Source organism: Carcharhinus amblyrhynchos, chromosome 11 (genome assembly GCF_965287045.1).
Source record: "Carcharhinus amblyrhynchos chromosome 11, sCarAmb.v2.hapA, whole genome shotgun sequence".
Classification (NCBI taxonomy): domain Eukaryota; kingdom Metazoa; phylum Chordata; class Chondrichthyes; order Carcharhiniformes; family Carcharhinidae; genus Carcharhinus; species Carcharhinus amblyrhynchos.
In genome coordinates, this window is record NC_137334.1 from 22,293,495 (window position 1) to 22,507,642 (window position 214,148).

At 48.4% G+C, this 214,148-nt stretch overlaps 1 protein-coding gene across 1 annotated transcript; it reads left to right on the forward strand.

The window, feature by feature from the left end:
- The first annotated feature begins 28,328 nt into the window (after positions 1–28,328).
- On the forward strand, positions 28,329–196,917 carry LOC145349977 (uncharacterized). The gene is made up of 11 exons (XM_080198757.1): positions 28,329–28,738; positions 28,861–29,048; positions 148,213–148,313; positions 169,361–169,450; positions 173,367–173,490; positions 174,325–174,464; positions 179,670–179,872; positions 181,857–181,966; positions 182,324–182,465; positions 183,802–186,280; positions 195,961–196,917. The coding sequence occupies exons 1-10, from the start codon at positions 28,680–28,682 to the stop codon at positions 186,263–186,265; spliced, it is 3,621 nt and encodes a 1,206-aa protein (XP_080054883.1). The 5' UTR covers positions 28,329–28,679; the 3' UTR covers positions 186,266–186,280; positions 195,961–196,917.
- Positions 196,918–214,148: the final 17,231 nt, after the last annotated feature.

Here is a 214,148-nt window from a genome sequence, read left to right on the forward strand (position 1 = left end):
CCAAGATTGGTGACATAGTGGACAGTGAAGAAGGTAATCTCGGATTGCAACAGGATCTCGGTCAGTTTTTCCACTTCTCCATTCCAGCTGTCCTTGCCCCCTCCTCCTCCCGTCAGGGGGATTGCCACATTCCTCAGGCAGCCGCTTAGCAATCTGTTCCGCCATTTTCACATTCTGATCACTTAATGGGCACTCTTTTAACGCCTTCTCAGCCTTCTGTATCCTCATATATATTCCCTTTGTCCCATTCCACACCACCTCTATCCCCCGACCCCAATAGTGTAAATCTCTGCTGATTCTCTTTGCTCTCAGCTCTGACGAAGGGTCATGTACATTCAAAATGTTGGTTCTATTCTCTCTTCACAGATGCTGTCACACCTACTGAGATTTTCCAGCATTTTCCATTTTTGTTGCAAATGCCAGCATTCCCAGTATTTGGCTTTTAACTCACCAGTGACTGTCACTCTCAGAACTCTCAAACTCACTGACAAACACTTAGTGGGAGTGACAGCTTGTTGCCTGAACTTCAGACTAATCTATTCCAGTTTGACCCATTTGGCTGGGTGACACAGTCGCAGGTTGAACTGATGTCAGATCCCAGATTCCGGCTGGATTGATCATAACCTTTACTTTTTGTTCCAAAACTTGGATGAACAGTTACAGGATTCTGCCAATTAACAGAAGAACAAAACATTTCTTAATCATGAAAACATTAACTATAATGCAATCCTCCTTCATTCCAGCCATATCTTCACAGATATAGAACTATAGTTAAGCCACATTCGAAATATTGGAAACTCTTGTGTGAAAGCCAGAGTTCCAGTGAAGCCAGTTGGCTCACTGCATGACAAACATCTGGAAGGATGGAATTATTAATCCACAGAAGTTGAATTGGGTGCCAGCTGTTGCTTGCTTTCAGAGTGCGGTGTGTCTGACCACATTTCACCTATTGAGTTATATGGACTGTGTACTTAGAACATTAAAGTATAAGTTTGGCCCATATCCCTCCATACCCATCTTACCCATGTAACTGTCTAAATACTTTTTAAAAGATAAAACTTAGCCTCTACTTCTGCCTTTGGCAGCCTGTTCCAGACATTCACCCCCTCATGTTAAAAAATTGCCCCTCTGCACCCTTTTGCATTTTTCCCCTCTCACCTTAAATCTATGCCCTCTAGTTTTAGATTCTGTAAATAGGGCCAACGTTTCATAGAAGGATAGAATCTCTACAACACAGAAGGAGGCCACTCGGTCCATCGAGTCTGCACTGGCCACAATCCCACCCAGGCCCTATCTCCATAACCCCTTGCATTTACCCTAGCTAGTTCCCCTGGCACTAAGGGACGATTCAGCATGGACAGTCCACCTAACCAGCACATCTTTGGACTGTGGGAGGAAACCGGAGCACCCGGAGGAAACCTACGCAGACACGTGGAGAATGGGCAAACTCCACACAGACAGTGACCCAAGCAGGGAATTGAACCTGGGTCCCTGGCGCTGTGAGGCAGCTGTGCAGCTGTTCTGGGTGTACGCTTCAAAGTTATTCTCTGTCCCAATGAAGAAACACCAGCTCTTTTCTCTCCTTACAGTTTTTATAAGAACCCCCTCTCATTCTTCTAAATTCCAGTGAGTACAAACCCAGCCAATCCAGTCTCTCTTTATATGTGGTAGTGACACATCCTCATTTCAGTCAGCACAAAAATAAAATTAAAAAGTGATTAGTTTAAAAAGAAATTGGAACATTCCCATGATTGGACTGGGTGTTGGGAAGATCTGCTTAATAATTGTAACTCTAGTTATTGCTCCACATCGTCATCTTCAAGAACAGGTTATCGTCCATCCAAACCTCCCTCGCTGTTCCTGGCAGCAAGCCACTGTCACTGACAGTAATTCACTTGTTATCACTAGTAACCTGCCTGACATCCAATCACCATTGCTGCGGTAACCTGACACTCGTGCACTTGTAAAAATAGTCTTCAGAGTTACAAGGAAGTAAACCAAAGGAATAAACGTCAAGCAAGTTGTGTTCTGTTTAGTCTGTGACTAGCGGTGTGCATTTTACAACTTTTACAGATGCACCATAGAAAGCTTTCTTTCTGGTTGTATCACAGCTTGGTATGGGCTCCTGCTCTGCCCAAGACTGTAAGGAACCACAAAGGGGTTGTGAATGTAGCCCAATCCATCACACAAACCAGCCTCCTATCCATTGACTCTGTTTACACTTCCCGCTGCCTCGGCAAAACAGCCAGCATAATCAAGGACCCCACGCACCCCGGACATTCTCTCTTCCACGTTCTTCTGTCGGGAAAAAGATACAAAAGCCTGGGGTCACGTATGAACTGACTGTAAATGTCAATGTTTTCAGCTGTGTAATGTCAGTCTCTGTGCATTCCCCATTTCCATTGCTCTCCTGTTCACAGCTCTGCTAACACCCAGGCACTGGATACGCCCCCACAAACCCACCCAATGTCCCAGGATACAGCGCACCTCTCCTCCCCAGGCCTCCTTCACCAAGGCCTCCAGTCCAATTGTCTCAAGGCCTCCCATTCATTCGCTCTGTCTACACTTCCCGCTGCCTCGGAAAAGCAGCCAGCATAATTATGGACCCCACGGACCCCGACATTCTCTCTTCCACCTTCTCCCCTTGGGAAGAAGTTACAAAAGCCTGAGGTCACATACCAACCGACTCAAGAACAGCTTCTTCCCTGCTGCCGTCAGACTTTGAATGGACCTACCTAACAAAGAACAAAGAAAAACACAGCACAGGAAACAGGCCCTTTGGCCCTACAAGACCGCGCTGCCCATTTTAACACTCAGTGAGTGCCTCATTCCAATCCTTCTTCTACCTAAGACTTTTGTCTACTTATCTCGTGGACTCCACAATAAAGGGGTGCAAATTTAGAGAATTATATGTGCCCCAGATTAAGTTGATCTTTCTCAACACTCTAGCTATGACTGTAACACTACACTCTGCACTCTCTCGTTTCCTTTTCTATGAACGGTATGCTTCATCTGTATAGTGTGCGAGAAAGAATACTTTTCACTTTTCACTAATACACGTGACAATAATAAATTAAATCAAAAGTAGAGGTAAATGACAAAGGTAAGGAACTCCAAGCTTCCAGAGACTGGGAGAGAGAAGATAAATTAATATAAAAATTATTTGGCACCCAGGTCTGGAATTCAAGAAGTATAATGGTGTCAGACAGGAAAATCTCTTTAAAATTAATTAATGGGAAGTGAGCATTGCTGGCGAGGCTGGCATTTATTACCCATCCCTAATTGCCCCTTGAGGATGGAATGAGCTGTCTTCTTGAACTGCTGCGGTCCATTAAATGAAGGAATTTTATGCTTTACAGATTGTAGGAAGTAATGAATTGGGAGAGGAGAACTTCATAGAATTATACCACTGACAGTGACCCAAGCCGAGAATCGAACCCAGGTCCCAGTAGCAGTGAGTTCAAGGGCAACTAGGGATGGACAATAAATGGGCAATGACACAGTCTTAAAAGAAAGCGTCATCTTGATGGTGAAGATAGGAAAGAAGATGGAAGATTCTGGAAGATAAAACCTGGTTGTATTTTGAGAGTGACTAAAAAAAATGTATAATTTTGTTAATAAGTGGGAATTGCATTTATCTAAACAGCATTCCATTAGAATAGTGTTTTATTCAGGTTGTTAATAGTTTAGTTAACCTGTTCACTGTTAGTTAGATAAATAATGTGTTACTTGTTGCTTTTACACTGAGTGTCTCAGGGAGTTATTTTGATTGAACCACAAAATGTTGCTGAAGAGCCGATCCTCTCACTTTACACTCACTTTAGCAGACTACATAAGAGCGTAAGAGCTAGGAGCAGGAGTAGGCTATTCAGCCCCTCGAGCCTGCCCCGCCATTCAATAAGATCATGGCTGATCTTTTCATGGACTCAGCTCCACTTACCCGCCCGCTCACCATTACCCTTAATTCCTTTACTGTTCAAAAATCTATCTTTGCCTTAAAAACGTTCAATGAGGTAGCCTCACCTGCTTCACCGGGCAGGGAATTCCACTGATTCACAACCTTTTGGGTGAAGAAGTTCCTCCTCAACTCAGTCCTAAATCTGCTCCCCCTTATTTTGAGGCCATGCCCCCTAGTTCTAGTTTCACCCACCAGAGGAAACAAATATAAAGCAAGGGACTCCTCTTTGAGTGGTTGAGTGTTAGCTCTCGGAGAGGGGATAAACCTCCCCTTCACAACACAAGGTTGAATGGTTCTCACCGTTAGGCTGGACTTTAGGCTGTAAATTTGATCTACAAAACATGATATCAAGGAGTCCAAACGCAAACTCTAATCTCAGTGGTTGCTGTTGAACTGCAAGAGGCTGAGACAAGGTGGGAAGACAGCAGGAAACCTCTGTTAATCCCGTGAAGCATTGCTCTGATCAGCCAATATTGAATTTTAGTCTTGCCGTTGTCTCAAATTCGGACCACATTGTGAAAATCGGGACACAGACATAGCAACAAAAAGAAAATGGATAATGGGACAAAATGCTGGAAAATCGCAGCAGGTCTGTCAGCATCTGTGTTGAGAGAGAATAGAGCCAAGTCTGATGAACCTTCATCAGGATGTGGGTGTGAAGAGTCAAGGTAGTTGTGGGAGTGAGTGGCTTTGTAATGGATACTAATGGACAGCGTATCACCAGAATTGGAGACAGAGAGGTCAAGGAAGGGAGAGAAGTGTCAGAGATGGGCCACGTGAAGGAGATAGAGGGGTGGAAATTGGAAGCAAAATTGATAAATTTTTCCAGGTCCAGACGAGAGCACAAAGAGCCACGGAAAGTTTACGATGTACTGACGGAAGAGTCGTAGGAGGGGACCGGAATAGAACTGGAACAGGGAATGCTCCACATCATCCATAAAGAGACAGGCATAACTGGGACCCATGCGGGCATTACCCATAGCCACATCTCTTATTTGGAGGAAGTGAGATGGGTTAAAGGAGAAATGGTTGAGTGGGAGAACCAGTCCAGCCAGATGGAGGGGAGTGGTGGTGGATGGGGAATGTTCAGGCCTCTGTTTGAGGAAGAAGTAAAGAGTTCTCAGGCCATCCTGGTGGGGAAAGGAGGTGTAGAGGGATTGACAGATAATGGGAGCTCAATTGCGTTCATCTTTCTGGCTATTGTTGCAAAGTTGATTCTTGTAAAATTGGCTGTTAAAAGGTGTTTTTTTTTAGTGCTTAGAAACTAAAAATTGCAAGCACATGGAGTGCCCGGAAAGAAATATTTTATCTAAAGGCCAAATAGCAGAGTTGCCAAGGCAACAAACAGGCTTTTGAATTTTTAAAAAATTTGGCCGATCAGTATAAATCAGCTACCAGCAACCTATAGGATTTAGCTTATATGGTTTTGGCAACCAGGGTCTAATCCTATTGTGGAGATATTGATATGTCATCACAGGTATAAAAAAAAGAGGGCAGTGGGATAATAAGCAGAGGCAGCAACTGCCCCCTGCCAGAGTAACAGCCTTATTCATGAATTAGAGAAAACTCCATCTTGATAGCAAAGGTACCAAAGATGTTCCAGACAGAAGAAGCAACAGAGAAAGCCCAAAATATACCAGAAGACACCAAACCTGGTTGTAATTTAGAGACTGACTAAAATTGTATTCTTTTGTTAATGAGTGGAAATTGTATTTATCGGAATTCCATTAGAATCATGCTTTATTCAGTTTGTTAATAGTTTAGTTAATCTGTTCACTATTAGTTAGATAAATGAAGTGTTACTTGATTTTACAGAGAGAGTTGGGTAGTTATTTTGATTTAACCACTGAAAGTTGCTGAAGAGCGGATAGTGCTATTTCTCACACTCACTTTAACAGGTTGTAAAGCAAGGGACTCCACTTTGAGCAATTAGGTGTTAGATCTCGGAGGGGGAGGGGCAGAATCCACCTCCACTTCATTAAAACGATGCACCACTTTCTGAAACACGAGCATGGGACAATTTCCACCCAACGGTTATTGGTTAAAGAGCCAGCATCACAGCTGGAGGAAGAGAGCAGAGGAGCAAGCAGTCTACAATGGAAAGCGAAACAGGATGCAGAACCATGAAGCTGTATTGGCACGATGCCAACTGTACTGGTGCAGTGAGGTTTAAATGCAGCAAAGCACGTAGCCCATTTGCCCTTCGGGTGAGGAATTGATTGAATGGTGAAGAAGCTGAAATGTGACCCTTTGCTGGAAGGAACTAAGGCTGGACAAGTGAGATAAGTGAGGTCATGATCACCTGATGGCCAGTTGAGTGTGCATCATGTGATGTCCTGTTTGACCACACACAGAACACACTTAGCGACATTATACCAGGGGCAGTCCATTCAGCAGCACCTCTGACTATTGACGAGATCATGTCTCATGACTCAGCCATCCCACAGTGGGGACCAATCAGCCTTGTGACAACTCCTAGGCATCAAATCCAGGGCAATGAATTTGCCCCCTGGTGGCCCAGTCAGCTGAGCCACATTCAAGGCGCTACCTAATAAACAGCTTCAGCGCAACATGCTTAGACCCAGACACAGATCTGTCTGGCAAATCACAGTGGGGTTCGCTCTGCTAAGTGTGACTTTTCAGTCACCAGACAAGGCATCAATTCTAAATCTCTTTCAATTTCGCCGTTGACACAATGGTTAACACTGCTGCCCCACAGCGCCAGGGACCCGGGTTTGATTCCCAGCTTGGGTCTCCCCATGTCTGTATGGATTTCCTCCAGGTGCTCCGGTTTCCTCCCACAGTCCGAAAGACATGCTGGTTAGGGTGCATTGGCCGTGCTAAATTCTCCCTCAGTGTACCCGAACAGGCGCCCAGAGTGTGGTGACTAGGGGATTTTCACAGTAACTTCACTGCAGTGTTAACGTAAGCTTACTTGTGACACTAATAAATAAACAAGCTTGAGGCAAATCGTTGAGCATATATACTCCCATTTCCATAGAGAGAATGAATGGGAACCTGAGGAGCAACTTTTTTATACAGAGGGTGGGACGTGTGTGGAGTGAGCTGCTGGAGGAAGTGGGTGAGGCAGGGACATTGACAACATTTAAGAACATAAGAAATAGGAGCAGGAGTAGGCCATCTAGCCCCTCGAGCCTGCCCTGCCATTCAATAAGATCATGGCTGATCATTTGGACAGATACATGGATAGGAAAGGTTTAGAGGGATGTGGGCCAAATGCAAGCAAATGGGGTCAGCTTAGATGGTCAGCATGGGCCAGTTTGGGCCGAGGGGCATGTCTCCGTGCCATCGATTCTCTGATTCTAAGATTTGCGTTGCCTATCTCTCATTTGGCCATTTCATTCTGCCTCCTTCTGTCATTCCCCAGCTCTTTTATCAAAGTTACTCTTTCAGATCGGGCCCTTTATCACAGTCCAGCAGCGTGGCCTGCTGTGAACCCAGACTGCTTATGTTGATTTGAAACTGTACCAATCCCTGGGTTGCGCCACTCAGAATACAAACGCAGCCTTCCACACAGCTATCGACTTATTTAGCTTCCAATCAATCCCTGATCTGTCTCCAAGTTTTAACGTCAGGTTTGGGTTAGTCTTACACGGAGCACGTTAGCAGAGACATTCTTGAAGTCTCAGTGAGCTATGTTGTGCATTAGTGGTTGATGACTGATGACAGTACATGAAGGATTTTTCCACTCTCCCGTCCACATTAACCTTTCCAATTTACAAAAGTGAATCACTTTCACATGACTGTTTAAAACCACTGCTAAGTAACTCAGCCGCTTGCCACTGACCACCTATGTACGCACAATAAGTAACAATGCTTTGTAGCTAGAACACTGAGACTAAGTTAGAATCACAGAACTGCACAGTGCAGAAGGAGGCCATTCAGCCCATCGAGTCTGCACAATCCCACCCGGACCCTATCCCCATAACTCCATGTATTTACCTTAGCTAGTCTTGCAGATACTAAGGAGCAATTTTAACATGGCCAATTCACCTAACCCCTACATCTTTGGACTGTGGGAGGAAGCTGGAGCACCCGGAGGAAACCCACGCAGACACGGGGAGAATGTGCAGACTCCACACAGACAGTGACCCAATCCGGGATTTGAACCAGATCCCTGGTGCTGCGAGGCAGCAGTACTGTGCCACCTGCCACCCGTACAGAGAATGGAGACAGTGGCATAGGTATATTGTCACTGGACTAGTAATCCAGAGACCCAGGGTAAAGCGCTGGGGACCCAACTTCGAATCCCACCTCAGCAGATGGTGAAATTTAAATTCAAACAAAACCTGGAATTAAAAGTGCAAGGGTGTCCATGAAACCATTGTCAATTGTCAGAAAAACCCATCAGGTTCACTATTATCCTTTAGGGAAGAAAATCCGTTGTTCTTAGCAGATCTGGCCTACATGTGACTCCAGAGCCACAGCAATGTGGTTGACTCTTGACTGCTCTCTGAAATGGTCGAGTGAGGCACTCAGTTAGAATTCCTACAGTGCAGAAGGAGGTCATTTGGCCCATTGTCCTGCACCGATTCTCTGACAGCGCATCTTACCCAGTCCCTATACCCCAACATAATTACCCTGCTAATCTGCCAAATCTCATGGGACGCAGAGGGGCAATCCACCTAACCTGCACATCTTTGGACACTAAGGGACAATTTAGCATGACCAATCCACCTAACCAGCACATCTTTGGACACTAAGGGACAATTTAGCATGGCCAATCCACCTAACCTACACATCTTTGGACACTAAGGGACAATTTAGCATGGCCAATCCACCTAACCTACACATCTTTGGACACTAAGGGACAATTTAGCATGGCCAATCCACCTAACCTGCACATCATTGGACACTAAGGGGCAATTCAGCATGGCCAATTCACCATATGTATAGATCCCATGAATGAATTAAAAATAGCAGGGAAACAGGAACGAGTTGGAGGAATAGCAGAGTTTTTGGAATGTTCCAGGTCTCAAAGAGGAGGAAGGAGAAAGAGTATTTTGAAAACTGCAGTGAAATCTCCAAATGAGACATTTGGAACCTTCATCTCTCTCCCTCGCTGTGAGGGAAGGACAAGGAAAGGTTCAGATTGGATACAAGGTTATTGGAAATTTGCCTTCTTGATGGACACGGTCTCAAACTGATCATTGTTCTGTGTCAGGTCTGTGGCTCCGAGGTGGAGAGAATTACAGACCGCACTGGAGTCGGGGATAAAAAGGCATTTTGTTTGTGAATTTCAAATGGAATGAGACTGGGTAGCCTCTTCCATCGGCGCCCTGTCCCTGGGGCTGAGTGCTTTTCCAGACAGAATTTGAATCCTGATGCTGGCTGTCAAACGTTCAGTCTATCCGGCTTCCAGTGGACACAGGTTCAGAGCACAGAGCACTCCCTGTTCATTCCACTGTTGGGGAATTTATAAGGGTGTGTCATACGGGTAAAGGACAATGCTGTTCTGCTGGAGGCAATGCTTTGGGAATACAGCACTGTAGGGGGAGCTTTCCTCTATTATATTAAATTGAATTCCATTGTATTTACAGCAGAATAGCAGGCCATTCAACCCATCCAACTTGTGCCAGCGTTTTTGCTCCACACGAGTCTCTGCAAACCTGGTTTCCCCTGAAATATACCAATGCTATTCACCTATACCTGTCGAGGAGTGCTTGCTAAAGACACTGAACTCCATTATCAAAGACTCACTCATGTAGCCTTTACTTCTTCTGCAACTCATGTGTCCAGTTGAGAAAATAGGTCCACTTGGACTGCAAGGTTTCTGTCACCCTTCATGTGGGAAGAACCTGTCACGTGATACTTCTAGGAACATAGGAACAGGAAGAAGCTATTCAGCCCCTCAAATCTGGTCTGCCATCCAATAAGGTCATGGCTGATGTGTGGCCTAACTCCATGTAGCTGCCCTAGCCCCATATCCCACAATGCCCCCGCTTCTTAGGATCTTGGGTTTTATAAATCATTGATGTAATCACAGGGAATGGTTCAATTTATGTCTATCCACATTAGCCCTTGAGAAACTAGTGGTGGACTTCCTTCTTGAGTAGACCTGCGCGTCTCCCTCAGCCACCTCAGAGAGGCAGTTGAGAATCAACCACATTGCTCTGGAGTCACATGTAGGCCAGACTGGGTAAGGACGTCAGATTTCCTTCCCTAAAGGACATCAGTGAACCAGATGGGTTTTTCCAACAATCGATGATCACTGTCACCATCAAACAATGGACCTCAAACAATGATGAGACAAAGTACAGGAATGAGATAGAGGGTCTTTGATTTGATTTGATTTGATGTATTATTGTGACATGTATTAGTAGACAGTGAAAAGTATTGTTTCTTGCCCGCTATAAAAAGCATATCGTTCATAGAGAAGGAAACAAGAGAGTGCAGAATGCAGTGTTACAGAGTCTAAAAGAGAATGAAGTTTCAGAAGAATAGAACAAGAGTAAAAGATGGAATTAGAAGGTGAACTGGTGCAACAACAGTAATCTCTCCCTCAGTGTCAACAAAATGAAAGAGATAGTCACCGACTTCAGGAAGCATAGTGGACATGCCTCTGTCTACATCAATGGGGACAAAGTAGAAATGGTCGAAAGCTTCACGTCTTTAGGTGTCCAGATCACCAACAACCTGTCCTGGTCCCCCCCAGACTGACATATAGTTAAGAAAATCCTCCAACACCTGTACTTTCTCAGAAGACTAAGGAAATTTGGCATGTCCGCTATGTCTTTCACCAACTTTTACAGATGCACCATAGAAAGCATTCTTTCTGGTTGTATCACAGCTTCGTATGGGCTCCTGCTCTGCCCAAGGCTGCAGGAAACTACAAAGGGTCATGAAAGTAGCCCAGTCCACCACGCAAACCAACCTCCCATCCACTGACACTGTCTACACTTCCCGCTGCCTCGGAAAAGCAGCCAGCGTAATTAAGGACTCCACGCTCCCCAGACATTCTCTCTTCCGGTTCTTCCATCGGGAAAAAGATACAAAAGTCTGAGGTCACGTACCAACTGACACAAGAACAGCTTCTTTCTTGCTGCCAGCAGACTTTTGAATAGACCTATTTCGCATTACGTTGATCTTTCTCTACCCCCTAGCTATGACTGTAACACTACATTCTGCACTCTCCCCTTTCCTCCTCTATACTTTGTCTGTATTGCATGAGAGAAACACCACTTTTCACTGTTTACATCTGTTAATAATAAATCAAATCAAAATCAAATCATCACTGACAGCTGCCTTTCATTTAATTAATTGAATTTAGATTCTGCGGCCACCAGAGTGGGATTTGGATACTTGGTCTGAGTTCATTGTCCAGTAACATCACCACTATAATACCATACTACACAGGCCCATCAAAAGATACAGGAGGGCAACAAAGTGATGGAGCGAGTGGAGTGCAGTGGATTATGGGAAATAATTGCCAACTGGCGCCTGACTCCCTACCTCTGTACTGCCATTAAACATTCACTTAGGCATTGATTGGCAGTGGACGGGACTTCCGTCTACCATCGGAAGGAAGTCCCACTCACGAGAGCTGTCAACCAGGCAGATTGGCTGGCAGTGCCTCAATCCACCCAGGCACGGCGCTGCAGTGGCCAGATGTGGTACTGCAATGCTCTACCTAGTGCTAAGGCCCTGGACCCTTGAACAGGAAGAACATGCAGACTCTGCACAGACTGTCACCCAAGAATTGAACCTGGGTCCCTGGCACAGTGCTGACGACTGTGCCGCCCTTATGTTATGCTGCAACCCCTTCAGTGCCCAGTTGCCACCTCAGTGTGTGAAGTGTCTTATCGATAGTCACAATGGTAACGTTCATAGTAATCCGCTGCTGATGAACTAACCCTGCAGTGCATGCAAGGTAGTCCCTTTCCAGTTGATTCAGGGAAGTCCTCTCTGCTGCTGCTGGGACTTTATTGCATAGGAAGATTTCAGATTGATTGGACTGCAAGCTTCTTGTTTAGGGGTTGACCCTTGTCTGGCAGCTAACAACTCCACCAAGCTATGCCCACAGAAACTCGAAATACAGTGGGAGGGGACCATGCAAAGTGAATTGATTACGTGATACAAACATTCCTCCCAAAGTGACAGTTACCAATTTGCAACACAAAATAAATCCTTTGGTAAAAAAGCCATCAACTGACTGGAATATCTGTGTCTAGTAACCCAGCCCCGAGGAGAATCAAAAATTACATTAAACATAAACATAAGAACATAAACATAAGAAATAGGAGCAGGAGTAGGCCATCTAGCCCTTCGAGCCTGCCCCGCCATTCAATAAGATCATGGCTGATCTGTCGTGGCTCAGTTCCACATTCCCGCCCTCTCCCCATAACCTTTAATCCCCTCTCTTATCAAAAACCCATCAACCCGCGTCTTAAAAATATTTAGCGAGGTAGCCTCTACCACTTCAACGGGCAGAGAATTCCAGAGATTCACCACCCTTTGAGTGAAGGAGTTCCTCCTCAACTCTGTTCTAAACTGCCCCCCCTTTATCTTGAGGCTGTGCCCCCTAGTCCTACTGTCCTTTCTGAGCGGGAAGAGTCTCTCCACCTCTATCCTATCCATCCTGTTCATCATCTTATATGTCTCAATGAGATCTCCCCTCATTCTTCTAAACTCTAACGAGTACAAGCCTAGTTTATTCAGCCTCTCCTCATAGCTCAACCCCCTCAACTCCAGCATCAGCCTAGTAAACCTCCTCTGCACTCCCTCCAAGGCCAAAATATCCTTGCGTAAGTACGGCGCCCAAAACTGCACAGTACTCCAGCTGCGGCCTCACCAATGCCCTATACAGCCGCAGCAAGACCTCCCTACTTTTATATTCAATCCCCCTCGCTATGAAGGCCAGCATCCCATTCGCCTTCCTGACCACCTGCTGCACCTGCAAGCTGGGTTTTTGCGACTCATGCACAAGGACCCTGAGGTCCCTCTGCACCGTCGCCTGCTGCAGTTTGTCACCACGTAAGTAATAATCCTTCCTACCATTCTTCCTACCAAAGTGGACCACCTCGCACTTGCCAACATTAAATTCCATTTGCCAGTTCCTGGCCCATTCGCCCAGCCTATCTAGATCCTTCTGCAGACTCTCCACACCCTCCGCACGATTTGCTGTTCCACCAATCTTGGTGTCATCAGCAAATTTCGACACCATACACTTGGTTCCCTCCTCCAGATCATCTATATAAATGGTAAATAGCTGAGGCCCCAGCACCGACCCCTGGGGCACTCCACTAGTCACCATCCGCCAATCCGAATAGCACCCATTGACCCCCACTCTCTGCCTCCTATTTGACAACCAATCCTCTATCCACGCTAACACCCTACCCCCAACTCCATGTCTCCTGACCTTCTGCAATAACAATTAAATAATAATCGAATAATAATTAAAGCTTCCCTGAAAGCCCTACGTGACAAGCACACACATTACACATTAAAAATAACCGGTTCGAAACAGAAAATGCTGTGAGTATCCAGCTGGTAAGGCAGAATCTGTGGAGATAGGGCAGTAATGTTTCAGATCAAAAACCGTTCTTTGGAATTGGATGTTTTTATAATGGTTCGTTTCCAGAGGAACACAGAACACAAGAGGAGGCTATTCAGCCCTTCATGGCTGCTCCACCATTCAATAAGATCATGGCTAATCTGATTGCGGTCTCTGCTCTCAATAAAGTCTGAGGTCACGTGCCAACCAGCTCAAGAACAGCTTCTTCCCTGCTGCTGTCAGACTTTTGAATGGGCCTACCTTGCATTAAGTTGATTTTTCTCTACACCCTAGATATGACTGTAACACTATATTCAACAACCTCTCCTTTCCTTCTTTATGAATGGTATGCTTTGTTTATGCAAGGAATAATACTTTTCACAGTATGTTCACACATGTGACAGTAATAAATCAAATCATATATGGTGGTGCAGCCATTGGCGCTGCTGTCTCACAGCGCCAGAGACCCAGGTTCAATTCCCAGCTTGGGTAGATGTCTGCGTGGAGTTTGCACATTCTCCCCATGTCTGCATGGGTTTCCTGCAGACGCCCCGGTTTCCTCCCACAGCACGTTAGGTGGATGGGCCATGCTAAGGTTGCTCCTTAGTGTCGGGGTGGGGGGCTAGCTATGGTAAATGTGAGTTTACGGAGATAGGGCCTGGGTGGGTCAGTGCAAACTCGATGGGCCGAATTGCCTCCTTCTGCACTGCAGGGATTCTGATTCCAAACAGAGGGAGTGACAATACCTCTCGGTGGCTTTAGGCGGCAAGCAACAGTCACTATCCCGTGCCCCGCACGTGAGGGAACAGGTTCACGCAGGATAAACAATCCCCATCAGCCTCCCAGCAGGGAATTAGTAACAGTGTGGGTGGGGACTCAGGAAAATGACCTCCCACATTGTTCCTGGAGGTGCTGGTTAGATGAATGAGGGCAGGTTTCACTTCCTGACTCATTACCGGAATTGAGATTAGATATCTGGCTGGAATTCAAATGACTCATCTATCCTCAGCGCAGAAATTCAAGCTGATAAGTTGGAAAGTTTTTAATTGAGAGAGGCTTGCTCTGGGCCCAGTGTCTGTGATTAGTAAGAGCAGACCAGCTCTCTGATCCAACCCTTAATCAAGAAGGAAATGTTGTGCATTTACGAGTCGATGCTTTTTGAGGCTGGGAATAACGTCGCTAATCGCGATTGTGGAACCTACTCGCTGCGGAGTGTGTGAATCTTTTGCCACCTGGAAACCAGACAAACAGGCTTGTAACATCACACCACTCGTCACCTGACTGTCGTCCGTCAGCCCCGACGTTGGAGCTGTGCGACGTTCGAGCCCACGCAATCTCACAGCCCTGCTTTCTGGGTACCATGGGAAGGACGCGGGTCCACTCTGGGACAATACATTCACAGAATTACGCCAGAAACCGTAGCTGTAATTCTCCAGCTGTTCGTGCTGGTGGGATTTTCCAGTCCTGCTGATAGCACACTCCCGCCCGTTGGTTTCCTGCCGGCCTAGGGTGATATCAATGGGAATTCCCATTGACAGCAGCGGGACTGGAGAATCCCACTGCGTAGAAAGAGCCCCCTCCCGCAGGCTGGAAACACGCAATGGGAAGGCTGGAGAATCTCACCCCAGCTTCTGATCTCTTCACAAGAGCTTGTAGTCTTCCCAGTGGCAATGGAGGCGATGGCGGAGAGGGGGCACTTTCACATCTCTAATTGCCCCCAGCCTAACTCCACTGCCCCCCCACCATCATTGTATGCAGGGTGCACTAGGACCCAACAGATTCCACTCAACCAATGCTCTTATCAGTAAGTTTTACCCAGGTGCTGCAGCTAGTTACTGGCAAATAATTACAAACACCAGTCCGTTCAACCAACCCGACTTTATCTCAGGCAATTTTCAGATAGGATAGCGCACTTTCATCCCGAGAGTTCTTACTCTAACAATCCACCTTAACTGGCCGTTCCACTCGAATACAAATACTTCCCAGATCCTGCTTCCTTGTTGACTTGCTGGTTCCAGTTGTCTGATTCCTGCAGCCTGTTACTGTTGATCTCGCTCTCTGTCTCTGCTCTTTGATTTGAGTCTCTGTCAGTAGAGAAGGCTAGCTATTGTGTCCAGCCACGCCTCAGGATGAGTGGACAGGGCGGGGGGGGTGGTCTACCCTTACCCTGCTCGAACTAGGGATCTTATACCTTTCTGGTTACCTTCCAAAACTTTCCGGTGGTTTGGCCAATCGAGGCGCCTTGACTTGATAAGTTTTGCCACTCTGTTTAGGGGTTATGATAGCCATTCCTGATTTGCTCAGTCCTGGTGTGTATGTGTCTCCTTCTCTGGGTCAGATGTCTATGTTCTTATTAATTTTGTCCAATGCAGTATCTAAAGAAACTTACTTCAACTATGAGGGTCTGATTATTCCCTAAATATACTGGGGCGAGTTCCTGTCTTGTATCAAGTCGCTACAGGGGCAGGACTGATTCTGTGTCATATGTCTCCAGTATTAGAGAGTTCCCAGCATGCTGTGATGTATTGGCCAACTTTCTACTGGTCAGTTTTCATATAATTATTCCAGGGCCGCTATGCCCACCTTCATCCACCTTTCCTCCTTCCTCCCCTTCACTCATCAGCTGATGAATCTTTAAGTTCTCTGGGTGTTCAATCACCAGCAGCCTTCTTCCACTCCCAAAACCGCCCCACCGCCCCCCCCACCACCAACCCCCACCTCACCATCCTCTCACCTACCACATCCCTCAATCTGGCCCCCTTACCCAACCTCCCGCCCCATCGCAACATAAGGAATCTGAGCAGGAGTAGGCCACATTCAATCCATCTCCATCATTCAATCAAATTTGGACTGGTCTTGGTAGAGGTTTACAGCATGGAAACAAGCCCTTTGGCCCAACTTGTCCACTCTTTTTTTAAAAAACCATCAATTTCACCTTTCCGCTCAACACCCATGTCCCGTAATTCCCTTTTTGCCCAAACCCCTCACCAGAGAAAGCATTCTTTCTGGTTGTATCACAGCTCGGTATGGGATCCTGCTCTGCCCAAGGCTGCAAGGAACTAGAAAAGGTCATTAATGTAGCCCAGTCTATCACGCAAACCAGCCTCCCATCCATTGACTCTGTCTACACTTCCCACTGCCTCGGCAAAGCAGCCAGCATAATCAAGGATCCCTCACACCCCGGACATTCTCTCTTCCACCTTCTTCCGTCGGGAAAAAGATGCATAAGTCTGAGGTCACGTACCAACCGACTCAAGAACAGCTTTTTCCCTGCTGCTGTCAGACTTTTGAATGGACTTACCTCGCATTAAGTTTCTCTACGCCCTAGCTATCACTGTAACACTACATTTTGCACTCTTTCCTTCTCCATGAATAGTATGCTTTGTCTGTATAACACGCAAGAAACAACACTTTTCATTGTATGTTAATACTTGTGACAATAATAAATCAAATCAAATCAAAAATTCATTGATCTCATTCTTCGATGTACTCAGTGACTGACTATCCAGGGTAGAGAATTTAAAGATTCATTAGTTGGTGAATGAAGACATTTCTTGGATATTAGTGAAAATAGTGATGTGTTGTTGAAGTTTTTCTTCTGGCAAACATCAGAACAAACACAAGAATACCAAATTTCCAACAATCACAATTTATTCTACAGGAGAAAAGGGTGCTGATTGGTTGGCAAGTCTATTCTAATTGATGTTGCCATGGAGAGAATTATAGGGAACTACAGGCACCCCAAGCTCCGGGTAACTCAAAACAGGGCAATGCTTGTATATTTTGTTACATATTTTGTTCAAGAAATTTCCTTTCATCTCAATCCTAAGTGGCCAATCTAGTTCTTCTGTGACTGTAACTCTCCCTCAGCCCAATCCCGACACCCCCACCCCCCCACCCTCCTCCCCCCAAACTCCATTTTGGAAACACTTGACTGCACCCAAGAAGAGTCCCAAAATTATCGACTGAGCATCACATTGTAGATTCAGAAAGAATGTTTTTGTTGGGGGGTGGAATCCAGAACTAGGGGTTATAGTTTGAGGATAAGGGGTTAACCTTTCAGAACTGAGGTGAGGAGAAATTTGCTCACCCAGAAGATGGCGTATGTGTGAAATTCACTATCACAGAAAGTAATTAAGACCAAAACGTTGTCTGATTTCAAGATGAAATTAGATATAGCTCTTGGGGCTAAAGGGGCCAAGGGTTATGGGGGGAAAGGGGGATCAGGATATTGAATTTGATGCAGGAATTATCCAAACTTCCACCAACACCGGTAAGAAATTGCATTTATATAGCTTGTGTAACTCAGAGAAACGTCCCGTGTATGATTGGATAACAACTGACACCCAGATGAGGAAGGAGACATTAGGGAGGGTTACCAAATCTTTTAAGCGTGGGCTCAAAAGCAGAGGGAGAGGGAGGGAAGTTTCGGGAGGGATCTCCAAGCCATTGTCAGTTGGTGACGCACCAGTCTTTGGATCATAAAGGTTCAAGCCCTTAGGTGGCAAACTCCACACTGACAGTTCCACTGCAGGAGTGCCACACTGCCAGAGTTGCTGTCTTTCAGATGATATGTCAGACTGGAGTTGTATTGGTCTACTTGGCTGGAGTAAAAGATTCCTTGGCACTGTTTAAGGAGCAATTATTCTTGATGTCCTTGCCCATATTTATCTCTCAATCAACATCATCTTGAAGCCATGTAGCTATGGAGGTCGTCATGATGTTATGGTTCAGTCAGAAACCCCAAAGTGTGTTACGGATCTGGACCGTAAGTTTTGCCTCTTGAATTTGGCTAGGATAAATATGATTGGTTTCATTTCAGGCATGATTCAAGTGACCCACTAGGGAGCTTTTCCCAAACAATGCTTATTTAAGAATATAGTTAACATGTATAGTAAGAAAATTAGCAAGAACTCTTATCAATTACAAACAAGAAACAAAACAACCACTATAATGTATAAACCTTAACAAATATTTCTAATGTGTTCCAATTAAACCAATCGCATAGACAAAAGACCCTTTTCACAGGTTTAACACAGCAAAGACCAATGCTCACGTGATATGGACTTGAGTCCTTTAGATGAAGTCTGCAGTTCTCTGGAGAGACTCAGAACAGTTTGAAGTCAGAATAGCTTCCGAAAATACCAGGGAGCCTAGGCAAGCCACCAACAGCTGATTCCCCCCCTTCAGAAAGGCGAGACCTTGCTTTCACATGACCAGTTCAATTTCTAAAATCAGGGAGAGAAAGAGAGAGAGAGAGAGACTTCTCTTCAGCTTGCTGCCCCTTCTAAAACTCAAACTAAGCAACAGCTTAAACTGAAAATGAAAGAACTGCTGTGACCTGAACTGCCAACCAGTTTTTCTCCTAATAACGCAGAGTTATAAACATCCCAGTAAAAATTTAAGCAGCGCCCCCACCACCTCTCACCACCACCCTCCCTCCCGCACCTGCCCCCTGCCACATCCCCTCTTAAAGATACATCTGGGTAAATGTGAGGCGAGGAGAGTCTTAGGCTGAAATCCTGACACCATGCTGCACTGTCTGAGTGTGTGGTGAAGGTAGGTTCAATCGAGGGACTGTCTGCGTGCGTGGTGGAGGTAGGTTCAATGGAGGAACTGTCTGAGTGAGTGGTGGAGGTAGATTCAGTCGAGGGACTGTCTGAGTGAGTAGTGGAGATAGATTCAGTCAAGGGACTTTCTGAGTGTGTGGTGAAGGTAGGTTCAATCGAGGGACTGTCTGAGTGAGTGGCGCAGGTAGATTCAGTCGAGGGACTGTCTGAGTGAGTGGCGCAGGTAGATTCAGTCGAGGGACTGTCTGAGTGAGTAGTGGAGATAGATTCAGTCGAGGGACTGTCTGAGTGAGTAGTGGAGATAGATTCAGTCGAGGGACTTTCTGAGTGTGTGGTGAAGGTAGGTTCAATCGAGGGACTGTCTGCATGCGTGGTGGAGGTAGGTTCAATCAAGGGACTGTCTGAGTGAGTGGTGGAGGTAGATTCAGTCGGAGGACTGTCTGAGTGAGTGGTGGAGGTAGATTCAGTCGTAACTTTCACTGAGAATTGGATCTGCATCTCACGGGTGACAACTTGCACGGCCACAGGGAAAGTGGGGGGGTAGGGGGACAACTAAGCTGCTCTTCCTGGGAGCAGGCCTGAATTCAGTGGGCTGAATGGTCTTCTTGTGTGCTGTGAAGCCTGACCCCCGAAGCCCTAATGAACTTGGAGGCTTTGGGGTTGAAGGCTGGAAGCCTATTTCTTAGCTGAGCGGAGTCAGAAGGCAAGGCGAAGCAGGGTTTGGTTGTACGGTTCAGAGCCCACACTAGATGGTGCTATTACCTGACGGAGAGACTGAGGGAGAGCCTGAGTTTCGCACTGCATCCTGAGTCAGCTAGCTTTAGACGCAGCTCTCACTGCCGGCGTGCTGATGGTTTACCCACTGTGTTCAGTGGTCAGTGAAAACTGAAAAAGACAAGTATCCAGTGCATTGCTGAAATAACCGGGTGATCTCCACCTAGCCACCAAGATCCCCTTTGATATCAAACCCACACCCAGAATCTCACAAGAAAATCGCACTTTAACAGGTTACAGACAACTGATTGAAAACCTGACATCAGCAGCTCATTCTAAATTGCTAAATGTGAAACACAGAAACCCCACAGTGCCAAAGGAGGCCATTCAGCTCCTTGAGTCTGCAACGACCACAATCCCATCCCGACTTTATCCCCATAACCCCTCATATTTACCCTGCTAATCACCCTGACACTAGGGGCAATTTAGCATGGCCAATCCACCTAATCTACACATCTTTGAGCTGTGGGAGGAAACTGGAGCACCCAGAGGAAAAAACGTAATGCTTATTTATTTGCGTCACAAGTTGGCTTACATTAACACTGCAATGAAGTTACTGTGAGAATCCCCTAGTAGCCGCACTCTGGCGCCTGTTTCGGGTACACTGAGGGAGAATTTAGCACGGCCAATGCACCCTAACCAGTAGGTCTTTCGGTTTATGGGAGGAAACCAGAACACCCGGAGGAAACCCACGCAGACACAGGGAGAATGTGCAGACTCCACATAGATAGTGACCCAAGCCAGGAATTGAACCTGGGTCTCTGGTGCTGTGAGACAGCAGTGTTAACCACTGTGGCACCCCTATACTGCCCAAAACAGGTAGCATTCTGAATAATCTCACCTTTGTAATGGGAATATGGTGAGATAAATTTTCTTATCCCTTGGGTGGGATATAGGTGTCACTACCATTTGTAACCCATCTCTAACTGCCCTGGAACTAGGGCCAATTTAGCATGGCCAATCCACCTAATCTACACATCTTTGAACTGTGGGAGGAAACTGAAGCAACCTGAGGAAACAAAGTCATGTTTACTTATTGGTGTCACAAGTTGGTTGCTGCGGGGGTAAGTTGAGAGTCAACCACAGTGGATGTGGCTCTGGAGTCCCATGTAGCCAGACCAGGTGAGGGTGGCAGATTTCCTTCCCTAAAGGACGTTAGTGAACCAGATTGGTTTTTACAACAATCAATGAAAGTTTCATGGTGACTATTACCGAGACAAGCTTTCAATCCCAGTTTTTTATTAACTGAATTTAAATTCCACCAGCTGCCGTGGTGGGATTCGAACCCAGGTCTCCAGAGTATTACCCTGGGCTCAGGATTACTCGTGCAGTGACATGAGGGTTACACTATCTTGTCCCCCTATGTAGGAGCATAAACAGGGTGTGTGTAAGTGGTGGGGACTTGAAATAACTCCTCAGAGGCCGGTGTCCCTCACCATATTCCCTTTATTTATAAACTCAGTTCCACTCCCAGATTGCTTCAGGTACAGAGTCAGAATCCGGAGTGCCAGCGGACCTGATAGTTCTCATTACATACACACAGATGAGACTTCCTGAGGCATTGTTTCAATCAGGGATCTCATACTCCAATAGGCCAACTCCATGGGCCTCGCTGAGATCATTACAGGACTGTTACAACTTTCTTGAAACAATTATTCTGGACAAGTACGGGACAGCAGACCAGAAAAGTAGATCAGAACTTCAGACCAGTTTAGTAGATTAGGGACCCCAGTCTCTACTGAGTTGACTGATTTCAGCTTGGGTGCTGACTGGGTCCCCATTCTTGTCCCTGGCTTACGGGCTGGAAAACCAGTCAGTGTTTCTCTTCACTGCTGCTCACTATGCAGCGCCTCCTTCTGGGAATCAGTGCGCTGCCTCTGGTCGGGTGAGGCGCTTGGTGCACTCTGCCCAGTGTCCTCTTGGGAGAGTGGCCACTCGATTCAGCCAATGGAAGGCTTGAGGGGTGTGGAAGTGGACCTCACCCAGATGCCAACTGCTTCAGAACTGGAGGGAGAAGGGGGTTGGGAGAAACTCCAACGGAAAAGAAAACAAGATGCCACATCAATTTCAGTGATTCCACTGGAAGGAAATGTGGCAACTCAGAAAGCAATGGGAAAGAAAACAATTGGGTTAGAAATGGGTGAGCGAGGGGCTCCGATTCTGTAGGAAATTTCAGCTAAAGGGTCCACTCAAACCAACCAACTCCAATATCACCTGTTTGTGGATTTCAGTAAATAGCTTGGTGCCGAGATCCCTGTTACCCTCAGAGGGGTAAAATAACATTGTGGGAAGCTGGCCTGATAGTAATTCTGTGCCCATTACCCCCCTCCCCACCACTTTATACATCATATACACAAATACATACACAGGTTAACAAAGCTTCTTGATATCATCCATCAAATTAAGACTACATTGCCATAGGAATTTGGATGACCTCAAGGTTACGGGGGGGCATAATGCTTTAGGTGGACTGGCCATGGTAAATTACCCCTTACTGTCCCAAGATGGGGGATTAGCATGGTAAATATTTGATTAGAATCATAGACTCCTACAGTACAGAAGGAGGCCATTCAGCCCATTGGCCCACCAACCCCAATTCCACCCAAGTCCTATTCCCGTAACTCCTCATATTTATCCTGCTAATCCCCTGGGGGGTAATTTACCTTGGCCAATCAACCTAATCCACAGCTTTTTAGAGTATGGGAGGAAACTGGAGCATCCGGAAGAAATCTATGCAGATCCGAGGAGAACGTGAAAACTCTGCACAGTCAGTGACCCAAGCCGGGAATCGAATCCAGGTCCCTGGCGCTATGAGGCAGCAGTGCCAACCGCTGTGCCACCGTGCCACCCTAATATCATAGAATCATACAGTGCATAAAGAAGCCATTCAGCCCATCGAGTCTGTATTGACCACAATCCCACCCAGGCCCTATCTCTGCAGCCCCACACACTTACCCTAGCTAGCCCCCCTGAAACTAAGGGGCAATTTAGCATGGCCAACGCACCTAACTCGCACGTGGGAGCAAACCAGAACACCCGGAGGAAATACATGCGGACAGGAGAAGAATGTCCAAATCCCATTCAGACAGTGACTGGAAGAACATGGAGACCCTGGAGAGGGCGCAGAGGAGGTTTACCAGGATGTTGCCTGGCATGGAAGGACTGAGTTACGAGGAAAGGTTGGAGAAACTGGGGCTCTTCTCCTTAGAAAGACGGAGATTAAGGGGGTGATATGATAGAGGTATATAAAATACTGAAGGGAATAGAGAGAGTAAACAGTGGTAGGCTTTTCCCTAGATTGGGGACAATTACGAGAGGTCACGATCTAAGGGTGAAGGGGGAGAAGTATAATTTGGATATGAGAGGGAGGTTTTTCACGCAGAGGGTCGTGGGGGTATGGAACGCGCTACCGAGTAGCGTGGTGGAGGCAGGCACGTTGGACTTGTTTAAGGTTTACTTAGACACATAAGCAAAGCAAGGATGGAGGGTTATAGTAGAGGGTATTAAATAGGGTCAGAGCCTTGGGACGACACCGGAAATGTAGTATTATATGTTAACGTATTGTCTTTTTATTCCACAGGGTCGGTCCACCTTGTTGTCAAACGAGGGGCATGCACACGGTGGGTCGTGCGTGGGCTGCTCTTGGAGGTTCCGGGAGTGGCCTAGTACTTAATGTCGTTGTGTGTGCTTAAACTGGACCAGCTGATGGGCACCGCAACAGCTCAGTGACTATCACTGCTAGCTGTGCAGATACATGGATTTGGGCCAGTGTCTGTGGGAGTTTGCGCATTCTCCCTGTGGTTGCGTGGGTTTCCTCCGGGTGCTCCGGTTTCCTCCCACACCCCAAAGCTGTGCTCTTTGGCTGATTGGTGTACCAAATTGACACTATTCTCCCCTGAATCTGGCTACATTAGGGGTTCCACTCACATATACACAGGGCGGGGTAGGTGTGGGAAGATGCAGCGGCGCGGGCTCGTTGGGCCGAAGGGTCTGTTTCCCGTGCTGGGATGTTCTTTGTTCTTTGTCTTTGTTAGTGACTCAAGCTGGGAATTGAACCCGGGACCCTGTGGGACAGCAGTGCTAACCACTGTGCTGCCACATCTACCATAATCCCACCCAAGACCTATCCTGTAACCCCCACATATTTATCCTGCTGTGGTCGATGCAGGCTCAATGGGCCAAATGGCCTCATTCTGCACTGTAGGGATTCTATGAATTAGATGAGGAGGAATTTCTTCACTCAGAGGGGGGTGAATCTTTGGAATTTTCTGCCCCAGAGGGGCTGTGGAGGCTCAGTCATTGAGTATGCCCAAGAAAGAAATTGATAGATTTCCAGATGTTAAAAACTGTGTCTGTGTGGAGTTTGCACATTCTCCTCGTGTCTGCGTGGGTTTCCTCCGGGTACTCCGGTTTCCTCCCACAGTCCAAAGATGCGCGGGTTAGGTTGATTGGCCGCGCTAGGAAATTGCCCCTTAGTGTCCAGGGATGTGTAGGTTAGAGGGATTAGTGGGTGTAATAGGTAGGGATATGGGGGTAGGGCCTGGGTGGGATTGTGTTTGGTGCAGACTCGATGGGCCGAAGGGCCTCTTTCTGCATTGTAGGGTTGTATGGTTTCTATTGGGGGTATGGGGTGGGGATGGGGTTGTGCAGGGAAATGGTTTTGAAATGGATAATCAGCCATGATCTCATTGAATGGTAGAACAGACTTGGAGGGCTGAATGGCCTACACCTACTCCTGTTCCCTATGTTCTAAAGATATTGTCACCATGTGCCTAACCTTTCCTTGTAAGATAATCTCTTGCAGGTTCTTCCCCTGAACCCTTACACGTGGGCTGATTGCAAGCATTGCGTTTGATCTCGGTTAGAGAGAGGAAGGATTGGTTTGGGTTCCTGCCTGCGATAGTTTCCTTGGGTGACTGTGTGTTGAGGGAGGGCAGAAGTAGTCAGAAGAGGCTGTTGGGAACTCACCTGCTGCATTGACTCCCCTGGGCAGGGTCCCTGCTGGTCGAGTGACCAGAGAAGAGTGGGAATATTGAGTGGGAGTGGGGCAAGGATTGGAGATAGACATTTCCCAGCACAGGCTGAGAGCAGAGCAGGAAGGATTTTGCTTTTAAGTTTAATGTTTATTTTTTAGTGTCACAAGGTGGTTTTCATTCACACTGCAATGAACTTACTGTGAAAATCCCCTAGTCGCCACACTCTGACTCCTGTTCGGCTACACTGAGGGAGAATTAAGCATGGTCAATGCACCCTAACCAGTGCGTCTTTCAGACTGTGGGAGGAAACCTACGCAGACACGGGGAGAATGTGCAGACTCCACACAGACAGTGACCCAAGCCGGGAATCGAACCCGGATCCCTGTCACTGTGAAGCAACAGCGCTAACCACTGTGCCACCCTGAGGTTTTACTTCACCTAGTGAAATCTGCTCTCAGTCTGAATTCATTTCATGGTTAACACATTATTCACAGTGGGCGATGAGACTGTGAAATGGGGTGTTGGGGGGAGGATGACTGGTCCTTGCCACACTCTTCTGAGTTGGTTTTCTGGTACACAGCTCTAACCTTCGGTTCTCAGGTGTTGTTTACATGTGATGGTGACCACACTCCGCAAACTGTCTCGACAGGTGTCTAAACCAGGTGAGGGTAGCTAATGTGCCTCTCCATTGGTAAGACTGCATTTGTCTATCCTAGCATTTTCCACAGTCCAAAGATGTACAGGTTAGGTGGATTGGCCATGCTAAATTGTCCCTTAGGGTCCAAAGATGTGTACTTCGGGGGATTAACCATAGCAAACATAGGACAGTACAGGCCCTTCGGCCCTCAATGTTGTGCCAAGCTACGTCCGAACCCAAGATCAAGCTATCCCACTCCCTATCATTCTGGAGTGCTCCACGTGCCTATCCAATAACTGCTTGAAAGTTCCCAAAGTGTCCGACTCCACTATCACAGCAGGCAGTGCATTCCACACCCCAACCACTCTCTGAGTAAAGAATCTACCTCGGACATCCCACCTATATCTCCCACCATGAACCTTATAGTTATGCCCCCTAGTAACAGCTATATCCTCCCGAGGAAATAGTCTCTGAACATCCACTCCATCTATCCCCCTCATCATCTCATAAACCTCTATTAAGTTGCCACTCATCCTCCTCCGCTCTAAAGAGAAAAGTCCCAGCTCCCGCAACCTTTCCTCATGAGACCTATGGGGATGGGTGTGTCTGGGTAAGATACTCTGTCAATAGAGTTGGTGCAGAGTTGATGGGCTGAATGGCCACTTCTGCACTCTGGGGATTCTACAATTGGAGTTTGTGGGAGCTTGCTGTGCTTCCAATTAACTGCCTTGTCCGTGATGGCACACCAGAGGCACGTAACTGATCGACTGCAAAAAGGGAGCTGTGGGGGAGTTGACAGGTGCTATAGCAATGCAATTGAATTCTTGTTGGGATGTTGTGAAAGTGATGCAAGAGCTTCAGTTGGACTGACAGCGAGATGGCAGGAGGAGGTGTCCAGTCCCCGTCTGAAATAAAACAGCACGTTACAAACATGTGAACCCCCCCCCCCCCAAAAAACACACACACAACCCAACTCCTAATCAGAGTCCCAATCCTTTGCATTATTGGGAGAGGGTGGAGGGGGAAAAAGTGGGTGGAGGGGGGAAAAAGTGGGTGGAGGGGGGGAAAAAGTGGGTGGAGGGGGGGGAAAAAGTGGGTGGAGGGGGGGAAAAAGTGGGTGGAGGGGGGGGAAAAAGTGGGTGGAGGGGGGGGAAAAAGTGGGTGGAGGGGGGGGAAAAGTGGGTGGAGGGGGGGGAAAAGTGGGTGGAGGGGGGAATGGGGGGAAATTGGGGGAAAGTGGGTGGTTAGGGGGAAAGTGGGTGGTGGGGGGGAAAGTGGGTGGCGGGGGGGAAAAGTGGGTGGAGGGGGAAAAAGTGGGTGGAGGGGGGAAATGGGGGGAAATTGGGGGAAAATAGGGGGAAAGTGGGTGGTTAGGGGGAAAGTGGGTGGTGGGGGGGAAATAGGGGGAAAGTGGGTGGTGGGGGGGAAATAGGGGGAAAGTGGGTGGTGGGGGGGAAAATAGGGGGAAAGTGGGTGGTGGGGGGGGAATAGGGGGAAAGTGGGTGGTTGGGGGGAAAGTGGGTGGTGGGGGGGAATAGGGGGAAAGTGGGTGGTGGGGGGGAAATGGGGGGAAAGTGGGTGGTGGGGGGGAAAGTGGGTGGTGGGGGGGAAAATAGGGGGAAAGTGGGTGGTGGGGGGGAAATAGGGGGAAAGTGGGTGGTGGGGGGAAAAATGGGGGGAAAGTGGGTGGTGGGGGGTAAAATAGGGGGGAAAATAGGGGGAAAGTGGGTGGTGGGGGGCAAAATAGGGGGCAAGTGCGTGGTGGGGGGGAAATGGGGGGAAAGTGGGTGGTGGGGGGGAAATAGGGGGAAAGTGGGTGGTGGGGGGGAAAATGGGGGAAAGTGGGTGGTGGGGGGGAAATAGGGGGAAAGTGGGTGGTGGGGGGGGAATAGGGGGAAAGTGGGTGGTTGGGGGGAAAGTGGGTGGTGGGGGGGAATAGGGGGAAAGTGGGTGGTGGGGGGGAAAGTGGGGGGAAAGTGCGTGGTGGGGGGGAAATGGGGGGAAAGTGGGTGGTGGGGGGAAAAATGGGGGGAAGTGCGTGGTGGGGGGGAAATGGGGGGAAAGTGGGTGGTGGGGGGGAAATAGGGGGAAAGTGGGTGGTGGGGGGAAAAATGGGGGGAAAGTGGGTGGTGGGGGGGAAATAGGGGGAAAGTGGGTGGTGGGGGGGAAAATAGGGGGAAAGTGGGTGGTGGGGGGTAAAATAGGGGGGAAAATAGGGGGAAAGTGGGTGGTGGGGGGAAAATGGGGGAAAGTGGGTGGTGGGGGGGAAAAATGGGGGGAAAGTGGGTGGTGGGGGGGAAAATAGAGGGAAAGTGGGTGGTGGGGGGGAAAATAGGGGGAAAGTGGGTGGTTGGGGGGGAAACGGGGGAAAGTGGGTGGTGGGTGAAAATAGGGGGAAAGTGGGGGGAGGGAGAAAGTGGGGGGAGGGAGAAAGTGGGGGGAGGGAGAAAGTGGGGGGAGGGAGAAAGTGGGGGGAGGGGGAAAGGGTAAATGGGGTGGGTGGGGATAGAAATGTGGAAATAGAAATGTGGGGTGGGGTGGTGGGGGAAGTTGGGGGGGGGGAGCAGTGTCAGGCATTTTTCTGATCTTTCTTGCATGAAATTGATCTTTCTCTACACCCTAGCTGTGACTGTAACACTACATTCTGCACTCTCTCCCTTCCTTCTCAATGAATGGTATGCTTTGTCTGTATAGTGCACAGGAAACAATACTTTTCACTGTATACTAATTCATAGGACAATAATAAATCAAATCAACTCAAAATCTATCCTGGGACCTATGGGTGCCGGGGGAGGGGACAGACAGGCAGACTCCCCCAGTATCAAAAAAAAACCACCTTAAAATAGTCTCCTCCTTCTGCCCAACTCCCTTTCCGGGAGTCGGAGCCAATGATGAGAAGCCAGTTTTGAGAGTCAGCCCTGCCCCAGGGTGAGGGAGAGAGAGAGAGGAAAGTTGTCGGGAGCAGGGGGACAGAAGTGGTGTTGTTGGGGTGAGGGTACTGACCGGGACTGTCTGCTGGCGAGAGACTATCTGTGTGTACAGGAGCAGTTTCTGGGATCTCGCCGTTGCTGTGTCAGTTGGAGCACTGGGAATCTCTGAGTCTGTTTCAGTGGCTAATCTGCTGCTGATCCCAGTGAGAGAGTGTGGGGAGAAACTGCAAGCTGGCAGAGTGGGCTCTGTAAGGGGCTGATAGCCCACTCTGAGTGCTGGATTAACCGGTTACCCTGTGGATTATCTCTTTGCCGACAACATGCTGAGCGCTGGAGGGATTTACGCTGTTAAAAAGAGGAAGAAGCCAGTGCAGAAAAGGTGAGCATTTCATTAACTCACTCTCTCTGCAGCCTCTCCCTGTTTGCCAGCAGTTGTTTGTCTGCCTCTCACCCAGTCTCATTCCTCTTCCCTGCTCACTCTTCTCTAAATGTCTCCCTCAGCCCCAAAGCACCTCCCGCCGATGGAGTCAAGTCCAATCCGTCCAAAAGGCACCGGGACCGGCTGAACTGTGAACTGGACAAACTGACCAGCCTGCTGCCCTTCAGCGAGGATGTCCGCGCTCGCTTGGACAAACTCTCCGTGCTCAGGCTCAGTGTGGGTTACCTGAAAGCAAAAAGCTACTTCAATGGTAGGACATACTTTAATCTCACTCACTCTCAGAGAGAAACAGAGACAGAGGCACACACACACACACGCATACAGAGAGAGAGAGAGACACACACACGCATACAGAGACACAGAGAGAGAGACACACACACAGAGACAAGACACACACAGCGACACACGCACAGACAGAGAGAGAGAGAGACACGCACAGAGAGAGAGACACACAGAGACAGAGAGAGAGAGACACACACACACACATAGAGAGAGAGAGACACACGCACACAAACAGAGAGAGAGGCACACAGAGAGAGAGACACACAGGCACACACACAGATACACAGAGAGACACAGAGCGGCACAGGCACACACAGATACACAGAGAGAAGGACACAGACACAGGCACACGCAGATACAGAGAGAGAGAGACACACACAGGCACACAGACACACACAGGCACACACACACATACACAGAGAGAGGCACACAGATACACACAGGCACACACAGATACACAGAGACACAGAGCGATACAGGCACACACACAGATACACAGAGACACAGAGCGACACAGGCACACACACAGATACACGGAGAGACACAGAGCGACACAGGCACACACACAGATACACGGAGAGACACAGAGCGACACAGGCACACACACAGATACACAGAGCGACACAGGCACACATACACAGAGCGACGCAGACAGAGAGAAACAGACACAGAGAACGACACGGACACGCATAGAGAGAGAGACACACACAATCATGCACACAGACACACAGAGAGAGAGAGAGAGACACACACACAGTGAGACACTGACAGACATAGAGAGACACACAGAGAGAAACATAGAGAGAGACACACACACTCTCAAAAATCAACCCCCCCCCCCCAACCAACCACAGATCCCTGTGCTCTCGTAGCACGATTTCCGGTATTGGAGGCAGCTCACCATTGGCTGCTGGTGGAACTTAACAGCGTTTACTTGGTAAACCTGTCATGGTGTTGGGGGTGTCGCTTTCGACTGGACTGGAAGACCCTACCAGTGGGGAGGCTCAGGAAAACCCACCCACAGGCATAGTCCAATCCCTCCCCAATGCAGAGCAATACACACTCAGGAACACACACACACACACACACACACACACATTCACAGTAACACTCTCAGATACAGACACTCACAGGAACACACACACACACACTCACAGATGCCTAGCCACACACATAGACACTCTCAAAAACTCCCCCACACACTAACACACACTCATAGACACACAGTGACACACACACACTCACAGACACACGCAGCCACGCTCAAATCCCTCTCCAACACACACAGACATATGTACACAGATACTCGCATTCACAGAAAAACAGATCCACAAATACTGTAATAGAAAGTAGGATTGGAGAATGAGTCAACATACACCCATACCCGCTCTCAGACACGCCTGAGATAGATACTCACAGATAAACACAGGCACTGATACATAACACGCACGCATAGTCTGTAAGTCAGCACATACAGTAGTCCTGACACTGTAAATATGTATGTGTTTCATGCCGATTTGATGCATTGTGTTTGGGTGTCTTTCACAGACTCGAGAGTGGGTGCCTATGTTTGCCCTCAGTTGCACTTTACAGGGCAGAGGCTGAATGTAATTTCATTTTCAGCAGTTTCAGGATGTACAGTGTTTCAGGATTACAGAGCCTATGTTTCAGTGTGTGTATCTCACAGACGGGGTGGGGTGGGAGGGGTATCAAGCGATGAATATCATTGATTGGGTATCTCTGCAGGTTTACGTGTACTATGAACATGTGTATTTATTGTGTGTGTGTGTGCGCACTGTACATACCAGAATGGGGGAGCTTGGGTTATGTCTTTGAGCAGAGGGTGCAGCCTATTCAGGATCGCATAGCATAGATAGCAGAGATTAATGTGATGTTGCTTTAACCCCTTGAAGCTTTAGACTGTCTCCACCACCCCGCCAACCCCCTCACTTTATGCTACGTCTTGGTCTGTGTGTCATGTGGGTGTTCTGGTCGAACAGTTTGGTTAAACAAGTGTGTGTCCCTGGGGTCAGGAACTGCTTGGATTTATCATCTGGATTTGTTTTTGGATATTAACGTGCTGGTTAGGAATCAGAAGCAGGAGAAGGCCATTTGGCCCTTCGAGCCTGCTCCATCATTCATTTTGATAATGGCTGATCATTGAATTTAACATCCTGATCCACCTCCTCTCCCCCCCCCCCCCCCCACAATATCCCTTGATCTCTTTAGCCCCAACAGCTATATCTATTCTTGAAATCAGACAATGTTTTGGCCTCAACTACTTTCCATGATAGTGAATTTCCCACTCTCTCTGGGTGAAGAAATTTCTCCTCTCCTCAGTTCTAAAAGGTTTACATCTTATCCTCAACTATGACGCCTATTTCTGGACTCCCCCACTGTCAGGAGCATTCTTTCTGGATCTACCCTGATGGAATTTGGTAAGTTTCGATGAGACCCCCTCTCACTTTTCTAAACTCCAGGGAATACTTACCTCCTAACTCTCCTGATGTGACAGACCTGCCATCCCAGGAATCAGCCTGGTAAACCTTTGCTGTGCTCCCTCTATAGCAGGGATGTCCTTACTCAGATAAGGGCACCAAAACTGCACACACTACTCTGGTTGTGGCCTTACCAACACCCTATACGACCGGTTGAGGTACCTCGTGTTGCTTCACAAGTGTGGGGGGTTATATCCCATTGCCTTCCCACCCTACCTGTAGCAATGAGGGAGCACCGAGCTTAGTTATTTCTGATGACTCCATCCTGTCGGGATGGGGCTTGCGCTCATGATCTTTCCTGTTCTCGTTCTTTCATTCAGACTTGTAGCATACCCTGGACCCCCCAGTCTGTAACTTCCTGCTTCTATTATCCCTCGCCACTGCCACACACACAATAAAAACAAGTTTCTCTGTGTGTCATACACAGTTAATTCTAAGACAGTCACGTGCCCAGTAAGGAAATGTATGTGTTTTGAATTGTGTGCGTGTGTGTGGAGATCCTCGGTGCAATCTTAGTCCCTATTGTAAGCTCGCAAGGCAGAGGAGGATATTACTGATTGATGTTAAGGAGATGTGATTGGTATTAACTGCGATTTGGGTGCACGCGGTAACAGAGTGGAATTAGCTACTGGATTAGTAATCCTGAGGGTCACTCGTTAACCGTCTATTGATGTGGGAGAAATTAGTTCAAATCTCACCCAAGCCAACTGGGGAATTCAAATCCAGTTTGTTAAATTAGTTGCAGTGACCGTATCGATAAAGCGATCAGATTGGCGTTTTAGTGAAGCAGATTCCCTTATTCGGGAAGGAAATCTGCCATGCTTACCTGGTGTGGCCTACTTGTGACTCCAGACACACAGCAGTGTGGTTGACTCTCAACTGCCCTGTTTGAGTTGGGCAAGCGAGATGTTTCAGATTTTGAATGAAGCGAGGTCCCCACCTATGTCTGAAATCAATGCACATAGAACATTACAGCGCAGTACAGGCCCTTCGGCCCTCGATGTTGCGCCGACCAGTGGAACCAATCTAATGACTAAACTATTCCAGTGTTATCCATATGCCTATCCCCTGAACATTTGAACGCCCTTAAAGTTGGCAAGTCCACAACTGCTGCGGACAGGGTATTCCACGCTCTTACTACCCTCTGAGTAAAGAACTCACGCATTTACCCTGCTAAAGCGCCTGACACTAAGGGCCAATTTATCATGGCCAATCCACCTAACCCACGCATCGTTGGACTCTGAATCTCCAACAAACTTTAACTCTTTATCTGCTGGCTCAGATCTGAGTTCCACCAACTCCGCTGTTTATATTTCCACAGCCTGAAAGCGGTTCTAATCTGTTGTACTTCCTGGGACTGTGGAGAACTGTAAAACCGTTCAATTGCTGCAAATCATATCATTAGAATCCAGACAGTGCAGAAGGAGGCCATTTGGCCCACTGGGTCTGCACCAACAAAAATCCCACCCAGGCCCTATCCCCGTAACGCCACAGATTTACAGTCCTAATCCCCTGACGCCAAGGGTCAATTTAGCACGGCCAATCCACCTAACCTGCACGTCTTTGGCGTATGGGAGGAAACCGGAGCACCCAGAGGAAACCCACACAGACACAAGGAGAATGTGCTGACTCCACACAGACAGTGACTCCAGCTGGGATTTGAACCTCTGGGTCCCTGGCACTGTGAGGCAGCAGTGCTAACCACTGTGCCACTCCATATGTTTGTACAACATTTTTAAAGTTCTTTTAAAGTTTATTTATTGTCATAAGTAGGCTTACATTTACACCACAATGAAGTTATTGTGAAATTCCCCTAGTTGCCAGTTTGGGGAAAATTTAGCATGGCCAATTCACCTAATTTGAACTGTGGGAGGGAACTGGAGGAAACCCACGCAGACACAGGGAGAATGTGCAGACTCCACACTGACAGTGACCCAAGCCGGGAATCGAACCCATGTCCCTGGCGCTGAGAGGCAGCGGCGCTAATCACTACGCCACCCCGTGTGTCTGTTTAATGAGTGTGTTTGTTTTGGTGGTGGGGTGGGGGTCCAGACCCCTGATTTTTCTTTCCATGTGGACCCCACCAGTAAGGGTCAAGCAGGTTGAGAGATCCGAGTCGTCATCGCACTTGGACAGCGGGAGTGATGGGCAGATTCTGCTCCAACGGACAGGGTGGGTTTCATCTGCATCGCCCTCCCTTACAACCATCTCCTTTTCAAACAATGAACCACTAATTAGAGAGTTACGCCCTGTTTCCTTGCCCCTTCTAACTAATCCGTCTGGATGGAGTGTGTGATTTGAGATCATTTTGGAGTTCAGGAAATCATGTGACGAAGGAGATGTCCTTTCGCTGAATATTGCAGAGACTTGAGCTCCCAGCCTCAATGCCAGCGTGATTGATGTTGGTGTCTGTCGGTTGTGAGGCTGGGTGATAACTCCGTGCAGAGGCTGAGAAAACCTTCCACCTTGTTTGAACGTAACAGTTCCCGAGGTTTGAAACATGCCTTTGCCGTGAGAAGGAAGTGTCAGGACGTTTTTCTCTGCCGAGACTGGAAACTCCTCCAAGACGGTCACCCCTCTGGAAAACAAAAGTTCAGTCCGAGCAGCCTTGCTCAGCCTTCACCTGTGATCCCCTACGCTGCTGTGTGACCCAGGTATGATGTAGAGATGCCAGCGTTGGACTGGGGTAAAACACAAAGAAATCCTGCAACACCAGTTTAAAGTCCAAACAGGTTTATTTGTAGCAAAAGCCACAAGCCTGCCCCTTCGTCAGGTGGCTGGGAGTTCTGATCGTAAAAACGCCCAGCATATCGTGGAGGCCACCCTGACTGTACTGTGTGTGTGTGTGTGTGTGTGTCTCTCTCTCTCTCTCTCTCTCTCTCTCACCGTTTGTGATGGTGATTAGGGGAGACCGGGCAAGAGAGTGAATGTGAGAGGCATCCCGTGCGCAGAACAGACTGGAAAATTACACGCAAGTCCAACAGGAAAAGCAGAAATCGGTCACTCAGACACACGGGGAACCCTGTTGCTTTTGCCATGACAACAGCGTGGCCAATCAGCAACCTTCTTCGCATGTATCATTAATTGTGACTGTTTGAAATTTGGTATTCTGGTATTTTTGTCCTGATGAGTGTGAGCTGAAAAACTTTGACAGCATGCCTTGAGTACCAATCAAGGAAACTGCTTAAGACATTCTGCAATGGTCCTATTTACATAGAAACATAGAAAATAGGAGCAGGCAGAGGCCATTTGGCCCTTCAAGCCTACTCCTGCGATCATCACCATCATGGTTTATTGTCCAACTCAATAGCCTAATCCTGCCTTCTCCCCATAACCTTTGATCCCATTCACCCCAAGTGCTATATCCAGCTGCCTCTTGAATACATTCAATGTTTTGGCATCAACTACTTCCTGTGGCAATGAATTCCACAGGCTCACCACTCTTTGTCTCCTCATCTCCATCCAAAATGGTCTACCCTGAATCCCCTGACTGTGATCCCTGGTTCTGGACTCCCCCACCATCAGGAACATCCTTTCTACGTCTACCCTGTCTAGTCCTGTTAGGATTTTGGCATGCCTTATGAGGATAGGTTGAGGGAGCTCGGTCTTTTCTCCCTGGAGAGACAAAGGATGAGAGGGGACCTGATAGAGGTTTATAAGATGTTGAGGGGTATAGATAGGGTGGATTCTCAGAGGCTATTTCCCAGGGCTGAAATGGTCGCTACGAGAGGACACAGGTTTAAGGTGCTGGGGAGCAGGTACAGAGGAGATGTCAGGGTAAGTTTTTCACTCAGAGGGTGGTGAGTGAGTGGAATCGGCTGCCGTCGGTGGTGATGGAGGCGAACTCGCTGGGGTCTTTTAAGAGACCTCTGGATGAGTACATGGGATTTAATGGGATTGAGGGTTATAGATAGGCCTGGTAGGTAGGGATATGATCGGTGCAACTTGTGGGCTGAAGGGCCTGTTTGTGCTGTTATGTTCTAATTTTATAAGCCTCTATGAGATCCCCCCCTTCATTTGTCTGAACTCCAGTGAAAACAATCCTAACCTAGTCAATCTCTCCTCGTAGATCAGTCCCACCATCCCCGGAATCAGTCTGGTTAATGCAGTAGCGTCCGGTTCAAGTTTGTTTATTGTGTCACAAGTCGGCTCGCATTGACACTGCAATGAAGTTACTGTGAAAATCCCCTAGTGGCCACACTCCGGCGGCTGTTCAGGCACACTGAGGAAGAATTTAGCCTGGCCAATGCATCTAAAACATCTAAAATTTGTAGTGCGGGAGGAAACCGTAGCGCTCGGAGGAAACTCACGCAGACATGGGGAGAATGTGCAGACTCCACACAGACGGTGACCCAAGGCATGGTGTCATCATCGAACCCAGGTTTTTGGTGCTGTGAGGCAGCAGTGCTGTGTGGTCGTAGCAGTTGTTTGAAAAGTTTGTTTTATTAGCGTTGCCAGTAGGCTGACAACACCGCAGTGGAGTTAGTGTGAAAATCCCCGCGATGAGTTGGAGAGATCGAACGCGTTTCCCTGGTTGAAAACAGTACTGGGCTCGACTGTGGTGTCGCCCATTCTAGAACATTCTCCCGTTGCTCGCTGTAAAGGTGTGTATGAGAGATTTGCCACGAGTGAGGGAACAAAGGACTGCTTTGTGTTGTGTTACTGTACTCCAAGATGAATCAGCAACACAGGAGGAGAGGGAGAATGACGGGAATGATATAGACAATTAAGTAGGCCATTGCTTTCCCATGAATGTCTGAAGCAGCTTTCTTGAATGCTGCTGAAGGCATGTTGTCGGAAGTTTTTCATCCTGCACTCATCAGCACAAAATACCAGAATACAAATTTCAAACAGCCACAGTTTATACTACATAAGAAAAGGGTTGCTGATTGGCCGTGGTGTTGTCATGGCAGTTTTTAGGTGGTTAGAAGTGTGACAACACCTGGTTTAAGTCCAACTGATTTATTTGATAGTAAGCTCGCAAGCTTTCGGGGTTTGTCCCTTCGTCAGGTGAATGGAGAGTTCTGGCCTCGGACAGAACATATAACAGCTCGACGAAGGGACACACCCTGAAAGTTTGTGCGTTTACTATCAAATAAATCGGTTGGATAAACCTGGTGTTGTCAGACTTCTTACTGTGTTTATCCCAGTCCAACGGTGGCATCTCCACATCAGTTTTTGGTGTCCATATCACCGGCAACCTGTCCTGGCCCCCCCCATGCCGACACCATAGTCAAGAAAGCCCACCAACACCTCTACTTTCTCAGTAGACGAAGGAAATTTGGCATGTCAGCTACGACTCTCACCAACTTTTACAGATGCACCATAGAAAGCATTCTTTCTGGTTGTATCACAGTTTGGTATGGCTCCTGCTGTTCCCAAGACCACAAGGAACTATAAAAGGTCATGAATGTAGCCCAATCCATCATGCAAACCAGCCTCCCATCCATTGACTGTGTCTACACTTCCCGTTGCCTCGGCAAAGCAGCCAGCATAATTATGGACCCCATGCACTCTGGACATTCTCTCTTCCACCAGGAAAAAGGTACAAAAGTCTGAGGTCATGTACCAACCGACTCAAGAACAGCTTTTTCCCTGCTGCTGTCAGACTTTTGAATGGACCTACCTTGTATTAAGTTGATCTTTCTTTACACCTTAGCGACGACTGTAACACTACATTCCTCTTGTTTCCTTCTCTATGAATGGTATGCTTTGTCCGTATAGTGCGCAAGAAACAATACTTTGCACTGCATGCTGATTACATGTGGCAATAATAAATCAAATCTAAAAAACAACAGGTTTCCCACACTTCTGGGTGATCAGTTTCTGCTTTTCCTGTTGGATCTTTGACACTTGAACATTTTATTTTCGTCCACTTCTGCTTTGGGTGGGGGACGACGGCCCCCAAAAAGTTAAAAAAACCTCAGTTCTTCTCACCTCGGAAGCCTGCGGTTATTCACGCTAAGCCTGCTTGAAGGACCTTGACAGTAACCTGATACCTGGGGGGGGGCGGGGGGTGTGTGTGTGTGGGTGTGTGTGTGGCCTCTCACTGGTGGTGCCAGCACTAGCAGAAACTGGATGGTTTTGAGTGGTCGTGTGGCCAAGACTGCATCTCCATCTTGTTCGCCCATGCACTGAGCAGTCACCAGCATGGGGATGTAGGTCAGAGGCTGGATTCTGCAGGGGAACAGGAGTGAGGCAGCCTCAATTTCAGTAGGCGATCTCTGCAAGCTAGTTGGTGTTTACGATAACTGTGGGTTTAAATTCCTGTTTCCCCTCACCTTTGCTGGATGCAGTCTTGCTGCTGTCTGGCATGCAAGGTGTGTCATCTCAAGGATGTGTAGGGTTCGTGGTGTCATTGTCAAGCACTGGGAAGGACTTCCTTCCACAATGGAAAAGGGGGAATGTGACACATTGAGAGCTTGTTTATTGCACCAACCTGCTACAGATTCGGAAATGGTTCACGTTCATCTAGTACTTTGACCAGAGAGTCTGAGACAGGGCCAGTCCCAGTTTGGTGAAATCAATTGCAAGTTCTCATAGAAACCCTACAGTGCAGAAGGAGGCCATTTGGCCCATCAAGTCTGCACCGACTACAATCCCACCCAGGCCTTACCCTCACATCCACCTGCTAATCCCTCTAACCTACGCATCTCAGGACACTAAAGGGCAATTTTAGCATAGCCAATCAACCTAACCTACACATCTTTGGAATGCGGGAAGAAATCGCAGCACCCGGAGGAAACCCACGCAGACACGAGGAGGATGTGCAAACTCCACACAGACAGTGACCCAAGCCGGGAATCGAACCCGGGACCCTGGAGCTGTGAAGCAGCAGTGCTAACCACTGTGCTACCATGCCGCCCACGTTCTCTGAGGGATCCTGTGTAGCCCTGTTTGCTTCAGTCTACACAAAGACTGAATTTTAAGATATTTCTGTCGATGTACCGTTGCATTTAGATGCTAAGCTGTAAGGATTAACTAACTCTGTTAAGCTGGACAATTATTAGCTAGCTTGACTATATGTAGAAACAGAAGGCATGATGGGTTAGCTAAAAATTGACTGCATTCCTAAAGGGTACACAATGCAGACAAACAACAGTTTTCCCATAACAGCAGCTACAAGGGGTGGTTTTCTAGATGGAGGGAGCCTGGGGAAAACGTTTCCAATAAGGATTGAGATATAGTTTGGATTTTAGAGAGGTTCAGTACAGTTTAAGGCCCTGGCTGTGAAGCCAGTCTCCAAGTTTGCTATTATTTGGTTTTGTCATTTTTTTAAATGTTTGTTTCAGTAAAAAGAAACCCATTTTAAACCTCGTACCAGTGCTGTTCCCTCGGTCTCTTCAAATGAATGGATAGACCCAACACTCTGTTTGCAAGGGCGCAGGGTACTGCGAGAGATGTGCTTTATTGATAGGGTTGACATTCATTGGATTAAGGGTGCCTAGAGGCTTGGGAGTCCATTCAGGCCTTTATAAGCCCGTTGTCAGACCCCACTTGGAATACTGTGCGCAGTTCTGGTCGCCTCACTACAGGAAGGATGTGGAAGCTACTGAGAGGGTGCAGAGGAGATTTACCAGGATGTTGCCTGGATTGGGTGGCATGCCTTATGAGGATAGGTTGAGGGAGCTAGGTCTCTTCTCCTTGGAGAGACGAAGGTTGAGAGATGTCTGTGTTTCCTCCGGCTGCTCTGCTTTCCTTCCACAGTCCAAAGATGTGCGGGTTAGGTACATTGGCTATGCTAAATTGCCCCTTGGTGTCAGGAGGACTAGCTAGGGTAAATGCATGGGGATATGGGGATAGGGCCTGGGTGGGATTGTGGACTCAGTGGGCTGAATGGCCTCCTTCTGCACTGTAGGATTCTAGGGATCCGATAATTCCATAAGCACAGCTGATAACTTTCTCAACTCCATTCTCCTGCCTTTTTCCCATAACCTTTCCTGTTCCTAAGTTCCATTTTGTGCGGCTTTCTCCCAGCACCCATTCCAGAGACTTGAAACGGTGACTCTGGGCTGAGGATTCAGTCCAGCCCTACGGGAGTGCTACACTGTCAGAGGTGCTATTTTGCAGGTGAGGATCTGTCCACCCTCCAGCAGAAACACAATCTCACAGCTACTACTTGGACAAGAGCAGAGGTGAAAGTTCTCCCTGGTCCTTTGGGTCAATGCTTATTCCTTGTCCACCATCACCAAAGCAGATGATCTGGTCCTTGTCATGTGTATGTGTGGGTGGGATCTTGCTGTGTGCAAAATGGCTGCCACATTTCCTCAGTTACAGCAGCAACTACGCTTTGGAAAAGTACTTTGAGAAGTCCCCGAGGTTGTGAAAAGATGCTATAGAAATGCAAATGTACTTACGTGCAGCAACGATGTAAGGTAGAAAATGCCAAGGCCATGGTATGGGCGCAAGTGTGCCCAAGCCAGGACTACTTTAGCATAAAATGAGTGTTTCACATCACTACGTCAGTCGCTGGGACTAACTTTCCAAACTGATTCCTGCAATTTGCCCTCTGTAACTAAATTCAATATTTTTAATTTTGTGTTTTGAAATCTTTGCTATATATTTAAAAGGATTGCAGGTTGCTTTAATGTCATAATTTGATGGTGATGTCTTTAGGATGTTGCCGCAGGCTGCTGTTTTGCTTTCAGTCTGTACTCTGTGCAGTGTAGAGAAAAGTAAAGTTTATTTATTAGTCACAAGTGAGGCTTACGTTAACACTGCAATGAAGTTAGTGAAATTCCTTTAATCGCCACAGTCCGACACCTGTTTGGGTCACTGCACCTAACCAGCATGTCTTTCAGAATGTGGGAGGAAATTGGAGCACCCGGAGGGAACCCATACAGACATGGGGAGAATGTGCAGAGTCCACACAGTAACTCAAGCTGGGAATTGAACCCGGGTCCCTGACACTGTGAAGCAGCAATGCTAACCACTCTGCTACTGTGCCGCCCAAAAAAACCTCTTTAATAAAATCTGTTGCGTGAATCTATGCGTGCAAACCACATTTTTGTTCAAAACTCACAAGCCCTAACATAGTTTGGATGTTATAGAAAAGAGTGGATGTTAGATTTGATTTTAGATTGCCGTAAGCTCTATTTGAAGGTGGGTTAGTGACAGCAAAGTTTCCCCTTTGAGGAACTCCACAGGGTCATTGAGCAGAGTACAATGTAAGGGTACGCCATGTCCATGTTTCGAAGCAGTGTTGATACTCGGGTGGTTCTGAGCTAATTAGTTATGGGTAGTGTTAACTGAACCTGCTGTCAGCTATGACGGCAAGGAGTTGGCCACATGAGATAGACTATCCTACCTCTCAATGTTCCCGAGACCAGCATCAGAAAGGGGGCGAGAGATGGAGTCAGATCTCAAAAGCCTAGAGATAAAGTTCAAAGGTTATCACTATAGTTGCCAGTTCTCCTTGGGCACCACTAGTGACCCATCCAGCATTGGAGAGGCATCACGTTCAAAGAGATGTCGTCACAGTGGTGTTTCCAGCAGGGACACTGCCTAAGATCTGCCTACACATTATACCCACTAATCCATATGCCTACACATTATACCCACTAATCCCTCTAACCTCTGCTACTCTGGACACTAAGGGGCAATTTCTTAGCATGACCAGTCAACCTAACCCGCACATCTTTGAAGTGTGGGAGGAAACCGGAGTACCCAGGGGAAACCCACGCAGACACGAGGAGAATGTGCAAACTTCACACAGACAGTGACCCCGAGCCGGGAATCGAACCCGGGACCCTGGAGCTGTGAAGCAGCAGTGCTAACCACTGTGCTACCGTGCCGCCCTATCAGCCGTGTTCTTGCTGAACTGAGTTGGTGCCTGGTCCAGATTTTAAAAGTCTCGTCCTTGTCTGCAAATTCCGCCTCTGGCCTTTCCACTCCCTGTCTCCATGACTGCTCCCGGACCCACAGCCCTTGGTGGGTATCCGGGCTCCTCTCGTTCTGGCCTCTTGTGCACTCTCAATTAGCAGCGTTTGTTACGTTAATAACAATTCTTGCAACGGACAGGATTACCCAGTGGGGAGGACTGTCAGAGGATACAGCAGGATGTAAACGGGCTGGAGACCTGGGCCGAAAGATGGAATTTAACCTGGACAAATGTGAGGAGATGTGATTTGGAAGGCCGACTGCAGAAGGAAATCACAGAATCCTACACTGCAGAAGAGGGCCTTCGGCCCATCGAGTCTGCACTGACACGTGAATCTGATCTGTCCACCTAATTCCACTTGCCAGCACTTGGCCTATAGCCCTGAATGTTATGATGTGCCAAGTACTCATTTAGGTACTTTTTAAAGGATGTGAGGCATCCACCCTCCCAGGCAGCACATTCCAGATCCTCGCCACCCTCTGGGGAAAAGCGTTTTTCCTCAAATCCTCCCCTAAACCTCCCACCCCTTTTTAACTTGAGTCCCCCTCGTAACTGACCCTTCAACTTATCCACTCAGTCCACGCCCCTCATAATCTTGTCCACCTCGATCAGGTCACTGCTCGCCCCTGGTAGAGCCAAATTTTCCAAACGTTGCCTTGCAGAAAGCAATGGTACTTTTCTGCCTTTAGATGAAGGCTAGCAAACGATTGTCTCACTGATTGCTTTTGTTAGAGAGGTTACAATTGAGACTCGCATTGACTGTTTTTAACTAGCATTCACAAGCAACACACAACCATTTTCGTGTTCAATATGATAAAAGGTTAAAGTCTCAACCTTTTTTCTGGTATTCTAAATGAGAAAAACAACTACTGATCCCATGAGCAAAGAGTTCCAGTAATGCAGATGGAAGAACAAAAACAGTTAAAACACTCTTGCAGCATGCCCCTCCCCTCCCCGGGCTGGTGCTGGAGAGGAGGGGGGTCCCCGGGCTGATGCCGGAGAGGAGGGGGTTGGCTTATGCGGAGAGATTTAATAGATTGGGTCTGTACTCATTGGAGTTTAGAAGGCTGAGGGGGGATCTTATGGAGACGTATAAGATAATGAAAGGGATGGATAGGGTAGAAGTAGAGAGATTCTTCCCGCTTAGAAAGGAAACCAGAACTAGAGGGCACAGCCTCAAGATAAGGAGGGGGCAGTTTAGATCGGAGTTGAGGACGAACTTCTTCACTCAAAGGGTGGTGAATCTCTGGAATTCTCTGCCCATTGAAGTGGTGGAGGCTACCTCGCTAAATATATTTAAGTCACGGGTAGATGGGTTTTTGATAGACAAGGGAATTAAGGGTTTTGGGGAGAAAGCGGGAAAGTGGAACTGATCCATTTCAGATCAGCCATGATCTTATTGAATGGCTCGACGGGCTAGATTGCCTACTCCTGCTCCTATTTCTTATGTTCTTATGAGCCCTTAGAAATATGAGCATACAGAGGGATCTAGGCATACAGATCCACAGTTCCCTGAAGGTGGCAACTCTGGTGGACAAGAAGGTGTATGACATGCTGGCCTTCATCAGTTGGGGCATTGAGTATTGGAATTGGAAAATCACATTGCAGCTGTATAAGACTTTGGTTAGGCTGCATTTGGAGTATTGTGTACATTTCTGGTCATCACACTACCAGAAGGATGTTGATGCATTGGAAAGGGTGCAGGAGAGATTTACCAGGATGTTGCCTGGTTTGGAGGATATGGACTATGAGGAAAGGTTTGACAAACTTGGATTGTTTTCTCTGGGGCGTCAGAGGATGAGGGGGATCCTGATAGAGGGTTTACAAGATTATGACAGGCTTGGATAGAGTGGATAGTCAGAGTCTTTTTCCCAGGGTTGAAGGGTCAGTTACTCGGGGGCACAGATTGAGAGGGGGAGAGTTTGAAAGAGAGGGCAAGTTTCTCACACAGAGGGTGGTGAATGCCTGGAACGGGCTGCCGGATGAGGTGGTGGAAGCAGATTCTATAGCAACGTTCCAGAGGTATCTGGATAGATACATGAATAGAATCATAGAAATCATAGAACCCTACAGTGCAGAAGGAGGCCCTTCGGCCCATCGAGTCTGCACCGAACACAAAACCACCCAGGCCCTACCCCCATATCTCTACACATTATACCCACTAATCCCTCTAACCTACACATCCCTGGACACTAAGGGGCAATTTCTTAGCATGGCCAATCAACCTAACCCGCACATCTTTGGACTGTGGGAGGAAACCGGAGCACCCGGAGGAAACCCACGCAGACACGAGGAGAATGTGCAAACTCCACACAGACAGTGACCTGAGCCGGGAATTGAACCCAGGACCCTGGTGCTGTGAAGCAGCAGTGCTAACCACTGTGCTACTGGGCAGGGAATAGAGGGATATGGATCACATAGAGGCAAGAAAATATTAGATGAGAGAGACTCCTGTGTCAGCACAGACTTGGTGGGCTGAAGGGCCTGTTCCTGTTCTTTGCCCTTTGTACGAATGCCCTGCTCCCTCCCATTGCTCAGACATCACGATAATTCTAAGCAGCTCTTTTGATGATCGCAGACAACTAGTGTGGACAGGGAATTACCAAATCATTACAGTGCCATTCGGCCCATTGAGTCTGCTTCAGCTCTCCAGCGGAGCATCCCACTCGGACCCCATCCCCATGATCTCACGTATTCACCCCATGGATCCCACCCCCCAGCGCACACAGACCACCCCCCCCCACCCCCCCGACACCCACCCACCCCGCGAACCTGCACATATTTGGATACTAAGGGGCAATTTAGCATAGCCAATCCACCTAACCTGCACATCTTTGGCCACTAAGGGGCAATTTAGTATGGCCAATTCACCCTACTGCACATCTTTGGACACTAAGGGGCAATTTACCATGGCCAATCCACCTAACCTGCACACCTTTGGATACTAAGGGGCAATTTAGCATGGCCAATCCACCTAACCTGCACACCTTTGGATACCAAGGGGCAATTTAGCACTGCCAATTCCCCTAACCTGCACATCTTTGGAGTGTGGGAGGAAATCGGAGCACCTGAAGGAAACGCACGCAGACATGGGGAGAACATGCAGACTCCACACAGGCAGTGACCCAAGGCTGGAAGCGAATGTAAATGGTGATAAAGGCTGAGAATGGTGCCGTAGCGTCCATTAAGAGATTGGAATGTGCAAGTGGCAGAGAAGAGGTGCAGAGTGTAGGAATGTGGCAGATGCCCCTAGTAGGGTGGGAGAACGGGGGATGTGTGAAACGAGACAGAAGGATCTGAGCTGGGCTGAGCCTGGTGTGGACGTTTTGTGATTGCAGAGAGTTTTTTTTGAAAGGGTTGTAAATAAAACCTGTTGCGTGCTTAGGAGCCGGTGTCATTTCTGTGTTAGCCTGCCAGTCGGTCAATCAAACCTTACAAACCAAACAACAAGCTGGCAAACACACAACCCTGGGACTTGCCTTGAGACATCTTGTGATCTAAAGACGCAGTGCTGGAACAAAGATCCTATCCTGGGATCCAGGCCCAATACGTGCTTCGGAGCTGATGATACTAATCACATCGGGGAAAATTAGTACTTTTCGAATCTTTCGGGTTGTGGTTGGCTCTGTTGGAATGTTAACAGTTAATTACACGCATTTCTAATGCATACCTTGTTGCTAAATAAAAGCTGCTGATTTATCCTCTGACTCATAACTAAGGAACTCGGAAGCCTGTTGGATGCGCTTTTTGTTGCTGTTTTTTCTAGCCCCCCCCATGTCTATCTCTGTTTTTGATTTCAATTCCTTGCCTGCGTCCAATTGGAATGGCGAGACTGGAATGGGGTGTTGGCCGAGCTCTTCAGGCTCTTGAGGGTGGCCATTTTTGCCCTAGGCCGCACGTGCCTCTGACCCTCCCCAGCCCATTATTGCAGCTTGCTGGGTTCCTGCCTATCGCTGTGAGGTTTGCCCTTTCACGATACACTTGGATCTCGCCTGTCCCAATATTCTGGCTTAATGACTCAGCGGCGCTGCCTAATCCAGGTTTAAACAAACAACCAGCTTGTCATTTACAGCCACGAGTGGCGTACAGGACTGACTTGTCAAACTTTTTACCCTCACTTCCAAGCACACAGCGAGCCGGCAGGGGGGGAAACTGGCCAATGAGATTAGTGTTGCCACCCGGTTTTTTTTTTGCAGTCACTCTCTCAGCCGAGGGAATTCCGACTGCTTATTCCCTCTCCAGGGAACGTTGATGTTGTTCGGGAAAGTCCTCTGGTTCCAGCGGCGAGCTTCTGTACAAATATTGCTGGGGATATCAGCGCCCTGGCGAGCAAGTCTTTCCCTTCAGAGGCCTTCTGGCAGTAATCCTGGTGCTGGATCCCAGGGTGGATTGGCGGAGCGACGGTGCGTCTCTGCTCTGTGAATCTTGTGCCCAGTGTGGGAGGGAAGTTATCTTGGTTCCCTCTCAGATGAGACATTTTATTTTTCATTGGCTTTATTCAGTTGTTTATGATGTCTCTGTCTCTCTATCTGGTAGTCCCCCATCTCCCCGGTAGACAGCATTCCCAGGGCGAACAGATTCCACCCCCCCCACCACCTCACCATCCAGACATCTTGCACCCAGTGGCAAATGCATGGATAGACTTTCCCATTCCTCTCTCTTAATGGGACGTTAGGAATGAGAGGAGGCCGTTCAGCCCCTCAAGCCTGCGCCATCAATCAATTGGGTCTCCGGTTCCATAGCATTGGGCGGCATGGTAGCACAGTGGTTAGCACTGCTGCTTCACAGCTCCAGGGTCCTGGGTTCGATTCCCGGCTCGGGTCACCGTCTGTGTGGAGTTTGCACATTCTCCTCGTGTCTGCGTGGGTTTCCTCCCACAGTCCAAAGATGTGCGGGTTAGGTTGATTGGCCATGCTAAGAAATTGCCCCTTAGTGTCGGGGGATGTGTAGGTTAGAGGGATTAGTGGGTGTAATATGTAGGGATATGGGGGTAGGGCCTGGGTGGGATTGTGTTCGGTGCAGACTCGATGGGCCGAAGGGCCTCTTTCTACACCGTAGGGTTCTAATCTATGAAAGCCTGGCCAAACAAAAATCTCTCGATTTGTTGGGGGAGAGAGGGGGGGATCTTCGCCGCTAGCACACCCCCTCCCTCCTTCCTTCCCCCACGGTGGGTTTCCCAAGGGTGGAGTCGGTGAGAAATCCCACTGATGGTGTCAGGACTAGAAGTTCCCGCCGCTGGCCGATGGCATGCCACCCCCTGCTACCCAGGAAGAACATAGCCCAATCCATCGCGCAAACCAGCCTTCCATCCATTGACTCTGTCTACACTTCCCACTGCCTCGGAAAAGCAGCCAGCATAATTAAGGACCCTACGCACCCCGGACATTCTCCCTTCCACTTTCTTCCGTTGGGAAAAAGATACAAAAGTCTGAGTCACGTACCGACCGACTCAAGAACAGCTTCTTCCCTGCTGCTGTCAGACTTTTGAATGGACCTACCTCGCATTGAGTTGATCTTTCCCTGCACCCTCGCTATGACTGTAACACTACATTCCGCACTCTTTCCTTTCCTTCTCTATGAATGGTACGCTTTGTATAGCGTGCCAGAAACAATACTTTCCACTGTATATTAATACACGTGATAATAATAAATCAAATCAGTGCGTTTCATTGACAGAGGCGTCCTGGGTATGAGATCGAAGGGAGTGTTAAGGGGACATTAAAAGATCACAGTTTCCAAGTTGAGTGGCCAATGTCTGGGAGAGGTTTGTGTGCTTTGTGCGCTCAGCGATATTCCGACATGGAGAGAGAGAGCACTCCAGGAGCAGAGGTTGTTTTTCTTGCTTTGCCGTTCCCCGCCCCATTCTGAGTGATGGTGTGAGGTAGAGCCCATTCAGGTTGTTCCGTTTTGACTTTGTGTCAGCGAGTTTCGCTCCACCTCCAGCTATGCTGCAACTTGCCAGCTGCACGTTATCAATGGGGACGTCTACAATTTATTCTGTATGAAAATGACACAGAGGCATTAAATTTTAAATAACTGTCGTAGCACCAGTGTTACTGACTCAGAAATAGAGAGGGGTGTGTGTGTGTGTGTGTGTGTCCCTCTATGTGTCTCCCTCTCTGTGTCTGTGTCTGTGTCTGTGTGTGTGTGTGTGTGTGTGTGTGTGTGTGTGTGTGTGTGTGCGCGCCCACCCTCTCGCTCGCTCCGTGTGCCCCCGTCGCCCTCGCCCTCTCTGTGTGTGTGTGTGTGTGTGTGTGTGGTGCTGAATTATATAAATGATGTGGGCTACCTCGTTACTAGCATGTCTTTAAATCTTTCACAAAACCAGAATTCCTGTTTGTGTGAAATTCCAACAAGAACAAGGCTCTTCCAATCAGTCGGAGGAACTTGTCTAGGATTTCTGCTTCATTCTTTGTCTCGTAGTCAGAAGTTCAAAAGTTTAATTTATGTTGAGGGAGTGCCGCACTGTCGGAGGCTCGGCGCCGAGGGAGTGCCGCACTCTTTAGGTTGAATTGCAGTTTAGTTGGTGAATAAACATGGCCCTTATAGCTAAGCACAGATCGGAACTGAGGCCAACAACCTTTGACCCTGATTATTCTGTGACGTCGTGTAGGTAGTTCATTGCTTTGGAACCATTTATAAGGTTGCTAGCCCAGCCTCATGTACAAGTCTCTCCATCTGTGTTGGGTTTGCTGAGTCTGTACGATATATGAATTGGAAACCTGTGCTGGTGAGTGAGCAGTGAGTATCATTGATTAACTAATCAAACTTTAGAGATATCCCTCCCAGCGACAGGGCCCCATTATTGTTGTTATACGTGTAATTTTCTTTATTTTGTTTATTAGTCACAAGTAGGCTTACATTAACACTACAACAAAATTACTGTGAAAGTCCCCTAGTCTCCACACTCCGGCGCCTGTTCAGGTACACTGAGGGAGAATTTAGCATGGCCAATCCACCTAACCAGCATGGCTTTCAGACTGTGGAAGGAAACCCATGCAGACACGGGGAGAATGTGCAGACTCCACACAGACAGTGACCCAAGGCTGGAATCGAACCTTGGAGTTGTGAGCTGGCAGTACTAACCATTATGTCATCATGCCATGGGAGGGGAGGTTTCGGGTAGGGGGTGGCATTTAGAAATAATATCGAGTCTTTTTGGGAGCGGGGGTGTGGTGCGGGTTGGCACAAGGGGGTTGTGGAGCACAATGGGGAACCTATTGACGCAGCTGGGGTACTGTGTGCAGTTTTGGTCGCCGCACTTGCGCAAGGATACTTTGGCCTTGGAGGAAGTGCAGAGGAGGTTCACTAGGCTGATACCGGAGATGAGGAGGTTCACTAGGCTGATACCGGAGATGAGGGGGTTAGCCTATGAGGAGAGATTGAATTGACTGGGTCTGTACTCGTTGGAGTTTAGAAGGATGAGGGGGGATCTTACAGAGACGTATAAGATAATGAAGGGGATGGATAGGGTGGAGGTAGAGAGAATCTTCCCGCTTAGAAAGGATAGCAGAACTAGAGGGCACAGCCTCAAGATAATGGGGGGGCAGTTTAGATCAGAGTTGAGGAGGAACTTCTTCACTCAAAGGGTGGTGAATCTCTGGAATTCTCTGCCCGTTGAAGTGGTGGAGGCTGCCTCGCTCAATATTTTTAAGACGCGGGTTGATGGGTTTTTGATAAGAGAGGGGATTAAGGGTTATGGGGAGAGGGCGGGAAAGTGGAACTGAGCCACGACAGATCAGCCATGATCTTATTGAATGGCGGGGCAGGCTCGAAGGGCTAGATGGCCTACTCCTGCTCCTATTTCTTACTAGCACCAACAACACTCAAAAAGCTCGACACTATCAAGGACCGAACAGCCCTGCCAGATTCGCACCCCATCCATCACCAGATACATCCACTCCCTCCACCACCGACACACAGTGACAGCCGTGTGTACCATCTACAAGATGCACTGCAGCATCTCGTCGTGGCTCCGTAGGCAGCACCTTCCAAACCCTCGATCCCCACCACCTCAAAGGACACGGGGCAGCAGATAATTATTGGGAACGGGATTGCTGTTTTTCTTCTTTTTGGAGTCACCCCCTCCCTCTGCCACTACGCCCAAAAGCGGGTGTGATGTCCCAGGGAAGGCGGGATGAGCAGGATTCCCTCTGGAGCAAGACTGAATAGACGGGTCTTCATTCTCCAGTGTTCAGACTATTGAGAGGCAGTCTGATTGAAGATTCTGAGAGGAGTTGACAGGGTAAATGCTGGGAGATGGATTACCTTTAGTGTCCCAAGATGTGTAGGTTAGGTGGATTGGCCATGCTAAATTACCCCTTGGTGCCCAAAGATGTGTAGGTTAGGTGGATTGGCCATGCTAAATTGCCCCTTAGTGTCCAAAGATGTGTAGGTTAGGTGGCTTGGCCATGCTAAATTGCCCCTTAGTGTATAAAGATGTGTAGCTTAGGTGGATTGGCCATGCTACATTGTTCCTTAGTGTTCCAAGATGTGTAGGTTACGTGGATTGGCCATGCTAAATTGCCCCTTAGTGTTCCAAGATGTGTAGGTTAGGGGGATTAGATGTGTCAGGTTACGGGGATAGGGTGGAGGGGTCTTTCAAAGAGTTGGTGCGGACTTGCTGGTCCGAATGGTGTCCTTCCGCACTGTAGGGGATGCTATGCTTGTGGGATCTTGCTGGGTACTAAAATAGGTACTGAAAGATGTTCCTGTTGGGCGCTGGGCTGTCTCAGTTTGTGGCGGCGTTACTGAGGCACAGCAGTTAACCAGAGCTGCTGTGTTATATATTTGACACACTGAGCTGGAGAGAGACAGAAAGCTCGGCGAGTCTAACAGCGCCAGCCGAGCGAGAGGCAGAGGATTTGTATCAAGCTGCTGTCTTTCAGACGTGCCGGCACAAGCTTGGAGTGCGGTGGTGTGCTTTTGCTGGAAGCAGGTTAATGAGTTGCTGACTGTGTTTAAATACCCACGTTAACGTGGGAGCCGAGCCCACTCCGCGCTGCCCTCCCCGAGCTCTCTGTACCCCCGTGTGGGTGGATCACCATGAACTCGCACTCGGTGAGAGTTATTAAAGTGAGTCTGTTGACATGAATAAAACATTGATGGGATGGCAATGAATCATTTATGCAGAATATCTTACAAAAGCAGCCGTCAGACCACAGATTTCTCCTGGGCTTTGACACAAACTGGGCTGTGTTACAGGTGAGAGCATCAAACTGTCAGTTAACATTATCCAGCCCCTTAGCTGCTGTTGGGAGTCAGTCTTCTGGGTACTTTTCACCCAGCTTCCTCCTCTTGCCCACTCCCGGCGTCTCTGTAATGGGGTGGACACAGAACTAGACGCTGTAGTTGGAGTCAACATTATTTCCAATTCCGATGGATACAGAGAACAGGACAGCAAAGGAACAGGCCCTTCGGCCCTCCAAACCTGTTCCGATCCTGATGCTTGCCTAAACTAAAACAGTACACACCCACAGAGTCTATACCCTTCCATTCCCGTCCTAGTCATGCATTCATCTCATCGCCCCTTAAATGTCGCGATCCTACCTGCTCCCACTACCTACCTGGGCAGCGTGTTCCAGACATTCACAATCCCCTCTGCGTAAAAACAAAACTTGCTCCGCACATCTCTAAACTTTTCCCCACGCACCTGAAACCTAGGTCCCCTAGTACTTGACTTTTCTACCCAAGGAAAGAGCATCTTGACTATCCACTGTGTCCATGTTACTCACAGTCTTGTCCTTTGCCGGTGTACCTTTCCATTCTGCAGGAGGGTGAAAGCAGGCACAGTAACACTGGGACTGGAGTGCGTCACTGAGGGCACAGATTGTCCATTGCCCCAGTCCCGGAAGATCCCTCGCTCAGCCCCCAGTGAGCAAGAAGGGTGATAACCAAGCCGTTCTGTTCTGGTGAGGATTTTTATCTCCCCTTTTCTCGGTTTGGTGGGGTGAGGGTGTGAGTGATTGGTCATCTGCAATGCCATTGTGCCTTCATGTTGTATCATTGAATTGGACAGTGCAGGAGAGGGCCATTCGGCCCATTGAATCTGCGCCAACTCTCCAGCAGCGATCTTACCTAGGCCCTATAGCTGTAACCCCATGTAATTACCACGCCAATCCCCCTAACCTGCAATATTGGGACACTAAGGGGCAATTTAACATGGCCCATCGCCCTAACCTGCACATTTTTGGACACTAAGGGGCAATTTAGTATGGTCAATTCACCTAACCTGCACATCTTTGGGCACTAAGGGGCAATTTAACATGGTCAATCCACCTAACCTGCACATCTTTGGGCACTAAGGGGCAATTTAGTGTGGTCAATCCACCTAACCTGCACATCTTTGGGCACTAAGGGGCAATTTAATATGGCCAATCCACCTAACCTGCACATCTTTGGACCCTAAGGGGCAATTTAACATGGCCAATCCACCTAACCTACACATCTTTGGACCCTAAGGGGCAATTTAATATGGCCAATCCACCTAACCTGCACATCTTTGGACCCTAAGGGGCAATTTAACATGGCCAATCCACCTAACCTACACATCTTTGGACCCTAAGGGGCAATTTAGCATGGCTAATCCACCTAACCTGCACATCTTTGGACCCTAAGGGGCAATTTAACATGGCCAATCCACCTAACCTACACATCTTTGGACCCTAAGCGGCAATTTAACATGGCCAATCTACCTAACCCACACATCTTGGGACAGTAAGGAGTAATTTAGCATGGCCGGTCCACCTAACCCACACACCTTTGGACACTAAGGGGCAATTTAGCATGGCCAATCCACCTAAACTGCACGTCTTTGAAGTGTGGGAGGAAACCCACGCAGACACGGGGAGAATGTGCAAACTCCACACAGACAGTGACTTGAGGCCAAAATCGAATCTGGGTCCCTGGCGCTGTGAGGCTGCAGTGCTAAGCACCGTGCCTCCTGGCAACTCCGAAGAGGCAGATGCAGAAGGAGGCGTTTTGCAGGAGGGGTAGAATCCACCCTGCAGGACGGGTTGGTGACCATGAAGGCGATCAGTTGGGCTTGTAAAGCAGCCGGTATTCGTTGCAGCTCTGGGTGCTGGTGAAGGGACCAGGGCTGTGCTGGTGGGTTTAAATATCTGACATTCCTCTCCCAGCCTGTATAAAAGGATTGGGACACTATCGACCTCATTATCCTTTTACCTGACGCCTGTCTGTCCCTGCCCGACACCTTGAGCACCTTCAAACAGGAGGTGTGACTGATTCTGACTTGACAAGGCCTCTCGCTCTCTCTTGAGTGTTTTCTGGGTGGATCTTTTAAAGCCCTTTGACATCCACGCTTTACTGCCATTCTGTAAACTGCTGCCAGCAATGGGATGTGTCGATAGCTGCAAACCTCATCGACCTGGAACACTGGCAAGAGTTTTAATTAACTTTGTTGCTGGCTAACCCGTGGGATTGGATTAGACTTTCGGCTGCGATCTCTGTCGGTTCTGCTTCCCTCCCCCGGGACATGCGACCTGACCCGCTGAAATAGTCTCTCTTTGACGTTTGAGTGATTTATCGTGTTCTAGCCCAAGCTTCAGGTGTTGCTGGGGCGGCTGAGACGCCCACTGCCGCTGTGTGCAGATGTTGATCCTGCTGGCTGCGAGCCTGGGCTTGTTTCCACCCGGCTTGCAGGCGGAGGGACGTTCCGGTGGGAAAGGAAAACAGCAACACGTGTGCAAATTCATCCCAGGATGAACCGGATCGTTCCGAGATCAGTTTTGTGCTGAATCCAGACTTCAGGAAGAGTAGAGGAGAACATGCCCCCTGTCTACATCAATGGGGATGAAGTAGAAAGGGTTGAGAGCTTCAAGTTTTTGGGTGTCCGGATCACCAACAACCTGTCCTGGTCTCCCCACATGCTGACACTATAGTTAAGAAAGCCTCTACTTTCTCAGAAGACTAAGGAAATTTGGCATGCCCGCTATAACTCTCACCAACTTACGCCCCATAGAAAGCATTCTTCCTGGTTGTATCACAGCTTGTTATGGGCTCCTGCCCTGCCCAAGACCACAAGAAACTACAAAAGGTTGTAGTTTCATCCAGGAAGGATGTGGAAGCTATTGAGAGGGTGCAGAGGAGATTTACAAGGGGATTGGGAGGCATGCCTTATGAGGATAGGTTGAGGGAGCTAGGTCTCTTCTCCCTGGAGAGACGAAGATTGAGAGGCTTATAAGATTGATAGAGGTTTATAAAATGTTGAGAGGTATAGATCGGGTGGATTTTCAGAGGCTATTTCCCAGGGCTGAAATGGTTGCTACGAGAGGACACTGGTTTAAGGTGCAGGGGAGCAGGTACAGAGGAGATATTAGGGGTAAGTTTTTCACTCAGAGGGTGGTGAGTGAGTGGAATCGGCTGCCGTTGGTGGTGGTAGAGGCGAACTTGCTGGGGTCTTTTAAAAGACTTCTGGATGAGTACATGAGATTTAATGGGATTGAGGGTTATAGATAGGCCTGGTAGGTAGAGATATGATCGGTGCAACTTGTGGGCCGAAGGGCCTGTTTGTGCTGTAGTGTTCTATGTTCTATGATCCCCCCCCCCCCACTCCCAGGCCAGCACATCCTTCCTCTGGGACGGGCCCCACCCTGCCAGCTAGGTCCCTGGGTTTGGTGCAGAGTGGCTGCAACTCACTTCAAAAGAATGGCTTAAGACGGGCGAGGAATGGGCTCCATGTCAAAAGGAACCAGCCTGAAATCAGTTGCTGTCCAGCTGAGCTACGGAGATAACCGCCTACCATAGTGGGGGCCAAAGCAAATAGTTTCCACTTGACTCACCATCTGTGTTGTGATCCCTGTAGATCTTGTGTGTGCGAACTATGTTACTCTGATAGTAATTATTTATATCATGTTTTGAGCTGTCTCTGTGTATATATATATGTGTGTGTGTGTGTGTGTGTGCGCGCGCGCGTTTGTGTACGCACCACTTCCTGTCTAGGAATGCCAGACTCTGTTTTGGGGAAAGGAAGCTGTTTATTTTGCAATTGCGAGGAAAGAAACATTGCTTTGAAGTCCTGGCAACCAGCTCTTGAATCTGTTGCTAATTTTCTTCCTTTGGCCACTACCTAGTGTGTGATTTATTCAGCAAATGCAAGCCCAGTGATGGCCTCATTTGTTCAGTTTAAGGTGATTTGTCTGCCATTTGAGGAGGTTGGGAGGGGGTGGTGGTGGCGGAGATGGGGTACCGTCAGTGGTATTGCCACTGGACTACTAACCCAGAGACCCAGGGTAAAGCTCTGGGGACCCGGGTTCGAATCCCACCACGGCAGATGGTGAAATTTGAATTCAATAACAAATATCTGGAATTAAGAATCTACTGATGACCATGAAACCATTGTCGGAAAAACCCATCTGGTTCACCAATGCCCTTCTCGGGAAGGAAATCTGTCATCCTTACCTGGTCTGGCCTACGTGTGACTTTGATTTGATTTATTATTGTCACGTGTTAGTATACATCGAAAAGTATTGTTTCTTGTGCGCTATACACACAAAGCATACTGTTCATAGAGAAGAAAAGGAGAGGGTGTAGAATGTAGTGTTACAGTCATAGTTAGGGTATAGAGAAAGGTCAACTTAATACGAGGTAGGTCCATTCAAAAGTCTGATGGCAGCAGGGAAGAAGCTATTCTTGAGTCGGTTGGTATGTGACCTCAGACTTTTGTATCTTTTCCCTGACGGGAGAAGGTGGAAAAGAGAATGTCCGGGGTGCGTGGGGTCCTTAAATATGCTGGTTGCTTTTCTCAGGCAGTGGGAAGTGTAGACAGAGTCAATGGATGGGAGGCTGGTTTGTGTGATGGATTGGGCTACATTCACGACCTTTTGTAGTTCCTTGCGGTCTTGGGCAGAGCAGGAGCCCATACCAAGCTGTGATACAACCAGAAAGAATGCTTTCTATAGTGTACCTGTAAAAGTTGGTGAGAGCTGTAGCAGACATGCCAAATTTCCTCATCAAATTAGAAGGAAAGGAGAGAGTGCAGAATGTAGTGTTACAGTCATAGCTAGGGTGTGGAAAAAGATCAACTTAATATGAAGTAGATCCATTCAAAAGCCTGATGGCAGCAGCAGGGAAGACCGCAGACTCCAGGGCAACAGCAATGTGGTTGACTCTCGAATGCCCTCCAAAATAGGAGGGCAGTTAAAACTCTTGAGTGAAGACATTTTTTCTTCTCAGTCCAACTGGTTGATCCACTCAAAGGGTGGTGAATCTCTGGAACTCTCTGCCCGTTGAAGTGGTGGAGGCTGCCTCGCTAAATATTTTTAAGACGCGGGTTGATGGGTTTTTGATAAGCGAGGGGATTAAGGGTTATGGGGAGAGGGCGGGAAAGTGGAACTGAGCCACGACAGATCAGCCATGATCTTATTGAATGGCGGGGCAGGCTCGAAGGGCTAGATGGCCTACTCCTGCTCCTATTTCTTATGTTCTTATGTATCCCTTATCATGAGACTGGAACCCTGTGTTCTTGATTCCTCAACTGGGGAGTCAGGGGAGAAAAACAGCTCTTCGCCTCTGTGAAGCCTTCTCTCAAATTTCCACGTTACAGTGAACTCTCTCGTTGCTTAAAAAAATTAACATGGAACCAAAGATAGTGACATTGACCAAGCCACAAGTCGCCTGAGCTGATGGCGGCGTACAGAGAGTCTTAAACCTCTCACTGCCTCTTTTTCCCCACTTTAGAAAGGAGATTCCACAGCTTGAGGCCTCGAGGCCTGGCAACCTCCAAGTGCAGGTTGACGGGGCGATACAGCAAGGCTGAACTGTGGCTGGGGCTGTAGGACTGGAGGGATGAGGCTGTGGCAGGGTCCTGAACACGAGGGAGGGAATTTTTAACTGATGATAACTGTGTGATTGGAGGTTGAGGGGGAGTAGATTCATGCTCAGGTGGTCTCTAACACTCGCAGCCTCAGTACAGGGGCAATCATCACCATTCAGATCAGAAAATTGTGTGTTTTATTAAAAGAGCACAGACGTTACTCCCAGGACGGACAAGTAAATCCCAGACGGATGCGATGCACCCAGTTTTATACTTTGGCAGGTAACCTGGTGTTGTGAGACTTCTTACGGTATCTGGTGGCCAGGATCAACCCCCTCCCCGCCCTTCCATTTGGTGGGACATGATCTGTCCTTCTGCAAGAAATTTCTTCACTCCACAGAAGGAGACCAGGTCATTGAGTGTCTTTAAGACGGAGATAGGTTCCTGATTAATAAGGGGATTCGGGGTTATGAGGAAAAGGCAGGAGAATGGGGATGAGAAACATATCAGCCGTGATTGAATGGCAGAGCAGACTCGATGGGCCGAGTGGCCTAATTCTGCTTCTATGTCTCATGGTCTCGATTTCCTTTTGGCGGCAGTGAGAAACGGGGCTGGCTTTTCATTACAGACGGGTTATGCAGCCGGTAGGATTAAAATGCTCAAAAAGAGTGGCCTTCCCAGAGAGGGAAATGAACAATCACCGCATACAGTTAAGGAAAACAAACAGCATTTTGACCTGGGGTTCCAGTGGATGAGCCTCAGCTTGTTTGGTCTTGGCCCCTTCCGTAACTCACTGATGCCTCGCGAGGACAGTTAACAACCTATAGCACCTGCACAGGAAGCATTCAAACAAAAAAGCCAGGATACTGGGGGAAAATCATAGCCCGCTTCACTCATCCTTGATAAATGACATTCCACAACTGAGAACTTGCTGGCTGCAGTCAAACTGGAACTCCGAGTTGGGAGTTACTTGGCGTCAGAGATTCGGATTATTTAGGAGATTACGCTTTCCTGCAATAGAGACCAGGAGCTGGTTAAGTTTTTTTTTTAAATCCACCTTTAGACTCTGGCCTAGGGATACCTCGTTCTACCAGCCCCAATGCTGCCCCAGTACCAATCATCTATCCCTGCACAAACTGTGAATCGAGGTTGGAAATTCCCTGTCTTGCCTGCTGCGGGAATCGTACGGGCAAGGCGGGGATTTTTGGTGGACTATTTAAATGTCCGTTGAGCTGGGGTGGGAGTTTACAGCCTGGGGCGTGTGCAGCTGGAAAATTGTACCCCAAGCCTCTGATCTTGTGAATTGGTAACATATATTCTCATTACTGAACTGTGCAAAGAGAATATTGGATGGTACAGCAGGGTGGCAAGTGGTTAGCATCGCTGCCTCACAGTGCCAGGGAGCCGGGTTCGAATCCCGGCTTGGGTCACTATCTCTACGGAGTCTGCACTTTCTCCCCATGTCTGCATGGGTTTCCTCTGGTTTCTTCTCACAGTCTGAAAGGGGTGCTGGTTAGGTGCGTTGGCCTTGCTAAATTCTCCTTCAGTGTACCCGAACAGTGTGGCGACCAGAACTGGACGCAGTATTCCAAATGTGCCCTAACCAATGTTCTATATAGCTGCAATATCATAAGCCACCTTTTATACTCTATGCCCCATCCAATAAAGGCAAGCATGCATATACCTTCTTCACCACCCCCTCCACCTGTGCTGCCACCTTTAAGGATCTGTGGACTTGCACCCCCAGGTCCCTCTGTGTGTCTATACTCCTGATGGTTCTGCCGTTTATTGTATAGCTCCCCCCTGCATTAGATCTACCAAAATGCATCAATTTGCATTTATCTGGATTAAATTCCATCTGCCATTTCTCCGCCCAATTTTCCAGCCTATCTATATCCTGCTGTATTCTCTGACAATGCTCATTACTATCCGCAACTCCAGCAATCTTTGTGTCGTCTGCAAACTTACTATTCAGACCAGCTACATCTTCTTCCAAATCATTTATATATATCACAAACAGCAGAGGTCCCAGTACAGAACCCTGTGGAACACCACTAGTCACAGACCTCCAACTGGAAAAAGACCCCTCCACTGCTACCCTCTACGGCCAAGCCAGTTCTCCACCCATCTAGCTAGTTCACCTTTTATCCTGTGAGATTTAACCTTTTACACCAGCCTGCCATGAGGGACCTTGTCAAATGCTTTACTAAAATCCATACAGACGACATCCACGGCCTTTCCCTCGTCAATCATTTTTGTCACCCTCTCAAAAAACTCCACCAAATTTGTGAGGCATGAACTCCCTCGTACAAAACCATGTTGTCTATTGCTAATGAGATTATTCCGTTCTAAATGTGCATACATCCTATGTCTAAGAATCTTCTCCAACAATTTCCCTACCATGGACGTCAAGCTCACCAGCCTATAATTACCCGAGATATCCTTGCTACCCTTCTTATATAATGGGACCACATTCGCTATCCTCTGGGACCTCACCTGTGTCCAGCGAAGGGACAAAGATTTTGGCGCAACTTGTGGGCTGGAGGGCCTGTTTGTGCTGTAGTTTTTCTATGTTTCTATCATGTGGGTGGGGAGGGGGGGTATTTGCTGTTTCGGATCATGGACATCCCTTGGGGCTGTGGTGGTCTCTATATCTGAGCATTTGATGTTTGCGCTCAGCATGTTTTGGGTGGGATGTTTGAAAACTGGATACAGCGGCTTGAGAAAGCGGAGACCATTATCCGACTCCTGCCGGGGAATTGAAATTTGACAATTGTCTTAATGGCATCCAAGATGCCTTTGTGTCTGAGCATTGGGTCTGAAAGAGAGTGCAGTGCTCCAGGCAGTCGTCAGATCTTGCACGGTTCAAATCTATCGTGTTCTCCATGACTCCTGCTAATCCTAGCTGAAGGCTAGCGAGGTGGATTTAATTTTGTTCAGAGTCCCAGCTCCTCTGAAGGGAATTTAATACTCTGGGCAAAAGTATGAAAGGAGAAGCGTACTGCCAGTTAGGAGCAGAAAAGGAACTCTGCCTCCTAGTAGATTTAGCCATCAAATTAACTCCTGGGGGGCAATTACTGGTCAAAAGGAATGTACAATATATTTTACTGAGATTCCGTTCCTCTGGCTTTCCGAGGTACAATGTTCAAAAGGAAGATAATTCGTACTGTTCAGTTAAAAAGAGGCGAGTTTGATGTTCTATCCCTGTGACGCTGTGCATGAGGAGTATTGCCTGCTCCAGTTCAGCGCGCAAAGAAGAGGTGTGTTCCTTGAGGAGCTTCCACCTTGAAATAGTCACCCTTTCTTTTTTTCACCACTAAGCTAGTTCCAGTCGAACCCTTCGGCAACCACTATTCCCTCTCTGTGCTGGCCTTGGAAAGGGTCCAGAGGGGGTTCACAAGAATGTTCCCCGGAATGAAGAGCTTGTCATATGAGGAGCGGTTGAGGACTCTGGGTCTGTACTTGTTGGAGTTTAGAAGGATGAGGAGGGATCTTATTGAAACTTACAGGATGCTGCGAGGCCTGGATAGAGTGGACGTGGAGAGGATGTTTCCGCTAGTAGGAAAAACTAGAACCAGGGGGCACAATCTCAGGCTAAAGGGACGATCCTTTAAAACAGAGATGAGGAGGAATTTCTTCAGCCAGAGAGTGGAGAATCTTTATCATAGAAACTGTACAGTACAGACAGAGGCCATTTGGCCCATCGAGTCCACACTGACCACAATCCCTCACATTCATAGAACATAGAACATAGAACATTACAGCGCAGAACAGGCCCTTCGGCCCACGATGTTGCGCCGACCAGTTACAAAAACAATGACCCACTAGCCTATACCAATCCCTTTTCGTCCATAAACCTATCCAGAGATCTCTTAAACGCCCCCAAACTAGACGCATTTACAACTGCAGCAGGCAGGGCATTCCAATCCCTCACCACCCGCTGGGTAAAGAACCTACCCCTGACATCCGTCCTGTAGCTACCCCCCCTTAATTTAAAGCCATGCCCCCTCGTGCTAGCTTTCTCCATCCGAGGAAAAAGGCTATCACTATCCACCCTATCTAAACCTCTAATCATCTTATATGTTTCAATAAGATCCCCTCTTAGCCGCCTTCTTTCCAACGAAAACAACCCTAAATCCCTCAGTCTCTCCTCATAGGACCTCCCCACCATACCAGGCAACATCCTAGTAAACCTCCTCTGCACCCTCTCCAACGCCTCCACATCCTTCTTGTAATGCGGGGACCAGAACTGCACACAGTACTCCAAGTGCGGCCATATTTATCCCCCCATATTTACCTACTAATCCCTCTAACCTACACATCTCAGGACACTAAGGGGCAATTTTAGCATGGACAATTAAGCTAACCCACACATCTTTGGACAGAGGGAGGAAACTGGAGCACCTGGAAGAAACCCACATAGACATGAGGAGAATGTGCAAACTCCACACAGACAGTGAGCCAAGCCGGGAATCGAACCCAGATCCCTGGAGCTGTGAAGCAGCAGTGCTAACCACTGTGCTACTGTGTCACCCATCCGTGGAACTCTTTTGCCGCAGAAGGTTGTGGCGGCCAGGTTATTGAGTGTCTTTAAGACAGAGATAGATAGGTTCTTGATTAATAAGGGGATCAGGGATTATGGGGAAAAGGCAGGAGAATGGGGACGAGAAAAATATCAGCCATGACTGAATGGTGGAGCGGACTCGATGGGCCAAGTGGCCTAATTCTGCTCCTATGTCTTACGGGTCCATGCATTTGTTTGAAGAGGTGAGAGGACAGCACAGCTATGAGTTTTCACATGTTTTTCTTTTATGGAAATAATCTTAGAGAATTTAACATGGCAGAAGCAGAAAGCAAAGTTGGAGACTGGCTTGTCAGCCAGGAACTGATCTGAACTGAATTGAACTCTCTAAAACCAAAGTGTATTTCAATCCTTATCTCATTATTGGACGTGTTTTTCACAGGCTGTCTCCGCCTAGAAAAATAATCCTCGCAGCTGCAGCTATGGGAAACAGGTGTTTGCTTGCATTGTGTACCAGTTAGGAATGCAGTCCATTTTTAGCTAACCCATCATGTCTTCTGGTGTCTCCATTAGTGGGAGAAACTAGGATCTGAGGGCACAGCCTCAGAGTAAAGGGACAATCCTTTAGAACTAAGATGAGGAGGAATTTCTTTAGCCAGAGTGTGGTGAATCTGTGGAATTCATTGTAACAGAGGAGGCTGGGTCATTGCGTATATTTAAGACAGCAATAGATAGGTTCTTGATTGGTAAGGAGATCAAAGATTATGGGGATAAGGTTGGAGACTGGGGCTGAGAAACTTATCAGCCATGATTGAATGGTGGAACAGACTCAATGGGCTGAATGGCCTAATTCTGCCCCAGTTCGATTCCCAGCTTGGGTCACTGTCTGTGTGGAGTTTGCAAATTCTCCTCGTGTCTGTGTGGGTTTCCTCTGGGTACTCCGGTTTCCTCCCGCAGTCCAAAGATGTGTGGGTTAGGTTGATTGGCCATGCTAAAAATGCCTCTTAGTGTCCAGGGATTTGTAGGTTAGAGGGATCAGTGGGTAAATGTGTAGGGATATGGGAGTAGGACATGGGTGGGTTTGTGGTCGGCGCAGACCTGATGGGCAGAATGGCCTCTTTGTGTACTGTAGGATTTCAATGATTTCTATGATATCTTATGGTCATCTGGTAATATAGGAAACACTATAGCCCATTCCAAAGATGTGTAGGTTTGGTGGATTGACCATGCTAAATTGCCCCTTAGTGTCAGTGGAACTAATAGGATAAATATGTAGGGGATAGTGTCTGGGTGGGATTGTTGTTAATGTAGCCTCGATGGGCCGAAAGGCCTCTTTCTGCACTGTAGGGAATCTATGATGCTGTTTGGCACAGCAGATTGGCACAGAGTTCCAAAGCCCAACTATCTGGTTTTAATGATTTTTGAATGAGGGGTAAATTATTGGCCAGGACACTGGGGGTAGCTCCCCACCTCTGTTTCGAAAAGTGCCGTGGGGTCGATTCCACTCATCTGAGAAGGCTGCGGGGGGGACGGGACGGGTAATGGTGGGGTAAGAATGGGGGAGTAATGGTGTATCTAAGTGCCTTCAGCAGGGCAGCACACTCTTGTACACTCATGACTGATGGTGACTGCCCAGGGTTGTGTGAAGAGTGGTGGGTTTGCATGAGTCACCAGTTTCAGTCGCTGTTACCGGACAGCTTAGATGGATTGGGGAGGGTGCTGCTGAGACTGAGATGTGGGAGAGTTGGCGTCTGTGTGCCTCTGGTGAGCTGCAAGTGGACTGCGAGGGGCAGACAAGTTGGGTCCAGATCGGAAGGTGTTTTGTTTTCTCTCCCTCGTGCTTTGCCAGTTGAGTCTGGCTGACTCATCCTGTGAAATCCGCTTACCATCTGCACAATCCCCTTTCGCAAAGATGTTTACTTGCGGTTTAAACTGGTTATCCCACGTCGCTGCCTTAAGGGGAAATCCTTCAGTTATTCAGTGATACAAACATCGCCAGTTCGTTCAGCTCTTCCATTTTCTAATAGCTGCTTTTGTTAAGTTTTTTTAATTTAGTTTCAAGTTTATTTATTGGCTTACATTCCTGCAATGAAGTCACTACGAAAATCCCCTAGACGCCACACTCTGGCACCCGTTCGGTTACACTGAGGGGCAATTTAGCACGGCCAATACATCTAACCAGCACGTTTTTCAGACCGTAGGAGGAAACCAGAACTCCCGGAGGAAACCCATGCAGACACGGGGAGAATGTGCAAACTCTGCACAGGCAGTGACCCAAGCCGGGAATCGAACCCAGATCCCTGGTGGTGTGAGGCACTGTGTTACCGAAGTTAATGACCTGTTCAGACTACTGTCAAATCTACGCTGGCCCCCCCCACCTCGGAGGACAGTGCTCACAGATATGTAGTCTACATGGGTTGTATCAATCTTCTTATAGTTTGCCACTGTTGCCATATCCAGCATGGTTTGGTTAACAGGGTTCAGGCTGCACTGAAATGTGCCAAGCTTTGACCAAGGCGAACCCTTTATCATTTGGAAAACCTGGATTGCTACCGTCCCCAGCCTGATTTGAGGTGGACAATCTCCACAGTGTAACAAGCTGTTCCCCTTAATTGAAGGGTCCGTCACGAGAGGATGTATGCTCAAGGTGAGGGACAGGAGGTTTAAGGGGGGAATTGAGGAAAAACTCTTTTCCCCGGAGGGTGGTGAGGGGCTGGAATGCACTGCCTGGGAGGGTGGTGGAAGGGAGATGCCTCGCATCCTTTAAGAAGTACCTGGATGAGCACTTAATGCGCAATATTTGGGACTATGAGTCAAGTGCTGGCAAATGGGATTGGGTGGGAATTTAAGTGTTTCTTGGGTGTAGGGGCAGACCCGATGGGCTGAAAGGCCTCTTTTTCACTGTGTGTTCTAAGGGGTTCCCTCTCGTAGGAGCTGGACGGAGATGGGCGCAAGCTCATGATGTTCTTCTACAATGTAGTTCCGATATTGAGGCCACAGCTGTCTTCAAGTGTTTATCCAGCTCTCTCCTCAAGGCTACTTAATATAGAATTGTACGACAGTTCAATCTGTCTCTGCATCTCTCTTCCTTTTGGACCCAGTCAGGTACTGCATTCCAGATCCTAACCACTCATTATCATTTCCCTCGTGTCACCTCTAACTCTCTTGTTAATCACTGAAATCTGTGCCCGTGGGTTACTGGTACTCCAGTCACGAGCGACACTTCCTCTTTGAGTACAGATTCAGAGAGTTGAACCCTCTTGTCCCACTCCTGAGTTGCTTAGAACAGAATTTGAGTTTAAAGTGGAGGTCATTTTTGCCAATTTAATATATGTCTAACCGGGTATCGCTTGGTACAAGAAATAAGCCAGGTTAACAAGTCAAAGAGGGAGTTTTATTGATAAAAGTCACACTGTCCAAGATGCTGAAATTATGAACAAGAGGTTTTTAAGATGTACAGATAAGTGCAGCTACTATTAAAAAGTTGGCCAAGTAACTAGTCCCGTCAGAGCAAAGAGATTGCCAAGCGTACAGATGTTTGTTTACAGCTGGAGGTCTACTGTTGCTGCTGGTTCTTAAGGTTTCTCGCTGGAGATGGAGGGGTTCATTCTGAATTCTCCTTGAAGCACTCGTGGTTTGCAGCAATGAGATCTTCCAATGGGTTTTTCATAAATAGGAGCAGGAACAGGCCATTCAGCCCATTTAGTGGCTGATCTTTCACTTCCAACACTACTATCCCCATATCACTTGGTATTCTCAATATGTAGAAGTCTGCCACACCCCTTCTTGAATGTGCTTAATGACCGACCCTCCACAGCCCTCTGGGGTACAGAGTTCCAAAGATTCATCACCCTCTGAGTGAAGAAATTCCTCACCTCATTCTTAAAAGGTGGCACAGTGGTTAATACTGCTGCCTCACACCGCCAGGGATCTGGGTTCAATTCTGGCCTTGGGTCACTGTGTGGAGTCTGCACATTCTCCCCATGTCTGGTTTCCTCAGGTGCTTCAGTTTCCTCCCACACTCCAATGAATGTGTAGGTTGGGTAGATTAGCTGTGGTAATCCATCATTACCTCAGTGGCTACTGTCCAGTGGCTCTGACATCCATCATTATGAAGTGCTTCGAAAGGTTAGTCACGGCACGAATCAGTTCCAGCTTCCCAGACTATCTGGGTCCACTACAGTTCACCCACCGCGGCAACAGGTCCACAGCAGACGCCATTTCCCTGGCCCTGCACTCAACCCTGGAACACCTAGATAACAAGGACACCTATGTCAGACTCCTATTTACTGACTACAGCTCAGCCTTTAACACTATTATTCCTATGAACTGGCACCTCCCTCTGTGACTGGATCCTGAACTTCCTAACCCACAGACCACAATCAGTAAGGATAGGCAACAACACCTCCTCCACGATCATCCTCAACACCGGTGTCCCACAAGGCTGTGTTCTCAGCCCCCTACTATACTCCTTATACACCTATGACTGTGTGGCCAAATTCCCCTCCAATTCGATTTTCAAGTTTGCTGACGACACCACCGTAGTGGGTCGGATCTCAAACAATGTCCAGACAGAGTACAGGAATGAGATAGATTAAACTGGTGAACTGGTGCGGCAACAATAATCTCTCCCTCAATGTCAACAAAACGAAGGGGATAGTCATTGTCTTCAGGAAGCGTAAAGGAGAACATGCCCCTGTCTACATCAATGGGGATGAAGCAGAAAGGGTCGAGAGCTTCAAGTTTTTAGGTGTCCAGATCACCAATAACCTGTCCTGCTCCCTCCATGCTGACACTATAGTTAAGAAAGCCCACCAACGCCTCTACTTTCTCAGAAGACTAAGGAAATTTGGCATGTCAGCTACAACTCTCACCAACTTTACAGATGCACCATAAAAAGCATTCTTTCTGGTTGTATCACAGCTTGGTATGGCTCCTGCTCTGCCCAAGGCCACAAGGAACTGCAAAAGGTTGTTAACGTAGTCCAATCCATCACCCAAACCAGTCTCCTATCCATTGACTCTGTCTACACTTCCCATTGTCTCGGCAAAGTGGCTGGTATAATTGAGTACCCCACGCACCCCGAACATTCTCTCTTCCACCTTCTGTCGGGGAAAAAGATACGAAAGTCTGGGATCACGTGCCAACCGATTCGAGAACAGCTTCTTCCCTGCTGCTGTCAGACTTTTGAATGGACTTACCTGGATTAAGTTGATCTTTCTCTACGCTCTAACTATAACTGCAACATTACATTCTGCACTCTCTCGTTTCTTTCTCTACGAATGGTATGCTTTGTATAGCGCGCAAGAAACAATGCTTTTCACTGTATGTTAATACATGTGACAATAATAAATCAATGAAAAATATTGTTTCTTGCGCGCTATACAGGGAAGAAGCTATTCTTGAGTTGGTGACCTCAGACTTTTGTATCTTTTTCCCGATGGATGAAGGTGGAAGAGAGAATGTCCGGGGTGTGTGGGGTCCTTAATAATGCTGGCTGCTTTGCCGAGGCAGCAGAAAGTGTGGACAGAGTCAATGGATGGGAGCATGGTTTGAGTGATGTACTGGGCTACTTTCATGACCTTTTGTATTTTCTTGCAGTCCTGGACTTGCTTGTTGTACCTGCATATTAGCTTTCAGAGACTTTTGAACAAGGGCCCTCAGATCTGTTTGAATTTCATCGCTTTCCAGCACCTCACCATTTAAGGGATACACTGGGCAGGATTTTCCATGCCTCTTGCCAGGATCTTGTCCTGCTGCTGTCAATGGGGTTTCCCGAAGTGGGTGTTCACCGTTGGAAGACCTGGAATCTTTCATGAATGACCAGAAAACTCCTGTTTTTATGTTACCCTCTCACTGAGTCTTTCCAAATCCCCTTGAAGCATCGTCGCATTCTCCTCGCGACTAACTCCCACTTCCACCAAGCTTTGTGTCATCCACAGTCCTGGAAAATTGCATTTAATCCCCAAATCAGTGAGATGGATTATACAGCACAGAAACAGACCCTTCAGCCCACCATGTCTATGCCGACCACCAATTTATATTAATCCCATTTACCACCACTTGGTCCATTCCCTACCATGCCTTGGCCATTGAAGTACATCAACCCTTTTGCATTTCTAAGTCAGGATTCTTCCCTCCCGCCCACCACGGAATCGGAGCGGGCGAGGGGGCGGACAACAGGAAGGCTGGTTGACGCCAAGTGGCAATTTCCATTCCCGGGCCCAGCGAGCCTGTAAAACCCCACCTGCTGTATCTGTCCCAGCCAGCTAGGGTCAAAGGTAACTAAATTTCCTAATGTCCTCCCCTAAAATGGTGTCAATGGCCCGACCTTTACCTGCTCCAAAACTCAACGGGTTTCAACTAGGGTGCCTCACTGGTTAACCCTGAACCACGCTACCATGTGACCCAAGACTTGAGGGATTAATTAAGTGTGAATAGCTGGGGCCCAAACATTGATCCTTGTGGTGTGCCATCAGTCACAGCCTGTCAACCTGAAGATAAATAATTTATAGTTAGAGAGAAGAAGGTGACCTAATTGAGGCATACAAGATGATCAGAGGATTAGGTAGGGTGGACAGTGAGAGCCTTTTTCGTCAGATGGTGACGGCTAACACGAGGGGACGTAGCTTTAAATTGAGGGGTGGTAATTATAGGACGGATGTCAGAGGTAGGTTCTTTACTTGGAGGGTAGTAAGGGCGTGCTGCCTGTAGCAGTTGTGGACTTGCCAACTTTAAGGGCGTTCAAATGGTCAGTGGACAGGCACATGGATAACATTGGAATAGTTTAGGTTAGAGGGTCATTAGATTGGTTCCACTGGTCGGCACAACATCGAGGGCTGAAGGGCCTGTACTGCGCTGTAATGTTCTATTCCTACTCTGTTTTCTGTCCATTAACCAGTTTTAAATCCGTGCCAATATATTTCCTCCCATCCCATGCGCTCTGGGACCTATTCAAATCACCAGTAGCTTGCCTTTGAGAGTGGTTTTGGTACAAAGATGCGGTCAGGCTGCTGTCCCTGTGGCTGTCTCTCTCTCTCCCTCTCCCTCGTTCTGTCTCTTGCTGTCTATTTCCAGAATATTCTTCATGTGCAACCCGTCCCTCGGAGCAGCATAGACTTCCTGTCTCCGTTAAAAATGTTCTCTGCGAGGACATCATTGCAGCTGTTGTTCCCTCGCTTAAGAAGTTCCTTTGAAGAAAGTTCAATGTGCGTGTTGTATTATAGCTAATGCCATTATCGATTAATAACTTATACCGCATGTTTTCAGAACAATGCTCGGGAAGGGGGTGGTGGAGCGGGGAGACTTTCCCATCCCGCCCGCTACAGGACTCGTAGCGGGCGGAAGGCAGACCGTGCAAAGATCCGTTAACCTCCCGTGGGATTTTCCGGTTTTGTGGTGGGTGGAAAATCCCGCCCATTATCTAAACCCTTCGTGACTTTGAAACAAAATTAGAATGGGACGGAGCTCTGATCGTGAGATGTGACTGGCGTCCCACAAGAATTTGTGTTGGGGGCCTCCAATATTCACCACAGAATCATAGGGTGCAGAAGAGGCCTTTCGGCCCATTGAGTCTGCACCGAGCACAATCCCACTCAGGCCCTACCCCCATATCGTATCCACTAATCCCTCTAACCTCCGCTACCATGGACACTAAGGGGCAATTTCTTAGGATGGCCAATCAACCTAACCCGCGCAGCTTTGGACTGTGGGAGGAAACCGGAGCACCCAGAGGAAACCCACGCAGACACGAGGAGAATGTGCAAACTCCACACAGACAGTGACCCGAGCCGAGAATCGAACCCAAGACCCGTGAAGCAGCAGTGCTAACCACCGTGTTACCGATGTTGTGGGGGCGGGGAAGGGATGGGACAGAGGGAGAATGTAGAAAAGGTGAAGCGGGGTTGGGGGGGAGAAAAGGTAAGGGAAAGGGGGGTGAAGTAGAGGGAGGGAAGAAAAATGATGAAAGACAATAAAAGGTAGTAAAAAATTAAACAAAATAGAATGAGAACAAAGGGGTGGAGGTGGGGTACAGCAATTCATCTGAAGTTGTTGATTTGAGAGTGGAAGGTTGTAAAATGCCAAGCTGGAAGATGAGATGCTATTCCTCCAGTTTGTGTTGAGCTTCACTGGAACATTGCAGCAGGACAAGGACAGACATGTGGCTACGGGAGCAGGACCGTGTGTTAAAATGGCAAGCAACCAGAAGGTCAGGGCACACGTGAGAAACACCTGACCTCCCACCTAATCCCATTTACCAAATTATCAACAATTTAGATAATGCAATAGAAAGCCACATCTGCACGGCCATTGTAAGCAGTGTGGGTGGATGCGACAACGGGATATTGAGCGATTAAGTCAGTGGGCAAAAGTGCGGCAAGTGGATTTCAATATAGGCAAATTGTTACAACGCAGAAGTTAATTCCCTTTCCCTTGCTTCGTAATCTGGTGTTTGGGAAGGTGTGAACTGCTCCACATTAACATTTAGAGGCTCGTTAATATAAAGCCCTGACACTCACTTTGAGTGAATAATTAACAAGTTATTTATTTAGCCAACCAGTTAGTTTAAACAAGGAATATCTCAATTAAAGTAAGGCTTGACTGGGACGCTGTTCAAATAAAGACAAGGTCTATTCATTACCAAGATATAATAGTATTAACTTAGTCACTCTTACAAAACAAATAAACAGGTTTTGTGGCTTTGGAAAAAAATCTTTTGGAATTGTTTCGTCAATGTCACTGTCTGTAAGCTCTTGTTGATTTTGGTACCCCTCTGATAGATAGGTGGGGAGTTCTTAAGAGATATTTTAAGCTGGCGGGGTGCTGCTCTTGTTCAAAGCAAATTAAAGCGGATGCTGGATCTGAAACCAAAAGAGAAAATGTAGGAAAATCTCAGCAGGCCTGGCAGCATCTGTAAGGAGAGAAATGAGCTGATGTTTTGAGCCCAGATGACCATTTGTCAAGCCTACTCTTACGGCTTTGCGGGAGCTGTTCTTGTCCTTTCTACGTGTTGCATTGAGAGATGGCAGCTTTTCAGTTCCACTCCACTGAACTGAAGGCAGGCAGTTGAGTTCCTATTTTTGTATCTCTGACCAGTTGATTTTCCTCCACCAGGGTTGGTCTGATGGTGTCACCAACGACAAGTTCAAATTTGATAGGTTCCTGATAGCAGAGTGTCTTCTTTAAACGGATAGGCTATCAAAATGCAAAAGTTTGCAAAGTCTGTTACCAAGGCAATCCTGATGCTTGGGTCTCATTACAAATGTTGCAGTTTGTGTATCCTGTGTACATGCGTCTTAAACTTCCAACCACTGATGCAAAACCAAGGGCCCACACTTCACAAACTCAACTTCACAACGATCCGCTGAAAATGATAGATTTGGAGGTCCCAGAGGAACTTGGAGGACCCAGAAGCTTTAAGTTGACAATGTGAAGTATTAGGCCTCACCCCACCCCCCTGCCCCAAAAGAGGGTGAGCAAATTGGAGAGAGTTTTGATAGCTGCGTTAATAAAACAAGTTATTACTTTATAGTTTCTTTTACCTGCCATTTGTCTCCTTACAAAGGAAACCTTGCTTTTCTATCACTCTGTTCGCAAGCTCGGTGTTCAGAGGGCTTTGCAGCCAAGTATGTGCAAAGTGTTCCTGTTGCAATATGGACAGTGAATCTGTGTCTAGCGAGCTCCCACAGTGTGGCCAATTATCAGACAGCATGTTTCTCAGTGCTGCTGAGACTGGGTGAATATCGGCCAGAATATTGGGGGTTGAACACCTCCGCTATTCAAATCATGCCAGGTGATTCTCTCTGCCCATTCAAGCACTGGGGGGGTGGGGGGGGCGCACCCAAATGAACAGCACCCTCCACAGTGCAGCCCCCATCATTCATTCACACATACACGCATTGCAGTGCTTGGGTCTCTGGAGTGGAACTGAACCCACAATCTTGTGACTCAGAGCTTCCCAATGACTGACTGACGGGGTCCCTACAATGCAGAAAGAGGCCATTTGGCTCATTGCACCAAAAGAGCATTTCAGCCAGGTCCTCCCGTCTGCCTTATCCCCCTAACCCTGTGCATTTGCCATGGCCAATCGACCACAGCCTTGGACTATGGCAGTGGTGTGTGTGTGTGTGGGTATGGGGATGGGTGTGTGTGTGTGTGGGTATGGGGATGGGTGTGTGTGTGTGTGTGTGTGGGTATGGGGATGGGTGTGTGTGTGTGTGTGTGTGTGGGTATGGGGATGGGTGTGTGTGTGTGTGTGTGGGTATGGGGATGGGTGTGTGTGTGTGTGTGTGGGTATGGGGATGGGTGTGTGTGTGTGTGTGTGTGTGGGTATGGGGATGGGTGTGTGTGTGTGTGGGTATGGGGATGGGTGTGTGTGTGTGTGGGTATGGGGATGGGTGTGTGTGTGTGTGGGTATGGGGATGGGTGTGTGTGTGTGCGGGGATGGGGATGGGTGTGTGTGTGTGCGGGGATGGGGATGGGTGTGTGTGTGTGCGGGGATGGGGATGGGTGTGTGTGTGTGCGGGGATGGGGATGGGTGTGTGTGTGTGCGGGGATGGGGATGGGTGTGTGTGTGTGCGGGGATGGGGATGGGTGTGTGTGTGTGCGGGGATGGGGATGGGTGTGTGTGTGTGCGGGGATGGGGATGGGTGTGTGTGTGTGCGGGGATGGGGATGGGTGTGTGTGTGTGCGGGGATGGGGATGGGTGTGTGTGTGTGCGGGGATGGGGATGGGTGTGTGTGTGTGCGGGGATGGGGATGGGTGTGTGTGTGTGCGGGGATGGGGATGGGTGTGTGTGTGTGCGGGGATGGGGATGGGTGTGTGTGTGTGCGGGGATGGGGATGGGTGTGTGTGTGTGCGGGGATGGGGATGGGTGTGTGTGTGTGCGGGGATGGGGATGGGTGTGTGTGTGTGCGGGGATGGGGATGGGTGTGTGTGTGTGCGGGGATGGGGATGGGTGTGTGTGTGTGCGGGGATGGGGATGGGTGTGTGTGTGTGCGGGGATGGGGATGGGTGTGTGTGTGTGCGGGGATGGGGATGGGTGTGTGTGTGTGCGGGGATGGGGATGGGTGTGTGTGTGTGCGGGGATGGGGATGGGTGTGTGTGTGTGCGGGGATGGGGATGGGTGTGTGTGTGTGCGGGGATGGGGATGGGTGTGTGTGTGTGCGGGGATGGGGATGGGTGTGTGTGTGTGCGGGGATGGGGATGGGTGTGTGTGTGTGCGGGGATGGGGATGGGTGTGTGTGTGTGCGGGGATGGGGATGGGTGTGTGTGTGTGCGGGGATGGGGATGGGTGTGTGTGTGTGCGGGGATGGGGATGGGTGTGTGTGTGTGCGGGGATGGGGATGGGTGTGTGTGTGTGCGGGGATGGGGATGGGTGTGTGTGTGTGCGGGGATGGGGATGGGTGTGTGTGTGTGCGGGGATGGGGATGGGTGTGTGTGTGTGCGGGGATGGGGATGGGTGTGTGTGTGTGCGGGGATGGGGATGGGTGTGTGTGTGTGCGGGGATGGGGATGGGTGTGTGTGTGTGCGGGGATGGGGATGGGTGTGTGTGTGTGCGGGGATGGGGATGGGTGTGTGTGTGTGCGGGGATGGGGATGGGTGTGTGTGTGTGCGGGGATGGGGATGGGTGTGTGTGTGTGCGGGGATGGGGATGGGTGTGTGTGTGTGCGGGGATGGGGATGGGTGTGTGTGTGTGCGGGGATGGGGATGGGTGTGTGTGTGTGCGGGGATGGGGATGGGTGTGTGTGTGTGCGGGGATGGGGATGGGTGTGTGTGTGTGCGGGGATGGGGATGGGTGTGTGTGTGTGCGGGGATGGGGATGGGTGTGTGTGTGTGCGGGGATGGGGATGGGTGTGTGTGTGTGCGGGGATGGGGATGGGTGTGTGTGTGTGCGGGGATGGGGATGGGTGTGTGTGTGTGCGGGGATGGGGATGGGTGTGTGTGTGTGCGGGGATGGGGATGGGTGTGTGTGTGTGCGGGGATGGGGATGGGTGTGTGTGTGTGCGGGGATGGGGATGGGTGTGTGTGTGTGCGGGGATGGGGATGGGTGTGTGTGTGTGCGGGGATGGGGATGGGTGTGTGTGTGTGCGGGGATGGGGATGGGTGTGTGTGTGTGCGGGGATGGGGATGGGTGTGTGTGTGTGCGGGGATGGGGATGGGTGTGTGTGTGTGCGGGGATGGGGATGGGTGTGTGTGTGTGCCTGTGGGTGGGTATGGGTGTGTGTGTGTGCGGGGATGGGGATGGGTGTGTGTGTGTGCCTGTGGGTGGGTATGGGTGTGTGTGTGTGCCTGTGGGTGGGTATGGGTATGGGGATGGATGTGTGTGTGTCTGTGCGCGTGGGTATGGGGATGGGTGGGTCGGTGGGTGTTTGGTGGGGGATGTGTGGATCTCTGGTGAGGATTGGATCATCAGTGGAGGCCTCTGTACAACAGCTTGGTGGTCTTGCTGACGTGCACAGGTTAGTTCAGCGTTACCGCGGATCATTCAAGAAAGCCTTTGGATCAGACGACAGAAAGCTCACTGTTAAAGCAGCGGAGAGAAGTACTGTTGTGTTGCGCTGGTGAACTCTGACTGTGTACAGGAACGAGGAACAAAGGGCTGGATGCTCAGCATGTGCTGACTAACACTCCTTCAGTGCAATCACACATTCCACAACAGAGCCTATTCTTCCCCAGCCTGTCGGTCACTGGCAACTCCCCGGGAGGTGCTGTCTTCCCCAGCAGAGCGATATAGCACTGGGGAGGAAGCCTCAGCGATCCTGCACAATAGCTGCTTTCTCAGCCAATTTACACTGACTGCTGTCAAGCCGGAGAGCCCTGCTAATTATTTTGTTTGATCCCATTCTTGGCACAGAAGCGGTCTCTGCTTTGGTAATCCTGCTGCCCCAATTAAAACGTTCACTGCTGGCCTCAGGAATTGACACATTGCTGGATTCAGTCCCTTAGTAAGAAATCTGACAACACCAGGTTTAAGTCCAACGAATTTATTTGATAATCACGCATTCCACATTTGCCCTTCGTCAGGGCAAACCCCAAAAGCTTGCGAGTTTACTATCAAATAAATTGGTTGGACTTAAACCTGGTGTTGTCAGACTTCTTATGTGTTTACCCCAGTCCAACGCCGGCATCTCCACATTCAGTCCATTATTCCGTGCTTTTACAAAACACTGCAATTCATCGCCATTCCTCACCAGAGATTTTAACAATACGGTTTAACAATAACAAATGAATTAGCTTAACTTGTTACAAATCTCTCAATTCTCTTCAAATGATGCCTCTGCATTGGAAGGAGAGAGTGCAGAATGTAGCGTTACAGTCATAGCTAGCGCGTAGAGAAAGATCGACTTAATGCGAGGTAGGTCCATTCAAAAGTTTGATGGCAACAGGGAACAAGCTGTTCTTGAGTCGGTTGATACATCCCCTCAGATTTTTGTATCTTTTTCCCAACGGAAGAAGGTGGAGGAGAGAATGCGTGGGGTCCTTAATTATGCTGGCTGCTTTTCCCGAGACAGCGGGAAGTGTAGACAGAGTGGGATGGATTCGGAGCAGGGACCAGTGGATTCAGTCTTTCCGATGGAGGAAATTCTTACTCCACTAGTGCTGGATGTCAGGATAAGTGGATAAGTACATTTTGCGATGGTGAATAAAAGTGGTGGATAGGATGGAGCTGGAGTGCGTGTGAAAATTAGCCCCGAGTACACTGGGAGCAGTGACAATGGTCCCTGGGAGGAGGAAAAGGCAGGAGAATGGGGATGAGAAAAAAAAATCAGCCGTGATTGAATGGCGGAGCAGACGCGATGGGCCGAGTGGTCTAATTCTGCTTCTATGTCTTATGGAAGGTCTTGCCTAAGGAATAAGGTGGAGATCCTGGACTGGAGTGGGCACAGTTAAAAGTCTCACATCACCAAGTTAAATTCCAACAGGTTTATTTGGAATCACCAGCTTTCGGAGCACTGCTCCTTCAGACTTACCTGGTCAAGGAGCAGCACTCCAAAAGCTCATGATTCCACATAAACCTGTTGGACTTTAACCTGGTGTTGTGAAACTTTTTACTTGTCTGTGAAAAATGTTGTGTTTCCTTCAGAGAACCCATCCCATGTATTTTTATCTTCTCACTAGTGCAGTGGCTGTGTGGAGCATGGGAATTAAAGGTATAATTGCAGCCTTTGCGTAAGGACAGTACAGATCCCATAAATCATCAGCTCTCTATTCTGCAGACAATATGCAGGCTGTTTCCTTCTCTTCATTAGTTTCACTGCAGTTTCCCCAACCCTGCCCTCTTTTGGCACAGGAATAGTAGGAATTGGATTTAGATTTTGGCAGCTTTCGCGTGCTTCCTCTTTACAGAGGAGAATTTGTCTATTTTGTTGCAAAGCTGGGTTTAATTCTCTGCAGTTTCATTCTATCGAGCCCCATTCACCTGTTGCCCCTTGTAAGGTCCCAGAGCAGAAACCCCAAACCCCAACTCGACTCCCACAGATTTTCTATTTTGGCATTTGTGTGAGGATAAGGTGTTTCACTCTAGCTGTGACTCTATTAACCCACTAGGAAGCTTTTATCAAACCAAACTTTATTTTAACAATATGGTTTAACAATAACAAATGAATTAGCTTAACGTTTACCAATTGAAATATTAAACATGAGAAGATACAATTCTTAACCGTAATCTATCTCCACTAGTTCCAATTTAAGCAATATTCCTCATAGACTTAAACTCCTTGTCAAAATTAGTTAGCAGCACGTAGGTTTATGTGATTGTTAACAGTCCTAGATCCTTTTGAATACCTCTGGAGAGAGAGCTACAAAACGACACCTGTCTTCTGACAGCCTAAAACCTCCAGAGAGCGAGAGAAAGATTCCTCTTGCTGTTTTCAGGGCCGGACAGAAGCTGTCTGTTTTTTTCTTGTAAGCTTAGCTCCACCCATTCATATGACTCTGCCTCTGTCAATCAACCTCATCAAAACCCAGGGGGAAAACCAAAACAAATAAAAAAAATGCACAAACTAAGATTAAAACAAACATATTTCCAGCTAAAATCAGTCATTAGTCTGTATTCTCAGCCTATGAGCTGCCTGGTGCGGACAAATTGGCACCGTGTAAAACAGAGTTGAATTTTATACATACCCCTTGCAATACACATGATGAAAAATCCTGTTCTTAAAAGCACAGAATTATCACACCCCACTCACCCCCACTTTGTTTGCTGTCCTCTGTTGACTCCTCATGAAATTCTCATCCTGTTTCAACCTTCCGGGGTCTTTCCCTCGCTATTTCTGCAATCTCTTCCACCCCCATGGGATCCCCACACTCCTCCAATTACCACCTCTTAAACACCCCTGATATTAACTGCTGCACCATCAGTGGCTTTGTCTCCAGTTGCCTGCCCCTGAAGGTCTGGAACTCTGTCCACAGGGGTGTCAACTGACCCAGACAGAGGCTGAAGAAGTTCGCTCAGCTTAACCTGCTCAGAAACAGGAGCTGCAGGAACTTGAGGGGGAAAGGTTGAAGAGAAATATCCTTAAAGCTAGCTTGTTGCACATTGACTGACTGAGCAGCTTGGATGTACGTATCATCTAGAACTACACGGGAGACACGGTAGCACAGTGGTTAGCACTGCTGCCTCTCAGTGCCAAGAACCCGGGTTCAATTCCTAGCTCGGATCACTCTGTGTGGAGGCTGCACATTCTCCCCGTGTCTGCGTGGGTTTCCTCCCACGGTCTGAAAGATGCGCTGGTTAGGTTGATTGGCCATGATAAATTCTCCCGAGTTTCAGGGGGATTAGCAGGGCAAATGTGTGGGGTTATGGGGATAGGTCTTGGCTGGGATTGCGGTCAGTACAGACTGAATGGGCCGAATCTCCTGCTTCCATACTGAAGGGGTTCTATGAAGTGGAATAATGCCCCAAGGCACTCCTGATATTGAACTGAGCTTTGGTACTAAACCACACGTTGGGTCAGGATTCCAATCCGAGAGGTAGGTTTTTACGGAGTGTCTGAGTGGAGGAGATGGAAGCGGAGAGGTTCAGGGAGGAAATTCTGGAGTCTGTGGGGGCCCTGCCGGCAACTGAAGACATGGCCACTGACGGTGGAGTGATTCAAATTCAGGATGTTTGCAAGGCTGGGATCAGAGGAGTGGGGGATATCTCGGCGGGTTGCGGAGGCTGGAGGAGATTGTAAGAAGGTAGAGATAACGGAGGGATTTGAAAGCAAGGAGGAACATTTTAAGTTTAAAAAGTTGTATTTATTCGAGTCACAAGTAGGCTTACATTAACACTGCAATGAAGTCACTGTGGAAATCTCCTAGTCGCCACACTCCGGGATCTGTTCGGATACACTGAGGGAGAATTTAGCATATCTTTTGGACTGTGGGAGGAAACTGGAGCATCCGGAGGAAACCCATGCAGACATGGGGAGAATGTGCAAATTCCGCACAGGCGGTGACCCAAGCCGAGAATCGAACCTGGGTCTCTGGCGCTGCGAGGCAGCAGCGCTAACCATTGTGCCCTGTGTTGCCTTAATGTAAACTAGAGCAAATTCTTAACAAAAAAGTATTGCGGCAATGAAATGCTGCCCTTTTCCTCTCTGGGGAGGGGCCAGGGATTTGGGTTCAGGCCCACTTGTGCACAAGTGCACCCCACTTGCCCCAGTCACCCGCTGGTGCGATGATTGTATTTGAACATCTTTCCCACTCTCCCTGTCCTGTCCTGGGATTTTTGTTTTCAATCGGGATCTGTTTCTGGTTTAGTGTTTGGTAAAGTTTCTATAAATAGGAACACTGGGAAGCAGACGCCAGGAAGTTGTGTACAGCCCATACCAATTGCTTTCTAGCTCGCTCCCAGCCTGAGGGACATGTCTGTTTCTGGGTGCTGCATTAGGAGCTGAAAACTTTAGAGATAAAGGGTAATGTTTGGCTGGATAAGGCCTATAGTCACACGGGAGTCATGAAAAGCTGGGTTGTACCCGGAGTAAGGAAGGTTGGATTGGAGGAAGGTTTCCGAAACGTAGAAACTAAAAGCTGGAAACTGCATAGAAAACATTCTTTCTGGTGGTATCCCAACTTGGTATGGCTCCTGCTCTGCCCAAGACCGCAAGGAACTACAAAGAGTCATGAACGAAACCTAATCCATCACGCAAACCAGTCTCCCATCCATTGATTCTGTCTACACCTCCCGCTGCCTTGGCAAAGCAGCCAGCATCATTAAGGACCCCACGCATCCCGGACATTCTCTCTTCCACCTTCTTCCGGCAGGAAAAAAATACAAAAGTCAGAGGACGCGTACCACCCAACTCAAGAACAGCTTCTTCCCTGCTGCCAACAGACTTGAATGGGCCTACCTCACATTAAGTTGGTCTTTATCTACACCCTAGCTATGACTGTAACACTACATTCTACATTCTCTCCTTTCCTTCTCTATGAACGGTATAGAGTCATAAAGGTTTGCAGCATGGAAAGACATCCTTCAGCCCAACTTGTCCATGCTGCCCTTTCTTTTTAAACTCCTAAGCTAGTCCCAATTGCCCGCATTTGGCCCATATCCCTCGATAGCCACCTTATCCGTGTAACTGTCTAAATGCTTTTTAAAAGACAAAATTGTACCCGCCTCTACTACTACCTCTGGCAGCTTGTTCCACACACTCTCTACCCTCTGTGTGAAAAAATTGTCCCTCTGGACACTTACGTACCTCTCCCCTCTCACCTTAAATCTATGCCCTCTAGTTTTAGACTCCCCTACCTTTGGGAAAAGAAATTGACTATCTACCTTGTCTATGCCCTCATTATTTTATAGACCTCTAAAAGATCACCCCTCAGCCCCCAATGCTGTGGAGAAAAGAAGTCCTAGTTTATCCAGTCTCTCCTTATAACTCAATCCACTAAGTCCTCATAGCATCCTAGTCAGTCTTTTCTGCACTCTTTCTAGTTCAATAATATCCTTTCTATAATAGGGTGACCAGATTGTACAGTGTTCCAAGTGTGGCCTTACCAATGTCTTGTACAACTTCAACAAGACGTCCCAATTCTTGTATTCAATGTTCTGACCAATGAAACCAAGCATGCCGAATGCTTTCTTTACCACCACTTTCAAGGAGCTATGAACATGTACCCCTAGATCTCTTTGTTCTGTAACTCTCCCCAATGTCCTACCATTAACTGAGTAAGTCCTGCCCTGATTCAATCTACCAAAATGCATCACCTTGCATTTGTCTAAATTAAACTCCATCTGCCATTTGTCAGCCCACTTTGCTTTCTGTGTAGTGCGCAAGAAATAATACTTTTCACTGTATACTAATATGCATGACAATAATAAATCAGACCAGGAGGAGGCCATTCAGCCCTTTGAGTCTTCTCTGTCATTCATTAAGATCACAGTGGATCATCAAATCTAATATCCTGATTCCACATTCTCCCCCTCCCATATCCCTTGATCCCATTTAGATATAGCAAGCCCAGGGGGCAGAGATATAACATAAGGGAAGTTTTTCTATTTAAAATGCAATGTATGGTTAGTATTTGGAATGTGCCAACTGATTGGCTGATGGATACAGGTTCAATAGCCCCATTGAAAAGGGGATTGGTTGACTACTTGGAGGAGGAAACTAATTGCGGCGTTGTATGGAAAGAACAGAGCAGTGAGAATGGGTTGCTCTTTGTAGGAGCTAGCATAGGTTTTTTTGGGCTGAATAGCCTGCTGTGCTGGGCTATTCTCTGGACAGTGAGATGGTGGGTGACGTATGGGCAGATTGGGTTACTCTCTTGGGGAGATTGTACGCTGTCCTGTCGCGGCCTCTGCCCAGAGGAATTATTTAGATTTGTTGACTTATTTGGATTTCCAGAAAGCCTTTGACAAGATGTCTTATAGGCCGCTGCTAAATAAGCTATGACCAAATGGTGTTGGAGGCCAGATGTTGGCATGGATAGAAGATTGGTTGACATGATGTAGAGATGCTGGTGTTGGACTGGGGTAAACACAATAAGAAGTCTCACAACACCAGGTTCAGAACTTAGCACACACCTGACGAAGGAACATGGTTTCCGAAATCTTGTAAGATTACTATCAAATAAACCGGTTGGACTCTAACCTGGCGCTAGAAGACTGGTCGACAGACAGAAGGCAGAGAGTGGGGATAAAGGAGTCCTTTTCAGGATGGTAACCGGTGACTAGTGGTGTTCCACAGGGGTTGGTGCTGGGACCACAACTTTTCGCTATACATACTAATGATCTGGAAGATAGAACTGAGGGCATGTTTGCTAAATTTGTGGCTGATACAAAGATATGTAGAGGGACAGGTAATGTTGGGGAAGCACGGGGGGCTAGAGAAGGACTTAGACAGGTGAGGAGAGTGGGCAAAGAAGTGACAGATGGAATACAGTGTGGAAAAGTATGAGGTTATGCACTTTGGAAGGAGGATTGGAGGCATAGACTATTTACTAAATGGGGAAATGCTTAGGAAATCAGAAAGACAAAGGGACTTTGGGAATCATTGTTCAAGATTCTCTTATGGTTAACGTGCAGATTCAGTTGGCAGTTAGGAAGGCAATTTCAATGTTGACGTTAATGTTGAGAGGGCTAGAATACAAGAGCAGAGATGTACTTCTGAGGCTGTATAATGCTCTGGTCAGACCCCAGTTGGAATATTGTGAGCAGTTTTGGGCCCCATATCTAAGGAACGATGTGCTGGTCTTGAAAGGATCCAGAGAAAGTTCACAAGAATGATCCCTGGAATGAAGAATGTTTGAGGATTGTGGGTGTGTACTCGTTGGCGTTTAGAAGGATGAGGGAGGAACTTATTGAAACTTACAGGATACTGCGAGGCCTGGATAGAGTGGACATGGAGAGGATGTTTCCACTAGTAGAAAAAACTAGAACCAGAGGGCACAACCTCAGGCTAAAGGGATGATCCTTCAAAACAGAGATGAGGAGGAATTTCTTCAGCCAGAGAGTGGTAAATCTGTGGAATTCTTGGCCACAGAAGGCTGTGGAGGCCAGGTCATTGAGTGTCTTAAGACAGAGATAGGTTCTTGATTAATAAGGGTTTGGGCGGCACAGTAGCACAATGGTTAGCACTGCTGTCTCACAACTCCAGGGAACTGGGTTCGATTCCCAGCTTGGGTCACTGTCTGTGTGGAGTTTGCACATTCTCCTCATGTCTGTGTGGGTTTCCTCCGGGTGCTCTGGTTTCCTCCCACAGGCCAAAGATGTGTGGGTTAGGTTGATTGGCCATGCTAAAATTGCCCTGAGACACATAGGTTCGAGGGATTAGCGGGTAAATATGTAGGGATATGGGGGTAGGGCCTGGGTGGGATTGTGGTCAGTGCGAACTTGATGGGCCAAATGACCTTTTTCTGTGCTGTAGTGTTTCTATGATTTCTTCTACGGGATCAGGGGTTATGGGGAAAAGACAGGAGAATGGGAATAAGAGAAGTATTAACCATGACTGAATGGCAGAGCAGACTCGATGGGCTGAGTGGCCTAATTCTGTTCCTATGTCTCATGGTCTTTTTCTGGATTGTTCCCAGCTGGCTGGGGAAGATGTTACCTTTTCCCAAAAGGGGAAAGAGGGATGGAGCTGGCCAGGGAGAGCGATTTCCTGGGGTGAAGTGGCAGTGGTCACCTGTGGTGGGCGTTGCTTCCAGTGCCCGTGACCAGGCCTGGTTTGACGGTGCTGGAAGAGGGCAGGGAGAACAAGAGGAGCAGGCCGCATTCACCCTCGCTTGTCGTCATTCCATACGCTGGCCCAAATCCCAGCTGGAGCTTGACTGGAGACCCGTCCCGAGGTGTGGTCCTGCCTTTGCGACCAGCGGCAGTTTTGAGTTGCGTAAGCACGCTGGGGAGGCGGAGTTAATCGCAGAATTGTTACGGAGCAGAAGGAGGCCATTCGGCCCGTTGTGGGCACCTTGGCTCCCTAAAGGAACCCTGTGACCGAATGCCTCTCCCCTGCCCTTTCCTGGTACCCGCCTCATTGTTTCGATTCACCAGTGAATAATATCGCAATTTGGTGGGGGGCTGGGCTCTGAGGCTTGTGTTTTAAATGGGCTGTGAGCATCTTGGTGTATGCCGTGGAACTGGAGTCACTAAATTATACTTCAGAACAGCTCTGCCTTGTTCAGACTCTTGTCTCCTGCCAGTCTGCTCTGTGCGATGTGATTTTTGTCTAATGACTATTTATGTAGATGTTGTGCCCACTTTTGATCAGATGAATGTTCGTGTTTAAGTTCCCTTCCCCCACCGATAGCTCACCAAGAATTCAGGCAAACACGGTGTCAGTAGTTGCGATGCCACTCAGTAAACCTCACTCCAGTTTAATATTTGCCTTCCATCGAGGGTTAGGTTGTGTATCCCTGCCAATTCCTGGTTTCTGCTGAGTAACATTGCTCCCAGCTTTTTGTTTGTTTTTCTCCACACTTCCCCCTATCTCTGATTGGATTTGATTTATTATTGTCACATGCATTAGCATACAGTGAAAAGTATTGTTTCTTGCACAGTATACAGACAAAGCATACCGTTCATAGAGAAGGAACGGAGAGAGTGCAGAATGTAGTGTTACAGACATAGCTAGAGTGTAGAGAAAGATCAACTTAATGCGAGGTAGGCCCATTCAGAAGTCTGACAGCAGCAGGGAAGAAGCTGTTCTTGAGTTGGTTGGTACGTGACCTCAGACTTTTGTATCTTTTTTTCCCAATGGAAGAGAGAATGTCTGGGGTGCATGAGATCCTTAATTGTGCTGGCTGCTTTGCCGAGGCAGCGGGAAGTGTAGACAGAGTCAATGGATGGGATGCTGGTTTGCGCGATGGATTGGGCTACATTCATGACCCTTTGCAGTTTCTTGCAAGCTGTGATACAAGCAGGAAGAATGCTTTCTATGGTGCATCCGTAAAGCCGGTGTACACTGCAATGTAGTTGCTGTGAAAATCCCGTAGTCACCACACTCCGGCGCCTGTTCGGGTACACTGAGGGAGAATTTAGCATGGCCAATGCACTTAACCAACACGTCTTTCAGACTGTGGGAGGAAACCCACACAGACATGCGCAGACTCCACACAGACAGTAACCCAAGCTAGGTCCCTGGCACTGTGAGGAACAGTGCCACCCAGAAGGGTGTTGATATCCATGAAACAGTAGCAATAATTTAAATATTGAGGGGAAGCGGGGTGGGTGCAGAGAAGGGAGAACATGGGTTAAAGAAAGACTTGCATTTCCATAGCACCTTTTCATGAGCTTGGGACTTTCCAAAGCACTTGTAGCATGGGAAACACATTGACCAATTTCTACACAGGAAGCTCACTCAGCGAGTGGGCTGCCTGTTTTTGTGACGGCAATGGAAGGAACTCTGGAACTGGGGAAAGATAGTCATTTTGATCTGAGCCATTGCCGGCATTGATCTGCGTGTGAGGAATTTGGGATAGTTAGGTGTTAGGATTAATGGGATCCACTCACGAGATGCCTGGTGGCAGGGTTCACTAGAAGGATGAGGGTGGGAAGGGAGGGATCGTAGATAAGATACGTGCACAATAATTCTTTCCTTAAGACAGGATATTGCATGCCTTGGGCTGATGCAGATAAGACTGTTGTTGTAAAGCATTGGTTGAGAATAAACTGAACCTTATTTTGGGGGAGGTCACTGAGTTTAGAAATGCGCATTAGTGATTGTTTTCAGTCCTGTCCGAGATGATTCCAGCTGTTGGGAAGTCTCTCTGCAAGGCGTTTGTATCCTGTAATGAATGCTGAGTCGAACTTGCTTTCGAAACCAGGAAAAAAAACGTTGGGAATTTGTTTGCCGTATCTGTCAAGTGTTCCACGTTGTATCAATTGTCCTCAATTAAAATAGCAACAGCTTACATTTATATAGCACCTTTGTTGTCACAAAATAGCCCGAAGTATTTCACAGGGATATCACCGAACAATATTTGCCACTCAGCTGCTTAGGGTTAACTGGGACAGGTGACCATAAGTTCAATGGCGTGTTTTAAAGAGCAACTTATAAAGAAGGTAGAAATATCGGTTACTAGGGGAGCCGGTGGTGTCGTGGTATTGTCAATGGGCTAGTAATCCAGAGACCCAGGGTAATGCTCTGGGGATCCTGGGTTCGAATCCTGCCCAGAGCAGCTGATAGAATTTGAACTCGGTAAAAGAAATCTGGAATGAACTGATGGATGACCCATTGCTGGAAAAAACCCATCTTGTCCTTTTAGGGAAGGAAATCTGCCGTCCTTACCTGGACTGGCCTACGCCTGACTTAAGACGCACGACGGTGTGGTTGATTCTCAACTTCCCGTCAGCTTCAAGTGGGATTTTGTGGTCTTGGGGCAAGTGCGACTGGAAACTCCCGCCCGAGACAGAGAGGAGGACTGACAGAGGGAGAATCATAGAATCCCTACAGTGCAGAAGGAGGCCATTCAGCCCATCGAGTCTGCAGCCACCACAATCCCACCCAGGCCCTACCCCTGTAACCCCATCCAAGAATACATTCCTTATTGGATCAGCCTGTGTTGGATTGTACCTGGTCTCAGAGATGAAAGAGCAGTAACGCGGTAGAACTTCTCCCACCCGCTGAACACAGGCAGTTATCGTTCTTACCCTCTCTGGGCTTTCTCAGAGGGGTAACTGTCTCCATCACATCCTCCTCACCCCTTCAGGAGTGCTCCTCTGAGAAAGTGATGCATGGACTGAACGCTGAAAGCATTCAGGAGCCGCCAAGTCTAATTAAGTAACAAGGAGCAAAGTCCAGAGTCCGCACTTGAAGGCTGTTTTCTCTCCCCCCTCTGGTAATGCCCCCTCTGAGTCTTTGTCAATGCCCCTCTTCACTCAGACTGCCAGCCCTGACTGCATGGGGGATTGGGGCAAGGCTGTCTGGGTGATGATGACAGGAGTCTGACGTCAGTACGTGACCATCCCAAGCAGGGATCCGGGAGAGTGACTGAGAGGAGCGGGAATCCTGGGTTATTCTCCCCCCTGGCGGTGAAAGTTACAATATAAACACTAAACCTTCTTACTCATTATCTTGACGCATCCGGTGCAGGGGTGAGCTTCCGGGGGTGGAAGGTGGGAGTCAGTGTGCCAATACTGGGACTGCAAATGGTTTGGTATGGGACCATAAAACAGAGGTAGAAATAGGCCAGTCGGCCCATCGAGTGTCAGACTGATCTGATGTGATAATGCTGAACTCTGCTTTCCTGCCTTATCCCCATAACCCTCGATTCCCTTACTGACTAAAAATCTGTCTGCCTCGGCCTTGAATATAGAATGTTTACAGTGCAGAAGGAGGCCATTCAGTCCATCGTGTCTGCACTAAACACAATCCCTCCCAGCCCCTATCCCTATAACCCCATGTATTTACCCAATCTAGTCCTCCTGATGCTAAGGGGCAATTTGGCGTCGGCCAATCCACCTAACCCACACGTCTTTGGACCGTGGGAGGAAACCGGAGCACCGGGAGGAAACCCACGCAGACATGGGGAGAATGTGCAGACTCCACAATGGCTCAATCTGGGAATTGAACCCGGGTCCCTGGCGCATTGAGGCAGCAATGCTAACCACGGTGCCACCGTACTCCCCCTTAATGACCCAGCCTCTACAGCCCTCTGTGGTGAAGAATTCCACAGATTCCTTCCTCCCTCTCTGAGAGAAGGAATTCCTCCTCATCTCTGCCTTCAATGGGTGACCCCCACCCCCAGACTCTCCCGCAAGGGGAAACTGCCTCTCAGCATCGACCCTGTCAACCCCCCTGAGAATCCGATATGCCTCAATTAGGGCACCTCTCTTTCTCCTAAACTCCAATGAGTACGGACCCAACCTTACTCGCTCTCTCCTCGTCAAAAAAAATCCCTCCGTACCCTGGATCAACCCAGTGAACCTTCTCTGCGACTCCGGGCACCGCACGTGAGCTGAAACGCTGCGTTTGATCTGCCGCGACAAGATGTTTTTGAGCTTGGATAACATCTTTCGCATTCTTTGTCTCGTTTGACTCTCCCCAGTCTGAAACAGACACGTCCCGGTGATAGCATCTCGCGGAGCTGCTTGCTGCGACTGGGAGACAAACAGTTAGCTTACGTTTGTGGTCTTTGACATCTCACCTGCAAAGCCCTCCCCCGCCCCCCCCACCAGACCAGTTCTCGCCGTGCACTGTTCCTGCTGCTCCACGTCAGCCAAGGTTACTATGGCAACACCGTTCATCCGTGTACCAGGAGGGAGGGATCAGTGCCTCCTCACCGTGGCGGTTTTCAGGTCTTTGTGGAGAAATGGGGCGGGAAGTTTTTGTCAACTGAACACCAGCAGTGTAGAGTTGAGGGGCTGAATGGCCTACTCATGCCTATTTGACCCCACCAGAGACTCCGCACTTGAAGTTTATTTATGCGTCACAAGTCGGCTTGCGTTAACACTGCAATGAAGTTACTGTGAAAATCCCCCAGTCGCCACACTCTGGCACCTGTTCAGGTACACCGAGGGAGAATTTGGCACGGCCAACGCACTCTAACCAGCACGTCTTTCGGACTGTGGGAGGAAACCGGAGCATCCGGAGGGAACCCTCGCAGACGCGGGGAGAACATGCAAACTCCACGCAGACAGTGACCCAAGCCGGGAATCGAACCCGGGTCCCTGGCGCTGAGAGCCAGCAGCGCTAACCACCGTGCCCGCACTCCAGCATTTTGGCAGCTCCTGTTAGAAATATGGACGTAGGAATTTGTGATGGGGACATTGTAGAAGGCACCACAAGACCACAAAAAACAGGAACGGGAGTAGGCCATTCAGCCTCTAGAGCCTGCTCCGCCATTCCATAGGATCATGGCTGATCCTCACGACTCAAGTCCACTTTCCTGCTCTTCCCTATAAGCCTTGATTCCCTTGCTGATCACACATCTCTGTATCTCGGCCTTAAGTATACACGAAGACTCTGCCCCCTCTGCCCCCTCAGCAAGGAGTTCCAAAGACTCTGAGAGAAGAAATCCCCCCTCATCCCAATTTCAAATTGGTGCCCCTTTATTCTGGGACTCTGCCCTCTGGTCCTAGACTCTCCCATGAGAGGAAACATCCTCTCAGCATTGACCCTGTCAAACTGCTCAAGAATCCTGTACGTTTCAATGCGAGATTACCTTTCATTCTTCTAAACTCCAATGAGTAGAGTCTCCGGCTGTTGAACCTTTTCCGCGTTAGACAATCCCTCTATCCCCGGAATCATCCACACAAGTGCTTTGCTCGTATATCACTAACGGTTTTGTTGCCTTGGAGTCAAACGGGAAATGAGGGTGAACGTGCCAGATTGATGAAGTGAAAATATTTGGCCGTTACTCTGGGGGTGTTTCTGGCAACAATTACAGATGAATGGGAACGAATGGCTGACGCAGCGTACCAGTGAAATACTGTGTCCGCTGGAGGCCTGAAATAAAAACAGGAAGTGCAGCAACATCGGAATTAGGAGCAGAAATTGGCAAATTCAGCCCTTCCAGCCTGCACCGCCATTCAATCGGATCGGGGCTGATCTCTCCCGGGTCTCAAATCCACCTCCCCACCTCTTCCCCATATCCCCTTACCCCTTTTTTTAATTAGAAATATATCTCTCTCCTTCTTGAAACCGTTCAATGATTCAGACTCGCCCGCGCTATGGGGCAGCGAGTTCCACTAATTCACCACCCTCTGTGGGAAGAAGTTCCCCCTCATTTTAGTTCTAAATCTACCGAATCTCAGCCTATACCTGTGACCTCTTGTTCCAGATTGCCCCATAAGAGGAAACATTTGGTCTACATTTATCTGATCAGTTCCTTTTAGTATTTTATATACCTGGACCAGGTCCCCCTTCATGGCCAATCCCCACTCTGTTTCCCCTGCCTTGCGATCCACAATTTCCTTCCCTAACACACATCGGTCTCAGTTTGTCAAATTGCAAATGAATTCTACCGCCCCCCCCCCCCCCCCCCCCAACCCACCTTTCTGTGGGAGAGAATGTTCCAGATCTCCACTCCGCCTTGTGCCTCCCAACATCATCCCTGGAGCCGCCTGTTTTTAAGTTTTATGGCCACTTGTTCTGGACTCTGCAACCACCGCCCCCCACCCCAAACTTTTGATTTGATTTATTATTGTCACGTGTATTAGCATACAGTGAAAAGTATTGCTTCTTGTACGCTATACAGACAAAGCATACCGTTCATAGAGAAGGAAAGGAGAGAGTGCGGAATGTAGTGTTACAGACATAGCTAGGGTGCAGAGAAAGATCAACTTAATGTGAGGTAGGTCCATTCAAAAGTCTGACAGCAGCAGGGAAGAAGCTGTTCTTGAGTTGGTTGGTACGTGACCTCAGGTTTTTGTATCTTTTTCAAGGATGTTGCCAGATCTGCTGAGTACTTCCTGCATTTTCTCTCTTGATTTTGGATTTCCAGCATCCGTGCATTTTGCTTTCATCTGTTTTGTATGTTGACTAAGGGATAAATGTTACATAGAAACCCTACAGTGCAGAAAGAGGCCCTTCGGCCCATCGAGTCTGCACCGAACACAATCCCACCCAGGCCTTACCCCAATATCCCTACATATTATACCCACTAATCCCTCTAAACTACGCACCCCTGGACACTAAGGGGCAATTTCTTAGCATGGCCAATCAACCTAGCACGCAAATCTTTGGACTGTGGGGGGAAACCGGAGCACCCGGAGGAAACCCACACAGACACGAGGAGAATGTGCAAACTCCGCAGTGACAGTGACCCGAGCTGAGAATCGAACCCAGGACCCTGTGGCCTGGGTGCTGGGGTGAACCCGCCTGCCTCTCTTCGAAGTGATATTTAACGTTGACCTGAGAAAGCAGCCAGAGCCTGCAGTTGGACGCCTCAGGTCCTCTGACAGTGCAGCCCTCCCTCAGCGCAACACTGGAGTGTCAATAACTTGTCACTGGAGGCCATGCTAAATCTGTTGCTTCTGAGGCGCCGACCCCACTAGTGCCTACCAACCTGAGACCAAGTGATTGGCGAAATGCTGGTGTGGTGATGATGTATAGGTCCAAAGCAGGCCGTTAGGGGGGGAAGTGGGCCTTGAATCCACGTTGAGGGAGCATTGGGGAGGACTCGCCTTCAGTAGTGCAGCCTCACTGGAAAGTTAAAGGCTTGATTTTTCCAACAGATACCCCTCACCACCCCTGTTTGTGCTCTGAACTGCCCCCTTCCCATCTAAAGCCACATCAGTGTTGCGGAGGGTTAGGGAGCATCTTTCGAGCTAATTCCATCCTGCACCTATATCTCGTGAAACATGCTGCTGCCTCGCAGCAACATGGACCCAGGTTCAATTCCAGCCTTCAGCCACTGCCTGTGTGGAGCTTGCACATTCTCCCCGTGTCTGCATGGGTTTCGTCCACTTTGGTAGGAATAATGGTAGGAAGGACTATTACTTACGTGGCGAAAAACTGCAGCAGGCGACAGTGCAGAGGGACCTCGGGGTCCTTGTGCATGAGTCGCAAAAACCCAGCTTGCAGGTGCAGCAGGTGGTCAGGAAGGCAAATGGGATGCTGGCCTTCATCGCGAGGGGGATTGAATATAAAAGTAAGGAGGTCTTGCTGCGGCTGTATAGGGCATTGGTGAGGCCGCAGCTGGAGTACTGTGTGCAGTTTTGGTCGCTGTACTTATGCAAGGATATTTTGGCCTTGGAGGGAGTGCAGAGGAGGTTTACTAGGCTGATACCAGAGTTGAGGGCGTTGAGCTATGAGGAGAGGCTGAATAAACTAGGCTTGTACTCGTTAGAGTTTAGAAGAATGAGGGGAGATCTCATTGAGACGTATAAGATGATGAATGGGATGGATAGGATAGAGGTGGAGAGACTCTTCCCGCTCAAAGGACAGTAGGACTAGGGGGCACAGCCTCAAGATAAAGTGGGGGCGGTTTAGAACGGAGTTGAGGAGGAACTTCTTCACTCAAAGGGTGGTGAATCTCTGGAATTCTCTGCCCGTTGAAGTGGTGGAGGCTGCCTCGCTAAATATTTTTAAGACGCGGGTTGATGGGTTTTTGATAAGAGAGGGGATTAAGGGTTATGGGGAGAGGGCGGGAAAGTGGAACTGAGCCACGACAGATCAGCCATGATCTTATTGAATGGCGGGGCAGGCTCGAAGGGCTAGATGGCCGACTCCTGCTCCTATTTCTCATGTTCTTATGTTCTCCGCGTGCTCCAGTTTCCCCTCGTACTCCAGAACTGTGCGGGTTAGTTAGATTGGCCATGCCAAATTGCCTCTTAGTGTCAGGGGGATTAGCAGGGTAAATGTGCGAGAGTTACAGGGATAGGGTCTGGGTGGCAGTGTTGTTGGTGCTGGTTTGATGGGCTGAATGGCCTCCTGCACTGTGGAGATTCTATGACTCTACGAACCGCTCCCTGAGGGAACTTTGCCAGATACATTGAGAGAAAGAACTGAGAAATATCCAGCCGTACGCTTTCCTGAAAAGAGAACAGAAACATTCCCCGCGAGGTTTGGGTCCGAGCTGGTGGGGATTGCACCTTTCGTAGCTACAGCTGATTGTAGTCTGATGTTTGCTGCCAAACAGGACAGGGTTTACAGATAAGCTAGCTTTGACACGGGAGGTGTTTCGCAGCTATGACAATGCCAGAAGCATCCCCTTGGAGCTGTTTTATAAAGAGCCAGGAGTGATTTTCGAGGCTTGTGTTTTTTTTGTGTGTGAAATCTGCCCTCAGTACTTCCTGACGGATTGGCGTTTGAGGCGGTAGCGAGCGCAGCACGTTCAGACATGGGTACCACAGCCCTTCACGCTCTTTGATGTCAGCGAGCAAAAAAAACACACGCTCTGGGAGCTATGTCAACAGCTTTCCATCTGATTGGGTCGTGTAAACAGTAGCTGAGACTGGAAAAACATGTGTCACGTGCTGGCTGAGTGGCTAAAAGCGGCACGCTGTCTCTTAATCTTTCGTGGCTCACGGGCTGGCCAGCATTTATTGCCCTCCCCTAGTCACCCTCGAGAAGGTGGTGGTGAGCTGCCTTCTTAAGTCGCTGCGGTCCACATGCTGTGACCCACCGTTAGGGAGGGAATTCCAGTATTTTGACCCAGTGACTGCGAAGGAATGGGGGAGGAGATGGCCCAGTGTTATTATCGCTACGCTATTAATCCAGAAACTCGGCTAAGTTAAACTGAGTGGACGGCATGGTGGCACAGTGGTTAGCACTGCTGCCTCACAGTGCCAAGGACCTGGGTTCGATTCCCGGCTAAGTTAAACTGAGTGGACGGCATGGTGGCACAGTGGTTAGCACTGCTGCCTCACAGTGCCAAGGACCTGGGTTCGATTCCCACCTTGGGCCACTGTCTGTGTGGAGTTTGCGCATTCTCCCCATGCCTGTGCGGGTTTCCTCCTGGTGCTCTGGTTTCCTCCCACATTCTGAAAGACGTGCTGGTTAGGTGCATTGACCCAAACGTGTGCTGGCTGTGGGGAATTTCACAGTAACTTCATTCCTAGCCTTAATGTAAGCTTGACTTGTGACTAATACATAAAGTTTAACTTTAATGTCCTGGTGGCCCCGATTCGAATCCCGCCAGGGCAGATGGTGGAATTTGAATTCAATAAAAAATAACTGGAATTAAGAATCTACTGATGACCATGAAACCACTATCTAGTGTTGGAAAAACCGATCTGGGTCATTAATGTCCTTTAGGGAAGGAAATCTGCCTTCCTTACCGGTCTGGCCTACATGTGGCCAGTCCACCTTATCTGCACATCTTTGGAGTGTGGGAGGAAATCGGACCACCCAGAGGAAGCCCACGCAGACACGGGAAGAATGTGCAAACTCCACACTGACAGTGACCCAAGCTGGGAATCGAACCCAGGTCCCTGCCACTGTGAGGGCAGCAGTGCCAACCACCATGTCGCCCCAGTGGGATTGGTATGGATAGATGCTTGATTGTCCAGGACAGACATGATGGGCCTTTATCTTTGTGTTGACAAACTCACTGACTCTGACAATCTGAAACGGGCTTCAGATTTCACCCCGGGCTTCGCCCCTGCGCGACCTGTAATGAGAGCGCTTGGTTCAGTGTTCGAAACATGCAAAATTGTGATGGAGTCAGCTTTCCTTTGGGAAAGTGATGGGGGCACAACGAGGCAAGAACAGTTCCACCTTACCAAGGGAGTGAATGGCAGAATGGTAATAAAGCTGTAATAATTTACAGACACGCACAGGAGATTGGTGAGCAAAATATTGAGCTGCACAACTGGAAACTCATGACAGAAGCTGATTCGTACTGATTAAGCTGCTGTGATTGGGACTGGGTACAAGTCTGTCAGGTTTAATAGACAAGTTTAACCCCTCTCTGAAAACAAACACTCAACCACTCAACCACCTACCTTCATCATCTGTTATATTGTAGAAAGGATATTATTAAACTAGAAAGAGTGCAGAAAAGATTTACTGCGATGCTACTGAGACTTGATGGCTTGAGTTGTAAGGAGAGGCTGGATAGACTGGGACTCTTTTCTCTGGAGTGTAGGAGGCTGAGGGGTGATCTTATAGAGGTCTATAAAATAATGAGGGGCACAGATCAGCTAGATAGTCAATATCTTTTCCCCAAAGATAGGGGATTCTAAAACTAGACAGCATAGGTTTAAGATAGAGGGGAGAGATACAAAAGGATCCAGAGGGGAAATTTTTCACACAGAATGTCTGGAACAAACTGCCAGAGATAGTAATAGAGGTGGGTACAATGTTGTCTTTTAAAAAGCATTTAGATAGTTAACATAGAAATCATAGAAACCCTACAGTGCAGAAAGAGGCCATTTGGCCCTTCGAGTCTGCACCGACCACAATGCCACCCAGGCACTATCCCCATAACCCCACACATTTACCCGCTAACCCCTCTAACCTACCCATCTTGGGGCACTGTGTGGCAATTTTAGCATGGCCAATCAACCTAACCCACAAATCTTTGGACTGTGGGAGGAAACTGGAGCACCCAGAGGAAATCCATGCAGACATGAGGAGAATGCGCAAACTCCACACAGACAGTGACCTGAGCTGGGAATCAAACCCAGAGCTCTGGATCTGTGAAGCAGCAGCGCCATCCACTGTGCTACCGTGCCACCCATATTACAGTGAAGTTCACCAGCACTGCAGAGATCCAGTGTATTATCCCTGAATTATACAATGCTACAGTGCAGCAGGAGGCCATTTGGCCCATCGAGTCTGCACCGACCACAGTCCCACCCAGGCCATATCCCCATAACCCCATGCACCTACCCTAACCAGTTACATGGGTAAGATGGGTATAGAGGGATATGGGCCAAATACAGACAATTGGGACTAGCTTGGGAGTTAAAGAAAAGGGCGGTATGGACAAGTTGGACTGAAAAGCCTGTTTCCATGCTGTAAACTTCTGTGACTCTAAGTGTGAAGTGGACAATCTGCTCTTTTGTGGTTTAATCAAAATAACTCTGAGTCTCTCTGTAAAAGCAACAAGTTACACTTTATTTATCTAACAGTGAACACATTAACTAAACTATTAACAAACCAAATAAAACACAATTCTAATGGATTGTTGTTCAGATAAATACAATTCCCACTCATTAACAAAATAAATATAGAATTTTTAATCACTCTGTAAATTACAACCAGGTTTGTTGTCTTCTGTCTCTTTGCTGATTTCTTCTGTCTTCACTATTGAGATGAGGCTTTCCTTTAAGACATAGATGTGGCTGTTACACTGGCAGAGACAGTTGCTGGCTGTGTCTTTGAAGCTGGGAGCTGTGGCAGTTGCTGTCTGTCTCTCTGGAACTGGAGCTGGCTTTTAAACCCCTAGATGATATACCAAAATCCCCACAATCAGATTGGTGTACAGGTTACAAAAACATCAAATTCAAATATGACAGGCTGCTGCTATTCAAATGTCTGGCTTAAACTGATTGATTAAAACTCAAAAACAACTTGTTGTCTTGGCAGCACCACTCCCTAGTCCTGCAATACAATTGTTTCATTCTGTGTACTCTACGTGTACCTGCATCTCTTCAATACAGAAAAAAACCCTTTCTTTTCAACAGAGCCATGCAATTTTACAGCTCTTAGCATTTTACATTTTTTTAAATAGTTCTACTAACTAACTTCACAACAACAGGCAGGGAGGAACTTACAACAATGTTGGCAATACTATCCGTTCAATGGGAAAAGAAGTCAATTAAATCAAACAGTCTACAGAATCTACTTTAAACAATGGAACTCATGGCAAAACTACAGCAACATCTCTCGACAAATGTAGGGTGATTTCTCCTGCCAAGCAGTGAGTAGAGGATTGTCACTTACAAAGTATCTACTCAAGATCGATGCCCGTCACTTGAAGCAGTATGAGGTCCCGTGAATGTTTCAGAGGCCACTGCAACCCTGACCGGGAACACTGGTGTCACTATGTACAGCCAGACAGCTGAGGCTAAGCAAATGTTGTTCTCTTCAGTGGGGGTGAGAATAGAAACTGGCTACTTGTGCGACAACTTAACATTCTGAGGGGATATTGGAAGTTTTGGAGAGAGTGCAAAGAAGGCTCACCAGGGTGTTGTCTGGTCTCGAGGGTGTTGGCCAAGAGGAGAAGTGGATTAAACTCGTATTGTTTCCACTGGAAAGACGGAGGTTGAGGGGGGGGGACCTGATAGAGGTCTACAAAGTGATGAGAGGCGTGGATAGTCAGAGGCTTTTTCCCAGGATGGAAGTGTCAATTACAAGAGGGCACAGGGTTCAGGGTGAGAGGGGGAAAGTTTAAGGGAGATGTGCGGGGGATGTTTTTCATGCAGAGTGTGGGGGGTGCCTGCAACGTGTTGCCAGAGGAGGTGGTAGAAGCAGGCAACATTTAAAAGGCGTCTGGATGGATACATGAATAGACGGACTGAGTAAGGGCAGAAGGTTTTAGCTTAGTCAGGGCATCATGATCGACACGGGCTTGGAGGGCCAAAGGGCCTGCTCCTGAACTGTGCAGTTCTTTGTCCGTCAGCCTCTGGGCCCGAACGCTTGTGGGCTGAACATGCCTGTGAATTTTGGCGTCGTCTGGACTGTGCTCTGAGGTGGTGTTGGAAATGCTGCCTGTAGGGGAAGAAGTCGTCCCAGGTTCTTCGTTTTCCAAAGACGCATTCTCCCAGTTTTGAGAGTGAGGACAAGTAAGCTTGATAAACTGGCCATTTTCTCTTGGTGTGGGACATGACCGTACAGTGCTCTGGTTTGCCAAGTAACAGTGACGATGTAAGAGTAATTTCATTCCAAGACACTATATAAACACCTTTTGTTTCGTATGTTTGACCGATCCCTATTATGCAATCCCTGCTTATTGTTGCTTTTTAAGCCCTGTCTGCCTTTTGTCTCCCAAAGCTGTGTTTTTGTTTAAATAATTTCTTTATTTTGGTAGGTTGCCCACACGCGCTGATGAATATCATTTTTTACTCATGCTATTGGGTGACTGAGCTCAGAACCGCAGTGCATTGCACCCGCTCCTGTGCCAATTTCTTTACAGGCTGCCCCTGTCTACATCTCCGATTTACGTTCAACTTTGAATATTAGCATCAAGTGTGATGAAGTATTGGGAATGATGATGTGAAGATACTGCGGTGAGCGCAGTAAGAAGTCTCACAACACCAGGTTAAAGTCCAGGAGTATTTTTGGTAGCACGAGCTTTTGGAGCACTGCCCCTTTACCAGGTGACGCAGTCCAACGCCAGCATCTTCACATCGTGGCTGTGCGGAGACTGCACCTTCTCCCCGTGTCTGCATGGGTTTCCTCTGGGTGCTCCGGTTTCCTCCCATAGTCCAAATGACCTGCTGGTTAGGTGCATTGGCCGTGCTAAATTCCCCCTCAGTGTCCCCGAACAGGCACTGGAGTGTGGCGACTAGGAGATTTTCACAGTAACTTCCTTGCAGTGTTATAGAATCATGGAGGTTTACAGCATGGAAACAGGCCCTTCGGCCCAACTTGTCCATGCTGCCCTTTTTTTTAAAACCCCTAAGCCAATCCCAATTGCCCGCATTTGGCCCATATCCCTCTATACCCATCGTACCCATGTAACATCTAAATGCTTTATAAGAGACAATATTGTACCCACCTCTACTACTACCTCTGGCAGCTTGTTCCAGACACTCACCACCCTCTGTGTGAAAAAATTGCCTCTCTGGACCCTTTTGTATCTCTCCCCTCTCACCTTAAACCTAAGCCCTCTAGTTTTAGGCTCCCCTATCTTTGGGAAAAGGTATTGACTATCTAGCTGATCTATACCCCAGTGTTAATGTAAGCCTTACTTGTGACACTAATAAATAAACTTAAACCGGCTGGACACTCTGTGTGAATGTTCAGGGTTGATTTTCTGGGCCTGTGCCTCGTGGCTTCACCTGTAGTTGAGAATGACGGACTGCCAGTTTGGTGATGGAGCTGTAGGCACGGTGATCGGTGAACTTTAGCATCGTGGAATCGATCAGGCTTTTTCCTTTCCTCTTCAAAACGTGATCCAGATCCAATCCTTCCGTGTGTTTATTCCCAAACAAGTCCCGGCTTGCCCCTTCTGTAGATGTGGAGAATCTCCAATCTGCGATGGAGCTTTGGTGAAAGAAATGTTTGACATTCCCTCGCGCTCTTGATTTCTGTTTCCTCACTTTCTCCACGTTGATTTGCCGTATATCTTGTTCTATCGATGAACGGAGCTGAGTTTCTGGAGTGCTGTTCTCATTGGCAGTATTTGTGCTGATGAATGGGGCATTGCGTCAGGTTAAAGACTTATCGTATGGGGATGAAGGAAAATTTAATTTGTTATTGCTTGGTACTCTGGAATTTTTTTCCCCACCTTTTGGAGATTGGATCATAGAATCCCTACAGTGCAGAAGGAGGCCACTCGGCCCAATGAGTCTGCACTGACCACAATCCCACCCAGGCCTTCTCTCTGTAACCCCATATGTTCACCCTGCTAATCCCCCTGACACTAATAGACAATTTAGCATGGCCAATCAACCTAACCCGCACATCTTTGGACTGTGGGAGGAAACTGGCGCACCCGGAGGAAACCCACGCAGACACGGGGAGAACATGCAAACTCCACACAGACAGTGACCCAAGCCGGGAATCGAACCCGTGTCCCTGGCGCTGTGAGGCAGCAGTGCTAACCGCTGTGCCACCATGCCGCTCGAAATCCCACAAGGGTTGGAATTTTCTGTCCAGTGAGTGGGCTCTTTCGTAAAGCCAACTCTACATAGAAAGGTGCTAACTTGGACAGGAATTTTCTTGGAGACGTGTTGGCAAGCTGGCAGCTGCAAAGCCTAACGTACTCTCCAAGTCAAGATTCCAGGCAACCCTATGGAAATTTTCGGACTATTCACCCCATTTTTTTCACTCGCCTGAAGGGTCTGAAACTTGGCAGTCAGTCATTTCGTAAAACATTTCAAAGGTTTCGCTTGCTCTCTCTCCAACCTGATCTCAATCCTAAAATGGAACTTGCAGCTGTTTATCTCTTACCCGATTTTCCAGTTTAATTTCAGGAATGTATTCCTGATTTCTCTTCTGGTTTTCTTCACTGTCTCGCAGCCCCTGAGGCGTAGGTGCACCCACAGTGCTGTTAGGGAGGGAGTGCCAGGATTTTGACCCGGCGACAGTGAAGGAACAGTCTGAGTCAAGATAGTGAGTGGCTCAGAGTGGAATTTGCAGGTGGTGGTGTCCCCAGGTATCTGCTACCCTTGTCCTTCTCATGGAATCACTGAATCCCTACAGTGTAGCAGGAGGCCATTTGGCCCGTCGAGTCTGCACCGATCACTATCCCACCCAGGCTCCACACATTTACCCTGCTAATCCCCCTGACACTAAAGGTCAACTTAGCACAGCCAATCTACCTAACCCACACATCTTTGGAGTGTGGGTGGAAACCGGAGCGCCCGGAGGAAACCCACGCAGACACGGGGAGAATGTGCAAACTCCAACACGGACAGTCACCCAAGGCTGGAATTGAGCCCGGGTCACTGGCGCTGTGGGACAGCAGTGCTAACACCATGCCACCCTAAATGGTAGTGATCGAGGGTTTGGAGAGCGCTGCCTAAGGAGCCTTAGTGAGTTGCTGCAGTGCATCTTGTAGACAGTGCAGACTGCTACTACTGAGCGTCAGTGGTGGATGGTTTAATCCACTGATCTGCTGACGCTCGAGTTTTCTTTCAGCTCCAGTTATAACTCTCCCAGCAGCATTCAGGATTTGTGAGCTTTTTAAATTTTTCTTGGGGTATGGCTGTTGCTGGCTAGGCCAGCATTTATCGCCCGTCCCTAATTGCCCTTTTGGTGAGCTGTCTCTTGAACCCGCTGCAGTCGGTGTGATGTGTGCTTTGCTTTTTTTTGCCTGTGTGAACATTACAGCCCTACAGTGCAGAAAGAGGCCCTTCGGCCCATCGAGTCTGCACCGAACACAATCCCACCCAGGCCCTACCCCCATATCCCTACATATTATACCCACTAATCCCTCTAACCTACACATCCCTGGACACTAAGGGGCAATTTCTGTGCTGCCTCACATTGCGGAATAGCTTGCCCTCAATTCCGTGAGCTCGCTGATCTATTGCGGAGATGTCTGTGATGGCAGCATGATCTGTTTGACCGCTTCGTGTTCAGTTTATGATCCCAGGTCAGTGGCGTCAACTAGCAACAGGGTCCCAACACTGATCTCTGGAGCACACCCTCCCCCCCCACCCCCCCGCAACGGATTTCTCCACCCATCCCCCTTCCGATGTTGACATCTCTTTCGCGAGTGCTAAAGTTATCCGTTCCTCTTCACACATTTATCCAATCACTCCGTTAGCTTTGAATTGGACAGCTTTGAGTTTAACCAGTCGTTCTTTGAGTGCAACTTTGTCAAAGGCCTGGAAGAATCACTGAATCCCTACAGTGCAGAGGGAGGCCATTCAGCCCAACAGATTCTGTACTGACTCTCAGAGCATGTCACCCAGGCCCATTCCCCTGCCCTATCCCCATGACCCCACAGATTTCCCATGGCCAATCCAACTAAGCTTCAGGTGACTTACAGACAATTTAGCATGGCCAATCCCCCTAATCTGCACATCTTTGGACATTAAGGGGCAATTTAGCATGGCCAATCCACCTAACCTACACATCTTTGAACACTAAGGGGCAATTTAGCATGGCCAATCCACCTAACCTACACATCTTTGGACATTAAGGGGCAATTTAGCATGGCCAGTCCACCTAACCTGCACATCTGTGGATACTAAGGGGCAATTTAGCATGGTCAATCCACCTAACCGGAACATCTTTGGACAGTAAGAGGTAATTTAGCATGGCCAATCCACTTAACCTACACATCTATGGATACTAAGGGGCAATTTAATGTGGCTAATCCCCTAAACCTGCACATCTTTGGACTCTGGGAGGAAACCGGAGCACCTGGAGGAAACCCACACAGACATGGGGAGAACGTGCAAGCTCCGTACAGTCAGTGACCCAAGGCTAGAATTGAATCTGGGTCCCTGGTGCTGTGAGGCAACTGTGCTAACCACTGTGCCACTGTGTAGTTCATGTCCATTTGGCTTGTGCTGCCCTGAACTCTACGCCTATGTCTGGCTTCTTTGGTTGTTGAGTTTGGTGAGAAGGGTAGCATCTCCTGTCGGAAAGCCGCACTAATAGGTGAATACTAGGCACCGTCTGCCCAATGGAACTGCAGTGTGAAGCTGACCTCCTGGCTTGATGCTGTTTGAGGGCAATCAAAGCAAAATCTTTGACTGGTTCGATTTGACATCGCAGTCGAGCAAAGACCATGGACTCGTTCCTGAGGAAACTGAGGGTGGTCCGACACTCCCGTGGCTGTGGGGGCGGGCTACGCTTGCGATTTACTGGGGCAACCTCCATGCGTTGCGTGGAAGGCGGGAGTCCCGATTTCTGACCCGCCCTCCTGCTGGAGGGTGGAGATGAGCGAGAATCTAAGCATTGGAGCCCCGGGACACTGAGGCCAAGTTAGCACCTCTCCTTTGGTCAGGACAGCCCAGGAGCAGCGATGGATTGACTGGAACCATATTGTCTGCAGCCATAGAGGGAGTTTTGCAAGGATCCATTCCATCTCTGGAAATTTATAGCCTCTCCAGCGTGTTTATATCTGAAGTTGAACAATCAGCTGCTTAAGTATCTTTGCCTCAACTCGTAATTGAAGCCAGACCAGAACCACATGTGCCCTACTCACATTCACTTAGTTGCTTAACGACGGAGGTTAGCTGGTAACACCACATCAAGGGGAGGCTCTTCCAGTGAAACCTTTTAACCCGCCTTATCTGCGAGGCATTTTAATCTTTCTGCCTCTCCCCACATGAAGCTCTGCCACTTTGTAATCAAAGATAAAGAGAAGAACTGCGTGGCTGGAGGCAGTAGCAAGACGTGACCGCAGATCACATGGGGGGGGGGCAGAGAGTGACGGGAAACTAGCTGAGCACTGGGGACAAATTGAAATTAATCTTTTTGCGGAAGGACAAAAGCGCAGTCACGGTGCTGGGGTCAAGGGGCGAGAGCTCGACCGGAGAGGGAGACAATCTCCAGCCATTCTAAAGGAAGTGTGTTCTGGGAGGAAGTGCAAGGGTCAAAGCCAGGTCACTGGGGTGAAGGGTCAGATCAGCTGTGGTCAAGTTGAATGCTGGGAACAGTCCTGAGAGGCTGAATGTACCTGTGTATGTTTCCACGGTAACTCTGTTACTCTCATAGTATGTTTCCAGGGTAACCCTATTGCCCCCACTGCACGTTTCTGTGGCAACCCCATGGCACGTTTCTGTGGTAACGCCATCACCCCCCACAGTATGTTTCCGTAGTGACCCTATTGCCCCCACGGCACGTTTCCACGGTGACCCCACTGTCCCCATGGCCCGTTTCCACGGTGATCCCACGGCCCGTTTCCACGGTGACCCCGTTGCCCCCACGGCCCATTTCCACGGTGACCCCGTTGCCCCCACGGCCCATTTCCACGGTGACCTCATTGTCACCTGTGATATGTTCCCGTGGTAACACCATTACATCCATTGTATGAATAAATGAAATGTTGAATGCATTGTGTATTAAAGAGCAGAGATCATGTTGCCAGTTTGTTAAATTCTCAATTGTTTACATAGCATTCATGAGTTTTATGAAATGTGGGATTGGACTATTTCATAATCACGATACCCTGATTTGTGGAATGCTCCCTTTTCTCAATCCTGTCACACACTTAGTAGTTGTGGCAAAGGTTAGTGGCAATGGGAGGTGGGATTCAGACAGATACAGCCAGGCTTCTCCCTCAGAGATATTGGTCACCTTTTCTCTTTTTAGGACAAATAAAATTTAATCTCTTTCATTTCTTTTACTCAATTTCTGTGCCTTACATTAATTAGCGGGGCGAGGACCATTAAGAACATCAGGCGAAACCTTTTCTGTTGAGGGAGGTAGATAGGAAACAGGGAACTATAGACCAGTGAGCCTAACGTCGGTACTGGGGAAGTTACTAGAGTTCATTATCAAGGATTTCATACCTCAGCGTTTGGACGGTAGTGGTCTAATCAGACAAAGTCAGCATGGATTTACAAAAGGGAAATCACACTTGACAAATCGACTGGGATTCTTTCAGGATGTAACAAGTAGAGTTGACCAGGGAGAACTGGTGGACGTGATTTATTTAGACTTTCAGGAGGCTTTTGACAAGGTCTTACATAGCAGATTACTACGTAAAGTGAAAACGCATGGGATTGCGGGTAATGCCTTGAGAAGGATAGAAAGCAGACAGGAAGCAAAGGGTTGGTATAAATAGGTTTCTTTCTAATTGGCAGTCAGTGACTAATGGGGTACTGCAGGGATCTGTGCTGGGACCCCAATTGTCCACACAATGAGTTGAAAGAGGGAACTGAATGTATTGTCTCCAGCTTTGCAGATGATGTAAAGTTGGGTAGGAGGGTGAGCTGTGAGAAGAATGCAGAGATGCTTCAGTGTGATTTGGACAGGCTGAGTGTGTGGGTATCTGCATGGCAGATGCAGTATAATGTGGATAAATGTGAGATTATCCACTTTGGTCGCAACAACAGGAAGACATTATTATTTGAATGGGTGTAAATTAAGAGAAGTGGATTCTCAGTGAGACTTTGGAGTTCTCGTGCATCAGTCGCTCAAAGTAAGCACGCAGTACAGCAGGAGTAAAAATGGCAATGGTACGTTGCCCTTTATAATGAGAGGATTTGAGTGTAGGAATAAGGATGTTTTGCTGCAATAATATAGGACATTGGTGAGGCCACACCTGGAGTATTGTGTGCAGCTTTAATGTCCTTATCTGAGGAAGGATGTCCTTGCTATAGAGGGAGTACAGCGAAGGTTTACCAGGCTGATTCCTGGGATGGCAGGTCTGTCATATGAGGAGAGACTAAATCGGTTAAGATTATACTCACTGGAGTTTTGAAGAGTGAGAGGGGACCTCATAGAAACTTATAAAATTCTAACAGGATTAGACAGGGTAGATTCAGAAAGAATGTTCCCAATGGTGGGAGAAGTCCAGAACTAGGAGGCATAGTTTGAAGATAAGGGGGAAACCTTTTAGAACTGAGGTGAAGAGAAATTGCTTCACCCAGAGGGTGGCAAGGACCAAAAAGAACGGGTGAAACTTTTCTCCTGATGTGTGGAATTCACTCCCACAGAACATTGTGTAATTTCAAGAAGAAATTAAATCTAGCTCTTGTGGATGATGGGATCAAGGGACATGGGGGGGAAGAGGTGGGGATCAGCTATGATCGAAATGAGTGGCGGAGGGGCTGACTGGCCTCCTCCAGCTCCTAGTTCTTGTGTAACTTTACCAGCACGTTGGCTGAGTTTTATAGTGAGGATTACCAGTCTCCGCAATCCCGCCGAAATTCAACAATGTTTGTTTTTGGGAACGTTCTTGAATGTATTGGCTTTCGATGAAGTAAACATTTCGTCACGCTCGCTGCTGTGCCTCTCTGGGCAGAATGTCAGTGGCTTGATACAAACACAAAAAGATGTTGTTAAGTAACAATCACGCTTGCGATAAGCTTGAGCAGTAACTTTTTACGTCGAGCAGTCCTGGGCCCCAAGTCAAATAAATATTGACTTAAAGGACTTGAATTGGTTCCTGGTTTAGCTCGGAGTAGGGAGTACATGCTTTTGCGTTGATGGGTGATTTAAGCTACTGAATTTGTTGGAAGTCCCCCTTTTACAGAGGAACATAGAAGTTAGGAGCAAGAGGAGGCCATTTGGCCCTTCGAGCCTGCTCTGCCATTCATTACAATCATGGCTGATTGTCCAACTCAATAGCCTAATCCTGTTTTTTCCCCATAACCTTTGATCCCATTTGCCCCAAGTGCCAGCCACCTCTTGAATACATTCAATGTTTTGGCATTAACTACTTCCTGTGGTAATGAATTCTACAGACTCACCACTCTTTGGGTGAAGAAATGTCTCCTCACCTCCATCCTAAATGGTCTACCCTGAATCCTCAGACTGTGATCCCTGGTTCTGGACTCCCCACCATGGGGAACATCCCCCCCTGTATCTACCCTATTGAGTCCTGTTAGAATTTTATAAATCTCTATGAGATCCCCCCCTCATTCATCTGAACTCCAGCGAAAACAATCCTACCTCATACATCAGTCCTGCCATCTGTGGAATCAGCCTGGTAAACCTTTGCTGCACTCCCTCGAGAGCAAGAACATCCTTCCTCAGAACAGGAGACCAAAACTGCACACAATACACTAGGTGTGGCCTCACCAAGGCCCTGTATAATTGCAACAATACATTCCTGCGCCTGTACTCAAAACCTCTTGCAATGAAGGTCAACATGCCATTTGCCGCCTTTACTGCCTGCTGCACCCTCATGCTTACCTTCAGCGACAGGTCCCTCCGCACGCTCCCCTCTCCCAATTTGCAGCCACCTTTCTCTTTATTGTTTATTTGATTTGGCCGATCTTTTTTCCAGCATGTGATATTTTACATTTGTCTATGTTAAATTGTGTTTGCCGCTTGTTGGCCCACCTGTGGGCAACTAAATCACTCCGCAAAGGCTTAACTGCATCCTCGGTGCCTGCTTTGCAAATCTAACAAGTGGTCTGTGTGCAGCTCCGTTGTGAAGGGTGGAGCAGTGCGGGGTGGTGTTGGCGAGGAAGGAATGGGAGGAGATGGGTACAGTTCCTGGCTATACTCCTAGTGCCCTTTCAGCAGTCTCTCCTTTTAGTTCAAGTGCAGGACGTAATCTCATTGGTTTCTGTGTCGCAGTCTTTCCCTCGCCGAACTGTGCCCCGCGCCTGACCTGGAACTACCAGTGGTGAATGCAGCAAATACTTCACTTCAGAGTTGCTGGATCAGTGTCAAGAATGCAGCAACTCTTCCAGGCTGAGTCTCCAGTAACTGAACATGAACTCGCAGCTTTCTGCGTTCCGTCAAACAGTCAGTAGAACTCAGTCAGGTGGCTGAAGCTTCACTGCCCTAAGCCCTTAAAGTCATTTGCTTCCAATTCTAATAGCTACCTTGTAACCAGCTATAACCTGGCATCTTATCAAGGGATTCTGATGGTTTATATATAGAATAATGGTTACCCTGGAATAAGTGATTTGCTGGAATCTAATTGAGGGGTTGCAGTGGTATAAAACAGTTACACTAAAGCCCCATTGCTAATAACCATCATCTGAACCAGCAGATGCATTTTAACTTTCAGATAAACTGCTCTGCACATTAGAAATGAAGAGGTTTGTGTGTGCCTGTGTAAATGGAGGGTACGCGGTAACACTGAGAGACACAGAAGCTGGTGCCTGTTGCACCATCTGTTTAGGGAATATCAGAACATAGGGATTAGGAGCAGAAATTGGCCAATTCAGCCCTTCCAGCCTGTTCCGCCATTCAATCAGATCGTGGCTGATCTCTCCCGGGTCTCAAATCCATCTCTCCACCTCTTCCCCATATCCACTTATCCCTTTTTTTATTAGAAATATATCTCTCTCCACCTTGAAACCATTCAATGATTCAGAGTCCCCAGCGCTATGGGGCAGCGAGTTCTACAAGTTCACCACTCTCTGTGAGAAGTAGTTCCTCCTCATTTTAGTTCTAAATCTACCGCCTCTCAACCTATACCAGTGGCCTCTTGTTCCAGATTGCCCCACGAGAGAAAACATTTGGCCTACGTTTATCTTATCAGTTCCTTTTAGTATTTTACGTACCTGGATCAGGTCCTCTCTCGTGGTCAGTCCCCACTCTGGTTCTGTTTCCCCTGCCTTGGCTGTGCAACCCACAATTTCCTTCCTCAACACACATTGGTCTCAGTTCGTCAAATTGCAAATGACATCCCCCCCATCGCCGCACCCAGCTTTCTGTGGGAGAGAATGTTCCAGATTTCAACTCCGTCTTGTGCCTCCCGACATCACCCATGGAGCCGCCTGTTTTTAAGTTTTATGGCCACTTGTTCTGGACTCTTCCCCCCCCATCAAACTTTTGATTTGATTTACTATTGTCACGTGTATTAGTATACAGTGAGAAGTATTGTTTCTTATGCGCTGTACAGACAAAGCATACCATTCATAGAGAAGGAAAGGAGAGAGTGTGGAATGTAATGTTACAGTCACAGCTAGGGTGCAGAGAAAAATCAACTTAATATGAGGTAGATCCACTCAAAATTCTGATGACAACAGGGAAGAAGCTGTTCTTGCATCGGTTGGTACGTGACCTCGGACTTCTGTATCTTTTTCCCGATGGAAGAAGTTGGAAGAGAGAATTTCTGGGGTGCGTGAGGTCCTTGATTGAGCTGGCTGCTTTTCCGAGGCAGTTGGAAGTGTAGACAGAATCAATGGATGGGAGGCTGGTTTGCGTGATGAACTGTGCTTTGTTCACAACCCTTTGTAGTTCCTTGCGGTCTTGGGCAGAGCAGGAGCCCATACCAAGCTGTGATACGACCAGGAAGAATGCTTTCAATGGTGCATCTGTAAAAGTTGATGAGAGTCGTAGCTGACACGCAAAATTTCCTTAGCTTCCTGAGAAAGTTGGTGTTCCAAAGTGTACCAACCAGTTAGCGTCACTTAACCTATTTAATCTCATTCTGGTGAAGTCCCTTCCGAGACATTCCTAAGGATGTGGCACCCAGAACACACTGCAGCATCCGACTGGATATTCCTGCGAGGGTACCTTCCATCCCTCTGTGCACAGCTTCACTTGATGAAAAGTGGTGAATAATTGCTGTGGAGATTTGTAAGAAATGTCCTGTTTCCCCCACATGATCCCCCCCCCCCCCCCCCCCCCCCCCCGTATACCTGGTACCATTCACCAGTCAATGGAATGGAGTAATGGCCAGTCACTGATAGTCGTAACCCTCCTTGCCCGAATGTGGTGACTGAACCTTTAAAGCTCAGTCTGCAGAGTAAAGCTCATATGACCCGGGAACCAAACAGGAAGCAGGATGTGGGATCACCCTGGCAAGCAGGGGGCTCCTGAGCCAGAATCTTCTCCAGAGCTGACTGTAGCCACATGGCTGGAAGCCACTGTGTAGCTTTTCCCTGTAAATAAGATTGGCATTGATTTTCCCGAAACTGGTGGCAGAGTGGTTGGCACTGCTGCCTCACAGCTCCAGGGACCCAGGTTCAATTCCCAGCTTGGGTCACTGTCTGTGTGAAGTTTGCACATTCTCCCCATGTCTGCGTGGGTTTCCTCCGGGTGCTCCGGTTTCCTCCCACACTCCATAGATGTGCGGGTTAGGTGGATTGGCCATGGTAAGTGCACAGGGTTACATGGATAGGGCAAGGGAGAGGGCCTGGGTAAGATACTCTGTCAGAGTCAGTGTATACTCGATGGGCTGAATGGCCCCTTCTGCACTGTGGGGATTCTATGAGATCACACATAAAACACACCAGTTAGTTAGCAATGTGAAATTGCAATTCACTCTGACCCTTTGCACATTTCAATCCCCTTTGGCAACAAGGGGATTTTCATTGCGGTGTTAGTGTAAGCCTACTTGTGACATTAGATGCTGCGACTATGTTTCTGGATGGCAAGGTGGCATACTGGTTAACACTGCTGCGTCACAGTGCCAAGCTTCAATTCCCAGCTTGCGTTACTGCCTGTGTGGAGTTTGCACATTCTCCCCATGTCTGCGTGGGTTTCCTCCGAGTGCTCCAGTTTCCTCCCACACTCCAAAGATGCGCAGGTTAGGTGGATTGGCCAGACTAAATTGCCCCTTAGTGTCAGGAGGATTAGCAGGGTAAATGCATGGGGTTATGGGGATAGGGCCTGGGTGGTGGGATTGTGGTCAGTGCAGGCTCGATGGGCTGAATGGCCTCCTGCACTGCAGGGACTCTAGAATTCTACTAAGTTGTACAATTGGCAAACTTCGCAACTGCTCAGGTGACCAGCTGCCAAGGGGAATTGGCTGAAAAAGCAGTGTGTGTGATTATCCTGTTAGCTGAGCGAGGAAGGGGCGGTGATGGGGGGGTGGGGTTGGATCTATGGGGAAACTTCACGGGTGTGGCGGGGGGGCAAGAAAGTAAGGTTTACAAAAGTACTGGCGAGGAAGATTTAAAAAAAAACAGCAAGAGGAGGAAAAATAATGAATAAAGTGGTTTATGAAGCGAGGATTAAAGATTAGGAATGTAATCCAATCTCCTTTTGATAATTTTCTGGACTGTTTAAAATGATGCTGAGAGCCCTGTGGTGCTCTGAAACTGAGCCGTACAGTTTGAATGGAGAGGAATGTGTATTTACAAGCTGATGTTCTAGTCAGGGTAATATGATATTGCTGCTTTTTTCCAGTACATTCTGCTCTGCTATGCTCCTCGTGTTGGTCTCAATCACCAGTTTGCCGACAAAGTGCGTGTGAGGCAGCTTTGCCTCGAATCTTCTCAACCGGACTGACTTAACCACTTTGCAACACATCATCCGAGTCCTGCTGCCGCCCTGCCAATGGCTTGTCGATGTGTCTGCGTTCAGGAAAGGCAAACGGACTCTTGTCCCCAAACCTGTGACACCCCGACCTCTCTCTCTCTCCCTCCACTCCCACCCCCCCCCCCCACCCTCCACTCCCACCCTCACACCCATCACCCTCACCCTCTTCCCCCACCCCTCACCCCCCATTCCTCCCCACCTCCCACCAGACAAAAGCAACATTGTGGGAACACTGCCCGCAAGTTTCCCCCTCCCAACTCCAACCGGACTTCGAATCACAGAATCCCTATGCTTCAGAGGAAGGCCATTCAGCCCCTTGAGTCTGTACTCACTCCCCAGCAGAGTATATTATCCAGTACCAAATCTCACCCCCCCCATCCCTATAACCCCACACATTTATTTATTTACTATTGTCACAAGTAGGCTTACATTAACACTGGAATGAAGTTACTGTGGAAATCCCCTAGTCGTCACACTCCGGCGCCTGTTTGGGTACGCTGAGGGAGGATTTAGCACGGCCAATGCACTCTAACCAGCACGTCTTTCAGACTGTGGGAGGGAACGGGAGCACCCGGAGGAAACCCACGCAGACACGGGGAGAATGTGCAAACTCCGCGCAGATAGTGACCCAAGCCGGGAATTGAACCCGCTTGCCTTGTGCCGTGAGGCAGCAGTGCTGACCACTGTGCCACAACACCATACTGTCTTGGAAATATATTGGCTCTTCCTTCACTGTTGCTTGGTCAAAAACTGGAATGCCTTTCCTAACAACACTGAGGGTATTCCTACACCACAAAGGCAGCTCACCACCACCTTCTCGAGGCAATTAGGGACGGACAATAAATGCTGGCCCAGCCAGTGACGCCCACACCCCCCCGACTGACCAACGAAATGTATGTTTTATGATGGAAAGTGTACCTGTGTTAACTTTGAGGTGGGGCAGGATAACTGTGATGCCTAGCACAGTTGAATATCTTGCTGGCATGAGTAAGATGGACATACAGAGAATGGACACATGATGCCAGAGGATAGCTGGTTCCCATGGCAACCTGCCCCAGCAACAAGTAGATAGATTCAGTAGGGTGAAAAATATCCACATTACCATAATCTCTTGCATATAAGACACATGGTACCATAATCTCCCGTGTATAAGACACATGTTACCATAATCTCTTGTGTTTAAGACACATGGTACCATAATCTCTCGTGTATAAGACACATGGTACCATAATCTCTCGTGTTTAAGACACATGGTACCATAATCTCTCGTGTATAAGACACATATTACCATAATGTCTTCTGTAAATAAGCCAAATGTTACCATAATATCTCATGTATTCATCATGTCACCATAATTTCTTTTATATAAGACATGTTGCCATAATTTCTTGTATATAAGTCACAGGTTACCATAATCTTCTGCGTTTATACCACTCTAACATATGAGCCACAGTCATGAATCAAGTTGTATTTCCGACAACACTAAGGTGCCTTTTTCCCCATGATGATTGGAAGATACAGGCTTTACTTGCCTCTCTCTCACTACCGCCAGGGTGATTGGCGAGCCAATCATTCAGTGCTCTCTTTCCCCTCCTGTCGCGACGCACTGTTACCGTGAGCAACCTGCCCCAGGAGAGAGAGCTTGGATGGTAAAACTCCGCAGGCCTCTGGACCAGTGCACCGCCTGAATACTGGGATAGTAGGCCGTGGGTTTGGCTGAGTGCTGGAGCTGGGTGTTGTACAATCTTTGTGACTGCACAAACCGGTCTGTGATTCCAGAAGCTGCGAAAGAGTGAATGGAGGTTTGTGAGGCATGACAGGAATGCAGAACGAGATGGCTGCGGCCCTCAGTGATATTGTCTAAATGACTGCGTTCTCTCATTGTCTGTCTGGAATCTGATTTGATTTTTTGACTCCCCTTCATTCATTCTTATCGTTTAATCCGCCTTGTTCTTTCGATCACTTTCTATCTTGTCTGGTGTCTGGATTCCGCCCACGAAATGTTCATACCAACCTTAAGAGCCGTATCGACTCACCTCTGTCCCTCTTTCTCTCGGCCCTCCCTACTCCCTCCTCCTCTCTGCTCAGCTAAGACGTTTAATAAAGATAAAGACACCATAGTTCCAGATGGCCGTAGGCCTCAGAAGGGAAAAGCTGACTGTTGGAGATTTAACCTGAGGGCCCCCGTCACCTCGGGCGAGGTTGTTGAGGAGACGGGGCCTTCGTGAATAACCTCAGCCGGTGTGGGAATTGAACCTGCGCTGTCGATGTTGCTCTGCATCGCGGGCCAGCCGTCCAGCCAACCGAGCTATGTTCATTCAGGGAACTTGGGCATTGCTGGCTAGGCCATCATTTATTGTCCACCCCTCGTTGTCTTTGAGAAAGTGGTGTTGAGCTGCCGCCTTGGATCGCTGCAGTCCATGTTGACCTACATGCCGTTAGGGAGGGAATTCCAGGAATTTGACCCAGCGACTGGGAAGGAACGGCCGATAGATCGGGATGGCGAGTGGCTTGGAGGGGAACTTGCAGGTGGAAGTGTTCCCATTTATCTGCTGCCCTTGTCCTTCTAGAGGGAAGTGATTGTGGGATTGGAAGGTGCTGTCTAAGGATCTTTGGTGAGTTGCTGCACTGTAGATAGTACACACAGCTGCGACTGAGCATTGCTGGTGGAGGGAGTGGGTGTTTGTGAATAATGTATCAATCAAGCGTCCTGGATGGTTTTGAGTTTCTTGAGTGTTAGAACATAGAACACTACAGCACAAACAGGCCCTTCGGCCCACGAGTTGCGCCGATCACATCAACACCTACCAATCTATAGACCTATCCATAACCCCCAATCCCATTAAACCCCATATACTCATCCAGAAGTCTTTTAAAAGACCCCAGCGAGTTCGCCTCCACCACCACTGACGGCAGCCGATTCCATTCACTCACCACCCTCTGAGTGAAAAACTTACCCCTAACATCACTTCTGTGCTTTCCTCCCTGCACCTTCAATCTGTGTCCTCTTGTAGCGACCATTTCAGCCCTGGGAAATAGCCTCTGAGAATCCACCCTATCTATTCCTCTCAACATTTTATAAACTTCTATCAGGTCGCCTCTCAGCCTTCGTCTCTCCAGGGAAAAGAGTCCCAGCTCCCTCAACCTAACTTCATAAGGCATGCCTCCCAGTCCAGGCAACATCCTTGTAAATCTCCTCTGTACCCTTTCAATAGCTTCTACGTCTTTCCTATAGTGAGGCGACCAGAACTGCGCACAGTACTCCAAATGAGGCCTGACAAGGGTCTTATAAAGTTGCAGCATTACCTCCCGATTCCTAAACTCAATCCCTCGATTAATGAAGGCCAGTACACCATACGCCTTCTTGACCACATCCTCCACCTGCGAGGCCGATTTAAGAGTCCTGTGGACCCGGACCCCAAGATCCTTCTGCTCTTCAACACTACTAAGACTCCTGCCCTTGATAGTGTACTCGTTCATCCCATTGGTTCTGTTGTTGGAACTGCACCCATCCAGGCAAGTGGGGAGTATTCCATCACACTCCTGACTTATGCCTTGTAGATGGACAAGGTCTGGGGATTGGGTGGTGAGTTTTATTCGCCACAGTATTCCCAGCCTCTGTGTTAATGGGTCAACTAGTTCCTGCAGAACTACATCCTGTGATGAGTCATCTAAATACTGGGCACAACATCTTGCAGGTTGGGAGTGAGGAAGACTTGATGGACAGGATGCTCATATCAAAAGCTTTTGATGCAGCTTTTCTCACCCTCGCGCTGTGTCTAACAAAGGCATCCCTCAGCAATCTGGTAGTGACTTATTTCTTGAGCCTGAGGGTTACATTTTGCTGCTAGTTACCGGAGGTAGGTTGGGTTCCTGTGTGCTGTTGGAACTGAGATGATTGATTTGTCCACACACTCCTGTTTGCCTGAAATCGAGAATTGCTGGTGAAGTTAGAGAGAGAGGGAATTTTTGGATCTTTCCTAAGTTTCGCACTTGCAAGAGCAGGAGTGGGAAAAGCCAATCGACATCTAGATCCCAGAACATTTTATTTACGTTAAGAGCTCATGTAAAAATTCACATTTTTGAGGCAGTAAGTTCGACTTTCACACGGGTATTATTTGCAAGGGGCTTGCATTCAACAGAAAGGTAATGGGGTGGGGGCATTGCTGAGACCTACAGAAACACCCAATTGGCACACTCATCAACCCTACATCTACGAACAGTTCAAAATCTTGGAACTTGTCTTTGCTTCTAAAGGACCCAGTTTCGATTCCCGGCTCGGGTCACTGTCTATGTGGAGTATGCATCTTCTCCCCGTGTCTGCGTGGGTTCCCTCCGGGTGCTCAGGTTTCCTCCCACGCTCCAAAGATGCGCAGGTTAGGTGGATTGACCATGCTAAATTGCCCTGTAGAGTCCAAAGATGTGTACGTTAGGTGGATTGGCTATGCTAAATTGCCCCTTAGTGACCAAAGATGTGCAGATTAGGTGGATTGGCCATGCTAATTTGCCCCTTAGTGACCAAAGATGTATAGGTTAGGTGGATTGGCCGTGGGAAATTGCCCCTTAGTGACTGAAGATGTGCAAATTAGGTGGATTGGCCATGTTAAATAACCCCTGAATGCCCAAAGATGTATAGGTTAGATGGATTAGCCATGATAAATGTGTGGGTTTATAGGGATAGAGCAGGAGAGCAGGCTTGGGTAAGATAATCTATCGGAGAGTCAGTGCAGGCTTGATGGGCTGAATGGCCTCTTTCTGCACTGTAGGATTTCTATGTTCGGACAGCCCAGAATTCGAAGAGCGCAGAGATCTTGCAGGGCTGACAGGCAGGCAGAGATGATCGTGATTGGGGACGCTGCTTAGGTAGTTATCTGATGATTTCACCTTCAGCTTGGAGCTGTCGGGTGTGGGGGGGGGGACTCGTTGAAACACTGAAGGGGATGTGGTGGGCCTCACTAAAAATAGTGTCGAGGAAGAGGTAACTGAAGGGACCCGGGACTGTGCAGCGAGGAGGCCCCTGTCAGGTAACAAGGGGGGGAATAGCAGTCCACCACTTCCCCATGTGATTCTGTGGAACATGAAGCACATTTACAGGGAGGTGTGGTTTGGCTATAAAGACTGTCAGGGTTAACAAATGCACCGTATCCTGTGATCATTCACACTTGATGATTTCTCCAGTTTCTGTAACAAGGTCTAAGATGCCTTTTGTTTGAGGGTAGGAAGAAGGTCCATTTTCTGGTGTCATGTGGCAGTGGCATGATTGGGGTGGTCTATTTGTGATCTTCACGTTGCGTGGCTTAGAGCTCCTTTTAATGGAGGCCAGGAATGTTGCAGTCCCCTCTTGTTGCTGCAGCAAGGGTGGGTCTGGTCCTGCTGTAGAGGAACTAGTGGAAGGACAGACACTTCCCCCTCGGAAAGAAAATATCACCACTTCTCCACGGACAACACCAACTGAGCAAGGCTGAGAATCTGGGGAAGGACAGGTTACTTCCTCGTGTTTGGGACGAGAGAGAGAGGAAAGGTGTCACGGTGGTCAGCACTGCTGCCTCACGGCGCCAGGGACCCGGATTCGATTTCCCGGCTGGGGTCACTGTTTGTGCGGAGTTTGCACGTTCTCCGATGAATGTAGCACTACATTCTGCGCTCCCTCGTTTCCTTCTCTATGAAGCGCACAAGAAACAATACTTTTCACTGTACACTAATACATGTGACAATAATGAATCCAATCCAATCAAATCGAAATCAAGCCTCTGTGGATTTCCTCCGGTTTTCTCCCACAGTCTGAAAAACTTGGGAGCATTGGCCCTGCTAAGTTACCCCTTCGTATCCAAAGATGTGCAGGTTAGGGGGCTTGGCCATGGGAAATTGCCCCTAAGCGTCTGAAGATGTGCAGGTTGGGGGGAGTGAAGTGGGAATTCAAGAAATGTGGGCTCCTGAGTGGAGTAGGACTTGAACCCAAAGGCTGCGGAGGCGAGAATGCCTTTGATCTCGGCGTGTTCCCCGAGCTGTTGACAGGCAACGCGAAATTCTCGCAACGTAAGCTCTGTTTCGCTCTGTCAGTGAAGCCATTCGAGTGCAAACCTGTTTGGTTTCTGAGTGCGGGGGAATGATTTGGAGAGGAAGTCTTTTTATCTCGTGTCGCTGGAGAGAATTGTGCCAATTTCAGGGGGTGACTGTTCACCAACACTTGGGCTTTACAACGCTGTTTTCTGATTGCTTGCCTGTCATCGATTCTGTTATCTTCTTGACTTGTTGCCCCCTTTACGCTGTGTGTGTGTGTGTGTGTGTGTGTGTGTCTGTGTGCGTGCGTGCGTGTCTCTGTCTGGCACTTCTGGGTTAAAACTCCAACACAAAAAAAGTGCTTCTAAACAAAACAAAAGCGTCTGCCTCTCTGGGTTTCGGAGAAGTCTGCTGCTGCGTGAAAGCCTTGGCTGACGGGACTTGACAGATGTGGCCAGGAACTGCGCGCCCTGCCAGTGCATCGCGTGTGAAGACTTTATTAAGAAATAGGTTGTTTGCAGTTTTTGACCATGAAGCATGCAGGCCTGGTTGGCGTTACTGTGCCTCTGCGTGGACCCTCTTCCGTTAATTCCCCCCCCCCCTTCCCTTGCTTTCTGCACCCTCTCCCCTTAACCCCCAGCTAAACAGAATGGAGAGAGAGACTCCAGTCCAAGACCGGTTCCCCTCTTAGATAGCAATCTGTTTACACAGCGAGAACAGGCATTTCATAGTCGTTCCGGAGGCCCGGTGTTAACAGCTGAAGCCTCACCATGAAAGTTGCGAGGAGTTGTTTAAAGTGCACAGCCTCATGCATGCGTGCGTGCATGGAATTATGCAAGCTATGTAAATCTGCTCTGATAATTCAGTAATTTGTAGGGAGGGGCTTGGTAGTCTGGGGCGAGAGTTTCCGTTTGGCAGGGGAGGTGTGGGGAGTTGGGGGGGGGGGTTACCTCTTGGACTGAGCGATTTGTTTACAAGATTCCCCACGGGTTGGGCAGGCAAATTAAAAAAAAAAGGCATTGACAAAGTGGAGCTTTTTGTTTTGGATTCTGTTGGGGATTCTTTTTCTTTGAATCTCAACGCACAAACTTGTCAGGCCACTGACACTTCCCAGGTCAGAGGGGGGAGAGCAACGAGAGGCTTTGCCAGCTCTGAATCAATGGGCCACTTGAGTATGGGGACAGCTCACCAGCGCAATGTGTTCAGTTCATTAGGCTACAGTGGCGCAGAGAGAGAGAGAGTGTAACCAGGTTGATTGATGTTTGCTTGCATGTCTGGGAGCATGTAAACTTGAATTTTGGCACAGAGCTTCAAAGCTGGGGGAAGGAGTGTAGGAAGGAGGCAAAAGTATTGGATTACATTAATCTCCATGTTTGCGAGCTAGCTGTGTGTGGAACGGTACAGATCCTCCTCCTGTTTCGAAATGTGGACATCAGATCTTTTTACGTTTGACTTTTTTTTCCCCCTGGTCTGATGGGGTTTTCTTCCTTGTTTGCTCATATTTAATTTTCATGGCCTTGCTCGTCCCAATGATAGCTCATTCTGGCTGACCCCCCTCCCCCCACCAAACATTTCGCACAGGAACAGGCCCTTCGGCCCTCCAAGCCTATACCGACCATTCTGCCCGACTGAATTAAAACTCCTATCCTTCCAGGGACCGTATCCCTCTATTCCCATCCTATTCATGCATTTCTTCAGATGCCCCTTGAAACGGACACGATCGTGAGTTTTCACTACCTGCCCTGGCAGTGAGTCCCAGGCACCCACTACCCTCTGTGTAAAAAACCTGCCTCGTACATCTCCTTTACCCCTTGCCCCATGCACCTTAAACCTATGCCCCCTAGTAATTGACTCTTCCACCCTGGGCAAAAGCTTCCGACTATCCACTCTGTCCATGCCCCTCATAATCTTGTAGACTTCTATCAGGTCTCCCCTCAATCTCCATCGTTCCAGTGAGAACAAACCAAGTTTCTCCAACCCCTCCATACCAGGCAGCATCCTGGTAAATCTTTTCTGTACCCTCTCCAAAGCCTCCACATCCTTCTGGTAGTGTGGCAACCACAATTGAACACTATATTCCACGTGCGGCCTAACTAAGGTTCTATAAAGCTGCAACATGACTTGCCAATTTTTAAACTCAATGCCCCGGTCGATGAAGGCAAGCATGCCGTATGCCTTCTTGACAGCCTTCTCCACCTGCGTTGCCACTGTACCTGTATATCTGTACACCCAGATCCCTCTGCCTATCAGTACTCTTCAAGAGCTCTGCAATTTACTGTATATTTCCCATTTGTATTAGACCTTCCAAAATGCATTACCTCATGTTTCAGCGAGACACCAGGACATGTGGGTTGATGCATTTTAGAAGATCAAATTCAGGTGTGAATTATACTGGAAATGACAGAACCTTGAGGAGAGTTGACATGCAGAGGGATCTGGGCGTACAGATCTACAGTTCCCTGCGAGTGGCAACAGGTGGATAAGTTGGTCAAGAAGGCATACGGCATGCTTGCCTTCATTGGCCGGGACATTGAGTTTAAAGATTGGCAAGCCATGTTACAGCTATGTAAAACTTCAGCTAGGTCACATTTGGAATATTACTGCAGTTCTGGTCACCATGCTACCAGAAGGATATGCATGCTTTGGAGAGAGGTTATTCTCACTGGTCTGGGAGTCCAGAGCTTCTGGGCAAAGTCTGAATTTCGGAGCCAAACCTTACAGGAGTGAAATTAAGAAATGAGAGCAAATTCCTGCGGACGCTGGAATCTGAAGCCAAAAGAGAAAATGCTGGAAAATCTCAGCAGATCTGGCAGCATCTGTAAGGAGAGAAAAGAACTGACGTTTTGAGTCTAGGTGACCCCTTGTCAAAGCTTTTTCAAAATGCATTCTCTGACAGACCATCTCACCCAAGTCCTACCCCGTAACCGTACGTATTTATCCTGCTGACCCCCCTAAATTACACGTAAGTAAGTAGGTTTATTTATTAGAGTCACAAGTAGGCTTGCATTAACACTGCAATGAAGTTACTGTGTAATTCCCCTAGTCGCCACACTCCGGCGCCTGTTTGGGTACACTGAGGGAGAATTTAGCAGCTAGCCAGCATGTCTTTCAGACTGTGGAAGGAAACCAGAGCACCTGGAGGAAACCCACGCAGACACGGGGAGGCTCTGCACAGACAGTGACCCAAGCCAGGAATTGAACCTGCGTCCCTGGCACTGTGAGGCAGCAGTTCTAAACACCATGCCGCTCTATCTTCAGACACTAAGGGACAACTTGGCATGGCCAGTCCTCCTAACCTGCATGTCTTTGGACTGTGGGAGGAAACCCATGCAGACACAGGGAGAACGCGCAGTCACTGAAGGCTGGAATCGAACCCGACTGCCTGGCGCTGAGGTGCCTCTGTGCCACTGCGCCGCCCCAACTGGCCTGGGTTTGGGGGGTGGGGGGGGTAAAAAAGAAGCAGTGTTGCCAAAGCTCCGGGGTTTTTTCTGCCTCGGAGAAATCTATTCCTGAATTCATCAGGTTAGTCGGAGGAGCATCAGTAATGCAGCCGTGTTAATCCACCCCGGGGGAGCTGTGTGTCGCTGCCTTGCTCCTGCGTGCCTGGAGATTGATTGCCATTTTCCTGACTGTGGGATGAGCTCCCTCCTGAGGAGAGGGTGGGAGGGGTGTGCGATCAGAAGGTTAGGATCAGAGAGAAATAAACAACGGTCGCAGAGAGAATGTTTGGGGTTGCAGCTGTAATCCTGGTGTTATTCCTGTTGAACACCCCACCTGCTGGCATGACTTGTTTAGACTCTGCAATGATCTCTGCCTCTCTCTGACCCTCCCTCGCCGTCCCACTGCACAACATGGGGGAATCTTGTTTATTTTGACCTCGAAGAAGGCTCCTGATTGGCTGGGTGCTGCGCAGACCTCATTGGTAGGCTGTTGCGATGAAGGAGTAGGAGGATTGATTTATTTTTTTTCCACTCTGCTTCAAGTTGAGTGAGTCCTGAACCAGGAAAATAGCAGCAACAATTCCATGTCAGCCCGGGCTAGCTCTTCACCCCGAGGAGGTGGGCAGGAACATAGAACATTACAGCACAAACAGGCCCTTCGGCCCACAAGTTGCGCCAATCATATCCCTACCTACTAGGCCTATCATTAACTCTCAATCCTGTTAAACCCCATGTACTCATCCAGAAGTCTCTTAAAAGACCCCAGCGAGTTCGCCTCCACCCCCACCGACGGCAGCCGATTCCACTCACTCACCACCCTCCGAGTGAAAAACTTACCCCTGACATCTCCTCTGAGACCCGCTCCGTCGTGGCTCCTCAGCCCTGGGACCACAATGAAGGCCATAAAGTCACAGACTTTTTAACGGCACAGAAAGAGGCCCTTTGGCCCATCATGTCTGTGCTAGCCCCTGAAGGATTGTAGGTCCATTGTTGAGAGGCTAATGCCCTACTGAGGCCTAGTTTTAGAGGCTGACAGGAATTTTCCTGTGGTCCTGCCCCACCCCTGACGCGTTGAGGACACGCGGAGTCGCTGAGCAGAGACAGCCAAGTTCCGCACACATGAGGGTGGCCTCAACCGGGATCTTGGGTTCATGTCACACTATTTGTAACCCCCCCATGACTTTCATAGAATCGTAGAACCCTACACTGCAGAAAGAGGCCCTTCGGCCCATCGAGTCTGCACCGACCACAATCCCATCCAGACCCTATCTCTGTATCCCTACATATTTTACCCGCTAATCCCTCTAACCTAAACATCCTAGTACGCTAAGAGGCAATTTTAGCATGGCCAATCAACCTAACCTGCACATCTTTGGACTGTGGGAGGAAACCAGAGCACCCGGAGGAAACCCACGCAGACACGAGGAGAATGTGCAAACTCCACACAGAAAATGACCCAAGCCGGGAATCGAACCCAGGTCCCTGGAGCTGTGAAGCAGCAGTGCTAACCACTGTGCTACCGTGCTGCCCATATTTCCTGGGCTTGCAACATCTCACTTACTGTCCTGTCTGGAGGCAATACACTTCTCTTTAACCTATGCTTAATGCTATAGGTTGACAAACAGGGTTCGAAGCCCCTCTCCATGTCCCATGGAAGGGTTTTTCTCATTTTGTTACTCTGTTCATGGCCCATCCCTAATTGCCTCTTGCAGCAAGTATCTCACTCGGCCAATTCAGGGGACAGTTCAGAGTCAACCACATTGCAGTGGCTCTGGAGTCACATGTAGGCCAGACTGTGTAAGGACAGCAGACTTCCTTCCCTAAAGGACATGAGTGAATCAGATGAGTTTTTCTGACAATCGATAACACTTCCGTGGTCATCCTCACACTTGCAATTCCAGATGTTTATTGAAATCAAATTCCACCAGGTGCCATGGCGGGATTCGAACCTGGATCAAATGCAGAGTACTCAGGACAACAGAGAATGCTGGAAAATCTGACAAAGGGTCATCCAGACTAAAAACATTGGTTCTATTCTCTCTCCACACATGCTGTCAGACCTGCTGAGGTTTTCCAGCATTTTCTGCTTTTGTTTCAGATTTCCAGGATCGGCAATATATTGTGTTTTTCCGCGGGTCTCTGGATTGCTAGCCCAGTGACAATACCACTTAAAGCGAGCATCCTTACACTGACACAGTTGGCTGCAGGTTCTCTGCAGACGCTGCCAGGTGGGCCCGGTTGCCTCTGCTTTCATTAGGAACCGTGTTTGACCTGTGTTAACCGACTGAGGGCGGCCTGAATAGGGATTAGCTTTGCATCGCATGCCACACCGGTCCTTCCGAGAGGCCGAGATGGCAGGATCAGATGCAGCTGGAGGCAGAGTTTAATCAGCCTTGCCCAAGGAAAGTGTCGTCATGGCGAAGTGTGGCCTAGTGCAGCCAAGGCCCAATTTGCTAATGATCAGATATCGTTTTAGTCTGCACGCTTTTGCCCCAGCGTCTCTCTCTGGCTATTTAAAGTGCTGTGTGTATGTGTGTGTATATATATATATATAGGAAAACAAAATGATCCACAAATGTTTACAATGCTACTTATAATTTCAGAATATGTTTTTCCCAGGGAGTATTTGTCAAATCAGACAGTTTTTAAATGAAATATCTATCTGTCCCCGTCTCAACAGTTGGCCCCTGATTGGCTATGCCCCTCGCTGACACTGGCTCCCGATTGGCTATGCCCCTTTCAGGCACTGACTCCTGATTGGCTCCGCCCTTGCTGACACTGGCTTCCGATTGGGTACACCGTCACTGGCACTGACTCCTGATTGGATATGCCCTTGCTAACACTGGCTCCCGATTGGCTATGCCCCTTGCAGGCACTGACTCCTGATTGGCTACGCCCTTGCTGACACTGGCTCCTGATTGGGTACACCGTCACTGGCACTGACTCCTGATTGGATATGCCCTTGCTGACACTGGCTCCCGATTGGGTACACCGTCACTGGCACTAATTCCTGATTGGATATGCCCTTGCTGACATTGGCTCCCGATTGGGTACACCATCACTGACTCCTGATTGGGTATGGCCCTTGATGGCACTGGTTCCTGTTTGGGTCAGTAATTTCTTAATTCCAGATTCCAATCACCTCGGGGTCCCCTCGCCATTGGTGTGTGCCCCTGCTCTGCGGAGGCTATGGTAACCCCTCACGCCCCCCCCTCCCCATGCACCACAACTCCCACTCATCAAAACGAAAAGCCCTCGGGCTGGATCAGCCTCGAGTCACCTTCAATCCTGAGGGACCATGAGCCTCCCACCTCTGAGATATACCAGCCAGAGAAGCTGCTTTGGTTGCGGTTGTTCCCCTTGGAGCAGAGAAGGCCGAGGGGAGACTTGACTGAGGTGTGTACATGATTGTGAGGGGCATAAATAGGCTGAAAAGGAAGGAACGTCCCCCCTTAGCAGATCAATAATCAGGGGCATGCGTTTAAGGAAAAGGACAGGAGGTTTTGAGGGGATTTGGGGAAGAACTTTTCTACCCAGGGAGTGGTGGGAAGCTGGAACTCACTGCCTGAAAGGGCAGCAGCACGATGGCACAGTGGTTAGCACTGCTGCCTCACAGCACCAGGGACCCAGGTTCGATTCCCGGCCTTGGGTCACTGTCTGTGTGGAGCTTGCACATTCTCCCCGTGTTTGCGTGGGTTTCCTCCGGGTGCTCCGGTTTCCTCCCACACCCCAAAGATGTGCGGGTTAGGTGGATTGGCCATGTTAAGTTAACCCTAGTGTCGGGGGATTAGCAGGGTAAATGAGGGTAGGTGAGAGGAATAGAGCCTGGGTGGGATTGTGGTCAGAACAGACCCAATGGGCCTAATGACTTCCTCCTGCACTGTAGGGATTCTATGATTCTAACCTCGGCGTCAAACAGGAGGATAGGGTACACACTGGGACCAGAATCTGAGGCAGGACTTTCAACCCTGCCAGTCACACCACTTCTGGATGCATCATTTGTCGCTTTATCGCACCCATTCCCACTCCCTTTGACTGACTGAAACCTTTTGAAAAGAACAAAGAACAAAATCAGCCCGGGAAACAGGCCCTTCGGCCCAATGAGCCCGCGCCGCCATCTCAACACCACCAGTCCCCCTCTCCACCCATGACCCCTATCTAATGTTTTATGGCCATCCAGATTGAGGGAAACTGATTTAGGGACAATTTATTCCTGCCAATCAGCCTAACAGCACATCTTTGGGGTGTGGGAGGAAACCGGAGCACCCGGAGAAAACCCACGCAAGCATGGGGAGAATGCGCAAACTCCCACAGACACTGGCCCAAATCCATGTGTCTGCACAGCAATCAGCGGTAGTCACTGAGCTGTCGTCTTGCCCAGTATCTGGTCCAGTTTAAGCACACACTAACGACATGAAGCACTAGGCCAATCTCGAACAACCAAGAGCAGCCCCAGTACGACCCATCGCGTGTATGCCCCTCGTTGGACACGAGCTGGACCGACTTAAAACCTGTGAATGAAAGAGGAAAAAAAAACATTATTATCATACCATACCCATTTACATTACCAGGGGCACCCCAATGCTAATGACCCTTATTTAAAAGGTTCTTCTATATCCACCCATCTCCAACCCACTCATGTGCCTGTCTAAGTTACTCTTAAATGACTCTAGCGTGTTTGCCTCCACCACCTTACTTGGCAGAGCATTCCATACCCCCACTACCCTCTGTGTGAAAAACCTCCCTCTAATATCTGTGTTGTACCGCTCCCCCCTCACCTTGAGTCCATGGCCCCTTGTCCTACGTGCATCTATTTTGGTCTGTTAATCTCTCCTGTTCTCCATCCAATTGCAAACCTGCCCCTTTCCCTCTTCCTCCTCCTCCTCTCTCCCCCACTTCATTCTCCCGAAACCTGTTGCGTATTTCCGTCTTTCCTTAGTCCTGTTGGGAAAGGTCAGTGCTCGTTTCTCTCACAATGAATGCTGCCTGACCTGCTACGAGTTGGTGTTTCTTTTGGTTGGAGCTGAGATTCTGGTGAGGACCCAGAATGCTACTTGGTAGGATTTTTCCAGTGCGTCCACCCGTGGTTTGTACAACCCCGCCCGAGGCCAATGGAGCCGTTCTCCGAATCTTACCCACCCGAATCGGGGGTGAGCGTGCCAGTAAAATTCCAGCCTTAGTCTTGCTGGTGTTAAGTCGGAGGAGGTATTTGGTAGGCAGTGATGGGCAGGAGCAGTGGCAGAGGGCTGAAGGAGATTGTCAAGAGCATGTGTAGGGAAGTTGACTCTATCCTGATGGATAATGTTGGAACAAGATGCTCTGGAGGAGACTGAGCATGGCCTCTCCAGTTTTGGAACTTTGTGCCAAGCCATGCTGAAGATCGAGGGGGTTACTTATGAAAGATACGGTAACCACAGTGGGATCCCTCCATACCCTCAATCATATGTTAAGGTTTCAGGAAACTTGGAAAGTTAAGTGGTCAATCAAATAGGCAAACTCTCTCCAATGAGCAGGGTCCCTCTATGGTCATCAGGAAAAGGGAATCGGACCCAAGGCTGAACCTGATATGTTGATAAGACCTTCCCGGGGCGAAAGTTGCTAAGTTTATTTTGCTCTCCCTCCAACCATGTGGCAGTAAGCAGTCTCCCTGGGACTGGTTTGGAGCTGTCAACCTTTCCATGCACGCTCCCCGAGGATTCCTCGAGCACTGACTGTAAACGAAAACAAAGTTGGTGGGCAGAGGGCTGGGCCGCAGGTGAAATCATCCCGCACAAACAGCTCAAAGCCATCAGCGATAAATGTGGCGGCCACTTTTACAACAGGCTGGCAAGCAAAGCTCTCAGATGCCTTCCATTGCCCACTGGGGCTACCGATTGTTACGATGCAGGTTTTGGCTGTGGGCTGACTTGCCCCTAATATGATTGGTGACACAAAAGTGTTGAGTCAACTGTTTAGTTTTTCTGAGCATGAATCTGATAATTAGTTTTTAATGTGGATCAGTTAATGTGGCATGAGAGGGGGTGATTAGATTTGATTTATTATTATCATATGTATTAGTATACAGTGAAAAGTATTGTTTCTTCCATGTTATGCAGACAAAGCATACCCTTCATAGAGAAGGAAAGGAGAGAGTGCAGAATGTAGTGTTACAGTCACAGCTAGGGTGTAGAGAAAGATCAACTTAGTGCGAGGTAGGTCCACTCAAAAGTCTGACAGCAGCAGGGAAGAAGTTGTTTTTGAGTTGGTTGGTATGTGACCTCAGACTTTTGTATCTTTTTCCCGGTGGAAGAAGGTGGAAGAGAGAATGTCTGGGGTGAGTGGGATCCTTAATTATGCTGGCTGCTTTGCCGAGGCAGCGGGAAGTATAGACAGAGACAAGGGGTGGGAGACTGCTTCACGTGATGGATTAGGCTACATTCACAACCCTTTGTAGTTTCTTGTGGTCTTGGGCAGAGCAGGAGCTGTGATACAACTAGAAAGAATGCTTTCTAAGGTGCATCTGTGAAAGTTGGTGAGAGTTGTAGCGGAAATTTTAGTCTTCTGAGAAAGTGGAGGTGTTGGTGGGCTTTCTTAAGAAATGGTGGGAATTATTTAGAAGTTTCAGAGCAAATAGTCAAAAATAATTGTCCGTTCTTCCCCGAAGGACGATGCCTTATGCTGGGGTTGTGGTCACACCAGAGTCAGCAACAGCACACCCACTTGGGCCAGTGGGCTGACGAATGGCAGATGGAGTTTAATTTAGACAAATGTGATGCATTTTGGTAGATTGAACCAGGGCAGGACTCACTCAGTTAATGGTAGGGCGTTGGGGAGAGTTACAGAACAAAGAGATCTCGGGGTACATGTTCGTAGCTCCTTGAAAGTGGAGTCACAGGTGGACAGAGTAGTGAAGAAGGCATTCGGCATGCTTGGTTTCATTGGTCAGAACATTGAATACAGGAGTTGGGATGTCTTGTTGAAGCTGTACAAGACATTGGTAAGGCCACACTTACTGTGTGCAATTCTGGTCACCCTATTATAGAAAGGATATTATTAAACTAGAAAGAGTGCAGACAAGATTTACTGGGATGCTACTGGGTCTTGATGGATTGAGTTATAAGGAGAGGCTGGATAGACTGGGACTGTTTTCCTCTGGAGCGTAGGAGGCTGAGGGAGGGCCTTATAGAGGTCTATAAAATAACGAAGGGGCGTAGATAGTCAATATCTTTTCCCAAAGGTAGGGGAGTCTAAAACTGGAGGGCATAGGTTTAAGATGAGAGGGGAGAAATACAAAAGTGTCCAGAGGGGCAATTTTTTCACACAGAGGGTGGTGAGTGACTGGAACAAGCTGCCAGAGGTAGTAGTAGAGGCGGGTACAACTTTATCTTTCAGAAAGCGTTTAGACAGTTACATGAATATGATGGGTATAGAGGGATATGGGCCAAATGTGGGCAATTGGGATTAGCTTAGGGGGTTTTAAAAAATAAAGGGAGGCATGGACAAGTTGGGCCAAAGGGCCTGTTTCCATGCTGTAAACCTCTATGACTCTATGATACCTCATAGTTCAATTTCATTTGTGAACCAAACCAAACCAGTTCATGATTTGGACGTAGGGGTTTGTGGCAATCGAGTGCAATTCTGTCTTCACCCAGGGGGGCCCACGTGGCAAGTGGCACTCACCGGGAAGCCAATGGGTAGAGGCACCATGGGTCAACTCAACAAGTGCAGCAGAGCCCTGGGGGGGAAGAGGTTGGGTGCTTTAGACCCAAGCCTTCCTGCAACAGCTGGCTCTGCCACCCAGTGCTTGGCATTTGCTAAAACGCAGGGAGGGATCTGGGTAAGTTGGGGAGGAGGATGCTACTCTTGGTGGTCTCCCTGGTGGAGTCTCCTTCCAGTGAGGAATACAAGGAACTGAATCTCCAAGGCAAGGCGCCTTCTCCTCGCTGGGCAAGTGTCCAGGTCTTGCGATGGTTTTGTTGGAAGGAAGCATAGGGGACTACCATGCTCTGAGCTGGAAAGCCCAACTCATTAACTGCTCTGTTGTGTTTGGGTGGTGCCAGCTGGCTGGTGATACCAGTGATCCCACTGGTTCTGAAGAGAAATAAATACATTCTCCAGAGTCGTGGCCAATCTCTTGACCAATAAATGAAGAAAGTTTATTTAGCCCTCTCACTCGAAGTTGCAGTTAAAATTTTATTCATTTATTTATTAGTGTCATCAGCGGGCTTATATTAACACTGCAATGAAGTTACTGTGAAAATCCCCTGGTCGCCACACTCCAGCGCCTGTTTGGGTACGCAGAGAGAATTTAGCACCTAATCTGCACATCTTTCAGACTGTGGGAGGAAACTAGAGCACCCGGAGGAAACCCACGCAGACACGGGGAGGCCATGCAGACTCCACTCAGATAGTGACCCAAGCCGGGAATTGAACCCGGATCCCTGGCACTGTAAGGCAGCAGCGCTAACCAGTGTGCCACCACATGCTGCCATGTTGTTGCGTGTGGATTGGCTGCAGTTCACACTGATGGGTCTTTGAAAATACTTCATTGAGTGTTGAGTGCTTCAGGAGAATAAAAACATTGATTATAGAAATGGAAACTCTTGCTGTTTTGAGGAGAAAATCAGCTGGGGCCCCTGTGTCTGTTCCAACAACAACTTGTATTCATATGGGCAACTTTAAAGCAGGAGAAATGGCCCAACTCAGGAGCATTGTTCCAGAGCAAAACATGACCCCTAAACACTTGGGGATGTTTTTGGGTGAGAGGTAGGTTTTGGCAGATGTCTTTAAGAGTGAGAAGGGGGAGTTGAAGGATGGTGCTTTTGGGACCTTGGGACCCAGACAACTGGTTACAGGAACTATGGTTGGCAACATGTAGGGAATCGGAGAATGGCCACATCACAGGAGGAACCCATTTGGATTGTTAGCTCTGTGTAAGAGCAACACAGTTCACCCCCGCTTTCTCCTCCCTGACCATATCCCCATAACCACATGTCTTTACCCTGCTAATCCCCCTGATACTAAGAGGCAATTTAACATGGCTAATCCACCTAATTTACACATCTTTGGACAAGAAGGAGCAATTTAGCATGGTCAATCTCCCTAATTTATACTTCTTTGGACACAAAGGGGCAATTTAGCATGGTCAATCTCCCTAATTTATACTTCTTTGGACACAAAGGGGCAATTTAGCATGGCCAATCCATCTAATCTACACATATTTGGGTACTATGGGGCAATTTAGCATGGCCAATCCATCTAATCTACACATATTTGGGTACTAAGGGGCAATTTAGCATGGCCAATCCATCTAATCTACACATATTTGGGTACTAAGGGGCAATTTAGCATGGCCAATCCATCTAATCTACACATATTTGGGTACTAAGGGGCAATTTAGCATGGCCAATCCACCTAACCTACACATTTTTGGACTGTGAGAGGAAACTGAAGCATCTGGAGGAAACCCATGCGGATATGAGAATGTGCAGGCTCCACAGATGATGTAGTGGCGCAGTGAACCATAGAACCCTACAGTGCAGAAAGAGGCCCTTCGGCCCATCAAGTCTGCACCAAACACAATCCAACCCGGGCCCTACCCCCATATCCCTACATATTATACCCACTAATCCCTTTAACCTCAGCTACCCTGGACACTAAGGGGCAAATTCTTAGCATGGCCAATCAACCTAACCTAATCTTTGGACTGTGGGAGGAAACCGGAGTACACGGAGGAAACCCACGCAGACACGAGGAGAATGTACAAACTCCACACAGACAGTGACCCGAGCCGAGAATCGAACCCAGGACCCTGGAGCTGTGAAGCAGCAACGCTAACCACTGTGCTACCGTGCCGTTACAGTGGTTAACACTGCTGCCTCACAGCACCAGGGACCCAGATTCGAATCCCGGCTTGGTCACTGTCTGTATGGAGTTTGCACATTCTCTTCATGTCTGCGTGGGTTTCCCCTCTCAGTCCAAAGATGTGCTGGTTAGAGGATTGGCCGTGCTAAATTGCTCCTTACTGGCAGGGCGGGTACAGGGTAAATGTGTGCGGATAGGACCTGGGTGGGTGTGTTGTCAGTGCAGGCTTGATGGGCCGAATGGCCTCCTTCTGCCCTGTAGGGATTCTATGATTCCACACAGTCGCCCAAGGTCAGAATTGAACCTGGGTCCCTGGCGCTGTGAGGTATCAGTGTCGTCCTTAGCTGGCCTGGCCTGTATGTGACTCCAGAACCACAGCAATGTGGTCAACTCTCAACTGCCCTCTGAAATGGCCCAGAGAGAGACGCAATTCAAGGGGCAATTAGGGATGGTCAACAAATGCCAGTCCAGCCAGTGACTGACTCGTCCCATCAGCAAATATAAAAGACACTTGGACAGAGAGGGTGAGGGAAATTGGCCTCAGAGTTCGGGTTGTGTGTGAGGTTATTAGTTGTGTAATGAGCTTGACAGTTTTCCAGTGTACGGGAATGAAACGCAGAACCAAAGTTAAGTTTCAATTTGTTTGGGAATATGAAAGGTTCCTGCCAACTGCAAATCAGAGCCAAAGGTTTGACAGAAAATTCCAAGAATTTCAGCCTGTTGTGAATGGTTTAATTTGTGCTGTTTACGTTCAGTGCTGTGCGTTGATCTAATGGTGACAGGACTCCCAAAGGTAGGGGAGTCTCAAACTAGAGGGCAAAGGTTTGAAGTGAGAGGGGAGATATACAAAAGGGTTCAGAGGGGCAGTTTTTTCCCCACAGAGGCTGATGAGTGTCTGGAAGAAGCTGCCAGAGTTAGTAGTAGACGCGGGTACAATATTTTCTTTTGAAAAACATTTAGACAGTTACATGGGTATAGAGGGATATGGGCCAAATGCGGGCAATTGGGACTAGCTTAAGGATTTAAAAGAAGGGCGGTGTGGACAAGTTGGGCCAAAGGGCCTGTTTCCATGCTGTAAACCTCTTTGATTCTATGACAGGTACCACCTTAAGAGTTTCCTTGCAATAGGCAGGCTAGGCAGAACATTTCCTCGGTCCTCGCACCCCTCTCGACCCCTGCCATCCTTGACCCTTGACCCCCCTTGACCCTCGACCCCCTTGACCCTCGTGTCCCATTGCACTTCACACTCCATCTGTGGTAACACTTGAGGTCACGTCATTTTACAGTGGGGCTGAGGGGGTGATTTACAGCAGCGAGGATCCAGCCTCTAAGTTCCAGTCCACACTGAAATGGGCAAAGGGGTGGAGAGGTCACTTTCAGGGTGGAAGCTTGCTCAACTCCCTCTGAGCTGTGAGGCCGTGGGTTCATGTCCCTCTGGGGAATGGAGAGGTAACGGAGTTTGTAGCTTTCACGTGAGACCTGGGTGGCACGGTGGTTAGCACTGCTACCTCACAGCGCCAGGGACCCGGGTTCGATTCCCGGCTCAGGTCACTATCTGTATGGAGTCTGCACATTCTCCCCGTGTATGCGTGGGTTTCCTCTGGGTGCTCCTGCTTCCCCTCTCACTCCAAAGATGTGTAGGGTTGGGGGATTTTCCATGTTAAATGCACAGGATTACAGGGATAGGGCTTTCAGAAAGCCAATGCAGATTAAATGTGTTGAATCGCCTCCTTCTGCATTTTAGGGATTCTATGGATTTGATAAGGAGGGGAAGAGAGAGTGGACAGGATAAAACTGTTTCCCTTGGGGGAGAATTCCAGAATCAGGGACATAGATTCAAGATAACTGGCAGTAGGTGTAGAGGGGACATGAGGAAGAGTTTTTTTTTACGCAGAGGATGGTGGGTGTCTGGAATTCACTGCCTGAGTTTGGTGGTAGAGGCAAAGACCCTAAACTTTTCTGCACTGTAAGTGCGGTGAGCTACACACCCAATCTTACTGGAAATGTTCACTTTCTGTTGCTTTTGTAACAGATTTGGGGCCCCTGGCCTGTTGGAGATGAAAGCTCTCTTTTTCTCTGTATGTCTCTCTCTCTGTCCCTCTGTCCGTCTCTGTCTCTCTCTCCTTGTGTCTCTCTCTCTATCTCTCTCCTTGTGTCTATCTTTCTCCTTGTGTGTGTCTCTCTCTCCTTGTCTCTCTCTCTCCCTGCCCAGTCCCCACCCCTGCCTCCTTCTCTGCCTCTCCTTCTCTGCCTCTCCTTCTCTGCCTCTCCTTCTCTGCCTCTCTTTCTCTGCCTCTCTTTCTCTGCCTCTCTTTCTCTGCCTCTGTGTCTCTCTCTGTGTCTCTCTCTGTGTCTCTCTCTGTGTCTCTCTCTGTGTCTCTCTCTGTGTCTCTCTCTGTGTCTCTCTCTGTGTCTCTCTCTGTGTGTGTCTCTCTCTCTCTCTCCCTCTCTGTCTCTCTCCCTCTCTGTCTCTCTCCCTCTCTGTCTCTCTCCCTCTCTGTCTCTGTCTCACTCTGTCTCTGTCTCTGTCTCTCTCTCTCTGTGTGTGTCTCTCTCTGTCGCTCTCTCCCTCTCTCTGTCTCTTGTCTCTCTCTCTCTCTCTCTCTCTTTCCTTCTCTCTGTCTCTCCTTCTCTCTGTCTCTCTTTCCTTCTCTCTGTCTCTCTTTCCTTCTCTCTGTCTCTCTTTCCTTCTCTCTGTCTCTCTTTCCTTCTCTCTGTCTCTCTTTCCTTCTCTCTGTCTCTCTTTCCTTCTCTCTGTCTCTCTTTCCTTCTCTCTGTCTCTCCCTTGCTCTCTCCCTCTCTCTCTCTCTGTTGGCTTGGGGGAATGTAGGGCAGTGTGCAACGTGAGCTGGCCTGTTGGAATGTGGGGGACACAATGATAGTGCAGTTGTTCTGCTGAGCCCAGTGCTATGGGAACCAGAAATGAGACTGGTGTGCTGAGGAAGCATTGGCTGGCTGGGAAACCCTGGGTCCTTTGTAACCGGGAGGAGGGAATGGGAGGAGGGAGCTGTTCTGTGTTCCTCTGGCCCACAGTACCAGGGATACAATCTCCAAACCCTGTTATTGCTGCGTCCACCACAGCTAACACCCAGACCATATCAAAAACCATCCGCATGATGGACACAGTGTGTGTTAACCACTCTGCATCCTAGCTCCTAGACCGAGTCTCCAACTCCAGTCTGAATTAAATTGCCCTTTAGTGTCCCAAGGGGAAATATGTGGGGTAATAGCGATGGGGCCTGGGTGGGACACCCTGTTGGAGAGCTGGTGCGGACTCGATGGGCTGAATGGCATGCTCTGAGTATTGCTGAGAAAAGGGTATTGTCAAAGCTTTTCATCTCGCGCTGCCCTGGGCGACCACAAGAATACCAATGGCAAGGCAAACATCAGCTCTGTACTGTATGGGAAGGTTGGCACGTCGGGGAGGTGTCATTAAAGCTTTTCTTTTCGGCCTGGTTTGCATTCTCTGAATGCCCCTTGCCTGCCTCGGGAAACTCAACAATTTGGTATGCGCCTGAATGGAATGTGGCGTTCTGGACTGACCGGGGAGCCTGACTGTGAATTCTCTGATCGTTACCAGGAGCCTTACTCTCGCTACAATAACTCAAAAGCACCTTTCAACCCCAGCAGGAGGCTGTTCAAAGAAGGATAAGATTAGCGTCATCTCACCACTGAGTGGGCGTTAAGGAGGGTTCTGAAATGAGGGAAGGAAGCCAAGATCCGGTAGGGAGGGAAATTGTTTTCATTCACCCGTGGGTCCTGGGCGTGGCTGGCTGGCCAACATTTCTTGCCCATCCCTAATCGCCTGAGGGCAGTTGAGTGTCAACCGCATTGCTTTGGCTGTGGAGTCACACTGTGCCACGGTGCCTCTAGAGGGTGCCAGGGTGACACAGTGGTTAGCACTGCTGCCTCACCGGTACCCAGGTTCAATTCCCGTCTTGGGTCACTGTCTGTGTGGAGTTTGCACGTTCTCCCCGTGTCTGCGTGGGTTTCCTCCGGGCGCTCCGGTTTCCTCCCACGCTCCAAAGATGTGCGGGTTAGGTTGATTGGCTGTTCTAGATTGCTCCTTAGTGTCAGAGGGACTAGCTGGGCGTTACGGGGATACGGCCTGGGTGGGATTGTTGACGGTGCAGACTCGATGGGCAAAATTCTCTCCTGCGCTATATGTTCTACGATTTCCATCCCCAAACACAGTTAATGTTCCGGGGACCAAGGTTCAAACCCACCATAGCAGATGGGAGATTTGAATTCAATAAAATATATTTGATTTGATTTATTATTATCATTGGTATTGGGATACAGTGAAAAGTAATTTTTCTCGTGTACTATACAAAGCATACCATTCATAGAGAAAGAAAGGAGAGAGTGCAGAATGTATTACAATCATAGCTAAGGTGTAGAGAAAAATCAACTTAATGCAAGGTAGGTCCATTCAAAGGTCTGATGGCAGCAGGGAAGAAGCTGTTCTTGAGTTAGTTGGTATGTGTCCTCAGGCTTTTGTATCTTTCTCCTGACGGAAGGTGGAAGGGAGAATGTCCGGGGTGCGTGAGGTCCTTAATTATGCTGGCTGCTTTTCCGAGGCAGTGGGAAGTGTGGACAGAGTCAATGGATGGGAGACTGGTTTGCATGATGGACTGGGCTACATTCACAACCCTTTGTAGTTTCTTATGGTCTTAGGTAGAACAGGAGCCACGCCAAGCTGTGCTACAACCAGAAAGAATATCTGGAATTAAGAATCTACTGGTGAGCATGAAACATTGTCGATTGTCGGAAAAACCCATCTGATTCACTAATGTCCTTTAGGGAAGGAAATCTGCAGCCCTTACCTGGTCTGGCCGACATATGACTCCAGGGCCACAGCATTGTGGTTGACTCTCAACTACCCTCTGAACAAGGACAACTATGCATGGCACGGTGGCACAGTGGTTAGCACTGCTGCCTCACAGCTCCAGGGACCCGAGCTCAATTCCTGGTTTGGGTCACTGTCTGTGTGGAGTTTGCACGTTCTCCCCGTGTCTGCGCGGGTTTCCTCCGGGTGCTCCAGTTTCTTCCCACAGTCCAAAGATGTGCGGGTTAGGTTGATTGGCCATGCTAAAATTGCTCCTTAGTGTTCCAGAATGCATAGGTCAGAGGGATTAGTGGGTAAAATATGTGGGCTTCTGGGGATAGGGGCTGGATTGGGATTGTTGTCAGTGCAGCCTCAAAGGGCTGAATGGCCTCCTTCTGCAGTGTAAGGATTTTACAACAAGGGATGGGCAATAAATGCTGGCCAGCCAGCGATGCTCATGTCCCATGAATGAATGAACTTGTTTGAACCATTCAGAGGGTTGAAAAAGTGAGCCATTGAATGACAAACTCCATCCAAACTCAGATTGGTGTATATTCCAGGGAGCGCAAATCAATTATTCCACAATTCTGCTTTGTCTGGCTGCTTTGAAACTTTGCTGTATTTTTTCCCCTTGATGAGCGAGTCGGCGAACCACAGTCAAGGGAAATGCGGTGGGTGTTTTATTTCCCACCTCGCTGAAGGGGAATTAGAGGTCCTTGCTGAATTTCATTGCTGCTTTTACCAGTCACATTGCTGTGTTAACTGATAAAAGAAACACCCTTGCCACAGACAGTAAGAACTGTCTGCAACAACGTGCATTATAAAAAAAAATACAATTAGTGTTGGCTCCTGAGATCGCTGACTCCAGTTCTGATACAGTAATGCGTCTGGTGCACTTAGTACTTGCCTGATCTCCAATGAGATGGAAAACATGGCAAAGCAGAGAGGAAGGGATTCGCAAAGTCTTACTGCTTATTTAACTACTGGAGAAACCAAAACAGAAAGTTCTGTGGGTGCACGGCAAGCAGAGAGGGAAAATGTTTATAGTTGATTTATTAGTCACAAGTGGGCTTACATTAACACTGCAATGAAGTTACTGTGAAAATCCCCTCGTCGCTACACTCCGGTGCCCGTTCGGGTCAACGCGCCTAACCAGCATGTCTTTGAGAAGAAACCGGAGCTCACAGAGAAAAAACCCGTGCAGGCACGAGGAGAATGTGCAGACTCTACACAGACAGTGACCCAAGCTGGGAATCGAACCCAGGTCTCTGGCGCTGTGAGGCAGCAGTGCTAACCACCGTGCTGCCCAAAGAGGGAGATGCTGGTGTTGGGCTGGAGTGGGCACAGTACGAAGTCTCACAGCGCGAGGTTAAAGTCCGACAGGTTTATTTGGTATCATGAGCTTTCGGAGTGTCGCTCCTTCATCAGTTGAGTCACCAGCTGAATGGACTTTAACCTGGTACTATGAGATTTCTTACTGCACCGAGAGGGCGAGGGAGAGAGAAGAACTCAGGTGAATGAGAATCAGTTCTGATGAAAAGTTTTCGACTTGAAATGTTCTCTTTCTCGCTCCATAGATGTTTTCAAAAAAGGTTTTAAGAAGTTTATTTATTAGTGTCACAAATCGACTTACGTTAACACTGCAGTGAAGTTACTGTGAAAATCCCCTAGTTGCCACATTCTGACACCCGTTCGGGTACACTGAGGGAGAATTTAACATGGCCAGTGCACCCTAACCAGCACTTCTTTGGACTGTGGGTGGCACAGTGGTTAGCACTGCTGCTTCACAGCGCCAGGGACCTGGGTTTGATTCCTGGCTCGGGTCACTGTCTGTGTGGAGTTTGCACATCCTGCTTGTGTCTGCGTGGGTTTCCTCTGGGTACTCCAGTTTCCTCCCACAGTCCAAAGATGTGCGGGTTAGGTGGATTGGCCGTGCTAAAAAATTGTCCCTTAGTGTCCTGAGATGCATAGGTTAAAGGGATTACTGGGTAAAGTATGTAGAGATATGGGGGTAGGGCCTGGGTGGGTTTGTGGTCGGTGCAGACTCGATGGGCTGAATGACCTCCTTCTATACTGTAGGGTTTCTAAACAAAAAAACCAGAGGAAACCCACAGAGACATGGGGAGAATGTGCAAACTCCACACAGACAGTGACCCAAGCTGGGAATCGAACCTGGGTCCCTGGCGCTGTGAGGCAGCAGTGCTAACCCACTGCACCACCCCGACCTGCTGAGTATTTTAGATTTGCTCTGGCCTTCTTAACTTTTTGTTTTGAAAAGTTACTCAGGTTGTCTTGCTGCTGCAGTGGTCTCCCTGCCAGTCTTTTGGACTCTGAACTTACTGCTTTTGAGATGTCAGGTCTGTGACCACCCCCCCGCCCTGTTCTAACTTGGACCCCCCCCCCCCCCGCCCCCGCCACACACACACACACACACACAGACTCTCTATCTCCCTTTACACGCCCTTCCCCACACACTGCCATCGGAATCACAGAGACATGTCCCTGGCTGTGACTCCTGCCCCTATGTATCTCCCCTGACATTCTCAGTAGTGTTTCACCGCTAAAGGTTGCCCTTGGCGTGAATATCCTTATACCCCCCAGCCTCCCTGCCCTGCTGTCTGGTTAAAGCTGACCTCTGTGGCACTGCCAGTGGAACAGCCAGCAAATTACCCCAGTTACTGGCTGGTTCGCAGCCACCACTCTGATTATTGGCCAGCTCTGTGGAAATTTCGAAAATACACACCAGACGCCAAAAAATCGGATCTTAGAGAAAAATAATCCGATTGTGTTTTCCACTTAGTGCCTGGTGAGGTGCTGTCAGTCCTTGCGCATGTTTTTAGCCGAGTTTTCAATTCTCAAAGCAGTGTCCCCGCTCTCACCGACTCTCTCACTCGCAGCCCATCGGGGCAGGGGAAGGGGGTTTAATGGCTGTTTGGTAACCACACACCCCCCTCCCCCCCCCCCCGACCCCCATGAGCTGGCCAGGGAGCGCTCAGTTCACCAACTCCACTCAAACACAAATCTACCACTCTTAACAATGCTCAGTGGGCACTGTTCTTCTCTTCGCACCCATCCCGTGTGGCTCTGCCCCCTGCCCCCTCGGGCGTGGCTCTGCCCCCTGCCCCCTCGGGCGTGGCTCTGCCCCCTGCCCCCTCGGGCGTGGCTCTGCCCCCTGCCCCCTCGGGCGTGGCTCTGCCCCCTGCCCCCTCCTCCGGGTGTGGCTCTGCCCCCGCCCCATGTGTGTCTCTGCTGATGATCCGTGGGCACAAAACAGAATGAGCTGGAGTCGGTGTTATTTTGTGTAGGCGACGCTGCGACTGACACTCCTCAGAGTGCCTGTAACCCTCTCTCCAGCTGGACAGACAGACAGTTTCTCCCCTCTCCCTGTCTGGCCTGATACAGAGTGTCACCTGAAGCAGACATCAGCCTCAGGCTGGCTTGGAAGAACACACTGCCTTACTGACTCTGTACTTCCCGCTGCCTCAGAAAAGCAGCCAGCATAATCACGGACCCCACACACTCCGGACGTTCTCTCTTCCACCTTCTTCCATGGGGAAAATGATACAGAAGTCTGAGGTTGTATACCAAACCGACTCAAGAACAGCTTCTTCCCTGCTGCTGTCAGACTTTTGAATGGACCTACCTGGCATTAAGTTGATCTTTCTCTACGTCCTAGCTATGACTGTAACACTACATTCTGCATCCTCTCCTTTCCTTCTCTATGAACGGTATGCTTTGTCTGTATAGTGCGCAAGAAACAATACTTTTCACTGTTTACTAAAATGTGACAATAATAAATCAGTAACAGCGCATGACCCACTGACCGCAACCCCCTCCCCCCCCCGCAGCCTGTCCCTCCACCCTCCCCATTTCTGGCAGTTGTTCCCCTCCGAACGTGTTTGGATACAGCGGGAGAGCACGCTACTTAATCCACATTTGTGTGGGTGCCAGAGAGATAAATAGCTTGCAGCTTGTTTTGAATGTGGAGCCTCAGCGCTTGGGCAAAGTTAGGGAGCGTCTGCCTCAGGAGAAGCAGAAAACACGGATGTGTGAATGGCCCGTGTCACCCCCCACCCCTCCTCCGTCCTGTAACTTGAGGGGGAAAATAAACTACACGGCAGATTTAGCTGTGGTGTTGCGTGACGCTGCTAACTGGGAGATTTCAGTTGTTTTGGGTGCCAGCCAGTGCATTGTGAATATCAGTATTTCGGTGTGATGGTATTATATGTACCTGGAACCCACCTTTAGCGCACGCTTGGATGTATGTTTAACATCTGTGCTGGCAACAGGTTAACACCTTGCAACATGATATTTCTGGGAGCACTGTGGTGAGCATTGCTGCCTCACAGCACCAGAGTGCCAGCTTCGATTCCCGGCTCGGGTCACTGTCTGCGTGGAGTCTGCACGTTCTCCCCGTGTCTGCGTGGGTTTCCTCCAGGTGCTCTGGTTTCCTCCCACAGTCTGAAGGACATGCTGGTTAAGGTGCATTGGCTGTGCTAAATTCTCCCTCGGTGTACCCGAACAGATGCCGGAATGTGGCGACTAGGGGAATTTCATTGCAGTGTTAATGTCAGCCCACTTGTGACACTAATAAATAAACTTGAAAACTTTTCTCCTGAAAGTTATCACTTTGCTGCTGTGTTCTTAGTTCTTTCACGGGATGTGGGCATCGCTGGCTGGGCCAGTATTTATTGTCCCAATCCTAACTGCCCCTTGAGAAGGGGGTGGGTGAGCTGCCTTCTTGAACCCGCTGCTGCCCGTGTGGTGTAGACACACCCACGATGCTGTTAGCGAGACAGTTCCAGGATATGGGCGGCACGGTAGTGCAGCGGCTAGCAGTGCTGCTTCACAGCTCCAGGGACCTGGGTTTGATTCCCGACTCGGGTCACTGTCTGTGCGGAGTTTGCACATTCTCCTGGTGTCTGCGTGGGTTTCCTCCGGGTACACCGGTTTCCTCCCACAGTCCAAAGATGTGCGGGTTAGGTGGATTGGCCAGGCAAAGAAATTGCCCCTTAGTGTCCGGGAATGTGTAGGTTAGAGGGATTAGTGGGTATAATATGTAGGGATACGGAGGGTAGGGCTTGGGTGGGATTGTGTTCGGTGCAGACTCGATGGGCCGAAGGGCCTCTTTCTGCACTGTAGGGTTCTACGATTCTATGATAATGACCCAGTGACAATGGAGGAATGGCCAATATATTTCCAAGTCGGGCTAATGCGTGTCTTGGTCAGGAACCTCTAGGTGATGGTGTTCCCCGTGCGCCTGCTGCCCTTGTCAATCAAGCGGGGTTGCTTTGTCCTGGATGGTGTTGAGCTTCTCCAGTATTGTTGGAGCTGCACCCATCCAGGCAAGTGGAGAGTATTCCATTATACGCTTCCCAGTGGTGTCAGAAAGTGTAATGTCACCATAGTCCGAGATGACAATAGGCTGCTTTCCCTCTCTCTCCCTTTTGAGGGGGAGAGCTGACTGATGGTAATTTAACCTGAGAATCACCACACCTCAGGCAAGGGCACGTGAGTGCCCTCAGCTGGCACGGGAATTGAACCCAATGCTGTTGGCTTCACTCTGCATCACAAACCAGCCATCCAGCCAACTGAGCTAAACCAACTGCTCCAGGAACCTCCCCTCTCCACATTGTTTGTCAGCGTGAAGCTGTGAGGATCAGATAGTCCCTTGATTGTAGCCAGGAGATAGTCATTGACTGCAGGAAGCGTAGTAGAGAACATGTCCCTGTCTGCATCAACACGGATGAGGTAGAAAGGGTCGAGATTTTAGGTGTCCAGATCACCGACAAGTTGTCCTGGTCCCCCTCCCCACCCCATGCTGACAGTATAGTTAAGAAAGCCCACTAACTCTCTCAGAAGACTAAGGAAATTTGGCATGTCAGCTACAACTCTCACCAACCTTGGCAGATGCACCGTAGAAAGCATTCTTCCTGGTTGTATCACAGCTTGGTCTGGCTCCTGCTCTGCCCAAGACTGCAAGGAACTACAAAGGGTCATGAATGAATCCCAATCCATCACGCAAACCAGCCTCCCATCCATTGACTCTGTCTGTACATCCCACTGCCTCGGCAAAGCAGCCAGCATAATTAAGGACCCCACACACCTCGGACATTCTCTCTTCCGCCTTCTTCCATCGGGAAAAAGATCTAAAAGTCTGAGGTCATGTACCAACCGACTCAAGAACAGCTCCTTCCCTGCTGCCATCAGACTTTTGAATGGATTTGTTTTGTATTAAGTTGATCTTTCTCTACACCCTAGCTATGACTGTAACACTACATTCTGCACACCTTTCCTTCTCTATGAATGGTATGCTTTGTGTGTATCGTGCACAAGAAACAATACTTTTCACTGTACACTAATACATGTAACAAATCAAATCAAGTGATTTGCCAAAGGTCTGAACATTCCATAACTAACAAATTTTCACGCTGTATGGTGAGGTGTGGGATTCAGTCATTGAAAATTGTAAACGCTATCACAGAGACCGTGACACGATTCCAAGTGACAACAAGCCCAATATGTGATTGGGTCACTTTGCAATTGCTCAGACCCTCCAATGATATCAAGTATATCATCTCCCCACCAATACCCCATTCAAAGTTATTTATTAGTGTCTCAGATGGCACGGTAGCACAGTGGTTAGCGTTGCTGCTTCACAGCTCCAGGGTCCTAGGTTCGATTCCCGGCTCGGGTCACTGTCTGTGTGGAGTTTGCACACCCTCCTCGTGTCTGCGTGGGTTTCCTCTGGGTGCTCCGGTTTCCTCCCACAGTCCAAAGATGTGCGGGTTAGGTTGATTGGCCATGCTAAGAAATTGCCCCTTAGTGTCCAGGGATGCGTAGGTTAGAGGGATTAGTGGGTATAATATGTAGGGATATGGGGGTAGGACCTGGGTGGGATTGTGTTCGGTGCAGACTCGATGGGCCGAAGGGCCTCTTTCTGCACTGTAGGGTTCTATGGTTCAAGTTGGCTTACATTAACGCTGCAATGAAGTTACTGTGAAAATCCCCAAGTCGCTACACTCCAGTGCCTGTTTGGGTACACGGAGGGAGAATTTAGCACGGCCAATGCACCCTAACCAGCATGTCTTTCATAGTGTGGGAGGAAACCCACACAGACACGAGGAGAGCGTGCAGACCCTGCGCAGGCAGTGACCAAGCCGGGAATCAAACCTGGGTCCCTGGCACCGTGAGGCAGCAGTGTTAACCGCTGTACCACCGTGCTGCCCTAATTAAGAGGAAGGTGAGGAGAATTACTTTCTCCCAGAGGGTTTTTCAGAGCAGAGGAGGACTGGGTCTGAATTTATTCAGGGCCAAGCTAGGCAGATTTTCGATCGACAAACGGCGAGGGTTATGGGGAACAATCGGGACAGTGGTTTTGAGACCCCACGCCCCCCCCTTCAAGGAATTGAAACAGCAGCCACAAGGCCTGTGGTTCAACCCCTTATCCGGGAGTTTAGAGGCACAGGGATGCCCCCGGGGTTGGGGGAGGATTGAGAAGGAATGGGTTAGCCAGCACCCCTCTGAGGCACATGTTGGATGAACCCACCCCTCCGCCCCAATGATGGCAAAGTCACACGCAAAGCGAGGGGCTGGATCTTGCAGGGTTGCCGTGGTCTCCGTTCCCTGTGAAAACATTGTGAGGGTTTTGGGGGGGGGAGGGTCAATTCCCCTTCCCCCACCTCCTCCACCTACCCCCCCCCCCCCCCCCCCCCCCCCCCCCCCAGGGGGAGAGGTGAGATGTGGTCATGCCCGGGCCTCAGTATTAGGCCTCATGGTGTGTGGAGTGCGTCAAGCCCCACCTGGAAATGTCAGATGGGTGTGGGAGGGTGGATTAGCGACAGGAAGGTCGCTCGCTGGAGTTTATGGCACCCCCCACCACCACCGCCAGTCAAACCTGACAATTGAGGAACTCGTTGTCAGTCCAGCGATGTGCGGGTTAGATCGATTGGCCGTGCCAAAAGTTGTCCCTTAGCGTCCTGAGATGTGTAGGTTAGAGGGATTAGTGGGTAAATATGTAGGGATACGGGGGTAGGGCCTGGGTGGGATTGTGTTCAGTGCAGACTCGATGGGCTGAATGGCCTCCTTCTGCACTGTGGGGTTTCTATGACCTGTAAAAGCCAAGTCAACCACCAGAGAATGGACCCAGAGAATCTCTCTCCACGATAGAACTCTATCAGCATCATGGCACACTGCCCCGGGTTGAGAAGGGGGTATGCGATAGGTGAAGAAACTACATTAACATCTCTCCCACGCCCTGAATTAATTTTCCTAATGTACAATTTAGTGAGGTTTGCGATTTTGAATGCGTTGCCCAGCTTCTGAAGCTTGCTTGCTGACACACTGTATCTGTGCCCTGTGCAGACTCGTACAGACTTGCTTGGATAACCTAACACTCCTCAGAGCTGGAGAACAATCACTCTTTGAAAACAGAGTGAAATGCCAAAGAGGCTAAGATCAGAAGCAGCCTGCATATGTGTGTGTGTGTGTGTGTGTGTGCGCGCCTCTGTTTGTCTATCTGTGTCCATGTGTGTGTTCCTGTGTGTGTGTACCCGTGTGTGTGTGTCTCTATCTGTGAATGTGTGTCTCTGCGTGTGTGTGTGTATGCCTCTACCTGTATGTGTGTGTCTCTGCGTGTGTGTGTCTACCTGTGAGTGTGTGTCTCTGCGTGTGTGTGCCTCTGCGTGCGCGCGTGTGTGTGCCTCTGCGTGTGTGTGCGTCTCTATCTGTGTGCGTCTCTGTCTCCGTGTGTGAGTGAGTGCTCCCTTTCCCTCCCTCACTCTCTGTTGCCAGTCCCCAGTCCCTCAGCTGGTTTGAATTGTTGAATTTGAAATTCCCTATTCCTGGAATCCACTTTGGAGCCTTTTCCTCCAGCTTGAGATTTGCAGCGTTTGCTGACTTTACCGTGACAACTTCCGAACTGGAACCCTTTCTGCTGTCAACAACTCAATGCAGAAAGATTTATTTTGATGTTTTAATTTGATTTTATTATTGTCACATGTATTAGTATACAGTGAAAAGTGTTGTTTCTTCCACGCTATACAGACAGAGCATACCATTCATAGAGAAGGAAAGGAGAGAGTGCAGAATGTAGTGTTACAGTCATAGATAGGGTATAGAGAAAGATCAACTTAACGCAAGGTAGGTCCATTCAAAATCCTGACAGCAGCAGGAAAGAAGCTGTTCTTGAGTTGGTTGGTACATGACCTCGGACTTTTTGATCCAAGATTGTGCTGGAGCGAGGCAACTTCTTGCAAACTGCCCAGCAGGTCCTTCTAATTCTTTTACTCTCATTCTATGCTTCTAAAAACGTGTTCAATGACTGTAATTCTACATTCTGTACTCTCTCCTTTCCTTTTCTATGAACGGTATGCTTCGTAGAGCACGTGAGAAACAATGTTTCTCACTGTATTCCAATTCATGTGACAATAATAAATCACATCTTTTCCCTGACGGAAGAAGGTGGAAGAGAGAATGTCTGCCTGGGGTGCGTGGGGTCTTTAATTTTGCTGGCTGCTTTTTCGAGGCAGCGGGAAGTGTAGACAGAGTCAACGGATGGGAGGCTGGTTTGCGTGATGGATCGGGCTACATTCATGACCTTTTGTAGTTCCTTGCGGTCTTGGGCAGAGCAGGAGCCCATACCAAGCTGTGACACAACCAGAAAGAATGCTTTCTATGGTGCATCTGTAGAAGTTGGTGAGAGTCTTCGCCAAATTTCCTTAGTCTTCTGAAAAAGTAGAGGCGTTGGCGGGCTTTCTTAACTATCGTGTCGGCATGGGAGGGACCAGGAAGGTTGTTGGTGTTCCCAGGTGGGGAGAAAGTTCAGTTTTCAGATGAAAGGGCTGCTGCGGTAATGTTAAACAGCTGGTAAATATTTCCGGAGTGGTTTTTTTTTCTTCAATCTAGCTTCATGTTGATGACGATGACTTGTTTAGGGGTTTACAAAAAGGACAAGTTGGGCCAAAGGGCTGTTTCCAGCCTCTCTGTTTCTACGCTCAGTTGACGGCCCAGTTTCAGATGCTTGCATGGTTGGCTCAGCAGTGGTGTGGCTGTTGATAAGGTTTCCAGGTCACAACCCATGGCCTGATTAAATATAAACCCTTACTCGGTCTGTATCCCTCTATTCCCTCTCTATTCATGTACCCATCCAGATGTCTCTTAAATGTCGCTAATGTGCTTGCTTCCACTACCTCCTCTGGCAGCATGTTCCAGGCACCCACCAAATTCTGCGTGAAAAACTTACCGCGCACATCTCCCTTAAACTTTCCCACTCTCGCCGTGAGCCTGCCCTCCCCCGTGCCATTGACAGGGGTTGGAAGGGTCAAGAATTGTGCCTTCAGCTTCCTGGAGTCCAAACACTCCCTCCCCCAAACCTCTTGGCCTTCCTCTGCCTCTCTCCTCCTTGAAGACGCTCCTTAAAACCTACCTTTCCCATCAAGGTTTTTTTTTTGCTCCAAAGTTGCCTAACCGGGCTCAGTGGCAAATGTTTCTTTGCGAAGCCCCTTGGGATGTTGTATTCTGTCACAGGCGCTATATAAATGCATGTGGCCAGACTGAGGAAGGAAATGTTGACACTGAGGTTTGTCCACCCTGGTTTTGGGTCTGTGGGGTTTGCGATGCAAAGTATTTGAGTTGGCAACTGTTCACCTCATCTGATAGTAATTTGCTCCGAAGCAGCTCTGTTCCAGCTCTGCAGTGGTGTGAGAGTCGAGGCTTACGAATTCCATTGCAGCCTTGTACATTGAGAAGGAGAGGGAGACGGAGGTTGGGAACACTATTGGAGAAACCTCCGCATTGTTTTGCTGCCACGTTGCTCTCTGTGGAATGGTCCTGCCTTTGTGTTTGACATGTAAAGACGAGCCAGTACAGGTCGACGCAATCATACAAGACACAGCTCCATGGATACCTCAGAATCAGAGAGAAAGACGTTGCCATGTAGATTTGTAAAAGGCCCGACGATATAATCTCAGTGACATTGTGGGTTTTAAACCCTTCCCTGTTTTGAAGTTTCATCTCCTTTGCGTATCGCCCAGTCTGAGTCAGGACAGGCACATGGCAGCGCTGGGTACAGAAGGTGAGGTACCCCCAAAGAAACTTTAACCTTGTCTCTCGTAGGGTCATGGAGCACAGGGGTTGTCTGTGGGCTCACAGACTGCAGAACTGGAGAGGACGTCACTCCCGGTCCTGTCTGTACAACCTTGACCTGTTCCCGTACCCACCTCCATCTCCCCACCACCACCTCCCTCAACACTCGCGCACACTCTCACTCGCGCGCACATGCGCACTCACTCGGCGTGTGCACACTCACTTGTATGCGTGCACTCGCTCGCACACGCACACATTCAGTCGTGCACGCACACACACACACATGCACATAATGACCTTGACATCACTGCAGCATTTGGAGTGGTGAGTGCCCCTTTAAGGGCAGCACAGCCTAAGAGGGTCACCTGGCTTGGGGGGGACCAATTGGGACTGAGAGTGGGTAATCACCTCAGGAATGGAGTCCTTCCTTAGGCAGAAAACATGTAGGGATTGGGGGGGGGAGGTGGATAGTGGAAGTAGCTTGCTGTTGGCCGCTTTGCAGTGTTTCCTTCTTAACAAATACCCCTGGTGTTGCTGACGAAGACTGTGAGTGTACGTTACTATATGTGATATCGAGGAACCCCAGCAAAACTGGAGTCAGTACGTAGCAGGGGAAAGTCATACCCAGCATAATGGAAGATGGTTGTGGTTGTGGAGGGTCATTCGTCTCAGTCCCAGGACATCTCTGCAGGAGTCCCTCAGGGGAGTGTCCGAGGCCGAGCAATCTTCAGCTGCTTCGTCAATGACCTTCCCTCCATCATAAGGTCAGAAATGGGGATGTTCGCCGACGATTGCACAATGTTCAGCACCATTCGCCACTCCTCAGATACAGAAGCAATCCATGTTCAAATGCAGCAAGATCCAGACTCGAGCTGACAGGTGGCAAATAACATTCGCTCCACACAAGTGCCAGACAATGACTGTCTCAAACAAGAGAAAAACTAGCCATCTCCCTTGACATTCAATGGCACTACCATTGCTGAATCCCCCACGATCAACATCCTGGGGGTTACCATTGATCGAAATCGAACTGGACCCAGCATTATAAATACAAGAACAGGTAGAGGCTGGGAATCCTGAGGAGTGTAACTCACCTCCTGACGCCCCAAAGCCTATCCACCATCTACAAGGCACAAGTCAGGGGTGTGATGGATTACTCTCCACTTGCCTGGGTGGGTGCAGCTCCAACAACACTCAAGAAACTTGACGCCATCCAGGACAAAACAGCCTCGCTTTACTACCCCTTTCACAAACATTCACTCCCTCCACCACCTAAGCTCAGTGGCCGTGCGTGCTATCCACAAGATGCACTGCAGCAACTCAGCAGGCTTCCTTAGACAGCACCTTCCAAGCCCATGACCACTTCTATCTAGCAGGGGCAAGGGCAGCAGATACCTGGGAACACCATTGCCCACAATTTCCCCTCCAAGTTACTCACCATCCTGATTTAGAAATATATTGGCCGTTCCTTCACTGTCACTGGGTAAAAATCCAGGACTTCCCTCCCTCCCTGTGGTTGTACCTGTATCACATGGACTGCAGCGGGTTCAAAAAGGCAGTTCACCCACCACCTTCTCAAGGGGACAATTAGGGATGGCCCTTAACCTCGTAGTATGAATGAATAAGAACATAAGAAATAGGAGCAGGAGTAGGCCATCTAGCCCCTCGAGCCTGCCCCACCATTCAATAAGATCATGGCTGATCTGATAGTGGTTCAGTTCCACTTACCTGCTTGCTCCCCATAACCCTTAATTCCCTTATCGATCAGAAATCTTATCTACCTGTGACTTAAACACACTCAACGAGGTAGCCTCCATGCTTCAATGGGCAGAGAATTCCAAAGATTCACTACCCTCTGAGAGAAGAAATTCCTCCTCAACTCCGCTCTAAACTGACCCCCCCTTGTTTTGAGGCTGTGTCCTCTAGTCCTTGTTTCCTTTCTAAGTGGGAAGAATCTCTCTACCTCTACCCTATCGAGCTCCTTCATTATCTTGTAAGTCTCTATAAGATCACCCCTCGGCCTTCTAAACTCCAACGAGTACAGGCCCGGTCTACTCAATAAAAATCCCTGAAGCGTGTCCCAGATTTTCCAGTGTATCCTGCAAACTGTTTTCGCTCCAAATCAGAGGATGTGTTGTGGAGATATCTAGACTTTTGGACCATTTGCTTTAACATCAGATGCAGCAATGCAAAGGAATTTTGAAAAGTGGAAGGAGAATCTCTGAAGTGTAAGCAGCAGCGTGCTATCGTAAACTGTAGAAAACTTGTTCATTAATGTTTCTGATTTACCATGGCGTAATCACCTCAGGGAGGCCCGTGAGGTCGGCCTCTTGGAGTATGAGCTCCCTGATTGAAATAATGATTGCCTGCCCATCACCTGTGTATACGTTGAGGAACGTCAGGTCCGCTGGCATAAGAACATAAGAAATAGGAGCAGGAGTAGGCCATTTAGCCCTTCGAGCCTGCCCCGCCATTCAATAAGATCATGGCTGATCTGTCGTGTCTCAGCTCCACATTCCCGCCCTCTGCCCATAACCCTTAATCCCCTTGTCTATCAAAAACCTATCAACCCGCGTCTTAATATTTAGCGAGGCAGCCTCCACCACTTCAACGGGCAGAGAATTCCAGAGATTCACCACCCTTTGAGTGAAGAAGTTCCTCCTCAACTGCGTTCTAAACCGCCCCCCCCCTTTATCTTGAGGCTGTGCCCCCTAGTCCTACTGTCCTTTCTGAGCGGAAAGAGTCTCTCCACCTCTATCCTATCCATCCCATTCATCATCTTATATGTCTCAATGAGATCTCCCCTCATTCTTCTAAACTCTAATGAGTACAAGCCTAGTTTATTCAGCCTCTCCTCATAGCTCAACCCCCTCAACTCCGGTATCAGCCTAGTGAACCTCCTCTGCACTCCCTCCAAGACCAAAATATCCTTGCGTAAGTGCGGCGACCAAAACTGCACACAGTACTCCAGCTGCAGCCTCACCAATGCCCTATACAGCTGCAGCAAGACCTCCCTACTTTTATATTCAATCCCCCTCGCTATGAAGACCAGCATCCCATTCGCCTTCCTGACCACCTGCTGCACCTGCAAGCTGGGTTTTTGCGACTCATGCACAAGGACCCCGAGGTCCCTCTGCACCGTCGCCTGCTGCAGTTTTTCGCCACGTAAGTAATAGTCCTCCCTACCATTATTCCTACCAAAGTGGACAACTTCACACTTGCCAACATTAAATTCCATTTGCCAGTTCCTGGCCCATTCGCCCAGCCTATCTAGATCCTTCTGCAGACTCTCCACACCCTCCACGCAATTTGCCGTTCCACCAATCTTGGTGTCATCAGCAAATTTCGACACCATACACTCGGTTCCCTCCTCCAGATCATCTATATAAATGGCGCTCTGGGTTCTGACTCTGTACCCGAATCAGTCTAGAAGCGGAGATAAGCTTGTCAATAAAGGGAATCTGGGGAAGAGAAGGTGAGCTGTGAGGAGGATGCAGAGATGTGTGATTTGGACAGGCTGAGTGTGTGGGGATCTGCATGGCAGATGCAGTATAATGTGGATAAATGTGAGGTTATCCAGCAATAATAGGAAGACAGATTAGTAGTGGGTATAAATTGAGAACAACACAGCACGGGAAACAGGCCCTTTGGCCCATCGGCCCATCGAAGAGAGAGAGGTAGATAGGTACTCCGTGAGACCTTGGTGTCCTCATACATCAGTTGCTGAAACTAAGCGTGCAGGTACAGCAGGCAGTAGAGAAGGTGAATGGTATGTGGCCCTTCATAGCAAGAGGATTTGAGTATAGGGATAGGGATGTTTCGCTGCGATTGTGTAGGGCATTAGTGAGGCCACACCTGGAGTATTGTGTGCAGTTTTGGTGTCCTTATCTGAGGAAGGATGTCCTTGTTATAGAGGGAGTTCAGCGAAAGTTTACCAGGCTGATTCCTGGGATGGCAGGTCTGTCATATGTGGAGAGACAAAGTCGGTTGGGATTATATTCACTGGAGATTAAAAGAGTGAGAGGGGATCTCTTAGAAGCTTATAAAATTCAAGAAGTTATACAGGGTAGATTCAGAAAGAATGTTCCCGATGTTGGGGGAGTCCAGGACTAGGAGTCATAGTTTGAGGATAAGGGGTAAACCTTTTAGAACTGAGGTGAGGAGAAATTTCTTCACCCAGAGGGTGGGGAATGTGTGAATTCACTCCCACAGAAAGTAGTTGAGGCCAAAACGTCTGATTTCAAGAAGAAATTAGATCTAGCTCTTAGGGCTAAAAGGATCAACAGATATACAGAAAATGGTAGAACCATGAGAAGTATTGACAGGCAGAGGGATCTGTCCACTAATTATTGAAAGTTGCAACACAGATGGATCAGGTAGTCAAGAAGGCATGTGGCATGCTTGCCTTCATCGGCCAAGCATTGTGTATAAAAATTCACAAGTCATGGGGCAGCTGTACAGAATCTTAGTTAGGCCTCATTTAGAATATTGTGTACAATTCTGGTCACCACACTATCAGAAGGGTGTGGATGCTTTGGAAGGGGTACAGAAGAGGTTTACCAGGATGTTGCCTAGTCTGGAGGGTATTAGCTATGAGGAGCAAACTTGGTTTGTTCTCACTGGAACGATGGAGGTTGAGGGGTAACCTGATTAGAGGTTTACAAGATTATGGGGGGCATGGACAGAGTGGATAGTCGGTTGCTTTCTCCTAGGGTAGGAAAGTCAAGTACTAGGGGACATAGGTTTAAGGTGTCTGGGGAAAGGTTTAGAGAAGATGCGCGAGGCAAGTTTTTTACACAGAGGATGGTGAATGTCTGGAACGCGCTGCCCGGGGAGGTAGTGGGAGCAGGTACGATAGCAGCATTTGGGGCGTCTCAATGAATGCATGAATAGGATGGGAATGGAAAAGAAAGGAGTCTGTAAGTGCATACGGTTATAGTTCAGGCAGGCATCATGATCGGCGCAGGCTTGGAGGGCCAAAGGGGCTGTTCCTGAGATGTATCGTTCTTTGATATGGAGGAGGGAGGGAAGGGATCAGGATATTGGATTTGATGATCAGCCATGATCAAAATGAATGGCAGAGCAGGCTTGAAGGGCCAAATGGCCTACTCCTTCTAGTTTCTACGTTTCAATATGATGGAGCTTCTTCAATCATTAGAGATGTTAGTGAGTCACAGATCTTAACCAAGGGATGAACGAGGTTGGAACTGTATCGATGGGCTGTTAGAATTTAATTGGTCTTATCCCCCATCAAGGCCGGTTTATGAATCTGTCCCTTCAGAATAAGCCAGTGTTTCATTCGAGCAAATTTCTTGGTGACTGTGGTCAATTTCTTGTCTGCTGCTATTTCTCTCCGAAAGGAGAGACTTGGATTTGTTTGGTAATCTTCCTTTTCTAATCGATCCTTTTGTGTTGTCCGCAGCGAGTATGAAGAGGACCAAGGCTCCCTGGCTAATGGACAAGCCAGCACATTTCCCAGGGAACGGGGGGTTGATGCTCTCCGAGGGAGACCTGTTGCTTGAGGTAAGGAGTGAGACTGCGCGAGGATGGTGAGGGGCGACGGAGGGGGTGGAATATCGTGGGAATGCCGAAACATCCTTTCATTTCCGTGCTCCTTTGTAGTGAGTACCGTAACCAGGGCGTGGGGGATTTTGGGAGTTTCTGTGGGGACCCTAACCTCACTGGAGTAGGAGCCTTTGGCATTCAAGACGCGGGAACACTCGACCTGATTTTGCTGATGATGAGGGGACCTGCCTTTCACTGAATGCAGCCTGCGTTCCAGCGAGGGGTCAGAAACATTAATGGGGGAGTGAGCAATGTGGGAGTTAATATAAGGCTTGATGGAGATGGAAGAATTTCTTTCCTTGATCTTGGGATGTGGCTGTGTCTCAAGCATTTATTATCTGCCCTGAGTTAATTTTGATTTGGTTTTTTATTCTCACATTTATTTAGTATACAGTGAAAAGTATTGTTTCTTGCGTGCTACACAGACAAAACATAACATTCGTAGAGAAGGAAAGGAGAGGGTGCAGAATGTAGTGTTACAGTCATAGCTAGGGTGTAGAGAAAGATCAACTTAATGCGAGGCAGGTCCATTCAAAAGTCTGACAGCAGCAGGGAAGAAGCTGTGCTTGAGCCGGTTGGTACGTGACCTCAGACTTTTGTAACTTTTTCCCGATGAAAGAAGGTGGAAGAGACAATGTCCGGGGCGTGTGGGGTCCTTAATTATGCTGACTGCTTTTCCGAGGCAGCAGGAAGTGCACACAGAGTCAACGGGTGGGAGGCTGGTTTGCATGATAAATTGGGCTACATTCATGACTTTTTGTAGTTCCTTGGGCAGAGCAGGAGCCCATACCAAGCTGTGATACAACCAGAAAGAATGCTTTCTATGGTGCATCTGTTAAGGTGGTGAGAGCCGTAGCTGACATGCCAAATTTCCTTAGTCTTCTGAGAAAGTAGAGGCGTTGGTGGGCTTTCTTAACTATAATGTCGGCATTGAGGGACCAGGACAGGTTGTTGGTGACCTGGACACCTAAAAACTTGAAGCTCTCGACCCTTTCTACTTCATCCCCGTTGATGTAGACAGGGGGCATGTTCTCCTTTATGCTTCCTGAAGTTGATGACAACTCAAGTTGCCCTTGAGAAGGTGGTAATGAGCCACTGTTAGATACAGGTGGATGGTACAGTCCACCATCTGGACTCCCCCGATGGTGGGAGAGACCAGAGTCAGGGGTCACAGTCTGAGGATACAGGGTAGTCCGTTTAGTATGGAGACGAGGAGACGTTTCTTCACCCAAAGAGTGGTGAGCCTGTGGAATTCATTACCACAGGAAGTAGTTGATGCCAAAACATTGAATGTCTTCAAGAAACAGTTAGACAGAGCACTTGAGATGAAGCGAATCAAAAGATATGGGGGGAAGGTGGGATCAGGATATTGAGTTGAATGATCAGCCATGATCATAATGAACGGTAGTGCAGGCTCAAAGGGCCAAATGGCCTCCTCCTATTTTCTGATTCTATGCTACTCATAGAGCTGTGGCTGAGGGTCACAGCATGAAGATATATTTGGTGTGACCACTCTGAATTTGCACCTGTCTGTTGCCCTTGCAAGCCTGAGAACCATAGAATCCCATACAGTGGAGGAAGAGGCCATTCGGCCCAACAATTCTGTTCTGACTCTCCAAAAGAGCATCCCATCTTTGCCCGATCTCCGTACATTTAGCACAGCCAATCCACCTAACTTGCACATCTTTGGACACTAAGGGGCAATTTAGCACGGCCAATCCCCCTAAACTGCACATCTTTGGACACTAAGGGGCAATTTAGCATGGCCAATCCACCTAACCTGCACAGCTTTGGATTGTGGGATGAAACCCACACAGGCACGGGGAGAACATGCAAACTCCACAGAGTGACCCAAGCCGGGATTGAACCCGGGTCCCTAGCATTGTGAGGCAGCAGTGCTAACCACTATGCCACCCTTTGTTGCACGTCACATCCTCTTAACTGGGCTCGGCATTTCAGCACCAACTCACAATGTCACATAGATTTTGGATTTGGTGGGGTTTTACAGTATTGCTTCCAGAACTCCTGTGTTATTTTGTGTCATTAGCAGCAGATTTTCAAGTTGGTTCTTCTCCTCCCCTGTCCGCCCTCCCAGCGCCCCATGTCTTTCTGTTCTGTAATCTTGTAAATTCCTGAGTTAAAGTTGGCTTTCTGTTGAGCCGGCCGATAACAGTCAACTCATTTACATTCCACAGAAATGTACAGTTCACACACAGGAAGAGAAAACATTCTTTACGCAGCTGCCAACAGACATTCATATTAGAAGATTGGTGAAATCTTTGTGAGGGGGAGGTTTGCAGAGGGAGGGGGCTAAGGGAGGTTTGTAGGGGAGAGATTGTGTGTTGGGGGGAGTGAGAAGGTTGGAGGATGGAGCCCTTTAAGAATTGCATCTCTCCGTTCGTGCTCAGCAAGGCAAACGTTCAGCTATTCCTGCCCCAATACTAATGGGAAATGTCTGTGCCGTAGAACCAATCAATCGTAGGATCCCAGACCCTCTCCTCTGCCATATTCCCTGTCAGCCCTTCGATATGGAGGAGGGAGGGAAGGGATCAGGATATTGGATTTGATGATCAGCCATGATCAAAATGAATGGCAGAGCTTATTTTATCAGAGGGATTATTGGGTATAACAAGTAGGGAAATGGGGGTAGGGCCTGGGTGGGATTGTGGTCGGTGCAGACTCGATGGGCTGAAGGGCCTCTTTCTGTACTGTAGGGTTTCTATGATCTATGATTTACGATCTTTGGACACTAAGGGACAATTTAGCATGGCCAGTCCCCCTAACCTACACATCTTTGGACACTAAGGGACAATTTCACATGACCAATCCCCTAATCTGCGCATCTTTGGACACTCAGGGGCAATTTAGCAAGACCGATCCCTCTACCTGCACATCTTTGGACGCTAAGGGACAATTTCGCTTGACCAATCCCCCTAACCTGCACATCTTTGGACACTAAGGGACAATTTAGCATGGCCAATCCCCCTAACCTGCACATCTTTAGAAACATAGAGGCAATTTAGCATGGCCAATCCACTGCACATCTTTGGACACTAAGGGACAATTTCACATGACCAATCCCCTAATCTGCGCATCTTTGGACACTCAGGGGCAATTTAACAAGACCGATCCCTCTACCTGCACATCTTTGGACGCTAAGGGACAATTTCGCATGACCAATCCCCCTAACGTGCTCATCTTTGGACACTAAGCGACAATTTAGCATGACTAATCCCCCTGACCCGCACATCTTTGGACACTAAGGGATAATTTTACATGAGCAATCCCCCTAACCTGCACATCTTTGGACACTAACATTTAACTTTGTGCATCATTTCTCCCAGTGTTGCAGGATATTGAGTCTGCCATTTTTATCCTGGGTGTGGGTGTAAAATGGGGATAGGATGAGTATTGAATTTATAGCCATCTGTGCCAGGAACATTGCAGAATCCTCCCCCAAAATCTTTGATGTTTGATTTGATTTATTATTATCACGTATTAGCATACAGTGAAAAGTATTGTTTTCACTATACAGGAAAAGCATACCATCCATAAAGGAAAGGAGAGAGTGCAGAATGTAGTGTTACGGTCATAGCTAGAGCGCAGAGAAAGATCAACTTCATATAAATTAGGTCCATTTAAAAGTCTGACAGCAGCAGGGAAGAAGCTGTTCTTGAGTCGGTTGGTACATGATCTCAGACTTCTGTGTCTTTTTCCCGACGGAAGAAGGTGGAAGAGAGAATGTCCGGGGTGCGTGGGGTCCTTAATTATGCTGGCTGTTTTTCCAAAGCAGCAGGAAGTGCAGACAGTGTCAATGGACAGGAGGCTGGTTTGCATGATGGACTGGGCTAAATTCATGACCCTTTGTACTTACTTGTGATCCTGGTCAGAGCAGGAGCCATACCAAGCTCTGATACAACCAGAAAGAATGCTTTCTGTGGTGCATCTGTAAAGGTTGGTGAGAGTTGTAGCAGACATGCCTAATTTCCTTAGTCTTCTGAGAAAGTTGGCGGGCTTTCTTAACTATGGTGTTGGCATGGGGGGGTGACCAGGACAGGTTGTTGGTGATCTGGACACCAAGATCTGAAAAGGCACAAGGCCAAAAATCGATCCAACTCATGACAACTGTGCACAGGCAATCTGTAGGAGCAGAAGTAGGCCATTCAGCCCATCGAGTCTGCACATTCATTCAGTGAGATCTCATGTGACAACCCTGACTTGTCCCCATAATCTTTGATTCCCTTACCGATTAAAAATACTTTATCTCAGCCTTGAACATACTTAACAGCTCAGCCTCTGAGTAAAGAATCCCACAGATTCACCAGCCTCTGAGGGTAGGTCCCTACACTCTCTTCGCAGCTGGCATACTCAGAAGATCAGGATGATCTCTAGATCCGCTATCAAGAAAGGAAACTCCACAACTTCCACCTGAATGGTAGCACAGTGGTTAGCACTGCTGCCTCACAGCTCCAGGGACCTGGGTTCGATTCCCGGCTCGGGTCACTGTCTGTGTGGAGTTTGCACATTCTCCTCATGTCTGTGTGGGTTTCCTCCGGGTACCCCGGTTTCCTCCCACAGTCCAAAGATGTGCAGGTTAGGTTGATTGGCCATGCTAAAATTGCCCCTTAGTGTCCTGGGACGTGTAGGTTAGAGGGATTAGCGGGTAAATGTGTAGGGATATGGGGGTAGGACCTGGGTTGGATTGCGGTCGGTGCAGACTTGATGGGCCGAAGGCCCTGTTTCTGCACTGTAGGGTTCTATGTTCTATTATTGTTAGAGAGTATTCTAGGCATCCACGGAAAGACAAGAATCGCAATTCAGCATCCCTTCAAAGTTGCACCTTTCAAATATGTTGTCCATCCTGCCGCAGGGGCAACTCCACCGCCTACACAAGGATTTTCCTGTATGGCGAGGTCGCTGGAGCCAGACAACCAGTCGCTCTGCTTCAGGGATGCTTCAAAGCCTGACAGGAAGGCCCCAAACATTGACTCTCACCTGAGTAACACGTGCTCACAGCAGGAGGAAATGGTAACACCCCCTGTGGGCCAGTTCATGCCACCATGACGATTAGTGGCTACGGTGGCTTGGCAGCAGATGCCAGCACCGAAAGCAACACCTTTGCAACCACACCTGAGAACCACCTCATCTGTGGCGCTTGTGGTAGAACCTCCCTCTCACTGATTGGTCCCTTCAGCATTCAGTAAAAGTTCACCATGCGGAACTGTACCATCCCCAACAGATTGGATTCGCTAAAAGTCTCATCGTCTAACACACACGGATTCATTGCCAAAGGACTGGAGGATAAAAGTAGAGAAGTGTTATCACAATTGTACAGGGTGTTGAAGAGACCATGTTTTAGAATCATAGAACCCTACAGTGCAGAAAGAGGCCCTTCGGCCCATCGAGTCTGCACCGAACACAATCCCACCCAGGCCCTACCCCCATATCCCTACATATTATACCCACTAATCCCTCTAACCTACGCATCCCTGGACACTAAGGGGCAATTTCTTAGCAAGGCCAATCAACCTAACCCGCACATCTTTGGACTGTGGAAGGAAACCGGAGTACCCGGAGGAAACCCACGCAGACACGAGGAGAATGTGCAAACTCCACACAGACAGTGACCCAAACTAGGAATCGAACCCTGATCCCTGGCGCTGTGAGGCCACAGTGCTAACCACTGTGCCACCCAGGAGGATTGTGTTCAGTTGCGGTCTCCTTATTTGAGGGAGGATGTGGTGGCATTGGAGGCCGTTCAGAGGAGGTTCACCAGATTGATTCCGGGGATGAAGGGGTTGACGTATGAGGAGAGATTAAACAGTTTGGGCTTGTACTTGCTGGGGCTTAGAAGGATGAGGGGATCTGATTGAGGTATATAAAACTTTAAAAGGGATTGATAGACTAAATGTAGACCAAGTGTTTCCTCTTACGGGGTAATCTGGAACAAGAAGTGTCAGCTGAGAGGTGGTAGATTTAAAACTGAGATGAGGAGGAACTACTTCTCACAGAGGCTGGTGAATTTGTGGAACTCACTGCCCTGTAGCTCCGGGGAGTCTGAATCATTAAATGGATTCAAGAAGGAGATGGATATATTTCTAATAATAAAGAGATATGCGGAAGAGGTGGGGGGGTGGATTTGAGACCAGGGAGAGATCAGCCAGGATCTGATTGGATAGCGGAGCAGACTCGAAGGGCTGAATTTGCCGATTTCTGCTCCTAATTCCAATGTTCCTCTCCTCTGCTGCATGGGCCAGATTTTGTTTCCTGTTGGATAGAACATAGAACATTACAACACAGGACAGGCCCTTCGGCTCTCGATGTTGCGCCGACCAGTGGAACCAATCTAATGACCCTCTAACCTAAACTATTCCAATGTTATCCATATTATTGGATAATATTGGTCCATGGGTCTTACTTCGCTCTGATATCTTTGCCCTGCAGTACCTGCCATCTCTTAGAACATAGAACATTACAGCGCAGAACAGGCCCTTCGGCCCACGATGTTGCGCCGACCAGTTAAAAAGCAATGACCCTCTAACCTAAACCAAACCCTTTCCATCCATAAACCTATCCACGGATCTCTTAAACGCCCCCAAACTAGGCGCATTTACAACTGCAGCAGGCAGGGCATTCCAATCCCTCACCACCCTCTGGGTAAAGAACCTACCCCTGACATCCGTCCTATAACTACCCCCCCTTAATTTAAAGCTATGCCCCCTCGTGCTAGCTTTCTCCATCCGAGGAAAAAGGCTATCTTCTCGCAGGGTGTGAGATTGGTGAGTGGCCACAGGCTGGATGCCCGGGGAATACCAACGTGGTGAAACTTGGCTTTGCCCAATGTCCAGCCTTCAGGGGAAGGAGGCCAGATTGGCTATTTCCCACCATAGTCCAGTTATAGTGCCCTTCCCTGGTTAGGATAGAAGGTTACTTATCTTTCATGTAATCCCCGCAGTGCAGAACAAGGCCATTCAGCCCATTGAGTGCACCAACTCTCCGATACAGCATCTTACCCCTATAATCCCACTCATTACACTGCTAATTCCCCTAATCTATACACCTTGGGAGAATTTAACATGGCCAGTGCACCTAACCTGCACGTTTTAGGACTGTGGGAGGAAACCAGAGCACCCGGAGGAAACCCACGCAGACACAGGGAGAATGTGCAAACTCCACACAGACACTGACCCAAGCCGGGAATCGAACCTGGGTCCCTGGCGCTGCGAGGCAGCAATGCTAACCATGATGCCGCCATGCTGCCCGTTTAACCATAGTATTCCTACAGTACAGAAGGAGGCCATTCGGCCCAACTCTCTGGCAGAGTATCTCACACAAGCCCTAGCGGAGCAGACTCGATAGGCTCGTAGGAATTATTCTGCTTCTAATTCCTACGGATGGGTGCTGACAATTGTAGCAAGGCCATGTATTAGGAGGTGGTTTTAACACGATGGCCACTTCCCGCTGTTTTAGCTGTGTTGCTGAGCTCATTCTGCAGCAGCAATGGGGTGGGGGGTGGATTTGTCACTAATGCAGTCTGCCAGATAATGAAGGTTCTTACCTGGCTGAGAGGAGACTGTAGGCATGGCTGGAGAAGGGAACAATGTACAAGCTGATACCCCAGATCATTGGAAGCAACCCTCAGACAGTGCCCCAGGCACAGACTGATTGGATAGTGGGATTGAATGGCTGGGTGGAGGAGCTCACTGGTTACGTTGCTGAAGACACGGGCTAATGATCTGAAGATATGAGATTAAATCCTACAATGGCAACAGGGAAATTCAAAATGAATTGGGCAGCACAGTGGTTAGCACTGCTGCTTCACAGGTCCAGGGACCTGGGTTCGATTCCCAGCTTGGGTCACTGTCTGTGTGGAGTTTGCACGTTCTCCCCGTGTCTGCGTGGGTTTCTTCTGGGTGCTCCGGTTTCCTCCCACAGTCCAAAGATGTGCGGGTTAGGTTGATTGGCCATGCTAAATTTCCTCTTAGTGTCCTGAGATGTGTAGGTTAAAGGGATTAGAGGGTAAATGTATAGGGATATGGGGATAGGGCCTGGGTGGGATTGTGGTCGGTGCAGACTTGATGGGCTGAATGGCCTCTTTCTATACTGTAGGGTTTCTATGATTTCTATGAATTAAGTCTGGAATGAAAAGCTAGCATCGGTTGTGGTGATGGTAGTGCAATTGATATGTATTTTATATTTGGGGGAATGTTTGAAAATTCAGCTTTCGGCTACAGGCGGTCAATATATCTGGCGGGAATGCAACTCAGATTCTGGGAGAGCAGAATAATTACTTGTTTCAGCATTGCAAATATTTATTTTGAATAGAGCAAGTAGACTTTTGTCTACTTAAATTCCCTGGGATTTCTGATTTGAGTGATTGACAGGAGCATGCGAAGATGCGGTTAATGTGCAGTCCTACGTTTGTGGCAGAGGGGAAAATCTTTTTGCAGAAACCAGTTATTTATAGCTGAAGCCTGGTTGAAGTTGGAAGGATTTTACCCTTCTAGAATTTTGTGTCTCTCTCTGAAAGCTCCAAGACTACTCATAAGTGTTAAAGCAAGTGTGCCTGCGTTACTAACTATTTATTTTAAAAGTGGAATTGATATATGCATGAATATGTGTAGTGGTCCATTTTGGCAGGTCCAGTGGGATGAAGGAATAGACTTCAAGGTCAGACTCTTAGCAGTGTAGAGGATCAGAAGGACCTTGGGGTCCGGGTCCACAGGACTCTTAAATCGGCCTCGCAGGTGGAGGATGTGGTCAAGAAGGCGTATGGTGTACTAGCCTTCATTAATCGAGGGATTGAGTTTAGGAGTCGGGAGATAATGCTGCAGCTTTATAAGACCCTAGTCAGACCCCACTTGGAATACTGTGCGCAGTTCTAGTTGCCTCATTACAAGAAAGATGTGGAAGCTATTGAAAGGGTGCAGAGGAGATTTACAAGGATGTTGCCTGGATTGGGTGGCATGACTTATGAGGATAAGTGAGGGAGCTCGGTCTTTTCTCACTAGAGAGACGAAGGATGAGACGTGACCTGATAGAGATTTATAAGATGTTGAAAGATATAAATCGGGTGGATTCTCAGAGGCTTTTTCCCAGGGCTGAAATGGTCGCTATGAGAGGACACAGGTTTAAGGTGCTGGGGAGCAGGTACAGAGGACATGTTAGGGGTAAGTTTTTCACTCAGAGGGTGGTGAGTGAGTGGAATCGGCTGCTGTCGGTGGTGGTGGAGGCAAACTCGTTGGGGTCTTTTAAGAAACTTCTGGATGAGTCCATGGGATTTAATGGGATTGAGGGTTATAGATAGGCCTGATAGGTAGGGATATGATCGGCGCAACTTGTAGGCCGAAAGGCCTGTTTGTGCTGTAGTTTTCTGTATTCTATGTTTTCTATATTTTCTATATTTTTATTTTATATTTTTTATTTTTATTTTATATTTTATATTTTTATTCTATATATTTCTATATTTTCTGTATTCTATATTCGTGCAAGAATGGGACGGCCGTAGTTATGGGGGATTTCAATCTGCATATTGATTGGTCGACCCATGTTGGACGTGGGGGGCTCGAGGAAGAGTTCTTGGAATGCTGCCGGGATAGTTTCCTCGAACAGTGTGTGTTGGAGCCGACGAGGGAGCGAGCTATCTTGGATCTGGTGCTATGTAATGAGGCGGGTAGAATTAGGGACCTTGTGGTGAAGGATCCTCTTGGGGAGAGTGATCATTGTATGGTGGAGTTTCTGGTGCAGATGGAGGAGGAGAAAGTGGGTTCCCGGACACGCGTCCTTTGTTTGAATAGAGGGAAATACGGTAGGATGAGAGAAGAATTGGCGAATGTGGACTGGGAGAGCGCGTTGGAGGGAGGGTCTGTTAAGGAGCAGTGGAGGATCTTTAAGGAGATCTTTCTTGGTGCTCAACGGAAATTTATTCTGATGGTCAAAAAGGATAGTAGGAGGAGAGGTAATAAGCCGTGGATAACAAAGGAGGTGAAGGAAAGTGTTAAACTAAAAGCGGAGGAATTTAGAGTAGCTAAGAGTAGTGGGCGAGAAGAGGATTGGGAGAGGTTTAAATGTCAACAAAGATTGACAAAGAAGTTGATAAGGAAGGGTAGGAGAAACTATGAAGCTGGGCTAGCGCTTAATATAAAAAAGATAGCAAGAGTTTTTATAAATATATAAAAAGGAAGAGGCTGGCTAGGGTGAATGTTGGTCCTTTAGAGGATGAGAAAGGGGACCTAGTGGTAGGGGATGGGGATATGGCTAAGGTATTGAATAACTTTTTTGTTTCTGTCTTCACGGAGGAGGACGTGAATAATTTGCCGGGTGTTAGCGATAGAAAGGTGGCAGGACTGGAGGGTCTTAATGACATTACTGTTACTAGAAAGGCGGTGCTCGACAGACTGGAGGGGCTGATTGTGGACAAGTCCCCAGGACCGGATGGAATGCATCCGAGGGTTCTGAAAGAAATGACGGAGGTGATAGTGGATGCCTTGGTGGTTATTTTCCAAACGTCGCTGGATTCCGGGGAAGTGCCGGATGATTGGAAAACGGCTAATGTTACGCCGTTGTTTAAGAAGGGTGCCAGGCAAAAGGCGGGGAATTATAGGCCGGTTAGTTTAACATCTGTGGTAGGTAAAATGTTAGAATCTGTCATTAAGGAGGAAATTGCGAGGCATCTTGAAGGGAATTGCTTGATAGAGCAGACGCAGCACGGTTTCATTAAAGGGAAGTCGTGTCTGACAAATTTACTGGAGTTCTATGAGGATGTGTCTAGGGCGGTGGATAGAGGAGAGTCGGTGGAGGTGGTCTTTCTAGATTTTCAGAAAGCGTTTGACAAAGTGCCTCACAAGAGGTTATTGCAGAAGGTCGAGGGACATGGAGTTGGGGGTAGGGTGTTAGCGTGGATAGAAGATTGGTTGTCAAATAGGAGGCAGAGAGTGGGGGTCAACGGGTGCTATTCGGATTGGCGGATGGTGACTAGTGGAGTGCCCCAGGGGTCGGTGCTGGGGCCTCAGCTTTTTACCATTTATATAGATGATCTGGAGGAGGGAACCAAGTGTAGAGTGTCGAAATTTGCTGATGACACCAAGATTGGTGGAACGGTAAATTGTGCGGAGGGTGTGGAGAGTCTGCAGAAGGATCTAGATAGGCTGGGCGAATGGGCCAGGAAATGGCAAATGGAATTTAATGTTGGCAAGTGTGAGGTGGTCCACTTTGGTAGGAAAAATGGTAGGAAGGACTATTACTTACGAGGCGAAAAACTGCAGCAGGCGACGGTGCAGAGGGACCTCGGGGTCCTTGTGCATGAGTCGCAAAAACCCAGCTTGCAGGTGCAGCAGGTGGTCAGGAAGGCGAATGGGATGCTGGCCTTCATAGCGAAGGGGATTGAATATAAAAGTAGGGAGGTCTTGCTGCAGCTGTATAGGGCATTGGTGAGGCCGCAACTGGAGTACTGTGTGCATTTTTGGGCGCCGCACCTGCGCAAAGATATTTTGGCCTTGGAGGGAGTGCAGAGGAGGTTTACTAGGCTGATACTGGAGTTGAGGGGGTTGAGCTATGAGGAGAGGCTGAATAAACTGGGCTTGTACTCGTTAGAGTTTAGAAGAATGAGAGGAGATCTCATTGAGACGTATAAGATGATGAATGGGATGGATAGGATAGAGGTGGAAAGACTCTTCCCGCTCAAAAAAGACAATAGGACTAGGGGGCACAGCCTCAAGATAAAAGGGGGGCGGTTTACAATGGAGTTGAGGAGGAACTTCTTCACTCAAAGGGTGGTGAATCTCTGGAATTTTCTGCCTGTTGAAGTGGTGGAGGCTGCCTCGCTAAATATTTTTAAGACGCGGGTTGATGGGTTTTTGATAGGAGAGGGGATTAAGGGTTATGGGGAGAGGGCGGGAAAGTGGAACTGAGCAGCGACAGATCAGCCATGATCTTATTGAATGGCGGGGCAGGCTCGAAGGGCTAGATGGCCTACTCCTGCTCCTATTTCTTATGTTCTTATGTTCTTATGTTCTATGAGTGTGGCTTATTTGGAACCGGAGCAGTGATAAGCTAGAAAGTAAAGTTGTTTCCTTTCATTTTTAAATGTTGTTCAACTGCTTCACTTGTTGGGGTTATATTTAAACTGTGTTATTAAAGATAGTTTGTTTTACTATAAAAGATCTGTCAGCAGAATAATTTCTGGACAGAAATATCCTTTCCTCACATTCACTGTGAAATTGAAAAATTGTGTCTAGTCTGGTGTCCGAATGTTCGAGTCTGGAATCCTAACGCCAACGACCACAAGTATATTGGAGAGAAAATCCATAACATTGGGTCACGACCTGTGTGGGAAGGGAATCTGCCGTCCTTACCTGGTCTGGTCCTCCAGACCCACAACAACTGGTCAATTCTTAACTGCCCTCTGAAATAGCACATATTGTATTCAAGGAATGGCTCACCATCACCTTGCAAGGGCAATTAGCGATGGGTAATAAATGATGGCCTTGCCAGCAACTTATATCCCACTAATGAATCAAAGAAAAGCCTAGTAAAATGAACCAGAGAATCCCGACAGTGCTGAAGGGGACCATTCGGCCCATCAAGTCTTTACCAACTCTCCACCAGAGGCAGTGGGCGGCTCAGTGGTACAGTGGTTAGGGACACGGGTTCGATTCTTGGCTTGAGTCACTGTCTGTGTGGAATCTGTATGTTCTCCCCGTGTCTGCATGGGTTTCCTCCGGGTGCTCTGGTTTCCTCCCGCAGTCCGAAAGCTGTGCTGGTTAGGTGGATTGGCCATGCTCAATTCTCCCTCAGCGTACCCCAACAGGTGCCAAACTGTGGCCACTAGGGAATTTTCACAGTAACTTCATCGCAGTGTTAATGAAAGTCTACTTGTGATACTAATAAATAAACTTTAAAAAACTTAAACTTTAAAACTTTACCAAGCCTGCTCCTACACCCTATCCCTGGAACCCCGCAATTTAGCATGGCCAATCTACTTAACTTCCACATCTTTGGACACAAAGGAGCAATTTAGTGAGAGATGATAAAGACTCCAAGGAGCAAAATGTTGAATCAGTGTGAATGGAGGTGAGGAGTAGTAAGGGGAGAAAGTCACTGGTGGTCTACAGGCCCCCAAATAATAACTTTGAGGTGGGGTGGGCTATAAACAAGCAAATAACAGATGCGTGTAAAAATGGAACAGCAATAACCATGGGGGATTTTAACCTGCATATTGAATAGTCAACTCAAGTCGGACACGGTGGACTTGAGGAAGAGTTCTTAGAATGCTGTTGAGATAGGTTCTATAACATACTGTTTGAGGAAACTATGAGCTATCTTGGATCTAGTCCTGTGTAATAAGACAGGTAAAACTAATGGTCTCCTTGTGAGGGATCCTCTTGGAATGAGTGATCACAATATGGTTGAATTTCTAATACAGATGGAGGGTGAGAAAGTAGGGTCCCAAACCAGTGCTTGAACAAGGGGGAGTGCGATAGGATGAGGGCAGAGTTGGCTAATGTAGACTGGGACAGCTGAGGAACAGTGAAGGATTTTTAAGGAGATTTTTCTCAGTACTCAGCAAAAATACATTCCAGTGAAAAAGAAGGAATGTAAGAAAAGGGTTAACCAGCCATGGATAACTCAGGAAATAAAGGAGAGTATCAAATTAAAAACCAATGCACACAGAGTGGCCAAAATTAGTGGGGAACTAGAAGATTGGGAAAGTTTTAAACAACAACAAAGAACTACTAAGAAAGCAATAAAGAAAGGAAAGATAGATTATGAAAGTAAACGAGCACAAAATATAAAAACTGATAGTAAAAGTTTTTACAAATATATAAAACGGAAAAGAGTGGCTAAAGTGAATGTTGGACCCTTAGAAGATGAGAAGGGGGATTTAATGGTGGGGAATGAGGAAATGGCCGAGGCCTTAAACAAGTTTTTTGTGTCGGTCTTCACAGTGGAAGACACAAATAGCTTACTAATAATTGACGGTCATGGGACTGTAAGGGGTGAGGACCTTAAAACGATCACTATTACTAAAGAGGTAGTGCTAGGTAAGCTAATAGGACTAAAGGCAGACAAGTCCCCTGGTCCGGATGGAATGCATCACAGGGTACTAAAAGAAATGGCAGAAGTAATAGCAGATGCACTAGTTGTAATTTATCAAAATTCGCTGGACTCTGGGGAGGTGCCAGCTGATTGGAAAACAGCTAATGTATCGCCACTGTTTAAAAAAGGAGGTAGGCAAAAGGCCAGTTAGCTTAACATCTGTAGTTGGGAAAATGCTGGAATCTGTCATTAAAGAAGAAATAGCAGGATACCTAGAAAAGGATGGTTCAGTCAAGCAGACGCAGCATGGATTCACGAAGGGAAAGTCATGTTTGACGAATGTACTGGATTTTTATGAAGATGTAATGAGTGCGGTTGACAGAGGGGAACCGGTGGATGTGGCGTTTTTAGATTTCCAGAAGGCATTCGATAAGATGCCTCACAAAAGGTTGCTGCATAAGATTAAGGTACACGGAGTTGGGGGTAAAGTGTTAGCGTGGATTGAGGATTGGCTATCTAACAGGAAGCAGAGAGTTGGAATAAATGGGTGCTTTTCTGGTTGGCAGTTGGTGACTAGTGGCGTGCCGCAGGGATCGGTGCTGGGGCCTCAACTGTTTACCATATACATGGATGATCTGGAGGAGGGGACCAAGTGTAGGGTAACAAAGTTTGCTGATGACACAAAGATGAGTGGGAAAGCAAATTGCGTGGAGGACACAGAAAGTCTGCAGAGAGATTTGGATAGGCTAAGTGAGTGGGCGAGGATCTGCAGATGGAGTATAATGTTGGCAAGTGTGAGGGTATCCACTTTGAAAGGAATAATAGTAAAATGGACTATTATTTAAATGGTGAAAAATTTCAACATGCTACTGTGCAGAGGGACCTGGGGGTCCTTGTGCATGAATCACAAAAACCCAGTCTGCAGGTATAGCAGGTGATCAAGAAGGCGAATGGAATGTTGGCCTTTATAGTGAGGGGGATAGAATGTAAAAGCAGGGAGGTCTTGCTGCAACTGTACAGGGTACTGATGAGGCCGCACCTGGAGTACTGTGCGCAATTTTGATCCCCTTATTTGAGAAAGGATATATTAGCTTTGGAGGGAGTGCAGAGAAGGTTCACCAGGTTGATTCCGGAGAAGAGGGGGTTAGCTTATGAGGAGAGATTGAGTGGACTGGGCCTGCACTCGTTGGAGTTTAGAAGGCTGAGGGGAGATCTTATAGAGACATATAAGATAATGTAGGGGCTAGACAGGGTAGAAGCAGAGAGATTATTTCCACTTGGAATGGAAAAAGAACAAGAGGGCACGGCCTCAAAATGAGGGGGAGTCAACTTAAAACAGAGTGAGGAACTTCTTCACTCAAAGGATATTGAATCTTTGGAATTCTCTACCCATTGAAGCAGTGGAGACTACCTCGTTGCATGTGTCACAGATAGATAGATCTTTTGAACAATAAGGGAATTAAGGGTTATGGGGAGCAGGCGGGTAAGTGGAACTGAACCTCTATCAGATCAGCCATGATCTTATTGAATGGTGGGGCAGGCTTGAGGGGCTAGATGGCCTACTCCTGCTCCTATTTCTTATGTTCTTATGTTACCATGGCCAATCCACCTAACTTGCACATCTTTGGACTATGGGGGGAAGTCGAAGCACCGGGAGGAAACCCACGCAGACACTGGGAGAATGTACAAACTCCGTACAGACAGTGACCCAAGGCAGAAATTGAACCTCGGTCTCTGATGCTGTGAGGTAGCGATGCTAGCCACCATGCTGCCCTCCATTACGTTTAGATGTTAGGAATGAACCGCGAATAGCTAGAGGAAGCGTGACTGTCCAATGGCATCATACTGAGGCTGTTCGACATTCCAGAACGCTGTCAGAGACACAGATTGCCATGTCTGCCATTCACAAGATTCTTATCAACACTTAAGAAACGTTAATGTTTCATGCATCCTACAGAATGTGGAATCTGAGCTTTGTAAATGGGACCAACAATAGTCTGGGTCAAGAAAGCCTAATTATCTTGGCAGTGATTGCAAGTTTAATGGTGCCTCCCCTTATTTAAACTGTGCCAGAGAGCCGAGAGTAACATTTGTTCAGAAGGAAAAGGGCTCCTTGCGTGACTCGGGGCTGTGTTTACATTATTGCTGGCAATTTCTTCCCATATTGGAACAACGTTAGAACAAAGCAAGTCATTAATTGTGGGAGATGTTTACCAGCGCTAATGATGTGGCACAAAGCGAGATATTCTGCTCTTCTAGAATGTGATTTTCCAAAAAAACACATTGACTGGGTTACCCTGTGTGACCAGCCAGGGGACACAGATAGGTTTGGCAACAAATTATCCATGTGGTCTCGTTGTTATGAGTGGAATGTGGAGGCAGTTGCATGTCTGGTGAGGTGCCCAGGGCTGGAGTTGGCACTGTTTCTTTATTGGCACTTTGGGCATCCGTGACCATTCTTCACTTTAATTCCAATGTAATTTAACCACTTTCTATGGGAGTGAAATCCGCACATTCCCCACTCTCCGGGTGAAGAACTTTCTCTCCTCAGTTGTAAAAAGTTTACCCCTTATCTAAAAGCTATGACCCCTACTTCTGGACTCCCCCACCATCAGGAACATTCTTTCTAAATTTAGCCTGGTAGAATTTTACAAGTTTCTAGCAAGAATAGAAAAAAAAAGTAAAAGTTTATTTATTAGTCACGCATAGGCTGACATTTACATTGCAATGAAGTTACTGTGAAACTCCCCTTGTCGCCACACTCCGGCACCTGTTCGGGCACACTGAGGGAGAATTTAGCATGGCCAATCCGCCTAACCAGCACGGCTTTCAGACTGTGGGAGGAAACCCACGCAGACACGGGGAGAATGTGCGAACTCCACACAGACAGTGACCCAAGTTGGGAATTGAAATCGGGTCCCTGGCGCTGTGAGGCAGCAGTGCTAACCACTGCGCCACCGTGCCGCTTATTTAAGATGAGGAGAAATTTCTTCTCGAGGGCTGTTAGTCTTTGTAATTCTCTTCCCCGAGGAGCAGTGGGTGGCGGCTCATTGGGATATATTCAAGGCAGGGTTGGATAGATTCTTGATTGATAAGGGAGTTAGGCGGGAAGGGGAGACAGGAAAGTGCCTGATCAGCCATGATCTTATCGATAGCACAGCAGACTCGAAGGGCCTAATGGCCTAGCCCTGCTCCTGTTTTTGGAAGCAGAGGAATCTTTTATAGCAGCAACTCCTGGGGTGGGGGCAGGTGGGTTGTTCTAGCTGGACCCAGCGGGGAAACCTCTTTGTACTGCTGAGATGACTGCAACAGTTCAATGTGTTGCATTCCCCAGAGCACCAAGGAATACATGTCTGACCATAAATGGGTGTTTTTTTGCCTCGATGCGAATCGCAGCACATTTCCAGTAGCACACTCACTTCAATCACTGATCTTTAAATCTTCCAATTCAGTCTTGGTCGGAAAAATGTCATGAAGTGAAAATTGAGGCAAATTCTCATGGCACAGAATCGTAGAATCCCTACAGTACCAAAGGAGGCCATTTGGCCCATCGAGTCTGTACAATCCCACCCAGACCCTATTTTTGTAACCCCACCTATTTACCCCACTCGCCTCCCTGACACCAAGGGGCAATTTAGTATCGCCAGTCCACCTGACCTGCACATCTTTGGGCTGTGGGAGGAAACCGGAGCACCCAGAGGAAACCCATGCAGATATGAGGAGAACGTGCAGACTCCGCACAAACAGTGACCTAAGCCGGGAATTGAACCCGGGTCCCTGGCGCTGTGAGGCAGCCGTGCTAACCACTGTGCCACCATACTACCCATTGGAGGTTCCGTCAAGATCTCTCTTGTGTCACAAGGTATCTAATAAAATCAGAATGCTTATTACACACATCATCTTCATTCATAGAGTCATAGAGGTTTACAGAATGGAAACAGGCCCAACTTGTCCATAACCCCCCTTTTTTAAAACCACTAAGCTAGTTCCAATTGCCTACATTTGGCCCATATCCCTCTATACCCATCTTACCCATGTAACTGTCTAAATGCTTCTTAAAAGACAAAATTGTACCCACCTCTACTACTACCTATGACAGCTTGTTCCAGACACTCACCACCCTCTGTGTGAAAAAATTGCCCCTCTGGACCCTTTTAGTATCTCTCCCCTCTCACCTTAAACCTATGCCCTCTAGTTTTAGTCTCCCCTACCTTTGGGAAAAGATGTTGACAATCTAACTGATCCATGTCCCTCATTATTTTATAAACTTCTATAAGATCACCCCTCAGCCTCCTACGCTCCAGGGAAGAAAGTCTCAGTCTATCCAACCTCTCCTTAGAACTCAAACCATCAAGTCCCGGTAGCATCCTAGTAAATCTTTCCTGCATTCTTTCTAGTACGTATTTCCTGTCGTGTTTAGTGTGTTTTCTCTCTCGCTCTCCCCTCTGTTTATAACTGGCCACAATGAAAGTCCAAGTCAGGGAATTGAAAACGGATAAAGCTCTTGAGGGAATACAAAGATAAGAGGAAACAGCTTAAACAGGGGCTTAGAAGGGCAAAAAGTGGCCATGAAATGTCCTTGGCAGGCAGGATTAAGGAGACTCTCAAGGCTTTTTATGAGGAGGAAGAGGGTAGCTAAGGCAAGGGTAGGTCCACTCAAGGACAGCAGAGGGAATTTGTGTGTGGAGCCAGGTGAGGTCCTTAACAAGTACTTTGCAAAGGAGAAGGATGTGGTGGATGGTGAGTGTAGAAATGAGGATTCTAGGACATGTTGAGGCAAAAAAGGAGGAGGTATTGGAGGTTTTGAAAAAACATTAAGGTGGACAAGTCCCCAGGGCCAGATAGGGTCTATCCCAGAATACTGAGAGACGCGAGGGAAGAAATTGCTGAGGCCTTGGCCAAAACCTTGATATTCCCTTGAGTCCCGGGCGAGGTACCAGAGGATCAGAGAGAAGCTAACATTTTCCTCTGTTTAAGAAGGGCAGAAGAGAGAATCCGGGAAATTACAGGCCTGTGAGCCTCGCATCAATGGTGGGGAAATTATTGGAGAAGATTCTTAGGGATAGGATGTACTCACACCTGGAAGAGACAGGCAGCATGGTTTTGTGAAGGGGAGGTCGTGTCTCACAATCTTAATTGAGGAAGTGACAAAAATTGACCAGGGCAGGGCAGTGGATGTTGAGTATATGGACTTTAGTAAAGCTTTCAATAAGGTACCACATGGCAGGCTGGTACAGAAGGTGAAATCATATGGGATCCAAGGTGAGCTGGTAAGATGGACACAAAACTGACTTGGGCATAGAAAGCAGTGGAAAAATACCTTTCCAACTGTGACAAGCGGTGTTCCACAAGGATCAGTGCTCGGCCTCTGCTGTTTGTAATATGATTTGGAGAAAAATGTAGGTGGCCTGATTAGTAAATTCACAGATGATACAAAAATTGGCAGAGTAGGGGATAATAAGGAGGATTGTCAGAGGATACAGCAGGATATAAATCAGCTGGAGACCTGGGCTTAAAGATGGCAGATGGAATTTAACCCAGATAAACGTGAGGTGGTGTGATTTGGAAGGTCTATTGCAGAAGGAAAGTATACAGTAAATGGGAGAGCCCTTAGAAATATTAGCATACAGAGGGATCTAGGCGTACAGATCCACAGTTCCCTGAAGGTGGCAACTCAGGTGAACAAAGGAAGGTGTATGACATGCTGGCCTTCATCAGTTGGGGAGTTGAGTATAGGAATTGGAAAATCACATTGCAGCCGTATAAGACTTTGGTTAGGCTACATTTGGAGTATTGTGTATAATACTGGTCACCACACTACCAGAAGGATGTTGATGCATTGGAAAGGGTGCAGAGAGATTTACCAGGATATTGCCTGGTTTGGAGGATATGGACTATGAGGAAAGGTTGAACAAACTTGGATTGTTTTCATTGGAGCGTCGGAGGATGGGGGCTTGTGGGGGGGAACCTGATAGAGGGTTTACAAGATTATGACAGCTTGGATAGAGTGGATAGTCAGAGTCTTCCTCCCAGGGTTGAAGGGTCAGTTACTCGGGGGCATAGATTGAGAGTGAGAGGGGGAGAGTTTGAAAGAGATGTAAGGGGCAAGTTTTTCACACACAGAGGGTGGTGAATGCCTGGAACGGGCTGCCGGACGAGGTGGCGGAAGCAGATTCTATAACAATGTTCCAGAGGTATCTGGATAGATACATGAATAGGCAGGGAATAGAGGGATATGGACCACATAGAGGCAGGAAAATATTAGACTAGAGAGACTTCCGTGTTGGCACAGACTTGGTGGGCTGAAGGGTCTATTCCTGTTCTGTGCTGTTTTTTGTTCTTATTTGTGCTGTTTCAGCCTGCTCCAGAGAAAATCTGGCCTAGACTGGCATTCCATTGGCAATTTCCCTTGGAGAGGCTATGAACTTGGCTGGGATGGACAATGAGGATGTCACGATGGAGCAGGAGGGGAGGAACACAGCTCTAGTTGAGACTCTGAAACATTTGTTGGGGTCTGGCGTATTTACAGCTAACCAAATGGCAGTGCCCTTGTGGGAGGGGTGTTTGATATTGGCACTGCCCTTGTTGAGGAGTGCTTAATACTGGCAAATTGGAGGTGCATTCCATTCTGAACGGCGATGATTTTATATTTGATAAGTTAAATAATAAGTAAAAATTGATAAGCCTTTTGTTACAAGGAGACAATGACTCAGTGGATGAAATTGATTTGTGGCAGTGATGCATCCTCAAGATGTCCTCTATTCTGTGTGTTTAAATTGGGATTGATATTTTTGCGTTTTAACGTCAACGGGGAATGTCGTGCTCCACAGTGTTTGAACCTTGCTGGTGTTGAAAGGGGACTTCCTGAGATCAGGAATGTTAATGGAGGAGGGATTCGAAGGTGCTTCCCTCCCTCCCGTGTGTTGTCTTGTTGGTGCTATGAATTTCCCTTTGTCCTCTTTCCAAAGGCTCTCAATGGCTTTATTCTGGTGGTCACGGCTGAAGGATACGTCTTCTACGCATCTCCCACCATCCAGGATTACCTTGGCTTTCACCAGGTGAGTCTGAGATCTGATTGAGTTTAAGACTCTCGCTGCCAGAAGCCCCAGGGGAACGATTGTGTTGTTTGAGTGACTGGGCAGTGCAGTGGGATAGGCCCGGCCTTTCTCGGTTTGGGAGCAGAGACCAAATGCAATCCCTGTTGAAGCGTTGACCGCCTTGTTTTCCGACTGTGCGTACAAGCGAAACGGGGCCTGGGTGGGATTGTGGTCAATGCAGACGCAATGGGCCGAATGGCCTCCTCCTGCACTGTCGGGATCCTATGAACATACTTGGGGGAGGCGACATGGTGGCACAATGATTACGCTGCTGCCTCACAGCGCCAGGGACCCAGGCTCAGCTTGGGTCACTGTACGTGTGGAGTTTGCACCTCCCCACCCCCCTCCACGTGTTTGTGGGTTTCCTCCCACACCCCAAAGATGTGCAGGTTAGGCTGGTTGGCCCTAGTATAAGGGGGATTAGCAGGGTAAATATGTGAGGTTATGGGAAGAGGGTCTGGGTGGGATTGTTGTCAGTGCAAACTCAATGGGCCAAATGGCCTCCTTCTACACTGTAGGGATTCTATGACTCTAGGTAATGGCCTAGTGGTATTATCGCGAGACTATTAATCCCGAAACTCAGCTAAAGTTCTGGGGACCCGGGTTCGAATCCCGCCAAGCAGATGGTAAAATTTGAATTCAATAAAAATTGGCATTACGAATCCACTGATGACCATGAAACCATTGTCAAGAAAAGCCCATCAGGTTCACTCATGTCCTTTAGGGAAGGAAATCTGCTGTCCTTACCTGGTCTGGCCTACATGTGACTCCAGAGCCACAGCAATGTGGTTGACCCTCAACTTCCTTTGAATTTTGTGAGCAGTTTTACTCGTTGCTGCTCTTGCGATCTCTGCCTCTCCACCATTGGCAGCCATGCCTTCAGCTGGCCTGTGATCCAAGGCCAGTAATCCCCACTCTACCCCTACCCACCTCTCCACCTCCCTTTCCAGACCATTCTTACCGCCGATCTGTGTCTTTGACCAAGCTTTTCACCATCCAACCTAATATCACCTTATGTCTCTCAGTGTCACGTTCTGTTCAACAGCCCTCCTGTGAAAAGCTCTGAAGGGGGCTGGATAAATGTAAGTTGTTGTCCTTATTTATCCTGTAGACAGAATTGTCAATACTGGGGCCATTCAATCATAGCTGATATTTTTCTTATCCCCATTTTCCTGCCTTTTCTTCATAACCTTTGACCTCCTTATTAATCAAGAATCTATCTATCTCTGTCTTAAAGACACTCAATGATCTGGCTTCCACAGCCTTCCGCGGCAAAGAGTTCCACAGATTCACCACTCTCTGGCTGAAGAAATTCCTCCTCATCTCTGTTTTAAAGGATCGTCCCTTCAGCCTGAGGTTGTTCCCTCTGGTTCGAGTTTTTTCTACTAGTGGAAACACCCTCTCCATATCTATTCTATCCAGGCCTCGCGGTATCCTATGACTTTCAATAAAATCCCCACAGTGGCACAGTGACTAGCACTGCTGCCTCATAGTGCCAGGGACACGGGTTTGATTCCCGGCTTGGGTCACTGTCTGTGTGGCGTCTGCATGTTCTCCCCGTGTCTGCATGGGTTTTCTCCCACAATCCGAAAGACGTGCTGATTCGGTTAGGTGAGTGGGCCAAAATGTGACAGATGGAGTTTCACAGGGATAAATGTGAGGTTATCTATTTTGTCATAAAAATAGAAAGGCAACTTAATGTCAGGGGTAAGTTTTTCACTGAGAAGGTGGTGAGTGAGTGGAATGGGCTGCCGTCGGTGGTGGTAGAGGTGAACTCGCTGGGGTCTTTTAAAAGACTTCTGGATGAGTACATGGGAATTAATGGGATTGGGAGTTACAGATAGTTCTATGGCCTGGTAGGTATGGATATGATCGGTGCAACTCTGAGACCATCCGGTGCCATTTTCCTGCCACCTCACCTCGCCCTCCGGACTGAGCTGTGCGCTGGGGATTGGAGGGAGATTGAGGTGAAGGAGGACTGGTTTGCTTCAGATACTGAGGTTGTCGGTTGGGTGGGGGGGAGGTGGGACGAGGGCTGGGTGAGGGGTGGCAGGGGGATAGGGAGGGGAGTGGGCAGTGGTGGCGACCATATAATTTCCAGCTTAAATCTTAACAAACAAGCAGAGTTGGACAGCACGGATTCCGGCTGTGTGCGCTCCTGGATCCCAACTAAAGCTGACACTTGCAACGAACCCAGTTTGCGATGGTATGCAAGATATAGGAGCAGAGTTAGTCCATTCGGCCCATCGGGTCTGCTCCACCATTCGATCGTGGTTCCATTTGCAAGCACGTGACGTGTTTCAGGGCTGTGATTGGGTGAGCTCCCTTCCTCCCCTTGGTGAGGGAAGGCAGCTCCCAACTTTGGTCCCCGGAGAGTGAGCGATCAGTCGCTGTGGCTGGTTGCAGATTTATCCTGGAGTTTGGGGAAGGCGACTGGACACAGCCCTTGGTCCCAGTCCGGTGGCCCCTGCCCGAGTTTAGACGCTGAATAGGGCCAGCGTTATTACAAGCCGGCCCAGTCGTCCCGTTGCTGCTGTCGCTCAGGTTACACGTGAGGGGGGTGAGGAGAAGGTGGAGGGAGAGGCCTCTTTTTGAGGCAGCAACTGTGCGGTTGGGGAGGAGGGGGAAACCAGGCAGTGAATTTTCACAATCCCTTCATCCTTCCCTTTGCCTTCGCTCTGCCCTACTCACGTACGCCTGCTCCCGTTTCTCCACTCTTTTCCCCCATTCCACCATCGCTTCCTCTCTCCCTCTTTGTCCTCGACGCTCTTCTCCTTCCTCACTCCCTGCTTTCTTTTTTCTCCCTCCCCTCTTCTCATTCCCTCCTCCCTTCCCACTCCGCATCCGTCCTCCCACTGCCCGACTCTCTGCTCTCCTGTCAGTCGAGTCATTGCTCTGAGGACCCCGGTTGCCCTCGGGGATGGCTGTATCCGAGCCCGTGGGACTATCTGGAACTCGGGAGGCGGCCTGCTGGTTGACATTCATCCCGCGACCAACAGATTGCACGCTTTTGTTTGTGGGATCTTGCTGTGCAGCGATCGGTTGCCCAGTCTTTCAGCGTCGCAGCAGTGACACCACTTCAGAAGTTTTTAATCGGCTGTGAAATGCCTGACATTGTAAACGGCTTTATAAAAACCCCGAGCCTTTCCTTCTCTCTCTTTCCCCCCTCTCTGCTTATCTATATCCCCCTAATCTCCCTCTCCCGTCCCCCCCATCATCGCAACCCTACTGCCTCTCCCTCTAACCAAGCTCTTTCCCCTCAGCATGGCCGTTCCAATGAAGGATCCGACCCAAAATGCCTGATTTGATTTTGATTTGATTTATTACTGTCACGTGTATTAGTATCCAGTGAAAAGTATTGTTTCTTGCGCGCTATACAGACAAAGCATACCGTTCATAGAGAAGGAAAGGAGAGAGTGCAGAATGTAGTGTGAAATCTACGGTGTAGAGAAAGATCAACTTAATGCGAGGTAGGTCCATTCAAAAGTTCCTTTTGTATCTTTTTCTCGATGGAAGATGGTGCAAGGGAGAATGTCCGTGTGCGTGGTGTCCTTAATTATGCTGGCTGCTTTTCCAAGGCAGCGGGAAGTTTAGACAGTCAATGGATGGGAGGCTGGTTTGCGTGATGGATTGGGCTACGTTCACGACCTTTTGTGGCTTCTTGCCATCTTGGACAGAGCAGGAGCCCATACCAATTTCACCTTCTCCTCTCTGATTGAGTTGCTGGTTTGTTGTTTCACTTTTGGATTTCCAGTTTCTCTTTCTGTCTCCATCCCAGTTTAATTGTTTGTTCCCGGGAATGTTTGGAATTCCGGTTGCTCTGGATTGGCTCACCCTGGGCGTTTGTTCGATTGATGATCCTGTTCTTCCTTTGCAGTCGGATGTGGTACACCAGAGTGTGTTTGAGCTGATCCACACTGACGACAGGACAATGTTTCGCCATCAGCTGCACTGGGCCCTGAACCCACCATCCTGCCAAGAATCCAACCCTCAGACGCACAGTGAGTGACTTTACGCTTATCAGTAACCAAAAATATTCCTTTACGTTAAATCGGGCACACTCGGAACGGTGACCAAATACAGAAGAATTGAATCGCGAAACAGTTGCAGCACAGAAAGAGGCCATTCAGCACATTGTGTTAATGCTGGCTCTTTCTGAGCCTTATAGCTGGTCTCACTCTCTCCCCGTGGTCCTGCATATATATTTTCTCTTCAAATGTTTATCTAATTCCCTTTTGAACACCATGATTCTGTCTCCACCACACTCCCAGACAGTACATTCCAGATCCTAACTACGTGCTGTGTGATTCTGTCTCCACCACACTCTCAGACAGTACATTCTAGATCCTAACCCACTCACTGCGTGAATCTATCTCCACCACACTCTCAGACAGTACATTCTAGATCCTAACCCACTCACTGCGTGAATCTATCTCCACCACACTCTCAGACAGTACATTCCAGATCCTAACCCACTCACTGCGTGAATCTATCTCCACCACACTCTCAGACAGTACATTCCAGATCCTAACCACTCGCTGTGTGAATCTGTCTCCACCACACTCTGCGAATAGGAGAGATTCCTACTCAGCCTGCGATGGAAGAAAATTGATGCCTCTGACAAGAGTGAAGACAGCTCCTTCCATTACCTGAATAAATTCACACCCCCCGCAACAAGAGAGAGAGTTTGTCGCTCTGGTAAATCTCCATTCACTGCAGCGGGACTGGAGAATCCTGCTGGGTGAATGACTGGAAATTTCCGGCCAATGCTTTGTACTTTGACCTAATTATTGTATTTTACTTCTTACACCCTGTCTCTCTCTTTCCCTACCCAGTTGTTCCGGAGAACAGTAGCCTTTGCTCCAGTGTTATCAATTACAATCCTCATGATTTGCCGCCGGAGAATTCCTCCTTCATGAAGAGGAACTTTATCTGTAGGTTCCGCTGTTTGTTGGACAATTCCTCTGGTTTCCTGGTAAGTCCATCCTGAATTGACTCCTCATTGCTACGGGTTTCTGTTTGAAGTCTAGTTCGGCAGAGAGTGTTCAAGTTGGGAAGCTTGCTCACTCATCCAGTCGCTCCCAAATAAACTGCCTGGCCAGGTTTAGAACATAGAACATTACAGCGCAGAACAGGCCCTTCGGCCCACGATGTTGCGCCGACCAGTTAAAAAACAATGACCCTCTAACCTAAACCAATCCCTTTCCATCCATAAACCTATCCACGGATCTCTTAAACGCCCCCAAACTAGGCGCATTTACAACTGCAGCAGGCAGGGCATTCCAATCCCTCACCACCCTCTGGGTAAAGAACCTACCCCTGACATCCGTCCTATAACTACCCCCCCCTTAATTTAAAGCTATGCCCCCTCGTGCTAGCTTTCTCCATCCGAGGAAAAAGGCTATCACTATCCACCCTATCTAAACCTCTAATCATCTTATATGTTTCAATAAGGTCCCCTCGTAGCCGCCTTCTTTCTAACGAAAACAACCTCAAATCCCTCAGTCTCTCCTCATAGGACCTCCCCTCCATACCAGGCAACATCCTGGTAAACCTCCTCTGCACCCTCTCCAAAGCCTCCACATCCTTCCTATAACGTGGGGACCAGAATTGCACACAATACTCCAAGTGCAGCCGCACCAGAGTTTTATACAGTTGCAACATGACGCTGCGGCTCCTAAATTCAATCCCCCTACCAATAAACGCCAAGACACCGTATGCCTTCCTAACAACCCTATCTACTTGATTCCCAACTTTCAGGGATCTATGTACACATACACCTAGATCCCTCTGTTCATCCACACTATTCAGAGTCCTACCGTTAGCCCTATACTCTACACATCCGTTATTACTGCCAAAGTGAATTACCTCACACTTTTCCGCATTAAACTCCATCCTCCACCTCTCGGCCCAGCTCTGCAACTTGTCCAAGTCTCCCTGTAGACTAAGACACCCTTCCTCACTATCTACCACACCTCCGACTTTGGTGTCATCAGCAAAGTTTACCTCACGACGAACTGAATCCTGGGAGCAGGAGGATCTCTGGGCCGACCCCCACTCAGGGCTGGTGGGCAGGACATCAGAGCACCCTCCTCAGCATTCCTGCACCTTCAGCAGTTGGGTAAGGGGAGGGATAATCAGACTGATTCCTGCGATGGCAGGTCTGTCATATGGGGAGAGACTAAGTCAGATAGGATTATATTCACTGGAGCTTAGAAGAGTGAGAGGGGATTTCATAGGAACTTATGACGGCACAGTGGTTAGCACTGCTGCCTCACAGCGCCAGGGACCCAGGTTCAATTCCCAGTTTGGGTCACTGCCTGTGTGGAGTTTGCACATTCTCCCTGTGTCTGCATGGGTTTCCTCCAGTTTCCTCCCACAGACTGAAAGACATGCTAGTTAGGGTGCGTTGGCCATGCTAAATTCTCCCTCCGTGTTCCCGAACAGGTGCTGAAGTGCGGTGACTAGGGGATTTTCACAGTAACTTCATTGCAGTGTTAATGTAAGCCTTACTTGTGACACTCATAAATAAACTTCTACTTTAAAATTCTAACAGGGCATGACAGGGTAGATTCATAAAGAAATTTCCGTGTGCGTGTGTGTGTTTGTGTGTGTGTGTGGGGTGGTGGTGGTGGTGATCAGTGAGCTCAGAACTAGGGGGTTGCCCTTTGAGGATAAGGGATAAGGGGTAAACCTTTTAGAGCTGAGGTGAGGAGAAATCTCTTCACCCCACAGAATTCACTCCCACAGAGTGTCGTTGAGGCCAAAACGTTGCATGATTTCAAGACGAAATTGGATTTAGCTCTTGGGGCTAAAGGGATCGAGGGATATGGGGGGGAAGTGGGGGGTGTCAGGATATTAAATTTGATGATCAGCCATGATTATGATGAATGGTCGAGCAGGCTTGAAGGGCCAAATGGCCTCCCTCCTGCTTCTAGTTTGTACGTTTCTGTGACAATTTTTATTCCTGTTTGCTGAGTTAAGATGGAAATGGGCCCTTGTGTGTAAATCACAAACCACCCAAGAGGAAGTTCACAAGGTAATTGGGAAGGCAAGTGGAATGTTGGCCTTTATTTCAAAGGGAATGGAGTGTAAAAATAGGGAAGTCTTGCTCAAACTGTACAAATCGCTGGACCATGCCCGGAATACTGTGAGCAGTTGGTGTCCCTGTAACTAAGGAAAGATATACTGGCATTGAGAGGCAGTGCAGGTTTACCCAGGGATTTTCTGATGAGGGGAGGTTGGGTAAATCGAGTCTCAACTCACTGAAGTTTAGAAGAATGAAAGGCGACCTTATTGAGACATATCGGAATCTCAGGGGCGTTGACAGGATAGATGCTGAGAGGCTGTTTCCCCTTGTGGGAGAGTCTAGGGCCAGAGGCGGTGGCCGGGGTGGTGGGGGTCACCCATTGAAAACAGAGACGAGGAGGTATTTCTTCTCTCTGAGGGGAGTGAATCTGTGGAATTCTGTACCGCAGAGGGATGTAGAGACGGCGGGAAAGTGGAGTTGAGGATTATCATGGGTATAGAGGGATATGGGCCAAACAACGGGCAATTGGGACTGGTTTAGTGGCTAAAAACTGGGCGGTATGGACTAGTTGGGCCAAAGGACATGTTTCCGTGCTGTAAACCTCTACAACTACCAGATCAGCCATGATCTCGTTGAATGGCGGCGCAGACCCGATGGGCCGAATGGCCTACCTCTCCCTCTACACCTTGTGGTCTTAAATGAGTGTTCAGTTGAGTCCAGCCCTTGCAGCCTAACAGCCTGCATCTTGGCAACAACTACGCCGCAAACGTCTTAATATAACGGTCGGTGTTTTCTCGAGAGGGTCAGGCCTTAGGTCTGATGACCAGAAGTTTGATCAAGGAAATAGATTTCAAGGAATGTCTTGAGAGAAGGAATGTGAGGCTGAGGGGGCTTGGGGGGGGGATTCCGGAGCATGGGCCCAGGCAGCTGACGGCTACCGACGGTGAAAGGATTCACAGTGAGGAGGCTGATGAGGTCAGAATTGGAGGAGTGTAGAGATCTCGGAGGTTGGAGCAGATTTCAGAGAGAGGGGAGGTGGAAGGGCCTGAAGTCGAGGATCAGAATTTGGAAGTCGAGGCGTTGCCTAACTGGGAGCCTCACGGGTGACGGAGGAGAGAGGGGCAATACGCAGACTGCGGAGTTTTGGATATGGAGAGCGGAATGTAGAAGAGGCCTCGACTCGAGGGGTAACAAAAAGCAGGAGCGAGGGTTTCAGCAGCAGCTGAGCAGGGGAAGTCGTGAGGTGGAAACGGGGGGTCTTAATGATGACCTGACTATGGGGCCGGAAGGTCGCCACAGAAACGAAGGTGACACCAAGACTGTCAACGTTTTAACCTCACTGTTATCAGAAAACTGTCCCAATCACTGAACGATGGGCTAGCAACTGAGGCCATTCAGTAGATTACAGAGATGAGGTGGGAGGGACAGGTCTATCCCAGACGTTTGCAAGAACTAGTAATGAGAACTATATCACTCACCTTCCCCATCACCCTGTGTGGTTCATTTTTTGAACTTGATGTGATTTATTATTGTCACCTGTATTAGGAGACAGTGAAAAGTATTGTTTTTTGCGTGCTATACAGACAAAGCATACCGTTCATAGAGAAGGAAAGGAGAAGGACAGAATGTAGTGTTACAATCATAGCTAGGGTGTAGAGAAAGATCAACTTAATGTAAGTTAGGTCCATTTAAAAGTCTGATGGCAGCAGGGAAGAAGCTGTTCTTGAGTCGGTTGGTACGTAATCTCAGACTGTTGTATCTTTTTCCCAACGGAAGAAGGTGGAAGAGAGAATGTCGGGGGCGCGCGGAGAATTTCTCCAGTTCGCCTATTGGAAGTTCCTGTTGTATCTGTTTTCACTGTCCGAGTGATTGCCATTGAAAACACGAGTTCCCCCTCTTCCTGTCTCTGGCTGTTATGGCAGGAAATCTCAGGCAGGTTAAAGGTGACGTCGGAATGGGATGGAGGGGAGCGGGTTCGATGGAATGGAAAAGACGGAGGCAAGATCAAAGTGTGATCCATCACTGGCAGGATCCCTGGATCCAGCAGAGCCATTGGTCACAAACAGAGTTGATGGAGACTTGGGAAGAGGCCACACCCTGTCACTTCCTTGGAGGCAGCTGCCCACTCCGATTGCTATGGCAGTGGATATTCAGAGGCCAGCAAGAGGGGCAAACTAAACTGAAAGGGCGCTGCTTGTCCATGTGAGGGTGCACACCTCGAAACACGGTGGCACAGTGGTTAGCACTGTTGCCTCAAACACTAGGGACCCAGGTTCGATTCCCGGCTTGGATAACTGTCTGTGTGGAGTTTGCACGTTCTCCCCCCGTCTGTATGGATTTCCTCCAGGTGGTCCGGTTCCTTCCCACGGTGCAAAGATGTGCAGGTTAGGGGGATTGGCCATGCTAAATTGCCCCTTAGTGTCCAAAGGAATGTAAGTTAGGGGGATTGGCCATGCTAAATTGCCCCTTAGTGTCCAAAGGAATGTAAGTTAGGGGGATTGGCCATGCTAAATTGCCCCTTAGTCTCCAAAGGTATGTAAGTTAGGGGGATTGGCCATGCTAAATTGCCCCTTGGTGTCCAAAGATGTGCAGGTTAGGTGGATTGGCCGTGCTAAATTGCTCCTTGGTATCCAAAGATGTGCAGGTTAGGTGGATTGGCCGTGCTAAATTTCCCCTTAGTGTCCAAAGATGTGCAAGTTAGGTGGATTGGCCATGCTAAATTGCTCCTTGGTGTCCAAAGATGTGCAGGTTAGGTGGATTGGCCATGCTAAATTGCTCCTTGGTATCCAAAGATGTGCAGGTTAGGTGGATTGGCCGTGCTAAATTTCCCCTTAGTGTCCAAAGATGTGCAAGTTAGGTAGATCGGCCATGCTAAATTGCCCCTTGGTGTCCAAAGATGTGCAGGTTAGGGGGATTGGCCATGTTAAATTGCTCCTTAGTGTCAGGGGGATTAGCAGGGTAAATATGTGGGGTTACTGGGATAGGGCCTGGGTCAGATGTTGTCGATTCACACTCAGTGGGCCGAATGGTCTCCTTCTGGCCTGAACCTTATCCATTCTGCAATCCTAAATTGAAGATGAATTGGGCTGGAGGAGAAGCCTCTGTTCTGGGTTCCCAGCAATTCTACTCATTCATCCGTGTTGATTGCAGACGCTGAATTTCCAGGGGCGACTGAAGTTCCTACACGGGCAGAATAAGAAAGCGGAGGACGGCACACCCATCCCCCCTCAGCTGGCCCTGTTTGTCGTGGCAACCCCCCTCCAGCCTCCGTCCATCCTGGAAGTGCGGACCAAGACGCTGATATTCCAGACCAAACATAAGTTGGACTTCACACCATTGGCCTGTGACACCAAGTATGTTGTGTGGGAGGGGTGAGGAGGTGTTGGGTGGCGGTAGGGGAGGGTGGGTGGAGAAGGCGACCGAGAGAGTGTCAGAGGGAACAAGCTACTGGGGAAATCGAGGAAGAAATGTGTGCTTTTGTAAATCTGCCTGGGGTGGGATTGGAACACGGGTCCTCAGTGTTATCCTGGCTCTCTGGGAGACTAGTCCGGTGACAATACTGCTGCACCATCGCCTACCTCCTCATCATTGCTACTGGACTGGTAATCCAGAGATATGAGTTCAAATCTCAGCACAGCTGCTGGGGGAATTGAAATTCAATTACGATAATTAAAATAATCAAAGAAATTACTGTCAATTATGGTGACCAGGAAACAAGCAGAGAGTTCACTCGTACCCTTACCTACTCTGCTCTTAATGTGACGTTAGACTCACCGGAATGTCTCAACCTCTGAAACAGACACTCCGCTTATTCAAGAAAATGGATGATTGCCGTCTTTCCCTGGGTAGTCGGGAATGGGCAATAAAGCAAGGCCTACATCCCAAATACCAGCCCCATGGATTAATCACGTTTTGTTTTGAAGTGTTACTCAATTTTTATTATTCATTCGTAGGGTATGGGAGTCGCTGACAGGCCAGCATTTATAGCCCATCCCTACTTACCCTTGAACTGAGTGTCTCATTCGACCATTTCAGGGGGCAGTTGAGAGTCAACCACGTTGCCGTGGCTCTGGGCTGTAGGCCAGACCCGGTAAGGATGGCAGATTTCCTTCCCTGAAGGACATTCGCGATCCAGGTGGGTTTTTCTGACAATGGTTTCATGGTCTTCTGAATTCCAGATATTTTTTATTGAGTTCAAATCCCACCATCTACCCTGGTGGGATTCGATCCCGGGTCCCCAGAGCATTAGCTGAGTTTCTGGGTTTAACGCCTAGTGATGATACCCACTAGGCCATCACCTCCCCTAATTCCAGTCGTCCTTCTCAGTTCCTCTCCTCTGCAGAATGCAGTGTAGTCACTGGTGCAGTGAATCCCTCCTTTCCACACGCAGAGCGTCATGTTGACGAGAAGGAGGCCTCTCAACCGCAAGAGCATGGCCAACAAGAGTTGCTCTTTCAGGATCAGGAGCAAGAGTGCTGGCTTTCCCCTTCTCCAGGGTGCTGCAGAGGTCAATTCAACGCCCAGGCTAGGCATCAGAACTCAAAGAGGGTCGATCGATAATCTACTCAGCACCAGCCCTTGGGTGGGAGGCGGTTTGTTGGGGTTGCGGGGGCGGAGGGTGGATGTTAAAGGCGGACCTCAGTCAGCTGAAGATAGTCCATGGTGTCGGTGGGAAGGCAATGGCCTAGTGGTATTATCGCTGGATTATTAATCCAGAAACTCCGCTAATGTTCTGGGGACCCAGCTTCGAATCCCGCCATGACAGCTGGTAGAATTTAAATTCAATAATAAATAATTGGAACTAAGAATCTACTGATGACCATGAAATCATGGAATTTAAATTCAATTAAAAAATATCTGGAATTAAGAATCTACTGATGGCCATGAAATCATGGAATTTAAATTCAATTTAAAAAATATCTGGAATTAAGAATCTACTGATGGCCATGAAATCATGGAATTTAAATTCAATTTAAAAAAAATCTTGAATTAAGAATCTGCTGATGGCCATGAAATCATGGAACTTAAATTCGATTTAAAAATATCTGGAATTAAGAATCTACTGATGACCATGAAACCAGTGTCGATTGTCGGAAAAACCCATCTGGTTCTTTAATGTCCTTTAGGGAAGGAAATCTGCCATCCTTACCCAATCTGGCTTACATGTGACTCCAGAGCCATAGCAATGTGGTTGACTCTCAACTGCCCTCCAAGGGCAACTAGGGATGGGCAATAAATACTGGCCCAGCCAGCGACACCCATATCCCATGAACGAATAAAAGAAAACGTTGTGCTAATCTTGAATGGTTAAATGTGCTTTCTTCTCGTCCTTTACAGGGGCAAGTTTGTTCTGGGTTACACGGAGACAGAACTATGCATGCGAGGCACAGGTTACCAGTTTATCCATGCTGCCGACATGATGTACTGTGCTGATAACCATGTGAAGAGTGAGTATAGCCCATACGCACCCCTCATTTGGGAAGCGACACGCGGGGACATGACTCTCAATGCGAGACGTCATCCGGTAACACAAGTTGTACTGGGGTGTGGGGGATGATGGGATAGGTGATGCCTAAGCTTGGCAGTCATTGTGTTTAACTTTGATATGAAGAAGTAACTACAAACAAGGTTGAGACGTGAAAACGGCATTCAATTGGTTCACACCGTCTCTCACCTATCTTCATTTAATCTTCTCGCATTTTCAGAAAACACTGGGGAACATGAGAGAGACTTGCTCTCTGGGTGGGGGCGGGGGTGTGGAAAGTCGTCTTTTTCTCACTTGATGCGATGTTGTGGTGTTTCAGTGATTAAGACTGGAGAGAGCGGAATGACGGTGTTCAGATTGCTTACCAAGCAAAGCAGTTGGGTTTGGGTTCAGGCGAATGCTCGGCTGGTGTACAAAGGCGGTCGACCGGACACCATCATCTCCAAGCAAAGGCCTTTGACGTAAGTGCACACCCCGCAGGATGTCAGACAGGCTCTTGGGTTAGTGTTTAGGCTTGATATACTCTTGCGACACGGTTTGGAGGGTCCACCATGCTGGGCTATGAAATGCCAGCCAGCTTGTTCCTTTAATCCGCTTCTCCCCCGACGACCTCCCCACCCCACTCCTGCCGTTGGGTTTCCCTGTGGAAACCTTACAGAAGGTACTGGAGCACCTGTTCTTGCCCAACCCAACGACAAAGGGAATGGAGCCAGGATACATCCTTTCCCAAGATGGGAGTTGGATTTACAGTGTTCAAATGATGGGCCTTTCCTTTAGGACTGAGATGGGGAGGAATGCCTTCATTCAGAGGGTGGTGAATCCATTGGACTCTCCACCCCAGAGGCTCAGTCACTGAGACAGATTTTGAGAGGTTTTCTGAGAATCGAGGGATGTGGACATCTGGGAAGGCGGGTGTGGGTGAAGTGGAAGGTCAGCCATGACTGAGGAGCCAAATGGCCTACTCCTGCTCCTGAATGCTCATTTCCCTCTTACCCCATCCCCAGCTGTGTTTATATCAAATCGGCTTCTGTTGGGATGGGGACCTGAGGTGAAGGGGTTTCCTCATGACACCAGAAATCTGGAGTTGAGAGAGTTGGCTTATGAGGAGAGACTGGGGCTATACTCATTGGAATTCAGAAGAATGAGGGGAGATCTTATAGAAGCATATAAGATTATGAAGGGAATAGACAAGATAGAAGCAGGGAAGTTATTTCTACTGGCGGGTGAAACTAGAACCAAGGGGCATTGCCTCAAAATAAGGGGAAGCAGATTTAGGACTGAGCTGAGGAGGAACTTCTTCACACAAAGGGTTGTGAATCTGTGGAATTCCCTGCCCAGTGAAGCAGTTGAGGCTACCTCATTGAATGTTTTTAACACAAGGAGAGATAGATTTTTAAAGATAAGATAAAGTTAAGTTAAAGATACGATAAAGTTAAGTTAAAGATACGATAAAGTTTAACACAAGGATAGATAAAGCTTTGAACAGTAAAGGAATTAAGGGTTATGGTGAGCGGGCAGGTAAGTGGAGCTGAGTCCATGAAAAGATCAGCCAAGATCTTATTGAATGGTGGAGCAGGCTCGAGGGGCCTGATGGCCGACTCCTGCTCCGAGTTCTTATGTTCCTATCTGAACAATAAGAGGAATTAGTCTCCTGAAATCTCGATTCTATTGGGGTGTGCCTCACTGGAAAGCAGATCATAGAGGGATCTGATCCGCTGTGGCTCGTGTCGTTAACTTGTGTGTTTGTAGAATTAGAAAGTGTAACGTGTGTCTCTCTGTGCGTCAATTTATTCTCAGGAATGAAGAAGGGGAGGAACACTTCAGGAAGAGGTCCATGCAGCTGCCGTTTAGTTTTGCCACGGGGGAAGCGGTTCTGTACGAGACCAACCCATTGCTTATGGGGCATCTGGGTTTGTTCGAGGCTAAAGGGAAAGACAAGAAGGTTTCTCCCGGGGTCAACGGCACCAACCTAAAAAATGGGATCAACCCGAGCTCCCTCCTGGGCGCCATGATGGTGCAGAATCCGACTGTGTACAGCTCAAAAAGCGAATCGAAATTCAATATTGACGATGTCTTTGCCAACGAGTTTGCTGTCTTAAATGTGCCGGGCGATTTCTGGCAGCCGGCTGCTGATGGCAAGGACGCAGACAAACAGGAGGCGATGAACCTTGACGATCCGCTGTTGACTATAATGGACATTCTGTCTGAAAAGAATGCTGATGAAAATGACCTGTGCGACACTCTGGGAAACCTGGATGTGGACGTGGAGGATACAGGGCTGGAGCAGTGGCAGGAAACTCTGATGAAAATGGACAATAACACTTCGCTCGCGGATGATTTCAATGACATCCTCACCTCTGATTTTATATTGTCCTGTGTCGAGGATATGCTGACAAAGGAGGCCCCAGACGTGAATAAATTCTCACCGGAGAGCTTCAATACTGTGCAAGTAAACTTCACCGGATCTGCACAACAAAACCCATTTGCATCCTTACAACAAAAGTCGTTTGGATTTGACACCCGGACCTCAGCAATTCCTGGCTGCCAAAATTCCAAACCAACTGACCCCCAGAACTCAATCATGTCCCACCCCCAGACGCCGGTGATGTCCCACCCCCAGACACCAGTGATGTCCCACCCCCAGATGCCAGTGATGTCCCTCCCTCAGAACCCGGTGATGTCCCACCCCCAGACGCCGGTGATGTCCCACCCCCAGACGCCGTTGATGTCCCACCCCCAGACGCCGTTGATGTCCCACCCCCAGACGCCGTTGATGTCCCACCCCCAGACGCCGTTGATGTCCCACCCCCAGACGCCGTTGATGTCCCACCCCCAGACGCCGTTGATGTCCCACCCCCAGACGCCGGTGATGTCCCACCCCCAGACGCCGGTGATGTCCCACCCCCAGACGCCGGTGATGTCCCACCCCCAGACGCCGGTGATGTCCCACCCCCAGACGCCGGTGATGTCCCACCCCCAGACGCCGGTGATGTCCCACCCCCAGACGCCGGTGATGTCCCACCCCCAGACGCCGGTGATGTCCCACCCCCAGACGCCGGTGATGTCCCACCCCCAGACGCCGGTGATGTCCCACCCCCAGACGCCGGTGATGTCCCACCCCCAGACGCCGGTGATGTCCCACCCCCAGACGCCGGTGATGTCCCACCCCCAGACGCCGGTGATGTCCCACCCCCAGACGCCGGTGATGTCCCACCCCCAGACGCCGGTGATGTCCCACCCCCAGACGCCGGTGATGTCCCACCCCCAGACGCCGGTGATGTCCCACCCCCAGAGCTCAATGGTGTCTGCAGCACAGGACACAGCCCTGCTTTCTCCCCAGGATCCAGTAGTCTGTGGGACACAGAACACAGTGCCGTTTGGATTCCAAAATTCCGGCGTGTCCGGACTACAGAATGAAATGCCAGCTGGAATCCAGAACCCACTGGGATCTCCTTCGCAGAATCTCCTTGGAATGGGTTTACACGACCCTCCTAACCTGCAGGCTTTCAGCTCGAGTCGCGCCCCGAGGCAAATGGCCCCCACTCTGCCGAGGGCAAGCTGCATGGAGCAGCCCAACACGCAACCAATGCACGCGGGGAAGCTGGCAGCCCAGTGGTCACCCCAGGGGAATCCACAGCAATCCAGCCTGCGGAGACCCCCCTACCCACAGTTAAAGAAGCCACTGAAGGCACAGCCTTTCAACACATCACAGTGGCAGCTCCCGATGCAGAATGGACAGCAGGATCCCAGCCAACCGTACCAAGCGCAGGACTGTTTGCGCCGTCAAGAGCCAGAGTCACCCCGCGGATCGACCCAAGCTCCGGGAGACAGGGCTCCGACAGCTTGTTACCTGGACCCAAGCGGCAGCCAGCAGCTCCCTTACAGCTGCAGTGTGGCTGTGCAGCAGAGGACCACAGTCAACCAGTTGCAGCCTGACAGCGCCAACACCAGCTGCATGTTTGCGGCCTGTGAATACCAGGACAGTGCCCCCGCGGTGAGAACTGGACTGTCCTTTGCCGACAGCAGCCCTGTCGCTCCTGTCCCCCCCTACAGTAAGATGACTGTGTCCCCCAGTCACAGCCCGTTGCAGGCAACCTGTTACTACGACCAGGCAAATTCCGTGATGGGTTCCTCGGCTGTGTCCAATGGAGAGCTGAACATTTATAACAGCTCGTGTCAGTTCGAGCCGAGTTTCTCAGCCCGACCGATCGCTGAGAATTGTGTGTCTCAAATTCCAGAAAGTCAGGCTCCTTGGAATTAAAGCGATGTATTAAAGGTGAGGACAGAATCTCTACCTGGGTCATAGGCTGTACATACTTAATCATTAGTCCCCTTCCTATCCATCGTTGTATCATTTTACTGCTGGTCGGTGGTAGCCATGATGTGGCGATGCTGGCGTTAGACTAGGGTAGACACAGTAAGAAGCCTTCACAACATCAGGTTGATTTAAAGACTTGATTACCTTTAAAGACTCGTACTCTAACCATTGTCTTGCAATTGTGTCTGTGTCTATATATGCCGTGTTTGTGAGCCCACCTCTCCACTGAGCTGCTGAAGGAGCAGTGCTCCAAAAGCTTGTGATTCCAAATAAACCTGTTGGACTTTAACCTGGTGTTGTGAGACTTCTTACGGTAAGTTGGAGGGAGAAGGGTAGACTAGTTGACCGACCCCTTTGAAGGGAGATTTCAGTCCACGGTTCCAATCTACCAGCAATTTTCTCTCTGAGTTATTAAATTGCTGGTCTCAAACTGAGTTTTAAAAGTTGAGAATCGCTGTTGACCTCACGATTCCGGTGTGGAAAGGAGCCAGTTTAAGGCTTTCGACCTCCGGATAAAACACAAAGCGACCTTCCCATTGAAGTTCCGAACGCGGCTTTGTTACCGCGTCTGGGCTGCGGGAATACCAGGAATATTGTCTGCGCTACCGAACCCAGACCAAACATTTGAGCTCAGGGCAGTTTGGCTGCATTGGGTCTGCCTTACAGCTGCCAGCTTTCAGACTGAAGGTCCAGAAGCTTCGAGGCAAGGCTAAATAATGAAAGCTAAACAGTTGCAGAAACGAAACAGTGCAAAAACTTCCAGCGGCAAAACTGGGGAAAGAAGTTTGCTTTAAAACTAGGCAGTGAGACACTTTGGTACATAGAATGGCAGACTATCAAAACCCACCAGCAAGAACCACCCACAAAGAACAAAGAAAAGACCAAAGAAAATTTCGGCACAGGAACAGGCCCTTCGGTCCTCCAAGCCTGCAGTGACCATGCTGCCCGACTTAACTTAAACCCCATACCCTTCTGGGGACCATATTCTTCTAATCCTATCCTATGCACATATTTGTCCAGACGCCCCATAAAACTCACTATTGTATCTGCTTCCATCACCTCCACCGGCAGCGACTTCCAGCACCCACTACCCTCTATGTAAAAAAAAACTTGCCTCATACATCTCCTTTAAACCTTGCCCCTCGCACCCCAAACCTATGCCCCCTAGTAATTGACTCTTCCACCCTGGGAAAAAGCTTCTGACTCCCCACTCTGTCCGTGCCTCTCATAATCTTGTAGACTTCTATCAGGTTGCCCTCTGTCTTTCCAGTGAGAACTAATCAAGCTTCTCCAACCTTTCCTCATAGCTTCCACGTCCTTCTGGTCGTGTGGTGACCAGAATTGAACACTGTGTTCCAAGTGTGGCCTAACTCAGGTTCTATAAAGCTGCAACATGACTTGCCAATTTTTAAACCTAGTGCCCCAGCCGATGAAGGCAAGCATGCCTTCTTGACTGCCTTCTCCACCTGCGTTGCCACTTTCAGTGACCTGTCCCTGTACACCCAGATCCCTCTGCCTATCAATGCTCTTACGGGTTCTGCCATTTACTATATAAATGGCAGAACCGGTAAAATTTGCACACACCAATAGAATTTTAGTAGCCCCTCACCATAAATTAAGGGGGGGTAGCTACAGGACGGATGTCAGGGGTAGGTTCTTTACCCAGCGGGTGGTGAGGGATTGGAATGCCCTGCCTGCTGCAGTTGTAGATGCGTCTAGTTTGGGGGCGTTTAAGAGATCTCTGGATAGGTTTATGGACGAAAAGGGATTGGTATAGGCTAGTGGGTCATTGTTTTTGTAACTGGTCGGCGCAACATCGTGGGCCGAAGGGCCTGTTCTGCGCTGTAATGTTCTATGTTCTATGTTCTATAAGTCACTAAGGGGAAGCCAGTGCTGTCCCAACTTACTGTTCAAGGCTCCCATGTACTGTTCCTATTGGGATTAACAAAATCTCTGGCCATTGAAGCTGTGGTTCACAGGATTGATTTGATTTGATTTATTATTGTCATTTGTATTGGAATACAGTGAAAAGTATTGTTTCTTGCGCACTATACAAACAAAGCATACTGTTCATAGAGAAGGAAAGGAGAGAGTGCAGAATGTGGTGTTACAGTCATAGCTAGGGTGCAGAGAAAGATCAACTTAGTGCACGATAGATAAAAGCAAAATATTGCAGATGCTGGAATCTGAAACAAGAAGAGAAAATGCCGGAAAAGCTCAGCAGGTCTGACAGCATCTGTGGGGAGAGAATAGAGCCAACGCTTCAAGTCCGGGAACCCCTTCAGAGTTCTATCTAGACTCAAACCACTTTTAGATTTATATGCATGTTTTAATCACGGTTTTTCTTTTTAGTATTCTGTTTTATATTTTTATATTCATAGTTTTAATAATAAAATTTGTTCTGTTGTGCATTGTTAATTGTAACTATGACGCATATCAAATGATAAAGATGCAAATCTATGTAGAAAGACGGTACATACAATCCCCACTTGTATCTTCTTTGGTGCTGTATTCTCTCCCCACAGATATTGTCAGACCCACTGAGATTTTTCTGTTTTAGTTGATGCGCGGTAGGTCCATTCAAAAGTCTGACGGCAGCAGGGAAGAAGCTGCTCTTGAGTCGGTTGGTGCATGACCTCAGATTTTTGTATGGAAGAGCGTGTGTCCGGCGTGCGTGGGGTCCTTGGTTATTCTGGCTGCTTTGCCAAGGCAGCAGGAAGTGTAGACAGAGTCAATGGGATGGGAGGCTGGGCTGAGTGATGTATTGGACTTTGTTGGCTATTAAAGAGTATCACAGACATGGTGCGCATTCCATGATTTATGGTGGCATGTCTATGACAATAATTGATCTCTACCTAACGGGCCAGGGCGAAAGATTTACAGAGAAAAGATTCAGTCTGGTTATTGTAGCCACAGAAAGCACCAAAGAGGATACGAGTGGGGATCTTGTGTATTTTCTACATAGATTTGCATCTCTATCATTTGAGATGTGTCATAGTTGCAATTAACAATACACAATAGAATAAATTTTATTATTAAAACAATGAATATAAAAATATAAAACAGAATATTAAAAAGAAAAACCATGATTAAAACATGCATATAAATCTAAAAGTGGTTTTTGACACAGAGCAAACTATTAATTATCCATAAAAATCTGTCAACTGTTTATGCTTTGTAAAAGTATCAAGTGGGTGGTTTGCTCTGTAAAATTCTTAATCTCCAGGAACCCCTTAGCTGATCATTTTTGCTTGTGACACTTGCCGCAGTTCTCTATCCTGCTCCAACTCGATTTTCAAGTTTGCTGACGCCACACCCTAGTGGGTCGGATCTCAAACAATGACGAGACAGAGTACAGGAATGAGATAGAGAATCTGGTGAAGTGGCGCAGCGACAATAATCTCTCCCTCAATGTCAACAAAATGAAGGAGATCGTCAACGACTTACGAAGCGTAAAGGAGAACATGCCCCTGTCTACATTAACGAGGACGAAGTAGAAAGGGTCGAGAGCTTCAAGTTTTTAGATGTCCAGATCACCAACAACCTGTCCTGGCCCCCCCACCCCCAGTCATAGGTGTACAAGGATTATAGTAAGGGGGCTGAGAACACAGCCCTGTGGGACACTGGTGTTGAGGATGATCGCGGAGGAGGTGTTGTTGCCTCTCCTTACTGATTGTGGTCTGTGGGTTAGGAAGTTCAGGATCCAGTCGCAGAGGGAGGTGCTGAGGCCCAGGCCACAGAGTTCGGAGCTGAGTTTCGTGGGAATAATGGCGTTGAAAGCTGAGCTGTAGTCAAGGAATAGGAATCTGACATTGGTGTCCTTGGCATCTAGATGTCCCAGGGTTGAGAGTGGGGCCGGGGGAGAATTTGGAACTGTTGAGGTGATGGGTGAACTGTAGTGGGCCCAGGCAATCTGGGAGGCTGGAATTGATTTGTGCCACGAACAACCTTTTGAAGCACTTCATATTGATGGATGTCAGAGCTACCCGCTGATAGCCATTACGGCGTGCTGCCAGGCTGTTCATCCTGGTTGGCATGACAGTCGTTCTCTTGAAGCAGATAGAGATCTCAGATTGTTGTAAGGAGAGGTTGAAGGTGTCTGTGAATACCTCCGCCAGCTGATCCAAGTGCACGTCCAGGTCCCCCATCTGGGCCAGTCACTTTCCCGGGGGTTGATCTTCGAGAAAGCTGCTCTGATATCTGCAACAGTGACCTCGGATACAGGTTCATCCAGAGCTTCCAGGGTGGAGGGTGGGCTCTCGCTGACCTCTCACTCAGAATGGGCATTGAGTGTATTGAGAGGAGGGATGCGTTGGAGCCAGTGACTTGAGGGGGGGCATTGGCGAGAGGGAAAAGGGAGTAGGAAGGAGATCAGTCCAAACTAAAATAAATCAGGAAAAAATAAACCGTACCTTGGGCAAGACACAATAAATATGAAATTAGAAAAAGGATCTTGTGTGAGAAAAATGTAATTCTCTGTAACGAGGCTGGAATCCTGACAATATAGATTTGCATTTTATAATGTCTTCTCATGTACCATGAAGAATGGATGACATTAGAAATATAACTGTAAGCTAATTAATTTTCACATAGGTACAGTTGCTGTTGTTATGTCAGTAAACTCATAGAATCCCTACATTGCAGAAGGAGGCCATTCAGCCCATTGAATCATAGAACCCTACAGTGCAGAAAGAGGCCCTTCGGCCCATCGAGTCTGCACCGAACACAATCCCACCCAGGCCCTACCCCCATATCCCTACATATTATACCCACTAATCCCTCTAACCTACGCATCCCTGCACACTATGGGGCAATTTCTTAGCATGGCCAATCAACCTAACCCGCACATCTTTGGATGTTGAGTCAGTACTGATCACAATCCTACCCAGGCCCTATTCCCATAACACCAGTATTTACCCTGCTAATCCTCCTGACACTAAGGGTTAATTTAGCGTGACCACTCCACCTCACCCGCACATCTTTGGACTGAGGGAGGAAACCGGAACACCCAGAGGAAACCCATGCAGACACGGGGAGAATGTGCAACTCCATACAGTCAGTGACCCAAAGCCAAAATCGAATCCGGGGTCCCTGGCACTTGTGAGGCAGCAGTGCTAACCACTGTGCTACTGTGCCACTCATCACCTTGAGTGGGCAAGATATCAAAATCACCTTGTGTTGACGTGACTCCATTCCCCCGATTCTATTTCCATTTTTCTCCCTTCCCACTGTCTGGAAAGTTGCTCCTTCTCTGGGGTACAGGCTAACTGGAGTTGTCGGCTCCGGTGAGTTGCCCGTTGGCAACTGTATCCTGGTGGCCTGGATACAGGATGGTTGGGTGCCATCTCCACATAGCCCTCCAGATGGACCTGATCTTTGCTCACCCTGATCGATGTTCACCCTCCAAAAATGGGAGGAGGAAACCAGGCCGATTGTGAATGAATTCCATCTCTCCTTAGCCCACATACCCGAGCCTCATTACAGTTCGTGCGTTTGCCAGGATACCTCTCAAACCCTGAATAACATTTAACTGAACACAGTATGGGGCTACACAGCAGTCAGCACTGCTGCCTCTCAGCACCAGGGAACGGCTTCGATTCCCGGCTTGAATCACTGTCTGTGTGGAGTCTGCACATTCTCCCCGTGTCTGCATGGGTTTCCTCCGGGTGCTCCGGTTTCCTCCCACAGTCCAAAGATGTGTGGGTCAGGTGCATTGGCCATGCTAAGTTCTCCCTCAGAGTACGCAAACAGGCACCAGGATATAGCTACGAGGGGATTTTTACAGTAACTTCATTGCAGTGTTAATGTAAGCCTACTTGTGACTAATAAATAAACTTTAATTTTAACAATTCTGGCTCCTTTTTGTAAGGAGGGATACACCATGTTAAAGCTGTAATGAGAGGTGACTGGCATAGATACCAGGGAAAGATTAGTTGTCTGGAATTCTCTTTCACAGAAAATAGGGCTGTGAGGTGATTGAATGAAGGTATTAAAATTCTGCAAGGTTTGGATGGAGTGCACACAAGGAAAATGTTTCCTCGTGTGGGGAAGAGCAGAACTAGAGACTATCAATATGGGATAGTCACCAAGACATCCAATAAGGAATTCAGCAGAAGCCTATTTACCCAGGGAGCGGGGAGATTGTGGGAATCACTCCCATGGGGAGTGGGGAGAATGTGGAACTCATTCCTAGAGGGAGTGGGGAGAATGTGGGACTCATTCCCACGTGCAGTGGGGACAATGTGGGAATCGCTCCCACGAGGAGTGGGGAGAATGTGGGAATCGCTCCCTTGGGGGAGTGGGGGAGAATGTGAGACTCGCTCCCACGGGGAGTGGGGAGAATGTGGGAATCGCTCCCACGGGGAGTGGGGAGAATGCGGGAATCGCTCCCACGAGGAGTGGGGAGAATGTGGGAATCGCTCCCTTGGGGGAGTGGGGGAGAATGTGGGACTCGCTCCCACGGGGAGTGGGGAGAATGTGGGACTCGCTCCCACGGGGGAGTGGGGAGAATGTGGGACTCGCTCCCACGGGGGAGTGGGGAGAATGTGGGAATCGCTTCCTTGGGGGAGTGGGGAGAATGCGGGACTCGCTCCCACGGGGGAGTGGGGAGAATGTGGGACTCGCTCCCACGGGGGAGTGGGGAGAATGTGGGAATCGCTCCCTTGGGGGAGTGGGGAGAATGCGGGACTCGCTCCCACGGGGGAGTGGGGAGAATGTGGGAATCGCTCCCACGGGGAGTGGGGAGAATGTGGGACTCGACCCCCAGGTGGAGCGGGGAGAATGTGGGACTCGCTCCCACGGGGAGAACGTGGGACTTGCTCCCCATGGGGTGCTTTGCTGTATTTTAGGGTGGAGATGGGAATACAGGGTAGAATGGTTGATATAGATCATCGTAAGGATATTATTAAACTAGAAAGCATGCAGAAGAGATTTACTAGGATGCTACCGGGACTTGATGGTTTGAGTTATAAGGAGAGGCAGGATAGACTGAGTGTTTTTTCTCTGGAGCGTAGGAGGCTGAGGGGTGATTTTATAGAGGTCTATAAAATAATGAGGGGCATAGATCAGTTAGATAGGCAACGTATTTTCCCAAAGGTAGGGGAGACTAAAACTAGAGGGCATGGGTTCAAGATGAGAGAGGAGAGATACAGAAGTGTTGGGAGGGGCAATTTTTTCACACAGAGTGGTGAGTGTCTGGAACGAGCTGCCAGAGGTAGTATTAGAGGCTGGTACAATTTTGTCTTTTAAAAAGCATTCAGATTGTCACATGTAAGATGGATATAGAGGGTTACGGGCCAAATGTGGGCAATTGGGATTAGTTTAGGGGTTCAGAAAAAAAGGCAGCGTGGACAAGTTGCGCTGAAGGGCCTGTTTCCTTGCTGTAAACCTCTATTACTGTGATTTCGATGAGGAAAGGTGGGAGGAGTCTCGAGTGGTAGACCAACGCCAGCAGAATGGCCTCTGTCTGATGGTCTACATAATCCCCCGTATGTATTGTTGGGAAATATAAAATTGGAGAGTATGAAAGGACACTAAGGGACAATTTAGCATGGCCAATCCCCCTAACCTGCACATCTTTGGACATTAAGGGGCAATTTAGCACAGCCAATCCCCCTAACCTGCACATCTTTGGACATTAAGGGGCAATTTAGTATGGCCAATCCACCTAACCTGCACATCTTTGGACATTAAGGGGCAATTTACCTTGGCTAGTCCACCTAACCTACATATTGTGGCAATTTAGCATTTGCCAATTTACAGCGCCAGGGACCCGGGTTCGATTCCCAGATTGGGTTACTGCCTGTGTGGAGTTTGTACGTTCTTCCCGTGGGTTACCTCTGATTTCCTTCCACAGTCTGAAAGACGTGCTGGTGCATTGGCCGTGCTAAATTCTACCTTCGTGTACACGAACAGGTGCCAGAGCGAGGCAACTAAGGGATTTTCACAGTAACTTTATTGTGGTGTTAACGTAAGCCTACTTGTGACATGAGTAAATAAACTTTAAACCAGAGCCTTTGCTGTACTACCTCCAGTACTTTCTTTCTGCAGTCCCAACCCACAGCAGACTAACTGATTTTACTGCCATTACATTATTCTGGGTGCCTCGTTTAACAAGAATCATTTGGAAGTGTTTCTGAAATGTTACCGAGAGATCGAGACTAGAAGCAGGATTAGGCCATTTGGCCCTTCGAGCCTGGTCTGCCATTCATTTTGATCATGGCTGTTCATCAAATTCAATATCCTGATCCCCCCCTCCCACTCACATTCCTTGATCTCTTTGGCTATATTTAATTTCTTCTTGAAATCACACAATATTTTGGCCTCAGCTACTTTCTGTGGGAGTGAATTCCACACATTCCCCACCCTCTGGGTGAAGAAATTTCTCCTCACCTCAGTTCTAAAAGGTTTATCCCTTATCCTCAAACTATAACCCCCTCGTCCTGGACTCCCCCATTGTTGAGAACCTTCTTTCTGAATTAACCCTGTTAGAATTTCGTAGGTTTCTGTCAGATCCCCCCTCACTCTTCTGAACTCCAGTGAATATAGAATCATAGAATCCCTACAGTGCAGGAGGGGGCCATTCAGCCCATCGAGTCTGCACTGACCACAATCCCACCCAGGCCCTATACCTGTAACCCCGCGTATTTACCTTGCTAATCCCCCTGACACCAGGGTCAATTTAGCTTGGCTAATCCACCTAGCCCGCACATCTTTCAGACTGTGGGAGGAAACCTATGCAGCCACGGGGAGAATGTGCAAACTCCACACAGACAGTGACCCGAGCCTGGAGTTGAACCTGCGCCCCTGGCACTGTGAGGCAGTGGTGCTAACCGTGTCACCGTGCCGACAGGTCGGATGAATTAATCCTAATCAACTTAATCTCTCCTCGTATGACAGGCCTACCATAGCAGGAATCAGCCTGGTAAACCTTTGCTGTAAGAACATCAAACTGCACACAATACTCCAGATGCAATAAATTCCATTCAAGCTCTATAGTTAAGGAAGCCCATCAACACCTCTACTTTCTCAAGAGACTAAGGAAATTTGGCCTGTCAGCTACGACTCTCACCAGCTTTTACAGATGTACCATAGAAAGCATTCTTTCTGGTTGTATCACAGCTTCTGCTCTGCCCAAGACCACAAAGAACCACAAAAGGTCATGAATGTAGCCCAATCCATCACGCAAACCAGCTTCCCGTCCATTGACTCTGTCTACACTTCCTGCTGCCTCGGCAAAGCAGCCAGCATACATAAGGACCCCACGCATCCCGGACATTCTCTCTTCCACCTTTTTCCTTTGGGAAAAAGATACAAAAGTCTGAGGTTGCGACTCGAGAACCGCTTCTTCTCTGGTGCTGTCAGACTTTTGAATGGACCTGCCTTGCATTAAGCCGACCTTTCTCTACACCCAAGCTATGACTGTAACACTACATTCTGCACTCTCTCCTTTCCTTCTCTCCTATGGACTCGATGAACAGCCTGTATAAAGCGCAAGAAACAATACTTTTCGGTATGTTAATACATGTGACAATAATAAATCAAATCAGATCAAATCAAAAGCTCACATCCCCCCCCATTGACGTTTGTGTGAATTGTAAAGTCTTTGTCCCTGAAGGCTTTTCCAATCCTTCCAACAGGGAGAAGCTGACAGGCGGGGGAGTTGGACCACTTGGCATCCTTACGTTGACGGCTGAGGGTACTGTGTGGTAGTCAATTCTTGCGATTGAATTGGACTGGGAAAGGCCGAACCCAATGGTGCACAGAGGTTTGATGGCAAACGGCGTAAGAAGTGCAGACGTCTCAACAGACCAGCCTGTGGCCAAAGTTGTGCGTTCATTATAATCGATATCTCACGTATCATCATATCACCACCTGCCAGATCCGTGGCGATCGATTTTCTACTGCTTTGTAAAAGAAAAATATTCACGTTTATATTTTTGTATAAAAACGCAGTGTGCGCTTTTTGGTTTTGTGCTGCCGTTACTCATATAATCATGAGCCACGTCTCTTCGCGGTAATCACAGGTTGAATGCACACCATACGCCATCCTGGTTTGCTCTGTGCGCTGAGAGCCTTACAATGAAGGAGATCGTTCCCAAGGAGCCAGCCTCCGCTACCGCGGATTTTATCTTAACCGGTTACTAAGTATTAATTGAAAACTGGGGGCACCCAGTGTAGCGCATGTGCACCCCCGAGATTTGAGGTGCTGCTGCGAGGCAGAAATACACCTACAGCATCTCTGCACACCGACGAAACGAGTGACTCACTTGATGTTGCGCTCTGAACCTTCTGAAGTTGGGACTTTGTTTTTGTTAAAACAAGAAGAAAAGAATAAAAAAAAACCATTTCAACTTTTTAAGCTATTTACATATTAAATCAGTACTTTACTGGAAGAGACGTGTATAATACAGCTTTTGTGTTTTGATATTACAAATATTGAAATACAGAACCCATTGGTTCAGCTTATATTTTAGCACTTGATATATTGCTGCCTTTCACTCCAACATTGTGTAATGTTATAAATGTCTTAAACACAATTAGCTGTTGACAAATTGTATCTTTTTGCTTAAAATTAAAAGCATTTTTGTTTGTAATCCTCTGTCCTCCCCTCTCCCTCCCCTTAATTAAAACACTTTTTCTTTCTACCTTTTTTAAAAAGGATTGTGATGTGAATGGGACCATGTTTTATTTTGAATTTCATCGTCCGGGTGCGTTTAGCAATGAAATTCCTCCCACCCTGTGGGACGTTTGGTGTACCTCTGCTCATTCCCATTGAGCAATGTGTGTTTTCCCTCGCTTGTACTCGCTGGAGCTGAGAAAAAATGAGAGGGGGATATGATTGAGGTATATTAAATTCTAAAAAGGATTGATAAATTTTATTGTATTTACTGCTTTAAGAATTCTGAGGGAGTGGTTAGAAGGAGTTGTGGACCAGCCAGCTTTAAATCAGCGCCAGGTTTAAAAGGAGGCCTGGTGTAGACAGCGGGCAGTGGAGTGAGGGGGAAGTAGAGTGAGCAATTAGGGCTTAATATCAAAAGGGCTGGAGAGAAAAAGGGCCAGGTGAGTTCGTGTGGAAATTTTCAAAATTACTGCAGTGAATAATGGAGGGGCATGTGATGTGTGGTTTCTGTATGATGTGGGAACTGGTGGACCCCAGGGTCCTTCCCAGTGACCGTGTCTGCAGTAAGTGCAGGTTGCTGGAGGAGCTCCAGCTCAGGGTAAATGAGCTGGCCTCTGAGCTACAGACGCTGAGGCTCATCAGAGGGAGAGAGGGTGCCATTGTCAATGGGGTGCAAGTGACATCCACCCCCCCTAGACTGGCTAACTCTAAGGGTCAGGAACAAGAGGGGGCTGCTGAGAGGAGGAAGGAGGGTGGGGAGAGGAGGCCTCAGCCTCTCAAGCTGCATAACAGGTTTGAGGTTCTTGCTTCCAGTCTGGACGAGAATGAGGGAGGTGAGGTTGGTGAGCAAACTGCACACGGTACAGTGCTGCAGCAGGCCATAGGCAAAGAGAAGGGGAAAAGGAACGTAGTTGTAATTGGGGATAGTGGGGTGAAGGGTATTGACACTGTCCTTTGTCACAATGACAAAGTGCACAGAAGGGTGTGTTGTCTGCCTGGTGCTCGGGTCCGGGATGTCACATCTGGGCTGCAGAGGAACCTGGAGTGGGAGGGTGAGAATCTGGTCGTAGTTGTTCATGTGGGTGCCGACGACGTAGGCAAAATGCGAACTGAGGATCTGGGGAGGGAGTATGAAAAGCTGGGAATGGAATTAAAAAGTAGAACTGACGAGGTGGTCATCTCTGGGCTACTGCCTGAACCAAGTGCAGACGGGCGTAGGGTTGATAGGATTAAGGAAGTGAATGAGTGGCTCAGGGATTGGTGTGGGAGGAATGGGTTTGAATTTATGGGGCATTGGCACCAGTATTGGGGTAAGTGGGACCTGTTCAGGTGGGATGGGGTTGGTCTGAACCGTGCTGGGACCAGAGTGCTGGCTAATCATGTAAAGAGGACTGTAGACAGGGCTTTAAACTAATTGGGGGGGGCAGGGTGTGAGGGTAGGTGACATTGCGGGGTCTAAAGTTAAGGAGACGGTACAGGTAAGGATAGAGGCCGAGGATGTCCCAATAATAGAGGGAGTAAGGGGCGTGAGTATGGTTGGTGGCGTTCCAGCAAATAAGGTCCAGGTGAGGGCTGGGATGAAGGTGCTTTGTCTGAATGCGCGAAGCATTAGGAATAAAGTGGATGAGTTGGTGGCGCAGATCGACACAAATGGATATGATCTGGTGGCCATTACAGAGACGTGGCTGCAAGGTGACAGGGACTGGGAGCTGAATGTCCAGGGGTACCAAGTGTTTAGGAAGGATAGGCAGGAGGGAAAAGAGGGGGGCGTAGCTCTGCTAATTAAGGATAGCATCAGGGTGGTAGCGAGCGATGATATTGGAGCCAAGGAGCAGAAGGTGGAATCGTTGTGGGTAGAGATTAGGAACAGCAAAGGGAGGAAGACGCTGGTGGGTGTCATCTATAGGCCCCCCAATAATGATCTGGAGGTGGGGCGGGCTGTTAACGCACAAATAAGTGCGGCGTGCAGGAATGGGACGGCCGTGGTTATGGGGGATTTCAATCTGCATATTGATTGGTCAACCCATGTTGGACGCGGTAGGCTCGAGAAGGAGTTCTTGGAATGCTGCCGGGATAGTTTCCTGGAACAGTGTGTGTTGGAGCCAACGAGGGAGCGAGCTAACTTGGATCTGGTGCTATGTAATGAGGCGGGTAGAATTAGGGAGCTTGCGGTGAAGGATCCTCTTGGGGAGAGTGATCATTGTATGGTGGAGTTTCTGGTGCAGATGGAGGAGGAGAAAGTGGGTTCCCGGACACGTGTCCTTTGTTTGAATAGAGGGGAGTATGGTAGGATGAGAGAAGAATTGGCGAATGTGGACTGGGGGAGCGCGTTGGAAGGTAGGTCTGCTGAGGATCTTTAAGGAGATCTTTCTTGGTGCTCAGCAGAAATTTATTCCGATGGTCAAAAAGGACCGTAGGAGGAGAGGTAATAAGCCGTGGATAACAAAGGAGGTGAAGGAAAGTGTTAAATTAAAAGCAGAGGCGTTTAGAGTAGCTAAGAGTAGTGGGCGAGAAGAGGATTGGGAGAGGTTTAAATGTCAACAAAGATTGACAAAGAAGTTGATAAAGGAGGGTAGGAGAAACTATGAAGCTGGGCTAGCGCTTAATATAAAAAAGGATAGCAAGAGTTTTTATAAATATATAAAAAGGAAGAGGCTGGCTAGGGTGAACGTTGGACCCTTAGAGGATGAGAAGGGGGACTTAGTGGTAGGGGATGGGGATATGGCTGAGGTCTTGAATAACTTTTTTGTTTCGGTCTTCACGGAGGAGGACGTGAATAATTTGCCGGGTGTTAGAGATGGAAAGGTGGTAGGACTGGAGGGTCTCGATGACATTACTGTTACTAGAGAGGTGGTGCTCCACAGACTGGAGGGGCTGATTGTGGACAAGTCCCCAGGACCGGATGGAATGCATCCAAGGGTTCTGAAAGAAATGGCGGAGGTGATAGTGGATGCCTTGGTGGTTATTTTCCAGACGTCGCTGGATTCCGGGGAAGTGCCGGAAGATTGGAAAACGGCTAATGTTACGCCGTTGTTTAAGAAGGGTGCCAGGCAAAAGGCAGGGAATTATAGGCCTGTTAGTTTAACGTCTGTTGTAGGTAAAATGTTAGAATCCATCATCAAGGAGGAAATAGTGAGGCATCTTGAGGGGAACTGCTTGATAGAGCAGACGCAGCACGGTTTCCTTAAAGGGAAGTCGTGTCTGACAAATTTACTGGAGTTCTATGAGGATGTGTCTAGGGTGGTGGATAGAGGAGCGCCGGTGGATGTGGTCTTTCTGGATTTTCAGAAGGCGTTTGACAAGGTACCTTACAAGAGGTTATTACAGAAGGTCAGGGGGCATGGAGTTGGGGGTAGGGTGTTAGCGTGGATAGAGGACTGGTTGTCAAATAGGAGGCAGAGAGTGGGGGTCAATGGGTGCTATTCGGATTGGCGGATGGTGACTAGTGGAGTGCCCCAGGGGTCGGTGCTGGAGCCTCAGCTATTTACCATTTATATAGATGATCTGGAGGAGGGAACCGAGTGCAGGGTGTCGAAATTTGCTGATGACACCAAATTGGTGGAAAGGCAAATTGTGCGGAGGGTGGGGAGAGTCTACAGAAGGATCTAGATAGGCTGGGCGAATGGGCCAGGAAATGGCAAATGGAATTTAATGTTGGCAAGTGCGAGGTGGTCCACTTTGGTAGGAATAATGGTAGGAAGGATTATTACTTACGTGGCGAAAAACTGCAGCAGGCGATGGTGCAGAGGGACCTCGGGGTCCTTGTGCATGAGTCGCAAAAACCCAGCTTGCAGGTGCAGCAGGTGGTCAGGAAGGCGAATGGGATGCTGGCCTTCATCGCAAGGGGGATTGAATATAAAAGTAGGGAGGTCTTGCTACAGCTATATAGGGCGTTGGTGAGGCCGCAGCTGGAGTACTGTGCAGTTTTGGGCGCCGTACTTACGCTAGGATATTTTAGCCTTGGAGGGAGTGCAGAGGAGGTTTACTAGGCTGATGCCGGAGTTGAGGGGGTTGAGCTATGAGGAGAGGCTGAATAGATTAGGCTTGTACTCGTTAGAGCTTAGAAGAATGTGGGGAGATCTCATTGAGACGTATAAGATGATGAATGGGATGGATAGGATAGAGGTGGAGAGACTCTTCCCGCTCAGAAAGGATAGTAGGACTAGGGGGCATAGCCTCAAGATAAAGGGGGGGCAGTTTAGAACAGAGTTGAGGAGGAACTTCTTCACTCAAAGGGTGGTGAATCTCTGGAATTCTCTGCCCGTTGAAGTGGTGGAGGCTGCCTCGCTAAATATTTTTAAGACGCGGGTTGATGGGTTTTTGATGAGAGAGGGGATTAAGGGTTATGGGGAGAGGGCGGGAATGTGGAACTGAGCCACGACAGATCAGCCATGATCTTATTGAATGGCGGGGCAGGCTCGAAGGGCTAGTTGGCAGACTCCTGCTCCTATTTCTTATGTCCTTATGTTAAAGTAAATGAATACCAAATGTTTCCTCTTATGGGGCAATCTCAAACAAGAGGTAGCATATATGGATGGTCGGCCCTGGTCATACTGAATGGAAGGGGCAAATGTTTCAGTGTATGGGGGCAGCACAATGGTTGGCACTGCTGCTTCAGTGCCAGGGACCTGGGTTCGATTACCAGCCTTGGGTATGTATGTGTGTGTCTGCCTGGGTTTATTCCAGATGTTCCGGTTTCCTCCCACAGTCTAAAAAATGTGCGGGTTAGGTGCATTGGCCATGCTAAATTGCCCCTTAGCGTCAGGGAGACTAGCTGGGGTTATGGGGATAGGGCCTGGGTGGGAATATAGTCAGTGCAGACTCAATGGGCCAAATGACCTCCTTCTGCACTGTAGGGATTTATGATTCTATAGGTTGAGAGGCGGTAGATTTAAAACTGAGATGAGGAGGGACTACTTCCTCACAGAGGGTGGTGACTTTGTGGAACTCACTGCCCTATAGCACGGGGGAGTCTGAATCATTGAATGGATTCAAGAAGGAGATGGATATATTTCTAATAAAAAAGACATATGGGGAACAGATGGAGACTTGGATTTGAGACCAGAGAGAGATCAGCCATGATCTGATGGATGGCGGAGCAGGCTCGAAGGGCTGAACTTGCGGACTTCTGCTCCTAACTCCAATGCTCCTCTCCTCTGCTGCATGGGCCGGGTTTTGTTTCCTGTTGGATGGTCCATAGGTCCGACTTCCTCTGATATTTTTGCTCGGCCTGCCATCTCTTTTCGCAGGGTGTGAGATTGGTGAGTGGCCACAGACTGGATGCCCGGGGAATACCAACGTGGTGAAACTTGGCTTTGATCAATGTCGAGCCTTCAGGGGAAGGAGGCCAGATTGGCTATTCCCCACCATAGTCCAGTTATAGTGCCCCTCCCTAGTTAGGATAGAAGTGTACTCATCTTTCAGCAGTGCAGAAGGAGGCCATTCAGCCCATTGAGTCTGCACCAACTCTCCGATACAGCATCTTACCCAGGCCTTATCTCCATAATCCCACTCATTACTCTGCTAATTCCCCTAATCTATACATCTTGGCACATAAGAACATAAGAAATAGGAGCAGGAGTAGACCAACTAGCCCTTCGAGCCTGCCCCGCCATTCAATAAGATCATAGCTGATCTGTCTTGGCTCAGCTCCACATTCCCGCCCTCTCCCCATAACCCTTAATCCCCTCTCTTATCAAAAACCCATCAATCCACCTAACCAGCATGGCTTGCGGACTATGGAAGGAAACCGGAGCACCCGGAGGAAACCCAGACATGGGAAGAACATGCAAACTCCAAGCAGTGATCTACACAGAGGGGGTTTGAGTTTAAGAGGGGTTATGCTGTAACTATACCGAACGTTGGTGAGATCACATTTGGAATATTGTGTGCAGTTCTGGTCACCTCACTATAAGAAGGATGTGGAAGCATTGTTGAGAGTGCAGAGCAGATTTACCAGGATGCTGCCTGGTTTGGAGGGTAGGTCTTATGAGGAAAGGTTGAGGGAGCTGGGGCTTTTCTCTTTAGAGTGGAGGACGATGAGAAGCAACTTAACAGAGGTTTCTAAGATGATGAGGGGGATAGATAGAGTGGATGTGCAGAGACTATTTCCTCGGGTGGATGTAGCTGTTACTCGGGGGCATAACTATAAGGTTCATGGTGGGAGATATAGGAGGGATGTCCGGAGGTTGATTTTTTACTCAGAGAGTGGTTGGGGTGTGGAATGCACTGCCTGCTGTGATAGTGGAGTCGGACACTTTAGGAACTTTCAAGTGGTTATTGGATAGGCACATAGAGAACACCAGAATGATAGGGAGGGGATAGCTTGATCTTGGGATTGGACAATATTGAGGGCTGAAGGGCCTACTGTGCTGTAATGTTCTATCTATCTATGATCCAAGCCAGAGAATTGAACCTGGGTCCCTGATAGCTGTGAGGCAGCAGTGCTAACCACTGTGCTGTCCCTACAATCAGAAAATTCCTGCAGTGCAGAAAGAAGCCATTCGGCCCATTGAGACTGCACCAACTCGCTCAGTATCTTATACAAGCCCTCTCCTTCACCCTATCCCCCTAACCACACTCATTTACCGCAGCTAATCCATCTAACCTACACATTTTAGGGCTCTAAGGGGCAGTTTTCCGTGGCCAATCAATCAACCCAACTTGCACATCTTTGGATTTAAGATGGAGACGATGGAATTTATTCTCTCAGAGGGTTGCTGGCGTTGGAATTCTCTTCCCTGGTGGAGATTCAGTCATTTGAAAATATTTAAGGCTGAGTTAGACAGATTTTTGATTTGATTCAAGGGTTTTGGGGGAGAACTGGAGTTGAGGTTGCATCTGATCGATGATGATCTCATTGAATAGTGGAACAGGCCTGAGGGGCTGAATGGCCTCCTCCTATTGTTATTTTTGTCTCCTGGTTTTATTGCTGGACTGGAGATCAAACCTGTGCTGTATTGCGCTTACTTCCTCTCTCCCGTCTCACCTTGCCGCGAAAGTGAGGGTGGAGATGAGAGGAACAGGGTTTATAATAGGGCCTTAAGAACATAAGAAATAGGAGCAGGAGTAGGCCAACTAGCCCTTCGAGCCTGCCCCGCCATTCAATAAGATCATGGCTGGCCTGTCGTGGCTCAGTTCCACATTCCCGCCCTCTCCCCATAACCCTTAATCCCCTCGCTTATCAAAAACCCATCAACCCGCGTCTTAAAAATATTTAGCGAGGTAGCCTCCACCACTTCAACGGGCAGAGAATTCCAGAGATTCACCACCCTTTGAGTGAAGAAGTTCCTCCTCAACTCTGTTCTAAACTGCCCCCCTTTTATCTTGAGGCTGTGCCCCCTAGTCCTACTATCCTTTCTGAGCGGGAAGAGTCTCTTGATAGGGTCGATGTTGAGAGGGTTTAACCTCTGGATGAAGGAATGGCCATTTGGGACCTGGGAAAGGAGAAATTTCTTTGCTGCGTGGGAAGGTGGAGTTGAGGTTGGAGATCAACCATGATGTTACTGAAAGATTATTCATTCATTTGTGGGACCTGGATGTCGCTGGCTGGCCAGCATTTATTACTCACCCTTAATTGCCCATGGCTAGGCCATTTCAGAGGGCAATCGAGAGGCAACCATATTGCTGTGGCTCTGGAGTCACATGCAGGCCAGGTAAGGATGGCAGATTTCCTCCCCAGAGGGCATTAGTGAACCAGATGGGCTTTTCTGACAATCGACAATGGTTTCATGATCATCTGTAGATTCTTAATTCCAAATTTTTTTAAATTGAATTCAAAATCTATCAAATGCCATGGCGTGATTCGAACCCAGGTCTCTGGAACATTACATGGATTAATAGTCTAAGTGGATAATACCACTAGGCCATCACCTAGTGATGCAAGTGGTCCAAAGGCCTGATGATCTATTCCAGCATCTGCTGTTCTTCCTCAATCTGGAACGCAGTGTTAAGGATCAGAGCTGGCAAACCAAAGGTTCTGAGTACCTCTACACATGGAAGCTATATGGCCCATTACCCCTGCACCAACATCAGTCACACCCCATCCCCTGAACCGCAACAATTTACCCTGCTAAGCCCCCTGACAATAAGGCAATTTAGCATAGCCAATCAACCTAACCTATGCATCCTTGGAGTGTGGGAGGAAACCCACGCAGACACAGGGAGAACGTGCAGACTCCACACAGACAGTCACCCAAGCCAAGAATTGAACCTGGGTCCCTGGTGCTGTGAGGCAGCAGCGCTAACAACTGTGCAGTACCAACCAACAGTACAGAAGGAGGACATTCGGCTCACCGAGTCTGCACTGACAGCAATCCCATCCAGACCCTTTCTCTGTGACCCCACGTATTTATTCTGCTAATCCTCTGACACTAGGGACAATTTAGTGTGGCCAAGTTACCTAATCCGCACATCTTTGGAGTGTGGGAGGAAACCGGAGCACTGGGAGGAAACCCACGCAGACACGGGGAGAATGTGCAGACTCTGCACAGACAGTGACCAAAGTCGAGAATCGAACCTGGGTCAGTGGTGCTGTGAGGCAGCAGTGCTAACCACTGTGCTGCCCAGAAAATAGCTTCAACAGCTTAACTACAATGGGGATTTACTGATACTGTTTGATGTCTTAGAAACATAGCACAATACAGGCCCTTTGGCCCACAAAGTTGTGCCGAACATGTCCCTACCTTAGAGATTACTAGGCTTACCTATAACCCTCTATCTTACTAAGTTCCATGTACTTATCTCAAAGTCTCTTAAAAGATCCTATCGAATCCTTATCCCTATCGAAGAAGTCTTCTTGACTTCTCTATCCTTCCCCCCATTCCGTGTTCCTCCAAACTTGGTCATCTTGTCCTTCACATTAACATTCAATCACTTCTATCAATACCTTCACGTGATGACATGAATGGACAGCATGATGCTTCCCCACAAGTGTTGGCCATCTTATTTCATTCAATGCAAAGAATTCCTTTGGATTCTGGTTTCAACCTCCCTTCCTGTGGTAGCTCACTTCTTCCCGACCAGGGGTCAACGCAGGTCAGCAAACACAGCGGCCATGGGGGGGCAGACAACGTGACCTGATGTGAATGAGGAGATAGGCATCAGAGTTTTGGATGAATTCCGTTGCATGGAATGTGGATCAAAGGATGCTGTCCAAGGGAACGATAGAATTAATTGGGGAGGTGATGGCCTAGTGCTATTATTGCGAGATTATTAATCCAGAAAATCAGCTAATGTTCTGGGGACCCCGGTTCTAATCAGATGGTGGAATTCAAATTCAATAAAACAAATCTGGAATGGGGGGAGAATGGAGAAGTCAAGCAGACATCAAACAGTGCCAATTAATTCCTGTCACAGTTGAGATGTTGAAACTATTTTCTGGGTAGCACGGTGGGACAATGGTTAGCAGTGCTGCCTAGCGGCGCCCGGGACCTGGGTTCAAATCCCAGCTTGGGTCACTGTCTGCATGTAGTCTGCACGTTCTCTCTGTGTCTGTGGGGGTTTCCTCTGGGTACTCCGGTTTCCTCCCACACTCCTAAGATGTGTGGGTTAGGTGGATTGGCCGTGCTAAATTGACACTTAGTGTCAGAGGATTAGCAGAGTAAATATGTGGGGATAGGGCCTGGGTGGGACAGTTGTCGGCCTGGGTGATACTGTGGTCAGTGCAGACTTGATGGGACGAATGGCCTCCTTTTGCACTGTAGGGATTCCACGATTCTACATGTTGTCATAAAAACCCATCTGGTTCACTAACGTCCTTTAGGGAAGGAAATCTGCCGCCCTTACCTGGTCTGGCCTACATGTGACTCCAGACCCACCCCCAATGTCAGTTAACTGCCCTCTGAAATGATTGAGGGGGGACACTCAGTTTGAAGGTAGGTGGAGATGGACAATAAACACTGGACTTACCAGTGAGGCCCACATCCCGTGAAAGAATAAATGAAGGAAAAAGAAGCGTTGGGAAGTGGAAATAGGAGGTCTCTGTGATGAATCCCGGAGTCAGAGAGTCAGCTCAGGGTTAAGCAGGAGGTGGAGGTTGAGAGGTTGAGTCTGTGACAGCGGTCAGCGGTGTAATAGGTGACTGGGGAATAGAGTGTGTGGCTGGAGGTGATGCATAATTCGGGGAAATATCTGCTCATCCAGTATGGGTGTGGGGATAAACTCTGATCATTTCGAGAGGTGGCGGTGAGAGTGAACTGAGTGTTGTCAGCATGAAAACTAACACCCCGTTTGTGGGATGGCTTCACTGAGGGGCAACATTTAGAGAGAACTTGGAGGGGCCAAGGATTCCTTGTCCCTGAAGGACATCTAGGGGTTAAAAAGTTAGGAAATTATGTTACAGTTGTATAAAATGTTGGTTTGCCCACATTTGGAATACTGTGTCCAATTCTGGTCACCACGCTGTCAGAAGGACGTAGAGGCTTTGGAGAGGGTACAGAAAAGGTTTACCAGGATGTTGCCTGGTATGGAGGGTATTAGCTATGAGGAGAGATTGAATAAACTGGGATTGTCCTCCCTGGAAAGACAGAAGCTGAGGGGGCGGCGGGGAAGGAGGGGGAGGGAGGGGGGGCGTGGCGATGTGATAGAAGTTTATAAAATGATGAGGGGTATGGATAGGGTGAACAGTTGGAAGCTTTCTCCCAGGGGCCGAAATGACAATTACAAGCGGGCACAAGTTCAGGGTAAGACGGGAAAGGTTGAGTGGAGATGTGCGGGGGGAGGTTTTTTTACACTGAAGGGTGGTGGGGTCCTGGAATGCACTACCAAGTGAGATGGTTGAGGCAGACACGTTACCCACATTTAAGATAGATACATGAACAGATGGGGAATAGAGGGATATAAGCGGTTGATCTAGATAGGACAACGTGATTGGCGCAGGTTTGGAGGGCCAAAGGGCCTTTTCCTGCGCTGTACTGTTCTTTGTTCTTTGGAATGTTGCTGGGATGTGAAGACAAGCTGTTGAAGTTTGAAAAATAGTCTCACAACAACTGCTAGGCTCTGGACCAAACTTTCATCTTCCCTGCCTGGTATCCATTTTGCAGTGACTAATTGGATAGGCTATCATGAGGGAATCTATGGCATCATTGTGTCAGCATACCCTCACATGAATGCCTCATTTTAGTGTCAGGGTCAGGGTTCAAAGAGGGTGAAGAACATTGCCTGAGATCCATACCCGCGTGGGTCCTAGCTACGCTTGTCTTTTTATGGGGTACGTGGAACATTCTTTGTTCCAGGCCTACCCAGGTCCCCTCCCAGCACTCCTTTACTGGTACATCGATGACTATTTCGGTGCTGCTTCATGCTCTCGTCCAGATCTCAAAAAAACTCACCAACTTTGCTTCCAGTTTCCACCCCTCCATCGCCTTCACCTGATCCATCTCAGACTCTTCCCTTCCCTTCCTTGACCATTTTGTCTCCATTTCTGGCAATAGACTGTCTACCAATATCCATTACAAGCCCACTGACTCCCACAGCTGTCTGGACTACATCTCTTCACACCCCACATCCTGTAAGGACTCCATCCCTTTCTCTCAGCTCCTTTGCCTCCATCACATTTGTTCCAATGATGCCACCTTCCAAAGTGGGGTTTCTGACGTGTACTCCTTCTTCCTCAACCATGGTTTACCATCTGCAGTTTTTGACCTCAGCAGTGTGCAGAACATCTCCCGCGCCACAACGCTCACCTCCTCCCGTCCCTCCCAGGACAGGGATCGAGTCCCCCTTGTTCTCACATTTCACCACACCAGCCTCCACAGGCAAAGCACGATCCTCTGCCATTTTCACCAACTCCAGCGTGATGCCAGCACTAAACACATCTTCCCTTCACTCCCTCTGTCAGCATTCGGCAGAGACCATTCTCTCCAGGATAACCTAGTCCACTCGTCCACTATCCTCAACACCCCCCCGTCACTTATGGCAGCTTCCCATGCAAACGCAGAAGGTGTAATGCCTGTCCCTTTACCCCGTCTATGCTTCCCATCCAAGGTCCAAAACACTCATTCCAGGTTAAGCAGCATTCCACTTGCACCTCTTTCAATTTGGTGTACCGCATTCACTGCTCCCAATGTGGCCTCCTCGATATCGGACAGACCTAGCATAGACTGGGTGATCGCTTTGCTGAGCACCCTCAGTCTATAAGTAATCAGGACCCTGACCTTCTGGTTGCTTGCCATTTTAACACACGATCCTACTCCCGTACCCACATGTCTGTCCTTGGCCTGCTGCAATGTTCCAGTGAAGCTCAACGCAAACTGGAGGAACAGCATCTCATCTTCCGGCTCGGCACTTTACAGCCTTCCTCTCTCAACATCAAATTCAACAACTTCAGATGATTAGCTCTCCCCCACCTCCACCCCTTTGTTTTAATTCTATTTTATTTAATGTTTTACTATTCTCTATCTTTTATTTCTTCATTGTCTTTCTTCATTTTTCTTCCACCCTAACCACTCTTTCCTTCCCCCTACTTATCCCCCTTTCTTACCTTTTCTCCACCGCTTACTCTTTTCTACATTCTACCTCTGTCCCATCCCCTCCTCCCCCAACTTCTCCATCTGTCACAGCTCACAGTTTCTCTGCCGTTTGGCCATTCTCTCTATGGGCTGCCATTAGCAGCCTTTCCCCTGGTTTCTGTGGTCATGACTCATCTTTCATTCCCTCCCCCTGCAGTATAAATATCTCCCACTTTCTGTGCCTTTTAGCTTTGACAAAGGGTCATCTGGACTCGAAACGTCAACTCTCTCCTTACAGATGCTGCCAGACCTGCTGAGATTTTCCAGCGTTTTATCTTTTAGTGCCTGAGATCCAGGGTGGACTTTCCCTGGTTTCTGACTCACACCCGTACAGGTAGCCAATTCCAGGCTCCTTATTAACCCGCCCAGCCCAACCAGCTAACTCTGCAAAGATAAACCATATTCTGTTAAACCTTAAACCTCGAACAGAATTTGACATCGACAGAACAGCTAACCATCCCAATTGGCCAATGTCAGTATCTATGGTCCACTTTCATCTCCTCCCACTTGACCTCACCCTGTCAGCATACAGAACATAGAATAATGCAGCACAGGAACAGACCCTTCGGCCCACAATGTTGTGCTGAACATGGTGCCAAATTAAACTAATCCCTTCTGCCCTTGGTCCATTTCCCTCTATTCCTTGTATATTCATGTGTTTATCTAAAATGCCCCTATCATATCTGCCTCCATCACCACCCCTGGCAGCATGTCCCAGACTCTTACCACTTTCTGTGTAAAAAACTTACCCTCGCATCACTTCTGAACTTTCAACCTCTCATCTTAAGTGCATGTCCCCTAGAATTAGATATCTCAACTCTGGGAGAAAGATTCTGTCAACCCTATTTCTGCCTCATCATTTTATAGGTCTCTGTCAGATCTCCCTCATCCTCCACCACTCCAGAGAAAGCAACCTTAGTTTGTCCAACCTCTCCTTATAGCTCACACTCTCTAATCCAGGCAGCATCCTAGTAAATCTCATTTGCACCCTCTCCAAAGCCTCCACATTCTTCCTATAACGTGGTGACCAGAATTGAACACAATACTCTTAAATGTTGGCTAACCAAAGTTTTATAAAGCTGCAACAGGACATCCTGACTCTTGTACTCAATGTCCTGACCAATAAAGGTAAGCATGTCATACGCCTTCTTTACTGTCCTATCTACTTGTGTCTTCACTTTCAGGGAGTTATGGACTTGAACCCACTGTACATCAATGCTGTTCAGGGTCCTGCCATTAACTGTATATTTACGCATAAATTTGATCTCCAAAGTGCAGCACCTCATAAATTAGTGACAATAGACTTTTCAACATCAAAACTCTCAGCAGTTCGATTGCGGCCAAGGTTTCCAATAATTCCATCTGAGAGAATAAATCCTTCATTCACATGGTATCCTACATAGCAACTTATAGAGAGAGCATCTTATAGATCATCTTGTAGAGCCACTTACACAGAACACATTATAGAGCATCTTATAGAGCACACACTACAGAGCCACTTACAATGAACATATTATACAGAACACATTATAGAGCACCTTACACATAACACATTATACAGCAAACTTACACAGAACATATTATTGAGCAACTTACACAAAACACATTATACAGCATCCCATAGAGCACACATTATAGAGCAACTTACACAGAACACATTATACAGCATCTTCTTGAACACACATTATAGAGCAACTTACACAGAATACATTCTACAGCATCTTCTCGAGCACACATTATAGAGCAAATTTACACAGAACACATTATAGAGCAATTTATAGAGCCACTTACACAGACCCCTTTATAGGTGACCCCCTTGAAAAATTTACATAAAATACTTCATTGGGCACCCACCAGAACAATCTCTCCAGAACAACCTATTCTCGGAGGCTATTTCCCAGGGCTGAAATGGTCGCTACGAGAGGACACAGGTTTAAGGTGCTGGGGAACAGGTACAGAGGAGATGTTAGGGGTACGTTTTTCACACAGAGGGTGGTGAGTGAATGGAATCGGCTGCCGTCAGTGGTGGTGGAGGCGAACTCGCCGGGGTCTTTTAAAAGACTTCTGGATGAGTAAATGGGATTGAATGGGATTGGGAGTTACAGATAGTTCTATGGCCTGGTAGGTATAGATGTGATCAGCGCAACTTGTGGGCCGAAGGGCCTGTTCTATGTTCTATGTTCTACGTTCTAACACCTTATTGAGCAATCTGCATAAAGCATCTTACAGTACACCATACAGAGCAACTTATATGGAACACCTTATAGAAGAAACTACACAGGACACCCTATAGAACACCTTATAGCGAAACATGCATATAACACCTTATAGAAACATAGAAGCTAGGAACAGGATTAGGCCATTCAGCCCTTCGAGCCTGTTCCACCATTCATTTTTATCATGGCTGATTATTGAATTTAATATCCTGATTCCTCCCCAAGCTCACCTTACAGTACACCTTATACAGCAATCTGCTTAAAGCATCTTACAGAGCAGCTTACACAGAGTATCTTATATAACACTTCATATAGCAATTTACAAAACACCTTATAGAAGAACCTACACAGGGCAACTTGGAGAACACCTTATATGGCAGCTTACAGGGAAAGTTATAGAGTGGTATAAATTGTACACGTTACAGAGGAAGCTTTACAGGGACACTTTATAGAGCAACTCACACAGAACACTGTATAGAAGAACCTACGCCAAACATTTATAGGACATGTTATAGAGCAACTTACACAAAACACCCTATAGAACAACCCACACAGAACACCTTATATAACACCCTATCAAGCAATGTACACAGAACACCCTATGGAACACCTTACAAAGCATTTTACACAACAAACCTTATAGAGCAGCCTAAAGCTTACACCTTACGGAGCAACTCACACAGACCACCTTATGGAGAATCTCAGAGAGCAACTTACTTCGAACATCTTATAGAAACACATAGCACCGTGTAGGACATGTTACAGAGCAAATTACACAGAAAACCTGATAGAATATTTCACACAGAGCACCTTACAGAGCATCTTATAGAGTCAGTTACACAGACCAGCCCTTAGAGCAGTGCCCAGTGTCCAGTGCAGTGTCCCGTGTACAGGGCAATGTCCGGTGTCCAGAGCAGCGTCCAGTGTCCAAAGCAGTGTCCAGTGTCCAGAGCAGTGTCCAGTGTCCAGGGCAGTGTCCAGAGCAGCGTACAGTGTCCAGGGCAGTGTCCAGGCCAGTGTCCAGTGTCCAGGGCAGTGTCCAGTGTCCAGGGCAGTGTCCAGAGCAGTATCCAGAGCAGTGTCCAGTGTCCAAGGCAGTGTCCAGGGCAGCGTCCAGTGTCCAGGGCAGTGTTCAGAGCAGTGTACAGTGTCCAGGGCAGTGTCCAGTGTCCAGGGCAGTGTCCAGAGCAGTGTCCAGTGTCCAGGGCAGTGTCCAGAGCAGCGTCCAGTGTCCAGGGCAGTGTTCAGAGCAGTGTCCAGTGTCCAGGGCAGTGCCCAGTGTCCAAGACAGTGTCCAGGGCAGCGTCCAGTGTCCAGGGCAGTGTCCAGAGCAGTGTCCAGTGTCCAAGGCAGTGTCCAGGGCAGTGTTCAGAGCAGTGTACAGTGTCCAGGGCAGTGTCCAGTGTCCAGGGCAGTGTCCAGAGCAGTATCCAGAGCAGTGTCCAGTGTCCAAGGCAGTGTCCAGGGCAGCGTCCAGTGTCCAGGGCAGTGTTCAGAGCAGTGTACAGTGTCCAGGGCAGCGTCCAGTGTCCAGGGCAGTGTCCAGGGCAGTGTTCAGAGCAGTGTACAGTGTCCAGGGCAGTGTCCAGTGTCCAGGGCAGTGTCCAGAGCAGTGTCCAGTGTCCAGGGCAGTGTCCAGGGCAGCGTCCAGTGTCCAGGGCAGTGTTCAGAGCAGTGTCCAGTGTCCAGGGCAGTGCCCAGTGTCCAAGACAGTGTCCAGGGCAGCGTCCAGTGTCCAGGGCAGTGTCTAGAGCAGTGTCCAGTGTCCAAGGCAGTGTCCAGGGCAGTGTTCAGAGCAGTGTCCAGTGTCTAGGGCAGTGTCCAGTGTCCAGGGCAGTGTCCAGAGCAGTGTCCAGTGTCCAGGGCAGTGTCCAGTGTCCAGGGCAGTGTTCAGAGCAGTGTCCAGGCAGTGTCCAGTGTCCAGGGCAGTGTCCAGAGCAGTGTCCAGTGTCCAGGGAAGTGTCCAGTGTCCAGAGCAGTGTTCAGAGCAGTGTCCAGTGTCCAGGCAGTGTCCAGGGCAGTGTTCAGAGCAGTGTCCAGGGCAGTGTTCAGAGCAGTGTCCAGTGTCCAGGCAGTGTCCAGTGTCCAGGGCAGTGTCCAGAGCAGTGTCCAGTGTCCAGGGCAGTGTCCAGTGTCCAGGGCAGTGTTCAGAGCAGTGTCCAGTGTCCAGGCAGTGTCCAGGGCAGTGTTCAGAGCAGTGTCCAGTGTCCAGGGCAGTGTCCAGTGTCCAGGGCAGTGTTCAGAGAAGTGTCCAGTGTCCAGGCAGTGTCCAGGGCAGTGTTCAGAGCAGTGTCCAGTGTCCAGGGCAGTGTCCAGTGTCCAGGGCAGTGTTCAGAGCAGTGTCCAGTGTCCAGGCAGTGTCCAGGGCAGTGTTCAGAGCAGTGTCCAGTGTCCAGGGCAGTGTTCAGAGCAGTGTCCAGTGTCCAGGCAGTGTCCAGGGCAGTGTCCAGGGCAGTGTCCAGTGTCCAGGGCAGTGTCCA

What these genes read in the sequence shown, in the direction of transcription:
- LOC145349977 (XM_080198757.1), top strand. Translation starts at nt 28,680, where the DNA reads ATGCTGAGCGCTGGAGGGATTTACGCTGTTAAAAAGAGGAAGAAGCCA. An exon ending in ATTACCTTGGCTTTCACCAG is followed by an intron (nt 169,451 to 173,366) that starts GTGAGTCTGAGA and finishes CTTCCTTTGCAG; the next exon opens with TCGGATGTGGTACACCAGAG. An exon ending in ATCCAACCCTCAGACGCACA is followed by an intron (nt 173,491 to 174,324) that starts GTGAGTGACTTT and finishes TTCCCTACCCAG; the next exon opens with TTGTTCCGGAGAACAGTAGC.